Source organism: Malaclemys terrapin, chromosome 1, assembly GCF_027887155.1.
Source record: "Malaclemys terrapin pileata isolate rMalTer1 chromosome 1, rMalTer1.hap1, whole genome shotgun sequence".
NCBI classification, from domain to species: Eukaryota; Metazoa; Chordata; order Testudines; family Emydidae; genus Malaclemys; species Malaclemys terrapin.
In genome coordinates, this window is record NC_071505.1 from 202,659,377 (window position 1) to 202,896,920 (window position 237,544).

General features: G+C 42.4%; 2 protein-coding genes across 6 annotated transcripts; one reads left to right on the forward strand and one right to left on the reverse strand.

The window, feature by feature from the left end:
* The first annotated feature begins 200 nt into the window (after positions 1-200).
* On the forward strand, positions 201-69,524 carry SRPX (sushi repeat containing protein X-linked). 4 transcript variants are annotated; one of them, XM_054005893.1, is made up of 10 exons: positions 201-393; positions 44,032-44,091; positions 48,886-49,077; positions 49,945-50,121; positions 60,141-60,267; positions 63,150-63,271; positions 63,937-64,116; positions 66,941-67,074; positions 68,714-68,835; positions 68,986-69,524. In XM_054005893.1, exons 1-10 carry the CDS (start codon positions 324-326, stop codon positions 69,164-69,166), a joined length of 1,365 nt encoding a protein of 454 aa, XP_053861868.1. In that variant the 5' UTR covers positions 201-323; the 3' UTR covers positions 69,167-69,524. The 4 variants fall into 4 exon arrangements, with proteins under 4 accessions (XP_053861868.1, XP_053861869.1, XP_053861870.1 ...); XM_054005895.1 differs by lacking the exon at positions 201-393 and adding an exon at positions 791-932; XM_054005894.1 differs by lacking the exon at positions 44,032-44,091 and having other exon boundaries at positions 204-393.
* An 8,196-nt stretch (positions 69,525-77,720) lies between these two features.
* Positions 77,721-203,493, reverse strand: SYTL5 (synaptotagmin like 5). Of its 2 annotated transcripts, XM_054005897.1 has the most exons (18): positions 203,417-203,493; positions 182,847-183,348; positions 162,253-162,468; positions 147,277-147,392; positions 142,757-142,889; positions 137,072-137,197; positions 124,123-124,279; positions 117,709-117,841; positions 112,412-112,518; positions 105,347-105,439; positions 100,182-100,247; positions 99,180-99,358; positions 97,138-97,240; positions 94,088-94,249; positions 89,196-89,304; positions 87,574-87,709; positions 85,103-85,311; positions 77,721-83,829 (listed from the first exon to the last, which is right to left on the reverse strand). In XM_054005897.1, the coding sequence occupies exons 2-18, from the start codon at positions 182,963-182,965 to the stop codon at positions 83,687-83,689; spliced, it is 2,307 nt and encodes a 768-aa protein (XP_053861872.1). In that variant the 5' UTR covers positions 182,966-183,348; positions 203,417-203,493; the 3' UTR covers positions 77,721-83,686. The 2 variants fall into 2 exon arrangements, with proteins under 2 accessions (XP_053861872.1, XP_053861873.1); XM_054005898.1 differs by lacking the exons at positions 100,182-100,247; positions 203,417-203,493 and adding an exon at positions 192,888-192,962.
* Positions 203,494-237,544: the final 34,051 nt, after the last annotated feature.

Below are 237,544 nucleotides of genomic sequence, written 5' to 3' on the forward strand. Positions count from 1 at the left end.
GCTGAGCGTCCATGGCTCCTGCAGAAACTCTTGCAAAATCCGCCCGAGGGGAGAACCCAGAGCCGCTCTCAAAGGGAGCTGAAAGGAGTGAGACTTGGCGGGAGAGGCTGGGAAGGCAGCTGGGCCACAGGCTCCCTGCAGCTCCGCTCGGCGCCCCGGGCCGCGGGGGGGCGCGGGCTGGGGGAGCTCAGAGCTGCGGCGGCAGCAGGAGGAGGAGTTTGCCGCTGAGCCCCCGAGCCCGCTCGGAGAATGTCTCTGTCCCGCTCCTCCGCCTGCCCCTTAGTCTCTCAGCCTCCGGCGGGGAAGGGACTCAGCCGCGCAACATGGGGAGCCGCTCGCTCTGCTTAGCCTTGCTGCTGGCCTTGGGCGTGTGCCTGAGCCTCGCGTACGAAGGTAGGGGAGCGGGGCGCCTCTGCTGAGCCGGGGGCTCCCAGCCCTGAGACGCTGCTGCAGAGGGGAGGGAAGCAGCGGGGCAGGGGCTCCGCAGTCACTCGCCTTCCTTTGCAGCAACAGCCCCGGGCCAGGCTCCCCGGAGAGGGACCTTGTGCCCGCCCCTTTCTAGACTCCCCTGACCCAGCCTAGGTGCGCCCTGCTGGCCTCCCGGACTCCGGGCGGAGTCCTCCCTCGCCAATCCCCCCCCTCCCCCTTCGCCAGGTGTTAGCTTGGCTGCTCCCCAGCGCTCCCTCCCCCAGCCTGCTGTGTGACTTGGGTTGGGACGGGAGCGGGATAGCAACGTGCCTTGATTTCCCTGCGCATAGACCCAGGAGCGGTCCCCTGCCTGGGCTCCTCGCGTTCATTCAAACGCTGGTCTGTTGACGTGGGAGTAGCTGTGAAAAATCTCCTGCACAAACTCATGCAAACTTCTAACTTTACTTCATCGGCATTGCAGGAGACTGCAGAGGCGCGCTTGGCATTTCTTGTTGCCCTGGCAGGTAGTGTTGCAACTCCTTTTCCCTTCCTTTATTGAAATTGAAGTCACTCATCTTTCCAGGACTAAGCCCTGCACAAACTAGACACTGAGAGGCAGAGTTACTAGCCTGGAAAGGCTTTCTGTATTTCCATTGAAGTCAGCCCTTTCTGAAGAAAGTACAGTCCTGGCGATGTGGGGGAGAGATAACATATGGGATCTCTTAGTTTGCACTAGTAAAATGTTAAGTGATCTCCACATGTTTTTACGGAAATGCAAGCCCAGTGTCATCTGCTTTTTAATGGCTTTTTAATCTTTATTGAGTTTCCATTCTTTGTGGCACCCTCTTACTGTTTGACAAATGTGTGCTATTTTATTTGGCAAACATGGATTTACTTTGTGTTTCTAATGGCACTGAATTGAACAAAGCCGTTCTTGTTCTTTTAGCTCCCTCGCATTTGTACCAGCATCATAAAAGCTATCAGAAGAAGGCTCTTGAAATAGTGTTTGTTACTTACTTGCTCTATGGGAATCTGCAGGAGGTCTGCACACCTATTTTTTTTAAATTGCTGGTTCTGAAAAAAAAGTGGCTTAAAAAAGGTTAAATAAAATTCTCTGTGACAGAGTTTTGGATTATTTGTTTTTAAAACATGCAATTTTTTTTGTTTTAAACTCCTTAAAGAGACAGTGTCAATGGTGGTACCACAATGCATATTTATGCGTCAAAGGTTATCAGCCTTCCAAAATGATGGCTACAATAACACTTAAATTAGGGGACCGAAGCCAGCATATCCACCCAGTGCTCTGGATATCCTGGTCTGTTGATGCAGGCCTAATGGTATGGTACCTGGACTCATCACACCTTTTTTCCTATAAAGCTGGTGGAAGACAGTTAAGGTGCACATAGAAGCCCATGTAAGGAACATGGAACGTCTGTGGTATTTTTAGGTGAGGAGAAGGGCAAATGTGGGACCTCTCAGCTTCCCAATGTTCTTTAAGGATCTCAGTACTCAATATAGGGTTACTGAGGATTTCTTCATCTAGCTTCCCTTCCCCATATCCCATCTGTGTCTGGGCACAAAGAGGGTTAATCTTAGTTTACATTTTCAAGGACAAAAAGTTTGCATAATGATGTAGTTTTGCTTCTTAGTGGTTACAGCAGGTTGCTTTTGTTTGTTTTTGTTAATTGTTTTAATTTAATTAAAGGTTAATTAACTAAACATATTTTAGAATAATCTTGTGAAGTGTCACAACTGGACTATAAATAGGTATGTTATAGCTATCATACTCCTAAAAAACAATACTGCACTTATTCTAATGCTGTCATTCTCAAAGTATCACATGTGTTTTATCAAGTTTTAAGCTGGAAACTGAAATTTGGGTTCATTCCTAAGGCAAAAGGAAATCAGAGTCTGTAGCTGTCTGCTCCTTTAAAACAGCTCTCTTGCCAAATTAAGGTATGTCAAGATGGTAACAGTGTAAACCAGGGGTCGGCAACCTTCGGCACGTGTGCCAAACACGGCATGCGAGCCGATTCTGAATGGCACGCAGCTCCCTGCCGCGGTCCCGGCTCCCAGCCCCACTCAGCGCCCCCCCTCCCGCTCTCCTCTGTGGGGGCAGGAGGCAGAAGTTCGGTTCTGTGGCAGCCAAGCTTCCCCCCTCCCCGCTTCTTCCCCCAGCATGGTGCTTTCCGGCCTCTTCTCCTCTCCTTCCCTGAGTCAATCAGCTGATGGCCCTAGTGAGGGGGCGGGGGAAGAGCAGCAGCATGCACACAGCTCCGTAGAGGAGGCAGAGAGAGGTAGGGAGAGAGCCTGGGGGAAGGGGGTGGAACAGGGCATATCCCTTCCAGCCCCTGGCCATGAGCCGCTCAGAGCAGGGGGCTGGGAGCACCCCCACGAGCCAAGCACCCCAGCCCTCTGCCCTGCACCTCCCACCCCTCTGCCCTGAACCCCCCCACCCCAACACACACCCAGCCTTCTGCCCTGCACCCCCACAGCCCCATCCCTCTGCCCTGACCGCCCCACACACCCAGCCTTCTGCCCTGCACCCCCACAGCCCCATCCCTCTGCCCTGAACCCCCCATACACTCAGCCTTCTGCCCTGCACCCCCATACCCCCAGCCCTCTGCCCTGACCCTTGAACCCCCCACACACTCAACCTTCTGCCCTGCACCCCCCCACACCTCCCAGCCCTCTGCCCTGAACCCCCCACGCCCCAACACACACCCAGCCTTCTGCCCTGCACCCCCACACCCCCCAGCCCTCTGCCCTGAACCCCTCACACCCCAACACACACCCAGCCTTCTGCCCTGCACCCCCCACACTTCCAGCCCTCCGCCCTGACCCTTGAATGCCCCCCACACCCAGCCTTCTGTCCTAGACCCCACACACACCCCAGCCTTCTGCCCTGAACCCCCTCCCCCAGCCCTCTGCCCTGACCCCTGAAACACCCCACCCCCCCAGGTCTGGGGTCCCGGCCGCAGGCCCTGCTCAGCCCGCTGCTGGCCTAGGTGAACAGAACCCCAGGCTGGCAGAGAGCTGAGCAGGCTGGTGGCGTAAGATCAGCATTTTGATTTAATTTTAAATGACACTTCTTAAACATTTTGAAAACCTTGTTTACTTTACATACAATAGTTTAGTTATATAATATAGACTTATAGAAAGAGACCTTCTAAAAATGTTAAAATGTATTACCGGCACGCAAAACCTTAAATTAGAGTGAATAAATGAAGACTCGGCACACCACTTCTGAAAGGTTGCTGACCCCTGGTGTAAACTGACCTACAGTAACAGCTTAATACAGATCTACCCATCTGAAATTAATGCACAAAAACAAAGCTGTTCAAAACTAATGGGTATTTGTCAATTCAGCTAAGGATGTATTTGTCTAGGACCACAGAAGATAGAAGCAGTAAACAGGTAAGTGTGATTCATAATGCAATCCAGGAATCTATAACTGTAGAACCTCTGCTCATTGGTGATATAAATTGTTTTTTGGGTCCAGGAGCATTCTTTGCTTGAACAATAGTACTGATCTTTGGGGATAGTAAAATTAGATATGTGACTATTATAATGAGCTGAAATTTGCCTATTTTTGTTAGCATGTTTCAGTTAATTTCCTTCCAACACAAAGATGTTGGAACACAAATTTGCATTGTTTCTGTAATAAACACTAAGATATTAGAAACATCAATTGCTAATTCAATGAAGTCAACAGAAATATCTGCCCTGCCATTTCTGTGAGAGTTGCTGCTGCCAAACTCTGTTTCTTTGCTTGGGAGGACAACTGAGTGCCTTACATTGCAGGTCATCTTGATGCTATTCTTTAACTGGTCTGCATGAAAATGCTAATATCCAGTGTTTGGCTTTCTTCTTAAAGCCCGAACATGTCGCTACTGCTCTGTGTCCAGTCTCTGCTTACCCAGACTTCAAAAATCCAAGTCTTTGCCCATAATCTTTGAGTTGATCGCACAGTGGTGTGCTTGTTTCAGCTTTCATTGCATTTGAAAATCCAGTTTTCCTTTTACTTGTAGTGGCGAAGACTCTGAGGCAGTGAAAATCAGCAGCAACTGTAATGATAAACCTACTGTATAGTTAAAAGATTACACATTCCATTGGCCTTATCGTTTAATATATTTAAAATGTATTTGTTTTCTTCTCAAATATTTCTTTTTGGGAAATATAAAATCTACTGTAATTGTAAATGTGTTTTCTTTTCTCCCCGGAGTTACTTTAATCTAGAATGGTCAGCTGTTAAATATGGAACACCTTTGAGTAGACAAGGATAGGCTTTTAAGTGATGAGTTAAAAAATCTCATTGGTGTCAATGCTATCTTAAATACAAACAAATCATACTGTACATCCATTTTAACTGTGTGTTACAGTCAAAAAATGTGGTAATTGGTCATTTCTGCTGATAAAGAAAAGCACCCTGTGTTGGATCCAGGCAGAGCTTCTGTTATTTCAATAATAATTTGTTACCTAAACATGGAAAATAGTTTGTTTTGGCTACTGCTCTTGAAGTGAGACAGTTCAGCTTGCCAACTTATTAGCAATGCTGTGTTTCTGGGCCCCATATTCTGAATTCAACAGTATACAGTATTCAGAAGCAATGCTCGCCCTTCGGGGGCCCTAAGCAGGAATATTTTGGGCCCTCCCCACAACACATGCTTAAAAAGAGAATGGGGGACGCCTTGAGCTGCTCAGGAACCTAAACAATTTCCTAGTTTGCCTTTGCCTAGCGCTAGCTCTGACAGTATTCTACACACCATGCTCCAAATACTTTAATCAAGTCATTGTGAAAAAAAGTCTCTGAATAGCAGTTGATGGTTCTGATGGTGTGCAGTAAAAAGTACTCAGGTCAAGATTACTTTAACCTTGTTTGGATAATTGTATGGGATATTCACATACTTCTGTATTTTCCTATCACTTTGTTAATCACCAAAACGATTACAGTGTCATCTAGAATATCTAGATTCCTTGTAACAGGTTTAAATCCCAGCAGGTTAACTCAACCCTTTGTCTTTTGGAGGTGGTTAAATTCAGTTCCATGCAGTTTTACTGTGGCAAAGTCTTTCTGATGAAGTTTTAAACACAGGTGTCCTTTTTGCTCTTTATTTAAAGGTGCCAGGACGTCTTTTGGTATTTGGCCAAATCTTCTCTCGAGGGATTAGAGAGGGAAAACAATTACAGTAACTCCTCGCTTAGCCTTGTAGTGATGTTCTTGAAAAATGCTACTTTAAGCTAAACCATGTTAAGCAAATCCAATTTCCCCATAAGTATTAATGTAAATAGTGGAGGTTAGGTTCCAGGGAAATTTTTTTCACCACACACACACACACTATAAGTTTTAAACAAACAGTTCAATACTGTAAACAGCAATGATGATTGTGAAGCTTGGTTGAGATAGTGAAGTCAAAGGGTGGAAGAGGGTGGGCTATTTCACAGGGAATGCCTTGGTGCTAAATGATGAACTAGCACTCGGCTGAGCCCTCAAGGGTTAACATGTTGTTAATGCAGCCTCACACTCTACAAGGCAGCACAAATGCAGGGAGGGGATACAGCATGGCAGAGACAGAGAGAGACACCCTGCGTATGAGAGAGATGCACATTGCCCCTTTAAGTATGCTGACCCCACTCTAAGTACATTGCCTTTTTAAGTAGATTAGCAAGTTGAGACAGCAGCTGCTGCTCCCTCGGTCCTGAGCCCTGTCGTGTCTCCCCCCTGCTCTGTGGAGATAAGGTACAGGGGCAGAGGGGGACATCCTGACATCAGCACCCTTTTCTCCCACCCCCCTCTGCACAGCAAGCAGGAGGAGCACACGGCAGTGAGGGAGGGACAACTGAACTGCCTGTCACTTGATTGCCTGCTGGACAGCTGCCGCACAGGGAATTTAGGGGAGCTGATAGGGGGGCTGATGGCCCACCCTGGTTCCAAGCCCCCACCAGCCAGCTCCAACGGGCTGCTCTTTCTGCAAGCAGTGGACAAAGCAGGCGGCTGTCAAACAACGTTATAAGGGAGCATTGCGCAACTTTAAATGGGCATGTTCCCTAATTGATCAGCAATGTCACAACGAAACAATGTTAACCAGGACGACTTTAAGTGAGGAGTGGTGGAACATTTTGTTAGAGACCTCTGCTCTTTGCAGTCTCTTCTTGTGGAGGTTCCCTCCTCTGATCTTTTTCCTTAGGCAATCGTAGGCTTTAGGATAGTTCAGCAACACGGTTAAAGTCCTGAATTGTAACCATTCTGTATAGGTGGTTGTACTGCTCTCATCACCATAGTATTTGAGCACCTTCCAGTAGTGCATTAACCAGGGGAGGGGACAGACGTTAACAGTGCCTGGAGCGGTAAAGTGATTCCTGTATGTATATATTTCAGCCAGTTCTTTGGGATCCTGGGAATGAAATAATAAGACACTGAATGAGTATATGATAATTATGAGAGGAACTCAATGTGCTTTCTTCTCTGTATCACATCAGTTTCAGTGGATGGAAATGAGGAAAATCATATCTAAAATAAAGTTCGTAGTAAGAAGGCACAGTTTTAAAGAAGAGATCTCAGACAGGAACAGAATGTAAGTGACCAGTGGATGGACCTTGAATCTTTTGAGTGACTGGCTTGAAGAGAAAGATATGAAAACAATTTAAGAAGTGTATCAAATATTGAAAACAAAGCAGTCAAAAACTTTTAAAAGTTGATTATTTTGAGGAAGGCTATATGTATATACTCACATCATGATATTTCTCAGCCTCCTAGTTTCACTGGTTTTTGAAAAATAGCTGTTTTTAAGTATTATTATTTGTGTTACTTAGATGCCTAGAAGCCCCAGTTGTTGTACATGCATGCAGATAGTCTCTGCCCTGAAGAGTTTTCAACCTAAACAGACAAAGGATGAGAGGGGAAACTGAGGCAGAGATGTTAAGTGACTTGTTCGAGGTCATGCAGCAGGCTATTGGCAAAATTGGTATTATAACCCAGCCCCTTGTCCTGATTGTCAGTCCAGGGCCCTATCCACTGGCCCATGCAGTAGAGCAATTCTGGGAATACCTGTACTACTTGTGCTGTGAAGCACATGGCTTTCAACTTCCTGTCCTGGGTGTCTGAGAATTGTTTTGAGATAGTTTGCTGTCTTTTTATTAATAATCATGTAGAAAATAGTGTGTGTATGTGGGATCTGTTAGTGCTTTTGGATGTGCATAAACCACTCCTGTGGAGTTTAGTGGCAGCTGCACCCATGAATCCTAAGGCAGAACAAGAGTTTTACCTTTGGCCAGCTATGCCTTCTATTTACAGATCCTAATTTCCTGTACCTACAGGAAAGTGTTACAAAAAATAACACAGTACAGTATGCCAAACAGTAAAGCATAGTAACCTCTACATGTGACCAGCCTTTTTCCACCCAACCCACTTTACTGAAAGGTTCCTGCACAGTAGAGCCATTAAGTCCTCTGACAGGTAGACTTAGACAACTAACAATTCAGCAACATCTTGGGAATTTTGTGCTGATGAGAAACCAAACATGAGATAATATAAATAAAAGGGTGAGGTTTCAAAAAATCACTGAGTATACGGGATGGCCAGCTCTTGTTTTACCTGCATTAAAATAGACCTCCTTAGCAAGATTCTATAGTGTAAACAGAACAACCACATAATGGCTTGGATGGGCATATGTATGCAAGCATGGATGATGGCAAAGGAGACATGCAAGACAGCTGCTGCTGACAAGTTACTTGCATCTGCAAGTTAGTGAATCCATGTTATTGGTTGTTACAGTTCATCTCTGCTGCAATAAACAAAGATGCCTATGACTGCCATTTGGAATATTAAAGGAATATTATTTGGATTCACAAACAATTTGATAATGAGAAGATGCATTTTACTGGGGTTTTGTCATCTCCTTCGATAGCAGTAGGCTGAAACAGTAGTTATAGAAAACAAATTCCGTCCTGGAATGTCAGGGCAAATAGAATGGGTACAGTTCAGGTCACGTTATGGCTGAGAAAGATATGGAGTACAAAACCGGGAACACTGTTGTGCCAATGCTCCATTATCACATGGAACTAGTCCATTGAATAAGACACTGAGCTGGGAGTCTGGAGACCTTGTTTCTATTTCCAGCCATGTAATTTATTCATTGTGCAACCTTGGGCAAGTCACTTAGCCTCCCTCTGCTTCAATTTCCCCATCTGTAAAATAGGAATAGTAATAATACCTAGCTCTGTAAAAGTGCTTTGAGATTAATGGATAAAAAGCGCTACATAGGTGAAAAGTATAATTTAGGTTTCAGGCACATTTAGATACTAGAGTAGAGAGTATTACTGGGGCTATATGTGGACTTCAGCAGCATTTCGGGTATCTTGACAGCTTTTACGGGCTTTGGATATCTGTGTGAAAGCCATTCAAGCAATGGTCTTATACATTCTTTTACACGGATTTGCTCCAAGTCCAACCAATGAAGCTGGATGTATTGCTTGTATATATCCAAGTTGAAAGTCAAAAATCACTTGAGACTGGATTATTGCAGAGATGATTCATTGATAATTCTTTAACATGGCAACAGCAGCTATCTCTGATGCCAGCTATGAAGGTGATGAAGACTGTTATACAGGGCTGTGACAGCATCTGGGGCAAAGAATACTAGGTAGCCTCGAACACATGTTTGCTGTTTCGGGTTTCGAACTGGACCTTGTCAGTCTCTGAATTACTTCATTTTGCCAGGAGTGAAATGCTGGAAAGTTTTGAGAAATGATCTTTTAATCAAGGCATGGACTTTTTTTTTAGTTCAGTAAATTAAAAGATTAGTGCATACAGTGTTGCTGGCTGGCAGTGAGCACTCTTTCATGGTTTCTAGCTATTAATTATATTTAAAGGAGCACCATAAAAGTTGTTCAGACTAAAAAATTACATTGCAAGACCTTAAAAGTGGTTCCAAATTATATGTCTTAACTTCCATGATTCTGATCTTTGCTGTAACTTGAAATAACTGCTCATAAACTCCAGATTTCCTGGAGCGTTAAATAACCTAAACTTCTTATGTATTGTTTCATCTTTATATGAAGATGGGCAGGGTGATTTGTCATGTTTGTAAAGGGATTCTGTCAACATGAAACTACTCAGTTTTACCAAACGAACAAATCATTCTGGTGAAGTTGTCCTGCCCCTAAATTCCCCTTTAAAACAAACAAACAAGCCTACCCAAAACAAGAAACCTGGCCAAACGAGTTAAAACATATTAATGTTTTCCTCCTTTCTTTTGCGATTCAAAGGACACAGGTAAACAAGCAAAAGTGACTATATAGGGAAAAAGTAGATACTGACTTGACACAAAGTGCTGTCAAATGCAGAAAATAAACTTTAAAAAGAGAAAAATATTTCTCTTTCTCAGTCATAGTATAATATTAGGGGTTACTTGGTAGCAATGCATTTTTTTCCCAAAGAGAAATGTTTAAGTTGATGTCCATGCTATTAATCCTGCATAGTGAAGAGAGAAAGGGCTTTTAGTATGGGAGTGATAAATTAAGATGACCAGCATGCATAGTTGAATATATCAAACAACTTGCTACTAGCTAATATTAACTCTGGACGTTTCCGCTGAAAAGATTATTCCATGAGAAAAGAATCACTAGTGGTTTTATGGTCTGAGCTGGTGTTTCTGTTCACTTCTGTTGTATCTCAGCTTGTCTTTCTAACAACTTCTGAATGTGTAGCTGCCACCTAATACTCAACATGCCAGCCTTTGTGGTCCATTTGTTAAATTTTGAAACACACCCCTTCACACTTTTTCCCACACTCTGGACGAGCTCCCTGTAAATATCTGCAAAACTACCTCTTTGTCCTCCTTCAAATCCCTTCTTAAAACTCTCCTTTGCTACGATGTCTGCAAACTACTTGACAACGGTTAGGCTGCTGGTGTGCTGAAACCAACAGCCTATCATGCTGGCCAGTGTTGTCTCACTTGTATGTGGTGCTCCCCTTGTTTGTTTTTATTATAATTACCTATTGTCTCTTGGCTTATACTTGGATTGTAAGCTCTCTGGGACACAGACAATTGTTTAGGTCTGTGTTTGTACAGCGTATAGCACAATGGGGTCCTGATCTGTGATTCGGTCGTCATGGCACTACCACAGTACAAATAATAATAAAGAACATAGTCATTGACTTTTAGTTTTTCCCCAGGTGCTCCACCCCCGCTCTGCCCTGAGGTCCCGGCCCTGCTCAGTCCTTTCCCCCAAGGCCCTTGCCTATCTGCCGCTCATCACTCGCTCCCTTCCCCTTAGCTCCTCCCCGAGCCACTGATCAGCTGTTTGGTGGCCCCCACGGAGCTTGCGCCTATGATAAACAGTGTTCCCGGTTTTGTACTCCATATCTTTCTCAGCCATAACGTCACTTGAACTATACCCATTCTATTTCCAAACACTTTCCTGCCAAGTCCTCTCCTTGTATCCCTTTGGTTACTGCTGAAACACTGTCTATCTTGCCATCAGTGTCTCAGTCTTGGCGCTATCTTCAACTCCCCCCTCTCTCTCTCCTTTTCTCCTCATAGGTTAATATAGCAGTCACATTGGGGGTATGCTTCCAAGCTCCACCCCAAACCAAATGCCATCCATTTGAGATGTCAAAATGAAGGACCATTCATAGCAGACAGAGCCCTTGTTTAATATATGATCCTATGTGCTCTACTGGGCTGTTCGGGTTTGCATGTGCTTTGGTAGGGCTAGACAGGCTCTGCAGGCCTGGCTTTCCCAGCGTGGGGCTTGGAGACCCTTCCTTCTCTTTCCAGACACATGTGTTAATCCACACTGAAATAGATAACTTAAATGTCAACATTGTTATCATTATTGGGCACCTTGCTGAGAGAGGGACATGGCTGTTCACACCTCCCCGAGGTATTGTTTCAGCTGGCCCTCTGCAGACCCAGGCTGACATCATCTCATGGGTTATGCTCATTTAATCTTCTCAGCATCATCTTCATAATCATAAGGGCTAGTTTATTAAATTAAAGCGTAAGTTGTGGAGTACAACGTGGCAGCCCCTGCTAAAATACCATGTTGCTGAGACACTGCAAACCACTCCAAGTCAAGGCAGGTTAAATAGGACATTTTTTGGTGAGGTTGTTATGTATCCTATTCAGTCAGTAGGGGCCTGATCCAGAGCCCATTGAAGTCAATGGAGAGACTTCTGTTGGCTTCAGTGGGCTTTTGATTAGGCCCTGTGAGAACCCAGGGCAAACTGCTCTGTCTAAATCAGGCCAGGCATATGAATGAAAATGGGAAGAGTGTATAGATACATGAAATGTTCACACTTCATTTTGACTTTCTGAGATAGCTTAAACAATCTCAGGCTATCATGAGTTGTTTAAAACAAGATCATACAAGCGGCTGGGAAGTCTTGATGACTGTAACAAAACATTTGTGTGCTACTTACGCTCCTCTTCATGAGTAATGGAACCTGACGGCTCTGATGCTGCTGGTAGCTTTCAGAGACACAGTAATGGTATTCTCTGATATGAGAAATTGCAGTTGCCTTCTTGAGAAGAATGCATAGTCTGGTAGTTCCTCGAATTAGCCCCCTGTAGATGATATAGGTATGTTGAAATGGGTTATTGATATTTACTGCATTGTTTCAGCCACCACAGCTTCCAGATTTGAATTATAAATGTATTATAAAAATGCTTTAAGAAGACAGAGGAGAGCTTTGTAGCTTTATAACAACATGGCTGAAGATAAGTTAGACATAAATTGCCTGATCTTTTGTTTCAGGAAGTTTTGTGGCTAAGGTTATAACCATGTGTGAAAGTTAAATATGTGTGCATTTGAATAATCTTCATGAATGAGTTAGAAAATTGTTTTCTATAACTTGCTCTGAAGTTGGTGCAATTAGACAGAGGAGACCATTACCACTATAGAAGGTTTTCTTGATGATCTTGCCAATTTGTACTTCTTGCACAACTTTGTGTGGACAGCATTATTCAAATCATACATGTGAAAAGACTGGTTAAAGCAGCTGGCCCTTAGAAGTACAGTATAAATACATCTGAGATTTCAAGGGGATGTAATGAAGAGTTTGATGTGTAGATTATCAGTTTGTGATAAAGCTAGACAAATATATTATGTTCCACCACCACCCAATTCTCTTGTTTGTCTGTTCAGGAAATGCCATTTCCTTTTAAGGAACTAGAAGTAGACATGTGGACATATGGACCCTAAGAATAGCAGCATAGTTTGAATGTAGTTGTGTATTCATTCTATCAGTCAGGTTTCTTCAGCTCTGCTTTGTAATGCTGAATGGTTTACCCAAAGCCTACAGTTAACCAGCGTGGGCTAGCAAACTGTGAGTCAATGTTAACCAAGTCTGACTGTACCACCAATGTTAAACCTTCCAGGGACTGTGGTCCATGCTGGCATCATTCAGAGGATCTTTGTCAGACTTGTTGCCATAGACTTGCCACCTAGGATGAGACATTGTCTCCAACTTGTGTCGGAGCTGAGTTATAAGCCTAAATAAGTTACAGTTTCCTCTGGAGTTTTTAACTTTTGGTCAGTGGGGGAAAAAAAGCTTCAAAGTAATTGCTGCATATTTATAAGGAATATTTAATTTGAATCTCATCTGAATACATGCATTCTTTTTGTCTGGCTTCACCATGTCACTCACAAGTAAAACAGGCCACAAAGAATATGCATTCATCTGGCTATTTTACAAGATTAAAAACACATTAGGACTGAAAACAGTCCATGTGCCAGACATCCCCTATGCTGGAGACTAAATGTTCTAGCCAGAGGCAGATCCCACAGACTGAATGTTTGCCTCCAAGTTCCAGAGGCAATGCCCTGGTGGGAAATCCAGTCTCCCCAGCCGCCACACACTCCCAGCAGCTAGGAAAGGAGTGGATATTGGGTGTCCTGCCAGGGTGCATCTCTGGCCTCTGACTGAGGGATCCATCTTTCATATCAGCTTCTGGTTAGTAGATGTTTGATAAATGTGAAGTCCCTTCCCCTCTCCCCACTCTACTTCTGGCTGTTGGAAGTAAGAATGAGCTTTCTCGCCAACTCTCAGATACCCAGAACTTCCAGTTAGTTGTGGGGAGTCTGCTACTCTCTCCCTTCACTGCCATTTGTTTTTGGGTTCTTTTCCTTCCCAGAAATACCTATTGAGAATTCCACAACAGCAACATAGGTAACTGCCATGTCAATTTAACTCTGCGGCTGCTTGGGAAAGCTACATATGCAGTAGCCTACCTCAGCTGCTGCTATGTAGTGTTCCTCAGCAGCAGCAGCTACAACAAATTGACTTGGCTCTTACCTGTGTTGCTGTTGTAAGGTTCTGAATAGCAACAGTGAAACTGAGCACCAACTTGTTAATTTCGCTCTGCCGCTGTTTGCTTCCCTCCAATCCCTTTCTGAGCTCAGTCCCCTGAGTCTCAAGGAAGCCCTCTGTATGCTTTTCCAGATCTTATAGGTATATGTGAAGTGGAGTTATACTTACTCATACCATTTTTAGAAAAAATTGAAGGTCAGTTTTAAAAACATAGTCCAAGTAAGGTTAAATCCCTCCTTTTTGTATGAACAATCATTTGTCCTTGGTAGAAAACTGCCTGGCCTCCAGTATATTTTCTTCATTATTGTATTAGAATAAAAGAGACAATATATTGAAGGCAGCATGTTACAGTTGATAGGATACTAGACTGGGAGTCTGGTTCTATTCACATCTCTGCTATTGACTTATTTTGTGGCCTTGGGAAACTTGTTTAACCACTCTGGCCCAGATCTTCAAAGGTATGTCAGTGCCTAACGCCTGTTGATTTCAGTGGGTGTTAGGTGCCTAAATAACTTTGAGGATCTAAACCTCTGTGTCTGTTTTCCTCTCGGTAAAGGAGAGATAATAATATTTGTCCCCCATGATAAAACACATTGAGAGCTTTGGCTGAGAAGCGTTGTGTAAATGCCAAGTACTATAGTTACTATTATATGTGCAGTGCATCATCATAATTGAAAACACATGCAGAATTTACACTCTATTTAGTTACAAAACCTTCACAAAGAGCTCTTGAGCTATTTTTAGATCTGAGATCTTCTGGTCTCTGAAAGTGTGAGATTTATGACTAGCATCATGCCTTGGAGTGTCATGTGTACCATCTTCTCAAATAGTTTTTTCCTCTGTCTTTTTATTGTTTCATTTACAGCTCTTTGACACACATTCCATTATTTTTTATCATTATCAGAAACCACCATTTAAAATATATTGGTTTAGAGTTTAAATGTGATGAGTACTTGATAATATATTTAAGTGATTTGATATAAAATCTTTTTGGGGAGACACAGCAATGACAACCATAACTGTAGACAGGTTTTCTGTGATGAAATTTGCAGCTAGCTGGTCCAAATTCTGAGGCCTGGTCTAGACTACAAAGGTCAACATAAGCTGCCTTGCATCAAACTAATTGCATAGGTGTCTACACTTATATTTGTCTTGCAGCGAAGTAAGCGCCCTGTTGTGGCGATGCAGTAGCACAACCTCCCCAAATGGCATAGCGCCATAGTCAATGTACTGAGGTCGAAGCAGTGTGAGTGTACTCGCTGAATTACCTATGTCAACCCTAACAGTCCTCCAGCAGCTGTCCCCCGATGCCCGACACTGACCACTCTGGTCACAGTATTGAACTCGTTGCTCAGGGGTCACAGAGACTGAAAGTCTGCCCGCCCCCCCTTAAAACCCTGCAAAATTTTAAAATGCCTTTTCCTGATAGCCCAACTTGGCAAGCACATCAAGCTGCTCCCCATTGTTATGTGTAACTGCCCAGCTGACCAGCCTGGAGTAGACAGGAAATATCAGATCTCCTGGAGCTGTGCCAAGAAGAGGCTGTGCAAGCACAGCTACAGACCAGCCGTAGAAATGTGGCCATCTACAATAGGATACAGGAGAATTGGTGCAAAAGGGATCAACTGCAAAGCTGCGTAAAAGCAAAGGAACTGCGGCAGGCATACCAGAAGGCCAGCCTTCGATCCAGTGCTGAGCCACAGACCTGCTGCATTTACAAAGAGCTGCATGCCATACCTGGTGGAGACCCCACCACCACCCTGCAGGCCACCCTGGATACCTCTGAGGAGCCTGGGACACAGACCCCTGCCATGAACAGCGAGAAGGAGGTGGTGGTGGATGGGGGACATGCAGCTGGGGAGGTCCAGCTGTGCCTTATGCCAGGACCTGTTTGACTTCACTGTAGTTCAGTCAATCCTGGCAGTCGAGCATGCACAAGCCCAGTGGACGGGAAGAAACCGTGGGTAAGTGTGTATATGTATTTCCTATTACAGTGATGCACACAGCTATTGACTTTTTGTTAATCTGCTCATACCAGAAGAGGTACCAGTACAACAACATGAGGTAGCACTGTTATCCACTTTTCACTCCCCTGTGGAGTTAGGCAGAGGGGCTATGCAGAGCAGTTTGTTTATGTATACAGGGATGTCCCTTGAATCTCCTGAGAGATCTCGATGCAACTTTCATGGAGGTACTCCTGCAATCCTCTCCCAAAGGTTTCTAGGAATGGCAGCCTTATTTCTTTCTCCACAATAGGACACTCTCCCACACCAGCCTGCAATAACTTTGGCAGGCACCATTGCAGTACACAGGCTGGCAGCCTACAGGCCAGCACAGCTTTGGGGTGCCAGTAGCAGCTGTGCTCTCTGTGCCTTAGGAGTGAGATATCAGCTAAACTCACCATCACTTGTGAACAATGGTACCAGTATTCAGTGCCATTGCCATTTACTCATAGTTTCATGTGACCAAACAGTTCCATCCTTATTTCCCTCGCCCCTGGTAGGCCATACTCACCAGGACTGGTGCTGTGAGTGGTGCCGTGCACAATCTCCACACCCGAAGAACACCTGAGCCAGATAAGGAGAAGAAGAAAGAGGACTTGGGGTGACGTTCAATGAGAGTCTGCAAGCCAGTGCTGCTTCAGACCTCAAGCAGAGGGCCTGGAGGATGAATATTTCAGACTATATGGAGAGATAGGCCCAGGAGCCCAGCAGGAAAAGGAAATGTAGATGCACCTGGACATAATGGGGCTTCTCGGGCAGCAAACACAGATGCTGCAGACTCTAGTGGACCTACAGGTTCAATAATCACAGGCTCGCCTCCCTTTGCAGTACATGGAGAACTCTGTTACAGCACCTCCCTACGCCCCCCTCAACATTCCCATGTAGCATCAGCAGCTGCATCCCTACCCCTACTACTCCACATCGGGGGAGAGTAAAGATAACCACAACATTACATATACTGACCCGTGAGTACCACTGTGTTTGTATGTGTATTTTTCTTTGCACTGGTTGTGCTTCTCAATAAAATTATATTCTTTGGAAAATAATTCATCTTTATTAGTTCACAACATATTCTGCATAATGCCTTGTGATACAGAAAGCACCCACTTGTTTTTTTGTATGGTGTGACAGAACTCATAGGATCAATGACTAACAGTTTAATAATTATAAATGTACATCAAGCACCACAAAATTAATACGTGCATTGACAGTGTTATATTTGTAGATGTGCACCACACAATTCCTAACAGGCCCCCAAACTGCAGGGCCAAGTAAAGCACAGTACATCAAACACGTTACTGTTAGTGCTTTTTTTTTTTTCCCAAGGCCTCCCTCAGCTGTATAGCTCCATGTTAAGCTCTTCTAATAGCCCTTGTGTCTGGTTGTTTAAATTCAGCAGACAGCCACTCCACCTCCTCCCTCCACCCCAGAGGCAATGTTTTGGGGGGAGGGATAGCTCAGTGGTTTGAGCATTGGCCTGCTAAATCCAGGGTTGTGAGTTAAATCCTTGAGGGGTCCTTTTAGGGAACTGGGGTAAAAATCTGTTTGGGGATTGGGCCTGCTTTGAGCAGGGGGTTGGACTAGATGACCTCCTGAGGTCCTTTCCAACCCTGGTATTCTATGATTTTGCCTCACAGATATTATTCAGGACACAGCAGGTAGCTATAACCATTGTGATATTTTTCTCACAGAGAACCAGTCTTGTGAGTAAACAACGCCACTGTACCTTTAGCCTATCAAAAGCACATTCAACTGTCATTCTGCACATGCTAAGCCAGTAGTTGAATCTTTCCTTTGGTGCTGTTGAGGTGGCTGGTGTATGGCTTCATGAGCCAGGGAAGCAAGAGTTAGAATGGGTCCCCCAGGATAACTATTGGCATTTCAACATCACCAATGATAATCCAACGGTTGGGAAAGAAAGTCCCTGCTTGCAGTTTTCTGAGGAGTCCCATGTTCTTGAAGATAAAAGCATTATGCCTCTTCCCTGATCAACTCATGCTGATGTTAGTGAAATGTCCCTGGTGATCCACCAATGCTGCATAACCATAGAAAAGTAGCCTTTTCTATTGGTATACTTTGGGGCAAGGTAGGCTGGTGCCAAAATAGGGATATGCATGCCATCAATTGCACCATTGCAGTTTGGGAACCTCCTTGCTGCAAATCCATCCCCTATGTACTGCACATTGCTGAGAGTCACAGTCCTGCATAGCAGGAGGTGATTAATGACTCTACCCTCTTGCATAACAGCAGTCCCCACCGTGGATTTTCCAACTCAAAAATGATTTCCCACTGACCAGTACTAATCCAGTGTGCACATTTCCACACTGCGATCGCTATTCATGTCTCCAGCATAAATGCAGCTCTCATTCTGGTGTCCATGCAGTGGAGGGCTGGGACAAGCTTGGCACACAAATCCAGGAATGTGGCCTTTCATATCTGAAAGTTCTGCAGCCACTGCTTATTGTCCTAAGCCTGCATTATGATATGATCCCACCAGTCAGTGCTCGTTTCTCGGGCCCAGAAGCAGCACTTTGCTGTTTGAAGCTGCTCTGTAAACGCCAGCAGCAACTTCAACTGGTTTTCACTATGTCCCACAGCAATCTGTTCTCCATGAAATCTTTGTGCTGATGTGGTTCTTGCGGCTCTGCAAATACTATAAGGTTGTACGTCCTGTGCTTACCACGCTTGTGACAATAGTGCAGAGCTGTGCAGGCTTCATGCTCTGTCAGAGATGGCGGACAGTGAGGAGAGCCATGTGGGTTCATAGAATTTTTTTAAAAGTTGTGAAAATTATGGGATATGGATGATGTTATAGGGTGGAGAAAGTTGCATGCTCGGCACTTGACCCTTTGCTCCCAGTCAGCAGTGTGCAACTTGTTTCTGCCCCCCATGCACTGCCAAAACTTCCCAAAAGACAGAGCACTGGACGGTGGTGGGTTGCACACTGAGATCCTTACCCCATGGTGCACTGCACTGTCATCAACACAAGCACTCCTGGTGAGTATGTGCAACCCAACACAAGGAGCCAAATGTGCCTTGCATGAGCGATATACTAACTGCAGTGGCTTTATGTCAACGTAACTTGCGTCAGCCATAGTTTGTAGTGCAGACATGGCCTGAGTGCCTGTAGAACAGAGTGAAGTGATATTTCCAGAACTATCAGCAACATTAATTATCTCTGGCTTTTTGATGGTGGTGGAAAGGAGGTCAGTAGCACATTTGACACCTTAATCAAAGACTCAGAAGGCAACTGTGCTAAATAATAATTCAGCTGAATGATGGTTATCAGAAAATAAAAATGTTCAAATTTTTTTGTTATGATTTTGAACTATTTTGACAAAAAGATCTCTCTGATTGGCAGTTGTGTGCCTGGGTTTATGACTAAATGCTCAATACAAGACTATATTAATCAAATTACTATGCTTTTAGATGGTTTAGGATGGCATTCAGACCTCTTGGGCATGATAGCAGAGTGTGTTGATCAGAGAAACTCATTTTGTGCCTGAAAGTCCTTTGATTATGCTCAGTTAATTAGACATTCTTAAGAAATAGGTGGGCAAGAATGTCATATTCTTAGAATTTATTGTGTGTTCCAGCATTAATAATTCAAGTGTATGTTTTATTACATACAAACCATATTTTAAATGGTATTTCTGAACAAAAACACTCAACTGGTACCCTTTAAAAGATAACAAGGAATTGGAATGTGCAGTACAGCACAGAGGGAACCCGAATAGCCCTAACTCAGAGCCAAAGCTGGGGGAATGGAAGTAAGTCTCCCATCAAGTCTAAATGGACTCACAACAATAAGCCTCTATGATGAAAATGAAATAGATTATTTCTTCATTTATTGTAATATGTCTTCTGAGGACAGTCCTAGAGTATTCCTTCTTCTCTGGGTGCTTAACAAAAGTCATTCTTCCATTATTATAGAAGGGAATGGAAGAAAGAAAAGAGAACTTGCAGTTTGTAAGAAGTGACATGCTGTACAATGACATTTATTATTACTGTAGTTATTAATGTGTGCTGTAGTAGTTCCTGAAGATCTCGATCAAACTCAGGGCCCTGTTATGCTGGACAGACCCACAGGAAGTCATGGTCTCTTCCCCAAAGAGTTTGGAATCCTATTTAAAGCAAGACACAATAATTTGTGAGTGTGACAGACAAAGCAGGGAAGTGTGGGTGGGAAGGCAATGGTAAGAACTTGTGGTTATGTTGTTAGATATTGCACAATTGGTGGTTTCAAATCATCCAATTTAAATAAATCAACTGAAAAACTTGGTTCATTGGGCTGCTCAACCAACTGCAGATTTTTCAAGTTCCCATGAGAACTGACACACAGCAACCTGGTATGGATTAGATCTTCCCCACAACTGCTTTGAAAGCTGTATTATTTTATTCTCAAATAGGCTCTTTGTCCCAGATCCACAAAAGTACTTAGGCACCTTCACCTCAGACGTAGGCCCACAAAACTCCCACCAAATGCTGTAGGTGCCTAAACTGTCTGAGCACCTAAATTTTCAGGGTAAAATATCCCTAGGCACTTACGTTTTTGCCTCTGGGCGTGCGCAATGCTGCCTCACTCTAGGCATCCAGATGCCTATTTCCTGCCCAGGCCCCAGAATGATCCACAAACAGGAGGTAGACAGGCATTCATCTGCCTTAGTCGTGTGTGGGGCCCTTTGCTTGATCCTATGGTGATAGACTTTGAGTTGTTTGAAACTGCCACAGGACTGGTTTTACTGTTAGTGGGAGAATACTCTTCTACCTCGATATAACGCTGTCCTCGGGAGCCAAAAAATCTTACCGCGTTATAGGTGAAACTGCGTTATAATGAACTTGCTTTGATCTGCCGGAGTGCACAGCCCCTCCCCCCCCCCAGAGCACTGCTTTACCGCGTTATATCCGAATTTGTGTTATATCGGGTCACGTTATATCAGGGTAGCAGTGTACTACAAAGCCTTCCATTGCAGGGGGAGGTGAAGGGAAACGGTGTTGGGGGTAAATGGTAACAGGAGTAAATGAGCTAAAAATAGGGCCTATTAAACCCCCATTTCTCTAGGATGTTCAGGCTTACTTGGTTTCCAGTTAAAATGGGCATGGTTTAAAGTGATGCCATACATACCTAATTAGGTAACACTGACTAAAGCATGCAAAATACAATAATAATGGAGCAGCCTACTTACTCAGCATAGGGCCTGTCATAAACATACAGTTAAGGGTTAATTCCTCTTTTAACTGTAAAGGGTTAAGAAGCTCCCATAACGTAGCTGACACCTGACCAGAAGGACCAATAAGGGGACAAGATACTTGAAAATCTGGAAGGGGGGAAAAGTCTTTGGTCTGTGCCGTGTGGGCTTTTGCCAGAAACAGAGAAAGAAGGAACCATCCAACTCCTATAGCAGGGGTAGGCAACCTATGGCACGTGTGCTGAAGGCGTCACACAAGCTCATTTTCAGTGGCACTCACACTGCCCGGGTCCTGGCCACCAGTCTGGGGGGACTCTGCATTTTAATTTAATTTTAAATGAAGCTTCTTAAACATTTTAAAAACCTTATTTACTTTACATACAACAATAGTTTAGTTATATATTATAGACTTATAGAAAGAGACCTTCTAAAAACTTTAAAATGTATGACTGGCACGCGAAACCTTACATTAGAGTGAATAAATGAAGACTCAGCACACTTCTGAAAGGTTGCCGATCCCTGTCCTATAGGGAGTGAGTATTGAGAGAAGGAATGTGTTAGATTACTTTTATTTTCTTGTTTGTGGGTTCTTTTGCAAATAAGAGGGAAGATAAATTTGGGTTCTTTGTGTAACTTTAAAGTTTTGCCCAGAGGGAAACCCTCTGAGTTTTAAATTGATTGTCTGTGAGATTATCTTTCATTCTAATCTTACAGGGGTACTCTGTTCACCTTTTTTCTTTAATTAAAATTCTTCTTTTAAGAACCTGATTGTTTTAAGATCCAAGGGTTCATTGTTTTAAGATCCAAGGGTTTTGGATCTGTGTTCACAAGGTCTAACTGGTGAGGGGGATTCTCAAGTCTACCCAGGAAAAGGGGTGTAGGGGTTTGGGGGAGGAATCATTCTCAAGTCTGCCCAGGAAAGGGGGTTAGGGACTTGGGAGATATTTGGGGGAAGGCAGAGTTCCAAGTGGCTCTCCCTAAATATTTGGTTAACTCTTGGTGGTGGCAGTGTACTATTAACCTAAGCTGGTAAAAATAAGCTTAGGGGGTCTTTCATGCAGGTCCCCACATCTGCACCCTAAAGTTCAGAGTGGGAAGGGAACCTTGACAGGGCCTGATCCTGTGTTCTGTGTACACCCAAAATTCCCATCGGTTTCAGTCAGAGTTTTGCATGCATGAGAAATGCAGGATTGGTCTTATATCCCATGTTCTGGGCAGCTGGCCAGGATTTCACCTCTCTCTAACTTGTACTATCAGACAGGCAGGAAAAATTTTTTATATGTCCTACCCAATTTACAAAACAAAAAGGAGCACTTAGAACTAGACAGGAGCTTGGATACATTGACCAATGTGGAATTCTCACTCAGGGTCTCATCCTGCTCCAGTTGAAGTCTGTCCCAAGGCTCCCATTGATCTCAGTGATTCAGAATCAGGCCTTCAGTCAGCGTTGTAAACAGGAAGCAAATGCATTCAATCAAGAAATCCAAGTAGAGTTAGTTGCCTGGCATGACAGTGTCTGTGTGGTCCAAGCCATTGTTAAGCTTTTTCCAGGGCTATGCTGCCTTTACATCTGATGAGAGGCTGTTTCTTCAGTGGGTACAGAACTGTTCTTCCATTACCCAAAAGGATTTTCAGGTCAGAAATTAAAACTTACCTTTGTGACACCATGATGCCTTCTGTACCCCATCACTATTGCTCAAGTCCACCACAACTATTATGAATGTGGTCACTCCTCCATTTTTCCCTCCCGTGAGGTGCGGGTGATTTCTAATAGGGAGTCTTGACCTTTTTTCCATCATATTAGGATGTACTTTGGTGTACCTTTCCACACAACTCGGACATTTCCATATCCAGGGGCAATCCTAGGTGTCTCAGATTTTTTGTCCCCAAATGGATCTCTGCTACCTCCATCTTTCTTTACAAATAGTGACTTTTAATAGTGCTTTATAAAGCAGTTTAATTTTCCTGTGGTTCCTTTTATTGCCTTAATACCCTGCCTCTGTGGTTTGTCAGTGAGAGTAATATGCTCCATTCATGTCTCTCTCGGGGCCATCAAGTCTAGCAGAGAAGCTTGAATTTTGTCAGCATGTCTCTCTAAATGTGCAAACTCTAAAAGTTCCAGAGTGAATTTTTCAGACTTTGATGTCTCTGTGTCATGAGGACTATGTGGTGAGAAATATAATGGGGTCCAGATTCTTTGTTCTGTGAGGCAGGCAATATGTTGCTTTTTCTCACCCCTCACCCCCACCACAATTCCTTAGATATGGGATAGCTTAAACATTATTTCGACAATAGCTTATGAAGATTATAAAATAGTGTAAATAAAAACTGTAAGAACAAACAAAACTGTAAATCTTCTTTAAAACTCTAAAAAAGAAACAGCTGTTTTTCTCTGTAATTGGCCCACCCTTCCTGCTCCAACCTCCATTCTAACCTTCTTAGGATCTGTGGATGCTTTGTATGCAGTGTGTACGATGTTTGGACCTTTTTTGCATTCTGTACTAAATAAGTGTTGACACCTGACTCTCATATTTCAATAATCAAGACCATATTCTTTTATGGCAAGCAATAACTTCAAATTGCTGAGATTAGTATGTAAGTTTCTCTTCCAGACGACTGGCTGGGTGTTGATAATGCTTGCCAAACTTTCTTTAAAAATAATAAAACAGAAATCTTTTTTTTTCTTTCAAAGAATGGCTTTCTTTGAACACTGATTGCCTGGAGAACAGTTATATTTATGTAACATGTTCAGCACTGTAGTGTGTGTTACATTGTATACAATGCAATTTCATCTGTATCATAAAAACTATTCAGAAATTCTACTTTACAGAATTAAATGATACAATTAGAGATAAGTTAGGGAGAGAAAAGTTATCAGCAATAGGCGGGGGTGAGGGGGAAGCATGATTAGTTGAGATTTGAAATGAGCTAGTGGTGGAAGAGAGAGAGGCAGGAAGACTGTATCAGATGGCAGACAAAGCAATGGAGAAGACCCCTGAACTAACTGTGGCCAGGTAGTGTGGTGTCAAGGGAAGAAGAGAGCAAGAGCAGTCATGAGGAAAAGAAGGATGGGATGAAGATGAAAGTAGTGAAGGAGAGGGAGTTGGAGGGCAGAGAATGGGGAGGAGGAGAAGAGAGGTAAGCAGGCCTGACTCTGCTGCTGGTGTGGCAAGGGCAGTGATGCCAGTATCTGGGGCAGCGAGTTCTCTAGGATTTTCCCAATTTGGCTGTCCTGGTTGTTTCTAGTGAAACCCTGGTTTGGCTGGGGACAGAGAGTGGAAATTAGTCTGGAAGGCTTGTGGTGAGGACTAAAATGGGGCAGTTGCCTTTTTCTCCTGTTTCCTCTTCTTCCAATCCTATACCTCCCGAAAGCCCTGCAAACCTGCTATACATGCCTCCCCTGGCAGTTGTCTCAGCGGTAACGCTCTGCCTGTGGAACTTGCTGTCTGAAGAGTTTTGTTAGAATCCTCCTGTGGCTGCTTTGAAGATCTCCTAAGTCTTTTCTAATTGTCTGATTAGTCAGTGTGTGCTGACAGGGGAGGAGGTTGTTGGACTTAGTTTTTGTTAATTTATCATATCAGTGTTGCCACCCTTGAGTTTTAAAAAATAGTGTCTCCAAAATGATTAAAAATATTAGATTAAAATATAATGTGTTGGGTTTTTTTAATTTGCCTTCTAGTTTGAGCCTTTAGGGTTCAGGTTTTTGAGCTTTTTGCTGCTATCTTGAGGACTAGAAAATTTACTTTTTCAAATTTTTAATAAAAGCTGAGATTGTCCCGTAATCACATGACTCCAGTGGCTGACCAATGTCCTGAGTCTTGCAATAAAATCATGAGAGTTGGAAACACTGACTTTACATTTTCTTAGCTACAGTGCTCTGGTGACTTTTTGTAACATGCACTTAGCAGTGCTTTTACTTCAGAATAGTATAATGACAGCATCCTGACAACAGCACCAATCACCACAGATCCAAAGGGAAACTTGGTGGTCTTCTTGTTTGAGAGAGGAAAGTGAAATCTTAGGCATGTGCAGGATCCATGGATCTTGCAAGGTCTGTCGTGGGGGGTGTTGATCACTGTAGCAGTGGAGATATGTCTGCAGGTTTCACATCTGTTGTTCTGGCAGAGTCTGTTGTCACTTTGAGTTGGTGTGTCCTGGACTCCAGCCCCTGCCAGACACATCTCCACTGCTACAATGATCAACATCCCCCACAACTCCCCTTTCAAGATCTATGGGTCCTACACATGCCTATCACGACCTCTGGTTTACCACATCCAGTGCACTAACTATTCCAATAACAATTATGTAGGAGAAATCAGACAATCACTATGCTCTCAAATGAACTCAGAAGAAAGTGCTAAAAGACAAAAACACCTTGTCACCTGCAGGTGAACACTTTTCACAAAGCGATCACTCTATATCTGACTTATCATTCCTCATCCTCAAAGGAAACCTGCACAACACTTTCAAAAAAACGAGCCTGGGAACTTAAATTCATAACTCCACTAGACACTAAAAATCATGGAATGAATAAAGAGACACTGGATTTATGGCTTATTGCCACCCTCTATAACCCACTAACAACCACCCTGCTGCTTTTGCCCTCATCTTTTCCCCCACTCTGACTGGAGGGGTGTTAACAGGCCACTTCACTTTGAATGGTCCCTTGAAATGTGTGTTAACTACTTATGTTAACACTCTGTTCCATCTTGATTTGAGCTGACACACTCTCAATACATTTCCCAGACCTGAGGAAGAGCTCTGTGTGGCTTGAAAGCTTGTCTCTCTCACCAACCAAAGTTGGTCCAATAAAAGATATTACCTCACCCACCTTGTCCTTCTCCCTCTTTTGCATATGTAACCTATGGTGTGTAAGCAATATATACAGTCAGATAATCACAAAACTATGGAATACACTGATTTGGCCATGCATACACTGTGTGACTATCATAGGAATGGTTCACATAGATAAATACACAACTTTATACACCATCTTTTCATTTGACTTTGTAAATTAAGGAATCAAATAAATAACTTTGTTGAATTGTATTGTTTTACATTTGAGCAAATTGGAAACATTTTTTCTCTTTTGTTAATGACTGTTGTTGCTAACGATCTATGGGATTGTGACAATTCATGGCCATAAACAAAGATTTTCTTTGTTTTAGAATACCTTAAGCCAAAATCAAATTCCGATGGCCTTCCTCACAGACTGAACAAAAGAAACTTTTTTCACAGCCCCCCGTACACATTTTTAGTGCACCAACAATATTTAAAGCTAATGAAAAACTAAAATAAATACTTTTGTTATTGTTTCCTGCAGGATCCAATATTTATCACCCAGGCTTTGCATTATTAGTCTTCATTAGAAATTCTCCATTCCTAATGGCATAGTTCACAGTGCTGTAATAAATGGAGTATATATATCCATAGGGTTACCATATTTCAGCAAGCAAAAAAGAGGACGGAAGGAGCCCCACCCCCATCCTGCCCTAGCCCTGCCCCTGCCCCTTCCACTCCCTCCCACTTCCCACCCCCCTCAGAACCCCCAACCCTCCCCCTGCTCCTTGTCCCCTGACTGCCCCCTCCTGGGACCCCTGCCCCTAACTGCCCCCCAGGACTCCACCCCCTTCCTAAGCCTCCCTGCCTCTTGTCCCCTGACTGCCCCCTCCTAAGACCCCCCCACCCTATGCTCCCCAGGACCCTACTCCCTACCTGTACCCTAACTGCCCAAAACCTTATCCACACACCCCCAGAAAGCCCCCCCGAACTCCTGACCCCCCCATCCCTTGACTGCCCCCTCCAAAACCTCCCTGCCCCTTCTCCGACCCCCTGACCCCCTTACCATGCCACTCGTCCCAGCAGGCTGGGCAGCAGGGTAGGAGCTCCAGACTGCCGGAGGCGATCTGCAAATGCAGGGAGGGAGTGATCTCTGCTGCAGGTGAGGAGGAGGGGCTCTCTCTGGCTGTTGGAGCACCATGTAAGTGGCACCATCCGGCCGGCTGCCCTGTTAGTCGCGCACGCTCTGCATGGCGGTGGGGCGGAAGTCCAGACATTTACAAATCCCCCCCGGACACTATTTTTAGCTCAAAAAGCCGGACATGTCCGGGGAAAGCCGGACGAATGGTAACCCTATATATCCATTTGTCACTTCTAAATAAACCGATCAGATGCTGCTCATTTGGCACATATTTTCTTTAATGAATTTTGAGGCAAACAGTCTATTCTTAAAGAAAGCTTCCTGCAGTACTTTTTCCCCGTATGATTCCTGGCCAAAGCCCCCAATGGTGGCAGATCTACCAAGGAGAGATTGTAGTTGCTTTTCTCCTCCACAGTCTGCTCTTTGCAAGGTAGTTTGCAAATGACTGCATATGAGTGTGGGTGAATGGGAGAAGGCATGGCCAGGCCCCTCTAGAGCCCCTGCCATTAGGGCTCCTTCATAGCTCTGGCTATAATCTAAAGTTGCTTTGTCAGTGGTAAATCCCAAGGGAAGACAGTGGCCATATCATCTCTAGGTGTCAGACTCTTGTATATCACATCTCCTTGAACAGCCTCAGTGACTTTGCCCAGTGTTTACTAAAGATTCCTATAGACCAGTGGTTCTCAAACTTACTTGATCGTGCCCTCCTTCTTTAGTCTCTAAGGTGCCACAAGTACTCCCCTCCTTCTTTTTGTCTGTAGTAGTTAATGCTCTCCAACCTCCTGCCACACAAGTACATATACCAATATATGCAGCGGTGGTGTTTCACTTGAACCAGTTTCGGTTTCTTTGTTTTTCACTTGAGTTGTTTTAATTTGGAAATGCCACCATGCAGCCTCATGGGAGCGGTAATGTGAGTACCTCAGGCCCCCATTCTTCTCTGTGGGTCAACCCCATGGCAAGAATCTCTCTCCTATGGCACACCGCAGTTAAACCTCTTGCTGAGCCAATGTGGCACATCATGGGAATCACTAGCCACGGTGCACCATGGGAGACCTAGCCCAGCTGGGGAACCCAGCCCGTAGAGGTGAATGGGGGCAGCATGAGGAAGCTGAATCATAGCTCCCATGAAGCACTGCAGTGGCATTTCCAAATACTTACTTTTTTTTTTTTTTTTTTTGATTTTCAGTTGCTTGTTTTTTGGCAAAATGTCAATTTTTTCATGAGACGGCAGATACTTTTTACAAAAAAGTTCATTTGGTTAAAACCCCAATTTTCCCCTGAAAAACATTTTTGATGGAAAAATGTTCTCCTAGTGGAGATTTTCATTGATTGGGTTTGGTCCATTTTATGGGCCAAAAGTTGTATTTTCCGTGGACATTTGTGAAATAGCCATTTTCACGTTGACTCATTCAAAAATTCACAAAGTATAGCCAAAGAAAAATTTTAAAAGTTGAGATTTTGGAAATTCATCATTTTTAATTAAAAATAAGGCCACAATGGAGGGGATACTTTATTTTCTAATTCTTTAGATGTATAAAATATAAAGAGGCCCAGTGTTGTTGGTCCTCCTTACGTAAGTTGACTTGACTTATGCCTCTTTATTCCATGTGGAACATAGGGCGTTCACTACTGCCTTCCATTTTTAAATGTGTAGAGTGTTGGTTTCCATAACAGATTTGTTTTTTTACAGGAGTGGGTCAGTAGCCCAATCCTAACCCTCTACCAGGAAGATCAGTGGACTTCCTTTGGTCTGGCTCCTACCCTTCGATCTGTGTGGTGTGGGTGTCCATCCCTACCAGTTATACTCCCGCCAACATACCTCTTGGGGTCATGGGAATGTGCATCCGGGTGCGCATGTCACCAGCAAGCACACATGATCAGCATGATAAAAGGAAACCCATTTACAGCAGATTTAGTAATCCAGCATCCATGTGCACCAAATCCAGGCTTCCTTCTGGCTATTAGTTAGGATGGGCAGGGATGGTGTCCCTAGCCTCTGTTTGCCAGAAGCTTGGAATTGGATACGGGGAGGATCACTTGATGATTACCTGTTCTGTTCATTCCCTCTGGGGCACCTGGCATTGGCCACTGTTGGAAGACAGGATACTCGGCTAGATGGATCTTTGGGCTGACCCAGTATGGCTGTTCTTATTTTCTTACCATACACTTGTGTTACTAATGGTGGTCATGTTCCCTCATTGAGTCTGACAGTTCTTCCTTCTGCTTTCCTCAATGTTGTTTGACTTTTATCTAAGTTGAGTCTTACCCACCTACCCAATTTATAAATCCCATGCCAATCTAAAAGAGATCTCAGACATCAGTGGCATAAAATGTAATCTGACACAGCCAGTCTCAAATGCAAGGGAATTCTACAAATGTATGCCATTTCCACAAAGGAAGCAAAATGATCCTGCTATAGAAGCAGCAAAGTCACAACTCACAGAACTTTTCTGGACTTTTTTTATGACCCCAGAGTGCTTCCACCCAACCCCAGAACCCACTTGCTTATATCACAGAGAGAGGATTACCTGCATCTGTGATAGCCTCATGTTCTACCAAGAACAAGCAGCTCAGTGCAGGACCAGAAACGTATTACTCTCCTTCCAAGACTTCAACCCAGCCACACGTGAAATAACTATGAAAACCTTAACAGACAAGAAGTCCAGCAACTGTACCTCCACCTCCTCCCGTTCCTGGATGGTAAAGGAGAGTAGAAAAAACACTTGCTCCTTCAATTAAGGGAACCCAAAAATATGCAATAAACTGACCAATACTAAAGAGACCATCAGTCAATGCTAGTGACCTTGCAAACTTCTACCCATTCTCTGACCTACATTTCTAAGCCAGTTATTTGTGAAGTTAGCAATCTGTTAGTTGTCAATAATCTGGAGCTCCCTAAATCAGGATTTAGGCCAGGACATAGGCTAGAAACAGCATTTGCTGCTCTAATGTGACTTCCTTCTGTCCAGTGAAAAGGGTAGTCTATCTCTACTTATTCTGCTGGACCTCTCTATGGCATTTTAATACCATTGATTGAATGCCCCTGCCCAACCTCCAGTAGGCTGAAAGAGTAAACAAAGGCACGCTAAACTAAATGCGGTCTTCAAATCATTATGGGCACTGTCCTTTCATCTCAGCATTCACCCGTGAAGTCACACAAGGATTAGTCCTCCTCTTCATATTAGTAAACAAGTGAGACCGTTGGGACAGCTGATGAGACAACATGGGCTGCAGTGCCAGCAATGCTCAGCTCCACATCATTTTCCTTCAAATGTGAACAGTACCATCTCCCAGCTTCCTCAGTGCCTGGCCAAAATTAGTTCCTGAGTGAAGAGCAGCAGGTGATCCTACTAGGCTGGGAATTTCCAATCAGGATAGGGGCCTAAGTGCTGTATAAACATTTAGGAAGACATGATCTCAGTCCTCAGCAAGTTAATATTTAGTTGGGAAAACTCAGACACTACAGTGATGGGGCCATAGCAATACCTATCTAGATCAGTGCTTTTGACTAGTGTTTAAAACCATGTGTATAAACCACAGTAGAGCCAGCACTCTATCCTGATCAACAAAACCAGAAGCTACCAACCAGAAGATTAAATAAATAAATCACATTCTGTATCTTTTTGGGGATCTGGGGGGGATTTTGCATGCAAAATACAAGACAGTTTATTAGATGATTTGTTCCTTAAAAGCCTACATGCAGTATTGAAGTGACATTACCACTCATTTTTGGGGGGAGGGGGAAAATGTTTTTTGTGTTAAAGTGGCAGGTTGTTTAGAGGCCTTAAAAAAAAATCAATTTTTACCTGAAAGAAGACTGATATAATTTGAATCTTCTGATATACAGTAGTATCAGGGTGACTGTCTGATGGGAAACTTACAACACCGTTTGAGCTGTCATTTTACAATAAATTATTCTGAAAAATCTTACCTATATACGTTCATGAAAGTAAAGCTACCCATGCAAGATTTTATTCTTTGCGGTGAGAGGCAACTTGTTGTTTTGTTTTAAATCTCCAGTAGGCAATCACAGGAGGGGTGGTTGAATGGTCAGGGACATTCTGTCTGAATAACTGGAGCTGAGATTGAATTATTTATCAGTAAATGAATGGTTATTTTCATAGCCAGCTTTCATGGACGTTGGTGAAGTGGTAATCATTTCAGCCCTCAATTCATATCTCCACTGGCAGAAATCAGCTGCAGAATTTCTTTATGGCCCCATTAGGTTACCAAGTGGGCAAGTGTCAATATCTTTCTGGAGAGAACCTGAGCTCTGAAGCCCAAATTTTATTTTTCTAATTCACAGTTCCTGTGTAACCCGATAAGAATAATAGTCTCCTGTGTCTAAGCATACTGCTGCTGGAACATAAATTTATCAATCATCCCTGATCTCTTTTGAAGTTATTAATTGTATGGTATTCTAAAGACATTGTATTTTTCTGACTCATGATATCTGTCAAAATGTATCTCTTGAATGCAAGTTAAAACCCGTGATTTAAAATGTTGTGTGTGCATCTTAAGGAATACCTTGACAGTAAACAAATCTACATACAGCCATCAGGGATTTTCCTCACGAGAAATTCTCTTCTGTGCCTGAAATAACCAGCACCTGCAAGCAGTAGAGGGAAATTTATGGCATATGGTTTGAGGCGGGAGGTGGGGTGGGGTGGGATAGGAGAATTGATATCTTTGTTTTCCACATGAGTATTTATGTAAGATAAGGACAGCTCTAGAGGTTTCTGAAAGTTGGGTGTCTGAGCTTCCAAGCTGAGCATGCACTAATTGGAAAAACTTTAAGCCATGCCAGATGTATGAACTGGGTTCTTGTGATGGGTTGTACCCCCCGGGATGCAGTCTGGGAGCTGTTAGAACCGCTGTGCCCCCTAACCATTCAGCTGGGATGGCCTCTCTCACACTGCTTTGCTGATGATACACAGCCAGCCTCTTCATACCCTGTTAGCACCCAACATGACAGCAGGTGGCACCACACACCCAACTAAGTTACCTGAGTGCTTTACCTAAGCCACTCATGGACCCACAATCGAGCACCAGCCAATTTCCCAGCTCCCCAGCCTTGCACTCCTACTGGAGAATAAACCCAGAATTATACCATCTTGTACTGCACAGGGATCTGTACAATGCATGCTCATTAATATGGTTCGTCCCCCCCTCAATGTGGGAAAGATATGCACCAAGCCTTTGCTAGCTGAGCTGAGATTTTCCCAAGCACTTTACTCAAAAACACACTAGTTAAGATAAAACATAAAACAAGTTTATTAACTACACAAAGATAGATTTTAAGTGATTATAAGTGATAGCAAACAGCTCAAAGCAGGTTAGGCAGGAAATTAAACAAAAACACAATCTAAGCCTAATGTACTAGATAGGATTTGAATCAGCAATATCTCACCCTGACCGATGATACAAGCAGGCTTGCAGATTCTTGAGGCACAGGCTCTGTTTGCTCTGCAGCCTGGATTCCCCTCCCCTGTTCCAAGTCCTTTGTCTTCCAGAGCTTCTTTAGGTGTTGAGTTGGGGAAGAGTGAAGACCAGACATGATGTCACTCCCCACCTTATATAGTTTCTCCATTTGGCATATGTTCCAAGCTAAGTTTCCAGCCCAGCTTGTCGAAAAATAGAAAATGGAGTTCATTGTCATGTGGTCTGGTCACATGCCCTTGCATGCATCGCTGAGTCATAGAAGGCATTATTCCGAGGCTGGCTGAAGTGTTCCCAGGGGGAGGACAAACCTTTTCCATGGTTCTTTGTCTTGCTAATGGGCCATTAGTACTGTCTAGCTTCTTCATTGTTGTACCTGAAAGGCTAGCTGTGGGTGTTTCCAACTTCACAACATCTTTCAGTAACACATACATAGCAAAACTTCATAACTTCACATACAATGAGAATACATACAACCCAACAGGATATTAATGTTCAACAGATCAAGACTTTTAGAATGATTCCTTACAAGGCATACTTTGTAGAAGATGCCACATAATTATATCATCATCATACCATCAGCATATTACTATGGTGAATGTGGGGTGCAAAGTGTCACAGTTCTGATTTCTGAATACACTATGATACCCTTGATATGCAGCACATCCCAGTCCAACGGAACTCTGGTTTAACAAAAAATGCTGCAGCTTCCCTGTTCTGTTTTGCACTCCATTCCTCTGCATACATGCTCAGGACTGTTGTCCTGACCTTTCTCAAGCAGTAGCATGCAGTGTAGCCAGTTATTGCACCTCATACAAAGGTCAGATGTAAAGTTTATCATCAAGAGTTACTGTAGGGTTTGAAAGTGAATCAGGATGAGGATATGTTAAGTTATTTTCATCCTATGTTTATAAAATTGCAATCTATATTAATGAAAATGTTTAATCAATGGTTTGGTTTAAAAAAAAAAGTGCTGTGAATTGATTTCTGTGGCTCAGCTGATACTTTAAAAAATGTATGGTAATCTCAAATATGAACTGGGCCCATCAGAGCTATTCTATACAAACTAGGTATACAATATAAAATTCAATTTCAGTTATGTTGCAAATCATGGGTTAAAGACACTCCCTAAAAAAAAAAAATCTTTTCCCTCCCATCACAACTTTTATTCCCCCTCCCTATTCAAGCCCTGAACAAATCTGAGTAAATCAAAACAATACAATTACCTAACAGATTCAAACCTGCTTTCCTTAATTTGTGTGACTCCCTCAAAGATTAAGCAAGATGTGAAGAATTTCTTTAAATCTTTCCTCGCTACTCATTCCTCTACTGCCAAATTGTATTTTACCTTTCAGTGTATTTTGTGAAGTGCTGTGTCCTCTGAGAGGAGTGTGTAACATTAAGCACATGTTTAAATTCCATTTACTTCAACTTTTCAGAAGTTGGGGCTCTATGAATAAAAAAGAAGTGTGTGTATATCTGATACTATCATATAAATGTATGAAAACCTATATTCACAACAGGTGCTGCCTTCTCCTGCAAAGATGGTGACCATTCTTGCTGCATTTCTTTCCTCCCTCCTTAATATCTCCCTGTCTGACTTTCTGGGTCTCAAGCTTTAGCTATTTCTGCCTTCCCGGAAGAGGTTCTATAGATTTAGATGCAACAGGTTAGCTTCTCCATTCATACTCTTTGCATGGTTCATGTTACTGTAGAACATAAAAAATTCTACAGTGGGAAAAGAGAAAAGTTAGAGGGGATTTGATAGAGGTATTAAAAATTGATGAGAAAACAGATCAGTCTTTTCTTTTTCTTGTGCTTAAGGGTATAAACTGATCATCTGTTGGGGTTGGGAAGGAATTTCCAAACTCTTCCCTATGGTGCAGCTTTACACAATTGGATTGGTGAATAAAGGGGTATGGGAAGACTCACACCTTTCTTTGGAAGGATCAGATATTGCAAAGGCTAGAGTTAGGAGACCAGAGTAGGCGAACATTCCGTCTTGTTTTGCAAAGCCTTAATTCCTAGGGTGTGTTAGCATCAGATCATTGTTGTTGTTTTGGTTCCTCTGTGAGATATGACACACATCTGAAATTAGAATCTGGCTTTTGAACTGCCTTTTTTTTTCTTTTAATTTCAAGCCAAACAATGTTTCAAAATGTGAAATGAACTGATCCTCTCAGAAGGGTGTATTTAATTAAATTGGTACTGTATTTAAGACTGTAAACTTCAGTAGAACATAAAGCTGCAACTGACATTGGTTTTGGCTGTTGATTTTACAGTATGTTTTGTAATTTTATGTAATCCTCACACAACATGGCAAACTCTGAACAAAAGAATGAGGGGAAGAGAAAGTCTTGAAGTCGTATGTCCATATTATGTTGCAAAAATAGTGCTTGGGAGCACACCCAAGCCTTAAAATATTAGTCTGTGGCTGTATGATTACAATTGATTTGAACGTTGTCACTCTCCCTAGTGCCAAGCTAGTGAATGGAATACTGCCTCTCAGAATAAAGCCTTTACATTCTATTTTAGCTTGTAACTATTATTTGGGGCCACTTTTAAGTGGTGTAGTCCTGTTCGATGTTTTGGTGCCAAGGCTAACATTGTCTAATGGCAACAAATTGTAGAAACTTGTGATTGGTTTCAAGTAATATGTAGGTGTAACAATGCGGACTCACCCCTGCAGCGCCTCCTGCTGGTCGTCCATGGGAATTAGCTCTTCCAGTATCCTTGAGCGCCCCCTGCAGGCTGGTGATCTGCCTTGCCACTGGCCCTATGTCCCTCCCAGGACCCCGGTGCCCCTTTCTCTGGGTGCTGCCCCCTGGCAGTATCCCCACAGTTCTGGGTCTCCCCCTCCCAGAGGAATCCCCACCCACTATCCCCACTTCGCCTCAGTCTTGGCTACTGCCCAGTCTCCATCTAGCCCCATTCACTGGGGCAGACTGCAGTATCAGCCACTCATCACAGACAAGGGTTCGGACCTGCTGCCTCTCTCTATAGCTGGGCTGTCCCTTTGCAGCCCCGGTACTGGTCTTAGGCCTTCAGCTAGGTATTCCAGGCTGGAGCTTCCCAGCTCCTCTAGCCTTCCCCAGCCCTGCTCCACTCCCAGTACCCTGCTCAGCTCCCTTGCAGCCAGGCCCTTCTCTTTCTACAAGAGAGAGAGACCATTTGCTCCTGATTTCCCTGGCCTTTATAGGGTCAGCTGGGTCTGTTTGGGGCGTGGCCACAGTTGAGGCTGTTTCCCCCAATCAGCCCATCTTTTCCCCCTGCCCCAGCCCTCTCGAAGGGCTGTTTTAAGCCCTTCTGGGCAGGAGCAGGTGACCACCCCACTACAGTAGGTTATTTTAGTTGTGGGCTCTTAATCTGACACAACACAGAAATGGTGCTTGGAGATTCCCTCCGATGTCAGTCAGAGTGAAAATATCTCTGTGGCCCTCCCCACCCCCACCTCCTTTCCTGGCTATATGTTATTATTTATTTTAATGTTAACACAATATACAATAGAACTTTAGAGTTACGGACACCTCAGGAATTGAAGTTGTTCGTAACTCTGAAATGTTCATAACTTTGAACAAAACGTTAGGGTGGTTCTTTCAAAAGTTTACAACTGAACATTGACTTAGTACAACTTTGAAACTTTACTGTGCAGATGAAAAATGGTGCTTTTATCTATCTTAATTTAAATAAACACCTTGTCAAATCTTGGTTTTAAACATTCCCTTTTTTTAGTAGTTTACATTTCACACTGTACTGTACCGTATTTGCTTTTTATTTTATTTATTTATTTGTCTCTGCTGCTGCCTGATTCTGTACTTCTGGTTCCAAATGAGGGGTGTGGTTAACTGGTCAGTTCGTAACTCTGGTGTTCGTAACTCTGAGGTTCTACTGTAATGTGCTAGGGTTCAGAGGTAATGTGCTAGACTCTATTCACGTACAGAGGAGGACACAGTCCCTGCCCCGAAGAGATTGTAATTTTAGGCCTGATCCAAGCAGATCTATGCAGATGGACCTTGGCACCATCCAGTCCCTCATTCCGTTACTGGGATTCCACATAGGTCAAGGGTTCACCCATGTGAAACCACTTGCATATGTAAGGCATATCTGGTAATGGGACTGAACACTGCCTGCTTGCACTCCCGTTATGCATGTGAGTAGTCCATTGGATTTTAATGGAAACCCTTGTATGTAAAGTTACTCGCATGTATAAGTGTTTCCAGCATAATGTTCCATGTTTGATATTTAACCCTCGCTACCTATTTAATGTTTAAAACTTGTATTGTTTATGTTGAACCTTTGCCCAAGAACCTCTTGCATCTGAAGAAGTGAGGTTCTTACCCACGAAAGCTTATGCTCCCAATACTTCTGTTAGTCTTAAAGGTGCCACAGGACCCTCTGTTGCTTTTTACAGATTCAGACTAACATGGCTACCCCTCTGATACTTTGCCCATTGTTAATCATTATTTTAATTCTTGTCTTGCTGCTTGCCAGCCAGGCTGAATTGAAAAGCTCCAATGAGAAAATTCTCCTCTTAGCCAAAAATAAAAGTGTTTCAAGTGGTAATGAGTGCTCTCCTACATTTTGTGGTCAAAATCATTAAGAATCTCTCCTCTAATTCCAAGAGACAGGGCACTGTGTCATTCTTCCCCCCACCCCTTCTCTTTTAAGCTTGGTTCCCTATAATATTTGAAAACGTCTGCTATGTGCTACCTATCCAACAGAGAGGTTTGCTGGTCATTACTGAAATTGATTCCTGTAACACATGTGGTTATGTTTGTGCATGGGGCTGATGGCCCCGAGCAAGAAGCTCAGTATTGGCTCGGTGGTCTGCCATGTGCAAGGGAATCTTGTAGCAGAGAAGGTGAATTTCTAAATAAACTGAGGGACAGGAAAGTCCTCTTGAAATGTCCTCTGCAATCTGACATCCTTCCTCTTCTTTCTGCCAAGAACCAGACAATCTCTTAGGAAGCTCCTGTCTAGCTAATCACATTTGCATACTGGTTGTGGCTTTTCCACATTTACACACCATAAATTCTTGTGTACCTCACTAGCAGGTAATAGATGAAGGGTATGACACATATGTGGGGATAATTAAATGGTTCTGGAGAAGTAATACAAAGAATGTGGTAATACAAAACATCCCTGCATGTTTTGGCATGGTACTTTGTTTATAAAGAAATGGTCCAAAATGCATATTGTGCACTGTTTGTGAATGTGAGCCCTTTATTGTATTTCCTACTGGTTCAGCAATGTGGTCGCAATCTCCTAATTTCTACCTTACTTTGTCAATTACTGCAGTAAGACCCCAAACCAACAAAGCATGTGAGAAGTGCCACTGAAGTCAGTGGGACTGTCCATATGCTCCATCTGATGTCAATAAGATTAATCATGTGCGGAGGCCCCTGTTCAGCAGAACATTTTTACCAGATGCGTGACTCCATCCCTGTTCAGCAAAGTATTTAACTGCGAGTAGTCCCACTGAAGACCTCACATACTTAAAATGAAGCACTTGTTTAAGTGCTTTGATGAATTGGAGCCAACATAGTGTGCTGAGTCAGGGCCTAACTGCTGATCCCTGGGCAGGATCACAATTAGAACATTTTAAGTGTATTTGACAGTTTGTATCGCAAAAGTCTACTTCACAAAATGTATTTAAAATAAAATGCTTTAAGGACGTTTTTACACAAACGTGGGTAAACGTAGTTTTCAAGTGCCTCGTTTACTTAGGCTTGACAGTTTACACACAAAGGTATGATTGTTTCATGAATTGATCCTATATAATTTATTCCTTGTTCTTAATAATAGGGTCGGTATGTTTGACTGTATCAAAATATTGGTCCAATTTATTGTTTCAGTTCCTTTTGAAATGTTTTGCCAAATGCTTCTCTGTGTTTCTTTATCAAGTACAGACTGTTGGATTATTGGGGGCAGTCATTACCAATCTTTTTCTGTTGGCCTGAATTTAAATCTATTTAAATGTTATACTCTAATACAGTGTTTCCCAAACTTGGGACGCCGCTTGTTTAGGGAAAGCCCCTGGCAGGCCGGGCCAGTTTGTTTACCTGCCGCGTCCACAGGTCCAGACAATCTTGGCTCCCACTGGCCGCGGTTCGTTGCTCCAGGCCAATGGGAGCTGCTTGAAGTGGAGTGGGCTGAGGGATGTACTGGCTGCCACTTCCAGCAGCCTCCATTGGCCTGGAGCAGCAAACTGAGGCCAGTGGGAGCCGCGATCGGCCGAACCTGCGGACGCAGCAGGTAAACAAACTGGCCCAGCCAACTAGGGGCTTTCCCTAAACAAGCGGCGTCCCAAGTTTGGGAAACACTGATCTAATAAAATATATAAAACAGTAGGCTCTCCTCCTCAAATATTAAACATGGTGATTATTCTGTGAATAAGAAGTAATTTTTTCCTAAAGCAAATCCTATGATCATCAGATTCCATGGATTAATCTTGATGATAGTTTCTTGTTAAAATTGAATAGTTTGATGTTGTGGCTTTTGCCTGTACTCAGCTGGAATGAGAGCTGCAGCCAGTTTTGGTAAGACACCACCAAAATATAAAGCATTCCATAGATGTATTTTTAATGTAGCATTGTGTTCCCCCTTCCTCTTAAAATAATCCATGTTTATTACTACTGTAATAACATTATTTAGCACTTTATAGCCAAACAATGAATAAACATTAAGTAATGAACCTTCTCAGCACTCCTGTGAGATACAGAAACATATTTCTCATTTTATAGATGGGGAAACTAAAGACCTAAGTGAAGTGGCATTTCCAGCGTCATACAGTCAGTGAGTAGCACAGCTAGGAATGGAATGAGGGACTCCTGACTCACAAGTCCATATGCCAGGGATCGGCAACCTTTGGCACACGGCCCACCAGGGTAAGCCCCCTTGCGGCCTGGGCTGGTTTGTTTACCTGCCGTGTCCGCGGGTTTGGCCAATCGCGGCTCCCACTGGCCGCTCCAGGCCTATGGGGGCTGTGGGAAGTGGCGGCCAGCATATCTCTCGGCCTGTGCTGCTTCCCACATCCCCCATTGGCCTGGAGCGGCGAACCACGGCCAATGGGAGCCACGATCGGCCGAACCTGCGGACGGGGCAGGTAAACAAACTGGCCCGGCCTGCCAGGGGGCTTACCCTGGCGGGCCACGTGCCAAAGGTTGCCGATCCCTGCCATATGCCATCCACTGAATCATACTAGCTTTTCTAGTATGCTATCTTAAAGCAAATGGACAGTCCTGGTTCATTTATGATATGGCTATTTATTTAGGGGTAAATCCAGCCCACTCTTCCTGATGTTTCCACTAAGGAAAAGGGAAAGGCTAAAAGTAGGGAGAGCAGCATAGAGGGCATGAGAGAAGATGGGACATGGGGAAATTGAAGGAAATTTCCTACTGCCCAGATATACCATCCTTCTCCCTCCCTGTAAATGCCATTGAAGGGTTCCTTGCCATCCTTCTACCCAGCACCCAGCCTAGCTAGCTGGGATGGGCTCTGGGCTCTGGATTTGCACCTTAGGGTTTGATCCTGCACCTATACAGGTCAATGGCAAAACTTCCATTGACTTCAATTGGAGTCTATACCTTTGCTGGTATAACACATCTGTGCTGAAGTCCAGTGTTTGCCGTTCTGCTTTGTGCAAAAAGATGTCACCAAAAAAGCATAAATGACACACTCAACAAGTAAAGCATGGTCAACAGTTTTACATTCACTTTTGGGATTCCCATAATCCATTTCCTGATTAAAATAATGATGACAAAGATCAGCATTACTACTACAAGCACAATCAGCACATAATGAAAACCAGAGATGTGATTGCTATCTTCCATTTGTAATAAGAAAATGAGCAGATGGATGCTATTGAGGGATGCTGAATAAAATTGTTTACTTTTATTTGGTTTTGATGAATCTCAGATGAGTAGAGTCTTAGTTCAGATTTAGCATGATTAACCTAAGATTTCAAAAATGTGTTAAAAGTGTATGGAAAATTTGTTCAGAAGTGCTTATATCCCAATTTCCAAAATGATCAGGCACTTAGGAACCTAGATTCCATTGACTTTAAATTGGACTTAGGGAGCCTAGACACTTTAAAAACGTTTATCCATAATGTTTCATTAAAAACTGTCTCAAATTATTAAGCCAAGAATCTCCTAATTTTGCTGGAATAGACGATGCTCATTGAAATATCAATATATTCATGTGGTGCTTTGAGACTGCTGCTTGCACTTGATATTACACAATGTGATTTGAAATTATACTAAATTCAATATTGCATACTGGAAGGCTGTTAAGATGCAATATTTATACAGGCATCAGCAGCTTTTCATGAAATGTAAACTAAGTAACAAATGCAGAGGGCTAGGGAATCTGCTGTACAAAAATATGCGTAAGAAAAGACATTTGATTGAAAATTGCCCTCAAGGGCCTGATCTAAAGCCCATTGAAGTCAAGGGAAGGACTCTCACTGACTTGATTTCAGTGTGCATTGGATCAGGCCAAAATTAAATTGCACTTTTGCTACTGTTCTTGTAAATCAAAATAAACTAGGGTCAATTAATCACAGTTAGCTCAAGTGATTAATGCAAAACAAATTAACTAGATTAAAAAAATCATGATTAATTGCAGATTTAATTGTACTGTTAAACAATAATAAATACCAATTTAAATTTATTATAAATATTTTGGATGTTTTTCTACATTTTCAAATATATTGATTTCAATTATAACACAGAGCACAAAGTGTACAGCACTCACTTTATATTATTTTGATTACTAATATTTGCATTGTAAAAAAGACACAAAAAATAGTATTTTTCAGTTCACCTCATACAAGTACTGTAGTGCAGTCTCTATTGTGAAAGTGCAATTTACAAATGTGGCACTTTTTTTCACATAACTGCACTCAAAACCAAAACAATATAAAAATTTAGAGTCTACAAGTCCACTCAGTCCTACTTCTTGTTCAGCCGATCGCTCAGACCAGGGGTCGGCAACGTTCGGCACGCGGCTCACCAGGGTAAGCTCCCTGGCGGGCCAGGCCAATTTATTTACCTGCTGACGCGGCAGGTTCGGCCGATCGCGGCCCCCACTGGCCGCGGTTCGCCGTCCCGGGCCAATGGGGGCGGTTGGAAGTCGTGGCCAGCACATTCCTCGCCTGCGCCGCTTCCCGCCACCCCCATTGGCCCGGGACGGCGAACCGCGGCCAGTGGGGGCCGCGATCAGCCGAACCTGCTGTGTCAGCAGATAAATAAACTGGCCTGGTCCGCCAGGGTGCTTACCCTGGCAAGCTGCGTGCCGAACATTGCCGACCCCTGGCTCAGACAAACAAGTTTGTTTACATTTACGGGAGATAATGCTGCCCGCTTCTAATTTACAATGTCACCTGAAAGTGAGAACAGGTGTTCGTATGGCACTGTTGGAGCCGGTGTTGCAAGGTATTTATGTGCCAGAAACGCTAAACATTCATATGCCTCTTCATGCTTCGACTTATAGATTGCATTTTTTAAATCTTTTTTACAGTGAAAATATTTGTAATAAAAATAACAATATAAAGTGAGCACCGTGCACTTTGCATTGTGTTGTAATTGAAATCAATATATTTGAAAATGTAGAAAAACATCCAAAAATATTTATAATACATTTTAATTGGTATTTTGTTATTGTTTAACAGTGTGATTAAAACTGTGATTAATTGCGACAGGTTTATTTTATAGCTATCAAAGGATTAAAAAAAACAATCTTGATTTTCAAGCACAGAGGCTTAAAGGATTCACATAGTGCTAGTTCTACCCCCAATGCCAGGAGTGAGTAGTTGAATTGGGTTCATGCATCCTTTTCTCTCTCCCATAGCCCATGGAGGGGCTACCAAAATTACTCTATTGTATGTTACTCTAGTCCAGTGGGTGAAGAGCCCTAGGCACCTCTATCACAGTTCTATTGTAAGGGATAAGATCAGAGGATCTGCACAGTGCTTGCCTTCCCATATGCGCCACCCTCCCCTCACCCCATAGCTGAGCTCTGTGCTGCACAAAGGGTATGGACACAATGGAACCCACTGCCAAGTCCACTTCCAGTTCAGCTGTGGAAGTGAGGGCTGGATTTCTCCTATTTGGAGTTTGTGGCCTATTGCAGGTTTTCTATGGAACATCAGTACAGCAGAGCAGAGAACCTAGTGCAAATTCCTAACAGGTTCTGTGTTTGCCACACGTTTCAAATCGAGGCTTTCAACGTGCTAATTAAGCTGCTTCATGCAGCTTTGTGGGATGAGGATGGGATGCCATGCTGTCAGAGCGGAGCAGGCGCGCTTTCTGGGGAGTTACTAGCAGCAGTGGCATTAATGGGAAGGACAAAACTGCAGACATAAAGGAGCAGCAAATTGGGCATAGACCATGGGGGAAACAAGCAGTGCAGACATGAAAACAAAAACTACACAGTAACGAAGCTGTTTCTGCTGGAGGCTGGAATGGAAGGAAAGACAGAAGAGGAGAGACAGAGGAGTTGTTATTTCTATTTTTAAATACACGGAGGTGTTCAGACACTATCTATGTGGTGACAAGTATCTCTGCAAGACAGATTGATTAGCTAGCAGCTCTTCATCCATGTGCTAATTTTGCCTAGGCAATGGAAGCTACTGGCTTTGACTTCAGGAGTGGCTGCTGGGTGCTCAGCACTTGAAATCAGGCCACATATTTAGGTGCCTAAATATGGTCTTAGTAGCCTCACTTTAGGCATCCATTTTTGAAAATGTTGGCCTGGTGTCTTAATGACCCCATGTTAACTATTTCGATATTTGTAATTTCAGGAACTTAATTTGGAAGTTCCAGCTGCAGTAGAGACATTCCCTTAATGTCTGAACCATTATATGATAGAATTTTTAAAGATCAGGAAACTTGATCCCCTGAGTCTGTAGACGCCACTACTGTTAAGAAAATCTGACTCGCACTAAAGTTAGGTATAACTGTCCCTTTGCTCAAACAAGTTTAAGGTCTAAAGCTTCTGATTAAACTAATACATTTTAAATATTGCTCAGGCATATTTTGCAGCAGATAGTAGATAATGTTTTCACCCCTCAGCTCACAGAGGGCTAGTTAATGATGCAGGTGATGTTGCTTTGAGTGTTTATCGAGAATTTTTGACAGAAAGCAATTCCTACCCACCCTGCTACTACAGCAATTGTCCAGATCCTTCAAAGAAAGCCGACCTGTCGTTTCTTTAGCTTGAATGACTACGGAAGACTTAATACAAAAAAACAAACAAAACCTTTTGATTGGGTAGAACTATGTTTGCAGGGAATGTAACCAATGTTTCACTTACATAAGTTGTGCTGTAAACCATGGTTGTTCTTCAGTCACACATATTTACTGCAGCTGTTTGGCAGTTTTACTACAGCTGGTTGGCATGATGGCTGTTAACAGCCACTGTGGAACCATCTTACAGTGAAATCACTCATTGTTCGACTCCCCTTCTCAAATAACTTCACACTAGTTGGAAGTTCCCTCTGAGAGAAATTGTGATTTGCATTTTCCAATACATCTTGCATAATAACAATCTGAGATTTTCATTCTACCTTATCCAAATTCACTATAAATTGGTTCCACTATAAATCTAATCATCATGGAAGCTTATGCTGTCAGCATTGCTTAGGTTGTTGCATCCTAATCTCACTTGCATGTCTCTGCAAGAACTTTTCTTGTTCTTTTTAAATTATATTTCCTTTCTTGCTGCAGTTTTTCTTTTCATTTTGTATTGTAGGATCGGGATATTCACCCATAGAAGATGATGAAGATGTTTATGCACGCAATAGATATAAAGGTGAATGCTTTGCTTCTGTGCTAAAGAAAATCAGCTGGTTGCTGGGACATCTTCTCTCTTTCCTTCCTGAATCATAAAGTCTTAGAGTGATCCAGCTCCATGTTTGTGTTCAGAGTTTTCAGACAAGATAAGCTTTTCATTTTTTTTATTTTTCTAAACAATGGAAAATGAAACAAGCACTGTGCATTGTTTAGCTTACATGAGTAAATTATTGTTTTTTAGTCCCTTCACCCTCGAAAGGTCAAGCTGCTAGCTCATGAATATTAAAAATAAGCTGTCTTCTGCCTCTTTCATACCTCATAGCCAAAGCCAACAATGATAATCCTGTTCAGAATCTTGACCTGTTGATGGTAAGGTATGGAAGCGCATGAAAGAGAGCTTGATTTTTATAAGCTTCTTAATATAGTCCTTGACATTTCAGGTTCATCTTGTAACCTGGAATGAAGAGTAAAATGTGTTTGCCAACGAACATACAAGACATTAAGAGTAAAATGTGTTTGCCAACGAACATACAAGACATTAAACAAAATGTGCTGGCACATTAATGAGATAATTGAATTCTGCAAGTATAGAAATCAGATTAAGATTTTCTTCCCTATTCCAAACAAAATTTACTGCCCAATGGATCTGATAGCAAAATCACTGGTGAATCTGTGACATATGTGCCTAGTTCTTGAAGAATCTGGTTCCACACTCAGCCCCCTGCCCTCCCCTCACCCCAAAAAAGTTATTTTACTGAAGTTTTGCATCAGTAAACTAATCTATGGACATGCAAGAAGACACTGTATTGCATTGTTGTGGTAACATAGAAGTATTGGGCATTAATGTAGCTTTGCTTAATGTTAGTACTAGACCGAGAATAAAACACGATTTTTACACAAGGATACGCATGCAAATATATCAGCTACTTATGAGTACCAAAGGAGAAGGTACAAAATACTGTCTATCTTATGTTTTTATAAATATTTATTTTGCTCCCCCGTTCTCCCCCGAAAGTGTATCCCAGTTGAAAATCCTGCTTTAAAAATGTAATCAGAAAAAAATCATTTTCCCATAGCTTTATATGGTAAATGTCTTGTTCTTTATCTTTAACATTTAATCCTCTGTGGATACTTAAAGAATTCAAGTGATTCAGTAAAGATAAATGAATGCCGACCGGACTGTGGATTAGTGGTCAAAATGTAGACTCTGTCTAGGAACTGTCTTTTAGAAAAGTGATCCAAAACAAATTATTTCAATGGCTGCAAGGATGTCACAGTGGTATGTGAAACACAGTGGTTTATTCACACAAATATTAAAAACTGTATTAAATTTGGAAGCTCTAATGTGAGTTTTAGTAGCAGATTAGACAACTCAGATCCAAAAATCAAAGGCATGAAGCTGAGAAGACCTAAGTTGTATTAACTTGCTTGCATTTATTTGAGTTGACAAGCAGGTCACATAAAAACAACAAACAAACAAAAAACAGATATGGACCTGATTTGCTAAGATTGGATCTGGATCAGAAGCTCACCAAAATGTGAGGGTGTTCATATCCCGGGTTTTGGTTATGGACCATTTCTCCTTGTAAAAATTTCAGAGTATCAAATATACTAACCATTACGCATGCCTTTTGAAAAATGTACATTAGTACATGCCTAGCATGGCATGGTGTGTATGTGCATCTTAAGCAGAGCTATGTAAACCCGGCAGATTTTCAGTTCATAGTGCTGTCTGCAAATTAAACCCTGTAGTTTGTTTGTCACGGATTGGCCACATGCCAAACCCTCCATGCTCATCTGGATGTTTTTCAACCAACTCAGACTTCCAAGGAAACATCTCTACTGAGTTCCTTCCCAATAACTTAGCTAAGAGTTCCCTTCTTCCCTGGTGACCCCTCTGTTCAACTGCCTAATCAACCAATAAGCCCCATTATATTAAAAAGCCCCTCTGCATTTTGCATGCTGAGCTTACAGGAACATTGATCCAAAACCAGCATTTGGACAGTGCTGACAGACACTTCGGAAAGTGCTGCTGTCAAGAAGAATGCTTCTCCCCTAACTGACATGTAAGATGCCTGCTCTACCTGGGGTTCCCATGAGAAGAAAAAGCCTCCAGAATGTAGTATTTCTTTGTTCACCACAGCACAAAAGCCACTTTGATCCAGGCCCTTAAGGGTATATCTACACTGCAGCTGGAAGTGGGCCTCCAGCCCGAGTAGACAGACATGTGTTAGTAGGACTCCAGCTAGTGCACCAAAAATAGCCATATGGATGATGCAGTTCTGTAAGAGAACATAAGTATGTCACTGAGTTAAACAACTTCAGAAACAGGCTGTGCTACTTTAAAATGCTTTTTGTGAAATAAACTAAAACCCTGGCAGTCACACGCTTTTCCATTCTCAGTCTCTCCACTGTCCAATGCTGTTTCTGTGGTTCTAGTAACAGCACAGTAGAATTAATGTGGAAGTTTAAATTTCCACTGGGGGAGATGTAAAAATATCTAACCATTTTATGTAGAGGAATTATACACTGAATAAAAACTACAACATGTATGGTATGTGAAATAAGAGCACATTAAATATGTTCATGGAATTGATCCCAAATATGAGGAAAGACATTTGAAATGTGGAGATGAAATTAATCGACAGAGCCAATAATAAATATCTGTGAAACTGATTCCATTTGTGAAAGACTACTTTTAGATGACTCTTGTGGTTTTGCCACTGTTTAGGCATGAGGTTCTGGAAACCCTCCCAGATCCCATAAAGGCTCATTATATACCTTCTGAATATTGCATGTGGTGTGACATTTCAGTGCTTGTCTTCCTTTTGGCCTACACTCTTACCTCCTTAAAATGGTGTCCTTGTCAAATCCCAGAGTTAAGTAGAGTCAACTTAGGTATTACTTGGATAGAAGACCCCCTCAGAAAACTCACTTGTTGCTCCTCACGACCCCAGAAAAGTAGTTTTGGCTGCCTAGGAAAGGTTTGTAGCTGACCGTGTGTGTACTGAACCAGTGCCCCAGCATGGTATTAGTGGAAGCTTTGCTGATGGAGGATTTCTCTTGAATATGTATATTTATAGCCTTGACCACCTATAGTCATTAAAGACACACACACACCCGTTTTGCAATAGTTAAGTATGGTTGTTAATCCCAGCATCGTGGCCAAATGCCAACTCTTCTCTGATTTGGCAGTCCCTGTAATCCATTGATTCTCATGTCTAACCTATGCTTTATTGGATGCTTTAGAGGAAGATGAAGCACATATTTCAGGGCAGTTTTCTGTGTTCCTCCATTTGTGTGCAAGGTGCTAGAATGGGTTGGGGCTGGGGAAAAGATGGCTCTCAGACATTTTTGTGTTTCCTTTGTTCTGGCCCCAATCCCCAGCACAACTCGGAGCAGCCCAGGATTATTGGCTGCTTGGGCTTTCTACCCTGTTCCTCATCAGCTTGGTGCCTCTCTGATGGGATCTCTGCACCTCCATTCCTAAACTGAATTTGGGCAAAGTATTCTTTCCTTCCTGAATGATTGTATAGAATTGCTGGTGGATGAGTGCCACATTTCAGGATCAGTGCTGCCATATTTTAAAGATGAGTCTGAACCAAAACCCCAGATCCAAACTCTTCAGATTTTGGAACAGTTTAAGATCTGGATATGAACTTTGCATCTTGGGTCCATTTCCATTTGTGTGTGTACATACACTTGTGCTAGAAATAAGCAATAACGCAAGACTGAGTGTATATTTCATCAGTTAACATAAGCACACCTTGAAACACATAAAACATGCATATACTGGCTGACGTTCAAACCCAGTGCCTGAGTGCATACGTTGTACTTGGAGACTGTGAGTTAACACCCATTCAGGATGAATGAAGCTAGTTCTTAACTCTCTAAGAGCTTTTGTTTCAATTTGTCAGACCTGGACAGACAGATCTACAGATTTAGTAAGAAAGACAACACTGCACCCATCCACATTTAGGTTTTCTTCATAGTCCGGATGAGAAAATTAGCATATATAAAGTGATATCTTAAATATTGTGGAACTGATGGGGCCATGAGAGAAGTGTTATCCTGGCATGCTGTTGAGTTTTGGCTCAGTCTGACACCTGAGATGGAAACTGGAAATTCATTCAGCACAAGTGAAACACCTACACATATGCCTAGGATCTCTCCTTCTTGTGTCCAAGCAACCAAACTTGACATTTCTGTAATATGATGTATATAATAATGCCCTTCATAAAAGGGAGCTTGAGCCTTCATGGAGTTCACCAATGGCCATGTCTGTTTCTATGGTGCCCTGATATGTGTGTATCTGATGGTCCTGAAAGAAGTTTTGAATGAAAGGGTATTAAGACAAGAGTAAGGAAAATAAAATATGCTACATATAAAGATAAAGCTTCACTGGGATTGAACTTGTATTTCATTTGCCAGCTTCTGTGACCAAGGGCAGGTAAATGCATCCTCTGTGGGGTATTAAAACATAAATACACTGGTGATCATGAAACTGTCCACATGGTGGCACACTTATTCCACCAGCATGACATTCAGACACCCAATTTAATAGAAACCCTCATTAATTTGTAACAGGTAGGAACAGCTCACCTTTAAAGGCCTGACACTGTGATATGTTTAGCACCTTGCTGGATCAGGCCAGGAACTTACATCTCTGCATGTGCTTTTGTACATTTTCCTTTTTAATAAACTCTCTCTACAACATCAAACATACATAATGACTTTGCAAGTATGTCTTAAGCTAATTAGTCTTTAGTAAAATGTGTGTGTTCTGTGTTTGTTTTTCCATTCTCTTTGCCAGAAACGCCCTGGTGTTCTCCCATTAAGGTGAAACATGGTAATGCAAACTGCAGAACACCTCAAGGAGAATATTACAAAAATGTCTTGGGGACGAGATGTGATATCCGTTGCCAGAAAGGCTATGAACTGCATGGTCCTCAACAGCTTATTTGTCAGTCAAACAAACGCTGGTCTGGGAAAGTTTTGTGTAAACGTGAGTAGATCATACTTGTGTGTGTATGTGTGCACATGTATCTCTGTTTGTGTGATAAACTCATCTCTGTCTAATATTTAATGTCTATGTGAGTAGCTTTTATATTTAATGTCAGTGCTGGGATGGGGAGAAACTTAACTGATAGGAGCTGCTCTTAGAGTTAACTCTGTTTATCTTTGGGCTCTCATTCATATTTTGAATTTAAAAATAAATATGTCTTTGTGAAGCCATAGCTAACTTAGCTGCACGGTTTCAGACATTATTTACATAGCCCCTGTGATGCACATGGTGCTGTGTGATAGGTGGACTGTGTCAAATAGCTGAATGCAGAGAAGCTTGCAGTCTCAAATCATGGCAGGGGCATTATAGAGGAGTGAGAAAACAGAGTGAAGAGAGACATTAAAGGCAGGAATGCTTCATGGACTAGGTGGGCTCTGAGTCTGTAGAAATCTTTCTGAAACTGAGGGGTTATAAGAATTCCCCTTTGCAAACATATTAAAATACTGTGGGTAGTTAATTCTAGCTGCACTGTTAATTGTATGTCATTTTGCAAAATTTGAATGTCACCAGGTTGAATGGACCCACCATTAGTTTGTGAGCGAAAACATTTTGACAAAAGAAGGGAGTGGGCAGCTGGCCTTTCCTTAAAATAATTTCATTCCACTGGGCTACCTTTGCTGTATGATAGCCAAATTTGAAGTCTGTTTGAGGAGGGAAAATCATATGAGTGGTTTCACTTGCTCTGACTGAAAAAATCCTAACCATGTTTTGTTCACATACAGTACTGCACATCTGTCGTCCCCCCCCCCCCCACTCCTCTAGAATGGCAAAACAGAAGATACTGGATACATTTGTTTTCTTTTACAGAAATACGGTGCCCAACGCTGTCCATGCCAACTAATGGGGGATTCAAGTGCATAGACGGCGCGTACTTTAACTCCAGATGTGAGTATTACTGTTCCCCAGGATACCAGCTAAAAGGAGACCGGACAGTAACATGTATGGACAACAAAGTTTGGAGTGGCAGACCAGCCTCCTGTGTTGGTAAGTAAGATGAGGTTTGCACTTCCTAGGGAGCCTAGATTTAAAGCTTTCGTAGCCTGTTAATGCTAAAATATTTTAAATGCATTGGAAACATGGCTACTGCATCCATGTCAGTGAGGAAACAGAGTGTCTGTCTTTTAGAGAAGCATTGGAACAATTTGCCTAGGGGTATAATGGATTCTCCATCTCTTTAAATCAGGACGGGATCTCTTTCTAAAATACTTGCTGTAGCTCAGACAGAAATTAAGGGCTTGATGAAGAAATTACTGGGTAACGTTCTATGGCCTGTGCTATGCTCATAATAGTCCCTTCTGACCTTAATGTCTATGAAGCCTGTTGTAATTATTTGTCCTTCCTCAGCAGCATCTTGAACCTGCGGCATTGTGTCACAGACACAACATCTTAAGCCTAGAAGAGAATCAGAACTAACCAGTATGGTGGGACTTCCTCGGTTACTTTTGCATCTTGGGGTCATGGACCTCCAGTGAATTCTGGGGAAATGAGGACAGGCTTTTCTGACGGGAAAAGTTACATTAGGCTAGGATACATTTTCAGCCCTGTTTACATAATTCTCCTTTGTACTAATAAGATTTCATCAGAAGATATAGCCAAAGTGTCTCAGCTGCTGCTGATGTTCTTGGGAAGCTCCTGATAAGGGCTCACTTTCCAGTCACCCAGATGTGCAGGTCTTTAGCCATTTGAATGGACCACCAACAATTTGATTTCATGGCTGGAGCAATATTTGTGTTTTTAATGGTGTGTGTGTGTGTGTGTGTGTGATACTATGGTTTTCCTCAAGATGCCTGTGGCTCAGTCTAGCTTAGCGGGTGAAACAACATTGGAGTCTCCCTGCTGTGGCTTTACATTCATGGGATTTTGTTCAATTTTACTGTTACTTTTTGTCTTGCAATTTTATACATGCTCCTGCCTGTCTATCTTCAGACTAAGTTTGTGGTTTGTCTTGTGTTTTATATGCAAATTCAAGTCTGGCCCTTTTGCAGGGTTGGTTTTATGTGTGGTGGGGGAAGGGTGAAATGTCATCATCTTTTCTACGACCTCACCAATTTGCACTGCTGACTCTGGGCATCTCACTGCAAATGACAGTGTAGCATGTGTACTTGAAATGTTCCTTTAACAAATGCAGACTATCAATATTTATAACTTCACAGCATGTGAATGTGTTCTATAGTAATTCTGTAAGACAGTGCCATAATTAAGTCCTAAATGCAGCACGTTGCTGTTCAGTAAAGAGAGACACCGACCCCCCCACCCATGTTTTGGGTGCAAATTGTGGAGTGTGCAGGTTAGTGAAGTGTTTATTAATGAAGTTAAGGTTGCCAGGCATCCAGTTTTCGACGGGAACACCCAGTCAAAAAGGGACCCTGGTGGCTCTGGTTGACACCACCGACCAGGCCATTAAAAGTCTGGTCAGCGGTGCAGCAGGGGCCCCGGGCTAAGGCAGGCTCCCTGCCTGCTCTATCTCCGTGTGGCTCCTGGAAGCGGCCACTGGGTCCCTGCAGCCGCTAGGCACATGGGCGGCCAGGGAGTCTAAGCTTGCTGCCCGCACCCCCAGTGCTGGCTAAGCAGCTCTCATTATCCGGGAACTGCGACCAATGGGAGCAGCTGGGGCGGCTCCTGCGGGCACGAGGGCAGTGTGTGGAGCCTTCCTGGCCGCCCGTGTGCCTAGGGGCTGCAGGGACCCGGCGGCCGCTTCCTGGGAGCTGCAGTAAACACCACTGGGACCCCGCACCTTCTCCTGTACCCCAAGTCCCCTGTCCTAGCCCTGAGCCTGCTCCTGCACCCTGAACCCCTCATCCCCAGCCCCACCCCAGAGCCTGCACCCCTAGCTGGAGTCCTCAACCACCTTCCCCACACCCAACCTCCTGCCCCCTCCTGTACCCCAAAGCCCGCACCCCCAGGCAGAGTCCTCAACCCCTACACCGCAATCCCCTGCCCCAGCCCAGAGTCCTCCACCCCCCCTGCACCTCTACTCCAGCCCAGAGCCCTCTCCTGCATCCTGAACCCCTCATTTCTGGCCCCACCTGAAGCCCACACCCCCAGCCCAGAGGCCATACCCCCCTGCACCCCAGCCCCCCGCCCCAGCCCAGAGCCCTCTCCCGCACCCCAAACCTCTCATCCCCAGCCTCACCCCAAAGCCCTCACCCCCTCCCACACCCCAACCCCCTGCTCCAGCCTGGTGAGGGTGGGGGAGAGCAAGTGACGGACAGAAGAGGGATGGAACGAGCAGTGGTTGGGATCTCTGAGAAGGGATGGTGCAGAAAAGATGTTCCCAAACTGTGATCTGTGAAGAACTTGCTGATGGCCTGCAGAGAGCTGGCTGGTCCTATGGTTCTGTCTCTCCTCCTTGTTTACAGCTGAGAGGGATAGAACAAGTGGGTGGGAGAGAGGAAATGAAGACCAAAGGGAGACATTTTACGTGTTACTTTTTCATGAAGGCAATTCCTATAGGTGCCCCGGGGGCATTAAGCGATCACGAATGGGACAGGAGGTGGGATTCACCCCACTTTGAATGGGAAGGGAGGTATCTGTGGGATCCTCTTGCTACTAAGATGTGGTCCATGCTATGCAAAAAATATTTAAAATCCTGAATTAATGGTGTTTTTGCAAAATGTCAGGTTTAGCTCCACCCTTTGTTACTGTAGCTTCACTGTTTAAATTTATCCAGCTCAAAGCAACTGTAACTGAATCTTGGCAACAGCAATCACATAGAGCTTGTGGGTACAAAAAATGCAGCTACATACAGAAGTCATGAGCTAATTTCATATTGTTCAGTGAGATGGGCTGCACTGATTGGCCTATGTATTTGTTTATTTAAACATATTATTTCAACATGTAAATCCTATTTTGCTTTTTAAATGTGGGTGAGAATTAGTCTGCAGACTGCAAGGTGTTCATTTATCCAAAGCCACATGCATGTTCAGCAGTAACCTTGGGAAAGAACAAAAGGTCAGGTTTAGTCTATTTCACCCCAGAGAACAAGCTGTAACCCTGCCGTCATATTTAAAATAAAATGACTGACATTTAAAAGTAGCACCAGACACAGATCAGCTATTAGCAAAACAAGACTTTTAAATCTCAGGTGGTGGTTATATTTTTCTGACTCTTTTTAAACACACGTGCCAATATTTTTGAACCTAAAGTTAGGCTTCTAAATCTGTATTTAGGCTCCTAAATAGAAATCCTCTGATTTTCAGAGATACTGAGTACCCACAAACCCCACTGAAGTCAATGGGATGTGTTGTATTGTATTGATTTTTGTTCTTTTGTTAAAATTTTGTTCTGGTCCCTTACTGTATTCCCTGGCTCAAAATTGCAAAGGTGTAACCGAGTACAGAATTTGGCCCATTGTATGTGTAATACTGACAGACCCCAGTTGTCAGTGGGTAGGATCGAACCTGGGATCTCTGGAGCTTAGTGCATGAGCCTCTACTACATGAGCTAAAAGCCAACTGGATCGTAGCTAAGGCTGGAGAGCAAACTCATTTTCTCTCTCTCTCTCTCTCTCTCTCTCTCTCTCTTTAAGTGGTCTCGGTGCAACTAGATGGGAGAGAACACCACACCCAGGAGGTGTGTGGGTTACATATGTTCTGATGGTTCTTCATGATGAAGCAGTTCATTATGCACTAGAAAATAAACTTTAAAAACCCAACTTAGGTGCTCCTACAGCTTCCTCTCTTGTGCCAGTAACAACAGGTTGGAGCAGTTGGAAGTTTAATGAGTGAAAAGTCTTTAGTTGAAAACGGTCTTTCTCACTAATGAAACTTCCAGGAAAACCTCTTGACTTTTTTGGAATGTTTTTGTTTTTCACAAAATTTATGTTTGCAACATAAGTATTGCAATTCTTGTAAATAAGAATTACTTAAATGATTAAGTAAAAGTTTTATTGGAATCATTATCAAAATAGTTACCGAAGTGCAGCAAATTTTGGTAACAATGTTAAGAAAAGTTTGGTTTAGAAAATAATGTTGATTAAAAAATTTCAGAAAGAATTATGAGGAACAAAATATGTGTCCTTTTCCAACCCTGAGAAGTGGAAAAAAAAACATTTTTTCCCCACAACACCCTTCCTCTCCTCAGTTTCTCAGCAAGCTGTACTTTCTAGTTGGGTTCGTGTTTGGAGTTGGTGGCTGGCCCCAGGCTGGGGGTAGGCTTGCAGACAGGGAGTAGCCATGGGCCAAATTTAGGTTTGGGAATCTTGGATGTTTTGGGGCTAGGTTTAAGACCAGCTTTTGGGCCCAGTTACCATAAGGACTGGATGATAGGTCTGTGCTAGTGTTAGGGTTGGTTACTAGGTCTCAAGCTAGGGTGAGGGTCCAGACTGGGAAGAGGTAACAGGATAGGGTTAGGGCTGGGCACATTTGCCAGCTGTGGGCTAGAGCCGGTTGAAATTTGCTCCCCCTCCCACCCATGATTTTTAAAAAAATGAAATGTGACTTTTTTCTAAATGATTTTTTTCACACAATACTTGAATTCCTTGAAAACTTTTGTTCAATCGAAACCAGGTTTTTCAGGGGTGGGGAGGAATGGCAGTAACCACTTTGCATAGAAAATATTATCAAATTGTGGGGAAATTAGTCCACTTCAGTCCCTGGAAAATGGAAATACCTCAAAACTTTGAAAATTCTTATTTTTCAGCCAGCTGTATAACAGATGTTGTGGTAAATAGCCTTCACTATTCTACTACATCCTTTATGTTACATCCTATAGAAATGTTAAGATCGGCATGAAAGTAACTTAAAGGACTTACTGGTACGCCGGAGTCCTGAACAGGGGGGCGGGGGCCTCAACCGGAAGGGGCCTGGCCTCAACTGGAAAGAGGCAGTCTGTTAAATCAAGATTTAAAGGGCCTGGGGTTCCGGCTGCAGTAGCTGCGGCTGGGAGCCCCAGGCCCTTTAAATTACCACCAGAGCTACCAGCTGCAGAGGTGGCTGGGAGCCCCTGGGCTCGGGATCAATTTAAAGGGCCTGGGGTTCTGGCTGCCGCTACCACAGCGGAGCCCCAGGCCCTTTAAATCACCAATGGAGCCCTGGGGATTCCCGGCTGCAGCCGCTAGGCCAGGACTCGGGGCTTTGGCGGAGATTTAAAGTGCCTGGGGCACCACTGCGGTAGTGGCACCTGGACCCCCTGGCCCTTTAAATCACTGCTGGAGCCCCGCCGCGACTACCCCAGGGCTACGGCAGCGGGGCTCGGGTGGCGATGTAAAGGCCCAGGGCTCCGGTTGCTGCTGGGAGCCCCAGGCCCTTTAAGTCGCTGGCCTGGGGAAGCCAGTCCAGGACGGCGTACCAGCAAGAACCGGCTTACTTTCCCCTCTGGTTAAGACCAACAATTAAGTAACCATTCTGAGAGAGTCTGAAATTGGTCTTGCATTCTGAATTAATAATTTAAAGGCACTGATCATGGATTATTGAATGATGATTTAAAATACAGCATAATGTTTTCTGGGGCGGGAAGTTCAGGGTTGTTTTTTTTTTTTTTTAATAACTCAGATCTATTGATTCTTCTTTCCATTACATGCTTTTTACATGGAATAAGTATTTTGAATTAACTACAACAATCTTTAATCACATCTACAGTCAGTAGCAGTGTTTATTTGGCACCAAATCTTAATACTCATCTGAGTACCTGTATGTGGTGGATAAAGTTTTTGTATTCTCTACCATCCCTCCCTTCCCTGGCCTTGCCTCCCCCACTCTCTCAAAAACAAATACATTTAAACCTTTAACAAGCCAGAGAAACAAGTGGTCAACAAACCTTTTAAATGTGCAAGGTGGCCCATGTCAGAAGTGTAGGAGTTCAGAAAGCCGCAGGCTCTTTGAAAACTTGTCCTCATCCCTTTTCCACTGAGATCAACAGGCTGCATTTATTCAGTAGAATGTTACTGACCTTTTGTTCTGGAGCCGTCATTAAAGCAAGATGATTTCCACAGGCAGAGTCAAGTACCATTGCTGCTACAACCTAGTAGCCAAGAAGCACTAATAAAGTATGAGAAAGTAGCTGAGGAAAATCATGGTTGAGCAGCTCCAATTTTTTCATTAAATGCCTGCCTCCCTCCCCAACAGGATATAAACCTTCCGAACAAGATCAGTCCACCTACTAAATAGCCTTAATGTCAGAAACGCCTAATAAATGGTTTAAATAAACCAGTTCATATGCCATGTCAGCAAAGAGATTCAGAGGATGACTGAAAATATATTTTATCCCATGCCATGGTGCCTCTTTAATATCCTATGATATGTAACCACGGGTTGGATGCAACTGGTATACTAGGGTATTGGGAGAGTGGAGTAAATCCTGGAGCTGCTTGATTCAACAGAGAGCATTAGATACTAGGCCTTGTAATCTCTGCACATGGCATTCTCCTATTAAATAAGAGGGTGACTGCAATTTGCACTACCTGGTCCTAGTGCAAATTAGAGATAAGAGAGCAAAGCACTCGAGCATGTGCATAACTTCAAGCACACGCTTAAGAACTCTGCTGGATCAGGTCCTATATATGGCTTTCAGGCCCTGGCAGTCTGTAAGTGCGGCCTCAGTGGGCAAAGTTGGAGTGCCCTGCTGTAGTCAGCTGGATCGTTTTGAGGTTTGTTTGGTGTGATCTGGTGGGGTTTTGTGTGTGTCTGTGTGTGTCTGTGTGTGTGTATAAATGCTTAAAGGCTATTGAAGTTGCCACAGACAATAACCTTTCTGGAGACTGTTGTCTTAAGAAAGTGAAAATTCATGCTTGTTCATACAAACCAGTGTCCTCTGCTGCTTAATGATGGAATCTTCTTCCTGATAAATTGGATACTTAAAACATGAGTATCCTAAACACTGTCCTGCTCTTTCTTCCATCATTTACGTGGTATTTTATTTAGTTATATGGCACCTTTAATCCCAAAATGCTGGGCAATAGCTACAAAGGAAACTCAGTAACCAGCCACAGAAAGACAAAAAACAACAAAGACTTCACTATTAGTATCCCCAATACAAATGCAACATTAGCCATCATTAAAGGAGATAGGTGGGGAATGTCATTGCCCTAAGGAAGTAACATAGGGCAAAACTCCCATTGGCTTCTGTGTGGCTAGGATTTCACACTTAGTATGCAGTGCAGATTTAAAATGATGGAGTGAGGAAGAAAAGTGAGGGGGAAAGGCGAACAGGAAAATGTTTCCCTAAAGCATCCCCTAGAGGGGGAGTGGAAGTGTGAAAATGCTTCTTATTTAGAGACTACAGCAGATGAATGAATTGCAGTGAGAAGAATTTGAGAAGCTGAATGAAATCAACACTTAGGGAGGTGACAAGAGAGGAGGAGCAGTCAGGTGACAGGGTTGAAGGGAAGAGTAAGAATTTTAAAGCGGCAATGAAGAGAGCTGAAGAAAAGAGAAAATGTGAGTAACAGGGCAAAGGCAAGTGCGCTGTGTGACTGGAATGCAGAGAGGTGGATTGGTATCAAATTCAGTGGCATAAATAATGATTCAAAGTCAAAGGAAGCTCTAGCAAGTCTTGTATCTAGAGCTGGAGCAAATCATGAAAACTGTTGTTCACAAATGTGTTGGTGTCTTCTCAATAAAGCTTCACTTTGAGTGTGTTTGCAGCACTTTCTGTTCGTTTTCCACAAGCAAGATTTTGCTCTCACCAGAGCTGGCAGAAAGTGAATTTAGGGCTGAAGCATAATATTATTGTAGTTTCTTATTTAATTGTATTTCTGTAGAGTCAGCTACAGTTGTAGACCAGGACCCCATTATAGACGTTGGCTCATGCAATAAGGGAAAAGAAAAAATACCACGTCACTTAGGTGAAAGGTATACTTGTAGGAGACATCAAATTAATTCATGGGTTGAAAAAAACATTTGCCAAACAGCTTTGCACGGCAAAGAAATCTGTTTAAAAAAAATGCAGTCTCTTGGCAGATAATACGCACATGCAAAAGGGGCTTAATGTGCTACACAATTTGTTCACTGGGAATTGCTCACACAGTATGAGCCTGTTATTCCTGTTAGCTGCTGTCCTGCTGACTATTCTGTGTAACCTATTAGAGGGTGACTTGATTGGCAGCACTGCAGGGAGAGATGTGGGTGGTGGAGGTGGTTCACGAGGGGTTGGGGGTTGTTTGTTTTGTTAAAAGGCTGTTTGTACCATTCCTGCAGCTTTATGGACAGCGACTGTGTGTTATATTTGAATATGTTGGAGACAGGAGTCTCCGCTAACACCTAGGGACTGCTTTATATTTTCTAGGCACTTAAATAACATCACTGGGAGGTGGGTAAGTATAATTTCAGTTGTCCAGATAAGGAAATCAAGGCACAGCTCATGAGTGCGTGTCTACACAGCCCATGGAAGCGAGCCTCCCAGCCTGGCTCGACAAACTCAGGCTCACAGAACTGGCACTAGTGCACTAAAAATAGCTGTATTGACAGCACTTTGAAGTAGCAACAGGAGCTCTGAAGCCTACATAGAGGGGTAGGCCTCAGAGCCCGAGCTCCAGCCCAAGCTGCAACTTCAAAGCTCTGCCTATACAGTTATTTATAGAGCGCTAGCGCAAGACCCACTAGCCTGAGTCAGTCGACCTGGACAGGGAGGCTCGCTTCCATGGGCTGGGTAGACATAGCTTAAGTGACTTGCCCAAGGACATATAGTCAGTGGCAGAGCTTTGGAGAGAATCATAGAAGTTCCTGGCTTTCAGCCTCAAGCTCAGTTCGCTAGTCAATGCTGCCTCAACCTTGCTGGTGATTGGATAAAAAAAATTATTACCATGATGATGTTGGTACTTTATTAATTATTTTATTTATTTATTTATTTATTTATTTAGTCTACCTGGGAGATGAAAATAGAATTTATTATGCCTATCTCTCACTCTTCCTCCCCACCCCTACCCCTTTGAAAATGGGAGACATTAACATGTGCTCTATGTGCACTGGGTTCTGATGTTAGAAATCATAGAACCATAGGGTTAGAAAGGACCACAAGGGTCATCTAATCTAACCCCCTGCCAACGTGCAGAATTTGCTGGGTCTAAACCATCCAAGACAGATGGCAATCCCTACCCAGCCTCCTTTTGAAAACCTCCAGCAAAGGAGATTCCATGACTTCTCTAGGCATCTGTGCCAATATCCTACTGTTCTTACAGCTAGGAAGTTTTTCCTGAGATTCAATCTAAATCTGCTATGCTGTAGTTTGATCCCACTGCCTCTTGTCCTGCCAGCTGTCGGCAAGAGAACAATTTTTCTCCATCTTTTTCATGGTCTTTCAAGTATCTGAAGCCTGCTATCATGTCCCCCCTTAACCTCCTCTTATCCAAACTAAACATACCCTGTTCCTTCAGCCTTTGCTCATATGGCTTGTGTTCCATCCCTTTGATCACCTTTGTCACTCGCATCTGGATCCTTTCCACGATCTCTACAGCCTTTCTATACACCAGTGACTAAAATTGGAGCAGCACTCCAGCTGAGGCCTAACCAGCACTGAGAAGAGCAGTACTATCACCTCCCATGACTTGTATGCTATGCTTCTGTTAATGCAACCTAAAACTGCATTTGCTTTTTTTGCAACAGCATCACATTGCTGACTCATGTTTAGGTTGCGATCCACCACAACTCCCGGATCCTTCTCAGTAGTGCTGCTGCCAAGTCAGTTATCTGCCATTCTGTATTTGTGCATTTGGTTTTTCTTCTGTAAGCGTAGCACCTCGTGTAGGCAGAGTGGTGTGAAGCTGTATCACAGGGGTCGGCAACGTTTGGCACGCGGCTTGCCAGGGTAAGCACCCTGGCAGGCCAGGCCAGTTTATTTGCCTGCTGACGCAGCAGGTTTGGCCCGGGATGGTGAACCGCGGCTAGTGGAGTCCGCAATCAGCCGAACCTCCGCGTCAGCAGGTAAATAAACTGGCCCGGCCCGCCAGGGTGCTTACCCTGGCGAGCCGCGTGCCAAACGTTGCCGACCCCTGCTGTATCACAATGTACACTGAGAGCTGAGTAGTGAAAAGAATTAAACTATGGGTTATCTGGTGCTTATTTTAACAGATATGGAACCTCCTAGAATCCAGTGCCCAAGTGTGAAGGAGAAAACAGCCGAGCCAAATAAGCTGACAGCCCGTGTGTTCTGGGAAACCCCAGAAGGAAGGGACACTGCTGATGGTATTTTGACAGAGTAGGTGAAACTCTATTATATTAAGTGAAACCCTGAGGTCACTTGTTTTGCCTTTTCCTAGACCCCCTTTCATTAATCTAGGTGATATGCTTGGTCAACATCCTTCCCCACAGTTCTGTGAAGGAGTGAGCACTTTCTATTGGGTCCGTGTGACCCGTCAAATTATAATGCAGGCTTAGCTGAAAAAGAAAATCTGACATCTCAGACACCGAGGTAGTTCGTTCAGGAGTTAGCATATAAATAGCCAGCAGACTGTTTTAAAGCTAATGAGATCAATTTGTTAGCATTTTTGCCCACACCTGTGTTGCAATAAATAGATTTCCAAAGGGCCTTCTATGGCTCTGTTCTCTCCTAGGGGCAACACTTTGCATATGGGGCACCTCTTAGTGAGAGGTGCTGTACTGCATGAGGAGAACTGTGACTGTGTTAAAATAAACAAGACCATTGTGTGCTAATAACAATCTCATATGCATCTTTAAGCTTTCACATAATATAACATAGTTACTATGATACTGAGTTCTTCAGTAAGTTACTTTTCAAGTGACAACATCAACTTGAAATCTATAATATTAAAAAAGGAGAAAAATGTAGTTTCAGGTACTACATTTGCTTTGGAGACCCCTGGCAATTCTTATAGTTTTACAATGACATTTTCCCTCCCCTCCCTGCCCCCCAGTGTTTTTCTCTTGCCTGTTAGGATGTTAAAGACACGCACAAACAATAGGGGAAACTTACTAATTTCTATGCTGATGGTGTCCCTTTTAATGGCAGCATTGTCTACCACTTCCATTGATACAAGATGGGCATGATCAAAATACTTTAATGATGAGAATATGGAAAATCATTTAGTTTACTGCAATAAGCTTAATCAATCCATCTGTGAACTCACAGAAGCTGTTAAAAGAATTGAATAGTTGAGAAAATCGACTTTCTGTTCACTGAAAGGTAAAGGACACTTACAATTTGAACTATTTAATGAGGACATTTGACAAAAAGCACATCAAAAGAAACAAGCTCAGGGCATTTTTATATATCAGAGTATAAGCTGGAGGAATTCATTAGATAAATAAAAAATGCTAGTGCTTGTGATTGCAAAAGAAGAACTATGATGTTAAGAGCCACTAAAGAAGCTCTCATCCTAAAATAAGAACTTTGGCCTATCTGTTGTTCGGTGTCAGAATGAGAAAATTACTAATAATGCTCCCTGCCTTCTACACACACACAAACACTCCCAGTGAAATGGTGTCACATGATAAAAATAAGAGCTGTAAAATCCAATGTAATGGGACCAATAACTGTTCCCAATCCAGTGAAATAGCTATTATCCTATGGAAATTTTCTGTGAAGGACATATGCATTTTCAGAATTTCTGTTGTCAACTCTTGTGATTTTACTGCAAGTCTTGTGATATTTGCTGCTTTTCTTAAAGTCTTGGTTCCTGGAGCCAGGTGAGTCTGTGAGTATCTCATTTTTTTCTTAATGAAAGTTTATAGCCCTAATTATTGTAGAGAAATGTGACCCGAGTGCACCCTAAAGGCTTTAAAACCAGAAAGTAAATAATGCCCCCCTCCAAAATTTATCCAAAAAAATCATAAGATTATTTCTAAGGCAGTCTCATGACTTTGAAGCCTGACTCATGGTTTTTGAATGGTTGGGGTTAGCAAAACTGTTTACTGTGCTGGTAAGATGGTTCAAGGTCTGATGAAGCTGCCATGCAAGAACCCTGGATTCAGGCACCACCTTAAGCCCCATTTGTTCAGCTGGAAGCATAACATTCAGAGGCTCATTACCAAGGGACTTGCCTAACATGTGATTAAGGAATGTTTATTCAATCTCAAGGCTTCTTGTCCTCTGAGCTCCAGGCAGCAAGTGGTCACAATTTCTGCATATGGAGGGATGAGAGGGACTCTATTGAGGTAAAAATATGGCTCTGAGTGGATTGAAGCTTCTTGAACCATGCTTAGTCTAGCCCTGGTCTGTGAGTTTCTGCCTTGAGAGTTGAGAACTCTCTTGACATATGCTTTGGTTGGAAATGAGCAGTTGAGCTGAAGCCTGCAAGGGGATGCCTGCCTTTCCCAGCACAAAGAGAGAGATTAAATCCTGATTCCTCCCACCCTTTTCGTATGTATAGTCTGGCACAGAGAGGTAACCTGCCATGTTAACAGATGGTTTTTTAAAAACAAACAATGAGAGAGACAAGGTGGGTGAGGTAATATCTTTTATTGGACCAACTTCTGTTGGTGAGAGAGACAAGCTATGGAGCTGCACAGAGCATTGTGCAGGTTGAAGACTTATACCTTCCACAAACAGAAGTTGGTCCAATAAAAGATATTTCCTCACCCATCTTGTCTCACTAATATCCTAGGACCAACACGGCAACAACAGTGCAAGCAAACAAACAAACAGTGGTACTCTACTAGCCCTGACTGATGTTCAAATCCTGTACAACCAACTATCCTGCTATAATGAATGATGCTCAGTTCTAGATTCTCCATCCAGGTATTTTTGTTTCCATGGAAAGAAACAAACTCATGCCTTTTTTAACTGTTACATGAAATTTAAATAAATAAATAAAATGCCATTGACAGTTGTCTTACAGCGATGTGAGTCACACTACCTTTGTCTACACTAAGCTGTTAGCGGTAGTGGGTAACTTGCTAGGAGTAGCCAGGCTGCTGCAACTTTACCTCTTAAATATTGTGGGCTCTGCCACTCATCCTCCTCTTGTTTTCTGTCACTCGACAAACTCTCAGCACAGCCAGGCAATCGGAACATTCCCCAGTGACAGAAGGGCTTTCCATCTGAAGGCTGTTAATATTTTCCTACTGGAGAAACCCTAACTTAATTTCTGAACACCTGATCTATTTTATTTCATTTTTTAGTGTGATTTTGAAAGGCCCATCCCCTGGGTCACATTTTTCAGAAGGTGACCACAAGATCCAATACACTGTGTATGACAGAGCAGAAAACAAAGGCACTTGCAAATTTCTTGTTAAAGTCAGAGGTAAGAACAGTGTCAAATTGTGTAAACAAAACCAGTTAATACTTATGTAAGGATCCAAGTGACAGAGAGTGAGTGTGTGTGTGTGTGTGTGTGTGTGAACTGAGCTCTGGGGACGGATCTAGGGGTCAGATGAGCAGTGGGGGTCTAGGAGACAGATAGGAGCTCTACTGAGCAGCCCCTGCCCTCCAGCTCTGCTTCTCAAATCTGTGCCTCCTCCTCTGCCCATGCTTCCCCTGCCCACTTCCTCCCATTATCTAGGCCCTACCAGGTCCATGCCTCCCCTAATATCTAGTTGTTGACCAACAGGTGAGTCAGATCTGTACAGGGCTGCCATCTGACAAACACTAGGACATTTGTCAGGGAGAGCAGCTGCTTCTGTCACGGAGTTGAAAGCTGTGGGTCGCTGACAACCTGGGCTTCAACTGCCCCTCCCCTCCACAATCCCATGTTATTAATATATAAACTAGCATGTATGCATAAGTGATCCAGGAATCAATAGCTAGATTCATATTTAAAAAAAGAAATAAGTGCTGGGTTCTCTTTGAAAGCTAATAATAAGCAGCGAGCCAGAATGTCACCTTAATATTAGTACAATATGATTTCATTAGTAGCACTGCTCCGGAGACGGGGAATTATTTGATGTTCTCTCTTTTTTGTATTTAAAGTTAGGCGCTGTGGTAAACTGAATGCCCCAGAAAATGGTTACATAAAATGTACAGGTGATGGAGATAACTATGGTGTCACTTGTGAGTTTTCCTGCATTGGTGGATATGAGCTGCAGGGAAGCCCAGCCAGAGTGTGCCAGTACAATTTAGGCTGGTCAGGAACGGAGCCAACCTGTACACGTACGTGAGTACTTTCTTACCTCCTGAAAGGTCAGCGAACGGGATTGCTTGTACTTATTGCACAAAGAATTTGCCTATGGCACTGCACACAGGTTCATGATTTATGTGTATGGCTGTCTGTTGTTCAAAGGCTGGCCCTGGGTGTGTACAGAATCAACCTGGATACTTCTGCTAACGAATATACAACTGTAGCATTTTTCACAAGTCTCTTGGTAATGCTTTGGAGCATATTGTGTATTGGGGAGGACAGAGAGAAGCCAACAAGCTCTGTGGTTAATTACCTGAAAGCTTCTTATTCCCCTCACATCAGTTCTATCACATCTTTTCACATCTTTTTGTAAGTTTGACTCTCTCTTCTTTTTTTCCACCGGTATCAGTGTGAACAGATTTTCTTACTCTGGCTTTTGAGTTTTCTTTCTTTCTCCTCTAGTTCTCATTCCATAGTGCTCTTTAGATACCAGTTCTTTGCCAATAAAATGGATTATCCAGGCACATTGGATTACTGAATGCCCTACATTCTACTACTGACACTGGGCCCAGGCAAATTTTACAAACTGGATCCCACATGGCATCTGGAATAGGTGGTGATTTTTACTGGATTGAGAGTGGGAAGGTAAAGCCACATTTTTTTATCCATTAGAAATAACAAGTGCAATATTTTACCTTTCCTCCTCCCACACATCATTTGCCTCTTTTTGCAACTTTATCCTTGGATGAGGATAGTGTCTTACTATTATATAGTACCTTTAATCTCAAAGCTCTTTACAGACTTTGCATTCTGGAGTCGTTACAGACAGCACTGAAGTAGAACATTGCAGCAACTGTTTAACTGCACCCAACGTTACACAACAGTTTTTTAAAAAGGGAATGGAAAACAAACTGATGACCAGTTGAAACCACATTAACTACAGAGGGTGAAATTTAAAAAATCACCTAAGTGACTTAGGCACATAACTTAGACACCAGAGTTACTCATGCACGAGTGAAAATTTCATCCAAAATCATCAAATCTGACAGCTTTAAAAAGCATTCTGCATAATGCTTTGTTGGCTTAGGGGCAAAATTTCTCCATTACTGCTTCAGGGAATAGAATGAATAATAGATTCCTAAAGACTCTTTCAAATAAGTTCTGTTTAAGCTATAGAAACGTGCCCAGCATTGTGCAGTCCTCAGTATTAACTTGTGTTTTAAAAACTAAGGGAGGAGTATCTTCACATAATTCCCCAAATTAGATCATGTTCTCAAATGTTTTGTCCAGGCCAAATGCTGGATCCCTCAAGCAATCAGGATTCCACCATTTTCCAAACAAAACTATTCTACATTTTGAGAGATCTTGCCATCAGGAAAAAATATTTCTCCTGCTCAACCTAAATTTTTTTCCTCCATGATGTGGTGCCTCTGTATACAACTCAAACTTGCACTGGTTATTTTTGCTATCATATCACTTTGCAAATGCAGATCTAGTCTGCTGTTCCTTATTTCCCCGCACCCTGTCTGAACATGACTCTTTCCTGGTTTCTATTCTTATTGTAGGTCTGAGTTTCATGTCTTTTTTATCTAGATGTATTGCCTTACATTTTCCCCAGCTGAATCTTATCTTATTTTCTGTCCGTAATTCTAATCTCTCTAGATCCCATTACACTGGTTCATGCTAGCAGTTTAGTGGCATCTCTAACATTTAATTAATGTGCTACTTGCATGTCCTCATCCAGATTGTTACTGCGGAAGCTGTTAAATATGATAGAATCCTGTGCCAACTCCTGCAGCCATCCCCTGCTGAGGGTCACTAAAAATCTTTAACTCCCAATTAGCTACCTTGTCGTCCATAATTACCCTTACTTATGGTCCTTCGGACAGTTTTCAGGTCACGACAGTGCTCATTAGCCAAGCTGATTGGCTCTAATTTGGCACATATATTCTCTGACTGTTTCAAATGCTCAATACTAAAAGCTAAAGTTTATTACACCTACCACTTTTCCACTTATTTTCTTATTCTGAAACAACCCCCTCCCCTCGCCAATGTCGTTCATCTTGCAAGACTCCCCCTGCCCCCCCAATAACTCCATGCTGCTTGTCTTTCATGGTCCATTTACTCTCTCAATGTTTAGAAAGTATTTTCTCTTAGCCTTGGCTCCATTATTGTACTCATGATAGAAGCTGGACCTCAGGTGCAGAGATTGTCAGGTTCACTCTTCCTTACCTACGGTTCCTTTTGTGTGGGGAGGGAGCACTATACGCTAGTTCTGTTTACTGAGGAACCTGATCTTCTTCGTTGCCGTAAAAATTAAACAAGCTTTCACAGCTTTGGGTGGCACTAAAGCTGTGTCTACACTTGGAGACATACTTGTGCTAGCTCTCATCCAGCTAGCAAGCTAAAAATAGTCATGTAGCCATGCAGCGGTGAGAGGCAGCATGGGCTAGCGGTGCGGAGTACAGACCCACGGGTCCAGGTGAGTTTGTAGTCGGGGGCAGCTAGCCCTACTCACTGCTGCCCGGGCTGCAATTTTGAGAGCCCTCGCTCGATGAGAGCAAGTACGAGTTCGTCTGTTCAAGCTGCAACTCACACCGCCAGCTCCAAGCTTAGATAAAGCCTTAGAGAGAGAGGAGGACTGCTTGAAATCCTGGCCCCATTGCAGCCTATGGCAAAACTCCTATTGATTTCAGTGGGACCAGGTGTGCACCTTTTGACTTTGGCCCTTTAACATCCATACCCAGCCTCTGCCTACCTCTCAGGGCATGCCTGTCCAGCTGAATAGCTGTGCCTGCTGAAGTCTGAAAAAGGTCTGTTTCTGGGAGCTCCACGGCTTTTGTTTTTTAATTCCAGCTATGAATATTAATGTTGCTGTGAGAACTGCAGCGGCCCTCTTGGATCAGTTTTATGAGAAACGGAGACTACTAATTGTATCAACTCCTACTGCAGCCAATTTTTTCTACAGGTTGCAATTGGGAATGCTGCAGGTAAGACATGGGCATTTTTTCCAGTTTTTCTTTTTTAAACTCGAGAGCCAGATCCTCAATTGGTGTAAATCAGTCAGTCTTCACTGACTTGCCCTCTCCCTGCAATGGAGCTATGCCCATTTACAGCACTGAGCATTTGGCCCAAGAGCTGCTAGTTTTGTAGTAAACATGTTTGCAAGGCTCTGGAATATCATCAGTTTCAACATTGCTCCAAACTGGACCGCTTTAATTCACATTACTCATGGGTATAGTAGAGTTCAGTGGGGTAAATGAACCAAACACTGGCCTTCACGTGGCTCTAGTTTGACCCTATTCTATCTTCCCAAGAGAAATTAATGTTGTGCTCATAACCAGCTAATACCAGCATCACCATCCAGTTCTTAGCAAACTCCTGAAGGATTTTAAAGAAACCTCCAGTCGTTCTTGTTGGTAAGCTGTTCATCCATGTCAAGCTTGTGTTGGCTGTCTGCAAAAGTAACTAATACACCAGTAACCAAAGGAGCCCGGAATCCAAATTAATCATCAGCCAAAGAATTGTTTTCTCGCTAGTCCTGAATGTAGCCTCAACGCGGTCCTGTTTCTAGGACTTGCAGAAAACGCTCCAAATTATTTAGTATAAACTCCAATAGTATTTTTTCTCAAGGTAAACTAAGACCAGTCTTTATAGAAGAGACATCTTTGTGGTGTTTGCTCCAAAAACATGGAATGACGACAACAATCTTAGTTATTCCCATTGAAATAGATGGGACTCAGGTGCCTAAATACCTTTGTGAATCCCACCCTCAGGGCTTATCAGTTTATCTAACGTAAACTTTACTCAGACTGTTGTCAGAGTAAGTGGCATGCAATAGGGGTGCACAAGTGCCCAGAAGAGAGAGAGATTGTTTGTCAGCCCAGCTGGGAATGGAGCCATGATTGGTGGCCGTGAGGACTGTAAATTTACTGCCTGCCACCACTGGAACAAAAATCAGCAGTGATAATTGTGTGTCACTTGCAAATCTGGACTCCTGAACTTACTCTGTTTTCCCCCCATATATTCCAGAAGCCAGTTGCGTAATGTAAAAAAACCCCATTTTTTTAAATGATGTTTCAGCATTTTATTTTTAAAACATGAGTGTCTTGACCAATTAATACAACCAAATTCTCAATTCCTAGGTGACTTTTTGACCAGGTTAAATTTAAGTGTTGCAATCCTTCCACCACCCCGCCCCCCCACACACACACTGCTCTCCATGATCCTCACATAAATTTGGCATAAGAGAGCACTTTTCTATAGCGGGCTCACATTTCACATTCTTTGTTTGGGTGCCAGATTAAAGTACTGGCACAATTTTTAATAGACTGGCATCTTTTCAATTCATTACCAAGACATCTAAATTGTACTTTGGTGGTCTTCCCCCCCCACCCCCAATAATCAACTAAAAATCCATTAATGTAGCAGAACTGCCGCCTTCATGACTCCAGAAAACATTCTCAAGTTCCCACTGCTGACGTCTAAATTAAAATAAGAAAGCATTTAGAGAGAGCAAAGATTTGGAGCTCTGTGTAGAACATCACCTTATTGTGCATTTAATGTAAACAACTGTTATAATTAAATCCATTCATGATATGTATTCCTGGTTTTTCTCTTGACCTTTAGCCAGAGCAATGTGGTTTAGACCTCCGACATGTTACAGTGATCGAATTGGTTGGTGTCTTTCCAGCACAGATAGGAAGAATAGGAGTGAAGTTGCTGCCTGCAGCACTTGCTTTGCAACTCAGGTAAAATGAAAAATCTCACCATCATTCAGTTACACCTCAGCAGCTGTGGGTGTAATGTAGTCTTTTTTGTTTCTTGGATCCTTTTTATAATAGAACCTTGTTTATCCCAATATAACACTGGCAGTGAAATGTATTATGTGTATTTTTCAGGTTGTTGCTGCGCATCCCCCATTATAACTTCAGCGTGGTGGTGATGGACAAGCACGGCATGGACAAAGAGCGTTACGCTTTCCCACCTACGCCGGCGCAGCTCTTTGCGCTCATTGACACCTTCCCCTTGAGAAAAGAAGAGATGAAATTGCAAGCAGAAACTGGCCAGTCATGTACCTGATTCAGAGTCATGGCGTTTCCTCTGGTAGTGAATTGTATGATCATCCCTAATCTCCCCCGGGGTGCTACACAACGCATGGCTTTTTAAAATCACTGATGTACAGATTTTGTGTGTGTATTTTTAAGTCTATTTTATTGTGTAGCTTCTCTGCATAGGACAGATGCATGATGCTTTCTTGAACTTTCAGCCATCTTTAGAGAAATTTGTATTTAGTACTACTCCCCTCTGGAAACCCCTGTACAGCTGTTAAGGAACCTAGTTCATGGCTCCAGGAATTATTTTGGACGTTTCATGCAGTGAAATTTCTTTCTTACTGTTTATAAATCTTTTATTAATAAAATATTGTTTTGCAAACTCAGATAGTTTTGTTTAAAGGTCCTTGTGTGTATAAAAGCTGATCTCAAAACTAGGGGTCAGCCCAAACCAAAAACCCAGATCCAAATTCTTCTGGACAGTGCAATGTTGAAAATTTTGATCCAAACTTCGAAGCGTGGGTTTTCAATGCAGAATCCCTCAGCATCACTAGTTATTCTCTGCTCCAGTTGTACAAAGCAGTCTGACGTGTAGTGTGTTTCATACAATCTTTAGCTCACTTTCCAGAGTTTAATACAATTACAGTCATAAATGGTAGTTGACAGACAGATGCCTAGGCAATGCTGAACAGTTGTCTTTTCCACAGAGTTGAAATTAAATGGAAAGCTACTGGAAGGCTGTTGCAGATGGCAGGAGCTGCAGAAGAGAAAAGGAGGCTCCTGTACTGGCAGTCACCTGATTGTTTGGGGAGACACACGAGGGGTTGAGAGAGAGCAGTAAGAAGTCCAGTAAAGTAGAACTCCAGTTGGAGGGTTTGTAAATCAAGGGCAATTTTAACTGGATCTTGAAATGAACAGGAAAGGCACTGGATTTGGGAGAAAGGGAGGGTGATGTGTTTGCACTTCATGGTATATGAGTGAATGGAAAAATGTGTTCTCTCCGATAGACTTTGTTCATGTCCAATGAGCCTGTTAGAAGAGTCCTCTCATTCCTTCAGCTTGGAGCCAGACCAAGCCTTTGATGTGATGATGGGGATGTCAGACCGCCCACACTGCAAAACTCACACAGAAGTGATCATTGCCAGAGCTGTGAAACCACTAAACTACAAATTATCAATTTAGGAATTAAACCATTCAGGAGTTTTATTTTTTCAGCACTATTACTCCTTCCTTAGGAGGGTTGGGAGTGTTAGACAAAGTTAATATAAGGTTTCTGCTTTTTAATGGATGCCCCACAAGCCTGATAGTAGGAAGCAAAGAATATCATTCCCATGGAGGCCAAGTGAATAAAGCAGGAAAGTATATATACACAAGTTAGCTGAGGTACATTAGGAATACTCGTGCATTCCCTATAGTCCCACTGAGGCAACTGATGATGCCTGAATGTCCATTTTATAATATCTTAACCTACAGCGTGAGGGCTAATTGCCACTTCCCAGTCTTGCATGCTAACAGAATGTGCTATAATCTCTGGTGCTGGAGTAGATCCTCTTGTTTTATAAGCTTCTGTTATATGTGCTGAGATTCGGATTTCCCTTTCCACTAGGCTTCTGCAGCTGAGAGAACAAAAAGGGCAGTAGCATGTCTGTACCTAGCCTGTACAGGTAAATGTGTAACAGTTATCCGACAGCTACGACGTGCCATTATCTTCTTTTTCTGCTTCAGCTCACAAAAGGACAGCGCCCAGCTTTCCAGTGCCCTTTGAATTACACGCTGCTGCAACTCCCTTTTGAAGTAAATACAGATGCTATTCATACAACCACTTAGCCAGGCTCTGAGGTTACGGCAATCCAAAACGTGACATCACTAGGCCCTAAAGGAAAATTGATTGAAGTGGTTAAAAATGTAGGTGCGCTCCTGATTGAAGCACATAAGTGTAGTTCTACATGGGCCATCTATGGCCCTCTTCTGCCTGATGAGAGCAGCTGCTCTTTCTCCCCTGATTATATAGAGAGAAGGGACAGTTGTTACTTGTTTGACATTTGTATTGTGCTTGCTAATGCAAATGTGTGGGGGAGTTGGGTGCCTATTGTGCTCACCTTTGGCATCTGCTCCAGCCCCCACGTTCTGGAACCTCTGTTCTGCTGTTAGATAGCTCGTCTCTGCATTGACTGGAAATGCTGCCAGAAGGCAATGGTTTGGTCTATATCTTGAATTGCAGCCTCTCTGGAGAGAGCTTGGATTTGAAGGCCAGAAAGGGGTGTGTGGTCTCAATTTCACCACACCAAGGCTCTGAAGACTCCAGAAAGGTTAGTAGACAGAGGGAGAGACCCTGAGCCTAGATGTGAAGACAGTTATTAGCAAGTGGGCAGAATTCCCTGTGCTGCTTTCCCCTTAGGAATTGGCACTTACATGTCCTTCAGATGTAGAAGGCAGAAATCCCAGGGAACAATTTGTGTAAATATAATAGAAACTGAGATCCATTCCAGTACCCACACATTACGTTGATCTACACAGAAATAACATTGTGCAATGGTTCCGAGCATTAGAGAAACCGGTCTGACTCTAAATACCCATGTTGGTAGGCAAGATAGTTCACAAGCATAAGGAACAGAAAATTCCTCCCTCCAGAAACAGCATAGACTTGTATCTTTGCTCTGATACTTGCACATCTGTAGGAAATTTAGTAGGTTTGGCAGAAAAAGACATGTCTGCTACAATGAAAACTCTCTTTTAAAGCATGGATGTGTGGTAGAGGTTAGGGATGATTTCCAGAAGCAGGACCCACAGAGATTTCCCACCTTTTACTGAGGTTGGTTGGTTGTTTCATACAACAAACTCTGGAGCATAACCAGGGCTTCTACATCAACACTACACTAAATGAGAAACTTATTCCTGTTCTGAACATTAGCATAATAAAACAAAACCGAACATTTTAAACCAGGAAGGCAGTTTACTTTGTCTGTCATAAACTAGCGCCAAAAATCACAGCTATAGTTGGTTGCGTTAGACAGCAATTTTTCTTAAGCTTAGAGCAATTGGTGGCATAATTTCCCCACACATGGAGGGAATCTAACTAGCTCTTTTTTTAGGAAGAGAAGCCCCACCACACAGACACTTAGTACTTGAAATCTGAAGGGGAAAATGCAATGTGTGTTTCCTTATTGTTGAAGTCTGCTCCTCCCTCCAGGAAGCCGGAAGGTTTTATATTTTGGATAATTTAAAACACAAATAACTTGTTGCTCTCATGTTGGACAACTCGCTAATAAAATCAGTTTGCCGATTTATTATAGCTCAGTACTTAGATGAGAGCGTGTCTCAGATTATACAGCATAAATAATGAAATCGGAGTAAAATAGTTTCAAAAGAGAATCCACTAGTAAGGTGCAGCGTTCTACCCTTCTTACTACTAACACACCATGTTTACATACACACACACTGTAACAAAGACAAAGGCTAAATTGTGAAAGTTGAACTCCAGGTTATTTAATTTTAACACTATGTAATTTCTAGGCTCTGATCCTTACCTCAACCTTTTGCTCCCTCGATTGGCAGGGGTTTCAGCACTGCAGGTGTGCCACACAGAGTAACTCCTTCATGTCATCTATCAGCATAGCCCCTACAGGCCACTTTGGCTGGAACAGGGAGAATCAGCTACTGCCAAGTTGGTGCCTTGTTCCTTGAAGAGGGAGTGGGACAGTCGCCTTCTGGGGTGCAGTTCAGACCAGTGAGAAGTTGTGTCACCACTGGTATTATAACCCTGAGTGCCACAAAATGCTGCTTCTACTTGTAGCTTCCTGCCTGGGGGAGAGAGACAGTCAGCCAGCAGCCGGCATACACTTCATGTTCTGTCTGCGGGACAGCTTTGATTCAACCTCTTTGAATTCAACAGCCTGCTGGCCGTTATCATAGACACAGTCTTGTCTTTACCAGACTTGGTTGATGTTAGCAGGTGACCCCAACGCACCCCTAGTCCTGAACTTCCCCAAACCTGTGTGCTCTGCAATGCCCAGCTCTCTCCTGCAACATTCAGAGGAATAAGAAGCTCCCTTTGGTCCTTTAAAGAGAAAACCAAACAGCTTGCCACATCAATTGGAGTTAACATTCACTTTAATTCAAACACAGCACTGTTGGTATAGACCGGGGTGGACAAACTTTTTGGCCCGAGGGCCACATCTGGGTGGGGAATTTGCATGCAGGGCTATGAATGTAGGGCTGGGGCGCAGGAGGGAGTAAGGTGTGCAGGAAGGGGCTCAGGGCAAGGGGTGGGGCAGAGGAGGGGTGCGGGGTGTACAAGGGGGCTCAGGGAAGGGTTGGGGTGCAGGAGGGGGTGCACAGTGCGGGAGGGGCCTCAGGGCAGGGGAATGGGGTGCAGGCAGGGGGCTCAGGGCAGGGAGTTCAGGTGCAGGAGGGGTTCAGGGTGCGGGCTCTGGCCTGGCGCCGCTTACCTGGAGCGGCTCCGGGGTGGCAGTGGCGCACATCGGGGCCAGTGGGAGCTTCAGGGGAGGTACCCACAGGCAAGGGCAGCATGCGGAGCCCTCTGCCCCCCACCCCGCAGGGGCTGCAGGGATGTGCTGCAGGCCGCTTCTGGGAGCAGCACGGGGCCTGAGGTGCCATGAGGATGGCAGTCCTGCAGGCTGGATCCAAAGCCCTGAGGGGCCGGATCCGGCCTGCTGGCTGTAGTTTGCCGACCCCTGCGATAGATTAATAGTAACAAAGTTTATCAATAAAAGAAGATAGGATTTTAAGAGAGTTCAATTATAAGAGAGAAAGTTAGAAATGATCAAGCAAATAAAAATGAAAACTTAACCTAGCAAGGTACAAAAACTTTGTTAAAGATGGTTTTCTCACGCAGTCTTCCAGCAAGATGGTGGCTGACCCCACACTGCCTTGGGCAGAATCTCCTTCAGAAGCCCTAAAAAGCCAGTTCCTTTGTCTTCTTAGGTGAAAGAGAACTTTGGGTTCTCTGCCCCTTTCTTTTACAGTCCAGTGAACCTTGGAAATGGATTCATCTGAAGAATACCCCTTAAAGTAAAGTAAAGTTTAGTCAAGCAGTGAGGAAGGCAAGATGGAGTCTGGTGGTAAAGGAAACTTCGGGCTCTTTCTTACCCTGCTGGTGTTTGCTAAAATGCAAATTGTTCAGTTTCCTGCAGTCTCCCGTCTCCTTGTTAGTTTGATGGCCTTCTTTACTGCTTCTACATACGTTGAGGTAAACACACATTCCTTTGTTTAGGAGAGACCTGTTTAACAACTCCCCCCGACCTGCTCGGCTTAAACACACTTTAGTCATAATTCCAGCACATATCCATAATTCCTAATACACATCACATAAGAATATTACTGACCAGTGAGTAATTAGTTTTTCAATGATACCACACAAGGCACATTTTGTACAAAGATTATTACAATAGTGTGTAGGGCGTGGACACGAGGGTTACAGACACTCCTATGGTTCTGTGACCTGTTAGAAAGGGGACATCAGCAGCAAGGCTACATGGCTTCAAAGGAGACCATTTAAAAACCTGCACATGGTGTCTCTCTATTGTTTCAGGTTAATTCCCAGTCGCTGGGCCTCTCATCCATATCACACAAAAAAATTGGTACTGATAGCCTTGGAGAATATTTTGATGTGTAGCTAATCACCACCCGCTGCTGCTACAGCTCCCAAAGGAAACCATTTACAAGCAGAGAGGCCTGTAGCTCTGAAAGGAGTAAATGAATAAAAACAACTCTCACTCCAAAGCCAAACAAGCAGCCAATTACATCTGAATACAACTAGGCAGTAATACACAAACGTAGTGCAATACCACAGTGAAACAGGAGTTTCAGGAATGATGGTAGGTATTTATATTGCACACAATGCACTTGCCATACAGATTAGTACTTACACAAGCACGCAGGTGCGACCTTTTTTTATTTAATGGGTTCAGGTCAGTGCATATGTATTGGGATTTACCCAGATAAATTGCAGTCTCGGGTATCCAGGGCTTCAGGCGAGGAAAAAGGAGAGGAAAAGTTATGCATAGAGATCTGCAGGCAATACATTTGCCAAACAGACATGTCAGGTTATGTTTGCAGAAGCTGTTGGAGCCAGAGTGGGGCTGGAAACGGCTTAGCAAAGATCCCCTCTGTCATAATTGCTGCTAGCTTTTTATTTGCGGAGGGCTTGAGGGTTTTGGAAGCCAGGCTCCCACTTCCACAAAGGCCTGAGCCAGCAGTGAGCACTAGTTCGAAAGGAATGGTGAGGAGAAGAGAGACATCTGCCACTGAGAAGCAGAGGCTCGTTGTGGAGTGACATATGTGAGCCATGCCAAGATGTATGAAGCTGATAGACTAGGCCTAGACTCAGAGTAACAGCCGTGTTAGTCTGTATCCGCAAAAAGAAGAACAGGAGTACTTGTGGCACCTTAGAGACTAACAAATTTATTAGAGCATAAGCTTTCGTGGACTACAGCCCACTTCTTCGGATGCATATAGAATGGAACATATAATGAGGAGATATATATACACACATACAGAGAGCATAAACAGGTGGGAGTTGTCTTACCAACTCTGAGAGGCCAATTAATTAAGAGAAAAAAAACTTTTGAAGTGATAATCAAGCTAGCCGAGTGCAGACAGTGTGATAAGAAGTGTGAGAGTACTTACAAGGGGAGATAGAGTCTCTATCTCCCCTTGTAAGTACTCTCACACTTCTTATCACACTGTCTGCACTCGGCTAGCTTGATTATCACTTCAAAAGTTTTTTTTCTCTTAATTAATTGGCCTCTCAGAGTTGGTAAGACAACTCCCACCTGTTTATGCTCTCTGTATGTGTGTATATATATCTCCTCATTATATGTTCCATTCTATATGCATCCGAAGAAGTGGGCTGTAGTCCACGAAAGCTTATGCTCTAATAAATTTGTTAGTCTCTAAGGTGCCACAAGTACTCCTGTTCTTCTTTAGGCCTAGACTGCTGCGATAGTTCAGAACCAGGTGAGCAAGGCAGGCCCAGAGTGTCTCATCAGAAGATGAAGCTTTATTGGGGGTGGGAATTCTTGTCTAGTTTTTCAGTCAGTCAGTCAGTCAGATAGATCAGAAGAACAAACCCCACTAACCTGGAAAAGCTAGCTGGGCAAAATAAGAGAACATTCTAGAAGACGAGACAAGAACATTCACCTGGGCAAGCCAGAGTGATACTGAACAATCTAGGATGATGCAATTTCATTCCTACTTGTTTGTCCTGTGATGTGGCTGAAAGTGTGAATTAACCTGAAACAGAGTAGTGTTGCTTAAAAAGACGTAATGATTAGTAATAACACTAAGCTGCAAGGTTAACCCTTTGAACACAAGTTTCAGAGTAACAGCCGTGTTAGTCTGTATCCGCAAAAAGAAGAACAGGAGTACTTGTGGCACCTTAGAGACTAACAAATTTATTAGAGCATAAGCTTTCGTGGACTACAGCCCACTTCTTCGGATGCATATAGAATGGAACATATAATGAGGAGATATATATACACACATACAGAGAGCATAAACAGGTGGGAGTTGTCTTACTAACTCTGAGAGGCCAATTAATTAAGAGAAAAAGAAAAAAAACTTTTGAAGTGATAATCAAGCTAGCCGAGTACAGACAGTGTGATAAGAAGTGTGAGAGTACTTACAAGGGGAGATAGTCAACGTTTGTAATGGCTCAGCCATTCCCAGTCCTTATTCAAACCGGAGTTGATTGTGTCTAGTTTGCATATCAATTCTAGCTCTGCAGTCTCTCTTTGGAGTCTGTTTTTGAAGTTTTTCTGTTGTAATATAGCCACCCGCAGGTCTGTCACTGAATGACCAGACAGGTTAAAGTGTTCTCCCACTGGTTTTTGAGTATTTTGATTCCTGATGTCAGATTTGTGTCCATTAATTCTTTTGCGTAGAGTTTGCCTCTCAGAGTTAGTAAGACAACTCCCACCTGTTTATGCTCTCTGTATGTGTGTATATATATCTCCTCATTATATGTTCCATTCTATATGCATCCGAAGAAGTGGGCTGTAGTCCACGAAAGCTTATGCTCTAATAAATTTGTTAGTCTCTAAGGTGCCACAAGTACTCCTGTTCTTCCTTTGAACACCATTGGACTTCCAGGTGGATGGCACCTTGAAATTGGACATATTTAGCAGGTTGGGGAGGGAGGGAGGGACCGGGTGCTTGTCAGAATGCGATAGTAGAGGATCCTTACAGAGGGTTTAGGCCAAGATTTGTTCTGGTGGGTAGTGGAGAATAATGTATTCCTGGCTCAAACCAGCACTTTTAGACCTTCCCTTTCACAAACATTAAATCTACTCATAACAAAAATATAAAAATTAACATAAAAAGAGCAGCTAAGGGAGGGAGAGAAGACAAAGCAATAGCAGGAAGGAGAAGAGAAAAGCACACAAGAAGTATAGTAACATTACACTTATCAGGTCTTAGATCATAGCATACATTTAGTATTACTGGCTGCATGTAGATGAAGTCCTTGTTCATCACGGTTAGAAAAGGGCAACAGCATGTTCGCTGTAAGGGGCCCAAGGGGTTTGATGTAAAGCATTTTAGCAGAGACGGGAACACAGAACCATGTTTAATTAGTTTTATTGTAAGAGAAAGAACATTGTATTTTACAATAACTACAAATGGGTTCACCATCAACCTTCTTCCACAGTCCACAAGTCTGAATGTACAGTACACAGGAAAGGACAAGACCAAGCTGGGCAGGAAAGTTTTGGCTTGATTTTGGCATAGCTTCTTATAATGCAATGTTGTGAATGCTAACAGTGTTCATTTCCACTCTAATTGTACCAAATGGAGAGCTAGCAACAGAAAGTTTGAACAGGAAAGAATTCAGAAGACGAGGACACATGATATTCTCTAACCGTTTCAACAAAGACTAATTTTGTTGTTAAACAAACCCCAAAAGTAAGTAAAAGGGGAGCTCATACATGCTGTCCAAAGCAGCCTAAGGCTAAAAAGCATCAAGTTCTCCAGAAGAGGACTAAAAGTATGCAGCTGTGTATAATTCATGGTCACAAATAAGAACTATTGCAATGGCTAATCTAAATCATGACACGGGATGTGGAAAGGATAGATTCTCAAAAACAAACCAAAAGCCACTTGTTCACAAGTTCAGGCTCACACACTAGCATTAATATAGACTATTTAGCTACATGTCCATTATCACCGCCATGTCAGACAGCACCCCTCACCCACTGGGCACAGTGTTTGGAATCCGCTGACATGGTCTAGCGCATCTCATGGACAATTAAGGAAGAATACACCATTACTACTTAGAGCTTGCCATCCCCTATGGGAATTGCTCGGGTCCAACCCCTTCCCACAGCCTGTATCCCAGGCCTCCTAAATCTTGCCCTCAGTATCTTTGAATATATATCATTTTTTAAAATCTAGGGAATAAAGTTCTCAATGCATTATTACCATTCTGCATGCAGGTCAGCTCTAAGGAAGAATCATTTGTTTGTTTTCTGGTGTTGGGTTGTGTGTTGGTGTTGTTATTTTGCTACTGTTGCAAAGAGCTAAAAACCAGTGTCCCAGGCTGGGAAATAAAACTTCAGTTCTCCTTTATAATGAGGAAAAGAAGTAGGGCCAGTATCAAAGTGGGCCTGTGACTGCTGCGCCATCTGAGGCCAGCATTTAGACGCAACCATGAATTTAAGAATTTGACATATCAGATGTGATCCTTAGTGGAGGATTTATTGAAGGCTACATGGAGGGGTGAGTGGGAGAGGGAGAACTAGGGAAGATTCAGGTGCAACCTTTATTATAGCATGTGAGCTGATAGACAAGGTGACTGTGGTACTATGACTTTGAACCCCCTTTTTAATGGTGGACGTGATCCAGAATTAAAAGGAAAAGAAGATGGGATTGGGGAGGGGACACAGTTTCAACTGTCATCCTCCTATATTTCAGTCTTTTCAATCAATGATTTAGGATATTCAAAGCTTGCTTTGCTGTTGTACTTTTGTAAACTTCTTCCGGAACACTGCTCAGAACCGTGGCAAATTACACAGGCTAACCAAGCAGGGAAATATATAACGAGTCTACACAATTAAATCTTTCCTCTGAAAAGCAAGGGCTAGTTTTATGTCTCCCTAGTGTAATCTTTATCGAAAGGGCATGATGTGGTAAGGTTCCGACCTAATCAATGCACTATGATATACGGCACTTACCACCCAGAACCCTCCTCTCAGGTTTGCCAGCAAAAGCCCCTTGAGAATGGTGGCACAAAATCTGAGCTGCCAACTGAGAAAGTGATGTTGGAACTTCTTGCAATGGGGTCATGGAAAAGCAATAACAGTGCGAGTCTTGAAGGACGATAAGGGGGTTCCCTCTATGCCTTTGCGATGCCCCTCCCATGGCCCATTAGCAAAGAAAAGGGGTGCGTTGATAAAATGTCTAATTGCATTAGAGACAAGATGCCTGGGCAATGGGCAGTGACAAGGCAGTATAAGGAGATGTTTATTGCTCTGGCTCAAGATTTTACAGTGATATTTGTATCTTTTATTATAGTTTTTAATGTTTGTAACTTCATGCTTTTTAAATAAGTCAAACCCACTGATAATTAGGGGAAGAGTAAGGTAGAGAATGAAGCTTTGTAGTTAAATTGTTAGAAAAATACATATTTTATTATACTGCATTGTGCTTGACTTGTTTTATTTTTAAATCAATACTGTTAAAAATAGATGCTTCTTGTTCCCAAGTATTGTAGCTATATAAAACTGTGCTAAAGAATAGTTTAGAATTATCTACTGTGTCAAGTCTTATTATTCAGGACTAGAATTTATAAATCAGGGTTAAATGTAAGAGTAATTAGATTGAGATTTCTGTAGAAATCTGCCTTGAGTAATGGTTCATGTACTTTCAGTGCCACAAATCTATACACAAGGGAGGTTTTAACTTGGTCCCCTTATTGGTAGGGTGACCAGATGTCCCATTTTTAAAGAGACAGACCCTTTTTTTTGGACTTTTTCTTATATAGGCGCCTATTACCCCACATCCCCAGTCCCGTTTTTTTCACGGTTACTATCTGGTAACCCTACTTATTGGCCATTTTAGTGCTCAGTCTGGTGACACACAGTACATAATGGCACAGAATTATAAGCAATTAATCAAATAACTGATTGCACATCTGACTTTTTGTTTTCCAGATATCTTGTACTTTTCCCATCCCATACACCATTTATATAAAGAAGAGAACAGGTACTTAAAGGGTATTATTAATGTGACAATGTTTTCCACACACCAAATGCTTTCTACCAATGTACTGATCACCCCATTGAAGATCAAAGCTTTCTAAATAGCTGCTGGGGTTTACAGCATTGATTCATTTAGCCCATGTGTGATAGGCATACATTAAAATAAAACAAAAACTAAACTGTCTGTACTAAGCTGTGAGACACTCACTGCACTGCCCAGATCCCATCCATAAACAAACAGCAGCCTCCTAATGCAAATACTTCCCATTTGGAATTTATTGTCTTATTCCATATACTTAATATAAAACTACAGATAATGGATGGAGCCTCTTTATTATCTGGCCCATACTACTCAACCTTTTAGGCTAAGACTCAGGGTGAAATCCTGGCCCCACTGAAGTCAATGGCAAAATTCCCACCGTCTTCAATAGGGTCAGGATTTACCCTCAATCATTTTCTTTAGTTTAATAACTGTTACTTTTTAAAAATTTGGCCAAACACATAAATGAAAATAGAGCTTGAGCCTCCATGTCAGTGTAATGTAAACGCTCCTAAAACAAACATGTCTCTGTGATTTAAACCCCTTAGGAAATCCAGATTCTAAGTCCATTAAAGAGATGGGGTAGTTTAGGCCCCAATTATAGGGTATTTTTTGAGAGGACAACTGTTAAAGAAAACCCATTTTTAAAAGAATTATTGTGAAACTAAAAGAAACATTTAATAAAAGAGTGCATCGGGGTGTGTTTGCGTGTTTGGTTTCTGTGCTTAAAATTATACATTCTTCTGGGCTTTTGTGAACAGAAGTACTCCCACTCCCATGAAAATGCATGAGAATAGGAGAGTAAAATTGACGAGAAACAGACTAGTCTCTTTTCACTGCCCTGAGTGAAATTCCAAAAGTAAACAAATGTAAACAGCCAAATGGAATAAAGAAAATTACAGCCAGGATCTTCTAAAAGCACCTACTGATTTTGGGTGTCGAATCTGAGCTGCTTTAAAGGGGTCAAATTATCAGAGGAGGTGTGTTCAGCCCCTCCTGAAAATCAGAGCCCTTTAAAGCATCTCTAACTGGGCACCCAAAATCACTAGTCACTTTTCAAAGTCTTGTCCTAGATTTTTAGAAATCTGTTTTAGTAACCTATGGTGTTCTTTGTAATGCAAACAACGAGATATTTAAAAACATATATATTTTCCACCTAACATTACTACATTATTATTTTAACAGGTAACTTGTGACATGTTCAGCAGTTTCATGCCACTCAAGCCAAACCCAGAAACAGAACAGGTGGAAAAAATAAGATTATAAAGGAGAGAAAAGACATACAATTTGAAGGTTTTGGCCTCAATTGTAAATGGGAGATATAATGGTAGTGGACAGGGCATTTCTTCAGTTTCAGGTACAAAACTCAAGCTGTAGTTATTTAGCCATTAGTACTTCATGTCATAAAACCTGGGGCTTCAGCTGTTACTGCATTGTGAATGGTGGGATTTTTACCTCTCAAATAAGCATGATTGTGGTAACTCTTCTTCAGAGAAAGCTTTAGGTCCTGAATTCTGACCGTATGAGAAAAAGAACAGAGAGAGAATCTGTACTTATATATGGGGTTGAGGTGACAGAGTTTTTGTATTGGTTTATTTTGTTTGTGGTTGCTAAATATTTTTCACAGTGATACTGTCTTGCTCCCAAAAGTAAAATGCTTGAAAAATAATTAAGGTTGAGAATAGCAGTAGATGTATTTACTGTTGATGACAGGGAGCACAATTTTAATTATGTATCATTGAGATGAAACGTAATTTACCCAATTTATTGCTGTTTCTTAGGTTTGTATAAGATACCTATCACCATAGCACACGAGTGCTGAACTTAGTGTATCACATAAATCTGCAAATACTGTACACGTTATATTTGGTAAGGATCAATTATTCCTTGCTATGGTTCTGCTGCTGTATAAACACAGCTACAGCCCATAAGCAGGTATAGAAAACATTGTGCTCTGTGCACATAGGGGGAGTCTAGTCTTAGCGGGCAAAAATGTAAGCTTGGTGGTATTGAGACAAGGACAGATCTCATTACACACAAAGTAGTCTTTAGGAAACCAAATAAATATAGAACAACTATGCCATTTAACATGGAGTAATTGAAATCATAAGACAACATTTTTATATTAAAATGCATTAGTACTATAAGTGCAAGGACTCATATTAGTAACAGTCAGCAGCAAAATCCCATTCGAAATCATATCATGGTTAATAATTAATAAATCAGCAGGATATGCTTGACTAGGATTCCAACCCATTCAGAAAACTTCCCCATTTAAACCCCAATTCAGCAAAGCAGTTAGGCATATGCTTAATTAAATCATTTCCTTAAATGTTTTACTGAATTGGGACTTAGTCCATTAAACCTGAAACAGCAGGTGTGGGTAAACGTCAGCATCTCATCAGTTATGACAGATGTTTGAACTTCTCTCCTCTTCTGTACAGTGATGTCTGAATTATTAAATGAGTTATAAGCAAAAGTTATAATGCAGCCATAAGTAACGGTGCTTAGTTCTGGAAGCTGCTTAGGGATGTATAATAATCTGTTTTCATATGAGGCTCTTTGATCTGGGGGAACCGTAGCTTGCATTCTGAATGGTGCACTGAAATACACAACACACGCATCACTGCAGAGTAGAGCATTCCTGTTATTTTATATCCACACATCTGCTGCCTATTTCTAAATATCCAAATAATGGCTGCTGTGTGCAGTGTATCAGCTTTTCTTGCAGTGATGCTTGTTGCAAGGCTTGCTGTCATGCGGAGTTCAAATAACTGAACACGTAAACAGGGGGAAGGGATGTTGCTAATTATTCTTTCAGACTGCTTGGAATCTGGTGGTTTCTAATCTCATTTCAAATACCAAACTTTTGAGTTGCTTCAAATTGGCTTATACCATAAATAATTAGTCATCAAATGACTAAAGCATTTGCTTGCTCCATATTCTTCATGGATGTTGACACTAGTAGACCATATTTCTGCCTCTGAGACAAAGAAAGCTCGATTTATATTCTATATTCAGTATCTTTCTTACTGACTTCAGTAGGAGTTTCACTAGAGTAAGGAGCATTGTCTTAAGAATATGGATGCACGAAAGTGCAGAATGCATTATAATCCAACTCTGGAGCCTTAAAATCCAAGGCAAAGAGGAGTCTTTCTTCCCCACTTTCGCATATGTAAAGTTACAACAGACTGAATTCCACTAACGCCAGGCATCCTTGTGGTACCCCACAACAGTTAAGAGTCACGTCAGCAAAACAGCTGGAGTTTATCCTTGTGCAAGCCATTTGTTCTCAGAGTCTGCGTTTTCCCATGCTAGATCTCAGCATTAATATACCTTCCACAGAAACTCCGGGATTGTCCATCATCGTTTGCCAGAGGTGCTGCTCTTCCCCGTGAGAATCCATCCAATCAACTTCCTTCCCGTTACTTACACCTGGCAATTGCAAAAACATGGAGAGTTTTGGCATGCTAGTGAGACGTAACTTAATATGGCTCCTTATCTGTTTCAAGAAGGTATATGCAGTGTAGTTGTAGCCCTGTCAGTCCCAGGATATTTGAGTGACAAGGTGGTTGAGGTAATATCTTTTATTGAACTAACTTCTGTTGGTGAGCGAGACAAGCTTTCGAGCTTACACAGAGCTCTTCTTCAGATCTGGGAAAGGTACTAAGAGTGTCACAGCTAACTACTTATGCTAAACTATCTGTTCAATCTTCTATTTAGCTGTGACACTCTTAGTACCGTTCCCAGATCTGAGGAAGAGCTCTCTGTAGCTCCAAAGCTTGTCTCTCACCAACAGAAGTTGGTCCAATAAAAGATATTACCTCACCCACTTTATCTCTCTCAAGAAGGTACAGAAAGACAGCGTCTTCCTTCACTGCACTACTGTGTGCAAGACACTACTATCAAGCATGTGCCTTACAAAGATTATGGATTTTTCTGGTGAGGAAGGTTTACACTTATCTATTGAGGAAAAAAACCTGGCAGACCATTAAAGGAAAATAAAGAACAACAAAGAAACCAGAAGTATTTCATACGTAAATGAACAAAGTTTTTTAGAAATATCTCAAAAAGAATGATGCAATAGAAACTGTAAAAGGTGATTTGTCAGCCTGGGTTTGGCTGGGTTTTTGTCTGGTTTTGCTGTAAATTCAGCATCTCCCCATTATAATTTTAAAAAAGAATCTATATAAGCTTAAAAAACAAATAAGTAACATATGTATCTGATTTCCTGAAAGACGCTGGATTGTCATCAATTAGCTGAAAACTAAAGTCCTTTTGGTAGTCACAAAATAGGCATATCATGGGCAGAGGCCAGCAAAATTTCCCAACATGGCTCTATCCCACAACTACTGTCTTCCTAGCTGAGAAGGAATGGACGACTCTCTCTTCATACCTGCCCCTTCATCAGCCAGAGGGGTTGCTGTTGAGTAACATGAAACTCTCATTTCTCACTCAGATGGTAAGAAGTGTTTCCATAATTCTCACAGTCCCGGTTGGCTTCGGAAGCATAGTTACAACAGGGTAGCAAACTAATGTCTCTCACTGGATAGCATAAAGAAATAAGTTGCCTCTAGACTATTAAGCCACCCTTTTTTCATTTCTCATAGTTCCTCTGTGCCCCATATTCACAGCATTCCCATCCTTTATATGGTTATGAGATATGTGCTGAAGAAAGTGATGATTCCCAGTCAAACATGGCCCTTACCACTTCCAGTGCTCAAACGGACACCTCCCAAAAAGATGTTACTGGAGAGTGACTCCTTGTCCCAGACTGTCAGTTCTAGGCATAAGTTGTGTAGATCCGTAGGATTCAAGCCACTGAAAGTGAAGCTGTGATTCCAGTGGGGGTTAACACTCTTCTTTATTACAGGAGTTTTATGTTTTGTTGCTTTGTTGTTATCTGGGAGCAGATATCTGAGGGGGACAGAAAGAAAGAGAAAGAGAAGGAAAAAAAACAGGTAGATGAGACTTCACGTCAGTCATATTTATCATTTGTATTACTGTATCACCTAGAAGTCAACCAAAATCAGGGCCCCATGGTGCTGAGTGCAGTACAAATGCATAGTGAGAATTGTTCATTCCCTGATGACCTTTCCTTCTAAGTAGACAAAACAGAAAAAGGATGGAAGAAAAGAAGCAGTATTATCCCCATTTTACAGATGGAAAACCAAGGCAGAGAGAGATTACAACCCCAAATCAGCAAAGCATTTAAGTACACGTTGAAGTCCCATTGAAGTCAAGTTAAGCATATGCCTAAGTGCTGTGCTGAATTGGGACCCAAGTGACTTGTCCAGGTTGTCTGGCTCAGAGACAGGAATTGAATACAGCTCTCCTGTATCCCAGGTTAAGGCACTGACCTTAACCACAAAACTCTCAATTTCAATGGGATTCCTCCTGGAGAACAATGCTTCTCCATGTAAATAAGGGTTTCAGATTCATGGTGAGAAGCAACACTATTACATGATGATACACACATCTAACCTAACTTGGGTAAAAATAAGTGGGTGGTAGGGAAGGAACATTAGCAGCTTGTCAGTGGATGGTATTATCCCCTATGAATCGAAATAAGCTTATGTTTACATTTACACCAGAAGCCTAATTCCTCACTAAAACACAGAGCCTCGGATGCGCTGAAGTCTGACAATTTTTTCAATTCCATAAGCTTTATATTTTAACCAGAGTACTCTTTTCTTGAAACTCTGTAAACACAATATATTATTTTCAAAGTCAGAGTAGTGGATAAATCTCCCTGATCTGTACCTACCCTTCCCCCAGTACAGTTTATGGGTTCATCTCAGCTATAGAAAATATATTTTGAAAAACCATGTAACCTGATGGAAAATAGTTTGTCCAAGGGAAATTGGTTCAAGCTCCACTTACATAAAACAACCCATGCCAGCAACAACAGATGTGTGTGATGAGCTAGCCAGAGACAGTTCACAGTGTCAGCAACAGCAATGTGCTGCCAATTCATAAACAAGGGGATCCAACAACAAAAATTCTCCTTAGCCTGGTGTAAACTCCACATCTCAAGTGTGTACAAGCTGCAGAGAGGAGAGTGAGGGACCAGACAATCTGTTTCTTTGTTTTCCTATTTTAACAAAAACGTTTTTCTCATAGTTGTAACCAACCATAGAGAAAACAGCACCTGGCAAACCAATGTAAAATAAGCCTATGGATTGCTCTTTGTGCCTAAAAAAAAATGTACTCAGTGCATTAATAGTACAGCACTTGGATCATGTGAATGGGAGGTGCAGGGTGAAAACCTTACAATGAATTCTGGGTATATCTGCCCCAGGAAAACTTGCAAAAATACATTTGTCACTTGAGACAATTTGAGCTACAGCAAAAGCAAAACATTTTACCTTCAGAAATATTTTTATAACCTCAGGAACAATTGACCACTCTCAGAGGAATGGTTTAGCTGGTCTGGAGAGGAGGTGAATCCATATGGGGCATCAGGTTAGTGGTGAAACTTTATCAAGGGGTTCACTTCAACCAAAACATGCAGACTATACCCAACACAACTATATGTAAAATAGGCAACTATGAAAGCTTTTATTGACAAGGACAATGGCAAGGAGAAACACTCTTGTCAGCTGTCCATATTTCACTCATTTACCACCTTGAGTGCCATGCTCATATTTATGATGAATCTAGTATAATCAGGCATGCAGGATTATGGTTTTTTATACAAATATAAGTGTGTTCCTACAGCAAATATTTTCTGCTTATTCAGGGATACTAACTTCAGACTCTAAATGCTAAAAAAATAAATAATATAATGAGGCATATGTATATAGCAAAAATCTGACATTATATATATGAAATCATACTCTATTACATAAATGTATATATAGTATGTATACATATGACATACTCATCTTTTTTTTAAAAAAAGTTTTACCTTTAATGTCAAATTTCAAAGCCACATTTTGAAGTCTACAAAGTAAAATTAATGCTCTGATTTAAAATCACATATTATGACCTAAACTTAAATATAGTGGACAAAGAGAATTTAAAGTAAAAATCCATTTTGAGGTGCAAGTTCTTTTTCAGGAGTAAAGTTCAGTAGCTATCAGACAAAAATGATATTGATCAGATAAACTAGGATTCAATGCAAAAGCTAGTTTTACTCTTGATGTGCTATGCAAAATATGGGAAAGTAAAAATTACCCTTTAACAAATGTGTCAGAAGTGCCTCCTGACTTCACAGCTGTTAAATTCTTGGCTTCCTTGATGAGGACCTCCAACATACCCCCAGAAGGCAGCTGTGTGTTTCCTTTCTTTCCTTTTTTTAAACTCTTCTTTCCTGTACATAAAACAAACCAACAACAAAATCAAGAACTTAATACTGCATAACCAATTTGGAAATGTAAGCCTTTTTGGCCAGAGACTCTGCCACTTGTTTACTTCAACAGGATCATTCGTGGAGTGAAGTACTGCTTGTGTCTACAATCTGGCCCTTTATTTGTAAACACAGTGGGGAAAAAGGAGGAGATCACCCAACACCTGGTAAAAAAATTTGACTCAAACATGGTCAATCCTTGACAGACATCACAGGGCTGGGCTATCCTAAGTCTCCAAGTACAAATATGGTAGTACTAATACATTGAAGGGAAAAGGTCAAGTTTTCTTTAAATCCTCTCCTCTTCTCTATTACAGATGACAAATAATACATTCTGAGTTGTGGCAGCAAAGAGATGCTCTTATCCAACAGTCTCCCCCCATAGGCAGAATCTGAAGCATTTCTCATAAAGCCTGATATAAAGAGGTATATGGTACAAGTTCACTCCAGAAGAGATACCTTGCTGCATGGAGTTTTTAAAATGATTTAGTTAAAATCTAGATTAATGAATATAAAAATTGCTCAGATCCATGTGCTGTGAAGGCCATTCATTCACACCTCTGTTGTCACTGTGCTTTCTGAGTAAAATTAATACTTAAGAACTCAAGAAATCTGGGGCATACAAATTACAATATGGAGCAACTGGTTTCCTCAGACCAAAGACTATCAGATTATAGCAGAGGGCCTTGGAATTTACTGCTAATAAACTGAATGTAATTCATCTGAGAAAAGAGCCTAATATGCTACCAATGCTTGCAAAGTTGTATTGTGTCTTTTGGCAATAAATTCCTCTTGTGCTCAAATCTCTCTGCCTGTGGTCTGTGTGTATATTGTGTGTCCAAGCTATCTGGTCATAGCTACCTCTTTGGACAATCATTTCTCTGGACACTACTGCAGTACATGTAGTAACTAATAATCTTTTCCTCCACAGAAACACTGCCCATTTCAGAGGATTATAATGGACCACCCTAGACAATTCTAATAGGCGCCTAAGGGATATAATTACAGTAGGAGTAATGGGATGAAACTGAGCAAAGGAAATCGTAGACTAAATCATGTAAAAAGGTTCTGAACAGCGAGAGGAACTGTGCTAGCTCCATTACTCTGATCATCCATGTACTGTTTAAAACTAGATGGCACAAAGCACAACAACAACTCTGGATTAGAGTATTGCTTTGGATAATGACCGTCCTAAACCATGGCTATTGACCAGCTGGGTCTTTTTACTGATGTCACAGCTGTGCAACAACTCCTAATGGTGCATAAATGGCATCTCATTACTGGGGGTGGGCGAGCAGCATCTTTCCTTTGAAAATTCCCTCAAATACAGGTGCCTAATTTATTGCCACAGAACTTCAACTGTCTGCAACTCTGTGACTTTATACCTCAGCTTTCATCATACAGGTTATTTCCAATACTCAGAGGACGCTGCCATCAATGTTCATTTTACCTTGAAACTGTCCGAGGGGAAGCATTAGGTTTTTCTCAGGGGGAATGTAGTGTAAAACAACTATCAGCTCTCCTTTATACTGAAGCCCGACATCCGCTGCAACCTCCAGCTGATGGAGAGGAAAGAAAAACAGAAATCCATCTAAGCTTAATTATTTACCCAGTTGTTTTCAATTATTTCTATTGTACAGGTAAGCCATGATAGATGCTTAAATGGGCCATGCCACTGCACAGTGCTCATAGCTAATTAGCCCTCACTGATTGAATACAGACAGCCACATTTTTGAAAATTTCATAGTCGAGGGAGTGCAAAAAGCTCAGAAGAACAGACGTCATATGCCCTGCACTAGATGCTGTTCAGTAAACATAAACGGGAGAGAGAAATTCGGTTTATTAGAATGAAGAAAAATTCCAACCCATGTCAAGCACTGATTTACAGCAAACAAACAGATCCAAGTAAGCTGGATATATAAACTGTAGATACTTTAGGGCCAGATTCTGATATTAATCAACATGAATAAGGGTACCTTACTCCATAACTAGCCCCCATTGATTTCAATACGATTATTCTTGGAATAAGGGGGTATAATCTGGCCCTGAAACAGAACAGAGATTTACAGATATAAATATTACTTCCCAAATGTCTTTTCCTCTTCTTCCCAAACATCATTTCTCAACATTCTGCACCTCTTTTTCCCCATTAAATTTCTCAATTCAGTCCAGAAGGAGTGTGCTCTATGCTTTTTTATAACATTAATCAAAAGCAATATTAGACTCATGTATTTTTTAATTTAAATAAGAAAATGGGTTATAAGGACATTTTTAAAAACTAGCTGCTTTTGTAGGCTTCCCCTACCCATAAAATTAATAAATCATATATCAGTAAACAGTGATTTCTCCTAGAGAAATGGAATACAATGGAGAAATTGTTCATGAAATACATTAAGTTCCCAATCCTGTGGAACATTTAAGCATGTACCTAATTTTGCTCACACAGGTAGCCCCACTGATGTCAGTGGGACAACTCATGCAATCAGAATGTGCTTCATAAGCTTGGAACTTAAAGGTGTGTTAGATCCAGATACCTAGATCTCCTGGGCTTAATCTGAGCAAGGGAGATTGAGATTAGTATTAAGAGAAGCTTTCTAACTATAAGGAGGGAGGGCTCTGAAATAGGCTTCTAAGGGAGGTTGTGGAATCCCCATCACTGGAGGTTTTTAAGAACAGGTTGGACAGACATGTCAGGGATGGTCTAGGATTATTTGGTCCTACCTCAATGCAGGGAACTGGACTTTCTGACCTTTCAAGATCCCTTTCAGCCCTACAATTCTATGACTATGATACATGAAGTGCTGCCCAGTATGACAACACTGAGTGATTGGGCAATATGCTATGCATGGAATTACATTCTGAGCACTGCATCAAGATACTGCACTGCTTATGAAATAATTGTACTGGTGAGAACTTACAGCTGAAACTTGTTCAACTTGCCTCCTGATCCCAATAACTAGGTGAAGAATTTTACTTTCAGGAAAAGAAATAACCTCAGAAAGATGTAAGGTGACATACAGAAGCTCAGCCTGCCTTTAAAGTTAGACTGCAGGTTAAGGCACTATCATCTGATTAATAAAAATATTTAGGGCTAGATCCTGCCATCTGCTCATACACAGGGAGGGGATTCAGAGGAAGGTGCAACAAACTCTATAGTGGACAATTGCAGAATAACCTGCCCATAGGGGAAAATTTCATTTTAAGACGAACCAAGGGATGCACCCCACCCATGTACTTATTTGCGACACTGATACGGACTTGAACTCTTTATACATTCCATGGGCGGCGTACCCGAGCCCACTTATCCACTGATGCTTTAAAAACTCCCGCACCCCAATTTGGGTCTATGCTGATTATGTGATATGTATGTATCTTGTGATCCTTGTAACTGATACCTGTAATCCCTCACAACTCAAGCCAGACCCCAGATGTACAGTACCTTCCCTCTTAACTCATCTACATTTAATTTTAAACATTAACTTTAATAAAAATTTTAAATCCCTGTCTGCCAGGAAGCTTTATTATGCCCTGAAGCATGTGAGTTTAGTCTCACAACTTCCCTGTGAAGATGGTCAGAATAATTTCCCCCATTTCACAGATGGGGGAAGTGAAGCACTAAGTTAAGGCCCTAATTTTTAGAACTGACCTGCTCAAATTACCCAGGAATTAACACTCAGGTCTCCTGACTCCCAGCCCTGTGCTTTAACCCTAAAGTTATTCTCCTGACCATTCTGATCTAACCACTCTCCCCTTAGAGGACTGACCATCCAGCGCTCAGAGGACAAATGGATCTTAAAACCCTCAACTTTTTTCTTAAAACAGCTGAATAGCATCAGATTACAACAAATGTCAACCCTTAGCAAAATTTAACTGGTGCTCTTGTCAGAGACATGGAGTTCATATTGTGGGACAGTATTCTACCTAGCATATATATAAACAAACCAGATCTTTAATTCTGTTTGCAATAATTTGTCATTCAGAAAAACACTCTTTTTTTTGCTTACCAACAAACTGAGCTACACTTACAAAATAATAATAGAATCATAGAAATGTAGGGCTGGAAGGGCTCTTGAGTGGTCAACTAGTACAGCCCCCTGAGCTGAGGCAGGACCAAGTAAACCTAGACCAACCCTGACAAGTTTTTGTCCAACCTGTTCTGAGAAACCTCCAATAAGGATGATTCTACAAACTCCTTTGGAAGCCCAGCCCAAAGCTTAACTCCCCTTATAGTTAGAATTTTTTCCTAATATCGAACCTAAATCTCCCTTGCTGCATATTTAAACCATTACTTCTTGCCCTACCTTCACTGAACGTGAGAAACATTATTTCTGAAAACATTATCCAGATCATCCTAGCAGGCAAATGAGACATATTCTAGTTCTCTTTTATCTGGTAATAATGAAGCAGAATTAATAGCTCTTATAATGAGCTTGGAAATAATCAGACAGCATTTCCTAGTTGGAATGTCTGAAATGCTTAGACCTGATTACTTTTTGATCTGAGTGAAAGTGCTCCATCAGTGCCTTTGTTGTTATCATTTTAAAAAAAATTAAAATTATGTGAAGCTGAACAGAGACTGAGCAACAAGTCTTACAGTCCAGTAATTTCACAACGTAACATTATGATCAGCCTGAACACAAAATGTGAGTGTATCTCATGTAAAATGCTCAATTCTAAATAAGAGCTAAACCCTACACTAGCCAGTTCTGCTACAGAGAAATAGGAATGCTGACAAATACGACCTCTGCTCCAGGAATTGAGCCAGTTTTGGTCCCTCCACTACAGAAGGGATGTGGACAAATTGGAGAGAGTCCAGCGGAGGGCAATGGAAATGATTAGGGGGCTGGGGCACATGACTTACAGGGAGAGGCTGAGAGAACTGGGGCTATTTAGTCTGCAGAAGAGAAGAGTGGGGGGGGGATTTGATAGCAGCCTTCAATTACCTGAAGGGGGGTTCCAAAGAGGATGGAGCTAGGCTGTTCTCAGTGGTGGCAGATAACAGAACAAGAAACAATGATCTCAAGTTGCAGTGGGGGAGGCCTAGGTTGGATATTAGGAAACACTATTTCACTAGGAGGGTCTCTTCCAACCCTAATATTCTATGATTCTATGAACTTCTCCAAAATCAAAACAAAAGATTTAGTTTTGGGTCAAATGAAATGTTTTGTTCAACCCAATACTACATTTTTTCAACTTGAAAAATCTGAAAAAAGTTGTTTCAGGCCAACCTGAAATGATTTTTTTTTTTTTAATTTGGTTTGGTGGCTGAACCAAAAAATTGGTTACTCACACAAGCTCTACTCACAACTACCTTCCCCCAGCCTGATCTCTGCACGTTTAACGAGTTTTTGCTCCCTTCTTTGTGGTGAAGGGGAGCCTAGAAGATTAAGATGCTCACTTACTTTAGCTCCCTTGCTCAAGTGTAACGATTGTAAATCACATCATTTATTTGACAGATCTGAGTGAGAGTGTTTCATGCTGCAGCAGCTGTCCCTGGTCGTGCTAGTCCGGGACCATGCAAGCCAGTGAGCCTGGTGCCCGCTCTAGTGGTACAGCCATGCCAGAGAAGCTGCCCGCACAGGCCTACTGAGTGGCGGCCTAGAGTGCGGCTGCTTTCGCCACTGCCATTCCCGATAGAGCCCTGCAGCGCCTCAGATATCCGCAGATATAAAGCGGGTGTCTGTACAGGGCTCTAGGATTCTGATTAGTATAACAGCAAGCATCTTAGAAGCATATAATCTTAATGTTTATAAACAGCTCTTTAAAGTTGTTCCATTTCCAAAAACAAACACTTTAGCCCTCTCCGGTGAGGGATACCATAAGTGCCAGAAGACATAGCACATTAGTTAAGCACTATAGATGCCATATTCCATAGAATTACTGTTTTGTGTATCAAATAGTATGATGCTATAACCTACCTGTTAATTCAATATGAATAAAAGAGCAATGCCGAACCTCACTACCACAGAAAATTGTTAAATACTTAAAACTGATGCATGAAGAAAGGTCTATTCCTTTAGCGGGTGATTGTTTGAGAAAGATCCATTGTTTCATGTGCTATTTCTTTAACAGGTCCCTTTTGATTGTGTCTACTATTGGATGCATGTGTATATTTATTCTTTTAATAGGTTTGGTTTTGAATATATATATATTCATATATACTAACATAGACAGTATGTGTTGGTTTGTTAGAAGTGTTATTCCTTTCACAGGTCCATCCCAGAAGCAGTTTATTAGAAATATATAATTTTACAGCTACACTTCAGTGGGGAAAAACAAAACAAAAACAAAACCTCATTGATCTTGCTTTACTGTTATTTCACTAAAACTGGAGAGCCTCACCTTGGGTTGAAGCACAAACCATTCATCTGTCTGATTTTCAAAATTCCAGGAGTCCAAAGGAATTTCCACCTCCCCAAGAAAGCTGTTGTGCCCAAATCTGTCATAGTGCCAGACAGAAAGCTGGAGGGTCCTGGTCTCTAGCTGTGTATGGCTGATGACATACTATTGAAAGACAAACAGAGTGGAGGATCTATTCAATGAGAGCCAAGTCCAGTTCCATAAGGGCACTATATAAAAAACATACAACCTTATCTTCATAAAGTACATGGTAGCTGACAAATGAAGCACGGAAGAGACATTTGTTTTCTTTCCAAGTGAAGATCAATTCAATTGCAGAAGGCTATTATTCAAGAGAGATCTATAAAGGATAACTGTTCACTTTACAGCCTGCATTTATCTTTTTACATTATTGTTGTTGTCACTTGTCTGTATTATTTCTTTACCAGATTATTTTAAGAAGTTCCCTTTGCAGTAAAAATCTTTATTTGATTCTTACACAGTAGCTTCCATGGTAATTAAATAGAACAATTAAGATAAAAGTCTATTCTATAACAAAGAGCCTTTATAAAAAAAAAATTGGCAGCACTGTAATGAACTTTCTAAAGTGTCCCCTCTTCTCAGTAAAGTATCGCCACAATTTTTCAAAAGCCCAAATGGTTACAAGTGATAATAATTAAAATATATATTAACTAGCAGATTGTAAGAGGCCAGCAGTTACCCCATTAGAATGATGAGACTTTGCCTTGAAGGCCTGAAAAGGCCAAAAGGATTGATTCAAAGACAGTTTTTAAATGATAGTAATGGGAACAGATAGGACAAACAGTTCTTCTGCTATTGAATCTAGCTATTTAGCTCTTACTCACAAGTCTGAGTAAGCCACCTTTGTCAGAATATATATATATATATATATATGAAATTTCATCAGATTGCGTAGATGGGGCCTAATAAAGTAATAAAGTTTGGAAGGCATGTTAGGATTGTCCTAGAGAACAGCGTTAAATGTGATCTTTGCTAAATGGATACTAACTCACTTTTTCCCAGTGCAGACCAGACGCAACTATACTATAAACCATTTTACAAATGGTGCTATAAAACAGGACCCCCTTGGTAAACAATCTGGCCAGACCAGGTGTATTTAGTTTGTGAAATGATTTTATAGCCAGATTAGGCCAACTACACTGGCCAAAAGCAACAGAGGGTCCTGTGGCACCTTTAAGACTAACAGAAGTATTGGGAGCATAAGCTTTCGTGGGTAAGAACCTCACTTCTTCAGATGCAAGTAATGGAAATCTCCAGAGGCAGGTATAAATCAGTATGGAGATAACGAGGTTAGTTCAATCAGGGAGGGTGAGGTGCTCTGCTAGCAGTTGAGGTGTGAACACCAAGGGAGGAGAAACTGCTTCTGTAGTTGGACTTTCTCTGTACACTGGCCAGAGAAGTTATATTAGCCCCTCTAACAGGAAACTTGTTTTAGCATATATTTATTAGCTGCTATAGAAAAAAAACACCCTGTTTAAGTATTTGGGGTGGGATTTTCAAAAGTACCTAAAGGACTTCGGAATATAAATGGGATTTGTGAGGTAATTTAGCTACTTTAGAAACTCCCATCACCCTTGGTTCCAAACTCACTGTAGAGGGTGTGACGTTACGCCCCATATCCTTCATAGAGATATTGTTATGAATATGGCATAACTAAGATGTTTTGTGCAAGATGGGTCATGTGAGGTATCATTGAAAAGATTACTATCTACTGAATGTGTTTATCCAATTTACATGCATGTATCATTTCTGTATCTGAAGTCAGGAATATTAACTATGTAACAATTACAACTGTGTGTACTTGGGGGAACGCCTACAAGACAGTATGAAATCAGCCTCTAACAGTCATTAGGAAGAACAATAAGACTTGGAAGATACTAATCTCCCACCTTCCTGAGAAGCTTCCTGGGTTTCTGCACTACAAGGTCATGTGATAATGTCACCTGATACGGAGTACCACCTTGGACACTGCTAGTATTTTTCCACTGGAAACAAAGAATTCCCGACTTATGTAAATTCTATTTAAGGCTGGGAAGTGGGTTAACAAGGCTCTTCTCCATTGCCTCCCTGCCCAAGAAGGAAAACTTCTAAAAATACCTGAAGGAACAAAGCAGCGGAAAGGCAAGGGCTGAGTCCTGGCTGAGAACAGGGGTCTAGCCTGTAAAGAGACAACTGGAACTCTGAGCTGCAGAAACTCTGCAACCTGCCTAAACAACATTTAGGGTGAGAAATTAGTATCTGTAACCTGTTGTTGAGTGTACCTTTTGTCATTAATAAGCTTATTTCTTGTTTATTCCAAAACCCAGTTTGTGCAATTCATATTGCGGGGAGGGGGGAGGGGGCGCGGAAGGAGGCAGCTGTGCATATCTCCCTCCACATTGAGGGAGGGGGCGATTTTTATGAGCTTGCATTGTACAGCTCTCTCTATACAGAGCAAGACAATATTATTTTGGGTTTACATCCCAGAGGAGGTGTGCACAGGAGTCCTGCCCATTCCCCTAGCTGAGCCCTCCCACAGAGAGCTGATCGCAGACTCAGTGTGATTCTACAGTTGGGTGTGTCCCTACTTGTGTGTGTGCTGGAACGGAACTTGAGAGCTGGTCACAGCAACACAGAGTGAGGAAAACCCAGGCTATGAGACAGGTGGGTTCAGTGGGACCCCAGCACATCCGGTGGCACCCCAAAGCGGGGGGGTCCAACCCATCACAGAGGGGATTTCAATGATTCTGAAACTGATCCCCGAAAATACAATAGTTGATTATCAAAAGTTATGTTATACCTGGAAAGGAAAAACAAAATAAAAACTCTCCCTCAATACTGAGAAGTCAAAAGCTACAATCACAATGACAGCTAGATATTTTAACTCAAATATTTCCATTTTTAGCATCATTTCCCAGTGTTTAAAATCAATTTCCCAATATTTGGTTTATGGTATAAATAAATGAAATAAAAACCAAATTAAATTTAATGGCAAAGTTCAGCATGGATTACAGGCGTGGCAGTGTTCTCACCTTTAGTGTTTCATTAAACTCTGGATTGGTGGTGTTGCTTTTGATTTTGGTCTTGCGTTTACTTTGGCGAGATTTGTCTGGCAGGAGGTATGCTTTGACATAGCTGCAGATCAAGAAGTAAATTATTACCAGTGAATAAAAACAACCAAGTCTGAGAGGGCCACCTGGCAAAACTACACCAGAAGTGTTAGTCAGGAAATCAATTTTTGCAGAATAATCCATGCATAAATATTAGAGAGAATACACTCAACAGGCAAAATATGTAGAGCTACATATCTACAAACACACAAATGTACAGAGGATTCTGACAGCATCAAAATAATCACAAGAGCAAAAATTAAGTAATTTGACAGTCCTGAGAAATACGTATAACTTTATTAGCAATTTCCTGTGTTGTAGTTTTGACATTTTTGATTGACCATATATGCTAATAGGCAAAACTTGAAATTACACAAACTCATCCTTTGGCCTACCTTCATATATTTGCAGGGTTAGAGAATTTTAGAAATTGTTATTATTAGAGCTTGATTAATACATAAAAAATTCTTAAATATTTTAGGCTTTTTTAAATTCATATACTATCATATAGTTTACCAAAAAACTGGGTAGAAATATGGGGGTCAGGGGAAGAAACAAAAAAGACTGACCAAGCTTGGCACCTCCTCATTGCATTGCTTAGGCAATCAGATATTAAATCTGTTAACTTCCAGTTGAAGTCTAAAATGAATTTGCTTTGGTCATGTTCATGTCTTTTTGTGTTCACTTTCTACAAACATTCATGCAAATGAGTTTTACTAGCATGAATATTTTGGGGAAAAAACCCACATTTTAAGTTTGCATTCTCAAATATTGGTGGCAGAGATTGAATTTTAATAGATCATTAATAGCTGAAAACTGATTGTGACAGTTGCAGTCCTCCAGTGAAGTAAAATAAACAATACCACGTGGTTTATGTGAAAAATCACAACTAAGCAGCATACTCAAATAGCAAAACAGAGTAAACAAAATTAGGTAACGTTTTGTCAAGTAACTTTGAATAGCAGATTTGAGAAAGTCATGATCTGTCGATGGATATTCAGGGGGGAAAAAAAAGCAAAATCATTCAAATAAATTACCTAGTTTATTTATGACAAATATTTGCAGAAACTATTAAAAATGAACAACATAATAGCCAATTATTCTCTTGGCTCTTGTTCTATTTAAGGATAGTTGTGGAAACAGCTCATTATTTTGTGGTAAGACTGATATTAATAGAGACTTCTCCTAGGACCATACAATTAACACTAGTTTGTTTGTACAGTGTCATGCTCTTGGCCTGGGGACATGAATCAGCATTCATGTCACATTCCCCGTCAGTACCTGCCCCGGGCTGGGGAAGCTATCTATTTTTTTTTTATTATAAAAAAAGAGCAATGAATAAAGTGGAACTTAGGATTTACCGGTATATTTGATTTTAGAAAGAGGCATATTTGGAGTGAGGGATGAAGGATGCAATTTCTTTCTACTCTATAGGTTGTTTTTTCTGGCTGTGTTTTTATTACTAGGAAATGGCTATTTTAAATTAAGGGAATGTAGAGTTCTATAAAGGCGCCACACTAACACCTCTGGCAGATAAAGTCTCCTATCAAAGGCAGAGCAAACCTTCCCAACATTATCCCTCTAAAAGACTTCAACCTTGACTCTAGCAGTAAGAAATTAGTTCAGTCTCTGTGTCCATTCAGATCCCTGGCCCTTGTGCCCAAATTGCCAATAAAAACATGTCAATTATTTCCAAGTGTGATAATGGTTGTTAATCATATGAACTCTCGCTCATTACGAAACACACTGAAAACACTAACTCATTTCACATGGGATTCGAAGCAGTCAGAGTGTTATGGCTTCTGATCACTTGGGACCTAGAGGTGAAAGGCTTCATATCCCATTACCAGTCCACATAGTGTAGGGCTACAATAAGTTCTCACATGCAGTCTAGAGATTCAAACTGTGCAGTAAGACTGAGAGCACTTCTAGGAAAGGGTAAGAAGAAAATTCTCTATGCTTACGGATCTGTTCTTTGCTTCTTTTCATCTGCTATGGCCAGGTTTCTGCAGTTTTTTACCAGGATGTTGAGGGCACCCGTTTTGTAGCTGTAGCTGAGTTGGAGAAGTATTTCCCCACTGACCTTCACGTTGCCATAATCCCCAGTTTCACTGTAAACACTCATCATGCTGTTAATGCTAGTCTGAAATAAAGACCAAAAAAAGACGACTTGGAAGCTCAATCATTCTCTTTCCAGAACCAGCTTTTTTCAAATAATGAGAGCCTTGCAATTACTGTTCTGCTGAACCTGCTATGAAAACTAGGATATCAAAGGACGAACAGAATTACCACTTACTTGATATAGAAAGGTATCACAATATCTCAAATGCCTACACAGTGTTTCTTCATATGTTGAACTCAAAATGATTTATAAAGGTGGTTAAGTTAGTACGATCACCATTTCCAGTGGGGCAACTGAGTAACACAGAGGTTAAGTAAATTGTCTACAATCACACAGCAAGTCCCAGGAATAGAGAATTGCCATACTGGGGTAGACCAATGGTCCCGCTAGGTTAGTATGCTGTCTCAGACAGTGGTCAGTACCAGGTGCTTCAGAGGAAATTATATGAAACCCCATAATGGAAATGACACAAAAACATATACAGTATCCTGATACAGCAATGTCACCTCATCGTGGGCATTTCTAAGAGCATAAGCATGTGTCACAAATTTTTTAATTGTCCCTAATACAACTACTGGGAAAGAATTAAATCTTTGTAAGACAAAAATTAGTCAGTTTGTACACTGCAGAAACCCAAGGCATTTTAAAACTCTGGTGTACATTTTTTTGCTGGTTTTTAAATAATATTGATCAAAAACATATCTAACTTTTGGTGTCTTTAAATTGATGTAAAAAAAGCCTGTGTAAACCACCAAAAGAGTTCTCAGCACAAAGAAGGAATAAGAGGGAACATCAGAAAAGCAGAATGTCAGAAAAGCAGTTCACAGGAAGCAAGAGAACTCACAGTATCACCATCTGCGTCAGGTACATTTAAGTAGGAGCATTTCCTGTCAGAGCCTTCAGGAAAATTCTTTCAGGAAGACAATGCAAAGGTCAAAAGAAAATAGCATTAGATAGCTGCAGTAAGAATTCAGAAAAGAAATGACAAGTTCTACAGACTAGGTGGTAGGTACAGTAGTGATGTCCTGTTAAATCACAGTGATACAGTACTTATAGCAGTGAGGCACTAAGCCATACCTAAATCCCCCTCCAATAATGAACTGTATAATTGTGTAATGAGTGAAAAAGTGTCTCCTGCTTGTCTGCAGGAATACAGGTTAGTGACAAATGAAGACAGAATCTGCTGTATTAAGGTAGCACCAAACAAATTAAATGTGAACACCGGCTCAGCAGACTGGGATTTTCATTTTGGTCAATAATACTGCAAACACTAGTTAACTCTGTATTTGAATATTCCAATTGAAATTAGCGGTCTTGTTTGAAAATTTAAGCATGCAAGTGTTTGCAGCACTGGGGCCTTCATAAGAAACTAGAATTGTGATTAGAGCAAGCTTCTCTGAACACTTGTAGGTTGAGAGGTTAATTCGGTGGAGTTTTTAAGGGTATATGTAAAACAAAAACAATTTTTTTTTCTGGTTTTATCCTTTACTATTCCTTTAAAATTGGCCTCCAAATTTTGTGGAAAAAAATGCTTTTGGGTTTTTGTTTTTTTAACTAAAGTATTAAGATCAGGGGCCCGTTTTCCTCTTGTTGCTGAAAGACCTTGGGAAAATGTCTGAAGGATCTCACCAGTGAGGTCACAGGAGTTTATAACTTGATCACCAGCTCCTCTTCTAAACAACGAAGGGAGAATGTATGAGCCACAACTTAAGTTATAAGCTCTTCTGACATTACTGGTTGGACCCTCCAAACATCTTGCTAAGGTCCTGCAGCAAAGAAAGGAAAGCAGGGACTGGTGTGGTTATTCTTGATATCTCAAATCTAAAACCACACCACTAGGAAATGTCTCTCTCTTTTTTTTTTTGTTTAAGAGAAAAAGTCTGAGGTTAATTTTATACATCATAAAAGTGCTTTGGCTTTTATTGCTATTGGTGTGTTCTGTACTGCAGTTCAGCTTTAACACTATGGGGGGTACGGAGGTACCATCTTCCAACCAAAACAAGCTATTTGTAGCAATTCATACAAATTGGCTCTAACTTCTAGGCTAGGACTGGTTCAAGTCATCATGCAAGCATCAATCTACATTACTGCACAAATTAGATTTTCCTCTAGTCTCAATACATTCAGGGCTACATTTTCAAAGGGTGTTGCCTAAGGTGCACCCCTAATATTTACACACTTCTATCTGTTATGCACATAAAATGGGGTGACTCAAATTTGAATGAAATTATCCATTGTGTGCACGAAAATGTCTATTTACCCATGTAGCAGAAGTGTAACAATGTAAATGACAGCCTTTGAAAATCCGTTCCTTACTTGTTTATGTTAAAGTCAACACTTTGGGGGGGGAGGGGTGAAAGGATTGTTCTTTGATGAATCTGAGCCCATTCTTGAATTTTTTCCTCTGTTGGGAATGAAAATAACTAAAGCAGTCACAGTGGAGCCCGGAAATGAATCAGAAAATCCCTACATTGCTAATAAATCTTTAATAAAATAACAAAGACTAATTTAGAAAACATTTTATAGCAACTGAAATATTTCACTTCTTACAATAAAAGCCTTTTGTTTTGCGGGATTTACCCTGGGAGTTGTGTTAAATATGATAAATGTGGCTGTTTAAAGAAAACTTACTCATGTAATGACTGTAAGTCTCAAATACCACTAAGAGTATCAGAGTGCTGAGCTTCATTTTACTAAACATCTGAGGCCTGTATTTATCAGCTTAGCATTTATATCTTACTGGTAAAATATAAGACACTGGAACAAGGAATCAGACTGATGCAATGGTCTTGACAAGTTGTTGTGTCCAGTGGAGGAACCCAAGAAAAATAACATCTTTTCTTTTAGCCCAAATACTGTTGTTTTGATTTTCAGGGCACTCTAAGTATCTACACTCTAACCTTCTTACTCAGATTTCTATAAAATTAGGGCTCATTTGACATTTATAATATTATTTTGTGCCACAGTACAAAGTCATTAGTTTCACTATCAGAGGCTAAAATTCAGCAACAAGCAAATTATTTGCAGAATTTGTACAATGCTGAAGGATGAGATGCACAGAATAAACTAAATAAAATCAGAAAAGTGTGAGTATTAGAGATGGGGAATATTGGCAACAACATACACTCACAGTAGGTCAGAATAGACCAGTAAAACTGATCCACTCGGGGGGGGGGGGGGGAGAGGGGAGAGAAAGCTGCTTGCTGATAGAAGCTTTTCCATTAACATAGCATGCAGTGACTTTAATAAGCATGCTGGGGTGGATGTGAAGAGGAAAAGAGCACTGAGGCATGAGATCATCTCAGTTCTACTACAGCAGGAAAGCTGCATTTAGATTAGGAGAAAGGTCAAAAGAAATCTATATAGAAAGACAAAACATACTGCTGAAAATACCATGGAAAATGTTCATTAAATACAGTTACCACCTAAGGGCCCTTACCAAGGGAAGTATTGAGCACCTACAACTCCAGTCTGAGTGTTCAGACCGAGGAAAGGAATTCATCTATAAAACCTATAGTTTGCTAGTCTATAGGTTTTATAGATGTGTTGGCAATGAGTCAAATTCAAATTTGGTTAAGTGGGTGTAATTCAACTGATTTTGATGGAGTTACAGTTGCTTACTAGGGTTGATTTGGCCTGACATGCCCAAGTCTCTTTTAACTCTGATTCCTTGAATTCCTTGAGACCCTGGAATAAAAGGGTTGACCCAGCTCTTTCTCCTTCCAAAGCAACAAGCTGAATTCCATGCTCACTATTGAATGCATGTCTTTTGGAGGTCTTTAATGGAATTGTGTCTGCTTTGTGTGAAGCATTAAAAATACAATAGCACATTCCACAAAATAGAGTTCATTTCCTAGTGTCATGGCCCAAAACTTTCCTTTCCTTTATATCAAATGTCCTGATCACTAGTTCACCTTGCCACCACCCTCCAATCGAGAGATTGCTGCACTCCATTGGCACTGTGTATATTTGCTGCAATCTTGGGTCCAACCGAGCTACTCTGGCACAGGACCTAAGGATGGGCAAAGATGGCTGTATGCCCCTTTTGCAATCCCCCCTATCCCTGGAACAGCTGGGGAGTCAATTAGTCAAATCTCAGGAGTGAGTTAAAACAGCCTAAGGATGGCTCTAATTTATGGTGCCTGCAGTGTGCACCACTCACCCCCCTTCCCCTCAGCATGCCTCTTATCTCAGGGAGTATAAATTAATTATGTAGTGCTGGTTACACCAACTCTATCCCATCTGGGATTCCCCTGCTCTATGGGGATCCACAGCTAGCCACTTCAGACAAACTTAAGGTTGCTTTACACTGCTGGAATAGCACAAAGCAGCCTTCTTAGGGCTAAGGATCTGGTTCACTGTCTATAGTTTGGGAAGTGTCCTCGGAATGAAAAGCTGTTGCAGAAATATACAATAGTTTACATGGAAAGCAGAAATGCTTTCAGCAAACCTGATCCCCAAATATCTTACTCTATGCATATGAAATGACTTGAAACAGATGAGCCACACTGGGATTGTGTTGCATAGAGAATGGAATATATGTGGGGAGTCGGGGTCACCAGTGTACCAGCTCCATGTGGGTTATGAAGCTACTGACATATAATGCAAATACATACAATGAAAGCACTTGTATGTTGCAGGGAGCTTAAAAGGATTTTCAGTTTTTTCAAAGTGAGCCCAACCATTCACAACCCCTCCAAAGGATGCAATGAGAAGGAACAAAAGACAGAACAGGGTGGGATCCTCTTCCCATGAAATGAAGAGGCTTCAAATCAACTACTTCTCTAGTCTAACTCTGAAAAATTGAGCTCGTTGCACACTATAAATCCCTATTTTTAATCTCTCCAGGTACAGAGAGATCACTTCATCACTTAGCAGGAGCTAGGGTTGCCAATTTTGGTTGGACATATTCCTGGAGGTTTCATCACATGACATACTATTTAATTAAAGATTAATCTTTAACTCCTGGAGACTCCAGGGCAATCCTGTAGGGTTGGCAACCCTAGTCAAGAGCCCGTGAGCAATGGCTACTGTTTACTCTCTTCTACTGTCACCCCCAGACAAGACCCCTCTCCCCCAACTATCAATAAAAATCTTTTCTATCGCAAGGATAAATTGTGCCCCATCCGCTTCCCAACTCCTCAGAACTCAGGGAATTTCCACTGCTACACTTCAGCAAAACTATTAAAAAAGAATCAAGTCTGAGCATTTTCTTTCTGCTGTCTGGCACGATTTAAATAAATATAGACATTTGCTATCCTTAGTGTCTTGTGAAAGATGTTTTATCTTCTGAATAGGCTTGTCTGACAGTGGCCAGAAGTCAGGCATAGTGGATAGAAGTCACACATCCTTCTGATAGTGGGACTATCATTACAAGAGACAGAGGATTTTCTTTTAAATCCACATTATCTCCTCATATCAGTATCAGCTATTCTAGGTTTGCTCATTTTGACAGAGCATCTAGATTGGCCAGATGTTTCAGGTTTCCTCCTCTCATCTTTTTTCATGTTGAAATTTCTCACTGTGCACATACAGCATCAGCCAAACAGATCACAGTTACAATTAATTACGGTTAAGAGCCTGATACTGAATGCCCCCTCCACACCTTCTTTTGAGTTCATTTCAAGGTGAGGGCACTCAGCACCTTGGGAAAAGTGCTCAAAACCTCTGGAGATCAGGTCCCAAGTCATGAGTGTGCAGGGAGGACAGCTACACTATAAACAATGGATTTCTGCTTCAGTACTGATTGCAGAGAATGGCCTTTTAGCTTTACGGATAGAGATACTAAAAGCGCAAAAACCAGAAAAATCACCAAGAAGTCAAAGTTGCTACTAAACAGCAGTAGGAAAGGAGGTCTGGATATGAATCATTACAAAAAATATCTAGTGAATGAAATTGAATGCTCAGTGTGTGTGCTGTGTCATTAGCCCACATCTACTTCAGCAAGAAACTGTTTGCTTAGTGACCAAGAATGAGGGAATTCTAGATGTTTTCCAATGGAGACCTTACTGTTGATAATCCAATTGCCAAAGGTCCACGATGTTTTAGATAATGAGAGGCCACTATGTCATCAGGGTCTTCCTCTATCTCGTCCAGGTAATCCTAACCGCAAAGAAAGAAAGTGTCATTCAATTACTGTAAGTCTGACTCCTTCCTTGGGTTTTATTCCATATTTTTCTGTTTAAGGAAGATTATATCAACACACCTCCCACACTCAAGTCTCCAGAGGCTTTTGATTTACTCTTTCAACCACTTTACACAGCCACAATCAGTACAGCAGGAATAAAGGGCATGTCTGGCTCACCTTTCAGCTGTTTGAAAACTGTAAAACCTCCAGGCTTCTATGTCCCCAGAGTAGGAAATGGATTATTATCTTACCTGGTGGGGCACTGTGTTACGAAGTCAATTTCCAAGCACCCTATGTTCTCAGTAGCACACCTGAATTACCCTATTCTGCTATTACTGCTAGGCATCTTCACACACGCATTTAGATTGGTGTTTTTCAAAGCTTAAGAAAATAAATATGAAAACTGGATGGCTTTGGATACAGTAATGGGTTATGGAGGCTTCAACCTTTAGGTCATCAACTAAGTTCAGCCCAAATCCACAGTGACCAAAAATTATTATTACCATTAATTAGCTATTCAGTGAGCTGAGTTTCTGATCTTGGTCCAGTTCCTAATGGTCATGTTTACATAACAACTAATCCGCACCACTAGTACTATTAATTTGCATCCTTGTTGGCAGTCATAGCAGACAGACCAAGGACAGACTAAATATTAAAAAACAAAACAAAACAAAAAACTACTTTTTGACTGGTACTTTGAATGCTCCGAGTCATGGTTGGGGACATTGAAAGAAACGTGTCCTACCAGTGTCTGTGCTGAACATAGCTGCTGAATAAACAGAAACATGTGGCTTCCAGAAAAGTCAATTTGGAAATTTTCAAAAAGATTAAATTCACGGTTCTCTTTTATTCAGCATTATAATGGTATTTTAAGTGCTCAAAAAAGCTGACTTGTGGGGACAGTGTTTCTGCCCAGCCTAAGAGCTGAAAAATCACTAAGCGCTGGGTGGAAGCTCTAGAGACTGACCTGCAGAGGTCATAGCAGAGAGGCAAGTGGCAGAAGGCGACTGGCTAACGGACTGAGCAGCTGGCCAGTGGAGTGGAAGTGCTCAGCTGGTGGAGCAAGCAAGCAAGCTGCCTTCTTCTTGGGTGGGCAGTGAACTCACACAGATGCACATCTGAACCCTGGGTCCTCACTGACCAAGGACAACCACTGTGAGTGGGGTATGGTATGGGAGCAGAGAGGGAACTTTTGGTTGCAGAACTCAAGAACATGAGGCGGAAGGCACTGGCCCATGGACTGCGCAGGGTGAGTGTCCTGCTCACAGGTTTATGAATCCTACTTGTGGCATTTCCCCTAAAATTAATGTTGGGTGACTGCCTTCCTTTCATTAAAAGTTTCTTATCTACACTCAGACTCTGTGCTTGTGAGAGGGGAAGTATTGCCTCTCAGACACACCTGTGACGTTATGAGTGTAATATAATATTTCATTGGAAGGTGACAGGGCCAGAAAGAGTTAATTAATTCACAGACTGACCTGACCAATGGGTGACCCTTAAGGACTAGTTAGGAAGATAGGTAAATGAATAGAGTTTTGAAATGCAAGTCTGCATTGTTAGAGATCTCAAGGATAGATGTTTCCTCAGGTCTTGTGATGTAAGCAAACAAGTCTTGTCTATTGCTATAACTTTAATTCAAAGATCTAAAAAGGAATATTAACATTTATGATGATACTTGAGTGAAATAGTATTATTGTCTATATGTCTCTTTGAAGGTTATGGTAACCTGTATCTGAACTGTTTAATGGATAAATTACCCTGTGCTAATTGCCAGGATGTTTGGAAGGAGAGTTAAGCCTATTGTTTTCTCAGGCCGAAAGGCTGCTGGAAATGTATAAGAACCCTGGGACATGATACTACTTCATCTCAGATCTGTTTTGGGTTTCAAGAGGGGGAAACCTTAAGCCACAAGGATTGAGATCCCCAGTCATTGATTGGAGCCACCCTGAATATGGACATTGGACTATAACCTTGGACTATATCTAAAAGCTTGTCAACTACAAGCTCACCTCTGCTATGTATCTGAACCTCAAGAATTGAATTCAAGTCTGTATGTATATTGATCTTGTAACCAACACTCTCTCTCTTTTCTTTTTTAATAAATTTTAGTTTAGTTAATAAGAATCAGCTATAGCGTGTATTTCTGGTAAGATCTAAGTTATAATTGAACCTGGGTATGTGACTGATCCTTTGGGATTGGAAGAACCTTTCCTTTTATATGATGAGATAAGAGTTTCAGTGATCATCATCATATCTGACTGGTGTGTTTTGACAGAGGCCTGAGGCTGGGTACTTTAAGGGAACTGCGTTGTTTGGACTTTTAAGTAACCAGTGAGGTACCATAGAAGCTGTTTTGTGCTGGCTTGGTAAATCTAAATATTGGAATAACCACCAGCGTTTGTGGTTTGTCTTCCCCGTTTTGTTTGCAGTTCACCCTGGCTTCCACAGGCAGCACCGTCACAACACCCCAAGATGGTGTGTAATTTTCCCAGGTTACTGGGTGGGGACTTAAACCCCTAGATATAGAACCTGACCCTGGCTGCTGCTGGCTCCACCTGGCAGAAGGGTTACATAAAGGTTATAACTGACATTTTCAAAGCTGCTGCCATTAGCTTCAATAGGAATTGACCATCCACATCTCTTAAGCAGAAGTTTTGAAAATTGGGAGACAGCATCCAAATTCCCTTTAGGGCTTTGAGAATCCCATCCTACATGCTGATCTAAACTACTGTTGTCTTTCTTCCAAACCAAACAGACGCTTATCTCCTGCAAGCTCAAGTCTCACGGCTTTTTATGCAGGCCAGGAGAATAGAGTGGTAACTGGGCATGTAGGGAAGTATTGTGGGTTAGAACTGTTAACATTTGTCAATAGATTCCCAGTTATTGCATGGGCAACTCAATTTCAGACAAAGGGTATATGTCTGACTGCAGCTAGTAGTGAGCCTCCCAGATAGACGAGCTTAAGCTAGCTTAGCTCAAGCTAGCATGCTAAACGTAGCAATGCAGATGTTGTAGCACTGGCATAGGCTTGAACTAGCTACCCAAGCTCAGATTCATGGCATTGGGTGGGCTTGAGAGCCTGAGCCTGCCACCCATGCTGTTAATTTCACACTGCTATTTTTAGCATGGTAGCTCAAGCCAAGCTAGTGTCAGTATGTCTACAAAGCTCACTGCCAATGGTGGTGTAGACAGACCCATAGATGGCCAAGTCCTTCACAGGTATAAATCAGGCTAGCTCCCTTGACTTTCCCTCTCCCCACTGACTTCAATGGAGCTACACTGATTTATACCAACTGAGAACCTGGCACAGAAATAAGCAGACTCCTCCAAAGGAGGTATTCTTATCTCCTGCTAGTGCAGGAGTTATATTGAAGGAGCAAATACAGAGACACAGCCAGAACTATTTTCTCCCTCAAAGTTATATATAATACTGTGATGTGCAGTCTATATGGTTTTATAAAAATATGATAATAAGTGAATATAATGTAACTGGGATATGCTTCATGCAAAAGGTCTCTTGTAAGGTATCATTACAAAGCTTATAATCTACTGAGTGTGATCATCCTATTTGTATAAATGTACCACTCTGGTATCTAAAACTAGAAATATAAAATATAACTCTCAGGGCCTATTGTAATTATGTAAAGTATGGGGCCATTAATGGTGGTTTGGAATCTTGATGACTCCCATTAACCAGGACCATTGTCTGCAGATGGCTATGTTTTATCTGTGAGTCTTCCTGTATATGTGTGTGCTGGCAAGTGGGTAATGAAGTCTTGCAGTGACATGTGATCATGTCATCTGAACTGGAATCCATCTTTAACCTGGTGCTTTTCCAGTGAGGGGGGGTGGAAACCCAGAGGGACAAAGGGTTCCCACCTTATGCAAAAGATATATAAAGGGGTGGAACAGAACAAAGGAGGTGAGGAGCCATCATTAAGATTCCCCTAGCTATCACCTGAGCTGAAACAAGAGCTGTACCAGGGGAAAGAATTGTGCTCAGGCCTGGAAGGTGTCCAGTCTGAGGAAAAAACTTACTGAAGCATCTCTAAGGGTGAGATTATCTGTATTTAGTTTGATTAGACATAGATTTGCACATTTTATTTTATTTTGCTTGGTGACTTACTTTGTTCTGTCTGTTACTACTTGGAACCACTTAAATCCTACTTTCTGTATTTAATAAAATCACTTTTTACTTATTAATTAACTCAGAGTATGTATTAATTCCCTGGGGGAGCAAACAACTGTGCATATGTCTCTATCAGTGTTATAGAGGGCGAACAGTTTATGAGTTTACCCTGCATAAGCTTTATACAGGGTAAAATGGATTTATTTGGGTTTAGACCCCATTGGGAGTTGGGCATCTGAGTGCTAAAGACAAGCACACTTCTGTGAGCTATTTGCAGGTAAACCTGCAGCTTTGGGGCAAGTAATTCAGACCCTGGGTCTTTGTTGGAGCAGATGGGAGTGTCTGGCTCAGCAAAAGTGGGTGCTGGAGTCCTGAGCTGGCAGGGAAAATAGGAACAGCGGTAGTCTTGGCACATCAGGTGGCAGCTCCCAGGGGGGTTTCTGTGATCCAACCTGTCACAAATACATCTATAGTTTAATGAAAAAAATGATAAATAGTTTTTGATTGCCCAGCAAATAAATGTGGGGTGTATGAAACTTGGATCAACATTTTCAAACTTAGGTGCCTAAATATGGCTTTGGGTATCTAATTTCAGACACTCATGCTTAAACATTTTGGCCATCTCATCCTCCTTGCCAAAGGAACTATGAAAATCTAACCATTAAAATCTGTAACTCACCTTATACGAACTGAGAGCACATTTTTGAAACCAAGAGATTGCTTGGAAAGCTAACATTTCACCTCAGACTCTCTCATTTGCCAGCAGAGCCACAGTTCATTTTACACAACAGCAGCAATGTTTCTCAAGGGTGCTATAGAAGCACAGCCACATAATTGGTTACTGTTGCTTATTAAAGTTAGAAGTGGTAGGAGACTAAGTAATCTTCATTCTCTCTGTCAGGGTTAAAAAAATACACCTAATCCAATTCCTTCTACTAAAATAGCTGAGGAAGTGGTGAATAGTGCTTTGTATTACTATAAAGTGGCTGAATAGGTGTTTCTTAATAGACCTTTAAAAACTAATTCCGTTTGCTCTGATACACTTTTGAAATTGCTTCTTTTAATTCCCTGCTTTTCCATGTTCTGACAGAAGTATTTTTGTCAGTAACCCAAATGCACACAACTAGAGAGTTCTCTCAACTTTGAAGCAGACACCACAATTAACTTTTTTCCCCAGTGCTCCTTGATACACAGCACTGTATTCAGTTTTTAAAATCTATTTGGAAATTGCAACCAAGAAGCATCATAAAATCAGAGAAAGAAAAGACCTATCAGTTATCCAGTCCATCTCCCTGAAAATGGAAGATAGTTCCCTACCAAAATCACCACCAGCTGATTGGTAGCAAGGGAGGCAAGTGCCCTCCCTCACTCTTTCAGCCCAGTTCATCCAGGCAATCTGCTTCTCGCATCCATGCAGGACATCCCCCACACCAACAGCAGCTGCCACTATCCAGGAACACACGCTTCAAAGCCCAGCTACCACCACCAGCTGGCCAGGAGTAAGGGAGATGTAACCTTTTCAGCCTCCAAGAGTTGATTATTCATTTTGCACACTACCCCTGAGATGCCTCTCCCCTCCCACACCACAACCTAAAACACTGTGAAGGCCACAACCTTCACCCCACAAGCACAACATTACTGCATCCCGAGTCTCTTTGGGACAAGGGCTCCTGGGGTGAGTGTTTCTGTCTATCTTACCCCTTGATACCAGCATGGATGTCTGTGTGTAGCTACAGGTGACACAACATGATTGCCTGGATTATTTTTTATAACACAGTAGTGCCTGTGAGGCCCAATCAGGATGGGAGCCCCATTGTACTAGGTGCTATACAAACACACAGAGACATGATCCCTGCTCTGCAGAGCTTGCAATCCAAAAAGACACGTGACGTATGAAGGGTGGGGGAGAGAGGAATATAAGTCAATACATACAATTTTATATACAGTTGAAAAATTTAAAAATTGTTATAAATACATAAAACAAGAGCCAAATAACCCCATCTGTCCCTCACACATCATTAACTTGTTGATTTCTTATAGGCACTAAGGCCCAGGTGGGACTTGGATATATTTTAAGGAGGAGAAGGGAAATGGTTTATGGATCAGTTCAGGGAGGGCAGTCTATGTGCAAGGGGAAAACATGGGAGTGGGCACGGAGATGTTTGTGAGAAACTGAAAATAGTAGGAGGTGACTGACATCAATGGGGAGCAGAGACAGGGAGGGTGACGTATTGCAAGACTGGAACAGACAAGCAGAGAGGGACAAAGTTGACGGGCTTTGATACTGAGGATAACTCAGTATAAAAATAAAAAATCCAATAAAGCAAGAGTTAGTGATGATCTGAAGTGTGTAATGTACTACATGAATGGTATTCTAAGATGAGACTCCATCCACTTATAAACTAAAAAATTCCCAGGTGAATAGCTATTGTATCTACCATAACTACAAAGAGCTTTAACTATAGCTATTACTTGGAATCAATCCATACACATCATGCTTGGAAGGTAATGTTGCCCAAGGATATAATTTGTTAACTGTCCACAAAATTCCACACAATTGAGGCACCTTCTTAACAAACTGACTCCCAAACACATTTGTCTCCATAAGCCCAACACTCTTCTACTCCAATTTGTAATATTACTGTAGTGTGCGGTGCTTTACAGTCTGCAATGATTGCAGCATAAGCTAGATGCAGACTTGAATTTATACAAGTCTGTGTTCATTCTCGTGTAGAACTAGTTTAAAGATTATGCTGACTTCAGAAGCTAGAGTAACAATTTTTCCACCCTGTTAGCTTTAGTGTCATTTCTAACTCACCAGGTCCTGGTCTAATGCGTCTGGTACAGATTTACTTCTTAAGCTTACAGCATCCTTGTTTTCTTCTGAGAAAGACCCACTCAAATCTATCTCAGATCTGCTGAGATCTGGAAAACAAAGGGGAAAGGAAGGTGTTCATTAATATATAATTTATACAACAAATACTATTCTTTTCATATTGTCACTTTTTAGTAGTTGTTGCTACAACACCAAAATGTTTTTTTTTATTAAATCATAATAATCTTCATCAAGGAAGTTGTGCCATGGCACCCGATTGCAGTATCTGAGCACCTTCAGCTGAATGATGGAAAAATAATTTTTATCATACTATTCAGCTTTTTGGATACCTCCTTTCCCTCAGCACAATTATGTGCTATATGGTTTTGTCCCCTATGGGTCACACACTATTCAACCTTTGGCTTTCTCAGGCAGGGCCACCTTCTTGGGTTATTATGATATCAGGAACATAGGCAGCAGGAGCTCTCAATGAATGAGTACAAGTTTCAATGTTGAGTGAATAATGATACTGTGACCCTGGGAGCTCCTCATACCAACAAGCCCATGGAGTATACCCATTATCATCATTTTGCCCAGGATGTAATAAACAGGTACCCTGGTATTACCTTTTGAAGTAACTCACAACAGGCCTGATACACTCATTGCCCCAACACACTGTCGTCATGCTATTCATTTAAGACGTGTCTTGTAATATATCATTTGAAAACTAAGAACATGCTGGTCATTAATGTCATTGTGAAATGTAGTTAACACCACCTTATGTGAAATTATGGATACTCTCTGATATTATGTTTCGGAGTCTGTAAACAGACAAAAGGAGGTAAAACTGGTGTTTTCCTAGACAAAAGAATCAGTGTTTCCTCTAATTTTTCCCACCCATGTGTCGAATGAATTTTGTTATGCGTACCAATATGGAGGTGATGTGTGACAGGGATGAGAGGTTTGGGGTGCAGGAGGGTGCTCCGGGACTACGGCAGGGAGAGAGGACTAGCTCTCTCTCCCTGCAGCAGCACCTGGGCTTGGGGGGAAAGTCACCTCTCCCTGCTGTGGCAGCAGGATAGATTCCCCTCCCCTGGCCAGTTTGGGCCAGGGCTGGGTTTGGGCCGAGGAAGGAGTTCCCCGGCCACAGCAGGTACAGGCTATGGCAGAGTTGGGGTCAGGGGAGGGGCGCTCTGGCCACAGCAGGTCTGGGCCGCTGCGGCTGGGTTTGGGCCGGGGAGGGGCACCCCTCCCCGGGTAAGTCCCTGGGCGAGTTCCCTGAGCCCCCGCAAGGCACTAAACAGGCTGCTGCATGGCCGCGCAGCTTAGAGGGAACTTAGAATGGAATGTGCATTTACTTGTCTGACCTGCTTGATCACAGGCAGAGGACCATGCAACTATATTTACATATAAGGTAAGCAAAGCAGTCAAACTAACAAGCAGGAGAGAAGACCACTTAACCATCACAATGAGGGACAGAATCTGCACCCCAGGAAGTCTTCCTTGCTCTTGAGACAGAGACAATGAACGTTGGTCAATATAAAGACAAGCAAAAGCCGTTTTGGTTATCCATCACCGGGGAGAACAAAGAAGCCAGAGCTTTGTATCTATGAATGATGGGTCCTCCTGCTGAACTAGCTGGTGACTGCTGACAACTTGGTGTGAGTAAGAAACTATGTTAGGCAATGCTAGATCCTGCTACAATTACATTTTAGACACTAGAAAGTGTGTTATTTTTGTTTTGTTTGTAACCCTTTCAGACCTCTTTCACTCTTGCTTGACATCACTTAAATCTCTGTTCTTTGTTAATAAAACTTAGTTTTACTATAAACCGTCTCAGTTGTGTGTATTAAGGTGGCTTGTATAACCTCAGCTGAGCTAACAAGCTGTTGTGTGTACTTGCTCTTTGGAGGCAGCAAACTTAGTGTTGCCTCTGTAATGTAGCCTTAAGGATTAATCTGCTTGTCTGTATAAATATATCTTTCTTATAAAATAAGTGTTTGATGTATTGGATTTATAGATTTGCATTACAGCTAAACTTACTTTTTATATAAGAGACCTACCTACAGGTTAAACTCTGTATGTTAAAGCTAATGGGTAGTTAACACCTTTTGAGACCCTTTCCAGGAAAGAGTGGAACACCTACACAGATGTCTAGAGACCTTTACCTAGACCAATAATAAAATGGGGTGGAAAATGAGGGGTTTTGCCCACATTCTAACGTATTTACCACAAGTGCGTAAATACCTGTCATTCATACGCACATGCATACTAGCCTATGGGTAAGTGTACCCTAACATTTCCGTGGGCGAAGAATGAAATATGGGCATAAGAGGGAGGATTAAATACCTTATAAAAAGGCAATTTGCCATTAGACAGGCAATCTACCCATCTACCTACTCCTGTCTACTCTTCATTGCCTCCACCTTTCAACTACGTATCGATACTACTCATCTTCCACACGACTATTAACTATTGATAGGTCGTTCTTCATTCTTTTCAAGACTGTAAGTTAAAAAGGGTCTTAATTTCATTTACATTTTATTTAGATAAGGCATATAGAGTTAATTTAGAAAGCAAGTCTCTTTGCAGTAGCTTCCTTTACTAGAGGTGTAAAAAACGCCCAAGGTATTGCCAGCACCAGATTATTATCAAGAACAGGGTGTAAATATTAATCCATTTTGCTGTGTATAACCTTTTATTCTTTTAAAGAACTAATACAAGTGTAACTCTGTAATTCTAATTGTTTTACCATTTACTTACTATCTTCATTGGTTAATAAAAAGTCTTTATGACAACATCTGTTTCTGTGTAAACTTCCTGTCACAACCCCAAATTTCCTTTTATAAACTCTGTAAAGCCTGATTCAGGATGAACTCTATCTTCTGATTAAACAAATTGGTGAGCCAAATACCCATATTAATTATTACTCACAATAATTATTAAACTATTAAAATTTAATAAAATTATTAATTAATTATAGAAAAATAAAATTAAGTGGATAAATTAATTCAACACTACTAACCTACCCCAAATCAGGCTACAGTAAGCATCCAATCAGAGAGACTGGGCACCACAGGGGAGATGGTTTTGGGGGAGACTTGGGACTGGAAAGGTTGCTAGCACTATCTCACAAAAAGTAACCAGACTGGTGGAAGGCAAGTTGTGTGCAAGTTGTTGGTGTCAGGACTCTGAGCCAAAGCTGCACAGCACAGCACAGAGAACCAAGATTACAGGGCAGGTAGTGACAGAATCCCTTACTGGTCTGGGCGAACCTCCAAAACATCACAGACACCAGGAGGCAATGAAGGTGCCTATGTTTGGTACTGCTGATTCCCATGTGGAGAGGAAAAGGGAAATCTCTCTGGGACATGGGAGGTCCTGACTTACCAGCTAATGGCAAATGGTATAAAACATACTGGCTTCTTTGTGGAAGGATTCTCTTAGTTTTCTCCTAAAGAATACTCCATGTTGCTGCTGTTCTCCATACAAAGGAAAGAAGGAAGTCCCTTTAGGTCATGGGCCGAGAGGGCTTGGAAGTTTTGATTTGATCCCTCCACCCTGGGATGTAGCTGGTGCTGGTTTGGGGAAGGATTTCTCTAATCCATTTTCGAGATTATTCAATAGGAGAGGAAGCTGCTGTGATTTCTTTCAGCTTCCTATCTACCTTGGTGAAATGAAGCCAGTTATCAATTTCCAGGGAGACTTTATTGCATCAGGTAATGTGAGAGGGAGAATCCCTCCTTGCACAGAGAAAGCAGCAGTCAAAAATGCCTCTTCCTATAGGTGCAGTGCCTGTTCAAAGGCTCTTTGCTGCTTTCAAGCAGGAAAAATCTATAGTGAAGAACATAGCGTCTTTGATTAGCTCTGTGGGATATGTTACCCACTCTCTGGTACAGGCTAACCCCAGCTGAAACAGAGTGGCTGAGCCCTGCTGTGATTCACAGACTGGCTCATAAATCTGAAAGGTTGAACAGAGAAGATTATGGGGATGGCTGAGTGACAGGAAGTGAGAGGATAAAGGGACTTCTGCCTTCAGGTTCAAATGAGAAAGAGAACAATCTTCACCTGTTCCTGTAAAATGGCTCTGAGTGCACTTTATTGTGTCAATGTCATTTTCTCACCATCCTCCAATGAAAGAATCATTTTATCTGTCCCTCTGCAAGAGGTAATGACAGGGTAACAGTTTATTACATCCTGGGCAAAATGAAAATAATGGCTATACTTCACAGACCTGATTCTCCACTGTCCTGCATGTTCTGAGGCCATCTGAGAATGCCATCAAACCAGAATGGCACAATTATACACAGGTGCACATGACCTCACAAGGTTAAGTTTATTAACTTATGGACTCTCTCAGGAAAGTACCACTGAGCACAGAATGTTCCATTAGCTGAGAACTAACACAGATGACATTACATGGGGTTAGGATCTAAATTCCCTCTACGCTGTGCAGCCGTGCAGCTGACTATTAAGCGCTGCGCAGGCGCTCAAGGCTGCGGCAGGGAGAGATGCCCCTCCCCGAGCCCAGGCCCCGCCCAGGCCTGCCGCGACCCAGGGACAGGTACCTGTCCCCGGGCCCAGCCCGGCCCAGATCTGCCACAGCCCGGGGAGAGGCGCCCCTCCCCCGCCAGCCCAGGTGCTGCTGCAGGGAGACAGAGCTGGCGAGGAGTCCTCTCTCCCCACAGTAGCCCCAGGGAGCCCCACTGCACCCCAAATCCCTCATCCTCAGCCCCACCCCAGAGCCTGCACCCCCAGATGAAGCCTTCACCTCCACACATACCTCAACCCTCTGCCCCAGCCGATAGCCCCTCATTCTCAGCCCCACCCCAGAGCCCGCACCCTCACAGCCAGAGCCCTCACCCTCCCCGCACCCCAACCCTCTGTCCTAGCCCTGAGTTCCTCATCCCTGGCTCCACCCCAGAGCCCTCACCCCCCCGCACCCGAGCCCTGAGCCCCCTTCCCACACTCCAAACCCCTCGGCCCCACCCCCACCACATGAATTTTGTTATGTGCACCAATATGGAGGTGATGTGTCACACAACAAAATTCATTCCACACATGGGTGGGAAAAATTAGAGGGTACATTGGTTAGGATCACAATTTTTCCCATATGAAACAAGTGAAAGGTATTTTCTTCCCTATTATAAACCTGACATTTTCAAAATTAACAACAGGAAACTCAACTGTACTTATATTTGACCATCTATTACGCATTAGAACAACAGAAAAAAAGGGTGGGGGAGGCCAAATGAATAATCCTCTCACAGAAAGAATTAGGACTACTAATGAACATTTACCTGATGCTAGAGATGCCCTAGAAACTGCTATTGAAGGTGTTCCAGATGCATTCCTATGGTGTCTCTTCACTAAATCTTCAGGTACACTTTCACTTGCAGGCACAGAAGCGCCATTTTTTAAACCAGGGTCCTGCTGAATAAGAATAATATACATTCCCTAAGTATTGAGCCATATAATAGGAAGCTTATTTATGGTCATCATTACAGTCTAATTTCCATAACCCAAAAGAACATTACAAGTACACGATCACTTATTAAATATTTGTATTATAATTAATCAGCATTGGGGCTCCGTTGTGCTCAGCATAATACAAAGGGAAATGACAATGCAATCCCTGCCTACAACCTAAGCTTTCAATTTAAGGGGACAAGTGGGGCAGGAAGGGGCAAGGGAGGCAAAGAATACAATAAAATTTGTCATTTTTCAAAATTATAAATATACCTGATCTACACACCGTTTTTATACAATACAGCTTTGTTAGTTAGGAGTGTGACTCATCGGACATAGCTATAGCGGTACAAATCTTAGCCTGGACACAGTTATACTGGTATAAAAGTAGGTTATACCAGTACAGTTCCTATAAATAAACAGCTACAGGTATAACTGTATCCACACTAAAGGGATTATACAACTTTTGTGTATAGACAAGGCCATAGACAAAGTAAGTGCCAATTTACTTATTTGCCCCTGAGCCAAGCCATCATAAATTGACTGATTTCTTATAGGTGTCATGGTACAGGTGGTTCATAAGGAGAGATCTGAAGAAGAAGAAGAAATGGTAGAGCCTTTACAGATGAATTCAAGGAAGGCATTCTGTGCCTAAAGAGCAGCATGGAAGAAGGTGCAGAGAGCAGCTGACAAACAAACATGTACAGAAATAAGAATATTGTAATCAAACACATGTCATTACCAATTATTGTGCAAGGCACTGGCACAGACACAAAAGAAGGCAGAATCCTTGCTCTGAATAGCTTTTACTCTCAGAATATAGACAATAGATAGGAAAAGGGGGAACAACAAAATATTAAGGTGGCCAGCCGGTGATGTAGTGGTTGGCTACCTGCTGATAATGTAAAGTTTTTAACAACACAAAGGTAAACAAATTTCTCCTACCCCCAATCTGTCTGTTTTGAAATTTTAGAGTGTAAAGTCCTTGGAACAAAGACTGTGCTTTCTTTTGTATTTGGATAGTACCTAGCACATTGTGAATGCTATTGGATACATATGACAAGATAGGTTTGATAGCATATGCTGGCTCATATGAATTTGTGGGTTTTCACTGTTAAATATCCCTAACAAAAAAGATTAGGAATTGTTCTAGCCAAGAATATGGAAAGACAGCCTGTTACGTTAAGGGCAGGGGAGCGGGGGAAGACTACATCGCAATTAAAAAACCAACCTTTGTTGCATATATTTGTAACTACAAGAGCTATAGAGAACCATAGGTAACATGAAGGAAGCTTGTCATGATATCAGTATCTGTAGACAGATTGCAATGGCCCACCTGTAGCAATCTATCATGGGAGCCAATGGAAGAGAGCATACCTAAGAAAGGTTCCTGCCTTTACAGTGTCCCTGACTTTGCTAAGCATCACACCTGTATAAAATGAAGTGGCAACACACTAACAATTAAAAGCTTTCCCCACTGCATGCCAGAACCAGGCTAATGGAAATATTGCTTATTAGCAATCAGACTGACTATTGTGACTCATTTCTGCAGCTCAAATATGGTTAGCACTTGCAGCTGAATCTCTTTATGCCTGCCTTTGACAGCTGTGTATTCAGGAAAGGCAGGTCGTTCTCTTTCAACAACATAATGTTAATTCACTAACCAATGCTCAGCACAATTGAGATGAACATCTTGGAGCTCAAAGTGAAGTTAAAGTGGTATTTTTATAATCATGTGGAAAAGCATCACTGAGACAACTGAAGGTAATTTTGGCTACTGTCTTCTAGGCATTTGCAGGCACTTTTTTCCATTACAATTTTTTTTCACATTATCAATTCAAATATATGCATAGTAAATATTAAAGCCGCTAGTCAATCAGTTTGACAGATAGTACTCTAAGTGCAGGAGAATAAAAACCAGAACAAGAAACTATCCTGATGGACAGAGTGAATCTCAAAAGCTTGCCAATGTTTAGTTAGTCCAGTTAAAAAAAAGACCACATAAGATGTAAGGGGGATTTATATATATCTATATACAGATAAAGTAATATCTTTCATTGGACCATCCTACGTTGGTGAGAGAGAGAGAGAAGCTTTTGAGCTACACAGAGCTCTTCTTCAGGTCCGGGAAAGGTATTTTCAGTGTCACAGCTAAATGCAAGGTAGAACAGATTGTTTAGCATAAGTTGTCAACACATATTCTAAGGGACCATTCAAAGTGAAGTGGCTCATTAACTCCCCTGTAGTCAGAGAACAAAGTCCGCTCTCTCTCTCTCTCTCACACACACACACACACACACACACACACACACACACACACACCTACCTCTCTTCAGGAAAGACTTAAGTGTCAGGTGGGATTAAGTTAAGATAGGGAATCACAGTCAGTGCTAGTACAAAGGCTGCAATCATTGCAAAATCTAAGATCAGACAAATCTCAAGGATAGTTGCCTTCCTGAAAACATAAATGAAGGATAATTATTATTACATCCTTCTCATATCAACATTTGTGCACAGGGCAGAAACTAGACTCTTCCATCCCTCTGTCATTAGTTGCTGTTTCGATTTGCTCTATACTGTTGGGATCAACTGTTCTGCCCTCCTTGCTAGTGGTTGTTTTTAAGATTTCTCTTAGGTGTCCTTGTTTCCTCACCACTAGTTGGTTTCCACTTAAGAGCTTCATGTGGGAGTCTGGGTGTTGGCAACTGGAGTATTTGCCCCAAATATGTACAGCGCTTCCTTCTGATTCTAGTGGAGATAAGCTGATTGTTGGTGATTTGTCTCATCTTTTCATTGGTGCTAAAGTCTCTCCAGCCAATGCCCAGAATCTTTTATAGACACTTAAGTTTTCTATCTAACATTTTAATAGCTCACCAGCTCTCACAGTTGCATGTTAGCACTCTTAAGATTACATTTAAAAAAATTCTCAGTTTTGTTTTGGTAATTTATATCTTTAATTTCCATAGTTTGTTGAGTTTAGTGAATGCTGTGGATGCCTTTCCTAGTCTTGATGTCACTTCTTTCCTGAGGCCTCTCTTGGCTAGTATATTGGGTTGCCAACCCTCTAGGATTGTCCTGGAATCTCCAGGAATTAAAGATTAATCTTTAATTGAAGATTATGTCATGTGATGAAACTTCCAGGAATACGTCCAACCACAACTGGCAACCCTACTAGTATAGTACTGTCCAGGTAAATGAATTGTTCTACTTTCTTGATGTTTTTGCTCTCTATTACGATGTTACTGCTTGATGTCTGGGTTTCAAGGATGTTTGTTTTGGTGTCACTGATTTTGAGCACTGATTGGCCTTTGCAAAGGCATCTACCTTCGTAGCTTTTCAGGAGTGTTGCTCAATAGCATGATATCATCAGCAAAGTCTAGGTCTTCTACACATTTGCCATTACCCATGACATGCCAATGTTTAGGTTGCTAATGCACATCTTCATTATTCAGTCTATGGCGATGCAAAACAACAGCAGAGATAGAATGCAGCCAGACTTCATGCCAGTGTCCACAATGAACCACTCTGTTGTTTGGTTTTTCATCCTTCCATAGCATTTTGCTTCACTGTACAACGCTGTGATGATGTTGATGACTTTAGCTGGAATTCCATAAGACTGAAGAATATTCCACAATGTATGCCTATACAGCTGTCAAATACCTTTTGGAAAAAAATCAATGAAATTGGTAAGGGGAGCCTGGCATTGTATATGTTCATCTTCTACAGTCCTTAGTGTGAATATCTGATCCATGCGTGTGAATATCTGATCCACACATGATTACTTGGGCCTGAATCCAATCTGTTCTTCCCTAAGCATTGCATCCATTGCCTCTTTTATTCTGTGTAGTTGTAATATTTGTAATAAAGAAGATTTTCCCTACAAAAGAGAGTAGTGTGACTCCTTTCTAGTTGTTACAGTCAGTAAGATCACCTTTTTTGGGCAGTCTGACAATGAATCCATGTTTCCACTGGTTGAGGGGGAGTCTCTTTTTCTGAGACTTCGCTGAACAGCTCTGCCAGTTTCGTTAGTCTGGTAACGTCATGTGCGCTTAGCATTTCTGCTGTGATTTGATCATCAACCCCAGCTTTGTCGTTTTTCAGCATCTTGATTGCAGCCTGTGCTTCTGATATCTCTATTGGACTGATGTGGAGATCAGGATAATTAACTGCTATAAAACATTGTAAAGCAATTTTGGAATGAGAAACCTCCACAGATGTTAGGAATTTGTACTAATTAAGCAGCAGTAAGAGCAATTTCCTTGATCACATTGTCCTGCTAAATGACTGATGGGGGTTATAGCTTTTACCCAACACAACAGAACTACGTGAAATAGAATTGTACTAAAAGATTATATTCCCACCTATCACTTTCAATACCTGCACAAGTACATCACGGCTTATAAACAAACAGCTATCAGTTCTTATCAGGTACCACCATTTTTTTTAAAATAGCAACAAAATAGAGATTGACATAAGAATATTTGTAACAGGGGGGCTTGGAAGGCCAGTTGGCCTACTGGTTGGAAACTTCCTGCCTCCTGCTTCTGTGGTCGAGGTGCCTCAGTCTTTAAGGAGGAAGGTTAGTGGGACCCGGGCCCTCCCACTCCACCGGGTCCCAGCCCAAAGCCCTGTGTAAGTCAACCCCTGAGTAGAGGAGCTCTCAGCAGGGAGTCTATGTCCACTGCCCTGGGCTACTTCCCACTGTTGCCCCTTCAGTTTGGGGCATGGCCCCTATAGTACAAGTTTCTGTGATGCTTGTCTCTAGTATTGCCCCCTCATGGACCCTGGGCGGTGTCCTGCTGCGGTCCCAGCTTCCTCTGGCAGGGCAGCCATACGTTTGGTGAGGTGGGAACCCCCTCAAGATCTCAGTGCTTCGGACACCCAGGCTCCTTGTGAGCCGGGTGCTCCGAGACCTCTTTCTCTGCCTCTTTTGGCCAGGAAGATGGTGCTTGGTTACTGGTGGCTACTTCAGGCAGCAAGCTGGTGATCTTTCCCTCAGGTAGGGAAGCAGCTAACTCCTGCCTCTTTGACAGTCAGCCCCGAACTGAGCCAGGCTCCCTCCTTCTCTCCCTCTCCAGGCCTGGCATTGGCTGCAGGTGGAACGAGGCGAGGCTAGCTGGGCCCGAAGGCTCTCTTTAACCCCTTCCATGCTGATGGGCGGTTTCTCTGCTTCACCACACTGTTGTTCAAAAATCAGGACACACTTGGAATTGTGAGGAGAGGACCTGACTGTGATGGAACCGCTCAGCAACCTAGCATTTGTGCAACAGTGATTCGTTAGTACTACAGATCAAACTTGTTCTGAATGAAGGAGAGAAATCTTTGGGAAGACTCACTATCCCAGAAGAAATGACACACCAATATCAAGAGGACTCCTTCCCTGGGACAGAAGTTCATTTATGGGAAGAAAGGAGAAGGTCCTTCCTCTCATTCACTCTGCCGTCATGCTTTGGCCCTGCCAGGGAAGGCTGATATGGCATTCAAGAATGTGGTAATATCTCTCTGAGGGAAAGAGGTGGTGCTTCCTCCCAGGGCCTTAGAGAGCTTAGCACAGCATCCAATTCTTAACTGACCCTTTGATCACTAATCCTGGACAAAGGTACAAAGACATTTAAAAAGCTAGGCCTAGAAACTTCTTGGATGTTCCCTTTCATGACCAGCACCACCCAGAGGAGTTTTGGGAGCAGCTTTAAAGTCCCAACTACCTGGAGTGCTACACAGTACCCACCACAGAAGCAGGTTCTTCACACCTGTACCAGCCTCCTGATGTCAACAAAGCCTTCGAACTTGAACTCTCGTGACTCAGTTTTTCTCAGCTGGTTGCCTACCTACCTCTCCTGTCAAATTCCTTCTGCTATCCTCCCACTATTTTCCTTCAATCTTTCCCTTCACAGCATCCCATGGGTTAAAACTTTGTGGAAACTGATGGGTGTGGATGTGCCCTTACATCTTAAGTAGTAATTTTTAACATTTAAGTAATAACGGTCAATAACAGGCCATTTTAGAATGAGAAAAATGTTTGTCAATCTAAAAAACAGGTCATTGATGGTGAGTTTAACAGATTTCATTACGGTGAGAGACTGTCACTTGTCACAACAGGATTAAGGAATAAATAGCATTATCTTTGGCAAGCTTAGCCTTTATTGGTTGCAAGCTGATCAGATATTGACTGTGGTGTGTACGGTTGTGGCGTCAGTGATATCTGAAGGGGAGATGTGTGCAGTTAGTAGCATTGCCACATTTACCCTGCCGTAATCTGAAGTCATGCTGCGTGTGCTCAGTGCTGGTGACCTCGGATGGACTGGAGTGGACGCATTGCTTCGGTACCCAGAGCTCACTGTGCCTTTCATGTTACCGGGAAGGGTCTCCGCGTCATTGTTGTTCAGCGAAAGAGTGCTCCCCCTGAGGAGACAGGACAAACAGATTCCTGATTTCAAAACATTGGCAACACAGCAAGTGGGAAAAATAGGAAACAAAGGCCTGGTCTACACTAGGCGTTTATGTCGAAGTTAGCGCCGTTACATCGAATTAACCCTGCACCCGTCCACACCGCGAAGGTATTTAGTTCGATATAGAGGTCTCTTTAATTCGACTTCTGTACTCCTCCCCGACGAGGGGAGTAGCGCTAAATTCGACATGGCCATGTCGAATTAGGCTAGGTGTGGATGGAAATTGACGCTAATAGCTCCGGGAGCTATCCCACAGTGCACCACTCTGTTGACGCTCTGGACAGCAGTACGAGCTCGGATGCTCTGAACAGCCACACAGGAAAAGCCCCGGGAAAATTTGAATTTGAATTCCTTTTCCTGTCTGGCCAGTTTGAATCTCATTTCCTGTCTGGACATTGTGGCGAGCTCAGCAGCACTGGCAATGATGCAGAGCTCTCCAGCAGTGATGGCCGTGCAATCTCAGAATAGAAAGAGGGCCCCAGCATGGACTGATCGGGAAGTCTTGGATCTCATCGCTGTGTGGGGTGATGAGTCCGTGCTTTCCGAGCTGCGCTCCAAGAAACGGAATGCAAAGATCTACGAGAAGATCTCTAAAGACATGTCAGAGAGAGGATACAGCCGGGATGCAACGCAGTGCCGCGTGAAAATCAAGGAGCTGAGACAAGGCTACCAGAAGACCAAAGAGGCAAACGGACGCTCCGGATCCCATCCCCAGACATCCCGTTTCTACGAGGCACTGCATTCCATCCTAGGTGCGGCCGCCACCACTACCCCACCAGTGACCGTGGACTCTGAGGATGGGATATTGTCCACGGCCGGATCCTCGGACATGTTAGCGGACGGGGAAGATGAGGAAGGAGAAGAGGTGGACGAGGCAGTCGACAGCACTCACAACGCTGGTTTCCCCGACAGCCAGGATCTCTTCATCACCCTTACAGAGATCCCCTACCAACCGTCCCCAGCCGTTACCCCGGACACAGAATCTGGGGAAGGATCAGCCAGTAAGTGTTGTAAACATCTAAACATTTATTTTTAACAGAACAGGAATATTACCAATTAAAAAAATGGGTTTCTCATGATTAGTTTGCCCTAGGCGCTTAACGGTTCAGTCATGGGCAGTGCAACTATTGAAAAAAAAATCTAGCAATGTCCAGTTTTGCATGATTGTCCTGCCCAAGCCGCTCTACTGTTTAGTCACTGCTACAGCAGCTAGAGTAAAATGCGGTCTATATGTCCGGGGATGGAGCAGAAATCCTCCTGTGACATCTCGAGGAAGCTCTCCTGGAGGTAATTGGAAATCCGTTGCATTAGGTTCCTGGGGAGAGCGGCCTTATTGGGTCCTCCGTAGTACGACACGTTGCCGCGCCACGAGACAAGCAAGTACTCGGGAATCATTGCTCTGCACAGCAGGGCGGCATACGGCCCTGGTCTTTGGAGGCTTTCCCGGAGCATTCTCTCTTTCTCGCTGTCAGAGATCCTCATGAGGGTGATGTCGCTCATGGTGACCTGCTTTGAATGAGGTAGGGGAATGTTAGTGTTGGGACTGCTTTACCGTTCCTTTACAGAACTGTAACCGCTGGTTTGCAGCCACGCGGTGGAGGCGGGAGAGGGGCAGCCGAAAGGGATCGTTCCCGGGGACAGCCGCGAGGGTGTGGGACAGGAGCAGAGTTCCTGCTTGCCGGATTGCTGGCAGCAGGGACCGACATTGATTTCAATGTGAAATGAGGCCATTGCTAATATTAAAGTTTTAAGCTGCCACGAGTCTACGGCTTACCATGTCTGCCTGCAACAGAAATTCCGTTGTCCTGACACGGTTCTCAAATGTGCTGTGCAAGACCCCAGGCACTGAATGCGAAGGCCGAGAATTCGACCTTGTGCTGAGTGCGCATGTGATAGGTGCTGTGCATGGTCTTGTTCACAGAGAAAGACTATGTTCTTTGTTCACAACTACATTTATCTTTCTGAGGAATTCACTCCTTTTCCCATTCCCACAGCCCCATCTGCGACTGTCTCACAACCTAGCCTGGCATCACACTCCCAGAGGCTAGCGAGGATTAGGCATAGGAAGAAGAGGACACGGGAGGACATGTTCTCAGAGCTTATGGCCTGCTCCCGAGCCCAGGCAGCACAGCAGACCCAGTGGTGGGAGAACTTGTCCCAAATGCAGCAAGCAAACATGGATCGGGAGGAGAGGTGGCGGCAGGAAGACCAGCAGGCGACTCAAACCCTGCTTGGACTACTGAGGGAGCAAACGGACACGCTCCGGCGCCTTGTGGATGTTCTGCAGGAACGGAGGCAGGAGGACAGAGCCCCACTGCAGTCCATCTCTAACCGCCCTCCCCCGCCACCAAGTCCCATACCCCCCTCACCCAAAGTGCACAGAAGGAGAGGCGGCAGAGTCCACGCAAACTCTCACTCCACCCCTGCAGAGAGCTCTAGTAGCAGAAGGCTCTCATTCCCCAAAATTTGACAAGTTCTTTCCTTCCCGCCTGACACAAGCCCCCGTCCAAGTTTCACCTCCCAGTTCCATGTGTAGTTGATAATAAAAAATATGTTTCTGTTAACTAATGTTTCCATCATGTTATTTTGGAGGAGGGGGGGAAAGGGGGATGGTAATTGGACAGGACAGTCACCTTTGGCAGGGTACATAGGCGGGGGCAGGTACAGCAGCAGGGCACATACACAGTGCAGTGACTAGTTGCCCTGGTCAGTCTGGGAGGTGGTTTTCATGTTCTGTAGTGGGGGGTGGGTTGCTCTGTGACTTTGTGGCGGGGGAGGGCAGTTACAGATCTTAAGCGGCGGTCCTTATGCAGGATCACAGAGCCACACAGCAGGAGATCTGTAACCGTCCTCCCCCTGCCACAAAGTCACATAGCCCCCCCATACACACAGTCCCGATCAGGAGGGGTGACAGGCTCCGTTGAAAGAACCAGCCCACCACAGCGGAGCCTGTCAATCCTTGAGTTTAGAAGCTTCATTTGCGTCACTACACTACACCCGCTCCGCACCACAATCCGCGTCCCAGTTTTAAAAAATTCCCGCGAAAACAGTAGTAAAGAAACGGTGTTCATTAACAAAGTAGAACTGATTTTATTTCGAAACGTGTGTTGGAAGGGAGAAGGGGGTATGTAACTGGAGAGGATAGTCAACATTAACTGGGTAAAGAAACGGGGGCAGGTTCGGCTTCTCTGTACACAAACTTTACAGTCACAGGTTACCCTGCTCACTCAGGAACCTAGCTTTCAAAGCCTCCCGGATGCACAGCGCGTCCCGCTGGTCTCTTCTAATCGCCCGGCTGTCTGGCTGTGCGTAATCAGAAGCCAGGCTATTTTCCTCAACCTCCCACCCCGCCATAAAGGTCTCCCCCTTGCTCTCACAGAGATTGTGGAGCACACAGCAAGCTGCTATAACAATGGGGATATTGGTTTCGCTGAGATCACAGCGAGTCAGCAAGCTTCTCCATCTCCCCTTGAGACGGCCAAAAGCACACTCCACCACCATTCTGCACTTGCTCAGCCGGTAGTTGAAGAGTTCTTTTTCACTGTCCAGGGCGCCAGTATAGGGCTTCATGAGCCAGGGCATTAGCGGGTAGGCTGGGTCCCCGAGGATGACTATAGGCATCTCCACATCCCCAACAGTTATTTTGTGGTCCGGGAAGTAAATACCTTGCTGCAGCCGTCTAAACAGACCAGAGTTCCTGAAAACACGAGCGTCATGAACCTTGCCCGGCCATCTGACGTAGATGTTGGTAAAACGTCCCCTGTGGTCCACCAGTGCTTGCAGCACCATGGAAAAGTAGCCCTTTCTGTTAATGTACTGGCTGGCCTGGTGGTCCGGTGCCAGGATAGGGATGTGAGTTCCATCTATGGCCCCACCGCAGTTTGGGAATCCCATCGCTGCGAAGCCATCTATGATCGCCTCCACGTTTCCCAGGGTCACTACCTTTGGCAGCAGTACATCAACGATTGCCTTGGCTACTTGCATCACAACAACCCCCACAGTAGATTTGCCCACCCCAAACTGGTTCGCGACTGACCGGTAGCTGTCTGGCGTTGCAAGCTTCCAGAGGGCTATGGCCACTCGCTTCTGGACAGTCAGGGCTGCTCGCATCCGGGTGTCATTGCGCTTCAGGGCAGGGGACAGCAACTCACAAAGTTCCAGGAAAGTTCCCTTCCGCATGCGAAAGTTTCGCAGCCACTGGGATTCATCCCAGACCTGCAGCACTATGCGGTCCCACCACTCAGTACTTGTTTCCCGTGCCCAGAATCGCCGTTCCACGGCATCAACATGACCCATTGCGACCGTGATGTCCTCGGCGCTGGGTCCCCTGCTTTCTGAGAGGTCTGTGCTACTCTCAGACTTCAGGCCATCACCGCGGTGACGTAGCCTCCTCCCCTGATTTATCTGCATCTGCCTCAGGGAAAGGTGTATGATAAGCTGCGAGGCGTTGAGAGCGGCCACAACTGCAGCGATGGTCGCAGTGTGCTCCATGCTCGCAGTGCTGTGGCGTCCGCGCTGTCACTGACTAGAAAAGTGCGCGAACTGATTTCCCGCCGGCGCTTTCAGGGAGGGAGGGCGGGAGTGATGGACGGATGACGACAGTTACCCAAAAGCACCCTGGACACATTTTTTTTACCCAGAAGGCATTTGCGGCTCCACCCAGAATTCCAATGGGCAGCGGGGACTCCGGGAACTGTGGGATAGCTGCCCACAGTGCACAGCTTCCAATGTCGACGCTTTCCCCGTTAGTGTGGACTCACAAAGTCGAATTACTGTCCTTAGTGTGGACACACACGTTCGACTTTGCAATATCGATTCCAAAAATTCGATTTAAGTAAAATCGAACTACTCTCGTAGTGTAGACAAGGCCAAAGTTTACTAAAACTATCTTGTACCAGATAAGCTACATGTGATCTACTCTAAGGGTGGATCAGCTACAAACACCACATGGAAACTATGAATCTATATCTGGTGGCATGGAAGGGAAGAATTAGGTGACGGTTGGTTGGAGATATTGTCTGTATACATTGCTTGATGCATTTATTCTCAGAATTAGGAACATTTTAAACATGTCTCTGGTATACAGCATTAATATAATCCAAGAACTGCACAAGATTTGTTTTCCTGCATGTTTATTTCATAAGTACACTTATTTCCAGCAGCTGATTCATTGCTCCGCACATGGCATTCCCCATCACACTGTCCCTTGCTTTGCAATAGAAGTTACTGCGGCATGATGGTTCTGGATGCACCTGCAGATTCTTTCAGTGCCAACAGACACTCCAGGTGAGTCGGCTGGCTCAGCTGCTCCAAACCTCTCCATCTGTCTGTCTATCTGTCTGCTCCTCAAGAGGGACAATGCTCCGCACTGTCCCATTTGCCTTGTAATGAGAGTTCCTGGCCTGAACAAGCTGGCAGTTCCTACGTGACTCAGCTCACTAGTGAAATCACACCACATTTTTTGCCAACTTTGCAGTCATTCAACAAAACTGACAGAAAGAAACAGCATTCAGAATACAGGAATCTGACTATTAATACTCAGTGTTATCATCTCTAAATGGGCACTGATCCAGTAACTCCAGTCCCTGCCACCAGGAAAACCTGATCACAGGAGAGACTGGGATTACAACAGAAAGGTGACGGAGGGAAAACATTGCTAGAACTGAATTGACATTTTCACCCATATAAACAAAATGTCACTAGCCTGCTTAATAAATCTTCAGGGGTCTGTTGGCGTCCCCTTCATGCTAGACATGACACATGAGGGACACCTTTGCTTGGTTTATCCTGTCATATCATGTTTTGAATAACTGCACTGAAAACCTCTTTTGCCACACTGGTGACTTTTATAAGAGCCGCCGCTGAACCAAGGAACAAAATTCTTGACTGTGACAGCTAATGTCCCTCTAGTAACTTAAGTTAGAATACAGACTCATGAGATCAGTGTTGTATTCAAACTGAACCTATCCTATTTGGAGAGTTGAATACCCCTTAATAAGAAAAACACTTTGATGCCTTCTTATCTGTGAATGTAAGACTAAAATACTCTGCCACCCCAAAGAAAATGAAATATTTTAGGAAGAGTGGGGAGGTGACCGATGTGTACTGAAGACCCCTGGATTTTAGTTCAGTGATGGCTCCATCAGTGAAAAGTTCGTATCAAAGAATAATTTTTAGGGTTCTCTCCCAACCCCCATCCCCCCATTGATTTATATAAAGACCTGACTCAGTATTGTTAGGAAAGAAAGCTAAAACTATTCTGTGTCAACTGTATTCTAGTGTTGCTGTTGGGTTTGGATTCTCATACCTCTCAACTTTCAAACTTGCAATACAAAATAACCAGAACGTGGAACACTTGGGTTTTGTTGCAAGTCACACCATAACTGAAAGATTGTAATGGATTTTAACTAATAAACCTGTTCTTTAGGATGTTTTCTCACTATGTGAATTAAAAATAAAAGTTGTTAAAAAAGAAAGCTTGAGAAACAAATTCCATAATGTGTAACCATAAGAAAACTTATGTGCATCATCAACCGGATTTGAAACCAGGACTTTCAGAAACACAGCGGGGGGGGAGGGATAGCTCAGTTGTTTGAGCATTGGCCTGCTAAACCCAGGGTTGTGAGTTCAATCCTTGAGGGGGCCATTTAGGGATCTGGGGCAAAAAAAAGTTGGGGATTGGTCCTGCTTTGAGCAGAGGATTGGACTAGAGGACCTCAGTCCCCACCAGCTTGGGGGCCCCGCTCTGAATCAGCAGCAGCCAGGGCCCCAGGCATGCGGGGCGGCACCCCCAACACTACTAGTTCCTGCACCTTTGTCTTCCAGGACCGAGCATGCTGGCCAATGGCACTGGCCCGCGGGGGCCCCCCCCAAAGCACAGGACCCAGAGCAGTCACCACGATTCACCCTACCCAAGGGATAGCTCTGCACCTAGGGTCTTGGATGAGATCGTGCTCAGGTGGTTAAACTGTCCTGCTGCTCACACAACCATGGCTACACTTCTGTTTTTAGCATGCTATCTTGAACAGAGCTCGCTCGAGTATGTCTACTCAAGCCAGAATTGCACGTACCAGACTAGTGTAGACATACCCTGAAGGGAGGCAGTCATGCAGTTAGAGGAGTTGTTACCAACATGTTAGCCAAGCACATAGATTGGCGTTCATTCAGTCTGAAACAGCAGGGCGGCTAAGTAAATGAGATTTAGGTCTCCATTTTGGAGACCTTGGTTCTTTTACCGTTTATGCTAGAAGTGACCTTCTGCAGCCTCACACTGAATTGTCAAAGATCCATGTATCTTTGTTGGGGTGGAGCAAGCCAATGTAAGAAGGGAGCTCATGACATCCTGGCTCTCAGACCAGTGCAGCTTTCCCTAAACCAAAGGTGTTGGAGCGAGAGTGTATTCACATTCTTTTCTTCCTTCCCTTTTGTTGAATATTGTTTGGTTTGGCAAGGCTGCTGAAAGAGGAGGCCAATTTATTCAAAAACGGCAACAGAGAAAAATCCAGGACATTGCTGGCATCTGAAGAAGTGAGGTTTTTACCCACGAAAGCTTATGCCCAAATAAATCTGTTAGTCTTTAAGGTGCCACCAGACTCCTTGTTGTTTTCACTGGTGTTGGAAGAAGCTGTTTAAGATTTTTTTATTATGATGATGATTATGATTTTGCAATTCCAAGCAGATGTATAGGATGGTTAAGAGAGATTTTGATGCTATTTTTAACAATTAGTATTTAACTCTTTAAATTAACAACAAAGTATTGTGACAAAGTTCCTCCTCTATCTTGGTGGGTACTGCGCTTATTGGCGGATTTTCTTGCCTCAGAGATTCACCATGTGGGTTGGGGAACAGCCCAGAGAACTTCCCCTCTGGGAGAACCCACAGTCCGGGTCAATTGGGAGGTTTGGGGGGAACCCGGGCCCGCCCTCTACTCTGGGTTCCAGCCCAGGGCCCTGTGGACTGCAGCTGTCTATAGTGCCTCCTGTAACAGCTGCATGACAGCTACAACTCCCTGGGCTACTTCCCCATGGCCTCCTCCAAACACCTTCCTTATTCTTACCACAGGACCTTCCTCCTGGTGTCTGATAATGCTTGTGCTCCTCAGTCCTCCAGCAGCAGATCCTCTCACTCTCAGCTCCTTGCGCCTCTTGCTCCCAGCTCCTCACACTCCCACCACAAACTGAAGTGAGCTCCTTTTTAAAACCCAGGTGCCCTGATTAGCCTGCCTTAATTGATTCTAGAAGCTTCTTCTTAATTGGCTCCAGGTGTCCTAATTAGCCTGCCTGCCTTAACTGGTTCTAGCAGGTTCCTGATTACTCTAGTGCAGCCCCTGCTCTGGTCACTCAGGGAACAGAAAACTACTCATCCAGTGACCAGTATATTTGCCCTCTACCAGACTCCTGGTACCCCACCGGTCTGGGTCTGTCACAGTATACATAATAAATGTACCTTATGTATGTGCCATTGTTACTTTTTTAATCTGATAAGATATGAATAAGATACTATACTGTAAGCATCAATATGAGCTCTTCCCTAGTCATTCCAGACAGCACTATCTCAATGAATTCAACCTTTCCTATAGGCAGTGAGGTAATTCAGTCAACCAAACAGAGTCGCTCCTGAACACACAGACATGTCAAGATGTGCCTTTAGTAGCTCTATTGATACAAGCCACTGATTTGGACGGTGAGGCTGAGATGATGGATAGAGGTGAAAAGTGCCACGCTGAATCAACACTGATGGAAGAAATCCTGAATCTTGCCACTGGCTGAGGCCACTACTTGATGTTTAGACCAACCTACGACCCACCAGAGCATTCCTAATGCCCATGGCCTGCTTCAACACAATATACTAATGGCCAATTCATTAGCATTTTGTCGTCATGTTTACATCATTTTAGTTTACACAAGTGTGTAAATAGACAATACTATACATAAAAACAACCTGTCTAAATACATATGAAACAAGCTGAATTTAAAATATAAATCAATACAGGTGACTTTAAATCTTATTAAAATATGTAGAATCTGTTTGGCCCACACAAGGTTGGGCTCGGGTTCATGTGACCCTCCTGTGTCATAAGGTTGGGCACCACTATTTTAGATGAAGCCCAAAGGGAAAAGTATTTTTGAAGGTTTTGATGAGTACCTGTAAGTGAAGGTGAAATTGCAGCTCAATAGGCATACTCATGCTAGCTTTAACCTGGCCAGAACAGGTAGCTATAGTAGTGTAGACATGCCAGCATGGGCTAGAAACCAGACCAGAAGTCTGCTAGAGGCTCTGGACATGTACTCTGGTTGCTAGCCTGTGCTGCCGCATCTACACTACCTTTACCACAGGTATGCCTACTCATGCTACAATCACACCTTCACTTGCACCGCAGACATAGTCTAAGGCTACATCTACACTATATGCTCAGGGTGTGATTCCCTTGCTTGTGTACGCGTACCCACACTAGCTAGTACAAGTATAAATCGCAGTGTAGCCACAGAAGCACGGGTTACGGCAAAACAGGGACAGTTTAGCTATGCTGAGCACATATCCATCAGTTTCAGGCAGATTTGTCCTTGACCTGGCTAATCCATGCCTCTACAGCCACTATCCCTGCTACCATGACTACCCTGCTACTTATACTCATGCTAGCTGAATGGGAGTTAGTGCGAGTATGTGTACACAAGCAGGGGAATCACACCCGTAGCTCGTAGCCTAGACACAGCCTAAGCTTTTGTACTATGCTCACTGCAGCATATCTGAATACCCACTGCAAAGTCTATTCTGCCTGCTTTGCAAAGCACATACTACAGAAAGGAACTTTAATGAAGTGGGTGATCTACTTCTTGTTCTATCTGAGGACACTGCATCGTATCAATGCTAAGCAGTAAGATAGATTCTTGAAAGCAAAGCTCTGAAACCCCAATCCTTCCAGTTAAGCAGAAAAAAATACCGGTACAAAACAAAAAAGAAACAGCAAAGAGCCCACATCTGTTCTAATAAAACTTCAAGGCACAAATCATGGCTGTATACAAAAGGTCCAATTACCTAAAGGAAACTGCATTTGGATTCTAGACAAGAGTTGACTTTGAAGTTGGCCCGGCTAATGAGATCTGTTCAGAGTGAATAAAAGCAGACTGATATTTACAGTCTCCCTGAACTCTCCCAATCTTTCACCTTCTGCAGTACAATTAATAATTATAGTCAACAAATCAAAAGCCAGGAGGGAAATAAGTTGCTTGTTTAAATAATAGGACTCATCTGTAATTCATCAATTATTATGATGTTCTTTTCACATAATACCATTCACAATGAACTTGTCAGAATGCTGCCAAGGAGATTAATATTCAAGTTGCTGTTCATTTAATTGGCTTGGAAGTTTTGTATTTAAAAAAGCTACAGTTTTATGTTTATTCTTGGAAAAACACAAATATTGTGGCAGTTCTTTCCCCATCATCTGGGACCAGATTTTCAAAAGAGATTAGGTCCTATTTCAGGCACAAAAATAAGTGGCCAGATCTTAAAATCTATGAATTTTGAAGGCTAGAAGAAACCATTATGATCATTTAGTTTGAACTCTTGCATAACACAGGCCCAAGAACCTCACACAATAAATTTCTACATCAAGTCTATAATTTCTGGTTCAGCTATAGCATATGTTTTAGAAAGACATCCAGTCTTGACTTAAAGAACTCAAGTGAAGGACAATCCACCATGTACCCTGGTAGGTCTTTCTAATGATTAATTACCCTTGCTGCTAAAAATTTGCACCTTCTTTCTATTCTGAATTTGTCTAATTTCAGTTCACAACCACTGGATTTCATTATGCCTTTTTCTGCTTACAATGGAGTAGAAAATGGGTCTGCTCTGCAGTGCCCTCTTCAGGGCCACGCCTGGTACAATTGTACCAGGCCCTCCCACTGGAGTCTGCAAGGGTCTGCCCCTATAGCCTGTGCTGTAACTCTGTGTCAGTCTCTAAACAGTCATGTAATAAAACAGCAACTCAGAATTTGGCTCTCTGCACCTTAAGACAAAGACGAGGGGAAAAAAAAAAACCTGAAATGCAAGTGCTTATTTGCAGCGCTTAGGTCAAGGCCCTGGCCTGGGGTTAGCCCCGAGGAGCTCCTCCTATGTCCCAGTCTCACCCAGCTCTGCCCCTGACCAAAAGCAGGCATGCCTTCTTTAACTGGCCTTCTGGTTCTTCACTGGTCAATATTTTTCTTGGCCCTTCTAGGCCTCTGGAGGACTGTCTTGTTGGTCACCTGGTCTGAGTGGATTTTCCTTGGGCAACAAGTGTCAAGATACTGATGCCTCCAGCAGGAGACAGAGAAGGTCTGACAGACCCCGTCACAATCAGGTGCTGAGGTCTTTTAGCAGCCTGGCAGCAAGTTCTCAATTGGAGCAATGTGTCATAGCTCCCCTGAGGTATAGCAATTTACAGCAGTTGATTATGTGCCCCCTTACCCTTATTGCAAGGGCTGAGCGCTACAAAATCTAGTGGTTTGTGACTGCTTGTTTGGAATTACCATCACAGTGCACCAGGGGGCTGCAGGCCTTGCCCAGCACCATCAAACAACCAGAAAAACTCACTGCTTAACAAAAAATTATTATTAATTTTTAAAAGTACTTTCACATGTACTCTGTTCATTCTGTTGCCTTTTTATGGAACGAATCTTGTGGTGTGTTAAGAAAACACGTTACAGAGCAGTGGGATCAATTGCTCTCATTAGATAATGAGGACAGAACAAGCAGTAAGGAGCAGCACAGAAAATTTACTTACAGTTGCATAACTGTTCTTGTTATTAATAGAACAAATTGCTCTGGGAGACTATGGAATTCCCATCACTTCAGATATTCAAAGCTATGTGTAACACTGATCTATTACGGATTGCTCAGGAATAATTAAATTATTTTTGCCATGGTATGAGACCCACATGCTTTAAGGATACCAGCACAGGAGTTGGGAGCAGACCATTCTTAGTGAAAGCCCTGGACACTGGAATTAGTTCCACCCTTTGCCCCCAACACCACCAGAGTTCATGTCTGTGGGGATGGTGTATTTCCACTTGTGGGAAATAAGGAAAACAAACCCATCCAAGTGTTCAAGTGCTACTGTATATACGTTTTGAGTTGCTAAAGGATATTCTAAATTTCTGTTTGAGCATAAAGTGAAATTACACTATTTTTCAATCCACATCGTAAGATTTCTAGGCAGGTGAAAAAATCAATACTGAGTGAACACAATTTGTATCCAGCATAATTTGGGAAAATTATGCAAATAGGAAAAGTAGTAAATATCAGTTGGCCAAATTCTGGATTTATTTTTGCACATTACAAAATCTGCATTCAAAATATGGGCATCAGGTTATTTAATACTCAACAGTATTAATGTTTGTAAATGGGCAATAACTGAGGTCTCTTACACCAGGAAAAACTGATCAAGGAATTAGATAGAATCAGAATAATTATGGAAAGACTATGGAAGTGAAACATTTTAAGAGCTCAACTGACATTTTGCCCAAGTTAGCTATTGCGGTCAGCTTTATGCTTGACTGACTACAGGCTCAGTTTTGCAAGGTGCTGAGCAGAGCTGGCCAAGGTAAGTGACCAAAAAGGACAAACTTTCCTGAAAAATGTTGACATTTTTCAACCAGCTCCAGTAGTGCTGAGCACTCAAGAGCGCAAAAGGCTACACAGGACTGCTCAGTGCCTTTCTGGATCAAGCTCTGAGCTATCATCAGACTTCTCTGTCCCTTACCTGTCAGAACAGGGAGTAGACCTGACACTGCGTAAACTCTGGGCATCAGCCTCTGAACTGCTGCTTCTTCCATCTTCAGCTTTCACACTGGCGATTTCTCCTTTGGTCACTGCCCTGATGGCCTTCCTGAGGAGCATACATTAAAAAAATGTGAAAATGTAAAGCACACAACTCTTAAGCCAATGTTACTTTTGTGAGATCTTTCCTATTAGAAAAGAGAGCAGGCAATGGTTCTGATAGCACCATGCTGTGCTTCTAGGGGCTATGTGTTTTGAGTATTGCTGAGGTCAAAAATGGACGAGGCAGTCACAGGTTTAGTAAAATGCTCACCTATCTCTCTGACTCATATAAATAATAATAGTGCCATGTATATTACAGTAGCAGTCAAAGCATGCCAGGAGTTGTACAAACACATAAGAAGAGACAGAGCCTGCCCCAAAGAGCTTATGAACTAATTAAAAAACAAACAAACACAGAGGCGGAAAGGGGCATGAAAAAGTCCCTACTTAATAGCAGGATGATTGTTAAATAATTGTGGCTGAGCTGCAGACAAGACATGGAAAATTGTGGAAAAGTAAAATGGACCTATATTAACTGCAGTAATTTGGAAAAGCCAGAGAAGACCTATTTGTTAAAGAAAAATTTACTGGAACAATATAAACACTCAAGTATTACAATTTTTTTGATAATCAGATATTTTGCCGCAGCTATATTACAATCATTAATGACTGGGCTGACAGCAGGAGCCCAGCCAGAGTCCCTCTGTCAGCCCCGGGCGGCTGGCAGCCAGGGCTCCTACTGTCAGCCCTGGATGGCTGATAAAATTGCAGTGGAAGCCGAATATTGCGGGATGTGCAATTCTTGCAATATTGTGAATTGAATAGGGCCTTAGGTATGACATACAATCAATGTGGTCAGAGTGACAACCTCAGCTAGTAGTAGTTCTGATGGCACTAAGTATCATGTTAGTTCCTTTTGTTTCCTTTTTATTGGTTGGGGGTGAAATAGGTGGGTAATGAGGTAAGAAAGGAGAGGAGCAAGAAGGGATAAGATTGAGGGAATGAGAGAAGAATGGGAAGATGGCGTAAAGTAAAGCAGACAGAAAAGAAGGGGATGATGAAAAGGGGAAGTGGGAGAGTCCCGTGTTGTATCTGGAGCAGAATTTTATCATTCCCTCCCACCTCCAAGAGCCCAAGGAAAGATGTCTTGGGTGATGTCAGGAATCTGAGAGTCTGAAGCTGGCTCTTGTTATGGCTGCTAAGACACCTTAGTTAAATTTGCTGATGGAGACTATACATTATTTATTAGCTGTGTTGCAATAACAGATCTAATTGTTCCCATGGCTTTTCAAAAAGCTGTGTAAAATCACTCATGGTGATTGTTAGAAGTGCTTTGCTCTGATCTTCCAGTTATAAGATCAATTGCCCATCATCAAATATACTGCAGAACTGTTTATCACAGAGGGTGACTTATTGGTAAGCTAATACTCCTTCTTTTTCTCTTCTGGCCCTCTTAGATAGCTACTAGATGCACACTCAGTAAACTGACAGACAGGCCCAGCATCTTCAAGGAGAGAAGATCATCCAAGATAAAAGGGATCTCAGAGTTCTGGAGGTAAGCTACTGTTGACAGCAGCTGGAGAACCACTTCCATTTGGCAGCATAGCCCTTCCTTGTAGAGAGCTTCCTGCTGGTAAGGATGTACTGTACCTATTCAGAGACTACCTCTCTCTAAGCACCAGATGGAGGAGACTGGGTTTGGATGGTTGGTTCTGCCCTCTGTTCTGAGACAGGTGCAGAGGTATGAATGGGCGAAAGGCCACCAAATTGTGTTGGCCACGAAGGTGGTGCCAGGATTATTGTTGCCTTGTCCTGCTTTGACCTTCTTGAAGACATGGGATAATAGATATATATTAGCGGACTTGACCACTGTACCAGAAAGGCATTCTCCTGGAGTTATGTCTATGGGCACTTAGGAGCTGTAGGCATTTCTTGTTTGCTTGGGTTGTAAAGAAGTCCCACAATGGGAAACCCCACTGCCAGAAAATGTCCTGCACCACTGAAGAATGGAGCTCCCACTTGTGATCCTGGTGGAAATGCCTGCTTAGGCTGTCTGCTAAGGTGTCCATTGCTTCCAGAAGGTGCGCTGCCAAGGAGGTTATCCAATGCTGAATGCACCAGCTCCAGAGCATGACTGCTTCCATGCAGAGTGGGGCAGTCTTCGTTTCTTCCTGTTTGCTTATACAAAATACAGTAGAGTCGTGTTGTCTGACATGAGTTAGACATGCGCAGACTGGATGAAGGATAGGAACCTCTTGTATGCTTCGTGCACTGCTGAGAAGTCTGATGCCTAGTTTTGATTCTTGCAGAGTCCAGGACCCCTGAGAAATATAGTCATCCAGGTGCACGCCCCAGCCCAGAAGAGAGGCATCCGTTATGAGTGTCTTTGTGGGTGGTGATAGGGGGAACACAGGGAACCCCTATGCAAACAGTCTCTTTCATTTCCCACCAGGCGAGAGAGGTGAGGATGTTTGGAGGAAGTGAAACTTGTTTGTCCAGGGCATCTCTGCTTGGGAGCATAGACTGTCCACAACCATGCCAGGAGGCACCAGAGGTGGAGCCTCATGAAGGATATCACCTAGGTGCAGGCGGCCATGTGACCTAGAGGGACCAGGTTGGACAGGACTGCTATCTGGGGGCTGAGTCAGAGCTGAGTGATGATGTCCCTCATCATCCGGATTCTGTCCAGTGGTAAGTATGCTTTGACCAAAGGGTGATCTTGGTGCACCGTAAAGGGCAGGACTCTCTTGTGAGCTGGATGAATGTCTATATGAAAATACGGATCCTCCAAATCAAGGTCCACAAGTCAGTCACCTTCATTTAGGGATGGGATTATTGAGACCAAGGTGCTCATCCTGAATTTTGAATGGCGTATAAAGACATCAGCTGGTCCAGGATTGGTCTTCCAGCCCCCCTTCATTTTGGGTACAAGGAAATATCTTGAGTAACAACCCTTGTCCCTGTGTTGAGAAGGCATAGACTCTACTGCCCATAGCTGAATTAGAGAGTTCACCTCCTGTTTGAGAGACATCTTGTGAAGAAGGATGGGAGGGGCATTTTGGAGAAGGAGTAGAAAAGAGTTCTATGGTGTAGCCTATCAAGATTTTGTCTAAGACCTATCTGTCCAACATGATATGGTGCAGCATTGGGAGGAAATGGGACAGGCAGCCATCAAAGGGTGTGGGGATAACTGGTGGTGCGGATACTAGTTGACATCTTTCGAGCATCCCATCAAAATACTGTTTTCCACAGGAGGCTGTGATTGAAGAGGGGAAGGTGATGGTGCACTGTGACTCCCATGCTGTATGTGTGTCACTTCCCAGGGAGCTCAAAGGCCCTTTGATGATAGATGGGCTGAGAGCCAGGGCAGGATCTATGAGTTCCTCCTGTGCACCAGATATATATCCCCAAGGAGTGGAGAGCTGCACAAGACTCTTTAAAGGAGTGAAGTGACTCATCTGTTCCCTCGCTGAACAGGTTGTTACCCTTGAAGAGGAGATCATTTACTGTTGCCTGGACCTCCTTGGGGAAACCTGAGGGTTGCAGCCAGGAAGCCTACCTCATCATGACCAAAGTTGTCATATCTGCTTGCAGGGACAATCTGTCAACCAATTTCCCCTTGTCAAGGATGGCCTGGAACTGGAGACCCCACTCCGATAGCAGCTTATTAGCTAACTCCAACAGCTTGTTGTAATTAATAAGTCATACTTGGACATCAATATCCAGTTATTCACTGTATGAAATAAAAGGCTAGCTGATGAAAAATTCTTCCTGCTGAAGAGATCCAGCCTGATGGCATCCTTGACTGAAGGACTGGAGCAGCGTGCTGCGTTCCATGACAGTCTGGATCATGAAAGAGTTCGGATTAGGGTGTGAGAACAAATATTCTGCCTCTTTGATGGAACAAAGCAATTTTTGTCTGCCCTTTTTGGGAGAGTGGCGCAGGTGGCTGGAGTGTGCCCCACCACCTTAACAGCTGCCAATATGGCCTCATTACCAGGAAGTGCCACCTTGTCTGAAGGATGTCCAGGAGCTTATGAGTTGGATCTTGGACCTCCTCCAAGGGGATCTGGAAGGTTTCTGCAATCCTCCTTAGGCCTTGTTACTGTCTATAGTCATCTGGTGGCAAGAGTGAGGCTGGTGCCACTCCCTCATCTGGAGAGGAGGAGGAGGAGGAAAGTGCCATCAGTGGATGCAACTTTCCTCTTGAGTGCCTGCACTGGGCCAAAGTCAGTGACAAGATACCGGATTCAGTGAAGCTGCAGTCTGACCCAATATGACAATTCCCATGTTTTCCTAGCTTTCTCTGCAATAAATCTTTCCCCTTTGGAGCTGATTTGTCACTTGAAATATTGAAATTTTAACCATAGCAGATTTTCCCATTTGGGGGTGAATTGCAATAAAAAGGGAAGATAAGAAACAGGCATAAATCAGTTCTCTAAATATTTAGTTACTGTGCTACTAAGGGTTCACAGCAAAGACAGTGAATGCTCCACTCCACTAAGGAGGCAGACTTTCTGTATACCTTCACCATGGCTATTATCTGCATGAACTGTAATTAAATGCAATTTTTAGTGCCACCGATTCCTTAGGGTGTATTCCCTTCATCTGCATAGGAGTACTCAGAAGCAGCAGCTGCTTCTTTTATCCAACGTTAATGAGGCAAAATCAAGTGAAGTTTCTGATTGATTGTCAGAGATCACTCCTCTGTTCCCTTGACCATCACAGCCCTTATAATTTACATACTCAATATGCTGTAGATGCACCTGGACAGCAATTCAATCAGTAGTAATTAGCAAACTCTTAACCAAGTGCTTTTCCTATGAAGAGTGACCATAGGATCTATGTTCCATGTCAAAATTTGCTCAATTTACCAATAAAAAGTTGTTTTTCTAATTGCAAGCCTGGCTAACTCAGCCCACGATCCGAATGTTAAGCTGAGTTCTGTCCTCCTCATGGATCAGTACCAATTTATGCCCCAGTAACAACTATGCAACCCCACAGCACATATATCATTCCCTCTTTACAAACATGTAGCCCCAGTTGCCTTATGACACATTTTATTGAGGGGATATTCTAAAGATAATGGGGTTGCACAGATGTCACTGAGGCTGTAATGTGCCCAAGAACTATTTTTATTTACTGAAGATGATTCATAAAAGGAAAACATAGCTTTCAGATCACAGGGTGAGTTTACAGAGCTGGAAGTTCGGGGCAAAACATCATTTTACTTGTAAACTGAACTAATTTTATGTGGAAGCCACTCAGAGGAAACAAACATGGATCTTCAAGGTTCCATTTTTACAGCCATTTTTCAGAGTAGAAGCACACTTAGAGACACTTCAAATTCAAAGTGTAACCTCTTACCAGGAGGAAAAATCCAATAGTTGCCATTGCCTTTTGCTGCTACCTTGTAGCAAAAGGTAATTATAGCTGCATTTCCTAGGAGACTGCAGTCTAATTATAGCAATTGTTTCAAAGCAGATTGTTTCTAACCCTGGGAAATTTTGGTCTGATCTGTAATACTGGAGAGGGGGAGAGAGAGAGAGGCTGGAGAGACTCAAAATAAAATCTTCTCAGAGGTGCTGTACTCTGAATTATCAGTTTCCAAAGTTCAAGGCTTTACCCTATCTTTCTGGGTCCACTGAATATTGATTTCTGCCCACTTGTGGAGGAAGCTGGGGTATCTGGCCTTTGCTCTGCATTCTCCTGGGCGTGATCTTTGGCTTGTCCTCCTTCTTTCTTACCGGAAACAGTATCTGGAGGAGAAAAAAAATATATTCCGAGAAATAAAGGCAACATATGCCAAGTGTGCATCTGATATAAATAAAATATCTGTTTTTAACTAATAAAAAACCTGTTCAGACTATCACAAAACCATTTTTGCATAGCTTGGTTTCTTTTTTAAATAAGAAAACATCACAAAAGTAACCAATTTTATTTTAGTTATTTTAGAAATTTGATGCAGGTGGGTTGTTGTTGGTTTTTTTGTTTGTTTTGTTTTTCAACATTTCCATTGGATTATGCCCCCAACTTTGTTGCTAATTAATAAATTAAATAAATTTAGTGATGGAGGAAAATGGAAAAATACACTTCACAGTTTATAGCTCTTCCTGTGTTAAGTGAGAGAGAGCACATTCTCTGCATTAAAAATGTTTTCAACTGGGAGGAAAATGTGGACAAAATGCCTTGGACATTACTTTTTTCTCATTATACATCTAACAAAAATATAAATACACAAATACAGCAATAAAAACAAAATATACATCTCAATATCTTGCATAAAATAAAGACAGAAAACCATGAATGTTAGTCACGTGCCAATGGACAATTCTTGAGGGGGCACACAGACCAGAAAGGTCAGTATTTTGCCAAGTAGAATATCAGAATTCATAGTAATTATTTTTAATGGCAGCCAGCCTCCTTCTTCCTATATACACTTAGTCACTGTAACTTAGCTACTGAATATGATAAACACTACCTGGAAATACAGGCTGTACTTAGATGGTGGCACGTGGGTGAAGTGTTAAAATAGTTCAGCTGAGAGGAGGGACCTTTGTATTCAGAAATAACTCCTAATCCTTAAGCTGGTGAAGCTGTAGTGGAGGTGAGACATGCAGGCAGCTCTGAGGAATGTAATATGTGTTGGATCAGTGAAGCAGACCACATTATCCATGTGTAAACATGTTTGTGCATGTGCAATGGGAAGCTAGGTGATAGGAAAGTTTGAGTTCCATGGCGGGGGGGGGGGGAGTGGGGAGGAAGTGGTGGCAAAGATGGATAGTTAGTGTTTAGAGGTCAGCATAATTCATGCTGGAATGTCTGGATGTTAGCATCCAGAAAGTGAAATTTGAGAGATCTTGCACTACTGAATAATTTGTCTTTGTTTATTTAGGTCAAGATCTCATATAAATTGTAAGCTCTTCAGGGTAGAGAGAGTGTTCTTTTCAATGTTCTGTAAAGTATCCAGTACTCTTCAGACCTTAGTTGCAAAATAAAAAGTTGACTAATACATAATTACTATTCAAGTTCAGTGATAATTGGAAATTGTTTAGGAACACGCTACTAGATGCCACAGAAGGCACAATCAAGGAAGAAGGCCATATTGGTTAAAAATATGACTGGGTTTAGAAGGCAACTATTAAAAAAAATAAAAAAAAATAATATATAACAAACGGAAGAAAGGGGAAGTTGATAGTAATGAATATAACTGTAGAAAACTGTAAAGGAAACCAACGGGACAAGGAAAAATCCGTGGCCAATGGAGTTAAGGACAATACGGAGTTTTTAAAGTATATTAGGAACACAAAGAATCCAAACAATAGTATCATTCCATTACTAAATGGAAATGGTAGAATTACACCTCTACTCCAGTATAACGCGACCCGATATAACACGAATTCGGATATAACGCGGTAAAGCAGTGCTCCGGAGGGAGGGGAGGCTGCACACTCCGGTGGATCAAAGCAAGTTCGATATAACGAAGTTTCACCTATAACGCTGTAAGATTTTTTGGCTCCCGAGGACAGCGTTATATCGGGGTAGAGGTGTATCAATAATAATGAAGAAAGGCAAAAATCTTCAATAAATATTTGTTCTACACTGGGGGAGGGGAAGACTATGTAATCATGTCATATGATAACACTCTCTCCATTCCACTAGTATCTCAAGAATGTTAAACAAGAGCAACTAAAGTTAGACAGTTTATATCAGCCTATCAAGATAATTTGCATCCAAAAGTTTAAAAAAAGCTGGTTGAGGAGCTTGATGGACTGTTAATATTGATTTTCAATAACTCTTGGAACATCAGGGAAGTTCCAGAAGACCAGAAGAAAGCTAATGTCATGCCAATATTTTAACAAGGTAAACAGAATGACCCAGGTAATTACAGGCTTGTGAGTTTGACATTTATCCCAGGCAAGATAATGAAGCAGCTGATATGGGACTTGATTAATAAAGAATAAAAGGAGTGTAATATAATTAATGCCAATCAGCATAGGTTTTGAAAAATAGATCCTGTCAAACTAATTTGATACTTTTTTTTTTTTAAAGATCAAAAGTTTGGTTGATAAAGGTAATAGTGTTGATGTAATAGACTTAGACTTCTGTATGGCATTTGACCACACAACATTTTGTTTAAAAAGCTAGAATGATACAAAATTAAGATGGCACACATTGAATGGATGAAAAACTGATAGGTCTCAGAATGTAACTGAGAAATGGGAAAATCACCATCGAACAAGTATATCTCTAGCGGGGCCCTGCAAGGATTGATTCCTGGCCCTTATGCTATTTAACACTTCTAGTAATGACCTAGAAAAAAATATGTAATTATTACTGATAAAGTTTGCAGAGAGAGTGGTAAATAAATGAAGAGGGCACGTCACTGATACAGAGATATCTGGATTGTTGGTAAGCTGGGCGCAAGCGAACAATGTGTGTTAATATTACATGTAAATATATACATCTAGGAACACTGGACGTAGGCCATACTTACGGGGATGGTAATTATTCTGGGAAGCAACAGATCTGAAAAAGATTGGGTGTGTGTGTTGTGATGGATAATCAGCTGATCATGCTGTGGCCAAAAGAACTAATGTGATCATGGAATGCATAAACAGGAGAATCTCATGTCATAGAATCATAGAATATCGGGGTTGGAAGGGACCTCAGGAGGTCATCTAGTCCAACCCCCTGCTCAAAGCAGGACCAATCCCCAACTAAATCATCCCAGCCAGGGTGTTGTCAAGCCTGACCTTAAAAACCTCTAAGGAAGGAGATTCCACCACCTCCCTAGGTAACCCTTTCTAGTGCTTCACCCCCTCCTAGTGAAAAAGTTATCCCTAATATCCAACCTAAACCTTCCCCACTGCAACTTGAGACCATTACTCCTTGCTCTGTCATCTGCCACCACTGAGAACAGTCTAGATCCATCCTCTTTGGAACCCCCTTTCAGGTAGTTGAAAGCAGCTCATTCTTCTCTTCTGCAGACTAAACAATCCTAGTTCCCTCAGCCTCTCCTCATAAGTTATGTGCTCCAGCCCCCTAATCATTTTTGTTGCCCTCCGCTGGACTCTTTCCAATTTTTTCCACATCCTTCTTGTAGTGTGGGGCCCAAAACTGGACACAGTACTCCAGATGAGGCCTCACCAATGTCGAATAGAGGGGAATGATCACGTCCCTCGATCTGCTGGCAATGCCCCTACTTATACAGCCCAAAACGCCGTTAGCCTTCTTGGCAACAAGGGCACACTGTTGACTTATATCCAGGTTTTCATCCACTGTAACCCCTAGGGCCTTTTCTGCAGAACTGCTGCCTAGCCACTTGGTCCCGAGCCTGTATCAGTACATGGGATTCTTCCATCCTAAGTGCAGGACTCTGCACTTGTCTTTGTTGAACCTCATCAGGTTTCTTTTGGCCCAATCCTCTAATCCTCCTGTAGGAGTATAGAGGTTATTTTACCTCTGTATTTGGCACTGGTGTGACCACTGCTGGAATAGTGGGCATCAGAACTGGACACAGAATTCAAGAAGGATGTTGATTAGTTGGAGAGGGTTCAGAGAAGAGCCACGATAATGATTAAAGGTTTAGAAAACCTGCCTTATAGTGATAGACTCAAGGAGTTCAATCTGTTTAGCTTAACAAAGAGAAGGTAAAGAAGTGACTTAATTACAGTCTATACATACCTACATGGGGAACAAATATTTAATAATGGGGTCTTCAATCTAGCAGAGAAAGGTAGAATATGATCCAATGGCTGAAAGTGGAAGCTAGGCAAATTCAGAGTGGAAATAAGGTATACATTTGAACAGTGAGAGTAATTAACCATTAGAACAGCGTACCAAGTATTGTGGTGGCTTCTCCATCACTGGCAACTTTTAAATCTAGATTAAATGTCTAACAGATTTGCTCTAGGAATTATTTTGGGGACGTTCTGTGGCCTGTGTTATGCAGGAGGTCAGATTAGATGATCACAATGGTCCCTTCTGGCCTTAGAATCTATGACTCTATTAAAAGTAGTGACACAGGCTATGAATTCTATAATATGAAGGATAAAACCCACATTTGGTAAAAACATTTTGACAACTAGGTTTAAAATACAAGTCTAAACAGAGAACAAATTTCTTGTGTGTTCTTATTTTTACCTGGGACTTTGCGTAGGATGGACTGTCTGACAACATCAGTTCCAAGGAGGTTGGATTGTTTGAAGCGCTTTGCCCTCTCTTCAAAAAACCATTCACCTGTCACTATCCTTAGCTGTCTACACAAGAAAGAAACAAAACAAAATGCACACATGAACTGATCCAACCAGCCAAAACTGTTTCTTAAATCCTCAGGACATTGTCCACCCAACATGCACACATACAGCTATGGATCACAGTACAAGCTAAAGAATCAAAAATTAGCTTGCAAAGTGTAATATAATAGAATAGATCTGGTAGAAAAATTGTGAAAACTCCCTCTTCCCAAAGTGAAAAATGGCTTTTTGGTTAAATGGAAGCTTGCACAAAAATTGATTTTCATCAAAATTTTCATGGTTTCAGGAAAAACTGGAAACCAAAACATTTTTGATCATCAATAGAAGTTAGAAGTTTGTGTTTTTTTATTAAGTGTCCAATAAACATTTCAGATTTTAGTTTATAATGCCTCCCTCCCGCCCCCACCAATGTTTTTTTAAGAGATGGGATGAGGGATAGATAGGAGGAGAGGAGAGCAGGGTCAGAAGTGAGGGTTGGGCAGAGAGGAGCAGGAGGCATAGGATAGGGCCACAGGAGCAGAAATCTCTACTAGGGCAACTCCCACCAGACTCCGTTGTCTGCAGAAGCTCTGCTTTGTTTTTTGCAGAAATGTTGGAAGGTTGGAAGTGAATGAGGCAAGGGACTGCAGGATGAGAAAGGAGGGTCTCATGATTAAGGCAGCTGAAGGTTGCCCTGCGGAACTGGATTCTATAGCTACCTCTGCACAGATGCTGGGCAAGTCACTTAAAACAAATTTTTCACAGGTGTTCCTCATTTTCTGGGTAAGCAATATGAGACCCTGGGGTCTGATTTGCAGAAGTGCTGAGCATTCACAGCTACAACTGAAAGCAATGCTGTGCTTCAAACATGCATAATGCTAAGTACCCTGAAGAATCAAGCCCTTAGGTATCCAAAATTAATTGGATTTCTGAAAATTTAGGCCTGAACATCAATGAGTTTCAGCTCCCCAGATGTAAAATAGGAAAAATAATATCACCTGATCTCACAAGAGCATTGTGTAAGGTAATCTGACGTTTACACCAGCTACAAATCACAACCCCAGCCGCAATATAGACATAACCATACTGGGTGTCTCTTCATTCCCAGAGGCCCTGTTTAGTCATAAGTGAAAAGCAGTTTGGTGGTCCCATTCTAGCTCACATAACCACCAAAACTGAACCAGAGATGTGGTTGCTGCTTAGAAGAAGCCCAACACTGTCTGGAAGAGCAGCGTTTGGCAGGTCAGCAATGAGGTGTGCTAGCAGAATTGTACAATGATGCTTACCCAGTGCCTGCTTGCCACATGCTTGGTTACTGACTGCTACCAGCCCTCATTTTTAGGAGGAACAGAGTCAATCAAAACATTTTTTAAAGTAAAATAAATAAGCCTGATTTAAAAGGCTGTCTTATAACTGCTTAATACTAATAAAAATCACTACATACAGCATACAAAAGCATTTTTTTTTATTTATGGAAACTCGTTGGAGCGGAGGAAGGAGTTACTATGCGCTACATTGAATCTTGAGTGTCCACTGGCCTTCATAGCTATTTAAAAACTACTCCAATAGTTCTTCTCGACTCCTGTAAATCCATTGAACTCAACCCTAACACTGGGAGGCATTTCCAGTAGTGCATAATCTGGCATTGTAACAAGGAGTGGTCCATCTCAATCCTCAGGTGCCCCAGGAACCTCTCAGACTCTGCCCATTGAGTGGCAACTTCCTGTGATTTATATTCGCCAATGCCAATACTGTCCCATGTATATACAATGCTTCTCTACCTTTAGCCCTTTCCTGCAGGGCTGAGGAGGAACAGAGGTCTCTCTTCCTTGAGATCTCTGCACATACTGGGCTGAGCTAGCCCTGGTTACTCCTTCTCTTCCCCAGTACTTTCCTCCTGTGTCCTTCTTATACCCCTCTGCTGATGGACTATTGGCTCATCCAGCCTCCCAGCCTGATCAGCCAATTAGCTTACATATCCCCAATCAGCCTTCTCCAGGGGAGCTGATTGATGCCTAAGCGATCAGAGTGCTGGGCTCACCAGTTAGCTCCCAGCATTCTGTCACAGATATAAAACCACAAAACAGCTGTACGCTTCTATGGCTCCACTAGCAACTCCAACTGTACCAAGAAAAATCTATGCACTAAAATCACAATTTTCCCTCTCTTGGACAAGAATTATTTACACACACATACACTAAAAATACATTTTAAGATTACCGACTTTAACAGTCCCCAAGCTAATCTATGGGCTATATTTCCATCATGCTTAGCTTGTAGTTTATGGAGAGTATCACATCCTACATCCTTTGGCTGGCAGAACCACTTAGCTTTATAGTTCTCGGGCCCTCATAAGAATTCATCGCTGAAAAGTCAAGAAATGTGTAAATTCATTCAGTCAACATTGATTGACAAAATCCTTAGTACTCTGAACTGTTTGTACACCCACCCCAATGAACTTTTTAAATTTTGAATAAAAGTTGGTGCTACTCATACATAAAACATTAATGTCTGTAAAGCATTCTTCCAGTCTGTTAAAAAACCTCTTTTTGAAACATTTTCAATTGATAGCACCTGTGTAAATTAGCTACATGTTCATAATAAAGAAGTTTCATGATAACTACTGATCTGCAGAATGCTGCTTCTCTGAAGCACCCAGAAAGATGCCCAATCCTGGTATTCTATTCAGGCAGCAAAGCAGTCCTATTCTGTGCTGTTATTTTCTGTAAGATATGTTATCGATGCTAATTGCTAGCTTTCCAAATGCAAATGACAGTAAATGGTTTTAATATGCTTAAATGTTGCCACTCCTACTGACATCTCAATGAATACCATCAAGACATGATTAGCTGCAGTGTGCAACCAATACTCAATTTCAAAGTATACAAGACTAGACAAAAAACACTTTCTCATGTTATTCCCCATGGAAATATCGCATGGACACATCACCTTTTGCTATAATTTCTGCAACAGTTAAAAGCTTTTGAGTACAAAATTGCACGTTGTATAGAGCTAGGTGACTACAAGTATTTCCCATGAATATTCACTCAAAACACTGATTTAGCTTCATTTGTGTTCATGACCAATTTGTGCTTGAGTACCATAACATCCTAACAAACAAGTTTATTCTCCTGTTCATAGAAACAGCAAATATTTTCACTTCCTTTTCTAATTGTTTCTTCTGCTTGCCCTTTTTCTTGGGAAAGAAAGGACAGGATTTCCCGGCAGTGAATCTATGGCAGTGGATGGACATTGTATGACAGAATTTTCCTCTACATTTAAAGAAAGCCTAAGTAACTGTTACTGTTTCAAAATCTTACACGACTCCAGCAGAGTGTGATTTTTCCTGACGTGCATTCATTTACAAACATATCAGATAAAGAGAATCATATTTAGTTTGTGTGAGAATGGATATGATTACAGATGATTTTAGGGCATTGATCTAAACTCAGACAAGACTCCAATTTAAGAGAGAGTTTTGCCTGGGTAAAGTCTGAAGAGTACTGAATAGGGCTCTATTGTCAAGAAGAATTCACACTAATGCAATTCTCTCTCATCCAATTATAGATTAAGTTTATTTGAGCACTACCAGAATAGGTTAAAAAAAGAATCAAAATCCAGACATATGCCTGCAAATGTGATAATGAAAGATTATTGCCTTATCTTTTTCTTTGCAGCCTGTTGATGACAATGCAAAAACAATTAATAGAAATCAATCAGTTATTGTCCAAAAGGCATTCAGAAAACCATTTCTACTCAATTTTTTTGTTTACTTTCTAAGGATGTTTGCTTAAAAACAAAACTGATTATTCATTGGAGAACACACAACTTCTGGTTAGCAGGAAGAACAATTTTCCCCTGGGTGTGATAAAAATATATATTGTCACTACTCACCAATAGCATGATCTTCTGTGGGTGCTAATTCTTCATAGTAAGGCTTAACATAAGTTTAGTACTCTACATCTGTCTTACCTTTGACTAAATTCCCATTGCAAACTGAACTACAAAGTTCATTAACTCTTCCCAAGGTTACTCCCGAGTTTGACAATGAAACCCCAAAGTGCTGTTTCTCTCTTACTCGCACATCTTATTTTCCCAAGTCTTGTATCACCAACACTTCTCTTGATCCAAGAGAACTGGTGCACTCCTTCCAAACCACACACTCACAGATTCATAGACATTAAGGTCAGAAGGGGTGATTGTGATCATCTAGACTGACCTCCTGCACGTTGCAGCCACAGAACCTCATCCACTCACTCCTGTAATAGACCCCTAACCTCTGGCTGAGGTACTCAAGTGCTCAAATCATGATTTAAAGACTTCAAGTTACAGAGAATCCACCATTTACACTAGTTTAAACCTGCAAGTGACCTGTGACCCATTCTGCAGAGGAAGGCAACCCCCCCCCGCAGTTTTCGCCAATCTGACCCAGGGGAAAATTCCTTCCCAACCCCAAATATGGTGACTGGTTAGACCCAGAGCACGTGGGCAAGACCCACCAAGCAGACACCTGAGCAAGCATTCTCTGTAATAATTCTGAGCCTTCCCCATCTAGTGTCCCATCTCTGGCCACTGGGGATTTTTGCTACAAGCAGTCCTGTCATACCATCCCCTCCATAAATGTATCAATGTCAGTCTTGAAGCCAGTTAGGTGTTTTGCCCTCACTGCTTCTCATGGAAGGCTGTTTCAGACCTTCACTATTTGGTGAAGAAATCTGTCAGCTATCACATCCAGGAAAATCTGACCTCCAAGTTTACAGATTCATTAAAAATCCTTGCTATTGGACTTGCAATTCCATGTGTCAGTTCCTTTAATATTCTTGGATGGAGATTATCCAGGCCCCCTGATTTAATCTCATTAAGCCGTTTGAGATTGACTTCCACCTTGGATGTGGTCATTTCTACCTCCATATTCACGTTCCAATTAGCCACCCTGCTACTAACCCTAAGATCTTCATTAGCCTCATTAAAAACTTCCATTGGTTTGCCAGGTGGGTAAAGCCAACATCCCCTGCACTGCCCTACAAGTGTTGAGGCTGTCCCTAGTCACAATACAGAAGCAGGCAAAGCCCTATCAATGAGGATTAGTGGAAAGTTTACCCTGGAGAGTAGATCCTTCAGGAATCATCAGGTAATAGTACAGATACCTATTTTAGTTGCAAACCCTTAACACAGCAGAATCTGGAGAAGTATGGAATGAAAATGAAAATGGATGAGTAACTCTTGGATAACCCAACAGGCTCAGTACTTGCTAGCTAGTTAGAATTCCTTGAAGTCACCAATGCTAGGTAAATGGCAGGTGAGGATCATATAAACCTAATTTAATTTTTGTTTTTGTAGCTTGCATCAGGGGCTCTTAGAGTTCTGAAGGCCCTTTTTATTGTTGTTGGGTGCACATTAATAAATACAGTAAATTACAGACAGACTGGCATAAAAGATGATTTTGTCTGTGATACAAAATGCAAGAGTAGAATAATGGTTGACATCATCCTGAACCTTTCACTGTGATGCTCTTCAAAACTAGGACTCTTCCTTATTTGGTTTGTGAAGCAGATGCTCTTTGCTTAAGGCTAAGCCTCGGAGATATTTTAAGCCAAATTTCCTGTCAATGTAACTCCGGTTACGTCAATGAGTTACACCAGCAATGAATTTGGCCCACAATTTTTTCCCCTTTATCTGTTCAATTTATCGTGGGGGGTGGAGGGAAGAAGGAGAATCTTTTCTGTTTTCTTTTTAAATAATTATAAATAATGTTATATAATGCATGAAAGATGTTAGACATAACATTCTATACGAGCATGGTGGGTTGTCAAATAAAAGGCTGAAAAAACAGAGTTTACAGTATTTTTGGCTAGTCCATTCATAACAAATTGTAATGCCAGACTCCCATCACCATCCCAACTTGCAATAATGCTACTGTGAGAAGCTGATCACAGGATAGCTAAGAACAGTTTATTTAATCAGAAAAGGCAATTCACTGAATCATCAATTCTCCCTCCAAATGGCGCATAAATGCAAAATGTACATTTGGATCTTATTGGATGTGGCAAATGTCTAATATAATTTGTGTTGCCTGCAAAACAAGTAGAAGCTGCTGACAGACGTTCCAATTTATTTTTGACAACAAATGCTCTTGGGATGTTTCATCTAAATGAAACCATTAATAGGGCTGGGCAGTGCTTTGGGTGAGATTTAACAACTCTCCTGTTTAGTTGTTTACATCCTTCTCATCTGGAAGAAACTTCATTGTGAGATCTGCATGACTGCTTACATGTCTAACAGATTCCTGGTAATAAGCAAATCCTGTCTGTTCATTAGTTCTCAATCCATGACCCGCAAACCATTGGTGGACTGCAGATGAGTTTTGGGTGGTTTGCCAATTGGTTGCCTGAAAATTAGCCATCCAGCTATTTGAAGCATGATGAGGGCTGCTACTTTGTTAAATAAAATAACCTAATTTCCATTTATGAGAAAGAATGGAAGAGTTAACTATTGTAACAGATCCTTTACACGACACATCTAACACCTCCACATAAGGATTTTTTTCTTAGGACACTCCTGCTGCAGAAGCTACTAGCACAGGGTCGGCAACCTTTCAGAAGTGGTGTGCCGAGTCTTCATTTATTCACTCTAATTTAAGGTTTCGCGTGCCAGTAAAACATTTTAATGTTTTTAGAGGGTCTCTTTCAAAAAGTCTATAATATATAACTAAACTATTGTTGTATGTAAAGTAATAAGGTTTTTAACATGTTTAAGAAGCTTCATTTAAAATTAAATTAAAATGCAGAGTCCCCTGGACCATTGGCCAGGGCCTGGGCAGTGTGAGTGCCACTGAAAATCAGCTCGCGTGCCGCCTTCGGCACACGTGCCATAGATTGCCTACCCCTGTACTAGCAGCACTACAGCTCACACTGTTATGGAGCTGGTGCTTACCTGCAGAGGCCCTTGCTCCTAAGGTCTGGTCTACACTAACCCCCTAATTCGAACTAAGGTACGCAACTTCAGCTATGTGAATAACGTGGCTGAAGTCGACATACCTTAGTTCGAACTTACCGTGGTCCAGACGCGGCAGGCAGGCTCCCCCGCCGACTCCGCGTAGTCCTCGCACCGAGCAGGATTACCGGAGTCGACGGCGAGCACTTCTGGGTTCGATTTATCGCGTCCAGACAAGACGCAATAAATCGAACCCAGAAGTTCGATTGCCAGCCGCCGAACCAGCGCGTAAGTATAGACAAGCCCTAAGGAAGCTTGCAGCACTGCAGCTATTAAGGATTATTAAGGACTTTATTCCTGCTTGCTAGGTCACTGTTCCTGAAAATGCAAATTGAAAGCTAAACAGAGATGGAGTGGAGATGTTAAAGAAGCCATTTCATGCTGGTTTGAGCAGGCAAGAAACCATGTGACTGTGCAGTATTATGAAGGACTTGAACTATGTGACAGTACAGCTAAAAACTATAAATTGTATTTTCATTCACCACTCTAATCAAATTGATCATATTAAGCAGAAGCTACTGTATTTTAAAATCTAGATTCATCATTACCATCACTTTAGTTTTATATGTTCATGAAACTGACAAATTTGACATAAACATGACAAGTATGTATTTAATATTTGAACAGACATGCCTGAAGTAAACAATAAAAGTAAAACCCATCATCTGCTGCATGAAATGTGAAGAATAAGGACATATGAATCCTTACCAAGCATTTGTCCTCCCTGGCCAAGTCTAATGACATGCATAGTGAAAGAAAATCATAAGTAGACAGTCATAGCAACTGACAGGTTGAACAGGCTTGGAAACCTCAGTGTCACCACCTTATATCTTTGTCTTTTTCATCATCAATGCAAATTTTTTTTTAGGCTCTTGAGTCACAGCAGTCTTGATTGTTAAAATGCTCATATCTCATAGACCATATGTATAGAAAATACTTACCTTCTAACAAGGCAAGGGAGTCCAAGCGTTAACCGTCAGACACCCATATACTATACTCAACATACTTTCAATTTATAGTGAACAATTTACAGAAAGGGCTTCAGGTTACAGTTGCTTAATCCTTCATCTCCTTTAGGAGCATCAGATCCATTTACCTACAAAAATATTTTTTCATTCAAAATATAAAATGAATTCCTAAATCTGTCTTGAAGTTTGAATTTAATAATTGCATCTCACATTCCAAAACTAAAACTGAAGCACTAGAAATGAAACTGTCTCTTGCACTCTGTTATTTTCAGACACTGATAACTGTAACAAGATGGGAGTGTTTTTCCTAGCAATCTATTTTTCTTTCTCCCAATCCTGACGTGGGACCAAACTGCACTGTACGACTTAGATAATTTTTCAGTATATTTAATGGGACACCAAACCAAAGCTTTTAGAGTATTTTTTTAAACTGACCTGAGATCCAAATTCACATATGAAAACATAAAAAGAAGAACAGGAGTACTTGTGGCACCTTAGAGACTAACAAATTTATTAGAGCATAAGCTTTCGTGGACTACAGCCCACTTCTTCGGATGCAAGTGGGCTGTAGTCCACGAAAGCTTATGCTCTAATAAATTTGTTAGTCTCTAAGGTGCCACAAGTACTCCTGTTCTTCTTTTTGCGGATATAGACTAACACGGCTGCTACTCTGAAATATGAAAACATGATATTCTTTTACCCCTCCAAAAGCCAACCTCTGGCATTCTCAATAGCAAGTGTAGTGATAAACAATACCCTTTCCAATGCATTTTGTCAAAGTAAGGTTTGGATGGGTTCTCCAGTGTAGTGCCAGATAGAGTGTATTGCGACTAATAGCTTTAGTGAGCAAGCGAGTATGACAGCAATAACTTTATCTGTCTGCTTGCTCTTACCCCTATCTTAAATGACTGGAAATGTTTTAAAGAAAATCATGCACAATCATAGAATCATAGAAGTGTAGAACTGGAAGGGACCTCAACAGGTCTTCTAGTCCAGTCCCCTGCACTCATGGCAGGACTAAGTTTTATTTAGACCATCCCTGACCGTCATCTATCTAACCTGCTCTTAAAAATCTCCAGTGACGGAGATTCCACAACCTTCCTGGGCAATTTATTCCAGTGCTTAACCACTCTGACAGTTAGGAAGTTTTCCCTAATGTCCATCCTAAACCTCCCTTGCTGCAATTTAAGCCCATTGCTTCTTGTCCTAGCCTCAGAGGATAAAGAGAACAATTTTTCTCCCCCACTCCTTGTAATAACATTGGTGTACTTGAATCAGCTGAGTGCTGTACATTTTATTTGGGGTCTCTGATTACTAATATCTGATGATTCAGATATTAGTAATCAATCTACATAGTCCCGTGTCCTGAACTAAATGACTCAACAGTGTGGGCAATTATTAGAAATCTTATAGTCCTTTGCAACTCTATCACCTACCCTTTCCTGCCAAGGGAGGTTGCGTTTGGTAGCAAACTCCTCTAGAACTAAAGCACAACACAGCTCTGTGGGGTGTCCATGCCTGTTTAAATTTAAATATGATATTTTTCAGCCTTCCCTTCCTCTTCCTGGTGTGTTTCCTAATTATTAAATTGCCAGATAATCCCAGAGGTTTCCCCCTTTTTCTTTACAAGAGTGAATATGCACTTGAAGCTACCCATTTACTAGAACAGGTCAGGAATTTTCTATTGAAATATTTTTTCCAATGGAAAATGTGGTTTCCACAAAACAGAAATTTTCTGTGTGAAAATGTCAATTTTGCAGAGAATTTTCAATCAGGAAAATGTTAAAGTCATTTTTGGGTTGGGCCAATCTGAATTGAAACATTTTGGTTTGCTGAAGTGAACTGAAACATTTTGGTTTGGACCACTTTCATATTAAGTTGTGTCTGTCTGAGCTGCCAGAGTGCCTCATGAGTGTCGTAGCTTGGGTGCCCCACGTACTTCAGTCTCCCCTCTGTGGAACTGCCACATTAGTCAGGGAGGTCCAGGACAGGAATAGACCATAAAAAATATAGTCCAGTCAGGGAGTCTAGCCCAAATAGGAGAATGGGGACCTGGGGCACCTGAACTACAACCCCTGTAAGACATTGTGGCAGCTCAGGCAGACACCGTTTAACGTTGAACCAAACGAAGCATTTCGATTTGGTTAGATGAACTGCAAAAAAACATTTCCACATCAAAATATTTCTTAGCTTTTCACTCAGGATGAAAACAAATGTCTAAATAGTGGAATTTTTAATGGGACAGAAATTCATCCATCTCTACAATTTACCTCAGAAGAGTTTCAATTGGACAAGCAGGTTATTGACAGAACTGTGTGCTGTGACAGAGAACAAGAACTGTACTAGACCCCCAGTAAAGCAGAGTAGTTAACTCTGGCTTCCCTTTCATCTCCCATTGTACAGGTGCTCAGGGAAAAGCTATGCGAATGGCTGATGGGGAACCAGAGGTAGGAGAACACCTAGGGGAGGCAGGGCTCCACACCCAGACATGATAAACTGGATGATGAAGCCGGGGCTGATCAGAACTTTTATGTATGGTAACTTGCTACAGTTTATGGTTATTGAGATTAGCTCCTGCTGATAAAACTCTTGTTGAAAACTACTATACAATCAATCCACCATCTTATACACCCACACATACGTGCAGGCGCACACACACACACACACCTTTCTGTGGGTTTGCTTCCACCCAGACTGTTTGCAGTGTGCTTTTGAGGAAAGAAAAAAAAATTGTGTAATTATTTAAATAAAAAAAAAAGAAAAGAAAAAGAGAGAGAACCAGGCAAATTGTCACTGAAGAGTCACTGAAATTAAAAGCAATAAGAACCACAAGAAAGATTTTTGTGTTAACTTGTTTGAAATTTCTCTGTTTTTAGGCTCACTGTGTGCTATGGAAAGTAATTAACATTACTGATGACTTTTCCTGTTACTTGGAGACAGCATACTTATTTCCAAGATGCAGATAAAGCTCATTTCTGCTATGTACTGCTATGGAAACTTGGCTATCCAGGCATTTAACCTCATTTATTTATTCATTTCACAGGAGTAAAAGATATAGGCCATACATATATAATTAGGAATATTTATGGCCTGAAGTTTCAAACCAAGCTTCCTGGCATTTTGACGGCAGAACAGGGCTTTCCCCAACCTATTGCTGGCACCTTGTTAAACGGGAGTGTTTAAAACACAAACTGACCAAAGTTTTATTGACAACATTTTAGTAAATACACCAAAAAAACCCTATTCAAATGGAAAGTTTCAATCCAAGGTTAAACATTTCTCAGTTACTATTCATCTGAGAAAACTATTGATGACAATTGGCCCTTATGCAGGAAGGGGAGAAGGAGAGAAAACTCTTTGAAGTCCATTAGGGATCTCACAATACAGATTCAATTTATCCAGAGAAGTACTTAAATACTACAGTGATTAAAACTATAGAAGACATTAAGTTTATGAACAGGTGACTAAATACTATATTTAGGCTTGATATGATTAGATTTTTATCAGTAAATGTCAGTAAACATTGATTTCACTGTACACACACAAACCAGCAAAAAAACATTTCCATCAATAATAATAAAAAATGTAAAGCTAGGCAAAGTATGAAAAATGCTGCTTGAGAACTTATACAAATTAAATATGCTTAAATCAAACCCTAATATTTTGACATGTGATGTTGACAATTTGTGTTTTAATGGATATAAAACTTTAACTTTTTGAATATCAAGGTCTACTGCCCTCCCCCCAAGTTCCCTCAACTGTGAAAATTCAAATAGATAAAATTTGGAGGAAAAATGCTTAAAAATGAACAGCAATATTATACGTCAAAATTATATTCACAAAATATTGAATTCTGCCAAGCTTAACTATATTGAATTAAGAATGTGGGGCAACCTTAGCTTTGCATTTCATAACTTTTGGGTACTTTTGCAACCTTGATCTCTGCCAATTAAAATGGGGATGCTCCAGATGACAAGATAACTAATTCTCTTGTTCCTGATCATGAATAATAGTGTTCATTATCTGTTTTCTAATGACGTATAGTTCTTTTGGAATACAATTTGCATATAAAGCTAGGTTTCTTTATGTTGTATTTAAAAATGCTTGAGGATCTCTCACTTTTTTATATTTAAATTTCCATCCAGAGAGTTTGATGAAGTTCTTCATTAGGCGATTTTTCTTCTGAGGGTTCTAGAATGTAGTGAATGTATAGTAATGGCCATCTCCCTCCCCCCATTAGTGGGGCTGAAGGCAAGTGTGGTTTGAGAGAGAGGCTGGGGCAATTAAAACAAAGTAGTGTTCTGGGGGAGTTGGAGCTGCCTTTTGCCAACTCTGGGAAAGTAGATGCTATTGTGGTGGTTTGACTGTACTAAAGTTTTGTTGGCGTTTTTCGACATGGTCTCTCCCCTCCTTCCTCCAGACACTCTGATGCTACAATATTATTCTTTCCATTTGTCTGATAAGTAGTTACAACATTTTTTTAAAAACTATAAGAATTTTTAAATAATTTGGAGACAAAGGCAGTGTATTCATAATTTGCCTCATCTTTCTCCAGATTTCTTGACATTTGAATGGAAAGCCACTGTAAGTATTAGAATAGTGCTGAAAATCTGTCATGGACTACATGACAAAATGTCTTCTTATTGCACAGGAAATGCCATGGTTACCTCTGACATAATGGGTAGGCAGGACTGAGATATCAAACTAGGGAAATCAAGAGGAGTGAAAGATGGAAGTTTATTAAAGAAAGAGACAGAGGTAACTGACAGGTGATGTTCAGATTTTCTTTCATGGCTATGTGTTTTGGCAACCATTTAAATTAGAATATCTACTCAGATCAGGGAAACTCTACAATACACTCATATGTCCAGCCATGATGGAAAAGCATAGATATTTTTTTCAGTAAACACACCAATAACAATACTTTGCTGTACCATAGTAGGCTTTCCAATGACTTGAAGAGAAATGCTTTTGAAGCTTACTGAAGAAAAAAATGGAAGATTCAAGCGTAATGAGATACTGAGCCTTTCACCTACAGATCATGGATTAAAATGATGGACTACACTGGTAATGACTAACAGTCTTTCTTGTCCAACAGCAGCTTAACGTCCTATGTGCAAGGAGCTGTGTGGGGAGAGATGCTCTTTGCATAGCTGCACCCTAGATCAGCGGGTGGCTGTTTTCTTTCCTCATTTCATAGCGGATAGGTTTACACATCCAAAATAGAAGTTAATAGTACACAGGTGACCATTTCAGCAGAAAAGTCAAGAATTAGATGACCGAAGAGCCAAGAACTGAAGAGTAGAGTGTCTAAACTGCCCCCCCAGTCCTACTGGTGGTCCCTTTCAAAAGAAAGGCTAAGTCATATTGGTGGGAGCGGGGTAGAGAACTTGAGTAGCTGTTGCTCATGCTGTATCAGTCTTGTGGATAGACAGAATTTCATTCTTCAGGGGTGTCAAATTTGGAATCTTCCATGAATACTAAATTAAATTTAGTTTACAGGAGAGAAAAAAAAACACTTTTGCCAAGATCCAAGCACAATGAAACTACCAGGAAGGAATTAGACCCCTTATACAGATCCACACACATAACTGAAAAATAACATTAGGAGGTTTTTGCCCCTCTGTTCACACCTCTTTCACTCCATGCAACCTGCATGGCTAACTGCTCCCTCATGTCATATTCTCACTCATATCGGCGTCTTCTCCCTTCTCCTTCTGCCATCACATAACCCTCTCCTCATTCAAATGCAATTATTTCAAAATGCCTAAAACCCTAGTCTTCCCTGCAAAAAAATTAAATATGATGTCTGAAAATACAACTGAACAAATCCAAACTAGAACTGTGGCAGTATCAGAAGGTATGAAAATCTTCATTGTCCAATCACAGTGGTCTTAGTTGCATCCCATCTCCCATTCTTCATTAGTACACTGTCTATTTAGATGGTAATCTCTTTGGGGCCGGAACTTATCATTACTTGTCTGCAAAGTGCCTTCTGCACAGTTCAGAATATACAAATAGATACGACCTGCTTATAATAAGAACCTGTTCACTACATTTAAAAAATCTAGGAGTAAAACGGTATTTTATGAATTGCATAGTAAAAGTAAAATTATGCGTAATGCTGATACATCAGTCTAGCAGATTAAGCAAGCAATACTGTCGTGCCGTAAAATACATACAGAAATGCTGTAACTTTGAAGTGCTCATATGCAATTCTGTTTAATAATGACTACACTGAGGATTGCTTAGCAACATTTGATACCACACTCTATATTCTAACAGCAGAAAAGCAAAGGTTGACTTGCCTGTACATTTGACAGAATGCCATTCATTTCAGAACTCTATCTAATTCTATAGGCATGGGGAGATGTTTTACATTAAAGCCTTTTTAACAGATGTGGAGGTGTTAATATAACAGAGGCTAAGGAGATAAGGATAAAAGTGTTGCTGAAAGTACTTTTACTCTTATTTTTGCAGCCCTTCTCTTTTGCAAAATAACAGATCATATTAGACTGAACATCCAGGGACCTTACGTAGTTTTAGTTGTAATATTATTCAATTATTAGGTCTGTTCCTTTATAATGTAAACAGATGTATTACAAAACAATCTCTACTTATTTTCAGCTCATTCACGCCTGTGGTTTAGCATCTGTGATGCTAGGAGCACTCTTTAAAAAAGCCATAAAACAAATAAAAAAAAACCCCAGCAACAACAAAAACAACAAGCAGGTGCTGAAGAGAAGATGATGAAATAAATATTGCTGAAAATATAAGCCACCTAAAATAAGCCTTTTCCCGTCTATGCCTGCTGTGTTATGCCCTTGTGTTAAAGAGTGAGGAAGCAGCAGCAGCAGCAGCATAAACGTATTTATTACACAGATGGCCTCTAACTCCATATTTACAAAAGCTTCAGAACTTACGCAATCTTGGCACACACCGTGCACTTCCAGTTCCCATCAATTCCCAAAACACGACACTTGTTGCAAACTGTGAGTTTGCATTCTTGGCATTGGTCCCCCCTGTCAAAGATTAAGCCCAGGTTTTTCTGACAGCGAACACAGACCCTGCCGCGGTCCTGTCGGCAATGGCGGTTTCCACCTTTTCGTCTCACTTCCAACAACTCATTCTTCAATTTCCTGGAAATAAAAAATAGAGGGCACTTTAAATCTGAGATACCACTGGGTTCATAGCATTTCATGGTAATACTCTGTATCCTCTTAGGTTCAAGTAACAGAATCTCTAGGCAATGTGTATAAAATGATAACAGGATAAGAGTGCTAAGCACTATAAAAGACAACAGTAAAGAAGAGCTATGCAAATGTAAGTTATATTTTCACACCAAACCCCTTTACAGACAGACATACTAATTACACAACCACCCCACACTGAAATGCAGCCCTCCATAAGATAAAATGCACCAGTTATTTAGCAGGTCACAACACCACCATACTTTCAGCTATGAAAAAGTATAACGTAGCCAACTGGAAACTGCAAGGTATATATAAGGAGGCAAAATGTAAATGCCTAAGTATAAATTTGGCCAGGACATTTGGGTTAACATTTCTAGATAAGTTCATGGAGGATAGATCCATTAATGGCTATAAGTCAGGATGGGCAGGGATGGCGTCCCTAGCCTCTGTTTGCCAGAAGCTGGGAATGGGCGACGGGATGTATCACTTGATGATTACCTGCTCTGTTCATTCCCTCTGGGGCACCTGGCATTGGCCACTCTCGGAAGACAGGATACTGGGCTAGATGGACCTTTGGTCTGACCTAGTATGGCCCTTCTTATGTTCTTCACATAACTGTCCTTGCAAAAAATACTAGGCAGTTAATACAGATCCTGTGGTCAAGGCATCTGCTCTAAGGTTATCTGGAAGAAAAATCTCCAGTATCCACAGTGTCATCTAACATTATGCTGAGACATTGATTAAATAGTACTTATTCAGAGAACAAAGCCAGTTAAGTTCCCACCCCACAAACACACAGACGATTATGAGCCTAACGGTTAAGTGACAGATTGAACAGTGCAGGAACTGATCATTTCTATAGATCAGAAGAAAAAGAGGAAGAACTATTTCTTTTTTACTTTCCATTATCAAATTAATTGAGGATAATTAATTATTAATGTATCTGATTAGGATACATTTATCATGTCACAATAAATATTTGGAGAATGGCATAACATACATGATATCAAGTATCAGAGGGGTAGCCGTGTTAGTCAGTAGCCACAAAAACAACGAGGAGTCCGGTGGCACGTTAAAGACTAACAGATTTATTTGGGCATAAGCATCTGAAGAAGTGTTTTTTTTACCCACAAAAGCTTATGCCCAAATAAATCTGTTAGTCTTTAAGGTGTCACCAGACTCTTTGTTGTTTTTATAACATACATGGTGTTATAGGTTTTGATACCAGTGAACTTAAGACAAAATTAAGACAATACTGCTTTGGCTTCTTCAATTATTTTTCTTTTCACTAGCAGGGCTGATTGCAATTTTGATTTTCTTTCTGAAACAAGTACAATAGGCTCAAAATACACTGTTCCTTTATCAGTATTCATCCAGGGGAGCTTAGCATTGGGTGCCTAACATAGTGGTATATAAAGTGATTTAATGTGCAATAGCTTAGAATCAGTGAGACCAATAGTGGGTATGAAACATTAAAATGATCGTGTGCAGAGACACCTTCCCCAGCTGTTCACACAATCTGTAAAATACAAACTCACCCTCTTCCTGAGCTGTAATAATAAAGTAAGCAACAAGGTAAATGATCAAATCAAACATTCTCCCTGGGCATGCTACTCCTAGGGTTCCTCCCTCAACCCACATTCTTGATCTCTGCCCCACCCCCAGACTACCACTCCAACCTCCCCTTTTCAAACAAGACAGACAATGAGTTACCTGCTTCTGAACAGAATCTCCTTAGTCCTTTCGCAGCAGGTTCAACACCTGCTAGCAGGCAGTTTCTCAAGCAAACACAAAGCACATCACAGATAGCTACTGGAGAAACAACTTCTATCATAACAAACATGACCTAATACGCCGTCAAGCCTACTTTTCCAGAGCTAGTCACTACTAATGTTTTAAGGGTGTTGGTGTTTATTTTTCAGAAGTCATACAACAGAACTAGCTAGTATACCAATGTACAGAGACATGTAAAAGAAAAAACTAAGAGTAATATAATGATATTGTATGTGTGTCTAAAATATAGAAGACATCTTCTATACCAGTGTGTATAGATTTATGGAGCTTGTACACTGGTCGCATATGCAACACTTTAAAAGTAATTAAAGGGGGGAAATTATGTATTTCACCTTAAATAATATCTAGTTCTGATATACTATTACATTGTTACTAGAGGCAAGAAATTATTAGAATCTGCAGGATATACATTTAATCTTTGAAGAGTGACTGTATTTCTCCATATGTACAATCTCCCATTGAAATGTGTATATGGATCTTTCCATAGATGCAAAGGCAATCGTTAACTTTAATTACTGAGCAAAATCAACTTCACATTCAAAGGGCATTGTTAAGGTCTCTCCATGAGAAAGCAAAATTCTACCACTCAACCCAGTTCCAGGGTCTGGGACTGTAGCACAGCACAGCTATTCTAGCTTACAGGCTGACATAGCAGTCTCAGCCTCTCTGCACCAGTTGTGCCTGGTGCTGGGATCAGGAGAGTATGAGAGGTCCATAGTTCTTTATTACTCTTTGGTTTTGCTTCACTCATTAAATAGCCTATGTGGTTCCTGTATGAAAAGAAGCTGACTAGAGGTGAATACCATAAACCATCCACCAGGAGTACTTTCTCCACTGTGATATACTGCATATATTGTTTAAAATCATGATGTGACTGATAAACCAACTAAATGGTATTTCACAGTCATTCAAATTCTGATTCTTCAAGATCTAATCTACTTAGTTTATTTGGTAGAAAAGCACATTTGGTGTGAGCAGGATTATGCTTCATCCAATAGTACATTCTCTATTACTTTTTATAATTTATGTCTATTTGTTAACACTTAGGTGGGAAACTTGTATCCCTACTATAACAACATTTAGGCATGGTCTACCCTACACAGTAAGGTCAACGTAAGGCAGCTTCCATCAATCTAATAATGTCTGTATACAGGTCCATTCCGCCAACATAACTCGCCTGCTACATTGACTTAATTTATCCATCTCCACAACAGATGTAGCACTTCAATTGATGCTGTAAGCTCGACGAAGAGGCAGTGTAGACAGTGCATTGTTTATGTCTACTTTACTGGCCTCCAGGTGTCCCAGAGTGCTCCACTGTGACCGCTCTGGTGAATGTTTTCAACTCCTCTGCTCAGCAGCCAGGTACACAGGAAACAGCCCCTCCTCTGTTAAAGCCCTAGGAACTTTTGAGTTCCCAATTCCAGCTTGTTCAGTGTGGAGAGCTTTCCTTGGCTTACAGCTGAAAGTGTGGCCTTCAGCTCATCCTCCACACTGGTGGAGAGGCTCTCTCAGATAAGACAAAGGCGAAAGAGAATAGGGATGATGTGTTTAATGAGATTATGACTGCCTCTGGGACAGTGGACACCGAGCACTTTCAGAGAGAGAAATTCTCCACGCTCTCTGCTCTGTGAGCAAGACAGCAGCCCAAGAGAATGAGGTGGCCTGCAGCAGGAGATGATGGGGATTCTGAAGGAACAGACAGACATGTTGAGGCATCTGGTTGACCTTCAGGAGAAACACCTTGAGGCTAGACTCCCTCTGCAGCCCCCGCAGAACGGCATTCCTGCATCGCCGTACTTCCCCTCCCCATCTCCCAAACATTCCAGAAAGAGAGGGGGGCAAAAGTTATATCCCTCCCACTCCACACCAGAGAAGGGTACTAGCAATAAAAGGTGCACATACAATAATCTTTGACAGGCAAGGCCACTGTATTTAAAAGACAAGATTATGGTGTTTTCCCCCTTCTAATTTTACTCTAAAGATTGTCCAAGGTTACATTATTTTCCTGATCTTTCACTTCCAATGTATTTGTGCAATAAAAGTCAAGGTCCTGAGAATGAAATAATCTTTACTACATCACACAATAGGGGAAGAAGAGGTCCAAGGAAACTAAGGAAACAGAGCAGATTTGCTGGAGACAGAAACCCAGCAAGCACAGCAAGGTTCACAGTATGGGAAGGCACAACTCAAGAATAGAACACATTATTGTGGGTCATCACTAAATCGGGTTTTCAAAGCATCCCTGAGACACGCTGCTCCATGTGGAGCTCTTCTGATTGCCATGCTATCTGGCTGCTCAAAATTAGCAGACAGCCTATCCGCCTCCATGCCCCACCCCTGTGGAAACTTCTCACCCTCTGCCTCACACGTATTATGGAGCACACAGCAGACAGCGATCACCATGGTGGATATTGCTTTCACGGAGGTCTAACCTAGTAAGGAAACTGTACCAGCAATTCTTCATATGGCCAAAGGCACATTTAACCACCATTCTGCACCTGCTCAGCCTATTCCTTGCTGCTGTCCAGGTGTCTGGCTGCATGAGCCATGGGAGTAAGGGGAAGGCTGGGTCTCCCAGGATCACTATTGGCATTTCAACATCACCAATGGTTATTTTGTGGTCCCGAAAGAAAGTCTCTGCTTGCAGCTTTCTGAACAGATCTGTCTCCTTAAAGATGCGAGTATCATGCCCCTTCCTAGACCATTCCATATCTATGTTGGGGAAATGGCCCCAGTGATCCACCAGCGTTTGCAAAACCATAGACAAGTATCCCTTTCTGTTTATAGGGCGCTACACAACGGCAAAGGAATTACAGCACAGTAATCCCTGGCAAACACTACCTTGTTCCCCCCGTGGAGATGCTTTCAATTTCAATTACTGCTAGCACTGGTCATTAAGAAGGTGGACAGAGATTTTTATGGGTCACCTTATTTGGCTTTGTGTTGGTTTTTATATTTTAGTGTTCTGGTATCTTCAATGTCACTTCAAATGGTTGTACAGTGTTGCCAAGTGTCTCAGTATGTATTTGCTCCATACACACAATTATTGTTTGTGAAGTGCACTGCCATTATAGTGTCCTCCACTTGCTATATACTTTCACTTTAAGAATTGTAACTGGTGTTTTTGCATTATAAATAGATTTAATGATTTGTTTAGAGTTGTAATTATTTCTTACAACACTAAACAAAGTTCACTTATAGAACGTGGCAGGCAGGTCCAAGCTGACATCTGAAGAATATCTCAAGTAGGATTGTCTGTTCAGGTGAAAGTCCCCAAAAAGCCCGAACAAAAAAAATTGTTTCAGGTCAACCCAAAACAAAAATGTTTTGAAGTTTTCAGCGAACTGAAACATCAAAAAATGTTTCATTTCATGTCAATCAAAACATTTTGGTTGACTTGAAACAAAACGTTTAGTTTCAATGTCAAGGCTTTTAAAACATTTTTAAATTGTTTTTTAAATAACATTGGAAGTTAATTTGTAATAAAAAGTCAACACGTTTAGTTGCTGAAATGGCAAATGAACCATTTCAACATTTCTCATTTTTTTTCTTTATTTGAATAAAATAAGATGCCAAAATGGACTCAAATTCATAAACTGTTTCAGTTGACGTGAATCTGAATATTCTGGTGAAAAAAAGGTTTCACCTGAAAAATTTTGCCCAGCTCTAATCTTGCATCTTACAAAGTACAGCAGAACATATGTAAAACCTTATTCTTTCAGCTAATGAAAGCTTTTTTCCCCCCTCCTGTCCAGCAGAAAAGGAGAATAGTCAATATGATGTATTGAGGACTGCATAAGAACTGCAAGAGAAGGATTTTTTGGTCCTGCTTGCAGGCTAGAGGGCTCTGTAGGAAAGCATCTATCAGAGTATGGAAAGAGACTGCTTCAAGCAAGTTTGGGTTAAGTACTGTCTCATCGTCTCTTGCTGATCTGGGGTCCTTGTGTGTTATTGCTCTGAATTCTAAGAAATAACATAGTATTACGCTGCAACCTTCCAGCCAGGACCAGCTCTAGGCACCAGCAAAGCAGCATGTGCTTGGGGCAGCACAATTCCAGGGGTGGCATTCCGGCCATCTTTTTTTTTTTTTGGCTTGGGCAGTTGTGCTCTCGGAGCTTGGGGTGGCAAATTTTTTGCTTGGGGCAGCAAAAAACCTAGAGCCGGCCCTGCTTCCAACAAGAATATTTATGTTTTTATCTAACTTCTCTGTGTGTATGCAGTGAACATAAAGTGTCAGGACAAAAATCCTTATTCATAAATATTATTAAAAGAAATAGCCCAACTTCAGTAAGTTATTCCACATAAGTAAACTCTCTGAAGTGATGGAAAACTTTTTTTTGCTGAAGTTGCTTTAGCACCAGGCAGCCCTATTTCAGAATCTATATACATAGATACCTGTACTCATGGAGTTTAATAAAGCCAGTGCATGGAAAAACTGCTTAGAGTCCACAGGCTTTATTTATTCTAGATACTCACCAGCCTGAGTTTCTGGATTCTTGCTTTTCTCTCCAGCTCATCCATTATCTACAAACAATCTTTAATAATCTGAACAAGCACTAGTGAGTTCTAGCCCTGCCTCTCTGCTCCTCTGTGATAATGTGTGTGTCTTGGTATCTCAGGATTGCCAAACGGTGCTTGATTGACCCTTTGAATAGAAAGGTGTGACTTTTCTTGCCTTCCTGTGACGCTACGCCCCATATTCTTCATAGAGATATGCTTATAATATGAATATGGCATAACGAAGATATGTTTTATGCAAGATGGGTCATGTGAGGTATCATTGGAAAGGTTATAATTTACTGAAGGTGATTATCCAATTTGTATGCATGTATCATTTCTGTATCTGAAGTCAGAAATATTGACCATGTAATAATTACAACTATGTTTTTACCTGGGAAACGCCCACTGGACAGTATGCAAACAGCCTGGATGGGCCATTAGGAAGGATAATAGGGCTTTGAAGATGCTAATCTCCCTCCTTTCTGAGAAGTTTCCTGGGATGCTGCTTTAACACTGCATGGTCAGGTGATCATATCACTGGTACCGGACATCATTTTGGACTTCTGGTATTTTTCCACTGGAAGGGGTGGGGGTCAAAATAGGAAACAAAGGATTCCTGCCATATGTAAATCCTATTTAAGGTGAGGAGTGAGTTAATCTTGGCTCTTCTCCATTGCCTCCCTGCCCAAGAAGGAAGACTGCTGAAAACACCTGAAGAAACAAAGGAACAAAGCGGGGGGGGGGGGAGGAAGGGAACCCCAGGCGAGAAAGGTCAGCCTGTGATGGATATAATTGCAGATTTAATCTGCAAGCAGTACAGTTACCTTCAAGAAACTCTGCAACCTGCATAAAACAACTTTTAGGGTGATAACTTACTATTTGTAACATTTTTTTAATGTATTAAGCCTAGTTTACATGTTTGTTTTATATGCTCATTGGTCTGCTTTGTTCTGTTTGCTATCCCTTATAATCACTTAAAATCTACCTTTTGTAGTTGTTAAACTTATTTTGCTTATTCTAAAACCCTGTTTGTGCAATTCATAACTGGGGGGCAAAAAGCTGTGCATATTTTCCTCCACATTGAGGGAGGGAGCGAATTTCATGAGTTTACTTTGTATAGCTCTCTATGTAGCAAAAGACAATATAACTTTGGGTTTACACTTCAGAGGGTATGTGCACCAGAGTGCTGGGCAATTCCCCAAGTTGAGTCTTCCCACACAGAACTGATTGCAGACGCTGTGTGATTCTACAGCTGGGTGTGTGTGCACAGCAGGACAGGGTGAGGGAGCCAAAGCTGGTGGAATGGGCGGGCTCAGTGAGATCCCAATACGTCAGGTGGCACCCCAGAAGTGGGGTCCAACCCATCACACCTTCCCATCGAAATCAGGAGCTTTTAGTGATTATTAGCATAATCACCCAATATTTGTGCAGGTGCAGCTTTGGGGGCAGCAGGATAATCTCTGACCCTCCGAACACTTCGTATGTTCATGTTTTATTCAATATTGCATAGGCCTGTTCAATTCTATATGGTAACTCCACAGGAATCTATACCATTCAGTGCCTGTTTTTTCTGGGACCTGAATTCTTCCCACTAAGCACCTGTCTGTACCCTGCACAGGGGTTCACTCTATCACTGAGAACAGGTCCATTAAAGGTGACCCACATGGGATTTTCTATTCATACTAGTAGGCTATATGAAGAAGGCCTGAAAGCTGCTTCGGGGGGTTGGGTGGGGGGAGGAAGGGTTCATTTGATTGTTTGTTTGATCTTAGAAATAGCTAGCAGGAAAGTCAGCTCAGTTGCTCCCCAACTGCTGGAGGATTTGGGGGGCTCTCAGTGGATGTATATTATTAGCTCTTAGATCTTAATTGAAGGGTTATGAAAGTTGAACCTCTAGCAAGAGCTTCATTTCCCAGCAATGTCAGTCAGTCATTGCAGTTATATCTGTTGAAAACTGTGACATTTAAAGTGACTAAAAATCCCCTCCCCTCTCAATTGCTCAGCGGTTACGGTCTTGGCTCTTGTGCGGTCACTATTTCAAAGGTTGTCCAGTCACCATAGAGTCTTACAGGATGGAAAGGATCTGAGTTTCTAATATAAAAATAAGCCCAAATGTTACCCCTCACAACCTTCATGCCTTCTTTTTGCATTATAAAGTAGCAAAACTGGGCACAAAGTCTTTTTCTGTTCTGCACAGCACCTTTAAAATGTAGAAATCCCTTTGGGTCTCAGCTCAAATCAGTAAGCAGTTCTCCTCCTTAATCAAAGTGGAAATGTTTCCTCTCAGGTTAACATTTCCTATCTTGGCTAAAGTGTCAGTCTCTCCTTTGGTACTATATTTAAAGAGGCAGTATCCTTATTTTCCAGTAATTCTATCTGTTCAGTAATTCCTATTCTTTATCCAATACAAATTCTTGATTGATGACATTCATTCTGCTAAGGTTGCTCATCTTGCAGATTGACTTTTTTTTAAAGTGTATTGCTGTCTTAAAAGCTTTCTTCAAATCCTGGTAAAATAAATTGCCCCTCAACTTCCCTACTGACTTATATTCATCAGAAAACATTCAGGCAGATGTGTTGGTCAGAAGCTTTGCTTTGGGATTCCTTGCAGAGGCTATTGGATTGAAGCACAGACAGACTGTAACAAATGGGGTCACATTTCAGAATATGAAGAATTAAGTGTTCCAAGGGTGAGGAAGAGTAGGAGGAGGTAGATGAGTCATCTGAAAATAATCCATCATCACAGCAGCCTCTAAACAACCACTGCATAGCTGTGACCGTTAAACATTACTGAAAAGGGATAACAAACGTAACACCATCTCTTCTACAGGCAGCACAGGAGGCAAGTTTTCATAAATTCTAAAGCAATAGACTCTCAAGCTAGCAGTTGGACGCATTTGTACTCACACATGATATACAAGAAATAAAACACAACCAAAACATTTTCTAGAAGTACAAAGTGAATCCAAGAGAAGGCAAACCCAGCAGAATCCCATTTATTAAACTGCTGGGAGAAATATCCTATAATACCCCTAAGGAATCTAAATTATCTATATTATTAGGGGTTTGATAGAAGAGACAAGTATTAACATCTGTCTCTGCTAAGACTCAGCTATTCTTTTAAATGCAAATGGTATATTAAAAAACACTGTCGCTTCAGAGGGAACATACCAAGTGCACTGAAGATGCATTTTGTTTCTTATACCCAATAACTAGGCAGCGCTGACATAGGTAATAATCTAAACCTTTCTAAATGGAGCATAAAATCAAGGAACATGCCCTCATAAAATATCAAAGTGGAAGGCAGAATAGTCTTAGTATACAGCAAATTTGATAAATGACTCAGAAGAGCAAGGGCGAGGATAATAGATAATGTCCATGTGATAAGGAACGCTGTAAAATGTGATGTCTCTTATATCACCACCTTTTCCACCATGGCATGCAGTTTTAATTTTAATTTTTTTCCTTTTTCTTCCTTACACCTTACCCCCGCACCCTAACATTTCAGAACTACCTCACTTTGAAAAAAGTAGTAGAGTCAGTGTTCCAGTTTTCCTTTTGCCACTCTAATTGTTCCAAAGTTTGCAAAGTTATGAAAAATTGCAGACTGAATTAAGAAAAAGAAAAAAAAACCTAGACATTCAGTGCATTGTTAGTGCATTCACTGGGGAAAACAGGGTGGGTGGGGAGGAGGATGACAAAAAAGAGTGAGTTCATTCCATAGCTTTGGATCAGCCCCCAGAAAACTACGTCTCTTGTACATCTGAACTTCTACCCTTACGGTAGAAAATTCCATTATGCCCGAGGAGCTGAGTTGCCAGCCACAGTCATCATTTGGAGCTGTTGGTGTTTGAACTATTCTGGACCTACGCCATACACAGGCTGAGGAAGCTAATTCAGCCCTAGAGTAACAGAAGCAGCTATAAAGTGACTCTGCCTTCCACCAGAATGATTTCCAGCATGCAGACCCGGTACTTGGAACTGGATTTGCTTCTCTACATTTTATCTTGCATTGGATGGGATGATGAAGAGTAAAATTTAATTTTATTAAGAACCAATGTATGAATTGATAAACTAATAATGATTTCAAGTGGCATCTCACCACACTGAAAATCAGGCCATTTGTCTGCCTAAATATGGTTTCAGGTGCTCAATTTTCAGGAACCCAGGTGTGAAAATTTTGGGCTATTCAATTTGCTTATATAATTATTTGATTTATATTATAAAACCTGGTTTTGAGATGTTTGATGAGTTATTTTGGATAGCATGCATGTTTGAAGTGGACAACAGGAATAGTGGAAATGCAAAGGGAGTTTTGGAGTAAGACCAGGAATTAGCTAAGGGAAAAGGAAACTGAAGGAGTAGGGTGGTAGAAAAGGGAAAGAAAAGGAGGGAGGTGGGGGAGAGGAGGCAGGTGAGAAGCATGAATAAGGAGAATGATATTGTACAGCTGAACAGTTGCAGTGCGGAGTGCATTGAAGGGAAACCAATCACCAATGACAAAACTGAAAATAAGAAAAAAAATCTCATCCAAGTTTCAGAGCTGAATGAATGTGATATCAGGAGCTACAGCAATCCCTGTAAGTTGGTGTGGGAAGCAAACTGGTGGCTGGAAAGCTCTTCCCCAATGTCCCCTCAACTACAGCAGTGCTGGCTGCTTTGGGCTAGTACCACCAAGGTTCAAGCTCATGCTAGCTACTTCTGCTCATTCCTATAAGGCAGAGGAATGCAAATCACTGGGCCTAGAGTCTCAGGTTATCCTTTGGATCCTGGTTCCAAGATATATTGTTGTGAATTTGTGGTAAGAAAACCCTTTTAAAATGCCTGCTTATAAATTCTTCCCCTTCTATAGTGCAGAGATACTGTCAGACAACTAAAAACAGCAAATGAGATCAAGAAATTATGTTGTACTCATGCACTTTTAGGCTTATTTTTTGGAAACAAGATGGAAATATATTCTCTTTGGAATGTTAAAAACCCTCCTGGGAGAGAAGGAAGGTGGTAAGAAGAAGAAAGGAAAAAAAGAGAAAGTTTAAATTATCACACAGGAGGAACCTTTGGCTGCCAGAATTTTTAAAGATAAAATTACAAACTATGTTAGCAAGATGAAATACTTTCTGAGTTACAAACTGTTGGATTCTTACTATATGTTGGTAGAATCAATCGTAACCCCAGTACGATAAAAAAAGCCACACAAGTTATTAATTAGTTCAGAAATGGAACATTCTTAAATTTTAAATAGAATGGAGACCGCAGGCATCTGTGTTTATGGTACTAAAAACAGTAACTGTTTATACACAAGAAGTATCTTATTTCAAATAATAATATACTAATGGAGCAATTTACTTGTCAAATGCGATAGTTACCAATCAGTTCTCTCTTCCCAGGCACATATGAATGAAACATACTCTATCATATAAGGTATATTTTCCTTAAAGAACTATTAATCAGTCTTGCAAAAACATATACTGTACACAGTATATACAATCCATAGTATTTTACATTTGCCCTTACAAACACCTTCAGATACATCACCTGACAAGTCAATTTCCATGCACAGATAAATTTCCCAAAATCAATTTAAACTCACTTTGTGAATTTTCCAATAGTTGCCAGATAGTGGTATCTGAGAGAACAGTGCTGTCCTATATTTAGAATATGCTGATATTTTAAAATACTTCTATTGTACTGCTTGATAAGGAGTCTTTATTCTAATTGGCTGCCCTGACCATGCAGAATCCTTGCCAGAGGAACTGTTGAGTGGACTTGGCCAACTAAACTGCCGCTAGGAGGCCAAGAGGGGACTACAAAACACGAGTAATAACTTGATAGCATGTTGGGAAAGGCTCATGTTACTTCCCTTCTGTTTTCTGTGTTCAGCTATTATTCTATTGCTTTTTCTTTAAACAAGATCCAGAACTTTAATTCCTGTTTCAAGAATAAAAAGAAGCTTTACATTTAAAAGCTCGATGTAACAAAGTACTAAGAGATGCACTAGGCAGGATATGTGCCCATATGTTATAGCTCAACGGTACTATATTACTGGTAGGTTGAATACTCTGAATATATTTGACCACATCAGCCCTCTCTGCATCTCTCCATTGACTCCTTCTTCTCTATCCCACAAAACGGCTATTTGACTTCACTTCCAAAGCCCCTCAAGGTCTATTCTCACCCTACCTATGACCTCTCCTTTAGTATCAAAAGTTCGACTTCTGCCTCTGATCAGCCCATGATGTCAGTCTCCATCGCCCACTTGTTAAATTTAAAACAGCCACCTTCAGGGCTTTCTCCCATGCTGCCCCTCACTTGTTTCCTTGCACTTGCCTGTTGGTCTATATCCATCCGTTGTTTCTTGTCTTACACTTAGATTATAAACAATTTGGGGCAGGGAGTGTCTTTCTTGTGTGTGTGTACAGTGCCCAGCACAGTGGGGTTTGGGTCCATGATTAGGGCTCCACAGGCACTACAATAATACCAATAGTACATTAAACTCTTAAATACAGCGTGTGAATTGAGCATCTTGCCAGAATGAAAAACAAATCTAATGTAGAAGACCGTGTTCTTCTGTGAAATATGTTTCGATAAGACACACACACCAGATTGCACCAAATGGCATCCCAAAGACAAAACATGTTCTTCAGAAGTATATTTATGAGCCAAGGATAAAAGATATCCTTGCCAGGGATAATTTAGCTGCATTCAGAGAGGGTCATGATGAACTCTCCCTGGAGGTAGGGAAATCCACCCAGCTCCCTGTTCAGATCCAAACCTGGCTTGAATATATTGGGAGACTTTTTAGGGTCTTAGAGTTTGATGTTATCAGGCACAGTGAGCAAAACATGTTTGAGGGACAATTCTCCAAATAACCTGAGGGTCTTGGGTTCACTAGTTTCCCTGAAGTCGCCGGAAGGCTGTGTGTCCATTCCACTGAATTTAAGATTTTTTTTCCCCCAAATGGTTCCCCTTAATTATTAGGATCCTCACATTAATTTCAGATTTCAAGCTGTTCTTAAGGAGGTCTTCTCCCACCAGACAAAAAGCCAATAAATCCTCCAGTCGGCCCATACTCAGAAAATGTTACCAGTTTGCACCTTGCCAAGACACCTGCCCACAATTCCACACCCAAAGGGTCAGGCAGGTAGGGTTTTTAAGTGACCATAAAGGGACAAGAACTTAGCCCTACCATCAGAGCTTGAGAAGCCAGTGGCCCATTGACCTACTCGAATTGATGCAGGAATCTTTGATAGGAGCATAAGCATGATAGCACCTTCTGGGATAGTTATGCAGCTCAAAATTCCCCATCAGTGGCACTTCTGCAGAGCCTAAACTCCCAACCATGAGCTTGCACTACTAACAGGGCTACTCTCTAGTTTGCAGCATCCCTGTCCATCACTATTAAGGATGATCCTGCTCCAAGGGTAAACACAGTGGCTGGAACAAACTGTCTCCCAACTGTTGCTGGGTCTGTAGTTCCCTTCTTCAGCTCAATGATAACAACCATGATCAGAGCAAATTAAACACAACTGCCAGGGTTGGAGATCTGCCTTCCTGCCTCACTCCTATATTAAGTGAGCTAGGCTAGGCTTAGGCAAAAGGAAAAGCTTTCAGTTTACTCCGGTTGCCACATTTCCCACTGGGTAAAGAGGCTGCCAACAGCAATGGGTGCACTGCATTTACTCTAGTTACTTCATTTATCTGGAGAGGGTGAGGGTGAAAAGACAGTTAAATGGAGAGAACCAAAGAAGCAAAGGGAAGGTCCGGGGCACAGCCACAGACATGCCACTTCTACACTGAGCTGCATGCAATTCTAGGGGGGGGCGCCACCACTACCCCACAGCTATAAAAGTTTAACTGGATCTATATCAAGAGACCTCGGTGGGTGCTGAATACACGTGTCTGTGACACTTGCCAATCCAAAGAGAAAAACAAGCCACAGCCTGGCCTTTAAATACAGAAATAGAAACAAACAAGCACTTGAATTCCATTTCCCTTTGCAACTTGGTATATCTTGCACACTCTAAACCAGCCTCCCCCTGACCAAGTGACACAAATAAATGCATTCTAAACTTGTTTGTTCGAGCCAAACTACACAAAAATTTAGGTAGGGGGAAGAGGGAACATCAAAACTTTCAGAGGATGGATGCTTAACTGAAACAAATAAATTTGAATTGTCACCTGAAATATCTGCATCCGACCCCCACTGAACCCCACTGTCCTCTGTCCCCACACAATCCCCTTCCAAATCTGTGTGTAATCTTTCAGGAAAGGAGAGGTCTACTAACCCTCATGGAATCTCTACACCTTCTTCCAGGGTCTTTTGAGAGCTAGCAGGCAAGGCTGCTACCCTAAAATCTCGGGTTGGCAAAACCCCCTACCCTGAACACTGTAGGGGAAAGCAGCACAGAGCTATTCCTTGCTGCTGCTACTGACACCGTGCTCACTCTCACTCATTGGCTCTGAAGGAACACACAAAACATAGCCACTCTCTCTGAGGCCCTGTCTACACTACGAGTTTAGTTCGAATTTAGCAGCGTTAAATCGAATTAACCCTGCACCCGTCCACACAACAAAGCCATTTACTTCGACATAAAGGGCTCTTAAAATCAATTTCTGTACTCCTCCCCGACGAGGGGAGTAGCGCCGAAATCGACATTGCCATTTCGAATTAGGGTTAGTGTGGCCGCAATTCGATGGTATTGGCCTCCGGGAGCTATCCCACAGTGCACCATTGTGACCGCTCTGGACAGCAATCTGAACTCGGATGCACTGGCCAGGTAGACAGGAAAAGCCCCGCGAACTTTTGAATTTCATTTCCTGTTTGCCCAGCGTGGAGATCACAGGTGACCATGCAGAGCTCATCAGCACAGGTAACCATGCAGTCCGAGAATCGAAAAAGAGCAGCAGCATGGACCATATGGGAGGTACTGGATCTGATTGCTATATGCGGAGAGGATTCCGTGCTATCAGAACTACGTTCCAAAAGACGAAATGCCAAAACATTTGAAAAAATCTCTAAGGGCATGATGGAGAGAGGCCACAATAGGGACTCACTACAGTGCCGCGTGAAAGTTAAGAGCTCAAACAAGCCTACCAGAAAACCAAAGCAAACGGAAGGTCCGGGGCAGAGCCGCAGTCATGCCACTTCTACGCTGAGCTGCATGCAATTCTAGGGGGGGCCGCCACCACTACCCAACCCCTGACCGTGGATTCCAAGGAGGGGGTAATCTCAACCATGCCTGAGGATTCTGTGGACGGGGAAGAGGAGGAGGAGGAGGAGGACGAGCTTGCGGAGAGCGCACACCACTCTGTTCTCCCCAACAGCCAGGATCTTTTTCTTGCCTGACTGAAGTACCCTCCCAAGGCGTTATCCCAGACCATGAAGCCATGGAAGGGACCTCTGGTGAGTGTACCTTTGTAAATATAAAACATGGTTTAAAAGCAAGCATTTTTTAATGATTAATTTGCCCCGAGGACTTGGGATGCATTTGTGGCCAGTATAGCTACTGGAAAAGTCTGTTAACGTGTTTGGGGATGGAATGGAAATCCTCCAGAGACATCTCCATGAAGCTCTCCTGGAGGTACTCCAAAAGCCTTTGCAGAAGGTTTCTGGGCAGTGCAGCCTTATTCCGTCCTCCATGGTAGGACACTTGACCACGCCATGCTAGTAGCAAGTAATCTGGTATCATTGCATGACAAAGCCTGGCAGCGTATGGTCCTGGTGTTTGCTGGCATTCAAGCAACATCTGTTCTTTATCTCGCTGTGTTATCCTCAGGAGAGTGATATTGTTCATGGTAACTTGGTTGAAATACGGGAATTTAATTAAGGGGACAGAGGTGGCCGTTCCTACTGGGCTGTTTGCCTGTGGCTGAAAAGAAATCCTTCCCTGCTGTCAGCCAAGCGGAGGGGGGGGGGGCATTGGCACTGAGCTTTTCGCACTTGATTAGCAAGGATCTTCCCTGATACCAGCCACGCAGTGGGGGGAGGGATAAAGCGATCATCCCAGAGAATTGGATGTGGGGGTTAGTTTGGTTTCTGCTGCTGCACGTTAACAGGAAAACCACAGTACTCAACGGGCTTTGCTTGGTATGTGGGAAAGGAGGGCGCTGCTTTTAGGAAGGTTGCAGAAGCCAAAAGACAATGGCTTCCCATGGCCACATGCAAGCCGAATTCTGTTGCCAGGACCTGCGTCTGTGATGTCTAACACAAAAGCCGCAAGCACTGAATATTAAGATGCAAAATGCGACCCTGTACCGAAATCACATGTGCTATGTAATGTGAATAGTGTTGTTCACAGTGAAAGAGTATAAGCATTGTTCTGTGAAATGTATCTTTTTAAATACTTCTCTCCCTTTTTTCCCTCCCGCAGCTGCAAATTTTTCAAGCCTCCCTACTCTGTCCCGAAGGCTATCTCAGATAAGGCGGCGAAAAAAAAACGCATGGGAGACAACGTGTTTTCTGAAATCATGCAATCGACCCGCAATGAAAGAGCTCATCTGAATGAGTGGAAGGACACGGTATCAAAGTACAGGAAAGATGCCAGTGAACGTGAGGCCATGAGGGATGCTCGAGATGAGAGGTGGCAGGCTGCAATGCTGGGGCTGCTGCGTGATCAAACAGACATGCTCCGGCGTCTGGTGGAGCTTCAGGAATGGCAGCAGGATGACAGAGTGTTGCTGCAGCCCCTGTATAACCGCCCTCCCCCCTCACCATGTTCCACAGCCTCCTCACCCAGAAGTGTAAGAATGCAGGGTGCGGGGGGAGGCTCTGTGCACCCGCCCACTCCACCCCAGTGGACAGCCCAAGCAAAAGGCTGTCATTATTTTGAACTGGCCTTTTCCTTCCCTCCTATTCTCCTCCCAAACCCCACCTGGGCTACCTTGTCAGTTCTCTCCCTATGTTTATAATCAATTAATAAAGAATACATGATTTTTAAACAATAGTGACTATTTCCTTTGAAAGCAAGCTGTGATCGAAGGGGGGAGGGTGGTTTGCTTACAGGGAACGAGTCAATCAAGGCGGCGGGTTTTCATCAAGGAGAAACAAATAGATATTTCACACTGTAGCCTGGCCAGTCATGAAACTGGTTTTCAAAGCTTCTCTGATGCGCAGCGCTTCCTGGTGTGCTCTTCTAATCGCCCTGGTGTCTGGCTGTGCATAATCAGCGGCCAGGCGATTTGCCTCAGCCTCCCACCCCATCATAAAGGTCTCCCCTTTACTCTCACAGAGATTGTGGAGCACACAGCAAGCAGCAATAACAATGGGAATATTGGTTTGGCTGAGGTCTGACCAAGTCAGTAACGATCGCCAGTGACCCTTTAAACGTCCAAATGCACATTCCACCACCATTCTGCACTTGCTCAGCCTATAGCTGAACAGCTCCTGACTCCTGGCCAGGCTGCCTGTGTATGGCTTGATGAGCCATGGCATTAAGGGATAGGCTGCGTCCCCAAGGATAACTAGAGGCATTTCAACATCCCCAATGGTTATTTTCTGGTCTGGGAAGTAAATCCCTTGCTGCAGCCGTTTAAACAGAGTAGTGTTCCTGAAGACAAGAGTGTCATGAACCCTTCCCGGCCATCCCACGTTGATGTTGGTGAAACGTCCCTTGTGATCCACCAGTGCTTGCAGCACCATTGAAAAGTACCCCTTTCAGTTTATGTACTGGGTACCCTGGTTCTCCGGTACCAAGATAGGGATATGGGTTCCATCTATCGCCCCACCACAGTTAGGAAATCCCATTGCAGCAAAGCCATCCACTATGACCTGCACATTTCCCCGAGTCACTACCTTTCGTAGCAGCAGCTCAGTGATTGCACTGGCTACTTGGATCACAGCAGCCCCCACAGTAGATTTGCCCACTCCAAATTGATTCCCGACTGACCGGGAGCTGTCTGGCGTTGCAAGCTTCCACAGGGCTATCGCCACTCGCTTCTCAACTGTGAAGGCTGCTCTCATCTTGGTATTCTGGCGCTTCAGGGCAGGGAAAAGCAAGTCACAAAGTTCCATGAAAGTGCCATTATGCATGCGAAAGTTTCGCAGCCATTGGGAATTGTCCCACACCTGCAACACTATGCGGTCCCACCAGTCTGTGCTTGTTTCCCAGGCCCAGAATCGGCGTTCCACGGCTACAACCTGCCCCATTAACAGCATGATCTCCAAAGAACCGGGGCCCGCGGTTTGAGAGAATTCCATGTCCATGTCCTCATCACTCTTGTCGCCGCGCTGCCGTAGCCGCCTCCTCCTCGCCGCCTGGTTTTGCAGGTTCTGGTTCAGCATAAAATGCACGATAATGTGCAAGCTGTTTACAATGTTCATGACTGCTGTCTTGAGCTGAGCGGGCTCCATGCTTGCCATGGTATGGCGTCTGTATTGTTCACCCAGGAAAAAAAGGTGCCAAACAGTTGTCTGCCGTTGCTTTCCCAGAGGGGTGGGGAGGATGTACCCAGAACCACCTGCGACAATGTTTTTAGCCCCATCAGGCATTGGGATCTCAACCCAGAATTTCAATGGGCAGAGGAGACTGCAGGAACTATAGGATAGCTATGGGATAGCTACCCACTGTGCAACGCTCCAGAAGTCGACGCTAGCCTCGGTACATGGACGCACACTGCCGAATTAATGTGCTTAGTGTGGCCGCATACACTCGACTTTTACAATCTGTAAGTTCGGAGTAATCCCGTAGTGTAGACATACCCTGAGAAGAGTGTCAAAATAGCTTTGTTTAACCCTTTTGAGCGCATGGGATCAGTTCAAACAAAATAGCAGAACCAGTACCAGGCAATATCTCTAACTCTACTTGAAATACAAAAACATTTGCCATACATTTTTTCAGTCACCTTCAGTTCAAGCGTTAATCAGGCCATCAACAGAAAAATGAACTTGGTAACATACTAGAAAATAAGTACTTTCATTTTTATTGTAGGATAACCACTATTTTCTGTTTTACTAAAATTCAATATTAGTGCTTAACTGATGACTTCCTATTCAAGGTGAACACAGGCAGAGGCAAGGATATCACAGATTTTGTTACTTTGAGACTGACTGAACATTTCTGTGGGAATCAGACATGAATGCTGGGATCTTAAATTTGGAATGAACAATAATCAAGAGAATTTGTACATATTTCAATGCAAAGTATCAGATTTCATTATGCCAAATTTTAGCACGTTTAAAATGTTCTACAAACGTATTAAGACAATCTTATGGCGAATTTCCAAGGTATGCCATAGATCTAGGTATCATTAATTCTCAGCATGCACTGGCATTCTGTTGCAGATTAGCCTTGCATGAAGAATATTCCAATTTAAGAAACAAAACAAAGAAACAACAAACCTACAGAATTCATTTCTGTGTGTTAACAAAGAGGTACTGGATTTAAGTTTCCAATTACTCTGCTATCCAGAATATCATTCTCCCCAGTCTTATACCTTGTAGCTATGCATGCGTCACACACCATTTACAAAAAGATGCATTAACTAGCATTTTCCTCCCACCTCCCACTTCCGCCATACTTCTATTTGCGTGAAACTAGAGGAGCAATTGTGCTGAAGTGCTAAAGTCACTCCTGAAATGCAGGACTCCCACATGGCAGTGAAGAGACCCTCAAGTCAGGCCCCAGTCTTAGGGTTGCCATCTTCATAATATTTAAAACCTGGACACTCCAGCAGGCATGCCAGAACCTCCCCTCTCCTCTTCCCCTATCCCCCAGCCCAGGTTGGGAGGGTCTCACCTGCGGAGCTGGGGCTGGGAGCTGCAGCTGCCTGACACAGGTAGGAGGCAGCCCCGGTTGAGTAGGGGCTGGAGCGGGTAATGAGCTGGTGCTTCCCCACCTGTAGTAACAGGACTTTGGGTGTCCAGTCAGCAGATCTGCCTGGACACTGTCAGGTCCCCTTTTCAATTGGACTTTCTGGTCAAAAACCAGGCACCTGGCCACCCAACCAAGTTTGCAATATTCTAAGAACAACTCAACCAAGAGAGAATGAAAAAAAAGCAATTTTTTACAAGAAGAATGTTAAAAGATTACCTTATCCTCTTATCTTCCACTTTTTTCAAATACTCATCTCTCTTCAATACTCCCAGTATTGTTTCCCTCTCATGTTCCAACAAAAATGACAAATTGATGATCTCCACGTTTTTTGACATGATTCTTCAATCGTGATTTTTCCAACAGTTGGGTTTTCTAGAGAATGAACTGTTTACTGCAAGTTTCAAAGGCACGTTTGTCACACAAGTACAAGATTTACAAGGTCACCACAGAGCCTGACAGAGAGTTCTTTATTAAATTAACCAGATATCAAAAACATGTGGCCACGTCTTCCAGCTGCAGGAGAGAAAGGTTGCTGCTGTGTTCTCTATGAAATTCTCTCATTTTCCTGATTACAGAATGTTCATTGCATCTTTTCTGGTCTTCCTTGACATGCTGCAAGCCTTCAACCCACATTCACAGAAGGTGTCTGAGTTAATCTTTCAACACATCAACTGTCGTCTGAAGCCACCCAACAGCTGGATATTTAGATTCAAACTATCTGAAAGTCAAAAAGAAATAAAAGGAAGTGATTTTGACATTATCCTGGTCTCATCTAAGAGAAGCTACATTAAATAATGGTTTGGAAATGGCAGAAGAATCAGTGTCTAACCACCTGCAGACTAACAGATTGCCCCTAGGGTCATCTATGGCCAGTGCTTTCTCTTTGCTACTATTTAGTCTCAAGTGTATGAATATCATCATGCAGGCACCCCTCCTTGTGTAATTTCATTTGCAATTACTCTCTGGTTGTGGAAGTCCTGAATTTGCTAAACTCACTTTGGACTTGATTTTGTTATTCTTATAATGATTAGCACAATGCCATACAAATATTCCACAGATTTCAGTGGGACTACTTGGATAGAAAGGTACTGCTTAAATGAGAGGAGGTATGGCAGAATTGGGCACGAGAGGTCTTCCTGTGCTCTAAGGATATCACATTTCCCTTCTTCCCTCTTCCTCCTTCTCCCCTTTCCCCTCCCCCCCCCCAGCCCCACACAGTAGAACAGAACAACAAGAATCCTGAATGTCTATATCCGAGTACTAAACATACCACCGTTCCAAACACTTTGCCTCTGCTTCATGTGGTGCATGACAAGATAACTAAAATTTTAGGGCTGTTAACCTGGAAGTCTCACAAACTGGAACAGTGTCTCATTGAAGGAAGGCATGACTGATACAGAGCTTATTCATTTAAGATACAAGTATACTTTTATATTTGTGAGAATCTTTTCAAAGGTTGATCTAGTCTGAGTGTGTTGGGAAAGTCTGATGTTGGAAGGGGATGAGAGGCTGGGTTCAATGGAAACATGCAGAGCTGGTATACAGTACCTGCAGCTTTCCTTCCTCATTAAGCCTACTCTCCAGTCACTTTTGAAAGCTTCCCTTGCCTCTCTTGCATCTTCCATGTAAGCAAAAGGCCAATGGCAAGTGGTACGGAGGTGGAAGCAATACGAATGAAGTACAGCTAAAGTAGACAACAATGGACCTGAAGAAGAGCTGTGCGTGGCTTGAAAGCTTGTCTCTCTCTCACCAACAGAAGTTGGTCCAATAAAAGATATGACCTCGCCCACCTTGTCTCAACAATAATAGGGATAGATAACCTAATGCTTCACCACCTAGTCACCACCAACCAAAGCAAAGCCACTGTACAGTGTAACTGGACAAAATGAGAAATTCCTTTCCACTAAATTACTTCAATCTAGCAACAGAAATCCTGAAAAATTAGTGTTCAAGTGTGAGACCCCCCCTGCCCCCCAGTTTGACGGTGAACTTACTAGTAAAGCAAGTAAATGTCACACTTTCAGGAGATTCTGCCTTGCACTGCCTTCTGTTACCACTGGGATTACGTCTGACATTTCATAACCTCTTCTCAGAATGATGTTAAAAAAACCCACCTCAGATCAATGAAAAGCTTACGTGAGCTATATACAGCTCCTGTACAGAATATTGCTTTTTCTCTGAAAGCAATTCAGTTGTAACATTACAACAGCAGTGCTTTTATGGGCTGAAAGTGCTGTAAAAAAAACAAACATTGGATCTTAACAGTACTACTGTGATTCAAATAAATATATTATCATGACCCCTTTTCGGGGTGAAGAAAGTAAGACAAAGAGGTCAAGTGATGTGCCCAAGGCACACCGCAATTTAGCGGCAGAGTCAGGAATAGATTTCAGAACTGCCCCAGTCCCATCTCTGTGCTTATCCCTCTTAGAACACGGGAAACAAATATTTGAATCATGGACCAGAATATCTCCTTTGTCCAGGTTTCAGAGTAGCAGCTGTGTTAGTCTGTATCTGTAAAAAGAACAAGAGTACTTGTGGCACCTTAGAGACTGACAAACTCATTTGAGCATAAGCTTTCATGGAAGTGGGCTGTAGCCCACGAAAGCTTATGCTCAAATAAATTTGTTAGTCTCTAAGGTGCCACAAGTACTCCCGTTCTTTGTCCAGATTGTGATTTTAAATATACCATAAAAATAAAATAATTTAAATATACTTTTAAGCAATTTCACAGTGATTAATAACAATATGTTTGATATGTTACTTTTAAGAGAAAAGCACCAAAAATGAACTGTTTCTTCTAATTTCCACTCTAAAGTGCACTTGAAGAAGCCTCTGCTCATGGTTGGCAGAAGGAGTAGCTGAAAAACATAATGCTGAGTTATGTACATAATATGCATTTGCTGGATTCCACTTCAGCATCTATGCCTTGGCCATGCCCCACTTCTACCCTAACACATCCACTTTTCCTCTCTCTCAGCCAGACACATTTCAGTGTGCTCGGAGTGCCTAAGTGTGCATCCACTGCTGAGTACTGTGCACATCTCCTCCTGCTACATGCAGGTGCTGAGCAAATGGTGACTGCTCATTCTTTGGTTCCCTATACTTTTTAGCAATACTCGGTAGCCAAAAAGACGGAGCCCTTTTAGAGCAATTACTTCTAACATACGAGTTGCATGTGCAAAGCAATATTGCAGTTCTTACAGGCGAACATAAAGCCATATTACTGTATTTGTGCAGCTGGGACACTGGAAAAAAATATGGAAAAAAATCTACTTGCAAAGTGAATGTCCCATTACCAAGCTTTAATCCCACAAGCAATTCTTTCCGGAAAGCCCAATTGAGCAAATCCTAAATCTAATTCAATTCAGTTTACAAGCTGGGGAGTTCATAGATTCTAGGACTGGAAGGGACCTCAAGAGGTCATCAAGTCCAGTCCCCTGCCCTCATGGCAGGACTAAATACTATCTAGACCATCCCTGATAGACATTTATCTAACCTACTCTTAAATATCTCCAGAGATGGAGATTCCACAACCTCCCTAGGCAATTTATTCCAGTGTTTAACCACCCTGACAGTTAGGAAATTTTTCCTAATGTCCAACCTAAACCTCCCTTGCTGCAGTTTAAGCCCATTGCTTCTTGTTCTGTCCTTAGAGGCTAAGGTGAACAAGTTTTCTCCCTCCTCCTTATGACATCCTTTTAGATACCTGAAAACTGCTATCATGTCCCCTCTGAGTCTTCTCTTTTCCAAACTAAACAAACCCAATTCTTTCAGCCTTCCTTCATAGGTCATGTTCTCAAGACCTTTAATCATTCTTGTTGCTCTTCTCTGGACCCTTTCCAATTTCTCCACATCTTTCTTGAAATGCGGTGCCCAGAACTGGACACAATACTCCAGCTGAGGCCTAACCAGAGCGGAGTAGAGTGGTAGAATTACTTCTCGTGTCTTGCTCACAACATACCTGTTAATACATCCCAGAATCATGTTTTAATATACTAATACTAGATATCACCAAAGATAGGATTCAGAGAAAAATTAGGCATTAATGTGGATAATGAGAACAAACATGATTACATTGGATAGGGTAACTCATGCCCACTACCAACTGACAGGTCAGGTTCTACTCCCATGGGCAGGTTATCCATTTTGTAGTTGCTTACTCCTCTCTCAAAAGTGTCCACTGATGGTTACTTTTAGAAACAGGAGAGTGAACTGGATGGACCCCTGGTATGACAATTCCTGTGTTCATATCTGCCTGTCTGCACTGTAAACTAGTGGGTTAATGCCATCTGTATCCTGCACAGAAACCATTACAGCTTTGTTTGTGAAGTCTATTGAAACTGATTTAGCTTGTGTTCCGGAACATCTTCTGGAATATTATAATTTTTACCAAGTGGGCAGCTGAGCACAATTAACAGGTACATTATCCAGATTTAAAAGGTATTTGTAGTTAAAGTCTATTCTTGTGTAAAACCTACCATTGGTTAACTGTTCAGTGCCACATAGTTCTCCCATTACACAGCTGTAAAAGTTTCACTCTATTTGAAAACTGTTTTTGAATCTTTTACAGAAATAGTCTAGGGACAAATCCTTCAGTTCTTACTCATGAAAAAAATCTCCCTGATTTCAACAGTGGCTTTACCTGAGTAATGACTGCAGGATTTGGCTCCTGTTGATGTACGCGTCACCTAAAGTTACTGTTTTGCTCTGGTTTTATATTTACAAAATATTCTACCCTATACAAAAATTGTTAAACAACTTTTATAAAACACTATTCTCTTTCCTTCTTACCTACGGCCAAGATTATGGGCTGATTAATGCTGCAGCACAGGGGAATAAGGGGATGCAAGGCTACCTAGAAGCCCTGGTCATGGACATGGACCAGGACCAGGCACTAAAGAAATACAAATAATAAAATAAACAAAACAAAATAAATACCACCTGTGCCAATAGCCCTCATTGCAGGGGAAGGAGGAGGGGAACAGCAACCTCCTCAGGACCTCTATTCCTACCCCACTCTGGTGTGTGGGCAGAACCCGCAACACACATATCAGTGCAGCTATGCCAGAAGAAATATTCTGTGCTAGGCAGAGTCAAAGTCTGCTTCCTGGTTTCCTTGCCACCAGCTTCAGCACTGGCCTGCTAAACACAGGGTTATGAGCTCAATCCTTGAGGAGGCCATTTAGGAAACCAGGGTAAAAAAATCTGTCTGGGGATTGGTCCCATTTTGAGCAGGGGGTTGGACTAGATGACTTCCTGAGGTTCCTTCCAACCCTGATATTCTATGATTGGAGGCCGAGTAAGGAGTAACTAACTGCCATCGAGTCTAGTCTGGGTTTGATAGGTCCTGCAAGGGCCAGGGTTGAGGATTGTTTCATTTAGTATTGTCACCAGTGGTCTGGAAAACATACATTTGCCCAAGATACAAAGCAGTAGTAAATGTTTGGGAGAAGAGAGAGAGAGTTCAAATGGAACAAGAATTAAAATAAAAGGAAATTTAAAAGAAGAAATCAGATTCAAGCTAGTGAGTTCTCCCGCCACAAAGGGAAGAATAAGTGAGCACAGTTAAATTCTGCAATTAACATTATCAATCTTTTATGACTTTTATATTTAGGTTTATTGAATCACAAACTTTTAATGCCTTGGTTTTTAAACTCAGACTCTGCTCACTTACAAACGCTTGGGTTTGGCTACAACTACAGTGTTCTAATAATGTTTTAGATAAACACATCTGTTGGCAAACTTAGGGTTAGATTGCAGCTAAATGATCTACCCTGAGTATGGAGCAGCAGGAAGTAGTGCTGCCCTGGAGCAGCTCAGTCACGATCTGCCCTCTTGGTCTCCCTTGCTTCTCCTAGGGGTTGGGGGAAGTAAACCGTACCAGGCTTACCCCGGCCATAGTCCAGTCACCCAGCTTGCTGGTGCAGCAATGCTGACAAGCACTTTGAGGGGTGGAGGCAAATGTGGGGCAGAGGGGAAGCAATGAACCTAGGCTCCACCCGGTCCACATCCTCCTTCACTCCTCTACTAGGCACAAGGTGGAAGTAGCAGCTCTGTCTCTCCTCCTGTGCTGCAACCACTAAGGAAGCACTTTACACTCCAGTGTATGGCTATTGATGATAATTGATGTCCCTGAAATTGGACAAAGAGTCGGAGTATGTCCTAGTGAGCGAACCTGCTATTGGGTGAGACTAGCGGCGTGAGCTGAGGGATGTGCTGCCCGCCACTTCCCACAGCCCCCATTGGCCTGGAGCAGCAAACCACAGCCAGTGGGAGCCGCGATCGGCCGAACCTGCGGACCCGGCAGGTAAACAAACCAGCCCGGCCCGCCAGGGGCTTTCCCTGAACAAGCGGCGGACTGGCTTTGAGAACCACTGATCTAAGCAACTCTAAGATTCTCTTAAAATGTTTGTTGAGCTTTTATTAGGCAGCCCCATGGCTGGGTATCTTGCAGTTATCTTCATCTCAAGTGGAATAGAGATTTCACACTAAGCCAGCCAGAGGATTTGGTCGTTTTCTAGATGACAAATTAGGATACAAGGAGGGATGTGAAGTTCCCCACAGATTGGGCTTGGTTTTATTTTACCTTTTCTTTGGGCCAGAGCCTCCATTTCATGGACCAAAGAGCTGTGTCTATCTACCTGGGGATTTTTGAAGCACTAGGAAAGAAGGTGGAACCAGCAGAGTGGCAGAATGGCAAACTAGAAATTGGCAGGCCTTTCAATTTGTTTTTGTTTTTTTAGAGGGGAGGAGTAAAACAGCAGCTCACTTTAGCTATTAATACATACTCCCTGTTAGCCACACCTCTGCTGTGCTGAAAGGTAATTTCTGGAGTATGGACCCTTCCACTGTAAGGCTGTAGTTAGAAAAATAGGTTTCAGTGTAAGGTTTTGTAAATGAAATGTCTTGCACAGCCACACAAATATTTGCATGCATACATGACAACATATGCTGCATTCTTTATGTTGGCATGTGTCCACAGAGATCACATGGGGGGGAGCAGTGGCCCACTCCCCACAAAAGGAGAAACTTGACCCATGCAGATGAGAGTTTAAAAAGCCGGTACTCAGTAGAGAAGGATATGCTACTGGAGTGAAGGTGTGCAACCATGGGCAGTCACAATAATCAAGACATAATGGTCCTCCAATCCCTTCCCCATAAGCTCCTTGACCAGAAGTGGATGATGAGTAGCTCCTAGTGGGGAAGGATAGCTGGATGTGCTATTGCCCCTACCCACCACCACCAGAGACTTTTGAGGTTATCCCCCCAGGACAGAGTTTTGAGGGATAGGAAACAGAATGAGGGAGAAGCAGGGACAGTCCCAGGGTATGTCTACATTGGAGCTGGATTTGTAGTTTTCAGCTCAAGGAGACATATCCTCACTAACTCTGCTTGAGCTAGCACACTAAAAATAGAAGTGTAGGCACAAAAGTGTGAGCAGCAGGAGGGGCTCGCCAGCCCAAGTACAATCCCGCTTGAAATGCTAGGTACATACTTAGGTGGATAGCCCCTCCCATCACATGTGCTGCCACAACTCCACTTCTATTTTTAGCACCCTTGCTCACTCAGACATACCCACTGATCTGGGATTTCCCAGGTCCCCGTGTCCAAAAATTAGGAGTAGGCAAGCAACTCCATTGGCCTCCTGTGGGTTACGCATTAGTGTGGGCAGCAGCAAACAAAGCCTAGCTCTCCCCAGCAGGCAGAATGTTACAGCTCAATCATCTCTGAGCCAACTCAGAGAGAGAGAGAAGGCAGGGACAGTCCAAGGGCCATTGAGAGCACCCCCTGGATGGACGGGGTATGTGGTGTGGTGATTACCCCCATAGTTAGCTTCCATCTTCAGAGAGGCAAGTTTAAACAAGAGTGGCTGCTTCATGCAGAAGATTCTGTGGTGGGAAGCAGGATGAAGTCTACCCAAATCCCCACAGAGGTGAGACAAATGCCTTCCCTTACTGAAGAAGGTAAGGAACAGCCAAGCGTTCCGAGGGAAACGGTGGGGGCGACGGACCTGTCTGGTTTTAAGATTAAGTTGGATAAGTTTATGGAGGGAATGGTTTAATGATAAAACATAGTAGCCAAGGAAAACCAAGCAATGGTACATGAATAGCATAATGGCCAACAAGGGTCAGGCTAGAGACTCTTGCCTACATGCTCGGGGTATTACTGATCGCCATATTTGGGGTCGGGAAGGAATTTTCCTCCAGGGTAGATTGGCTGAGCCTCTGGAGGTTTTTCGCCATCCTCCGCAGCATGGGGCAGGGATCACTAGCAGGAGGGTCTCTGCCGATTGAAGTCACCAAAACACAGGATTGGGGACTTCAACGGTAGAGTCCAGGGAAGGGTCTTGCGGCCTGCAGCATGCAGGGGGTCAGACCAGATGATCATAATGGTCCCTTCTGACCTTAAAGTCTATGAGTCTATGAGTTACTGCAGCTAAGACCCCAGTCGAAAGTGCGGATATTAAGGCAGTACTGCCTAGTATATGATTCCTGTTCAATTTCACACTCTGGGTGGTCACCTCAGGATGAGTATTTTGCACTTGGAAGTCAGCTGCCTCTTCAGTCAGCCAGACCCAATTTATTATTAAAGACAAATTAAGAGATGTGGGTTTTACTGAGTGCTGGAGAATTCCGTAATCAGTGCAACGATTTTGTTTGTTTGTTTGTTTTTTGGAAGGAATGATTGGATGTCAGATTCAGACCTGAAAGTTGACTGCAGTGCAATGGGAAGCATCAGGTCTTGCACAAAACAAAACATTGCCTCCATAAAAAGCAGCAGCTGTTGGTCCCTGTTATTAGGATTAGCATGATCCAAACCTACCTTTCAGCACATAACACACCACCACGGGCCATTCCAGGAATGGAATTTTGTGGACCTAGACCCTTTCCTCCCACAATCCCCAGAGAGAACAGACAAGTTGTCCCACAACACCCTGCAAATGTGAGTACAGAGCAGCACAGTGAATTGTAGTGCTATGAATCCTGGGATACCTGCCCAGAGAGCTGTATTGCTTGTCATGGCGAAATGCAACGGATATGTGGGGAATGACAGCACAATGATATGGTTGCATTATCATGGGTTACATGGATTAATTTACCCCATGATTTGCATGCAGTAAAGATACAGCCTCAGACAAGTTCTTAGCCACCAGAGGAGCCACCAATATTTACAAATACAACTGCACATGTGCTTATATACAAAATTAATCAGGAATCTCATTTGCATTCCAGAACTCCCTCACCTAAAATCTCTCGTGTTTCTTGGGTAGAGACCCTCTGGATTCTAGGGGAATATATGAAGGGGGAGCAGGATGAAAATGTAGTCCTGATGAACTTTCTCACTGTCGCCACTATCAAACAGCTCTTGTTATAAGATATCCTTCCTGCTTCTAAACCATTGTGATTATTTACTTAGAAGTCTGTGCGTATTCAATGACTTTATGATACAGCATCACTGACTATGTTTTTGGTATGCACACTAACATGGCAGTACTGGAACTTGGGTGTCAAAACTAAGGCAGCACGCCTTCAATTTCACTGAGGCCAGACCTACAATGCAAATGTTGCCTGGACAGTAACGTTGGTTAGGGGTGTGATATCTTACATTTCTATACCGGCAAAAGCCCTTGTGTAGATGCAGTTAACAGCAAACTCACTGCATTTGTGGAAATGGTATAAGCTATACAAGTAAAGTCACTCTTTTGCCAGTATAAGCTGCATCTCCACTAGGAGGGGTTTGCTGATATAGCTATACCAGGCAAACCTTTTCTAGGGTACACTAAGCCTGAGCTATGCAGACAGAGCTTGAGGGGCTCTTTCATTCCACTTTGATCTATCAAGAAAGAACTAGAGCCCATTCTTGAACTTTTCTACATTTTGATGTAATTCCTAACACCAATAACGTAACATGCTGGCTTTGACACTACAGTACCAAGGGCACCGATAGATAAATTAACTTTCTAGACTCCAGTTAAAACACAGCAAGTCTGTATACACTCCAGACTCCCTCACTGGGAAGTCAAAAAATGATATCTAGAACTAGGATAACATAATTAGCTAAACTCTCAAAAAAAGCACCCCATGTCAACAACTATCTATTTGTTTAGGGCTTTTGCCTCTTTCTCAAAATCCAGGCCAACATACAATTCTACACAAGAGAAAGAAAGGACTGTCACTGTCATTTCTAATAAATGCCCGCAAAATCATTAAAGTTATATAACATACTAAGAACTTTAACACATGTAAATCTTACCTTTTTTAAAGTGTAGCGGCTGGCTCACCTGTTTTTCTGTTCTAACTGTGGAATACTGCTATAGGTACAGAATGCTATATACAGGAACTAGAAAAACCAGCCTCACTTCCCCCAACAATCTATTTGCACAATGCACACACCCAGCTGTGCAACGTAATGTTTGCCAGCAGCAGTCATTCAGCTACCAAAGTACCAGGAAATACTTGTTGTACTAACCCACTGAGTTTTCAAAGGAACTAGAAGTGGCTTCTTCCTTTAAGAGCCCATTTGGCAAACTCTGAAGTGAAGTGGCACAGTACCTGTCAGAGGAGAATTATTAATTTCTTGGAACAGCAACTGGGTTAATGGGACACAGATCCCTGACTGGGGCCTCCAGGTGTTACCATAATATAAATAATAAAACTAACAGTTACTACTTCTTTCTTTTCAAGAGACTCTGACATGGGCTTTGAGTCCTTTATATGCTGCATAGGGAAGAAATACAGACTGAAAACATTTTTACTAAATTAATGAAAATACCATGCACTCATCTGGCAGTAACTGGCAGTAACATTATTTGAAATTGTTAAAAGTACAGAATAAAGTTCACTCGTGTTAACATTACTGCATTACTATGAATAAAAGCCCATAAAGGTATGCTGAAACCTCCAACTTCTTAAATGAGTATCACCTACTGTAGTTAAGTATTATACATTCTAGCAGTATGTTTGAGTTCAAAATAATAAGAAAGTCTCGCATCACATTCATCATGCCAACATAAGCATAACTTGGAAACTGTTCTTTTAGATCAGGAATAATGCCAACTTTCTCACACGGTCTTGGCAAAGCTCTTCCCATTTACCTACAAGATGACTGCTCTTTCCATAATCAGAACCAAAACCCCACAGCGGTGCCTAATTTCCAGCACAGGGATGTACATATATGTAATAAAGTTTCAATAGTAATAATGTTTGAAGATTTAGAGTGCTCTGTTAGTGGCAATTAATTCTAACGCATCCCACTTTACAGCTGGAAAAAGTAAACAAAAAGGTTAAGTGACTTGCCCAAGGCCCATATTAATGACAGAGCTGAGACTGAGCACAGTTCCTGACTCCTAGCCACTTGTTCACTCAGCTAGACTCTGCAGCCTCTACAGTATTGCCATGTGCTTATTTGGAGCTATCATTTTAAGGCTTCCAAAGGTTTCACTAGAAACACACAAAACCCACTACAGACACAACAAACTGTTCAGTTCCAGTGCAGGACTTCAACCCTACCCAGCTCCAAAAAACATCACAGTACAGTTTAGCATATGAATTGAGTATATATATTTTGACAGTGCAATTTTAAAAAATAAAATTTAGATAAACCATAGTAAACTGGAGCAGTTCTGTATTACTGTGTTCAGAGTACCTACATATGTGACTAAATATTATGGAGGAGGGTTCCTAGTTGCTTTGGAACCAAAGGACACTATTTACAGAATCTATTGTGATATGAATAATTTTAGTATTTGGGACACTGAACACGCACAGTGAATGCCAATTAAACAAGCTAAAATATCCAAAGAACTTGGGGGTGGAGGTAGGGGTAGGGGGGAGAAATCTAATACCTGAGCTGACATTGCCATCAACTTTATAACGGCCTCCTCCTCTGAGCATGTCTGCCTCTGAAAATTAATACAATTCTCACAGCCTTGCCACCCATCTAGACGCCTCAGCTTCTGGATACACAAGTAATTCCATTCCCCCCAGATGGAAACGCCCTTCTCCATCGATGGCCAGCAAAAAGGCCATACCCACTTCCGACTGAAACTTGAGGGAACATCTACACAGCAATTAAATACCCATGACTGACCTGGTCAGCTGACTCGGACTCTCAGGGCTCAGATGCAAAACTGCAATGTAGCCATCCAGGCCCCAGCCAGACCCTAAGCTCTAGGACCCCGCAAAGGGGGAGCCTGAGCCCAAATGGCAGTTTTTAGTTCTGCAACCCAAGGTCCCCAAGCCCGAGTTAGCTAACCTAGGTCAACTGCAGGTGTTTAACAGCTGCGTGGATGTACTCAGTGACCCAGGCATTCCGGAGCTCCAGACTGGATTACTGTGTTCGCTCTGCCTATCTAGCTGTGTTGGGAGGGGGGGAGGAAGCTACAGTTGGTTCACACCACAGCAGCCCATCTGCTCAGCTAAGACAGGCCATTCAGAGCTCATCACTGCAACATTCTGCTCTCTTCATGGTCTCCCCAATTAACACTGGTCAAATTCCAAGTTTTAGCCCTCACTTTCAGTGTCCTCCACAGATGTGGCCCAAGATACCTGAGGGATGACCTCACCCTTGTGCTCATGACCCCCATCACAGCGACAATGGAACCATCAATGTTAGAGTGAAACCCTGCAGCTCTACAGAGGACAGAGTTTTCTAGGTCACCGGCCACGAATCTGGAACTCAATCCTAGGAGACAGCAGGACGACCATGAACCATCAGCTCTTTCAGAACAAAATCCAGTCTTCGCTTCTTCAACCCAGCCAAACAAACGCAGTCGTGTGCAGGAGGGAAAAGGAGGTAGATAGATCTGTGTGTGCACCTTCATCATTCTGGGAGGTGCCCAGACACCCCAGTGTTTTAAGAACTTAGACAAGCAGCACCAAGATCCTTGGTCCCATTGAGCCACCTGAGCAGCTCAAAAGCAATGGAAAGTCACTGTAACTGGCCAGCTGGCAATTCCCCTCCCATAAAGGTAGTACTGAACCAGCGATATCCCACCCATGGCCTCTGGCCTGGGGAGCATCAGGGACACAACTAGGAAGAGAAGGCACATGTGGAGTGCTGTTGTGCTCCAAAGATCCAGGGCTGGTGAAACAATCCTTTCAGAGCCATTAATAGCTGACTGACCTTAGAACAGCCTTGAGGGACTGAACTAACTCCTAACAGTCCCAGAGGCAGTGGGGACCCACTGGTGATATAAAGCCACCTTTGTGAGCATGTCCCCACCACCAGTTTCTCAGCAGAGTTCAGCTCAGCCAAACCAGACGCCCAGGTCATAGATTTCACACTGAAATACACTAAGCCTGGCTTGAGTTTTGCCTTTGTAATGAAGCTTGAAACCAAACAAAACTCTAGTTTCATTATCTAAGTACTTGCCCAGCTTTAACTGTTACATTTAAAAGCAAAGTAGGCGGTGGGGAGGGAATGCACAAAGTGACAATTTTTCTCACCACTGAGTAAATAGAGTTCATTTTACTGGCTGAATATTCAACAAAAAGAGACTGCGTATCTCATAATGCAAATGAAAACAAATTCAATGTCTGCTTGTAAAATTAAACAAAAACCAAAAACTATCACCACCATAAAATGAAGGAAGAAAAAATGTTTTTCATTTGCTATTGCAAAGCAAAAGAACATCTGTGTGATGTGAAATCACCCAGAAAGAAAAAGCTTAGGAAATGAGTCACCTCAATTTTATCATTTTGCTTGCAGCACTTGTTAAAGCAGCATTTATAGAGGGCTCCAGCTTACCTTGTTATGTTTAAACTATATCCTGTCTCTTGTCACTTTTTGTGATGAAATGCAAATGCAAATGCAATGAATTTCACTCTGGAAGGGGGTAGATTTAAAACAACACCATGATGCACAGCTTGTAGGAACATTCTGTTCAACAGCCTGCAGTATATCTGAAATACCAATGGTTAAAAATACTAATCAGATGTAGGGGTTATAATTCTAATCAGCAAATGGAGTTTGCTGATATTGAATAGTTTACTTCAAAGTACACATAAGGGCCCCTCCTTATATTAAAACCAGAGTTTTAGTTCAGCCTTTGGCAGTTAGAATTTACTATTTGATAATAACTTCACTTAGGTTGGAAAATAAGCAACAAGTACAATAATATGGAACTTTCTGACAGATTCCCTTCTAAATTTTGTTGAGTTTTTCCCACGATATCCCTATAGTACTCTGAATGTAGAGAAAAAGTGAGGGTATACTGTATATTATAGTCTGAGGTGATTTGGTCCAATGGATAGGGCACTGTGCTGGGATGCAGGAGATCACCACCAGGTCAGCCACTGACCTGCTGTGTGGCCATGAGAAAGTCACCTGACTTTTCTGTAGCTCTGTTTCCCCTCTCACTGTTTATCTGTCTTGTCTGTTTAGACTGCAGGCTGTTCTGGGCATGGATTATCAATTACTATGTGTATTTGTACAGTGTCTAGCACAATGGGATCCCAATCTATTTGGTGCCTCTAAGCTTTACTGTAATACTAATAACATGAAGGTGTTTGACATGATGTACAGCTTGTGCAGTAAAATCAGAGAGGAGAATTACATTCTTTATTTAACAAGGTTCTTCCATCTGCTCTGTTGTGAAAGACGCCTGTTTCATTCAATCAGCCAATCACTTACTGCAGAAGCTAAAATAAAGACGATTTCTTTGACCATAACAGAATGGTTTCTAAAAGTAGTAAGTAGAGTTGGTCAAACATTTTCTGACAGAACAGTTTTCTGTCAGAAAATGCTGATTGGGTTAAATTAAACTTTTAGTGGGAACATATTGAGTTAATCAAAATTTTCAATGGGAAATTATCAAGACAGTTCATTTCAACTTTATCATTTTGACTTTTATGTCATAATATAAAAGTCAAAATGTTTCAACTAATACAGTCAAAACAAGAAGTTTTGATCTTATCAAAATATTTCACAAAAAATTCCAAGATTTTAACTTTTTGTTCCAATTCAGGCTGAAATTTTTCATGTGAAAACTTCAATTTTGCCACACACACAAAAAAAAAAAAAAAAAAAAAAAGATTTTCTATTGGGAAAATTGAAATGATGGCTACCCCCTTCCACCTGGAAGACTCTTATCAATTTCACTTTCTGCCTCCAGGGAGAAAGTGAAATTGACAAGAACTTTCCAGGTGGGCAAGGAGCCAGCCAAAAAATTCCATTTCAGTTCTCCTGCAATGGAATTTTTCCAAATTTGTCCCACAAAGAAGGTCATTGTTTTAATTTTTTTTTATCCCAGTCAGGACAACACTTTTCCCCCAAAACCCTGAAATGGATGGAAATTCCATTTTTCAGCCGGCTCTAATACTCCCTTTCAAAACCAGAAGCTTGTAGTTACAAATATTTAAGAACTTGAAGAAAGATTTCCATAAATATGTTCCTGCAGAAGAGACAGTACTATCTGTTTTCAGCTAGAATGTAAACGGTGAAACCTTTCTCCACGTATGCTGATATTTCTCAAGTCAGAATTAATGAGAACCAAGTATAAAAAATGATTCATCAATCCCATTACAAAATCTCAGCACACTGTATAGAGGAACTAAAGAGATTATTTTTATCTTCAGGGCGATCAGTAGAAATGCTACAAAGAATATAAGCTACAGTAGTTTTAATACTCATTTTGAATTTGAACACAATGCCAGTTTATGATAATTTTCAAAACACATAAAGGTCAAAGGCAGGACAGAGGCTGGGGAAAAAAGCTGGAATGGAGTCTTTTTATCTCCAAACACACATTAAGAATAAGTTAACTGACAGATTTAAGTGGGATTTCAACATCTTAGAGAGGTCAGGTAGACAATATTTAACCCTGCAATCATAAGTCATTTTTTGGTTATTACTTGTTTAACCTATCGAATTGTCATGTTACAACCAGCAGACACCACTTGTGGCACATTTCTTTTAGTGAAAGTTGTTGTAAAATTGAGTAACAATTGTAGAAAGATGCCAAGGGTTCAGATTACCAACTAGAAAACAAAAAAGATTTATTCTGACTACAGGAGAAGAGACGAATTAGCCAATCAAAAGAATTAAATGAAAGTACAGTTCCATATTTATCCATTGTAGAATTCAAAGTTATGTCCAGCTAGAACTGCAATTATTTAATTAATTTGGAATTTCTACTACCCTTCAACTGTAGCAGTAATATAGGCACTGTTTTCTAACTAGGGGGCAGAGGGGTTTCCACATGGCATTAGAAAATACCAACTAAAATTATTCTGATTGAATTTCTTTTATATTGAGGCAATGGAACTATGACAATTATTTATTAGAAGAGAATTGTGCAATATAATATTTTGGAAGTTGCATGTGATTATGTAAATAGAACTATAACAACACATAGGTGCAAGTTTCTAAAATTAAGTCTATGCCTGCAAACTTAACTGTGGCATTCCCTTACTTGACTGCCTAACCATACAACCATAACATTTCCTTAATGGATCTATTGGTATAACATTGTGTAGTATGTTGGCTCCTAGACAATGGCAGGATCCAGTTTTTAATGGGCTTTAACATTGTACACATGGTATTTTTAAGAGTCTTATCAGTTCTCCAGAAGAGATTTACTACATAGGCACAAGGTTTGTGTATCAGCAATAGCAATAAAATATGTAAGATAAGAGACTATTAGGAAGTTTAATTATCCTGTTGCTTCTCTCATTAAAAAGAAACAGCTTTTATCTTGCTGAAGTCCTAAGCAATAAGGACCTGGTCCAAAGCCACTGAAGTCAAGGAAAGACTCGTTGAGTGCAAGGGGCTTTAGATTGGGCCCTAATAACAATAAATCATAATAAATAAAAGTCAGCTCATTTGCTTCAGCAGAACACTTGCTACAACATAATTAAAGCTATGATTATGTCAAAGATTTCATTGAGTGTAGCTTGTAATTACTCCCTCAAGGTGAGTCCAAAAGGCTAATGCTGACCTGTGATGGACCCCCACATAGATCTGTGCCCTGAATGTTGGGTTGCAAGGCCAGGAACTAACAAGATCAGTGTACACTGAACACTCGGATTTAAGTTTAGGGACTGTAGAGGAGAGCACCTGATAAGAGACACCACTATTCCATTTCAGAAGTGGGACAGTCAATACAGCCAAGTACAATGCTGTCCTGTCATATTTTCAAACTTCAAGGCAAAAGAGTGGGAGAGGAACAAAACTGTCTGGACGTCTTTAGTCTAAATCTCAGAATATCATAGCATCCGTCCGCAATCACGTGACAAATGTACGGCTGCAGTCATCACTTGAGTAAAGTGTTTAAAACCCAGACACACTAAATTTTGAAGCTGGAAAAAATTCTTAAAAAAAGAACATTTGGTAGGTACGCAGTTGGTAGCACATAATCTCAAAGTGGTACTGAATTAGCACACTCCTGATTGCTGCCACGTGGAATTTACAATGCCTCTACTTCCATCACCAAATGATAGAGTAAGCATTGCTTTCACAGACCAGCTCCTGATCCTCCATGTTAGTCACCAACTGCTGAGGGGTGGGGAATTAATAGTATCATTGTTCTCCCAATAATTTAGATTTTAAATTTAACATTCCACTTTTCATGGGAAGTGTAAATAATAGTAAATGTTACCAAGTATACTTTTTTGAGAATTGAATGTTACATTTAATACTTGTGTTATTTAGGCTACAGAAATAGCTACTTACTTCCAGACAGCAACTGTAAGGGCTAGTTTTAAAGCTAGATTTAGGTTTTGCTTATCCTTCAATAGTTTCCCAAGTCTACGCTACTAGAAACCTGAAATAAGAGACCCAACCCCCTTTTTTTTTTTTTTAAGGGAAAGGATGATGTTAACGGAATCTGAAACCAAATCTGAATGTTGTGGCACCCCTGATCTCTGCAATACCAAAACCTTGAATCTCAACACTGCCAAATTTTCAGGTTTGGGGGAGGAGAGAGGAAAAAGAAAGAGTAAAAGACCAGAGTCAAAATCTGGATTTTGCAGATCAGGCACCAGCTCAGAGTTAAGCCAGGATATCCCTTTTAATATTTATGGAAAGCTGCACATCCATGACACTCTCTCACTTCCATTAAAAGGTTTTAATGTTAGACTGAAGTGAAAAATATGATTCCCCAATTCTTCTCTCTGCAGCTTGCACTAACCTCGTAAGACCACTACCCTGGCAGCACTCAGTCTGGCAACACTAACACAGAGGAGCAATAATGACACCATGATATCTCCTTAATATTTATTCCACTCTATATGCATCCGAAGAAGTGGGCTGTAGTCCACGAAAGCTTATGCTCTAATAAATTTGTTAGTCTCTAAGGTGCCACAAGTACTCCTGTTCTTTTTGCGGATACAGACTAACATGGCTGCTACTCTGAAACAAGACACCATGATAGAAGCACTGAAAGACATCATCAAAAGAAAAGAGGTGTGCTGCGGACACAAATGATGGAAGCACCAGTGACCGCCTCATGATGAAATGGAGCGCCTTTGTGGATGTTAGACCTATTGCTAAACTCCTCTGCATAAGCACACATTTTCTTCCTGCAGTGTTAACAGGTAGTTCTGCTATATGGGAGCTCCCAGACAGGAGTCAGTCGCTTTCTAATTCTTTTACCTGAACATGCATTTGCCTGCATAATTAGCATATATGTATGCAGAACTGGACAAAAAATGGTTTTAGAAAACTTGTGAAGTACAAAATTACAGGATACATAGGACTGAGTACTTCTTCTAAAGTAGGTTAATTTGTTCCCTTAAAAGTTAATAAAAGTAGAACCACCTCAGGAGGAAGAGTTTGATTTGATAGCAATATGCAGGTTTAGGACCCTCTCCAGTTTTTCAAACACAGGGATTAGGTCCTATCTAGAACTGTTTTAAGTAGTATCATGAAAGTCACACGAACCAGAAATAAACCTGCTTGCATGGATCCCAAAGGTACGGAAAATAACTATACCTTGCATTGTTTATTTTTCATATAGGTAAAACACCTTATTTCTTTGAACGTGCATTGACGTACGGTATCAGACATTTTAACTAGGGCTGTTCAACTTGCCCAGAACTTCAATCTTTACAGAAACTGGAGCAGGTGACCAGCTCCTTGGAAAGAACTCCTCACCCAGGACAACAGTGCATTTAACTGGAACTGTCTGCTAGGTTTTCCTCCCCCTTGATGAGGGAGGCATTAAATTGATTCTAAATCAGCTAATTCATTCTGCTTCAAACCCCATTATTCTGGAGGTAAATTTCTTTTGGCAGAAGAACACGCTGTTACTCAGAGCTTGTTGGAAAACTCACTAAACTAACATTTTAAAATAATATTTGCCTCTAGTTTGGTTTTCTAGCTCTGTTAAAAAGTAAAAAATGATTGATAACATATTTGTGGATGCACTCTAATACTTCAGCCTAGGAAGAAATAAGGCAATACTTTCCTATCAAACATGATGCTCCAAAGCCTGCGTATGAATACAGTAAAAATACACAGGCTACTTAACAAGACCTGCCACATAGTTATTAGGGTAGATGTGCCCATAGTAGATTAACAATAAAGATTCCTCCAATCATATCAGTTCCCTGAACTCTTGAAGTAAAGATGGAAAGAACTAGCTGGTAAATGCAATCTCCTTATCATAGGTTATTCTGCTCAGTCAGAAAAGTGGATTGTGCACCAGTCGTCAGTTTCCTGAGGTTTGTTGCCAGGAGAGGAGAGTACTCTTATGCTTAATAAGGTGATTCTGAACATTTATCTCCAGGTAAGGCAGCTCAGGTTAATAATACTGGCTCTGTATAAAGCAGCCACAGATCCAGTTCTTGACATAGAAACAAAATTTATACACCAATGAAAAAAGTGAAAAAGTTATAAACTCTTGACTCATTCTGTAGGGCCCTAATGTCTCCAACATAAGGTTGTGAGCTGTCCTGTAGAAGCACATACAGACTTGGCATCTCCTTGCATACATTGTGTAAACAAGAAAGGAACAATGAGAAATTTGGAAGCAGCTGTTAAGGAGTATTTGGGACATCACAGGGGTTATAATGGTGCCTGGCATCTTTGATCTGAGCCCTCTCTGTTCAGAGTGTATCCTTCAGTGACACAATGGTTCCTGTCCAAAGGAGAGACTGCTACCCTCTTCATGCTTGTGGCCAGTGACAGGCTACCACTGACCTGCCTCCTTACAAGAGGGCATTGATAGCATTTGCCTTAAAGGCATCAGCCAGTGCTCTTTCAATCCACAGTAGCCCAGGCAAAGCCAATTTGTTGTATTTTAAAGACATAACAGAAAAAAAATTAAACTCCATCTGCCTAGCAGAACACCTAGAGAAAGATCCTGCAAACTTTCCTATAAAATCTTTAGTTACATAGAAAATAAAAAAAGTTATATTTTATATAACCTAGAATGGATAAAGTGGTTCCCCCTAACTCTGCTCCGAGAAGCCACGGAATGTTATGTCTGCCTCCTAAACTCAGTCTTCCCCCCCACCCACAGAGTTCAATCCCCTAAAGACCTTTCTGATCTTTATACATGAAATCAAAAATTTATTTCCTTTCCCCAGCACCACTGTACATTTTAACTTAATCAAAATGTATCATCTGGGGATGTTTATGTCCTGTCAGTTACATATATATTTATTAAGTCATGCCCAGTTCATAATGTTTTCTCTCTCCAGAGCTATAATTCTCAGATGTTGGAGATGGCCTTATATAGCCTCCAGCAGGCCTTTCGTAGTCTCCTGTATGTAAGGCCACAAAAGGAGCTCTCAACAGTGGACCCCCCACTCAGGCAAGGAGAATCAAAAAGAGGTTACCAGGATCCAAACTGACGAGGCGGTCAAGTTAGTCAGTGCCTAGACATCCAGATCCAGAAGAGTGTGGAGAAGAAGTGCCAGCTGGGAGTCTTTGAGGGCCTTAGGTCAGAGAGCACAAAGCAGGACTGGTGCTTCCTATCTGTCTTTTGCTTGTGTCCCTCTGTGATGAGTCATCTCTGAGCCTCAGCTGGTGAGTGTTCTGAGCCTGATGAGTCATCCCTCAAGCCTCAGCTGGTGAGTCATCTGAGGTAATTACCTGAGTCGCAACATAGGCCAATGCCAATCAACCAACCAGGGCCCAGCCGATCCACAAGCAGGGGCCTATCCAGGTGACCCCAAGGCAGCTATATAGACTCCTAATGGAAGCAGCCACTCCAGGCTGCTCAGTCACTACCTGTTGGGAGATTTCCCAGTTGCCTGGTAGTTCTGACAGACTGTTCCAGCCTGTGCCCATTCCTGCTCCCACTCCAACCTGCACCTGTTCCTGCTGCTATTCTGGCTCCAGCCTCAGCTGACTACCGGGCTATCCCGAGTCACTCTTGTGAGGAGATCTGCTTCCTCTTCTCTTTCCTTTCACCCTGACAGGCATCTGCAGTGACTTGTGGTGCCAAGACAGAAGCATCAGAGGACAGAACGAAAGGTGGTGCTGAGGCTAACTTCCAAAAGAAGAGTAGGTACCGAGGTGGGCTTTTCTTACATCAGCACCCAAAGCTACTGAGGCCTTCATAGGTAATGCCAGTTTGGTGTCTGGTGCCATTTCTGATTTAGCCAGTGATGGTGGTGATGGGCAGTGCTGGGTAAAAGATTTGGTCCCAGCATAAGAATGAAGAGATTCTGGTCTGTAGCCTCATGACAGAAGACGGTGCTGAGACCAGAACAACAAGATACATCTTGGGTCCTGTGTCAAAAGAAGTTTGGACGAAGGCTGGTCTTGGTATCCTCAACAGGCCCATCAGGGTTGCAAGCTGTAGGCTTTGAGAAGCCAGATGAGCCTGAAGCCTCAAATGACTCTCTATTCTGAAGTGAGTGTGTGGCAACCTGTATATTGGGTTACCAAGTGAGCCTTCCTCAGATATAGATGGCACTGGAAATGTATCTTGGTATCTTGTATGATCAAGAGAGTGCACCTGCTGAAGCCCTTACAGGGCTTGGGGCCCAACATGGACCTAGTTAAGGACCAAAGACTCCCAGGATAAGGGCAACCTACGTATACTAAACTATCCTTCACAAACTAACTACAAGAAATAAAACAACAACAATAATAATAATCTAGACTAAAAGCAAGTCTAGTCCCAAAGATACAAAAGATGTGTGCCATTCACTCTCTGCAGCAGCCGTGAAGGAACTTGGGCAGTGATGGGGGTCTCTCCCTTATATAGAGTAAAGCAATGATATCACCCTCACACAAAAATCTCTCATGCACCTCCAATGGACATGGCTTTTCAAGGCAGTTCAGCAGCTTGACCATTTGACACCATTTGTATTTCGAACACCAAATTGTTTACAGTTTCAGATCCTGGTTGATACCATACAATTTACTTCCCTCCGTTTTTCTGGACAGCTCAGCTAGTCCAAGAGGCATTAAAAGAACTAAAAGATCTGGAAAGTGGATTTCCATTGTTTCTACCCACAATGTTAGTTACTCTCCAAATACTGGGAAGAGCAGCAGGAGGCCAAAGTCATCCAGTCAGGGTATGAGTATGTAGATGAAGTGGCAAATGACACTAACCAGGAATCAGAGGGGTAGCCGTCTTAGTCTGAATCTGTAAAAAGTAACAGAGGGTCCTGTGGCACCTTTAAGACTAACAGAAGTATTGGGAGCATAAGCTTTCGTGGGTAAGAACCTCACTTCTTCAGATGCAAGTAATGGAAATCTCCAGAGGCAGGTATAAATCAGTATGGAGATAACGAGGTTAGTTCAATCAGGGAGGGTGAGGTGCTTGTGTAAATATGTGGGCAGAGTTGGCATCGAGGTTTGTTGCATGGGTTGGTTCCTGAGTTAGAGTTGTTATGGTGCGGTGCGTGGTTGCTGGTGAGAATATGCTTAAGGTTGGCAGGTTGTCTGTGGGCGAGGACTGGCCTGCCTCCCAAGGTCTGTGAAAGTGAGGGATCATTGTCCAGGATGGGTTGTAGATCACTGATGATGCATTGGAGAGGTTTAAGCTGAGGACTGTAGGTGATGGCCAGTGGAGTTCTGTTGGTTTCTTTTTTGGGCCTGTCTTGTAGCAGGAGGCTTCTGGGTACACGTCTGGCTCTATTGATTTGTTTCTTTATTTCCTTGTGTGGGTATCGTAGTTTTGAGAATGCTTGGTGAAGATCTTGTAGGTGTTGGTCTCTGTCTGAGGGGTTGGAGCAGATGCGATTGTACCTCAGTGCTTGGCTGTAGACGATGGATCGTGTGGTGTGACCGGGGTGGAAGCTGGAGGCATGAAGGTAGGCGTAACGGTCGGTGGATTTTCGGTATAGGGTGGTGTTAATGTGGCCATCGCTTATTTGTATGGTGGTGTCTAGGAAGTGGACCTCCTATGTAGATTGGTCCAGGCTGAGATTGATGGTGGGGTGGAAGCTGTTGAAATCATGGTGGAATTCTTCCAGGGTCTCCTTCCTATGGGTTCAGATGATGATGATGTCATCAACATAGCGTAGGTAGAGAAGGGGCATGAGTGGACGAGAGCTGAGGAAGCGTTGTTCCAGGTCAGCCATAAAAATGTTGGCATATTGTGGGGCCATGCGGGTGCCCATAGCGGTGCCACTGGTCTGGAGGTATATATTGTCACCAAATTTGAAATAATTGTGCGTGAGGATAAAGTCCTCACAGTATCAGGGATACTGTTCCTGACAGCTTGTATGGAAACTGTTACTTTTTACTAACGAGGAAAAAGACATTGTAGAGCATATAGTGATACTATATACATTGTATATATGGAATACAAGCTGTCAGGAACAGTATCCCTGATGATGACCCAGCACAACTTATTGTTGAGCTCTGTGACTTTATCCTCACGCACCAACCCATGCAACAAACCTCGATGCCAACTCTGCCCACATATCTACACCAGCAACACCATCACAGGACCTAACCAGATCAGCTACAACATCACCAGCTCATTCACCTGCACGTCCACCAATGTTATATATGCTATCATATGCCAGCAATGCCCCTCTGCTATGTACATTGGCCAACCTGGACAGTCACTAACGCAAGAGGATAAATGGACACAAGTCAGATATCAGGAATGACAATATACAAAAACCTGTAGGAGAACACTTCAACCTCCCTGGCCACACAACAGCAGATATAAAGGTAGCCATCTTTCAGCAAAAAAACTTCAGGACCAGACTCCAAAGAGAAACTGCTGAGCTCCAGTTCATTTGCAAATTTGACACCATCAGATCAGGATTAAACAAAGACTGTGAATGGCTATCCAACTACAGAAGCAGTTTCTCCTCCCTTGGTGTTCACACCTCAACTGCTAGCAGAGCACCTCACCCTCCCTGATTGAACTAACCTCATTATCTCCATACTGATTTATACCTGCCTCTGGAGATTTCCATTACTTGCATCTGAAGAAGTGAGGTTCTTACCCACGAAAGCTTATGCTCCCAATACTTCTGTTAGTTTTAAAGGTGCCACAGGACCCTCTGTTACTTTTTACTAAACCAGGAAAAAGACATTGTAGAGCATATAGTGATACTATATAGCTTGACTCTTTCTCAATGCCTTTTTGTATCCTCCTGTCAAGCGCTGCCAGGCACTCTGGTATTTTGCATTATATTAAAATGTTCCACTCCAACCTTTACCTTTTCATTGTGATGGAGATACGAGATAAGATTCACTGAGACAAAGTGTGGCATTTAGCCACAGGTCGGCACTTGGGGGGATGAAGTGCTGCAGTAAGAGCTCTCGGGGGCACAATCCCTCCCCAGATGCCCCAGTGTGCATAGGGCAGGCTGCATAACTGCTCATCCCAGAGCATGCCATTGGGGCAGGGGGGGAGGGATCTTGGCAGTATGGCCCACCTGAACAATGCGCACTTGCAGGTACACTTTGGTAGCAGTTAAGAGTAACCCTTGAGAGAACAGCACAGAACAGCGAAGGGGCTTCTTGCCTTCTCCTCCACCTGTGAGCCTATCTCAGTCCCAATTATAATCTGGCCCTTAAATCAGCAACACATTTTGGTAATTACGGATACAATTACAGATACAATTATAAAAGCACGTGTATCAATTTATCCAGGCACACAAAGTTGCACATTTTCATTGATCAAATACTGCACAGAAATTGGACACATACCCCTTAAAACATCAACATTCCAAAGATAGCGTTTCTTTACAGATGAAGTAATTGTATGTATCATGCAGTGACTAGTCAAAGTGTCACATACCCTGAGAGATTACACGCTAGCAGTGAAGAACAATTTCAGCCTCAGGCCAAGCAAATCTGTGCTTTTTCTTCAAGCAGTGTATAAAATACCAGCATCAACCCAATCAAGCTGAGCCTGTTTTGTTTTGTCCCACCCCCTACCTCCACCCCGCCCCACATTCATTAGCTTCTCAGTCTGTTTTTGCAAAAAGCTAATTTTCATTAACTTGGGATAAGATTTCCAGAAGAATTCCCACAATCCCTTTCCCCCGTGCATCCATGCTTATTTCCCAACAAGATCCAGGATGTGCACCTCCCAATCCCATGCTAAATATAACAGGGAGGGAAGGGGATTGGCAGTGATTTGCTCACCCACCACTCTGGTCCTAGGGAAGGTGGGTACCCTCTTTGGTAATCAGGGGTTGCTGAAATTCTGCTCTCCTCAGCAGGTACTTCAAAGGGTTTCTACAGGTAGGCTTCTGCCCTTGGAAATTAGGGTCCTCCCAGCAGCCAAGAAGGCAGGAAATGAGAATAAGTCTGTATGGGAGTTCGATGGATTCTGGGGGTGTTTGGAGGAGGAGAGAGGGGTAGAAGGTTTGTTGTTTTTTGAGGGAGGAGCCCAACATTTTCGATGGATCTAGACCCTATTTAAAGCTTAATCCATTACTGCTCTTGCTGTCTCTCTCCTCTCGCCAAGGGTAAGAGCATTCATTTCTAGACCTGACCTGTTGTGAGATATCAGCACTTAAAATTCCAAGCACTTGATTGGCAGAAAATCTTAGAAAATATATTAGTACTATTTTTTCTGTTCTTCTGGGGCCTAGACTCCTGGTACTTAAAAGAAATCAGTCTTGCCATGTAGGTGGAAGGATATAAAAATAAAACCCTTTTTGAAAACAAAGTTTCTAAACTAACTGTTTCTGAAAAACGTAGAATAAGCAAAATAGAAATGCTGTGGTATGTAAAATGTATCGATACTAGTTTGGGATGACCATAGTAACTCTGGCTCCACCACTTATGAATGATACAGCCATCCCAAATTCAAGCCAATATAACTTACAGGTGTGTGTAATAGTATATATCTTATTCCATTTTTAAAAATCCCTAAAAGAATGTTGTCAACATTGCAATGTCAAGCATGCGGAAGTTAGGCAATTCTAAAATTAAGGTAGCCAGTACAACCTTAATTTGGCCCCCTTGTGTGTTTGCATTATGAGAGTTTTTAATTACATGATCACATACTAATCTTTTCAAAACTCTTGCCTCATTCAGTGCATAGCAAGTTTTTGTTACAGGAGAAGCAGGTTTAAAAGATGTTTATACACACAAATATACACACTACTCTGAAAGTGAAGCAACGAATGACCAAATTCATCTCCAGTGTAACTCTTTGGCACAAAGAGTTCACGACCCCAAGCAAACCTAAGTTGAAAAGAAGTTGGATGCAGCACAATAATACATATGCATTCAATTCCAACAATGAACCTCAGACCAATCAGAAGTTTGACACTATTCCCTCAAATGTTTGTTTAAAAAGCAGTACAGTAATAAAGTTGATACAGCTACTCATTTCCATTGCTCAACTGGCTTTTATCTGCTGTCACTTGCTATCCAGTTGTTGCATTATTTTTCTCCGAAAGACATTTAAAAAAGATAGCTAAAAGTATTCTTTTAAATAATGGGGAAAATATGAAACTTGTATAAAGAAATTTAGAACTATTTTATAGAAAAATGTAGGACTGTTTATACACAAAATGTGCAACGCTGAGTATTATAAACCATGCCAGGTAATTTACAAACATATGTTACCATTTCTAACTGTTGGATATATGAGTGGATCATTAGTTGCATGCATAAAAATAAGTCAGTCATTAGTTTAAACTGTGACTACTATACTGGGAGTAAATTTCAACTAAAATGAAATTCCTTACAAGTGCAATTATAGATTTGGTCTCCATGTACTGAGCAAAGATATGTTACATTTTATTCTGGGAAATGTTATTATGGTGAACTAGCTAGAACGTCAGGTTAAATACATTCCTAAACAATTAAAGAACCTGATGTACTGATTATGATTTCAAAATAGACAAAAATCAGTCCTATAATCAATTTGTTGGATGCACATTTTGGTGTTTTGCCTTTTCGCTAAACCTTTAATGTTGATCTTCAATAACTCTTGGAACACTAGTGAACTTCCAAAAGAAAAGGTATAACATGATCCAATAGCTGGATGTTGAAACTAGACAAATTCAGACTGGAAATAAGACAAATTGTTAACAGTGAGAGTAACTAATCATCGAAACAACTTGCCAAGGGTTGTGTTGGATTTTCCATCACTGGCAATTTTTAAATCAAGGGTGGATTTATTTATTTCAAAGATAGGCTCTTGGTCCAAAGGAATTATTTTGGGCAAGTTCTACATCCCGGATCATACAGGAGGTCAGATTAAATAATCATAATGGTTCCTGCTAGCCTTAGAATGAATGAATCTAGGGCTGTTTATTGCCTATGATCAACACTTACCTTGTTGTAGTAATTCAGAGTTAACGGACATTAAAACTTATTTTAACTTGCTACATTAGGCAAAAGTGTATTTTCAGCACTTCTTCACATACAGCCTCTGGTTGGTGCAAAGAAAGCTGCCAAATTCCACCACAGAGGTAGCAATGGAGTTCCAGCGTTATATTGAAAACTGCAGTTGGGTAGATACAGTTAGTATCTCACCCTATAGGCCATTGCCTTCCATTCCTAAATGATGAGCCCTAGAAATTCCCTCTTATCACTTTCCACTGACTATACTTCGATTTCCTGTAAAACTTTCCTCCCCCACCTCCCTTAGTTTTGTTTTTAGACAGAATTATTTATATAGCATTGGATATTCTTTCAAAATACAGGCACAGTATGTTACAAAATAATACAGGATAGCAGATGGAAGAGCTTTCCCTTTAATTTAATTCAGAATTGTTTAGCAACCTGTTTGATCGTGCAACTCTGTGGTAAATCATGCCACCCCATAGGTCAAACACAGTATGAATTCAAACGTTTGCAGAGAGTCCACAGGAGATGAGGCTGTTTGCATATGACATCCTCTGTAAGGTGCTAGGTTCTTCCTGTCCTAAGGAAAACATGTGGTAATCAAGCAGGGAAGAATATTCCCTGAAATTAAAAACAGTTGAAGTTTACATTTTCTTTTTAAAACATTAAATTAGAGCTTGGGGGATTTTAGGTAAAATTCACTCACTCAAAAAGAATTACCATTTATTTTCTACCATTGAAATAAGGACAATAAATCATGGGATAACTATGAATGAATATTGTCTAAATTATTCATGCTTCATACAGCATTTTTTGTTAAGATAACCACCAGATATATCTACTTTTAAAATGTACTACAGAATTGGTAGTTTGTTCACTAGCCAATGTTAAATGAATTGGTGGTCTTAGTCTAGTTCAGGGGTTGACAACCTTTGGCATGCGGCTCGCCAGGGTAAGCCCCCTGGCAGGCCAGTTTGTTTACCTGCCGCGTCTGCAGGTTTGGCCGATTGCGGCTCCCACTGGCCGCGGTTCACTGCTCCAGGCCAATGGGGGCTGCGGGACGCCGCGGCCAGCACATCCCTCAGCCCATGCCGCTTCCCGCAGCCCCCATTGGCCTGGAATGGCAAACCGCTGCCAGTGGGAGCCGCGATCGGCTGAACCTGCAGACGCAGCAGGTAAACAAACTGGCCCGGTCCGCCAGGGTGCTTACCCTGGCGAGTCGCATGCCAGAGGTTGCCGACCCCTGGTCTGGTTCATAATCAACCTTTGCTGGCAGCTTGACAGAGACTGGAGGATACTGAAGTTCAGAACTATCTTCTGGCCTGCCAATCTATTACTATTCAAGGTTCATCTTGATGTGTTATATATAAAAATTTGTGTGTTTTGTTACTATTTCTATTATAGTAGCACTCAAATGCCTCAAACATGATGGAAGCTCCATTGTGCTGGGTACTGTATGAAAAAAACAGTTCCTGCTTGAAGTGTATATGATACAGAAAGACCAAAAAAATCCCTCACACATGGAGGCCCTATAGCCAGATGCTTCAGAGGGAAAAAAAAATTCTATTCTCTTATTCATGACAAAGGGGAAATGCTCCCATAGAGTGTTTCATTTGCAAAGGCTACCCACAATTCCTTTAGTGACACAATTGAGAACTCACCACAACTAGCAATGGGCAGAAATGGTTTTCCCATCTGTGAAAATTTTCAAGATATTAATAAACAAATAAATAAATAAACTAACCTTTTCCATTCTGCACTGGGATAAAACAGGCATCTTTAGTAACTTTTCAAGAGAGTCACCACCTGAACAGTCAATGGCCTGGTGGTTAAGGCACTCCCCTAGTATGTGGATGACTCAGGTTCAAGTCTCTGAATTGCCTGATTCATCAGGGACTTGAACCTGGGTCTCCCACTTCCACCGAGGGGGAAGGGAGTTAGATTGATTACTGCCAAAGACACTGGGAGAAGCAAGCTATACTTGCCTCTGTATTTGCATATATCTTCTGTTGCTGTGTGGTCCCTTTCCTCTAACTCAGATTTCCTTGTTTGAACAGTCTCCAAGTGCTGGCAAGTGGGGAAGCTCCACCTGTTGAGAGCATCTAGGCAGGGTGCATTTAGTTTTCCCAGTTTCTGGGTGGAGGCTTGAGACAATTTAGTTATTTGTCAGGAGGGATCCTATTCCTAGCTATATAGAACCCAGTCCTTATTGCTCCCACTATCCACCTGGCAGAAGGGTTACACACATAGGGAGTGGGGGGCAAGAGATATCACCTTCTAATTATGTCACGCTTCCCCCTCACCCCTAGCCACCACATCAGGAGTTTAAGCTTTAAAAAGGACATAACTAGCTTCACAGATTAGGCTATTCTAAAGTGTGATTGCTCCCTATGCCAACACTGATGTTATCTATCATATAAAAACCTACAGCTTTCTAAACTCCAGATTATTCAAATGGTAAATAGTGACGATAGAATGTAATAGGTGTTCATAATGCCTTACAGAGACCTAAAGACACATACAGTTACATACAGTCCCTAGCCTGAGGAATTTACAATGTATAGCTCCAATCCTGCATACTGTTACTCATGAGCATACACTTTTTCACAAAGTGTTCCACTGACTTTACATGGCTCCAATAGAGTATTTCTTTGAATTTTTTCCCCATGCTTACTGGTCCAACGTAATTTTAAATAAACGTTCCATTCAGGTGAATGCAAATAATTTTTGTTGCCACTATTTAGCTGATAACAGCATTTTGCAAGGCTGAGCGAATGGGTCAAGAATGCATCAGTTCTCACAATGGAAACTGACTTTGGAACAGAAATATATACTACAAAGTTTCAGAAACAGCCAAAAAAGTCACAGGATACTCTATTTTGTGTGTGTTAATTTCTAGCATCCTTGGTTATATTTTATGATTGGCCAAGCTTGCGAAAGCCTTACACTTAACTTGAAGGCATTTCTTTGTATGCGCGTGTCATAACTATAAAGGGAAGGGTGTAACAGCTCTCCTGTGTACAGTACTATAAAATCCCTCCTGGCCAGAGACTCCAAAATCCTTTTCCCCGTAAAGGGTTAAGAAGCTCAGGTAACCTGGCGGGCATCTGACCCAAAGGACCCATAAGGGGACAAGATACTTTCAAATCTTGGGGGAGGGGGGGGGAAAGGCTTTTGTTTGTGCTCTTTGTTTGGGAGTTCGTTCGCTCTTGGGACTGAGAGGGACCAGACATCAATCCAGGTTCTCCACATCTTTCTAAACAAGCCTCTCCTATTTCAAACTTGTAAGTAAACAGCCAGGCAAGGCGTCTTAGTTTTACTTTGTTTTCTCAACTTGTAAATGTACCTTTTACTAGAGTGTTTATCTTTGTTTGCTGTACTTTGAACCTAAGACTAGAGGGGAGTCCTCTGAGCTCTTTAAGTTTGATTACCCTGTAAAGTTATTTTCCATCCTGATTTTACAGAGATGATTTTTACCGTTTTCTTTAATTAAAAGCCTTCTTTTTAAGAACCTGATTGATTTTTCCTTGTTTTAAGATCCAAGGGGTTTGGATCTGTATTCACCAGGGAATTGGTGAAAGGTTTCTCAAGGCTATCCAGGGAAGGGAATTAGCTTTGGGATGGTGGCAGCGGACCAGACCTAAGCTGGTAGTTAAGCTTAGAAGTTTTCATGCAGGCCCCCACATTTGTATCCTAAAGTTCAGAGTGGGGAAGCAGCCTTGACAGCGCGTAATGTGAAAACATTTGAACACTCTGACCCTGGCAGACCAGATGCCAGTCATGCCAGAGCCCCAGGCCAATTCACTTGTGTATTTGTATAGATCACAGTGATTGTTAAATGTATAAGAGTAGCTGGTGTTTAAACTTCATGAAAATTAATGGGATGTTACATGCACTGTTTTTGCTTATCTGTAACCCGTTATAATGTAGTAGCAAACATTTACATGGTGAATGCCCCTGTAACTAAATAACCCAAAGAAGAAGAGAAGGTTATTCACCTTGTGCAGTAACTGAGGTTCTTCAAGATGTGTGTCCCTGTGGGTGCTCCACTCCTGGTGACAGTGCATCCCAGTGCCATTGATCGGGGATCTTCGGTAGCAGTGCCTGGTCGGGACGCGTGTGCGCAGTTGCTGTCTCGCAGCAACTTTGGAGTCTGTTTGGTGCACACATGTCCCAACCCGCTCCGTTCCTCCTCTACTGTAGAGTCTCTGAATCGAACTCCAAACTAGAGAGGAGGAGGGTGAGTAGTGGAGCACCCACAGAGACACACATCTCGAAGAACCTCAGTTACTGCACAAGGTGAATAACCTTCTCTTCTTCTTTGAGTGCTGTCCCTGTGGGTGCTCCACTCCAGGTGAATGCAAAGCAGTACCCACTATGGCTGGGAGGACTTTGGAGTTGTGTTTTTGGTACTAGCAGACATACTGTATGGCCTACTATGGCGTCCGCTCTGGAGTCTTGTGTGATGGCGTAGTGTTTGGAAAACGTAGGCTCTGATGCCCATGTAGTGGCTTTGCATATGTCAATAGTAGGTACATTGTGAAGGAATGCTACGGATGTATACACAGCCCGAGTAGAGTGTGTTCTGATGCCCTCAGGGGGTTCAATAACCTGGATCTGGTAGCATGACCTAATATAGCCAGATATCCACTTGGAAAGCCGCCGTTTTGAAATAGCAGCACCCTTGGACTATTTGGCAGTGGATACGAATAGTGTAGGGGATTTACAGAACAGTTTAGTTCTGTCCAAATAGAAGGCAATCATCCTTCTGATGTTGAGGATATGCAGTGTCGCTTCCTGTGGGTTTTTGTGGAGCTTGGGGTAAAATGTAGGGAGGTGGTAGCCAGCGGTTCAAAGGGAGGTCTCATGAGTCCTCAGAGGACTAGGTTCAAGTTCCATATGTGTGTGTGTGGGGACGGGGGGGGAGGGTGTACCTCAGGGTACAGGTTTTGGAGTCCAGTAAGGAAGCATTTCCTGGCAGGGTGTGTGAAAACTGAGAAGCCATCCAGTTTGTCATGCAAGGCGTTGATTGCCGCGAGGTGTACTGTGATAGAACTGAGCGATAGTCTGTCATTCTTGAGTTTTAAAATGTAGTCTAGGATATGGTGTGGGGTGTGAGGCTTTTCTGCAAGCACCACATAGAAAATCACTTCCACTTTTGTAGGTAAGTATTGTGGTTGGAGTCTTGTGTACTGTGTAACAACACATGTTTTTTACTTGCTCTGAACAGGCTAGCTCGTGTACTTGGAACCATGTAGGAGCCATGCTTTCACATGGAGCTTCTCCAGTTGTGGATGGAGGATGCGACTGTCGCTCTGCGAGCAGAGAGCCAGTCTTGTTGGCAGAGTTCTTGTAGAGCAGATCGACATGCGCAGCAGGTAAGGATACCAAGTCTGTCTGGGCATGCTAGAGCGATAAGTAGGACCTTGGCATTGTCGTCCCTGATTTTGCAAAAGACTCTGTGTATCAGTGGAATCGGTGGGAATGCATACATGAGTGTCTTGTTCCACAGGATTAGGAACGCATCTCCTCGGGCGGTCCCGAGTCCCGCCCTGGAACAGAATAAATGGCATTTACAGTTCTTTGCTGTGGCAAATAAGACTATTGATGGGGAACCCCATAGGGAGAATAGTTGGCATAAGATTGAAGGGTTTAGTTCCCATTCGTGTTCTTGTGAGAAGTGTCTGCTGAGTGTGTCGGTGCTAGCATTCTAACGCCCAGGCAGGTAGGAAGCCGTGATGTCTATGTGATGTTGTATGCACTAATTCCACAATTTGATGGTTTCTATGCGTAGGGAGTGTGATCGTGCTCCCCCTTGTTTGTTGATGTAGAACATGCATGCTATATTGTCTGTCAAGACTCAAACTGATTTGTTTCTTATGAGTGGGAGGAAGTGAAGATATGCATACCTGACTGCTCTGAGTTCTAAGAGGTTTATGTGCAGACGGGCCTCCATTGTGGACCACCTCCCTTGTGTTGTGTGGTGGTCCAGTATGCTCCGCAGCCTAACAGGAAGGTGTCTGTTGTGAGCATAAGCGCAGGAGGATTTAGGTGAAAGGGAACTCCTGTGCCTATGTTCTCCCTTTTTGTCCACCATTGCAGCGAGTTCAGCACTTTTGTGGGCAGAGTTACCATCATGTGGAGGCTGTGCCAGTCTCGTACAGCCTAGACTGTGGGCGGTTGTATTGTTGTGAGCGAGACCTCTGGTAGGGCTGGTGCTGCTTTCTCTTGAAAGGGGGGAGTGTATATTCCCAGTGTGCGCAGAGTGGCCCTGGAATCTTTCATTGTGTGAAGGACTCATCAGTTTTTGCGATGAAGAGTTTGTCTTTATCAAAGAGTAGATCCTCGACTTTGTTCTGCAGCTCTTCAAGGATGACAGATGTTGAAAGCCACAAGGCCCTACCCATCACCACTGCAGTGGCCATAGTGCAGGCTGCCATGTCAGCCATGTCCAGGGATGCTTGTAGTGCTGTCCTGGATACTAGTTGTGCCTCTATGAGGACTGATTTAAATCTGCTCTTCTGCCCTCAGGAACGTCAGAGGTAAATTCAAATAGTTTGTTATAGTTATCATAGTCATAACTCACAAAAAGAGCAGTATAATTGGGGATTCTAAATTGCAAGGTGGATGATGTGTAGACTTACGACCAAGGAGATCAAGTCGTTTTAGGTCTTTTTCCTGTGATGAGGACTGGTGATGGTGTTGTTTTGCCCTGTGATTCGCTGCTTTAACCACGAGGGAGTTAGGCTGTGGGTGAGAGAATAAGAAGTCCATGCCCTTAGCTGGGACATAATATTTATGGTCTGCTCTCTTACAGGTTGGTGGGGCGGTGTCTGGTGTCTGCCATATAGCGTCGGCGGGTTCCAGTATGGCGTCGTTCATAGGGAGTACAATCTTTGATGCCGCTGAAGGTTGGAGGATCTTCAGGAGTTTGTGCTGGGTCTCCTGCACTTCCTCTAAAGGAATGTCTTGGCTGATTGCCTCCCTTTTGAATAGCTCCTGAAATTGTTTGATGTCGTCTGCCATCGTTGGTGGAGGTGGCATGACAGCTTCATCTGGAGATGAAGAGGAGTTCTGTTCTGGTGACTCTGTCTCAGGTGCAGGCTCCTCCTCTACTTCCTCATATAGACCCTCTGCAGCTCTAGATGTGGATGGGATTGGGGATCCTGGTGGAGAGCGAATCTGTGCTCTGGATGGTGAGGAGAAGCGGGAGTAGTGGGCATTATCCAATCACTGCACAGGGTATGGCATGTGAGGCCCCATCCATGGGGGGAGGGCAAACCACAGAAACTGGAGTTGATCCTTGTGGGCCATAGCTCTGTCTGTTGGTTTTTGTGGTTGTGAAGGAGAGTCAGGTGCTGAAAATACTGCATCCTCTTGATTATCATTGTCACTGTCGGTGAACACTGACCGGTCCGTAGGAGAGATTGGCTGGGTTAAAATCGAGCCCTCGGTACCGAGAACAGATGATTCCAGCACCAGGGCAACAGAGATGTCTTTGTGTGTCAGAAATCGCTGCTGTGCTGATGGGTGCGGCACCGAGGATTTGTAGTGAGACGCTTGGGCATCTTGTATTTAGCCTTGGGGGGTGCCAGCAGGCCCATCATGGTGCCATCAGCCGCAGCCGGGTGCTGTATTAGTACCAGTAGTGTCATTGGCACCAATGTCCTTGTCGGCACTGGGGTTGGTTGCGTGGAGGGCACCGGCTCCTGCACGGGAGTTGGCGCCTTTGGTGCCGAGTGGGAGGTCTGTCCATTTTGGGGTCTCGACTCCTTATTTTTCTGCACTGTGCACCCGGTGCCTGAGGTGCTGGGGGAGTCATGGGTGCTGACTCCTGGGGCTATCGGCATCGCTGGCAACGACCTCTCCGCGAACTGTTTCTTTTTACTTAGTTCCCTGTGTGGGGAGGTCGAGGCTCTCCTCCTCTCCTCTCCTCGGTCGGTTCCGAACTGGATGGAGAGCAGCTAAGAGAGGGTTTTGTTATGCCTGTCTCCGGTCCTGGTTGGAGAGATTTCTCCATGAGGATCATTTTTAAACACAGGTCCCGGTTGCGGTGAGCCCTTGCTTTTGAATTGTTGCAGTGGACACACTTTGCTGGGACATGGGTATCACCGAGACATTTCACACAAGTGAATGTCCGTCCAAACGTGGCGTGGAGTCCCTGCAGGAGCCGCCTTTTTTAAAACCAGGGGATCCTGGCATCTTGAGAGTTTGTCTTGACAGAAGGTCCAAGAACAAGTATTTATAGGGTGTAAGAGGTCCAGATTCACCCCTGCAGCGCCTCCTGCTGGTCGTCCAGGGAATTAGTTCACCAGCCTCTGGAGCGCCCTCTGCAGGCCGGTGATCCACCTTGTCGTTTTCTGGCGCCCGTGTCCCTCCCAGGACCCGGTGCCCCTATTACTGGGATGCTGCCCCCTGGCAGTACCCCACAGACCTGAGTATCCCCTCCCTGGGGAACCCCCACCCACTATCCCCACCTTGCCTCAGCACTAGGCCACTGCCAGTCACCAACTTGCCCCCCGCTCCCCGGGGCGGACTGCAGTATAGGCCACTCATCACTGGCAAGGGGGGTTTGGACCTGCTGCCTTGGCCTAGCCCTGGGCTGCCCTCTGCAACCCCCAGTACCCCTTGGCCTTCCGCTAGGCCGCAGCCTGGGACTATACAGGCTGGAGCTCCCCAGCTCCTCAGCCTGTCCCCAGCCCTGCTCCACTCAGGTACCCTGTCTCTAGGGCTAGGTCTACACTACCCGCCTGAATCGGCGGGTAGAAATCGACCTCTCGGGGATCGATTTATCGCGTCCCATCGGGACGCGACAATCGATCCCCGAATCGACGCTCTTACTCCACCAGCGGAGGTGGGAGTAAGCGCCGTCGACAGGAAGCCGCAGAAGTCGATTTTGCCGCCGTCCTCACAGCGGGGTAAGTCGGCTACGATACGTCGAATTCAGCTACGCTATTCACGTAGCTGAATTTGCGTATCTTAAATCGACTCCTCCCTGTAGTGTAGATGTACCCTAGCTTGCTGCAGCCAGGCCCTTCTCTCTCTGCACTCAGAGAGAGACTGCTGAGCTTCTGGCTGCCCTGGCCTTTATAGGGCCAGCTGAGTCTGTTTGGGGCGTGGCCCAGCTGCAGCCACTTCCCCCAATAAGCTCAGCCTAAAAGCTGCTTTCTCCAGCCACAGCCCCCTCTGGATCGGAGCAGGGTTACCACCCCGCTACATGGGGAGGTTCGCTCCCGAGGGAGCAGAAAAGTTGGAAAACGGGGAAAAGGTTCAGCACTGCCCCGAGTTCAGTCTTCAGCCGAGGATGGCTGAGAAGGAACTGAGGGGGTCTGGACGTGTGCGCACCAAACAGATTCCAAAGATGCTGTGAGACAGCAACTGTGCACGTGGGTTCCAACCAAGCACTACTACTGAAGATCTCCAATCAACAGCGCCTGGAAGCACTGTCACCCGGAGTGGAGCACCTACAGGGACAGCACGCGAAGAAGAAAGAAGACTTGTGGAATGCAAATGAAGAACTTTAACAGAAAAGTGCTAATTTCAAAGCAAGTGGTCATGGTGTGTCATGATTGGAGGTCAAAGACTCAAAATTAATTCCCCACTCTCCATCATCAAAGGAAAAGCCCACATGGGTAGTGACACTGTCAGCTTGTTTTCTGAGAGAAGAAGCTACAAGTATGGACTGAAGGAAAGATCCTGGGTCTCTGGACTGTTTGGATTCTTACAGGGAAGTGTACCAGATGCAAACTGAAGATCCCCAGAGATAATCTGGGTACCCTGAAAAGACTTTTGGGAAACTGGCAGTTTATTACATCACTGCCACTATTTGGAATTACCAACAGTGTCACCTGTGCATATATTATACCTGCCTTAGCCTCTCAATAACTCATTTCATTTTCTTAGCTAATAAACTTTTAGTTAGTTTACTATAGAATTGGCTGCTAGCATTGTCTTTGATGTAAGATCTAGAGTACCAGTTGATCCAGGGTAAGTGACTGGTTTCTTGGGACTTGGAGTAATCTGATGTGGTGTAATTTTTGGTTTAAGTGATCTTTTATCACACAGTCCAGTTTGTCTGGGTGCCAAAATAGGCTGGAGAATCTAAGGGGAGTGTCTGTGACTCCACTGCAAGACTGTTATAGTGATCCTGGAGTTCACATTTGCTACTAGCTTGGTGAAATCTAATTACAGAACGCACCACCAGTGTGGGGTGTTTTCCCTGAGGTAGGCACTCACAGTCGTCAGCCACTCCATTCAGCATGACAAACACCACTTCCTGAAATTTTGGAATTAATCGGATGCATTCTAGGCATTAATGGCCAGAATCTTACTGATTTGGGGGCATGTTGGAAAATGGAAAGGGGCAAATGGAACCCTTGCCATCTGATTAGCACAACCACAGCCTCAAGCATCTCTGCAACTGATCAAACAACTGGTTGATAGCACCCATTAATGCCTGCCAGCATAACAGTTACCCCTTCTCATCCTCCCAGTTTGAACCCTGAATGATTTATCTCCCAAACATAAAGAAGAAGAATACTGTGTGTGCAGAGGTCTGGGGAGAGACACAGGGGCACACACAGTCCCTGCCATGGAAGTGGAGGAGAATGGGGCACACAAAACCCCTGGTGGGAGGGAAGTTTGGGGGACCCTGGGAGGGTGGAAAGAGAAGAATGGGAAGCAGACAGAGCCTCTAGGATGGGGGGGAGGGAGTAATGAAGGTTCACACAGAGACCCTGCCATGGAGGGGGAGAAGAGGGCATATACTGCTCCTGGTGGGGGTGGGGAGGTAGGAACGAAGCAAGGAGGAATGGGGCACACAGAATCCTTGGCAGAGGGAAGATTGAGGGGAGCTGTAGGGAGATAGATGGGGTGGCACACAGGGAGCTTTTGGGGGGTGGGGAGGGGGGAATAGAGGGATGCAAGAAGCCCCTGCTGTGTGCAATAACCTTAACCTACGAAAGTTACAAAGCATATGACCCACCCACCTTTTCCCTCCCCCCATCAAGAAAATAGGAGCACCAGGACCAGTTTCAGATACCGGAAAATATCCTCTAACCTAAAGAGCAAGCCCAGAGAGCCAGGACTATGTTCTCAGTTACTGGATATAGAGATCCAAATTCTTCAGTACTACTATTCTAATCTGTTCTACACCTGGTCACATAGGACTCAGTCTATCAAATCCTCCAAAACCTGTTTTAAAAGCTTCCTAATCGTTTTAATATAGACCTGTACAATACCCCAGGGAATTATATTCATGTCTTTCAGTCTTACTTCCTCCTCAAAATTAACACATCTAAAAGCTGGCATCTTGTTTATTCTGAGCTCTTTGAAATTCTAATCATTTTTCCAAACCACTCAGGCTATTCTCTCCCATGGTAGCACAGAAAGCTTACTGCAATTCATTTACAGACATTTAAGGAGCAGACAGGTCTAACATATTTCTTGTCTGTCACTTTAAAACTACAAAATGATTTGTGGCTGCTCAGTAAATTACAGAAACTTTAAAAATTTATTTCATAGAATATACATAATATCCATGTAAAGTCTCCCATTCTTCTCGAAAAGTTCCTTAAGAGACACTTGTTCTGTGATCCATTCCAATCCATAAATGGCCACTCGCCACTCTGCTGCTACGCGATTGGAAGCTATCAGAAGAAGAATGGTCCAGTAGCTGGCACACTAGCTGCAACTTGGGAGATGCTGGTTCAATTCCCGCTCCATTACAGGCGCCCTGTACAAGTCACTTTGTAATCTACACAAAATTGGCCAAGGTATGAGCTTTGAAAAATTAGTTTGCACACACTCAGTGAAGACTTGCTAGAGCTGTGCAGCTAAATTCCCCAAAGATTGCATCTGCACTGTGTATATTCCAGCCCAGGGCTGAGTAGGTCTCTCCCTACAGTTGCAGCTTTGGGCTACCGTGGGCCATGCCAGGTTCAGGCACAGGAATTAAAAGCATGGAGCCAGTCTCTCCTGTGCTCTCAATCATCCCCCTACTTGGCCAAGGCAGCCTGCAGGATGAAGCTGCCTGATTCAAAGACCAAGGGGACAAGAGCCATACCTGGAAAGGGGAGTGGGTAGGAATAGATTAGGATAATGAGCTTTGGGAGTGGAGGGACATTGGGAATGAGTGGGTGGGGGTGGGGAAGAGATGGAAATCAGGCAAAGAGCTGAGTGTGGAAGGGGACTGGAACTGGAGCCTTGGGAGGAGGAAGTGAACACTGAGATTTGACAAAAAGCCTGAGAAAGGAAACTGAGAATGGGAGCCAGTGGGGATGGGTAGTGTGTGCTGGAGGGGAAGGGAGAAATACAGATCTGATAAGGAGCCCTGCGCAAAGAACTGGGGATGGCTGGGCAAGGAGTGGGAGTGAGGGTACGGAAAGACTGGTAATGGGGAGGAGACTGGGACAGAACGTCTGGAAGGGAAGACGAGGACTGGCTGGGGAAAGAAGACTGGGACTGTGATTCTAAATCTGAGGATTGGAGGCTGGGACTCACTAGGGGAGGAAATGAGACTGGGGTGAGAAGACAGGGTGGGTGGGGAAGAGACAGGATCAGGGACAATTTGGAGGAGAAAAGGCAGAAGTGGCCAAGCTTGGGGAGGGGAGAGATAGAACAGGTAGAAGAGTCTGTGCCCACTACAGCACACTCCCCAGTTGAGCCTGGTTTGGAACCCAAGAGCCCAGTCTCATCAGTCCTCTGCTGTCAGCAAATATCTGTGAAACTCGCTGGCAAAGTGTGTCTCATCGCCCGCTAATGCTGTTCCACGTAGCAATAGTAGCTATTGTTCTTTATCAGTCACTTAGAGTCATAGAATCATAGAAGATTAGGGTTGGAAGAGACCTCAGGAGGTCATCTAGTCCAACCCTCTGCTCAAAGCAGGGCCAACAACTAAATCATCCCAGACAGGGCTTTGTCAAGACGGGCCTTAAAAACCTCTAAGGGTGGAGATTCCACCACCTCCCTAGGTATCCCGTTCCAGTGCTTCACCACCTTCCTAGTGAAATAGTTTTTTCCTAATATCCAACCTAGACCTCCCCCCACTGCAACTTGAGACCATTGCCCCTTGTTCTGTCATCTGCCATCACTGAGAACAACCAAGCTCCATCCTCTTTGGAACCCCCCTCCAGGTAGCTGAAGGCTGCTATCAAATCCCCCCTCACTCTTCTCTTCTGCAGACTAAATAAGCCCAGTTCCTTCAGTCTCTCCTCGTAAGTCATGTGCCCCAGCCCCCTAATAATTTTTGTTGCCCTCTGTTGGACTCTCTCCAATTTGTCCACATCCCTTCTATAGTGGGCGGCCCAAAACTGGATGCAGTACTCCAGATGTGGCCTCACCAGTGCTGAATAGAGGGGAATAATCACTTCCCTCGATCTGCTGGCAATGCTCCTACTAATACAGCCCAATATGCCGCTGGCCTTCTTGGCAACAAGGGCACGCTGCTGACTCTCATCCAGCTTCTCATCTACTGTAATCCCCAGGTCCTTTTCTGCAGAACTGCTGCTCTAACCAGTCGGTCCCCAGTCTGTAGCGGTGCATGGGATTCTTCCTTCCTAAGTGCAGGACTGTGCACTTGTCCTTGTTGAACCTCATCAGATTTCTTTTGGCCCAATCCTCCAATTTGTCTAGGTCACTCTGGACCCAATCTTTACCCTCCAGCATATCTACCACTCCCTCCATCTTAATGTCATCTGCAAACTTGCTGAGGGTGCAATTTGTCCCAGCATCCAGATCATTAATAAAGGCGTTGAACAAAACCGGCCCCAGGACCGACCCCTGGGGCACTCTGCTTGATACGGGCTGCCAACTAGACATCAAGCCATTGATCACTACCCCCTGAGCCCGACAATATAGCCAGCTTTCTATCTACCTTATAATCCATTTATCCAATCCATACTTCTTTAACTTGCTGGCAAGAATACTGTGGGAGACTTGTTGAACCTCATCAGATTTCTTTTGGCCCAATCCTCCAATTGGTCTAGGTCACTCTGGACCCTATCCCTACCCTCCAGTGTATCTACCTCTCCCCCCCAGCTTAGTGTCATCCACGAACTTGCTAAGGGTGCAGTCCACACCATCCTCCAGATCATAGATGAAGATGTTGAACATAACCGGCCGCTGGGAAACTCTGCTTGATACCAGCTGCCAACTAGACATCGAGCCGTTGATCACTACCCCTTGAGCCCAACGATCTAGCCAGCTTTCTATCCACCTTATAGTCCATTCATCCAATCCATACATTTTTAACTTGCTGGCAAGAATACTTTGGGAGACCATATCAAAATCTTTGCTAAAGTCAAGGTATATCATGTCCACTGCTTTCCCCATATCCACAGAGCCAGTTATCTCATCATAGAAGGCAATCAGGTTGGTCAGCCATGACTTGCCCTTGGTGAATCCATGTTGACTGTTCCTGATCACCTTCCTCTCCTCCAAGTGCTTCAAAATGGATTCCTTGAAGACCTGCTCCATGATTTTTCCAGGGACTGAGGTGAGGCTGACGGGTCTATAGTTCCCCAGATTTGCCTTCTTCCCTTTTTTAAAGATGGGCACTATATTTGCCTTTTTCCAATCATCCGGGACCTCACCCGATCACCACGAGTTTTCAAAGATAATGGCTCTACAATCACATCAGCCAACTTCCTCAGCACCCGAGGATGCATTAAATCCGGCCCCAAGGACTTGTGCATGTCCAGCTTTTCTAAATAGTCCTTAAGCTGTTCTTTCACCACTGAGGGCTGCTCACCTCCTCCCCATACTGTGCTGCCCAGTGCAGAAGTCTGGGAGCTGACCTTGTCTGTGAAGACTGGGGCAAAAGAAGCATTGAGTACTTAAGCTTTTTTGCACATCATCTGTCACTAGGTTGCCTCCCCCATTCAGTAAGGGCCCCACACTTTCCCTGACCTTCTTCTTGTTGCTAACCTACCTGTAGAAACCCTCCTTGTTACCCGTCACATCCCTTGCTAGCTGCAACTCCAATTGTGCTTTGGCCTTCCTGATTACACCCCTGCATGCTTGAGCAATATTTTTATACTCCTCCCTAGTCATCTGTCCAAGTTTCCACTTCTTGTAAGCTTCTTTTTTGTGTTTAAACTCATTGAAGATTTCTCTGTTAAGCCAAGCTGGTGACCAGCCATATTTGCTATTCTTTCTGCATATCGAGATGGTTTGTTCCTGTGCCCTCAATAAGGCTTCTTTAAAATACAGACAGCTCTCCTGGACTCCTTTCCCCCTCATATTAGCCTCCCAGGGGACCCTGCCCATCAGTTCCCTGAGGGAGTCAAAGTCTGCTTTTCTGAAGTCCAGGGTCCGTATTCTTCTGCTCTCCTTTCTTCCTTTTATCAGGATCCTCAACTCAGACATCTCATGGTCACTGCTGCCCAGGTTGTCACCTACTTCTACTTCCCCTACCAATTCTTCCCTTTTTGTGAGCAGCAGGTCAAGAGGAGCACGGCCCCTACTTGGTTCCTCCAGCACTTGCACCAGGAAATTGTCCCCAACACTCTCCAAAAACTTCCTGGATTGTCTGTGCACTGCTGTATTGCTCTCCCAGCAGATGTCAGGGTGATGGAAGTCCCCCACAAGAACCAGGGCCTGTGATCTGGAAACTTCTGTTAGTTGTCCAAAGAAAGCCTCGTCTACCTCATCCTTCTGGTCTGGTGGTCTATAGCAGACACCCACCACAACATCATCTTTGTTGCTCTCACCTCTAAACTTAACCCAAAGACTCTCAACAGGCTTTTCTCCAGTTTCATACTGGAGCTCTGAACAATCATACTGCTCTCTTACAAACAGTGCAACTCCTCCACCTTTTCTCCCCTGCCTTGAACTTCAATAGTTCAAGTGACACTGGTCTGTATGATAAACCCTGCTGATGACAAATGTGGGACTTATGAGATGCCACATGACAGAATTTCTGTTTTTTTCATTTGCTTTTTTAAAAAGCAAGGAAACTACACACACAACTGTTAAAAGAACATTATTAAGGTTGCAAAGTCAAACACACAAAGGTTACAATATGCCAGAATTAAGGTTGCCTGTACAAACCATACAAACTCAGTCTCACCTGTGGAAGCAGAGAAAGAACTGACAGGAAGGGGATTGCAATGCATGACAGTTTGTTAGCAAGAGTCAGGCCTAATAACGCGAGATTTGTAGAAGCGAGGAATGTGTGAGGCGAGTGGGAAAGAACTGTGTGAGAAGTTGTTGCGACCTTGTGTAGCTAATGTGTAGATAATATGGAATGTAGATTAAGAGTCTACATTAGTGAGCAAAACAAGATATCAGAATGGCCTATGTATAAACAAAATGCAGCTGTTGCTCATTATTGTCTGTAACAAAAGGTACAAATGCTTGCTGTAATTGTTTACCTGTTGGAGACCTGTTTAGCTCTCTCCCTCTACGCAATTGCTTGAGAAAATAAAGTATCTGATTTGCTGTACCCAAACAAAAAGTGAGAACTCTGTTATTCTCTGACACACCCCACACCCACTCCCAGGCTCCCTGTCCCAGTCTCTTTGCCTACTCAACCCAAGTTCTCCCTCCACCTCCAGCTCCTTGTAAGATGTGTCTCCCTTTCCCCAGTGTCCCATTCTGCCCCACATGAGTTCCTAGGCCCAATCTATTTGTCCAGCCTGTCCCAGTCTCCACTTTCCTGGCTCCTCATCCAATCTCAGTGTTTCTCAATCCCCATGTCATGTGGCTTCCAGTCCCAGTCTCTCCCCGCCCGCAGCTCCAGCCTCCCTGTTCCTCCCCACCCAACCAGTCCCAGCTTCACCTACCCCTGGCTCCCAGTCTCCTTGTCCAGCAGGTCCCAGTATCCTCCCCCAACTTCCAGTCACAGTTTCTCTCTCTTCCCCCAAGTTCCAATCTCCCCAGGTTCCTTGTCCTACTCTATTCCTTTCCCTCCTCCCAGGATTGGCTCTAGTCCGCTCTGATTTATGTTAGATGGCTTCCTCTTCCATGCTGCCTGGAATCATTTTAGGAATCATTAAAAAGGGGATAGAGAATAAGACGGAGAGTATCTTATTGCCCTTATATAAATCCATGATATGCCCACATCTTGAATACTGTGTACAGATGTGGTCTCATCTCAAAAAAGATATACTGGCATTAGAAAAGGTTCAGAGAATGGCAACTAAAATGATTAGGGGTTTGGAACGAGTCCCATATGAGGAGAGATTAAAGAGGCTAGGACTTTTCAGCTTGGAAAAGAGGAGACTAAGGGGGGATATGATAGAGGTACATAAAATCATGAGTGATGTGGAGAAAGTAAATAAGGAAAAGTTATTTACTTGTTCCCATAATACAAGAACTAGGGGCCACCAAATGAAATTAATAGGCAGCAGGTTTAAAACAAATAAAAGGAAGTTCTTCTTCACACAGCACACAGTCAACTTGTGGAACTCCTTGCCTGAGGAGGTTGTGAAGGCTAAGACTATAACAGCGTTTAAAAGAGAACTGGATAAATTCATGGAGGTTAAGTCCGTTAATGGATATTAGCCAGGATGGGTAAGGAATGATGTCCCTAGCCTTTGTTTGTCAGAGGGTGGAGATGGACGGCAGGAGAGAGATCACTTGATCATTACCTGTTAGGTTCACTCCCTCTGGGGCACCTGGCATTGGCCACTGTCGGTAGACAGGATACTGGGCTAGATGGACCTTTGGTCTGACCCAGTTCTTATGTTCACCAGCAACGGGGTCATTGAGAGCAAAGGAGAGAGACTCCGTGGTCTATGTTCCACTGGCTGGCCCCACCCCTGCTATTACAGGAAAAATCCAGCTTCACCCCTGTAACATTCAGAAGGAAATAGAATGCTCAGTCGTGCTGTGAGAATGGCACATATGCACGCCAAACAGCACTAGGAGCTGTGAGATTTGGGAATGCTCAGTAATGATGCAAACTGGACACCATCAAATTAGGCCTGAATAAAGACTGGGAGTGGATGGGTCATTACAAAAACTAATTTCCCCATACTAATTTCCCCCTACTGTTCCTAACACTTTCTTGTCAACTGTTTGAAATGGGCCACCCTCATTACCACTACAAAAGTGATTTTTCCTCCGGTGGTATTCTACTGTTGAGAATAGTCCACTTTAATTGAATTGTCCCATTAGCACTGACCCCCCACTTGGTAAGGCAACTCCCATCTTTTCACGTACTGTGTATATATACCTGCTAGTGTATTTTCCACTCCATGCATCTGATGAAGTGGGTTTTAGCCCATGAAAGCTTATGCCCAAATAAATTTGTTAGTCTATAAGGTGCACAAGGACTCCTCATTGTTTTTGAGGATACAGACTATCACGGCTACCACTCTGAAATCAGTAATGATGGAATCTTCTGAGACCTAAGCTGCGAAGGTCTATCAAGTCTCTACTGTGCATGAACAAACTGCAATTTTTCAAAGGTTCATAACTTGGCTAAATTTATGCAAAGTTTCATTAGGATGGCAATATGCATGTTCCTGACACAAAGGCCACATCCACACCAAATTTCAAGTCCCTGATCCAAAGTATGGGGATACTAGAGCTTTTCAAAGAAAAGGTTGCCAATACTTTGGGCAAAACAACTCATTTTTCCCTATCCTCATCCTTGCAGATAGCTGAACTGTTTTGGCTGAAATTTCTCAGAAACATTCAGCCTGAAGCAGACACTTTGCATGGAAAATTTCATTCCAAACAGTTAAAATATGGCAAAGTTACAAGCAACTGAAAACAGGGGCTTATAATGGGAAGTGCCAGGCAATCTTGTAACAGTCGGTGCTACCAGATCTGCCTCTATATATATACAAGTTATATATATATATATATATATATATCTTGTAAGGAACATTAAAATTACAAAATCAGGTGCTCAGAATTAAAAAATGCCCGAATTAAGGTTGTCCATGCAACCCTATGCAATCTTTAATTACACGATTACCAGTACGTAGTATTTCTTCTACAGAACCCTTGCCCTAGTCAGCACACAGGATCGTGCTGTGCTCACCAAATGGTTAGCTATTCAATCTTTTGTTTCATTTTCAACAGTCAGTGTGTGGCCCTGCTTGTTATTTACAGTACACTACCCAAACCAGTACTGAATACAGAATTAATTTCCTCATGTGCTTTTCTATGGTGCTCTCACTGTAATATCTTTGATCTTTATAAATGTACCTTCATAACACCCCTGAGGGGATATTATTACACCCATTTCACACATGGAGCACTGAGGCACAAAGATTAAGGTCAAAAGCGTCAACTAACTTTGGGTATCCAATCTGAGATGCCTAGCTTGAGTTTTCAGACTATTTAGCATTTATAGCACTTTTATGTTCCTCCCCTCCTCCACATTCAAATAAGACAGCTTCCTTCTCCTCCATGCTGCCTGGGTATCAGCAGTGCGGGTACTGAGAGTACAGGAGAGAGTCTCCCGGCTCTCAGTTAGTGTCCAGCACCACAGTAGCACCGGCAGGTGGGGACTGCAATTGCAGGGACAGTCCTGCTCAGCCCCTGCAGCTCCAGGACTGAGCATGCTCAGCTGCTCTAGGGAGATGGCATGCATGCATAGTCTGGTCAGCAGTAGGAGCTGTGAGGGGATGAAGCATGCTCAGTTAAGGTGGAATCTTCAGACAATTTAACTGCCAAACTCTAACAAGTCTCTACTGAGCACAAGCAAACAGATTTCAGGAGCTCTTAACTCGGCAAAACGTGGGTGAATTTTTATGGGAGGCCCCCTGGCGAACTTAAAGTCTATGCTCCAAAGCACAGAGGCGCTAGAGCTTCCTCATGAAGCAACATCTTTTTTTAAAAAACATTGGGCAAACCAGGTATTTCCCCCCTAACTTCATTCTCAGAAACAGCTGAACTACTTTAGCTGAAACTTCCACACAAAAAAGTCAGCCTGAGGCAGACATCTGGCATGGAAAAGTTCAACCCAAACTTTTAAGCTTGGTAAAGTCATAAGCAATTGAAAACCAGGTCTTATAATGGGAAGTGTCAGGCAAGCTTAACTATAAGTGTTGCTACCTGTGCCACCTAGAACACCTCTAGCCCAATTAATTCCTCCCATTTTCTTCCTTTCAATATGGTAAAGATTTTTGAGGTACGTTCAGTCAGTAACCATGCCCCCACATGAACAATCAAATTCAAGTTATAGGCACAGTTAAAATACAGTTTCTTTAGGAAAGAGAAGGAACAGCACATAAGAAAAAAGAAAATAATTTGAGCTCACCTTTATTTAGGGTATAGACTAGGAAAAGCTGCACTAATATGGGTTATGAAAATTACTTTCAAAGATTACAGTTGGTAGCTGTAAATCTTCCATGCTATTCGATTCTTTTTGGTTTGGGACTCCTTGCTCGTCCCCAGATGCTGGCAGCTTGTCGCCTCAGTTTTTGTCACAGTATTTCTCTGTACTGTCTCATCACATACCCACACACTGGCAGTCCTTCAGGGCAGAGAATGCGTAATACGATTTTGTACAGCCATGCCACTGTGCCTAGCTGTTCATACTTACGATGCTATATAAATAATAGTAGTACCTCAACTGGAGAACAATGGTATAGTGAAAAACTACTGCACTGCAGATTGAAGAAGTGACTCTCAGTGGGATATAATTAGAGTTGTGAGCAGTTCTGCCAATTTGCTTTGCAGGGAATTGTGTGAGCATTTTCTTCAGTGTTGTTTCATATCAGTTTTCACAACATGCTCAGGCCCCGGGCTCTACAGTGTTGGGTTTTGACAAACCCAATAACTAAACCCCACAGAAAAACTACAAAGCTTCACCCAGTTTCAGCACTGAATCACATCACCCCAGGAAGTTACAGAAACCTTAGCAAACCTACACTGACTTTTAAGCTTGTCATTAAAATTTTCCCAGATCAGTTTCATGTGGTTTGAGTTTTGATTAGCAGATTTTAAGAGTGCAGCTTTACCATAGTAGTGGCTGAAGCTTCTATCTGTGAAGGAGGGGGAAAAAATTAACTCTTTAATTGGAATCCCCCAACCATACCAACATGGACTTCCTCCGAGGATCCCCAAATCCTGCACTGGAGTCCTTTCTGGCAGTCTTGGGAAGAGCCCACTTAAAAAGGTGAATTCCACTCAATTGCTTTAAGTACTGTGGGCCAGATTCTCAGCTGGTCTAAGTGGATATGACTCTACTGACGTCAATGAGGAGAGGGGAAGTTAGAATTATGCTGATTTACATCCCCTGAAGATTTAACCTCGAGGGCTCAATTCAGTTCCTAGCATCTCTGAAACCCAGGACCTCTAGTCAACATTAAGCTACAATGGCCAGGGAAAAGATACAGGGTACCCAGGAGTTACAAAGAATCAGCATGCTGCATAGGGAGCTTAGCACAGATTAATAAAGTGTGCTTTTCCTTTGCATGGGACCCTGCTCAAGCAAAATCCTTCTGAGGTGAAGTGAGTTAAAAATTCAGATTTCTTCTAGTGAATTTCAGAAATATCAGAAATTTTCACTGAACATTATCCTCCCTCTCAACTTTTTTCTACTTCTACAATATTTCTACTTGTTCTGCTTTCATTTTGATGCCATTTTGAAGATGTCATCAGTGTAGTGCAAGTAGAGTAGGGGCGTTAGGGGACGAGACTTGAGGAAGCGTTGTTCTAAGTCAGCCATAAGAATGTTGGTATAGTGTGAGGCCATGCAGGTACCCATAGCAGTGCCGCTGACTTGAAGGTCTAAATTGTCCCCAAATCTGAAATAGTTGTGGGTGAAGACAAAGTCACAAAGTTCAGCCACCAGGTTTTGCTGTGATAGTATTGGGGATGCTATTCCTGACAGCTTGTAGTCCATCTTTGCATGGAATGTTGGTGTAGAGGGCTTCTACATCCATAGTGGCTAGGATGGTGTTTTCTGGAAGATCACCAAAGGATTGTAGTTTCCTCAGGAAGTCAGTGGTGTCTTGAAGATAGCTGGGAATGCTGGTAGCGTAGGGCCTGAGGAGAGAATCTACATAGCCAGATAATCCTGCTGTCAGGGTGCTAATGCCTGAGATGATGGGGCGTCCGGGATTCCCAGGTTTATGGATTTTGGGTAGCAGATAGAATACCCCTGGTCAGGGCTCTAGGGGTGTGTCAGTGTAGATTTGTTCCTGTGCTTCTTTATGGAGTTTCTTGAGCAGATGGTGTAGTTTCTTTTGGTAATCCTCAGTGGGGTTAGAAGATAATGGCCTCTAGCATGTGGTGTCAGAGAGTTGTCTAGCAGCCTCTCATTCATTTTCGGACCTATTTCCCCCATACCAACTTCCCCCCTACTGTTACTCACACCTTCTTGTCAACTGTTTGAAATGGGCCACTCTCATTACCACTCCAAAAGTGATTTCTCGTCCCTTGGTATCCTACTGTTAATTGAATTGGCTCATTAGACTGACTTCCCACTTGGTAAGGCAACTCCCATCTTTTCATGTGCTGTATATTTATACCTGCTACTGTATTTTCCACACCATGCATCTGATGAAGTGGGTTGTAGCCCACGAAAGCTTATGCCCAAATAAATTTGTTAGTCTCTAAGGTGCCACAAGGAATCCTCGTTGTTTTTGCTGATACAGATTAACACGGCTACCATTCTGAAACCTGTTTACATACAAGCTTCAACTTGTCAGTTACCAATGCAAAGTATCTGCATGCTCACATGACTAAGTCAGACAGGAATCCTTCTGAAACATTTGGATAGCTGGCACTAATCAAATTCAATTAGAATAAACTTGGAGAGTGGAGGTTGTGGTATCTAAGTGAGTATAGTGTATCCTTTTCATTACATTATAGTCCACCGATGCTCTGTTGCCAGGCTATCTTAAAGCAAGACCTCCTTCTCTGGACAGCACTTTAAAAACACAGAAGCAAGGTTTGGATGTGTGAGTTTCTGTGTGCCTGAAAAAGAGCTATGAATCAGGAAGTAAAAAGATTCTAGAAACTCTCTCTAGATTGCAGAGCACAAGCTCTTACCTCTCACTGACCTCCTTTCATTTTTCTCACTTTGATATGATGCTGCATAATTCTGCTGCTGCCACTTGTTTGCCCAAAATCACCATTTAGTAGCCATATAAAAATAATAGTTTGTAAATCATACAATACAATGAGGAAAAAAGCAGAATTAGAAGAGCAATAATAAATACCCCTTCCACACACATTATATACGAGACAGAGAAAGAAGAGAATGTAAATATTCGTGGGTTTTTTTGTTAAGTTCCCATAAAAAGAAAACTGAGGTCATTTTTTCTCCACAAACATTACATAACAAACTGCTTTCTAGGCCTCATATAATCCTTATTTTCTCCATTTAGATCCTTTGTCCGAGCATGGTGTTAAAATATCCACTTCATTACTGTACACTTTATATTCTTTTGACTTATAATTCTTTGCTATATTTTCCATGGTTACAAGAACACAAAATTACATGGAAATAACAAGCATGGTAGGATCCTACATTCACACATCAAGGCCAAAGAATATCAGTAATAATGAGAAGACAGAACTCTTAGCTTTCTCTCACAGTGTTTTATAAAAGACTAATAATGGAATGTGAACTCATTACTGTCCTCAAGCAGGGAACTCTGTCTTACAATATATATTTCCACAGTTAACTTTTAAAAAAAATTAAGCTTGCATATTAACTTCAGGCAGTTTTTTGTTCATATTCTTTGTTCATGAAGCCTCCAGCTCTAGCTTTGATACAAATCACAATTAAACTCTGATATTGAACTTTGAGTGTTCTACAGTACTCTTGACAACTATGCACATCACCTGAGAGTATGAACCCTGTTCTACATGACACAGCTCATGTCGACCTAACTCTGTAAGCGTCTACACTAACATGTAGCTCCCACAAATGTAACTCGCCCACTACACCAGCTTAACTCTACCTCCGTGAGAGGCATAGCACCTAAATCAATGTAGTTAGAATGACTCAGTTACTTATATTGAATGTTGCTGCCTTTCAGAAACCATCCCACAATGCTTCACACAGGTAGTTAAATTGGTGCAAGAGGCCCTGGTGAGGATGTGCACTGCTGACACCAGGAGCGTAATGTGGACGTGTAAACCTGATTCAATTACTGTGGTGGCTATACTTTTATGTTGAGAAACGGTTGTACTTCTATTGATATGAATACTTTCTGTATTTAAGAAGGTAAAGGAAAAAGGGCTGTAATTGGGATACATGCTGCCTCTGAGAGGATTATAGCTCTGAAGAAGCCTTACTCAAAACATGCAAGGAGTGCCCCAGCATTGAATCATAATATGATGAAAATAAGGTTGATCCACCACTATAAATAGTACCACTGTGGGCATTCCCAGCAGGGGCCAGGGACAGAATGAACCTGGAGACTCAGCTGTTTAGAAGGATACCACCAAAGTGGAAGGAGAAACACTGATGGGGGAAAATGGGAAAGTTTTACAATTTTCCAATAAATATAGCTTTGGCTTGGTAACTCCAGTAAAGTAGCAGGGTGCATTGACCCTTTAAGATTGGTGATGCCAACCTCTGGACAGCACAGCACAGAGTCACAGAACATAGGAGTATAGAGAGAGGCATTTCATTTACAAAGAGCGAAGCGGAAAGCAAGTTAAGTTGAACAAGGGGAACTTAATTAACCCTGTGGACTGTGGATGTCCCATCAATAACAGTTCCTCCAGATTTCCTGGGGACCCATCAATAACAGTCCATCCCTCTGATTCCTGTTCCACTAATCTTGATACAAAGGTAGTCATTTAGGGAAGACAATGCATAGTCTGGGAAGCAATTCCAGACTAATGCCTTTGTTTAGGGCCCAAAACCGGAGATCTCAGTCATTAAGTGCAAAAGCTCCAAAGGCCTAGGCTATTTAAATGTCCTTTCAAACCTAACTCTGCTCTGAGACATGACTAGTTAAAACAGTACTACTTATTCAACATTTCTGTTCATTACTTATTCAGAAAAAATAACTTTATTTCAGTAACAAAATATTTTTTTCACTACTAGCATTCTTTGCTATTATTAACACAGGGATTTAGATTATTTTATTCATCATCACAGGAAATACACTCCCATGCCAACATTCTCTTGAAGTGGGAGCAAGATTCAGTTCTGCCTTGCGTATCATCAGCAGAACAGTTAACTAAGGGCTTGTCTACATGGGAACTTACTCCAAAATAGCTATTCCTGATTAATTCCACATGGACATTCTTATTCCAGAATCAGAGTGCCTTATTCCAATTTAGCTTAATCCACTTCAAGCACTCTTATTCCAAAATAAAAACGTCCACACATGAAGCTAATCAGGAACAGTGAAACTGCTTTAAATTCACACCCTACCTTATTCCGGATTAATTTTCACATGTAGACAAGCCCTACATTCCAATTGCAGAGACAAAATCTGCCCTAAATTATACTTATGTAACACCTCACTGTAAATTGAACATGTTTGACAAGGAAACAGTGAACAAGCAGAATGTCAAAGTGCCTCTTTTCCCTCTCTCCTTCTTCACAGCAGAACTGCATTTTGAGAATGTTAGAAATATCACCAGCAATCATCTGCTCTGTTGTCCTGATCCATTGCTCACTGAAATCAACGGAAAAACTTCCACTGGCTCCATGGGTATTGAATCAGGCCTGAATCAAGGGCTGAACTATTGTTATTTCTAAATACCAGCCCTTTTAGAGGGTGTGATATATTATGGCAAACTGATTAAATATTAAAACTCTCAATATGCATCATAAAATATCCAACAGAAACCTACATAATTTCAGTTTACAATACTTTTAATTAACAATAGAACAATGATTTACTATCAGATGCTTAATTGAGAATATGCAATTAGCAAAACTCATTTGCCCGTTGCGGTTCTCATTTTGACATATCCCTTCCCCAACTTCACCACAAAAAAACTGACCCACCTGAAATTTCATGTGAGGTCTTAGCTCAGGGTACAACTTTTCTTGAATGTCTGGGGCAATTCAGAAAAAGTGTCATAAGAAAAATCCTAAGCAAAAAACTTCATGATGGAGTTAAATTTGAACAGATATAACCTCTTTGGATAATGCCTTAGAACAACACTGAAGTTAAAGACCACACGCCATAGATAAAAATCTTCAGGAAGCCAAGAAATCCAAAGTTAAGGTTACACTTTAAAATCAATTAGAAAACTGCACACTAAACGACCTTAATTCTGCTTCTCTATTACCATCCTCAAAACAACTAAAAATATAAATAGAGGGCCGCTAGTCTATACTACTATGCTACATTGGCACAGCTGCACCAATTAAGCTGCGCCAGTGTAGCATCTCTGGTGAAGACGTGCTATGCCGATCGGAGGAGCATTCTCCTGTCGGCATAATTACTCCACCTCAGCGAGAGGCAGAAGCTATGTTGGTGGGAGAGTGTCTCCCGCTGATTTAGTGCTGGCATGCACACCACTTAGGCCGATGTAACTTCCATCGCTCAGGGAGTGGTTTTTCACATCCCTGAGCGATGTAAGTTACATCAATTTAAGCGGTAGCGTAGACAAGCCCAAACTATCTGCGAAAATCACCCAGCTTCATTTTGTCAGCAACACCACCCATATTAATGCTTAATCTTACAGTGAATTGATTACACATTACAGTATCATCAAAACTAAACTCCACCTGTGTTTACACAGATTATGCATAATACTTCTGCTTTCTTTATGCCCATATTCAATCCACTGAAAGATTTATTTTATCACTTCCTGAAGAGAAACAGAACACACCCAGGAGTCATTCTCACAGCACAAGATGAATGTGATGACTATTTACTATTTTCATTAGAAACAGAACTAGCATATCTACAGAGAGACACCTCCTAAATTCTAATTCTTAAAAATATAGGATTTACAGGGTAAAAGAAAGGAAGTATTACACAGTTTCAGAGATGGATATGAATAAAAGACAATACAATTCTGTAGTCTACACTCTTGGAAAATGCCTTTCAAGTAAGCTTGCATGTGATTTACAGTAAAATGTTAGCGTTATGATTAAATTGCCTTAAATCCTGTTTAATAGATTTTTTTAGCTGGGAATTATATACCCAATTGTGTGAAATGTTGAGTGGCACTTGAGGGAGCTCAGAATCTTGCAAGATTTGGAATCTCTCCATTACTTTAATAAATTGCTTGTCATAGTATCAGTTTCATGCTTAGTCGTTTTTCTTAATAGCAATTACAGACTTTATGGAATCATATAAGTTAGACATGAGGAAAAATATTAGGAAAGAGGTATT

What these genes read in the sequence shown, in the direction of transcription:
- SRPX (XM_054005895.1), top strand. Translation starts at nt 854, where the DNA reads ATGCAAACTTCTAACTTTACTTCATCGGCATTGCAGGAGACTGCAGAG. An exon ending in GCTGATGGTATTTTGACAGA is followed by an intron (nt 60,268 to 63,149) that starts GTAGGTGAAACT and finishes TTCATTTTTTAG; the next exon opens with TGTGATTTTGAAAGGCCCAT. An exon ending in ATTTCTTGTTAAAGTCAGAG is followed by an intron (nt 63,272 to 63,936) that starts GTAAGAACAGTG and finishes TTGTATTTAAAG; the next exon opens with TTAGGCGCTGTGGTAAACTG.
- SYTL5 (XM_054005897.1), bottom strand. Translation starts at nt 182,965, where the DNA reads ATGTCAAAAAACGTGGAGATCATCAATTTGTCATTTTTGTTGGAACAT. An exon ending in TGACTTCAGATTACGGCAGG is followed by an intron (nt 117,842 to 124,122) that starts GTAAATGTGGCA and finishes ATTCTTATTCAG; the next exon opens with CAGGACCCTGGTTTAAAAAA. An exon ending in AGTTTAATGAAACACTAAAG is followed by an intron (nt 94,250 to 97,137) that starts GTGAGAACACTG and finishes GTCTTTCAATAG; the next exon opens with TATGTCATCAGCCATACACA.